This window comes from Anas platyrhynchos, chromosome 2, assembly GCF_047663525.1.
Source record: "Anas platyrhynchos isolate ZD024472 breed Pekin duck chromosome 2, IASCAAS_PekinDuck_T2T, whole genome shotgun sequence".
In the NCBI taxonomy this organism is placed as follows: Eukaryota; Metazoa; Chordata; class Aves; order Anseriformes; family Anatidae; genus Anas; species Anas platyrhynchos.
Window position 1 is genome coordinate 134,850,139 of NC_092588.1, and position 288,358 is coordinate 135,138,496.

Sequence of the window (288,358 nt, forward strand, 5' to 3'; positions counted from 1 at the left end):
AAGAAATAAACGCTCATGAAAAATCACAGGTGCTTAGCACTGTGCTAATCACTGCGCCAGGCAGTGGTGGTTCCTGCGTTTATCAAGGTTTCACATTTCAAGGGAACAGGGAACTGTCCTGGGGCAAGCCCTGTGTTTATCACTCTGACATGTGGTAGCCCTTCGGCCTGGTATCACCCATCCTCTGACCCACAAGTTTCATGCGTTTGGGGCAGGTATGGCCCTGTGCAGCTAGGACTTGAGCAAATGCAGCTATCCAGCAGCTCTGCTTTAGGGCAGGCTCCACCAGCAGTGCCTGGCCTGATGCTTATGGTATTTTCCGCAGGGTCAGAGCAAATCCTCAGCAGGCTCCCCCATCGTGCTTCATACACAGCACGCAACGGGAGCAGACAAGCGCAGCAGCAGTGGGGGCAGCACAGTAACCCCAGCTACACGTGGTGCTCCTAACTCAGCCCCTGTACACACACAGGGAGACACCTCTACAGAGGCTTCAGTGACAGATATTAATAGAAGTGATGGCAGAGAAACCAATGGTTAGTTAGTTCCTGATGAATTTGGCCATTTTTGCCCCCACATTCAGTGATGAATTACGTTGCACTCCAAGCTGCCTGTGTGTAGGTATTTACACTATAATACACGCTTGGGTTTCAAAGGGAAGGGCTCTGTGGTGCAGAGTCTACATGAAATCCCTGCAGCTGTCTGAAAGCAACTGCAGAACAATCCCGATGATTTAGTTCTTGTACAAGTATTCATTTTATTTTAAGGCTGAGGTGATGTTTTTATTCTTCACTGAAATACAAGGAGTGTATTTACTTTTTAGTTCTGAATAGTCACACTTACAAACAAAGTCTACGGGAGATAAAATGCAGGAGGTACATGTAACAGTGAACCTTTCATTTACTTATAAAAAGCTGCAGAAATAGCTGCAGTCATTCTGCGTATCTGCTCATCCATTAATTTTGTGCCTAGTTAAGAGGCATTTCACTGCACCTCTTCTAGAGCTTCAGCTTGCTCATACATTTTGCCTTCCAAAGATCAATGGCAGTTGTTTGCCAGCTTTAAGTCCAGCAATATTGAACTCCATGCAAATGAACCTAGCCATCTGTACATCCCTGCTCTGAAAGTTGTTTTTCCTTTCACATACGTACCCTGACTGAAAGTTTCAGACCAATCAAGCAGAGCTGAGGGCTAATGGAGGTACTTCATTTAACAGCACAACTGAGCAGATTCAAACTTAGTTCACATCCACTGTTTTTCATTTAGCTTAAGCATCTAATTTTTTTGGCAGGGCAGAATACTCCAGAAGAGCAATGGATGCACCACAGGGAAAAAGAGGTCACTTACCTCCTTCCTATGTTCTCAAATATGCACTTTATCACATAGCATATGATTTCTTCAATGCCTATTAAAAAACAAATGAAAAACCCCACACAGATCTGTCAGGCCTTTACTGCAGTTTAAAGGTGCTGCCTCACATCACGCCCTGGGATCTCATGGAAGAGCAGGAGGAGATCCTTAAGAACTGAGTCCCCACTGTGATGAAAAACAGCTCTGGCTCTGCAAAAACAAGGCGTCCAGAAATCTCCTTAAATAGCCAGCAAGCACGGAAACTTTGCAGTTTGCAAGCCATGTTATTTCCTTACTTGCACCATAACCGTGGTGTCTGGTGCAGTGTTTAGTTTTTACGCGATGCTGTTTCAAGCAGTGGTTATAAATAAAATAGATACTATCACCCACACACAATAAATCTGCATTTTTTCTCCATCTATGTTTGCACCATTTATAATATAGCAGGTGCCTGCTGACATTCAGTCTTTCAAGGATTTTGGTAGAAGACAGCACTATTTATCAACTTTTCTTTTTTTTTTTTTTTTTTTAACTGGCTTCATCTAAATTTCATGTTACCAAAGCACAGCTTGTGATACAGAAATTTCACAAACATTAACCATGAGCAAGTTCTCAAGCAGAAAGACCCCAAAATAGCACTTTAGTAGGAAAGTCTTCGTAATTGTGTGTACTCAGTGGCAGCAAGACGAGCCATGTCCAGAGCTTTGCATTAAATAAATTGCATCTTTGGTACCATGAGAGTTGCCTGGGCCATTCACATCCGTGAAAGCTGAAAGGGGAGGCCAACCTTCCACGGACAGCTTTGAGACAGCCACAGATGGCTCTTCCTTTTCTCCCCTAAAGGAGAATGGAAGAAAGAAGGAAGAGCATTCACAAGCTATAATCTACACCTCATGTTTAGACTTTGCTAAGCAAGGCAAGACTCTACACATGGGAAGACTCTCACATGGGGAAAAGGGAGCCCAGAATAGTCAACATCTGGAAATGTAGCTACTTGTCTGAAAGGTGGAGGGTTCAAGCCCCTGTTCACATCAGATATCGGACCTTACACGTGGAAGTGGGGTTCTCTTCACCCTATCCCCTCAGCTGAAGCACTGCTGGACCACGCTGGTCTTTCCCGTCAATGCCATTCTGCTTTGAGTAATTAAACCTAATCTGTAGCAAGGCATCCTGCACCAGGTCACACCAACCATCCAGTTTCCCCCTATTTCTGTCCCAATTGCTGTTTCTTCTGAAACTATCCTAAATGTTAGTTGCAACAGAGAAGCCAACTGTTGGCAAGCCAGCTGTAAGCGGATCAGGGCAGACAGCGGCTTTGCCTAACCAAAGACTTGAAAATTAGTCATCTGTGCTGCAGCTGAACTTGGAGGGTATCAGAGCACTCATTGAGGGACAGGATTTAAATTCTTCATTAGGCTAAAGGACTGACAGATGAATCATCCACCCCTGCAGTGCTGGTCATCCTCCTGGGGGATGACTGAAAGAAATCATCTTCTATTATTAAAGCATTCCAAAACCTTTCTCCAAAACACAAAGAATGTTTTAGACCATATTCTCCGTTATAAAAAGCAGTAAGAACAGAGGCTTTTCATTCCATAGGAGAATGAAGAATTAGAGAGATGCTCAAAAATGAATGGCTTGTGAGGAATTGTCATACCAGAGCACAGAAGTTACCAAACAGTAAACTGATAATTCTACATTCAGCCAAAACTCAGATTTATTAGTCAGTCAGGACTAGGCAACCTGTACACCATTTAAGCTACATGTAGCTTCTTCCTTAGCATCAATACTACACGGTAAGTGGAGGTTTCCGAGGCATATACAGAAGAAGATCAAAATTGCTTCACAGGTTTAATACTACACCTTGCACATTTTATTATTTGGGAGCTTCAAAATGAGCCAACCTACAGCTACCCTACACACACACACACAAAAGCTCCTTACCATGATTCATGCAATTGCCCACCTCCTTCCTTGACCCTATGCTCCTTTCAGTGCTTGCACTCCTACCTTTTGGTAAGCAATCAAATTACAGCAACCTAAAGAGTTCAGAACAAATTAACCATGTGCTCAGTTCAACACAGCTACGGTAAAGTTAGTTAAATTCCTTTTTTTCAGCCACGAGAAGGAAATTGAAACAGATCTTACACTAATTGTCTCTGACACATTTCTGTTTCTTCCAAGAGCTCTTGTTCAGGATCTGACTTCAGGGCAGATACAGTGACGCAAAAGTCCCTGCTTTTAAAATGAACTACACTTTTTTTTTTTTTTTTTGAATGACCTTTTTAATGCAGGTAGAAGTGATTCAGCTTGAACACATACATTGACACTCTGCTAAACAAGTTTTTGATAGACTGACAGTGTGGTGTGTACAGAATGGAGCAAACTTTTGTTTTAAATCTTATTTCCTTTAAAATACAGGTGAAAAGGGGAGATGAATGCTACACAATCAGAATTTATAATAGCAATTCTACTGTTCTGCTAAAGCTGTATACAGGCCTTCCAGGAACTTGCACAACAATGCTGAGACTTCTGACGATGAAATTAAACTATAGAAAAGGACAATTATCACAGTTCCACGAAACAGTTTTCTGCCATTAGGTACTGCTGTCTTTAAGTGCCAATTCCTGTAGCTGAATTAAAAAGTAAAAGGGCAAGTATGAAGCCCAAATTGAGGATTTACCATGTCGTATACATCAGTGGATTGTATCCTTCGTACATTATTTTACCCGTTAGCTCATTATGAGCATATTTCTTTTAAAAAGGCCTGAGAGGATTACAAACAAAATTATCATGTGATAAAATAAATCTAAAACACTGTATACTGAAAAACAAAAAGATGGAACAGAGCTTGAGTACGTTAGAGAAGTCTTAATTTTAGTTAGTTCAAACTACTTTAGGAGTCCTTCTGGTTCTGCCACAACAGTATCTGAGCAGTCTCCAGGTATTTTGTGTACAAGCAATATTGCAAGAAAGTAAAAGTGTACACAAAATGCAAGTCCTTCTGCTGAAAGCAAAACTGAAAACCTCAGTAGTCAGTGATACTTTAGCAAATTGATTTCTAGGACAAATACCCAGCCAAACAATTTTGATGTGCTCAGGATCACTACAGGTCAGGTATACAGCAGAGCAGAAAATAGTAAGATAAACCATCCAAAACTTCAGCCAAAAAAAACTATTATTATTCCTATTCTCTAGCATTATTGCTTTGGGAACAGGAAATACTGGCATTGGCACAAAAGGGAAGTGACATGAGAGGAACAACACTAATTTCTATTGTAAGCGACATTTTGTGTTGTTGAATTAGGCAAATAAAGTCTCACAAATAACTCATATTAGTGTACAGTATTTATTACCTTCCATTAATCTGAAACCAATCATTTTGATATGGCTAAATTAATTCTGAAATAAACATTTTTAAATACATAAGATGATGAGAGACTTCAACATGAGAACATTTAATTGATCTGTACTCTTATCCCACATGCAAGGTATGTCATTCAAAGATATCATACATTTCCTTTCATTTTACACTGGTCCATAATAAAGAACAAATTCTCATGAGGGAAGCAGTGAGGAAAAAAAGCATATTTTCAAGTAGCCCTTTTATTAAAAAAGGAGCATCAACTATATATTAAGCCAATGTGTTTCTCTCTGATTTTGATTTTACTTACAGTATACAGTTTTGCAAAATATACAGCTTACCAATGATACACAAAGAGAAGCCCTTTCCTAGGGGCAAGTAACAAAAAAAGAATACAACAGAAAAGGATTCTACAGGTTAAAAAAGTTGTATTTTAGAACATTATGCCAATTCAGAGTCTCCATTGCTGGTAAGAAAGGTCATGCACAATGCTTTTTTAAGAGAATGTTGTCATTAGTCCATGAGAGATTTGTCTGCATGCTTCACATGAACAGAAAAAGGTACAAGTCACAAGGGAAGTAACTCTCTCCAGTTATCTTTTAGGCCTGTCTATGTCATCAATAGCAGCCAGCAGCTTCTGTCTTGCCTTCTTGTTGATGTGGGATCCCAAACAAACATTCACCAGATTTGTCAAGTGCTTAGTGGAATATTCCTGGCAAATAAAAGCAGATTATGTTATGGCAAACAATAAAAACAGTGGATAAAGATAGAAAACTAAAAACCAGACGTACACGCTGTGGACTTTTCAGCTGATAGCAGCAGTTGGTACACAAGGGAGACTTAAAATGGTAGTTAAGTCAGGCTGGGAGAGTTTTCATAGCTGAGACAGAGAAGCACAAATCTGTATTTTGCTACATGGCAGATTATAATGGAAAATGCCTGCGATTTTAGTAGTGTTGGACTAAGTTCACAGAAAATAATACTTATGTATTAAAATCATCTTTTTAATATATTTTCCATTCTTTGGGAGGTGTGGTCGGAAATACAAATATGCAGATTAGAAGTTTTTAAACACCAAACCATTTTTCTAACAAGCTGTGACAAAACTTGATTTTTTGATTTCTCATCTCTGATAAGCTTCTAAATACTTCTGTACAAAGGGTATTCAAACACCATTAATTTCAGTACATGATAAAGGAGGAAAAAATTGCAAAAATGTTAAGAAAAGAATTCTTAACACCTGTCAAAACACCGCATTTGCCAGTACTACCTTTACCCTTAAACACCATCCAAACTGTAGCTTTCACCAGCGAGTTTAAACAAGAGTTTTTCCATATGGATCACCAAATGACAGCTCACAGTCTCTCTCATAGCTCCAGGTTTAACAAGAAAAATGATATTACCAAAGTATTTGTTTCATCCATTTGTAGTTGGATCTAAAGTAATTGCAAAATACTCTAAATTATCTCTAAATGCTCCATTTTAAAAGACTTTCCACTTTAACAGTGGACCAGCTCCAACAGCATGCAACCATTACCCTCTATTAGTCCTGATATGGTTAGGTTATGCTACCATGAAAGAATGCTAAATGCTTTCAGAACACAAGTGAAGACTTATCTCAGACAGCAATGTTGATCTGGATTCAGTTTTATTAATCAAAGAAAGAAAATGCAATGATTTTATCCACTGTGCCTTAAAACTTAGTTGAAACAATCCACTCCTAAAGGCCTAATTTTCCAATTGTACTCTTAATGATCCAATTGTGCACTTTGGCATATTCAAAACAGAATACAAAAATTTACAACTTCACTGAAGGCTAGAGGTTCATCACAGGAAATTTGGCTTAACTACTACTTCAGATCATTTTTGTAGCCCCATTTTTAGCAGCATTTAGTGTACTTATGCTCATCCCATTCATACATGTTTTAATGCTTCCTGGTATATGAACTACAGCAAGAAACCAGAATGGCCCAGCTGGCAAGCTTCTTTACTGTAATACTGTAGGGTGGAGTTATGGAAAAATTTTTGATTATCTTATGAAAATTTGCTATTTCAAATCACATTGTACTAGCTTTAGCTATGAGGCACTGATGGCTTCCAACTAAAATACAGTACACTTTTGCAGAGCTCAAACCAAAAATGGATTGTGCATATGCACTGATGATTTCGCTTTGTTGATTCACTTGAATAAAGGAACAACTTTTATAGGGATGGTGTCTGAAGAACACATTGATAAATGACTTCAGTTAACTCTTAAGATTGTAAATGGTCAACTACCTACAGCAGAATTATCTTCACAAGTGAAAATAATGTCTGAAAATAACAGATATGGGCATATTGAAGAAATCTTACAGTCTCACTTAAAAAAAATAATAAAGATATGTAATTTGGGGGGTTGGACTAGATGATCTTTCAAGGTCCCTTCCAATCCCTAACATTCTGTGATTCTGTAGGATTCATCAAGCTACCAAGTCTCTCCATCATCCAGTGCAGCCTTGGTCTTTAATGAACCACTGTTAATAGATTGCCCAGATGCTCCACAGAGCACTGTCTGGCCATGATTTGCCAGATCTAAAATCCATTTTCAGCCTGTAAATTCCCTGACAATGAAGACTACCAAATAGCTTTCCTTAACAGCTGCATACACCAATGCAGGTGTTTCCTCTCCCTTATTGCTGTTCTAACCTCACAGCTGATTTAGAAAAAAGTTTGGGTCATTGCTTAGGCTATGAAACAGAGTTCACAGTGTATATAGGCTTCAGGTGCCTGGGATCCAGATGCTTCTTTTGCTGTAGCAGAGTTGCTACCTAAGGAGTGGAAAAAACTTTTCTTTGGGTTTCAACTCATCTCAGAACAGTGGGTAGATTTCTGCTCATATATATAGTTCATAGCACATCTTCCCAGGATGAACTCTATCGGCTATAGAGATAAGACACAGACTTAATAATGGTAAATGGTAGTAAGAGCAAATAGATTTATATTTTCTTTTTGTTCAAAAGTATGACTATTATTATTAATGAACAGCCTTCAAAGTCTCTGTTTGTACTTCTTGCAAATACATATTAACTTCATATGATAATAAACGTATACATACACACACATGTCCATATTGCATCCCATACAATATTATTATAACAAATTAATGTACACATGCATATGAGCATATTCATTTTTTTAACACACAGAGGAATTGGTCATTTAGAGTTGTAAAAGATTACAAATTTAACTCTTACCCTGTGCTCCTTTATCCAGCGCTCCATGTCATTTTCTGTTAAGTAGTATGCTTTAATGTAGGTCTCCACAAATTCTTTATCTGGAATGGGCCTAATGTCTGTTAACTTTTCTAGTTTCATTAAAAACTGTTGAAAGTCCAGTTGCATCAAGGCACGTCCTTCATTGCTGCATTTCTTTACATTAGCATAACTGAAAAGAGGAACATGGTGGAAAGTAACAATTAGAAGGAAATAGAAATGAATCTTACTTCTCAAAGCTGTTTAACTTAGCCTTTCAAACCTTGAGGAGGAACATAATTAAGGTTTTAAGTTAAAAGCAGACAAGAATGCTTCTTCGGATTTTTGATGCAGTTTTTATTTGCATTAGTATAATATGTTTTAGTCCCCCACATAGAACAGAAGCCCGCAATATGCAGTAATACTAAAACAAACAAAATCCACAAGCTAAAGCCACTAAAAATCCTACATCGAGCAGCTTAAGAATAGAAGTGGGATAAAGGAAATGAAATCAGTATTGATCAGTGTACTAGACAGCGGCTCTAGTCAAGTGATCATGATCATTGAAATGTGAAAGGTACCATGGCAATTTTAGGAATGATCAACAGGAGCTTGCTGAACTAATTGTGGAAGCATTAGACAGGTACAAAGCTATCCAAAATCACAGACAACAACCAGAGGATAAAGGGTGGCAGCACTGGCTAATCTCTGTGAGAAGTTAATGGTTTGATGAGAACAAACTGACAGAAAACTAGTGATAGGTTTGAGCTCAAAGAAGAAGGAACAGTAGATGAGTTTAGGACAGGGAAATACTAGGAGGGATTCCAGTGGGGTGATAGGCAACAAACTAAGGAAACAGTCTTTTTGAACGGATGAGAAATAAACCCATTGGTTGGTAGGAAATAGTGGTGTTAGCCAGTTGAAAGGAAAGGAGTTGGGGAGAAGACAGTTGCTTTATCCCATTTACTCTGATTTGTGGCATGATGTTAAAGTGGAAACAATTATCAAAAAGGAAGGATATTTTTTTAGGACACATCTTATGACAAAACTGGGAAGCCACATGGAGATCACAGCTGGATTTAGTCTCCCTGAAGATAAAATTGGTCTCTCAGAGACTGCAGAGGGAGGGAAATACACATGAATGTGAATGTGATGGCTTGACATAAGCAGTGGAAGCTGGTGATTCATAATAGACAACTAACACTTGGAGAACAAGGATGCTGTTGGGATCCTAAATTAGAGGAAACAGCAGAAGAGTGGGATGCAAAGAAGTGAAACAGGCAGTAGGAAGTGTAAAGTAGGAAGGTAAAGATAACCAAGAAAGATATATGTAAACAAAAGCTGAAAGAGTGAGACAGCACATATTCAACAATGCAGATGACAGCACAGACAGGTAGCAAGTGGACAAAACCACAAAAATAAATGCAGCAGATGAAAAGACTACAATACTCAGGCTACAATAAAGACCCTGAAAAGACTGGGATACTCATGGAAAGGTAGGAATGAGCATAGCATAGCAGTTCCTGTCTAAGGTGTTTGAGTCCACATTCACCAAGCCAACTAGGACACCTCTCCATTTCTGATGAAACTGGAGGGCTCCTGCTCTACAGCTATCCTAAGGTAACTGCTAGGGTTGACAACCTTCTTCCTTGCAACTGTCTTTCTTCCCAGCAAAGACAAACAGCATCACCACAGAGATGCTTCAATCACACTTCAGCCCCTTAAACTCAACAGCTTACCAGTGCATTGCAAAAATTAGGACGTCTAAAACCATAATATAAGCGTTCTCACTACAGACATATTTACCCAAGACCAAGACTTCCACAAACTACTTACCCTTCCACAAGAGTTCTATTAGCTAAGCGAATGCAGTGCTCCCAAAGGATATTTGAGACTGGCAGTGGAATACGGACTCTCTTAGATACTTCATTCAACCTTCTGTTAAATTCTTCAAATTCCTGATGAAACATGAAAGGTGATTACTCCATCAGCACGAGAGACCGTGCTATATACATGCTTAGGAAAAAAAACAAACAGATATGCACATAAAAGAAACACTAAAAAGTAAGAGCAAAACAAAGAAGTTTAATAGGCACAGTCTATAGAGACAGCCTGTGCAGAGTAGAAAGCATACCACATTCTAGTATATCATTCATAACTTGACTTCAGTAATTTTATTTAAAAAATAAAAAATGCTACTCTGGTTCTACAGAGGTGTAGGTAATTCTCAGCAAAACTGAGACATCCAAAAATTAGCCAAGTATCTAATCCTTCAAATGCTGTTTCATTGCCTCACTCTCTAAACTCATCTTTAACTTTCTAAAAGCCAATATACAGCCCCTGAAGAAAATCCAGTGATAAGCCCTTTATCCCTCTAAATACCTGCCCCATCAGCATTCAGAGAGAAGCTCAGAAATACAGTAACCATTTTCATTCCTCAAACTTCTGCATTATAAAGCTTTCAGGTGCTTTAGGAAGAACCAAGAGCACCCACTGAAAACAAACTAAATCCAGCAGTTTAGCCGGATACTGTGTTGCTAGATAACAGTTCAGAAACAGGCACCTGTTTCCACCTGAAACATCAATGGACTTGAGCTGTTACTATAAGTAACAAACTAGTCATAACTGAAATTAATTACTGCTACAATGATTTTTGTGACTTACATAAAGCAAAATAGAACTTAGAGGCATTAGTTCCTGGCAGCCATCATTTAAAAAAAAAAATCAAATAACTTTAAAATAAAGCAGACCTTGACACTGAACTGTACGCATAACGAGCAAAACCAGTTTGTACTGCAGCCTATTAAGGCCATACTTGTTCAACAAAATGCTTCCATTCCACAGCTGGAATCTAGATTTTATCCTTTTCCTATCAAGAATTCAGCAAGAGAACAAGAAAATAGCCACTCAGTTGGGAATTTCAATAACCATTATAAGCTAGTATCTGACCAAATAACTGGTGTTTAACGCAAACTTTCTGAGAAATGTTGCAAGAGGAAGCACAGTACCACAATACCATGCCTTAACAGGCATAGAGATGACTCTTGTGAAGATGCACATGCCTGTCACTCAGGACCAATGAAATTCTTGAACAATCCTCTTTTCCCAATTTATCCACTTCCATACATACTACATGACTGAGTAAGGAATTCTGCATATGTGCGCACACGGCTAAAAGCAGTTGGCTATTACGTTAACCATTCTGTTTACATCCGACACTCCTGGAGTCACACAGCAAATCACTAATTGCTAAGTAGTAATCTAAAAGCCTCTGTAGAAATTATTATTAGTTATAAAACATAGAGGCCAGAAATTCAGAAAGGTTTTTAATTGCATTAGCTGATTGTCCTGAAGCAGATTCATCAGCAGTTGCACACTCACAGAACGGAAAAGCTCTACTGCAATGACCAAATGCTGTAAGTACAAACTGATTTCAAAAAGCCACAGCTGCATAAAGAAGGGTAGTCACAAAGATTCAGAGAAATTCACTGCAGTCTCCTTTTTTTTTTTTGAAGCAGAGAATAGCTGTAAAGTACTAAAGTGTAATCAAATCTATTATTTAACACAGATGCTTAACTTTCTCTGTGATATATACCTCATAGATCTTTAGATTAATTTTTCTAGTTTCCCTGCGAGATTTACTGTAATTCCACAACTTCCTTCTAAAGACCTTTATAAATATAGTTTAGGCATAAATAAAAATCCAACAAAGGACTGTCACAAGAATTCATTCCATATGCCATAAGATACGGCAATTGTATAACCACTTCTACTGAATGCAATTGAGAAGTTGGCTGAATAACTTCTCATTTAGCTTCCTTTTAAAATGCTAACTTCTAAAGAAACCAACTTCAATTAGATAGCATACTATTATTAGTAGCTCTGGTCTGTCTGATAGCACCTGTGATACTGCTCAAAGACAACTGATATAATTATGCAGAACCCCAAACAGCCTTTGTTACAACAAATAAACACACACCACTTCCTCAGGCCACTGTATTTTCCTATTTTCCTCAATGTTACTTCCATCTAATAGGCATTTACCTTCTATTCAGGACTTAGACATGAAACTCATTAACTTTTTGGGGTCATTTTCATCCACAACATAGTCAAAAAATCAGCACTGAAAACAAACATTAATGTATTCTGCTAGTAGCAAGAATAATGAAAATTCTGGACAGATCTCCTTATAACAACTTAGTATTTGTCAGAATGCTGTATGGCTCTAGTCATGCTGCTTTAATAGCTTTAGTGAAGTATTACAGCAGTTTAATGTTTAAATAAGCTCTAGCACACTGTTTCTCAGAGAGTATTCACCTTTAAAAGAGCATCTACGTATACATTGTGTTGTGACATGATTTCCTTCACATCCCATTTTACATTAGTCATGAGAAGCAGCATCTGTTCGTAATCAATGGCTTTAGCAGCAACAATCCAATAAACCGGTTTGCGTAGTTCACTGGCAGTTGACACTGTCTGAAATCGAATAAAAAGGAAATTCAATTCAGTAAATTTCTGGCTAATAAGAGCAACTCATAACTATGGTGCACAAGTATGGGTACCACACAGTACAAGTTCCAAACTTTCTGTTTAAAAAAAAAAAATATCACCTGTGAATTACACAATTCTGACCTGAGAATAGAACTGCTGAAGAAAAGGCTTCTTGGCAGCTGGCATCACGGCATCAAGATGAGGTTGAAGAAACTCAAACTGCTCAGCCAGAAATACCCTTTGAAAACAAATTAAATTCACCATGAACTAAATGCAACGTTTGGAATGCCTCTATACTTCTGTTCCACCACAGTTAAGATATTTGGAAATGATATGTAACCTTGGAAAATGTATTCCTGATAAGAACTGTACATTTTTACGCTAACATGTCAATGTGTATGCTCAGTTCTGACAATTTTAAAATGTGATTGTGATCAAGAAAATGCTTCAATAAAAACACTAAGGCTTGAATAGCAACAATTCAGATTTCTGTTTTACTCAGGATGTACTGCTACAGTCTGATCCAAAGCCTAGTAAAGTCAGTGGACAAGTGTCCCGTGATTTTCATATGGCAGGGCAGTTTACATTAAAAAATCCATTTCAGAATTTCAAAATAACATTCCAAGTTACATACTTACTAGTGAACTTTTAAAAGACAGAAAATGAGATCAAATTCTTCAGCATGGGTAGGATTATTATTTTTATATATATAGTAATGTAACAAAGAAGTACATTTTTAACTAAGCATAAATTAACATTTAAAAAAATACAGACAACCTCATTTGGCAAAATATTTTAAAAACAAATTACTAATCTTTAACAGTGTCCTCTTCTGTGAGAGAAAAAAAATAAAATCTGATTCTTACTACTATTCTGACCAAATAAAGAACATTTTGTAAGAGTTTTGCATTCCTCGCTCATTATAATCTTCTTTTCACAGGTAAACTTCCACCTGTTGCCAAGAGTATCAGAAACAAAGTCAAGCCAATATGAACTAAACAGTTCTGAGTCTCATATTAAGTACTCAAATACTGATAGCTATGGTTTAAATGGCACATACATATTAAATACTCCCATTAGCCTCTTAAAAATTATATTTTTTCCTGTAAGATTTGGCTTTGTAATATCACAAATTACTGGACCAGCTGCAGTAAAATTTTATTGCTTGTGCTTGCAGGTGGTAAACCAAATGATCGGGTCCTGGTACCTTTAATTAAAAAATTACCTCTATTGCTCGTTATTAAAATCACATTCAGAAGTAGGAATTTTTGACCTCTGAAGAAGGTTTTGGCATGTAATCACAATCTCTTAAACGATCCTTAGCTTCCAGTGACCACAAAACACGGTGTACAGTAAATAACCTACAAGGATTCCGTGGCTACCACTCTCTCTGCCAAACCATACAGCGAGTTGCCAGACGTCAGAACTACTAGATGACTGAGATGTGGGCTTGGCACCTTCTCCTTTCTCTCTTCAGCAGCTGTGAGAGTTCCTGCGGGATCAGCAGAGACCTCCTAAAATAAAGAATTAAACAACTGAAAAAAAAAAAACAACAATTGACTGGAAAACAGTAAGAATGGCGGTAACTGAGCAGTTTCAGATGGCTTCTTATCTGATAATGGAATGTTTCTAATTTTATGATTTAACTTAAATCAAGCCTGAATCCAAGGTGACAACCATGTTCTCTATTTCAACAGTATGGTGTTCAAACAAGTGAAAAATCACATCATGCAGATCAATATCTGTCTCAGGAAAAGTAAAAAAAAAAAAAAAAAAAATATTGAACAAACTAATGCCCATACAAGCTTTAGCCCAACTGCCTACAGAGGGATTAACTTCTCACCCCTGGATACAGTTTCTTCAATATGACAGCAAACAAAGAGACAAATCAAAGGAATATTATTCATGTGTGGGCTTAACCACTCCTGTGATCTGTGGCTAACTTAGGTAAAATACATGTGATGGTTTTTTAAACAACACTAAGTTACCATTCCAGCACAACTTTTATCCTGCAGACAACTCAGTTGCAAAGAGCATGGAAAATGTTCACAGCAACAGAAAAAACACCTCTAGATTTGACAAGTTTAAATATCAGTTACAGCTAGAAGAGGAATCACAGAAGGAACAAATTTCCAGAGCTACCACAGTGCTCTAACTAGGTGTGTAAGTGGATACCACCTTATGCTTACCTATTTGCCAATATCAGATCAGGACATGAAAACAAGAAAGTAGTTATGGCTTTACATTTATTAGTCATACTATGCTTACTGCTTACACAGAGTCTACAAAATATGGAAAGTGCTACAAAAGAAAAATGATACAAAACACAAATCAGGTGATGAAGATTGGCATGATACAGCACTGAGTTCTTAACTAAGAGCCTTTCATGTCCCCAGGATAAACACTCTGTGGCCAACAGGTGGTATGACAAATCAGCCTGGTTCTATGATTCTAAGACATTACCTAACTCATTCCAAGTATTCCAAGGAAAAATACACGCTATAGATCTTGAAAAGCCAAGAGAGAAGGCACTGCATGCAACAGATGAACAGGTGAAAAGGAGGAAAGCAATGTGTAGGTTATTCTGGCAGAAAAACCTCACAGGGCCATTGTGGTTATAATGCAGCAATTACAGGTGGAGCAGGAAAAAGAAATTATGTCAAGTTGAGTAAGGAGTTTGTGAGAAATTAAGCGATTCAGAATGAGCAGAAAAATCAGAACTTAAAATTCCTATAGAAAAAGCAGCACTAAAATGTATCTACAGACTGGATGAAAGCCAAGTCTTTAAGAACATAAGACAACTAGGACAATAATATTGTCCAACAAAACCAAAACGGTTTGAGATGCAGAGGACCAATGTCATTGCTAGTTTGCAATGAAATACTTATGAGTACTCTGTTCATCTGCCCCAAGTATCTCACTTTTGGAAGCTACAGCACCAGTTAAGGCAGCTATCTTGCATACAGAGGATATTCACAAACAGGTAATGGCAGTATCATGACTGAAGAAATATTTTGTGAAGATAAAGAAGTTGCTAAGAGACAGATAAAATATGGCATCAATTTCCCTTCCAAAACACAAATAATCATAGATCACAAACTGATTGATGCCACATACTGACTTGGGTTGTACTGGTCTCAGTGTACTAATTAACATGGTCAGTAAGCATCATTACTATTGCAAAAACACATTTCTGGTAGAAATGACAAACACGAAGACAGAATGGGTGCAGATCTTTCTACACATCCTGCTTGGGGAACCGACAGCGAGGAGACAAGCTACACAGAAACAGACACTTGTTTCAATGTATTTGGCCTAATGAAAGCAGCAACTTACCATTATATATTGTTCTTCTTTCCCTTTTAATACATCCCGCTGTTATGAATGAAACAACCTAGAGACTGCTATTTCTGGAAAATCCAGATCATCTGTGCTGTTGTGTAGCAGATATCTGTACTGAAGCTGTCTTATACTTGCTACAGAAGGGGCTGAATATGGAGTTGAGATGTACATACGAAGTTCAATGCAATGTACCCAAACAATTTTTTTTCCTCTTACCTCTCAGAAGATGAAACTATACCCTAATCCTCTTTAACACAAACACTTAAAGAACTTGCGTTTTTTTTTATTCTTTTGAGTTTGCCAGCTAGTATTTCCTTGAAGCTACTTGGTTTTGCTTTGACACACCGAATTTGTTACTCAGTCAATGAGATCCCAGTACTCTTAAGCATTATTTACTATAACAAAACAAAGACAGTTCTGCTCAAAAGGCCCCTTTTATTTGTTTTTCACTAAACCTATTTCATTTATTTGGCATAAGAAGTTTCAGACCATAATTAAAGCACTGTCAATATTAGCAGTGCAGAAATTAACGTAAGCCATAGCTGGACAAAAACTCCTCAGTGGTGTATTTACAATGCTTTGAATCAGCTAGTACATTTAAAGCAGCAACACCCAAAGAACATGCTTGCTCAATCCTGTAGAGAGCTAAGCAATCAACTCTAAGATTGTTAGACTGGAGCATCATACACTGGTCCTTCCATCACTGTCATTGTGACCACCTTACACAAAACATTCCAGATTAAAAACACATTCATGTATCATAAATACAGGGGGCAGGGACAGATTCACTTCCAAATGAAATGCAGTGTTTTGAGTGGAGGAGGGATTTTGTTTGTTTGTTATTGCTGTAAAACATAGGATTATTGTAATGTTAGTTGTATCGGTGCAGGAGCAGCATACATGTATGGACATTGAACATTCTGGATCCCAGCTGAGGTGTCAGATCATTGCCCCATGGTAAAGAGAGCATAGCTGAACACGTGTTTGTATTTCATCTTTTTCCTGTTCACAGTCTAAAATAAACTACAGGTTGACTTGCTGCAGTTTATAGAGTTAAAGTGGTTAAAGTGGTTTCGCTGTGAGGTATTGCACTGTGAAACAGAGGAAGAGTGATTCAGCTATAGCTGAGTACTTACGGGGGACAGGACCCTCCAGCCGAAGCAGGGGTATGTGATGCATAAGAAGGGACATGGGGAAGAGGGGAAATAACACTTTAAATAGCTGCAGTCTTTTTGCTCAGTGATGAGTCAGAAACCCATCTCACTGTTTCTCGGTGCTCCAAATGAAAACTGGGATAGTACTTCCTTCACAAGTATGGTGACTATACTGTAACTACAGGATATATTAAAAGAATACGCATTTCTTGTGCTGTAATAATAGGGAAGTAAAAACTTTGAACAGAGCAGCTCCATAAAAGGCTGTAGAGAATGCCTCCAATCAACCTCCATACTCCTCATATTGAAGTTCTGGTCCAAGACAATCCCAAGCACAAATACAGGCTGGGTTGAAAATGGATTGAGAGCAGCCCTGAGGAGAAGGAGCTGGGGGTGGTGTTTGGTGAGCAGCTCAGCATGAGTTTGCAACGTATGCTGACAGCCCAGAAAGCCAACTGTATCAGGGCTGGAGAGGGAGATTCCCCGCTTTTGCTCTGCTCTTGTGAGACCCCACCTGGAGCACGGTGTTCAGCTCTGGGGCTCCCAGCACAGGAAGGACATGGAGCTGTTAGAGGGAGTCCAGAGGAGGGCCATGAGGATTAGCAGAGCTGGAGCACCTCTCCTATGAAGACAGGCTGAGGGAGCTGGGGTTGTTCAGCCTGGAGAAAAGAAGGCTCCAGGGAGGCCTTACAGTGGCCTGCCAGTACCTAAAGGGCCCTACAGGAAAGCTGGGGAGGGACTCTATGTCAGGGAGAAGAGTGACAGGACAAGGAATAATGGCATTAAATTGAAAGAGGGTATGTTTTACATTAGATAGAAGGAGGAAATTCTTCACTCAGAGGGTGGTGATGCACTGGCACAGGCTGCCCAGAGAAGCTGTGGATGCCCCATCCCTGGAGGTGTTTAAGGCCAGGCTGGATGGGGCTTTGGGCAACCTGGTCTGGTGGAAGGTGGCCCTGCCCAGTGCAAGGGGGTTGGAAGTCAGTGATCTTTAAGGTCCCTTCCAACCCAAACCATTTTATGATTTTATGACGATTCTACAAAGACACAAAAGAGAAGGCAGCATGGCTTCACCTTGCCAAAAGCGGACCCTCCCTTCCATTTTGCTTTTTCTTTCACAAAGCAGGACTAAAATCCAGCCACACAATAATAAAAGTAGTATCCTATGAAGGTATCTGATATAAACTAGACAGCATTAATTCAATCCCAAAAAGGATACTGAAACCTATCACGACAATTTTATTTTATTTAAAAGAAATGGCCTCTAACCCCCCCAACTTTTCCTCTTTCTCTTATCAACAAACATAAATAGACCTTCATTCACTTGCTATCTCTTTTAATAAATGAAGTCCAAGCTAGGAATGATCCAGTCAAAATTAATAAAGAGTCTTGACATAGACAATAGAGCTCAACCTTCACAAACACTAAGAGATGTGAGGAACTATTCCGATCTACATGAAGTTCTGACAAAGCATTAGTAACAGAATCAGAATAAACACCTGTTTGGACCAAATAAAATATTGAAAGATGCTGCCACTGGGAACCAAAATGTAGCAGAAATGATAGTCCTTAATAAAGTTATTATGAATAGAAAACAATGCAAAAAAAAATCCTAACAGGCCATGAGACTGAATCCCATAACATAAACATGCAAAATATTTTCAGAAAGCAATTTACAACAAGCTAAGAAAAGAGACAGGAATTTTGAGAGGAGCACAGAACAATCCATACAGTCATGAGAAATAGCCATTTTATGACAGTAAAGTTTAGTCTTCACTTTCACAAATTCTTAATGATGATAACAATAAAAATACCCTGGAAACTTTTCCTTCCTCATGAATCAAAAAGTAAAAAATTCTTACTGACAGCATAAAACCAGCATGTGTTCATAAGATATTAATAATCTTCACTGAATGTCTTGAAGTTAGCAGTTGCTACTTAAGATTTCTTCCTCCTTTTAAATCTTACCTAGAACACAGCTATTTATTCTAAGTGGCACTAGCGTTATCTGTAACAGCACTGTTAAATGACTGAGGAAGAAAAAGAAATCCAGTTATTTTTCCCAATTTACTCCTAGAAATATTTTTTTTTTTTTAATTATATGACTGGGAAAAAGATCTAAACAATGCAAAGCACTGTCAGGAATACTGACTACAGATTAAATTTAAAAAAATAATTCCAGGACTTTATACTTTTCCAAAATCTTTAATGGATTAATCTGCAAGATCTTCCTAGATTGTTTCTTTTCTTTTCTGAATACATTGATTCTGAGATGAATATCAAGATGACTAGTTGTTTTTTTTTTCTGTATTATAGAGGCCTAGGGTTAATAGTTCTCATGCTCCCTCTACTGACTTTGTAAGAAATGGCCCCAAAACCCTTTAAAATGTTTCTTGAAAAGAATGGTTTAGGATTCAACTGTTCTGAATGCTTCAAAGAATTGAAAAGGCACCTTAATATGATTTTGTTGAATACCAAATCCCTATGAAAGTTGTAGTAGATCATTTGTCTCCCACTTCTGCCTTGAAAAATAAATTCTTCCTCCAGCATACATGGGATTAATTACTGTACAACATATCTATGATACTCTTTAGAAATGTCTTCATAATGTTTCATGTGTTTTATATTTAAGTCAAAAAAAAAAAAGTATACAATTCCAATTTTGTGTACTTCTTAACAATATTGCTTCATAAACACTGCTCCTCAGTTGAATCTACCAAATCTACCTGCTTACCCTTTGTAATGTGATGTGAAGGAACAGTAATCTACTACCAGTGTGACACAAGGATCATATTCACTCTGCAATTTCTGCAAATAACACAAAGTGACTGACAGAGTCTAGTTTGTAAAATATGACAGAGAAAATTCCCTGATATTCAGAGATGACTTAACAAAGGGCTTAACTTACATCATGATATACTAAGAAGCTGTCTTTCTCATTACAGACATTGAATATGAGAAGAGAGAAAAAAGAAAATCAGTCAGCCATGATGAAATACAATTCCTGAATTTCTGACACAACCCTCTATTTCACTAAACATTAACAAAATCCAGGTAGGTACTTACCAGATCAATGAGGCTCTCCTGGATTCTGTTCAGTGTCGTGCGTAATCTGCTGCTACTGAGGCCCAATCCTGTTGATTCAAACTGGAAGAAATATTTAAGTTTGGAAAGGAACAGTCCTTAGTTTAAGCTTTACAGGGTTACAACAAAAGTTCACTGGATACAATTTACACATAAAAGTTTTAGTACATAACTGCAGCTATAACTGTACAAAATGAAAAGATGATCAACAGAGGTCACTGCACTCAACACTGCATTGATGATAAAGGATGACCTGAGTACATTTCATGAAGATGACAACTTACCATTCAAATCAATCAGTACACATCCTTTACTGCTGTAACACTTTAAGTGAACACAGGACTCTAGATTGCATCCTCTGGGACACCAGACTGAAATGGCACACAACTGTGTCCCAGCTGAGACTTGCATGCACACCACACACAAGCCAAATGTCCTTGACTTCTCTCTCAAACTGTAAATTTCTTTTAATCCCTTACTGAATATCTAACTTGCAGGTGTAGAGCTATACCATTGATCTTTATAAAACAATCATTATTACCTAGTGTTTTTAAAGATCGACCTGACAAATGTGCCATCTTCATGTTCACGGCTCAGCAGCATTATGGGGCAGGTGTTGAGCTGGGATAAATCAACACACTGATTCCCTGGTAAATGCAACAAATTATACCAGCTGAGGGGCTGATCTGATGTGTGATTAGTGTAGCTACTTACCTTCTACTTGCCATTACAAGGAAACAAGAACAAACTAACAATCCAAAGGTGGTGGAAATGGGACAACTACACAACACACATCTAAGTCAAGAATCTGGAAGTATTTGAATACAGTTCTGGTATGTGATTCACACCCCAAAAAAAACAATCTACTGAACAATATTTAGAGCAATGAAGTTTACTGTATTAGACTTCCTTTCAGTGCTCTAAATCAGGGAAAGAAATGTTTGAGTCCTCTTCCCTCTTTTAAATACAAAAAGGAATAATTTAGGTCCCCATCTACTACATTTAACCTTTCTGACTTAAGTCCATCTGTCCTAATTTTCCCATATATTCAGTGAAAATTATATATATATATATAAATAAAATATTTATTATTTTTAATTGTACCTGCAATTTTCAGCCATTAAATTTCATTTTAAGGGAGTTGTTTCTGCACCATCGGAATACAGACTACACAGTCTGCCATTATTCCTTTCTCTCTACCTTTCCATTACTAACTTTCAACAGCTATCAGTAACTTTCAAGTACTTATTTTATAATAATATATTTATTGCTAAAAATGGCAATTTCATGTTACTGTGAAACATACAGGAATAATAATAAGGAACGCAAAAAAAATCTTAAGTTTCCAAAAACATTGCAGAGCTCCAGATTCAACAGGCAACCTGTTACAGCTTGAAGCTGTACATCTGTATGTTTAAGAAAAGAAGGAAAAAAAAATAAATAATAGGGAAAAAAGAGATTATTGTTCAGCATCTCCTCCTCCAGGCCAGAATTTCATGACTTTAAGCAGAATATGTCTCTCATCAGTATAACTCTTCTCTTGCTTCATTAGTATAACTCTTCTCTTTTGCTATTTCTATATGCAAAGTGGTAGATATTCAAATGTCACAAATGACCTAGTAAACTTAGCATTAGAGAATTTATAGAATAACTTCACTCATCACCAATTCAATGTGACACTTTATCTTTACAAAAAAAAGCTTAAGTGTTTTCTACAAGAATGGCCATTGGATTTACACATTATAATAATGTGTTGTCAAAAAAAAATTAGTACCTTAAATTTATTCTGCTAAGGAAAACTATGCTGTGGCATGTTCATCAGTATTGTACACTTTCATGAGTATATATTAAATATATGTAATTTATTTTAATTTCAAATTAGGTTGTTCCATAATTTGAGATAAGTAGGAAAGACAGCCTTAATGAGGACTCCAGGAATTAAAAAGGTTTTGAAATAGTAATTTTGGTTATAATGGTGTGCAACTTTTGGCAGTGAAGAAAGCCAAATACTGACTACACAGGCTAATCATTCTAAAGAGTCCTGGAAAGAGCAATGACCTAGCATCATGACCGGACATAGAAGTCAACATATGTATTTTAAATCCCTGATTTCCACTGAACTGGCAACAAACTATGTACAATTGATCATTCCTCCTGTACTAACTCACATACATAACATAAGCACAGTATTTCAACCACTTAATGAAGTTATAATATTAGCATACTTTCAAGAAACCCATTCGATGCATGTTTTATAAATAAAAATTAGAACAGGAACACTGACAGTGGTCCAAATCACATACCATCAACCATCTCTACTTTTTAAGGGTTTATAATATAATGGGAAGTGAGAACATTTAAGCAGCATTACAAGAGGGTTTATCTCATTCATAGACCCTTTGTAAGCATTATGTTTCCCACAGAAAATCATCTGTCAAAACAAAAACTAGGCACATTACGAAGACATCACAATTTTACCACCCATCTGCTATAATGTTTACCTGCCTAGCACTGTGCTGTTCTCTGAGAGAAGTAGAAAGTAAGGAACTTGGTATGGGCTTTAAAAACACAAAACAAACAGAAGGTGCAAATATATATAAGCACTGAATACCAGAGCAGCTGATTAAGCCAATGGAAATCAATTAGCTTAACAAAAACAAAACAAAAAAACACACACCCATCTTCTAAACACAAACAAATTGCAAATATATTTGTTCTGCCAAAGAGAACAGCTCAAAAACATTTAGAACCTCATGCTGAGAGTCTGAAAATCCAATGCAATTTGCCAAAAGATGATGATGAATTTGGAACCCTATTACATTATTGCTTGTGAAGTAATTTAGGGGCCAAGAGAGGAGAAAATTGTTTTTACATGCAGCTTTTCATAAATGCTTTAAGACCATCCTGTTGAAAGTTGATCCATGTTACGTAAAGACATTGCCAACAAGCATTTATTTTAACTACAAGATCACTCAAAAAAAAAAAAAAAAACACTAAAATGTTTTTGTTAATGCAATTAGCTTGACAGAGTAATAATATACCTGAAATACTGAATTTAAAACCTCTTAAACCTGAGCTGCTACTTAACCTTCATGGACACTTTCTCCTCTTTCTTGAGCTATTATCTAAGCTGGAGAAATACATATAGGAAAATCAAATCACTTTATCCTTTCTAGGCTCCAACCCACCACGTGCTATTGCAGCCTACTCCTTTGCTCTCCACTTTCTTCCACTACTTCCAGGTACTTCACATTGTCTTTACTGTCTATTCAAAATACTGCTGGAAAAAAAGACCACAGAACGTATTCAAAACACAATCGGCTTCACGTCCCAGCAATAATGATGCTCCCTATACTTACTCCCCTTGTTGCTGATTTAATCAGTCTTTTCTAACTCCTGCATTCAGATCCATTCTGGTAACACTGATTCTCTGGAAGACCATATATTTGGTACCATCTTAAGTAAAGAGATCTCCTCTGTATTCTCCTTCTATGTATATAATGATACTGTGAAACAAATTATGTTTCTACCCACCGTGTCATTTCGGCCAAAAAACGTATAGACTGCATACAGATAGTAGTCGAAGAGCTGAGACATGAAGTGGATCACATCAAACGCAATTGGTTTGAGAATATTCATCATCTGCATATATTTACCTTGAAAATTAAATACAGAAGATCAGTTTTCTCAGCACGAGTGCTACAAAGATAGTGGTGAGCTTGACAAACTCAAAGAAAATTTACAAAGTTTATTATTTAGCTTTGACTATTGATTAAGAGCAACTTAGCAATATTTTAGAGATTAGCAGGTTTAAAAATAAAGCTACATATTATGGCTAAGACACCATAAACAACTCAAGACTTCTCTAAGCATGGATGTTAAACCGTACCAAAATGTCACGAACAATTCTTGGCCTTCTGGTACCAAATTAAAAAAAAAAAAAAAAAAAAAGAAAAGATGACCTTCTGGTTCCTTCACAAGTTTTAGTTTCATTTAGCCAAAAAATAATAATCACTTTAAGTAATCTGTAGTGATATACAGAGCCACTGGAGACTTTACGCATTAGTGTGTGTTTGTGTTTATATATGCGCATATGGATAATTTTCGAACATTAACTTCTGAAAATAATAACTGAAAAAAAAATCTCAGGACCTTCATCTATACGTCAGGTGAATCAAACAGATCACAGGCTTTGGACTCAAGAAGGAATTTTTTGCTAAAGGTTTAATTCACAGGGCCTATAGGTATTTTGTTTTCTAGCACAGGCATGTCTCTTTTCAAAAGGTCGTAAGAAAAGTGTACTTAATGAAAACCCCTGATTTTGCAGAGACCCTGGACTTCCAGTTAGCTAGCTCAGAAATGACATACTACTTGCCTTATTAACATTTTAAAAGCATAGAGTATAGTCAGCTTTGGGTTATTATAGTAACAGACAACAACTTTTGAACCAAAAAGTAAATGCAGTTCACCCAATATGTAGGATATAGCACATCATTTAACAACATTTCATATTCCAGACATGTTTTGACATGACAGGTTGGAAAAAAAACTGCATGAAGGTGCCAGAATCATTTCTTTTTCCTGTAGTCTGCAACACTGTTTAATCAAAGCTAACACTGTGCCCAGCAAAGTAACTTACTAATCAATATAGAAAATATGGTTTTATATAGAGAAACAAAATCAGCTGTTAGTATCAGAGGGAGTAACTTGAATCTTTTAAACAATTACTTGTGCTCATTAAAGATGACATTCATTTGATAAATACATGACACAGCAGTATGGTAAGAATGGAGCAAAAACCCGATATTGCGAATTCCTACGTTTCTATCTAGCTTAAACTCCCTGCTTGAACATCTGCGTCCCAGTTTGCTAACACACAAGAATATATTTTGTTATTTTTGGAGATCTGACAAGGGTTGCAATATTTAATATTTGGCAGGTTACCCCACTTGTTAATTCTGCGCTTAATTATCAATGCTTTGGCCTACGGTATTATGAACAAGCTGAAAAGCAGACCTAAAAAGTTCCACTTAGCTACATTTGTTTTTCTGTGTTGGAAGACAATTCCAGCACAGTTCTGTGTGGAAATTTATGGATGTTTGGAAAGGATGACACCCTATCAAAGCAGCTGCCACCTTCATGTGTGTTATCGGAATATTCCATATTGCCACAGAGTGATTTTTTCCACTTTGTGCTAAACACATTTTTCAAACTTGCCTGCAACCTATACACAATATAAGGGTGATGTGTCACATTCTGGACAGTTAAGATTTCCAAATATCTGTGTAACTGGCATAAATGTTCAAGGTAGTCTCTCAGGCAGTGTCGTGCGCTTTTCCAAAGGGCTATACTCTGCACAAGCACTGTCCCTATAAAACTCTTCTGTGGCCAAGAACATTTCTCTATTACTATGTCACTCAGCATCTTGACACAACAAGTGTGCCAAGAACATTTCCTCCCAGTTTCTCTCTCTCAGAGGATGCCAAATTTTAACATCTATACGTTGTTACCTAGTTGCACTAAAGTTCACAGTTTGGGTGAAAAGGGTGTACGAGAACATTTAAAAACAACACTAATATCCCAAACACGTGCCATTAATTTCCAGAAATACCACTTAGGAGTTTCAACAAGTCAAAGTAACTACACTTTCTAAAAACAATTCATAAAGGCCAAAACTGATGAACATTTGCCAGTTCTTTTTGTTGTTGTTTTGTTTTTAAGTATTTCCAGCACTTCTTCTGTCCTTAAAGGAAGCAACTAGACAGTACTTTCTATCAGACTAATCTATTTAAATATGATCACTACAACCCAAAAGGTAAATAAAATGTATTCATAAAATATTCCTGTTGATGCACAGACCCTAGGTCAAAATATTCCATAAAAATTTAACACGGGTTCATTCTTCCTTTATGTTTTAAGTCAACATGCAAGTTTGATAGGAAAAAAATAACTCCATAAATTAATCTAATGGGGGTTCCTTTATGCTGGAAACAAACAGAGAAATAACTACCTGGTTATGGAAAACAAAATAAATTGAACCATCCACTTGAAATTCAAATTAAAGAGTTAGAAAAGTTCCCACTTCAGTTATACACAGTAACTCATTTATGCTCTTTAATTATACTAAGACACACTTTGTTTTATTCATCTAGCCTCCAGAAAGAGCACTCAAGAATAGTTCGAAAATGATTATGAGCATTGCCATACTCTTTCAGCAAGTACTACTACCTGCATATCAGCTATTCCTAAAAAGTGAGGCAACAAGTTCTTCTACTTGTTTGGGCAATTTAAAATCCCATCTTTATCTCACCCCAGATTTCCTGCCATAAACCTGATTTTCTTTATGATTTATCTTTAACTAACATGGGGAAGCTGATCTACATCTAGTAGAGGTGATACTGACGGAAGATGATACGGGAGGCAGGAGTGTCAGTGACAACACGTAGCATGGACAAAAGCTGCTTAAGTACTTGCATTATTGCCACCAAATAAAATCTCTCTGAAATTACAGCCTTGTTTTCAAGGACCAAAACAGTAAGAGAGTACAGGCTTTCTGATCATGGGTATTGCATATGCAATTCACTTTGTCAAACGATCTGAAAAATAAGACCCTTACGCCACATTGGTTGCTTACGTCTCCTGCACAGAAGTCACAGAATACCCCAAGTTGGACAGGACCCACATGGATCACTGAGTCCAACTCCTGGCTAAGTCAAGCAGTTCCAGAAGACACCTGCCTGCATGTCATGTCCTAGTACAGTAAAGATATCCAGGGCAAGTACCATCTTCTGGAGCTACCAACTGTACTCCATTGATAACGAAGGGATCCCAGACACTCATCTCAGTTACGCTCCTTGGAACTGAACAGTGACTATGTACCATGGCATTTTCCTAGCCAAAATCCTGAGACAGTGTGAGACAGACCAAAGCCTTCCACAGCATTAGCAGAAACCATTGTTAAAAGATGGGCATGTTTCATGGCATCCCTGCATTCTGGGGAGAATGGACCAAACCTGGATCTCTTACAACCTCACATCATGATGCCTGGCTAAATCAGGTGAGCAACAACACGTTTACCTTTTTGTTTTACAGGGATGATTCAAGAGACGAGAGGGGAAATGCTAATAAAACTGATAGTCTGGCTAAATGGTGGTATCTTGTTTCTTGTTCCTGTAACCATTAACCATTAGTTAAAGAAATGTGTATAATGCCTCTGGGGATACAATCCAGAAGGACTGAATTAAGTATTTATATACTAAGACCAAAAATCATCACAAAGGATGGACACGCTGTCAACATCTGTGGCAGAGGTGCAATATGCAGTTTATGTCTAACAGAAAAGCGGTGCAAAACAATCTGTTTCATTTATGATGTCAAAGGGCAGGTACTTCTCAAAAAAAAAAAAAAAAAGATATAAATGAAGATAAAAGTTACGAGGCATCATAGTGTATTAGAAACATGAGGAAATGTAAAGAAACCAGAAGAAAAAATGACTAGGACAAGGCCAAGTGGAAAAAAGCAAAACTAATTCACTCAGAAAGTCATATTAAGAGCTAGAAGTATCAAAAGTCTTGCTGAAACATAACATGGCAAAATCAGGAGTTTTCTAATTACAGAAGATCAACAGAAGCAAAGCAAAATGAGGCAGGAAACACACACACAGACAATACAAACAAACAGGATAGCACCCTAAGCAAGAATGAATAGTTTGCCCAGGGTTTCCCTTGGGACAATGATACTGACAGTGCAAAAAGGGAGAAGGGGGATAGGATGACTAATGGAACTGAACTGGCCACTTTCATATACACAAAGTGGGCTGGACAAAACCTTAACACAGACAAGTTAAAGAAACAAAGGAATCAGGATCATGAAAATGACCATGAAATCAGCGGTCTGGTAATCAGGGTAATAACCTGTATGTACGACAAGCAGTCAAGGCATATGTTGTACCAGTATGACTGAAAAACAGCAAATAAAAACATATCCAAGAAGAGGGAAACAGTCATTCAAACAATCTATTGCTTTAATTTGTAGGATCCAGGGCTTTAGATTAAGCTTTGAAGATAATACGGAAGTGACACAAGCAGGAGGCGGCAAATGGAGGCAAAATTAGGATAAAACCAGTCATGGGTCTACTACAAGTGAACTGTACCAGACTAAGACATACATCCTTGTTAGGGAAGTTATTTGATTTTCTATACACAGTGTATTTCACCTATCTAGGATTTAGTCAAAGGGTTTAGTAAAAGAGAAGGCAGAATGAAGAGTGTTAAAAAGGGAAGTATCTGGAAAAACTACTAGTGGAGTTTCCAACAACTGGCCTCTTCTTTAATATTCTCATGCATGACTCCGGCACAAAAATATGAGTGTGATAATGGAAAAAAAAAAAAGAAGAGCTGGTACCAGAACAAAAAAAGATTGGCATAATGTACAGGAGGAACTGGAGGGCCTTGATGACTGCTGCAATAAGAATCAGATGAAATTCAGTAATACAAAATGTAAAGCCATGCATTTAGGGATCAATTAATTAAAAACATGAATCTTTCTGCATTAAATGCTCATTCTTTGGAAAAAAAAATGGGAAAGTGAAGGACCTGCTGGCTGTACAAGCTCATTACAGAATTACTGAACTGCCGGTGTAAGGAAGCTATGAGAAATTCTAATTGAGAGCAGGAAGCTGCAATACAACAGCTAAACAATCCAGTAAGATCTCATCCAAAGCACTGCACATTCAAAAAGACTAGACAGGGTCCAACTTTTTTTTTTAATGTCTTAAAATTCATTTAGCATACATGCTAGAAACCAGAGGTTTGCATTAAAATAAAAACATATATTCTGACAATTGTTCTACGTACCAACAAGCCTTACTACATTCAGTGTAGTGTTTGTTAGGATAGGTGCATTCACTTTATTGAGGTTATAATCCGATCTCTTTCTGCTCCTCAGAGTTTCTCGAGAAACACTTAAAGGAAAAAAAAAGAAACACAAAGTATACCAAACATGACTATCTACTATATTCAAGGACATGCAAATAAAAATTAAGTAGAAAATAAAGCCCTTCTCCCCTACCTTCTCTCCCTCTTTTAACAGGAGGGTATGTCTTCCAGAGCAATATTTATGCCAAAGCAAGTTATGATTCAAACATTTAAAATAGCCTAGCCTAATTTACTGAAAACAGTACTAGAGAAAGGAGTTTCTAAGATACAGTCCAAGACTTGAGTTCTGCATGTCTATGTCTGATCTCAGCAATCATTTTAACAACTCTGCATTCGATTCACTGTTTATGAAGCAAAGAAAATTAAAATAATGTAGGCTGTGACAAAAAAGGAGCAGATTAGTGAGCTATAGCTAAAAAATGACTATCTAGAAATGGAAAAAATTCTGAGGCACATGAAGCTAAAAAGCCATTAATGTTATCATATGATGAAATTCTCTGCTATACCTCAAAACAATATTCTTCCAAAAATTCAGAACATTACAATTTCACAGTGACAGTGTAGTTATGACAGACTGCATTTTTTTTTTTTTTTACCATTATGTAGTTTTCATTAATACCTCCACAAAGTCACTGAAATGAAGTAGCTTGTGATGTCTGATGAAACCATGCTAACGGTATTTTATCCTAGAGTGATTCTGTAAAAAACATTGCCCACCTTTGAACCAAGTGGTGCCTTTCTAGTCCTCCTGCAACTCACTACATACAAATAAGGTTAGCTTGCTTCAAAAATGCTGAATGAATATCTGTTACAGTGGCCTAGACAGACAATTGCTTGTTTCTTTTTTTATTTGTTTGAAATCTGTAAAAGACGACTGTTCTGCAAAAGCAGAAGCCCAAGCCTCAAGTCATTTGTCTGCACACAATTCCCTTTAAGACAAAAGAAATTATACATATGCACTACAACAGCTGTAGAAGAACCTTCAGTTAATATCTAATGCTTGATAATCAGTTTTCCACTATGTGCTTTAGAGAGCCTTTATCCTCCTTCAAAATCTTGCTTTCCAAAGTTTCTTTCTGCAGTACCAATGAAGAATTTATAGATTTCATGTACGGGAAGAGCTATGTGCTGAGGCCTTTCCAACTGTGCAGGCAGCATAAGGATTATTTGATCATTATTCTATTGTTGTAAAGTAGAGATTAAACAGAAGATGAACTAGAGTACTGAGACGAAAAGCATGAAAATGAGACAGTCTACCGACCTTTTCATAGGGGCATCTCCTGTCTGCTCATCTACATAGTCTCTTTTCAACTCTTCAGGAACATCACTGTCACTATCATACTCTTGATAAGCACTTTTTTCTTGTTCATCCGATTCATACTGTAAAACAAGCAAAAAAAATTACTGCCATTATTTATATTGTTATACACATGTATTTATACAAATAACTAACTTTACAAGTTGACAGGTGGCTGACAATATTCATTAAAAATGTATCAGACAAATTATACAAAACCAAATGTATTTTAAACAAACTTCAGGTATTAGCTATGAGTAAATATTTATCATCCTACTTCTCCCAGCTACTGATTTTTTATATTTTTTTTTGCTTTCTTGTTGCTTTATCAAATACTCATCAGGTACCTGAGTTTTATTATTTGTTTCACAATCTGGGGAAAAAAAAAAAGAAAGAGTCAACATTGATCCAAGCAGTGGCAACAAAAGCTGGCACCACACCATCCTCAATTATTAATGCAAGGACCAAATTACTGCTTTACAAAAATACTTGCTTATACTACTCATATTTTTTCAAATGTTGTAGTTGGTTGCAAAATTGATTTTAGTATGTTCCAAAAGACATTTCTACTAGACAGTCTTTCAATCACTGAGCCTGTTAGAGACCAATGCTATTTTGACTAAGTACAAACACTTCAAAAAAATAATTAGTCAAATGCTACAAAAATACAATTATTACTTATGGCTCCTATACAGTAAACATGCATATTTTTTAATCACAGTTCTTTTTCAGTCATACTTTCTTCAGCTTTATGCAGTTCTATTTGTATTGACAGCAAGAAGAGTAATTTTGTATGTATCCTTCTGTTTTCTATATATAAACTTTGCAATGTACACGAAACAAAAAAAGCTACTGAGGAAGCAAGAAGCAAGCTTCTGCAACCTGACTCGATATACCTTACCTTACAGAATAAATTAAAAAAAAATAACACCCCACAATGGAGTGTAATATTCTAAGAAACACTCTAATGCTGTAAGTCAACTGTATCTGTGGAACAACTCAGTGGAGGTTACATCAAAAGCTTTTTCTTGCTCGTTTTCTTATAGAACTTGACCAGGGGGTATTTTGAGCATGCTTCTGTTTGTGCATGTGCTGGTTCTGTCTTGCTTTGAAACATACAACATTTTTTATCTAGTTAAAGGCACAAGATCCTGATACTTGAACTATAGATCTAGTCATCAATTAAACAATTGTTTCCTCTTTGATGAAAGAAAGCCTCGTGAATCATTTGCATCATTTGTCACAGATCCCACAACACAGTCCAGAATAATCCTCTGAAAAATGTGAATGTGTAGCTAAATTAACAATATGTACGTGCCTTGAGATGTACTTCCTTCGACTGAGGGCCAGCATCTAATGTTAATTGCAACATTTGAAAAATAAGAAGCTTAAATAGTTACAGACATAACAATTGCTGCCTCCAAACACTCAGACACGATCTTAATCATCTGAACCTGTGTTCCTCTATTCAGTTGTTTCATTGCATTTCAAAGCTTGCAAGAAACTTCTGTTCAATTTAAGAATGAAAGGTTAAACCTAATGAATGATGTGTGAAAAAAAAAATGAGCAACACAGGCTACAGTATATATAACACAGTGTACGGTTCCAACAGTAGACATGTGTAGTGCCTGAATATGAGTTATGTGTAAAAATACTATTCAGAAATTAATAGACAATAAGTGCTTTTTATAGTTTATGAAACCACAAATACATAGTAGATGTGTACAACTGAGATTATTTTTTGTAAGAAACCTGACATTTGCCACTCTGAGAGTAATATTTAACATCAATCTCTTTTTAAAGTGTTCTGGCACTTCAGACACATTTATAAATAAGGAGATAAAGTTTTTCGCAAGGATAATTTCTTAACCCAGAAAACGTTAAAGGAAAACAAATCCTTGATGCTCTCTGGATATAAGTCATTTTCCTGAAGTCCTACACAGCATTAAGACTGCCCACCAGGCTCCAGAAAGCATTTTCACCTGAAGACAGACTATAATGATTTTTCTTTCAACTTTCCAGAGGGAAAAAAACAGGAACATACACTAAGGTAATGCCAGTCTCTCAATCACCCAAAATACACTAGGAAATACATTTTTCAGTCGTCCATGGCAATTTCCCCCGAGTCCCAATGTATGCATGTTTTTAAAGCCACATACTGCACTATGAAAGCAGTATATTGAGAAGTATTCTTATGTATTAGAATGTATTAGAAACAGGCTAAAAAAAAATGTTGTGATCAGTAGTATTCACAGACAAAATTTATGCCTCATGAACAGTTCAGACAAATGAAAGTTATTATTAAAGCAGCTCTGTTGATTTCAAAATAGGACCTGGCTCCAGGCTTGACAAAGAGTCATAGTTTAACTAACTCGGCTGAAACATCTGCCTGGGAAATTATAACCATTTATTATGCATTAATAAGTAATGTGTTCCAATTCATTTAAAATCCAGTGATAGTGAAATGATATATTGACTACAAGCTGCTAACTACATACTGACATATGGATATGACAGTTGACATAGTAACTTTCTCAACATAATAGAATTACAACATTTTGAAAAACTGTTTTTTATATGTAAAAATATTTGATTAAGCCTCTTCAAGCTAATGCTATTAGTAAGCTGGTAAACTTATTTATGACATAAAAATGCTGTGTGATTTAAAATTCAGAAGTAATTCATAACTAGTAAACAGTGAACTTGTATTTCTAATATGCACAGTCTTCAATAAGAGACCAAAATGCTAACATGGTATCTTGTGGTTATTAGCAATAATCATTTCATAAGCGTTTTAGTAGTCAACCCAAAGAAGCACATAGGATAATGATACATGTATCATTCATTGAAGATAAAAGAGTGCTATGAAACTAAGTTAACTGTATCACAAGAAAAATACGTTAGGGAGCTACAGAAAACAGACATAAAATATCTCACTAAAGCTCAAGATAAAAAAAAAAAAAAAAAAAACAGACCAAAAAACCTGACATGCAGCACCCTAAGGCCTTTTCAGTTGTCCAGAGCTACAATAGCTAAGCAGATGATAAAAGATTTTAAAATTCTCAAAAGAGAGACTGATAATTCTTACCATCCTTCAAATCATTTGACAAGTAAATCATTTGATTTGTTTATATCTAGAGAATTGGCGTTGCAAGGGGATCTAGAAACATGTCTGCATTATCTGGAAACAATATTCTACAACCTCCTGAAATAATTTTAAGGACTAAAATGCATTCCCCTTCTGTAACTGATCACTTAAGAAACCAAAACATAAAGCCTTGTAGTTCTATGCTTTATTACCTAAGCAAGTTATTTTGTCTTCTGTTTAAAAGATAATTATTTTTTGTAAGACCTTGGTTATTTCTGTGTGCTGACATGTTAGAGCAGCTCTTAACAGAGAGAGGACATGAGAAACTGAGAAATGTGAAACAGGAACAAAGATGATCACCGGGAGAGTACTCGCCAGGGTCACAAGAAGCCTTGGTTCTAGTACCAGCTGGGATACACATCCTGTACAACTACTGACAAATCATTTAGCCCATTCTGTGCCTCAGTTCTCTAAGTAAATGTGCATAGCACTTCCCTGGCTCACAAAGATTTCCGAAAGGATTGTATCCTTCAGTGACTGTGAGGTAACAGGCAAATACACTGATCAAAACCATCCAAGTGCCTTCTTAGTATTGTTAAACACCCTCGGCTGCATTCTCAGCATAATTCTTCCATTTTATTTAACATCTTATAATATTAAAGGCAGTTAGTTAACCACTTGCCACTGCATTAAACTCAAGTTATCGTATGGAATAAGTCTGTTTATATGTGGAGTTGCTAAAAGCATGTCAAATGAAGGACATGTTCACCACAAAAGACCTCTATAAGACATGAGGAAAAATTAGAGGCCTCCTTCTCCATAATCAATTATAACTTACATTAAGCAAATTGCATCTTAACTTTACATGTTAATTCAAAATTAAATGTGAGTTCTATACACTGCTTCAAAGTTCTCCCAGTAACATTACCTTGGAGGCTAATAAAATTGTAATATGAATGACTATGAATCTAACCTACACTTCACAAGAACACTAATAAATCATATAATTGTTGCTTCACTTTTTCCACACAGAACATCCTGTCCCTCTGCTGTCAACAGAAGGCCAAAATTCATAACAGTCCTTCACCAGACACAAATTCAGATTTTATCGATTTAAAACATATTAAGGTTTCACTAATACAGAACACTCAATTGGCACACAGCATTGACAAAGAGGACACTGCAGCCAGCCTTGAAAGTCTGATAACATACAAGCCTACCAAATGGGACACTGTTCAAAATTAAATGCAGAGAAACTACATGGACTTTGCTGCACATGTAACACGCTAGCCCACTGCTAATTCTTGGGATGACGACTCCCTCTAGCCTGTTTCCCCAAAACCACAGCCTGCTACACTGCTGAATAGCTGAGGCAGCTGCTCACAGCTCTGCCAGAGAAGGAATGCAACTTTTTCTCTGCCACGGTGTTTGCAGCAATAGCAGCACCTGTGTGCAAATCAGGAGACAGCCCTTTGGTAACGAGCTAACAATTATTGTCTTAAGTATCTTAAGCTCTGGCTAGGACTGAGCTTAAAAAAATATCCTTAAAAAAATACAGCAGTGAACAAACCATGCAAAAATAGTAGCATTTAAATAATGAGATTTATTCAATGGGGAAAGTTCAGAATAAAAACCTGTTTTTACCCAGGATGATTAGACAGCAGAATTTATCTACTACCTGTGGTGATAAGGTAACAAAGATAATGGAAAACTTACTGGATAATGATATTACTCATTTACAATTGCTCAGGCAGTGGGGGTGGCTTGTTTGTTTGTTTTTCTCCAAGAAAATTCTGTAACAAATATAGGAAAACCATTCCACACATTTAGGTTTTAAACTCATGCAGGTTATAAAGTGTCCCAGTAAGACTTACAGGACAGATTACCTCCCATGAGCCTGCAGTGTCTGTGCTAACCACTACCAGAAGCGGGATGCTGAAAGAGAAGAACCACTGGTCTCACATAACATGACAATCCTTGTGCTGCTAACAATAACTGCATGCAGAGTTGCTATTTGAAACACTGTAATCACTCAGAAAGCTAAAGATTTTTTTTGCTTTTAAGCCCTATTACTTCTCAAAATAGGTCCATCACTGGATAAAAGTGGCGGGGGGAATATACAACTGAAAACAGAAGAAGGTATCACTGACTGGTCTGCTTGGCAGCAATACAACAATTGAGACTGGCAAAAGCCAACCAAAAAGAACATTCAACATCTTCATCGATCAGTGTTTGCTACCTAATGTTTTCATCAGGTGATTTCACAATTATAAAAGCAAAAGCCTTGAGCTAGAAGAAAGATTCTGAAACATAAAATGTTACAACTGGAAAGAAAAAAACAGTTCTGTTTCAACTTGAGTGTAAAGCTTTCAGATTTCTCATGCAAGTCTGCAGATAGAAAGAAAAGTTCCTTAACATATCCACAATGAATAAAGACAATTCTAGCCTTCTAGAACTGCAAGTACTCTGCTTACAAGGCAGTGCCCCAAAATACAAGGGCTGCCTGGATGTTGCATATACACTCATTTGCTAAAAGTGAATTGCATAGGTTGTTGACATCATTGTCCAAAAATTATTTTTTGTTGTTCTTGAGAAGTTCTTGACCCAGCCCCAGAAGCTAAAATCAATATCACTTCTTCCTGCATATTCTACATGCAAGTAGTAGCCAAAAAAAAAAACGGGTTCTGAAATATTTGAATATTTTCTCATTGACATTCATAGTACAGGTCATGATGTGTTTCATTTGTTCAACCTTCAAAAGTAAGCTGGCTTGAACATATCACCTTTTCCTTAAGATATATATATATTTTTTTTTTCCCTAGTCCTTTTTCTTCAGAAAAGTAAATAAATCTTGAAATGCATATCTACTCACAAACATATGCAGAAGTCTGAAATGAGGTCTTCAGCAGCAGGAGTTTTAATTTTGAAAACCTCAAAAGTACTGTGGGTTTTACCATTAACAACCATTTCACTGTGGATCTTTTAGCAAATACCTATCAAATGGCTGTCCAGATTCTACAAAGGATTGGTGTTGGTTTCTATATGGTACTGTCGAAATTAATATTTTTCAGAATGACCTGGAACACACCTTTGCTTAACACACTCATTTGGAATCTACATTTAAGTCTAACAGTGATAACTATGCAACTCCTCCCAGTTTACTGATAGAAAAAGGCAGAACATACATTCTTTTATATTCCTTGATATGAGAACAACTACTACCAGCTTCCTTTAAGCACAAAGCAACAATATTTCATGCCAATCAACTGTATAGTCTCTGCAAGTGACATAGTAGGAAAGTAGCTACAGTATTATACTCAGGCATGTGAGAGACAGATCAAGCTGCTTTGCAGGTGAAGTCCCACAGGGAAAACAAGAAAGGCAAAGCTGAAAACCACAAAGCATGACAAATAAACTGAATAAACTAAGCTCAACTCAACCTTATCACAAAAAAAAAAAAAAACAATAATTAAAAAAATGTTACTTATCAAAGGGATAAACAAGAAGCAAAAGCTTTAACAAAAATATGTTAATACAGCATTTAAAGAATGGTATAAAGTTTGAAATTAAAATATATTCGACTACTGCTAGATTTGGTCAGAAATCTGATATACTGGAAGTTATTGTCCAGATTCACAATCTGGAAGATTACTATGATAGATCCCATAGTAAGATTACTATGGTAGATCCCATAGTAAAGTTAATGTCCTAAGCATTTAAATTATAAATAAAAACCTGTTTAATAAACATCAAATAATCCTTGGGAAATCATGCATGTGTAAACAAATACAACAGAAGGAGCAACCCATAACGGCTCTTTCCTAAGAAGCCAGAAAGACATTCCTTCCAAAACAATAAAAATTACTTTCACAGCATCTAATCATGTTGTAAAAGAACCCACAGAAAAATACCAATTGCAATACCAAGTGCAACACATTTTGCTAGCCCTCAGGAACACCTGACTTCAGCAGAAAAAATATTGACACACTGCAAAACAGTCTGAACTTTAAACAGGATTGCCTGGCTTTCTAGCACTCTTAAAAATAGAGCAACCTGCCAAATTAAAGGAGTAAAGTGGCTTTAGAATTTACATAGTACAAGGATTGGTAAAATACTAAGGTACTGCAGTTTACCAACATTGACACGTGAAATAAATAGCAATTTAATGAGAGGTAGATTTGGTTTTTATTCCCCGAAACACTCCATACCCCATTGGAAGCTAACACATCTTCTGTCTCATCATCTTTGCTGTCAGCCTGGATTTCAAATGGGTTTCCTCCATTACAGTACTGCTCAAATAAAGTTACTGCTGTTGAAATTGCTGAAGCAGGCTGCTTACTAGGTGACACAGATGGGGAACGTGACTGCTCCATGAACTTAAATTCCTATTAATAGAAATAAAGTACAATTTTAATCACCAGGAAGACAGTTTCAGTACTATTATGACTACAGTTCTATAAAAACAGAGTGTAACAACAAACTTGTGGGCAATTTAACCTGATATGAAATATTTTAGCCAAACCTTGCTTCTTATTTAAATATATTATTTATACTGGCTCAAGGTAACCTTGAAATTGGTAATCCTATACTGCTCATATTTTTGACTTTAGCAGTTATTGGATATGATATGTAATACACCTCCTGCATTCTGAAAGTATTCACTTGCTAAAACTCATTGAAAACAGTTTTGTGGTTTTTTTTTAATTATTATTTCACTGAAATCAGGAAATAAAAAGACCTATGATTTTATCCAAGAATATAGGTTTGTTTATTTGTTTTTACACAAGTTACCTTGTAATTTACTAAAGTAGAAATATTTTATTTCGTCCTTAAGAAGTTATTTTCAAAAACTTTGTACTGTCCAAATCCATTGCATATGAAGTTTCTGATGATTATCTTTTGCTTGACATTGCTCAGCTCTATCCCTTTCACACTTCAGTGATAGCTCCAATTATATGCACCCATGTTGGTAAAATGGGTGAAATTCACCCAATATATGATAAACTACACACAACAAAAATCTCTTTCAGACAGCAAATGAGGACATCTATTACTTGCTTTCAGTGGAACTTCACCACAGAAAAAAATACTTTTTTTCCCCCCGTCTCCAAATGAGCCTATGTGACCTACTTTTTCAGGTGTCAAAATTGGCACCAATTAGTGAGCACTACTGAATGTAATTATTTTTAGGCACGCTTTTTTCAGCATCTTACTCTCAGAATAATAATTTAAAAATGGAAAACTGACATATTAATGACACATTGAAACATGACAAATAAAGGCAAATATTATGCTTACAAATCTAGCATCTTATGTAATCCACTAACAACCTAGAACAGGAATATTGCTGTTTTAAAAGCATATGAATCTAAAGTTTTCAATACCCTGAAATGAAATTTACATTTTTTCAAAACCTACTACAATCATTTTCACAGTAGTTCACATACCATGCCAGTTCTCAGAACACCTAGACTCCTAGCTATTAAAGTAGCAATACATTTGTATGTGTTATTCAAAGAACGTACATGAAGCTGCAAAATACTAAAGCTGGATTTAACAGGGCAAAGTTCCCAGGTCTCGTTCTCCAAAAACATTCTTAATTCTTCAAGACGTGTTCTGAAATACAACAAATGAATATTCTTAATTGGCAGCAAGAACAAATCAGAAAGCAGGCAAACTACGCAGTGAAAAATGCTTTCAAAAACATACAAGAAGTTACACTTGAAAACTGATACTTAAATTAACTTACTCCTTCTTTTAACTGACAAACCACCTAAAAGCTGTGACTAGTAACATGGCGTTTGTTGTATGGCACCTGTAAAGAAATTCTCAAAGAATGCCAGCCTCCAAAATTTGCAAACAATTGTGGTTTTCGTCACAACTATGAGAAAGGATTGTACAGTAATACTGTACTGTTTTTTTCTCTCTGTAGACTAAAGAAAGCAGCACAATACACACAAACACTCCATCAGCACAACAGCTTCTGTTAGCCAAACGTAACACAGATGTTTCTTTCAATAAGCATACAAAACCCAACGGATAAGGAAAGTGGAAAGAGCTAGATGTTTTACAGACATATAGCCATATAGACATATAAGACTTAAATGGCTACTAATCACTTCTACTATAGTTTGCTTCATATCTTAAGCTTAGTAGTAACATGAAAAAGTTATTAGGGAAATGTAATCAAGCCATTATGTCTCTGCATTGTTTTTATTATGCTTTTAATCATCAGAAAAGCCTCCATTCAGCCATAAGCAGAAATACCTTTAATAAAGAAAATCTTTCTGCCACATAACCAGGAATTCACATAGAAATAAACAGCGAGTGCTTACTGAGGTCACATTGCTGCATCTTTTCGTCCTAATATACAGCATACTGTTTTGCTTAATGAATAGCAGTTGGTAAAGTATGCACTGGGTTTCTAATTAGGCAGTAAAATATTCTGGAAATAACATTATTTGAATAAACTGTAATCACTGCTACAATTACAATTTTCTTGCCTCGATATGTGCTGAATGATGACTGCAGTTTTCTGTGTCTATTTAAATTCACCAGTTAAATGCAAATAGACTTCATACTCCAATTTTAGAGGCACTAGCTTGCAGTTCTCACAGTGAAGACAAAAGAAACAACAGATAGATATATTCTGAAAAATCAGTTTCAGATTAAAATTCTTTCAGAGGAAGACTAAGGAGAAAGATTCACAGAAAAGCAAACGTTTGAAAGCTACATAGCACAAGATTTCATACCATTGCAAAACTGAAATCAAGCCACTGAAAAAGTATTTTAACAGATGCTGCTGATTTTCACCAGCATGCAAGTCTAGAAAGTGACGCAAGTGAAAGGTCTCTCATGCTTTCTCTGAAAATCTTTGATGATTGGACACACCTTTTTTACAAATGTATCAGAAAGAAAAATGAACTGCATTCTAAAATCCCCTTCCTGATGTTCTCTGCCAAAAGCCCATTCAGTTTTTCCAAATAACCAATCTTTATCCAACCAAACGTTTCATGCATGCTCCAGCATTACATGCTCTTCTATACTTTTTGAATGATGCAACCAGTTCCTTTTAATGATTTCTTTATGCCGCTGGTTCTCTAAAACACCACAACACACAGGAGGCCGCAAATGACACCATCAATTGATTACTCCTGGACTCAGAGCATTTCAGTTCTATCTAACTTTTATGTATTAATGAATTCCTAAAAGCGCTAGCTTTTGTTCTCAATTAAGTACACAAGGGGAGTAAAAACCACATTAGCTTGATCTGAAAAGGCGAGACACAAAAGTTTTATATAAATCAACCTGGGGTATATAGCTGGAACTGTGGTGTGGTTTTTTCTGTTTTGTTTTCTGCTGTGTTTCTCCCCCAAGTTTGAGGATGAAAACATAAGCCAATTAATCTCCACAATACCCACAGAGCACACAACAGGTAAAAGTATCAAAAAGTTAATGTGCATCTCATTAATAACTATTTCTTTTATTTTCACATGAATGACCAAAAAAAACCCACTACCTTAATAAGAAACACTAGTGATTTCAAAAAAAAATATATTGTTTTTTACATATTCTATCAATGTCCTTAATCTTTATTGTGTTAGAAGATAATTCAGAAAATTAGTCTGATTCCCTAATTTATTAGATAGGTCCATTAAACAATCAAAAATGTGATGGTCAAAACATTATTTATTTAACTAGTCACACAGGAACCGATCTTTCAAAGTATCTAAAAAAATAAATAAATTGCCAGCAAGTATGGATGCGAGAGGAATTCACCCTCAGAACCCCAGGAAAAAGTTTAGGAGATGACCTGTAAAACTACTGAAATGTTACATGAAGTGTTTTTCATCCTTATTGAGATAGCAGAAACAAAAGCTTCTTCCCTTTTCCAGGGTTCAGAGCCCTATTCTCATGACAACATATATTCCACTATGAATGCAATCCGTCAACCTCCATGCAGGAACATTATTCAGTGGAATTCCTATTGAAAACTTTAACAACTGAATACAACAAAATAAATGTCATTATTCTCATCTATTGCACATATTGTACTCTCACCTGTGGTATGTTTTGAAATAGTTAACACTTTGTTTTCTGATAGATTCTTGCAAAACTTCAGACTTACTGCCACAAAATTCTTCTCCAACTTGCATCAGCCTGAAATAATAAAAGAAAGTTTAGAAATATTTTATTTATTCATACTGCTGTTCCAATCTGAATTATGAGACTCACTCATTACCGCAAGAGTACACTCAATTCTATAAAAACAGATCACTTAAGTTGCTTCACTAATTCCACAAAACTCCATGTCTCATTTCCCTCCAAATCCTATCACGATATCCCATATACACAGTGAGAAAGAGCCATAAGCAAAAGAAAATGTCTGCTTGTGATCCCATTACACAAGGTAAGCTGGACAGCTCACAGCCTGAACCCATCCTTTTATGACCAGAACAGAAGGATCCAGTAATCGTGCAGTACTGCTAGACTGTACATTTTGCTGCTCTTGATTGAGAAACCCTTTAAAAGCTTTAAAAAAAATCAAAATTGTCAGATCTACACTCCTGGAATCTTAAAGCTGGCCAACACTAAAGTCATATTGCACTTAAGCATTACTTGAGCAGCGAAGCAGTTCATGCTTCATCCCAAATATATCCTTGGTGCAGGCAGAAAAAGAGAGAGACTAGCACTCAGGCTCCCACATGAAGAAGAAGTGCTCTTCTCTCTATATGAACTAGGCTGGCGTATCAGCCTTAGTTTACCATGCTGTCTTATCAGAGTTCAAGTTGGTCTGGATGTAGTAACTGGCCCTAGAACCACATCAGTATACCTGCTGATTACATCAAGTACAAATATGAAGTCATCATATTTGAAGTTTGACAGATCCGTTCCCAGAAGATACGTTTTCACTTTCAGTTGAACATCCTACAAAAACAAACATTTCAGAATTATTTAATGAACCCTCAGAAAATTTATATGCAAAATATGAGGTTTTGTATGCTAAATACACTAAAGACATTAAGATAAATGCTCAGGTGCCAGGTTCATTAGCACTTCTCAGTTTGTTTCCACTTATAGCTTCTTTCTGAGGTCTAGTGTACAACTCCATTGTCTGTAACGTTAATGACTTGATGTTGACTTTCTTAAATAATAACATGATCAGTTTATTTAATAGTTTATAACACAAAGTCAATCTGAGACATTTTATAGTCCCTGCAAAAAGAGAGTGTTGGATTACAATTCTAGTATGTAAGAAGTTTACAGCTTTTTCATCATATGTTTTGGGGTCTTGCTACATAAACTGATTCAGCAATCAGTCTAGGAATATTATGAAACCAGGAAGATTTACAAGATTTCAGGATCTCTATAGCTCTACTTACACCAGAAAGGATACAGAAAAATCATTATTCAGCTCTGAATTTCAGTACTTCCAGTTTCGATTTTCTGTTTATCCCATTTTTTCTTCATTCTTCCATTTCCATACCTCCCACAAGCTATTCCAAACTGTAAGTAGTTCAGAGACACCACAGAACATGTTGGAGAAGGGGTCCATAAGCTCCTTGTAACCTATGCCCACGGAACTGAGGGTGTATTCCACTCTGCCCACGTTTATTAAATGGTTTGCAGCACTCCTTGTCATCATCAGCTAGGCCCAATTTAAACTCATTTCAAGAGGCAGGGAAACATAAAGCAGTATTATGACTGTTCCAATAGAATAAAAGCACAAGATTGTGCTTTGGAGCACAAGATTGTGCTATGGAGCAGCAGACAGGCTGGGATAAGTGGGATCAGGCTGAGAGTTGTGTTACTGTGCTTTGGTATCTTGGCTGAGTTTCTAAGCAAAGTGACCAAAGTAGTTACTGAGTCATGGAAATTTCATTTCCATGGTTTTGATACACGCAGCTCAAAGCAGGTCACTTACAGCAATCCTCAGAGAGAGGGAAAAAAAAAAAAAGATCAGTATAAATATAACTAATTTTTTAAATGTTTATACCACTGAAAAACGTACCTGCCATATTCGTGAAAGCCCATGTTCCAATTTCTTTTTTACATAGCTGCGGTCGAAACTGTTCTCCTCAGTTCCAATCACATTGCTGCCATCTGAAACTGAAGGTGCAAGGTGTTACAGATATTTCCAAAAGCCTCAAAATATATCCTAGTTTTTGACCCATGATGAAACTTCTGCCTTAGCCATTACTATATCACCCACCATGCAAACTCCAGGAGAGCTCCATTGCTCTCAACTTTCAAAAAGAAATAAATAGAGCACTTACAAATACTACGTGCTAGTTAGACTGAAGAGCTCCTGATTACCATTATGTAAGGAAGATACCCATTCAATAAAATCAAAATAAGATGAGAGAGTAACTGATACTTCAAATGCAAAAGATAAAGTTCTTAGATATTCTAGCTTTGTAGACAAGAACCATAAAATTATGCGTTTCAGGAGCATGACCTTTAACTTTTTCCCTCAGTAAATTCTGGCTGCAATTCTGAGGGAAACTAATTAAACTTTTTACATGAACTATGCAAACAGTATAGTGTGCTTTTTTAAAAAAAAAAAAAAAAAACTCTCATACTAACCTATGCTTATGTATGAAATAATCTGATAATCATCTAGTGAGATGTCTTTCATTCTTTAATTCTAAAAACTTCATTTCTACAGCACTGGATCACCTTCCAGAAAAGCATTGTAATGCAGATAAACTTCTCCCATGCACGGTCCTCTCTGTCTCCACAGAGGTTATATTTTAACTGATATTTTAAAAAGGAGAAAGTAACACTTGACATGCAATTTTTGATCATACGGTTGTGGTTACACTTGTATTCTGTGATGGCAATGTCACATAATTTGCTTCACAGTCCGTGACTAGCACAGGAATGCTCTTGTCTTTTTGAGACTATACATACATATTCTCCCCATGGTAAAAACAAAAACAAAAAAAACACCTGTGATGCTCTCCTGAAGGCAATAATTCTGACAAATGTATTTTCCAAGACTGATTTATCATGGAAGATCAAATATATAAGCAGAAAGAATAACACAACTAGAGAAACACTAAGCAGATTTATCCTTTCCAATTCTTATGAGGGAACAGAAAGAGCTATCTTAGAGCATGCTATCATGCTACAGGAGTTTCTTCAACTTCTGCAGAGTGAAGCCAAGCCTAAAACAACCCAAATCTTTGACCTGTTCTCAAGACAAAGACTGTAGTCCTTGTCTTCACTGAACTGCCATTTACAAGGGAATGGATGGAGAGAAAGTCATACAGATACTATTGTTCAGCAACAATTCGTGCAATATTATCTCCGGCAACCTCCTCTCCTGGTGCACCTGTGTTATGTCCAGTTATGGTAAGAGGTGCTGTTTCCAGTCTTTTAATGAACTGTGCTGCAGTTAATTTCATGCATGCTAATACTTGAATTTAGGATAACTTCCTTGGTCTGCAAGCATTTCCACTTTTTGCTTTGAGGAATTTGGAACAGGTGGCAGAATAATTTCATATTCATTATTTCAAGTAAAAAGAAGAATCTGAGGCTTGCAGGAGTTCTTCTTCTAGATGTCTGATTTGAATATAGTAATTTTTCAGGTTTCTCAGCATCTCTTTAAAATTAGTAAAGATAGCCTTCAGTTATAACAAAAGGTTCTTGTTTAATTTTTGCTAGGCAAAAGAAAAAAAAAAAAAAGACAATCAAATCACTGTCATCTAGATTTATTCTTTAAATACCAAGTGGGACTTGCGCTGAATTTATGCAGTATTATAAATGGAATGCTTTGAAATTTAAAACAGTTGAAATTAAATATACATCCTACACCAGTTTCTTCTTGCATTTCTGTTGATCTTTTATAGCTATTAAATTTGCTACCAATTTTCACCTCCAGGTTTATACCTGTGAAATCAGGAGTTTTAAATGCTATAGTGATCATTTTCTTGCTCTCTTACAACACTTCTGTCAAATTATTGCCTCAGGAATGCACATGAATTACACCTCCGTAACAATAAATTTCATGAAATGTGAAGACCCAGCCCAACACTGTGGAAAAAAGCAATGCAACTTTGAAGTTTACTCCACTTTGCATGAAGACAAAATGATCTGCTGATGTCCTTTCAATCTATTTTTCTCTCTGATACTGTACTACAAACACAGCATGTACTTTAACCATGACCAACAGTGCAATGAAAATTTTTCCAGCAAACAGGAGTGAAAACCAAGAAATTGTGTCAATGTGCTGTTTACTACATGAACAGGATAAAAAAAGAAATACAAACATAAGTAGCAATTTACTAAATACGACATAGAGGTAATTTCATGCTATAAAGTTTATACTTTCAGTTATTAACTATCTTCAGTTATGATTAAACAAATCCTACATATCAACAATTAATTCTGCCTTACCTAACTTCTTTAATATAGTGTTGGAAAGTGATGTTTTTCAGGATTCATAGAACTATATATTTATATTGTGTGCGTTAGCATTTCCTGTATTACGAGATGTACTAAAATACATCTCATGCTTTAAATAATTTTGTTTATGATTTAATTTATATGTAGAGATAATCATCCATTTATTCCATTAAACTTCAAAAAAAAATAATCCCCTACGGAACAGGTCACACTGTAAGTTAAGGAAATGCAAATTCTAAACTCACTTTCAGGGCATTTTGGATACAAGGAAGAAATTATTTACTGTGAGGGTAATGAGGCAGTGGAAGAGGTTGCCCAGAGAAGCTGCGGATGCTCCATTCCTGGAGCAAGTTAAAGACCAGGTTAGATGAGGCCCTGAGCAACCTGATCTAGTGGGTGGTCTGCCTGCCTATGGCAGGGGAGGTGGAACTGGGTGATCTTTAAGGTCCCTTCTGACCTGAGCCATTCTATGATTCTTCTGTGTCCATGGTTCCTTCTGACATACCATCACTTTCTATAGGAACTTTACTCTTTGACTTGAGAGTGTATCATAATTATTAAATTAATAAATATCGAATGAGACCATGTACAGGTTTAATAATCACTAAACGACGAGCAACAGCTTTTAGAAAGAAAGCAGACAGTGGTAGATATTTATATTTCCTCTGAAATTAAATTGTACTTGTCAAACTTCCTGTTGTGTGTTTAATCATTGCTGAGGTTTTTGAAAAAGTAATTCAGAAGCTTAAATAAATTCTAGTTGGATAGCACATTACAACTAAGCCACAAAGTCTCCAGCAACTTAAAAACTAAGCGACAGAAAATTTGGTGAATTTGTAGTAACCATACGAAAACACTCCACCACATGTTTTAGAAGCAAAACATTTAAAATGACTCATACGATCAAATATACCACTTTATTATGCTTAGTGTTTCCTTCAAATTGTTTGCCGGTGCAAACAATTTCCTTTCTTCAGGAGTATCAAAAGCAACTACACTATGGGGAACTATTTTTAAAATTACACATGGAGCTGAGCAAGTAGTCTACTGCAATAATTTTTCCATGTAATAAACTCTTTATGATACGTGCCTTATTTTACACTTCAAAGACTACAATAAAATCAAAATAAGAGATGTATGCATTTAAAATAGTTTCAGAAAGATGCATTATTAAGAATGAGAAACAGACTGAATATTTCTGCATCTCTTCTGCATTGCAATTCTGAATCTTAACTCCGAAATACTTAGAAAACTTTCATCAAAAATAACAGTTTCAATAAATTCATATCAGATTCCACATAAAACAAGGACTCTGAATAAAATACCTGCAATATTTTATCTCTAAATTTAAAGTAGGAAGACAATATCAATTAGTGTAAATTTAATTCTTTTTAAGACTTACAATCTGTGTTTCTTTAAAGAAATGCTAAATTTCAAATGAATTCTTGGAAGCACAGTCTTCCAACACCTCTTCTTAACTTCTATTTCCATTTTTTTCCCTTTTTTCCTGACAGTCTAATGTAAAAGATACAAGTTTTAAGCAAATCAGGCAAGAAAGAATAATTGCAGCAGCAATTCTACACTCCTTGCTCTTTGACAGAAGTATTTTTCTATGTGCAGATCAGTAAGAAATGAATAATCCTGATTCAAATAAATTGGAGTTTTGCATAAATCTCAATATTGTAAATTTCACACTATGCCCTCTGCCAAACAGAAGTATCTTGGATTGGTGGAGAAATACATTAAAGTCTGTCCCTAGACATTTTATATTAATATAAAGTATGTTCAGCAAAATGTACCCAGAGGACAGAGAGGACAGATAAAAGTTCTATGTTTTTGCCTTAAGAACATAAACTGGAGCAACAGTAACACAAAACAGAATAATACTACAAAACGTTTGCCTTTTCCTGTAAGTGTGTCAAGAAAATTGTTACCATATCTCAACATGTAGATGACATGCAACACTCAAAAAACTGGATTTCCTGAAAATCATGACAGTTACTTGTGACAGATTTATTTCCTACTGTTTACGTTGTGTTTCCTAATACACAGTCCAGTATCCCAATCCACTATGTTTAATAAGCAATAAAAATTTCAATATTGATGAAAAAATCAGAAATTTCACATCGCTCCCATGTTAAAGGGTACACTGCTCATCAGATTTTTTACTCATCTGCCACAGCTGACTTCTTATTAAGCAACAAATACTGTTTAAAGTAAAACTGTTTATGACTGTAGTAATGGCAAATACATGTATTCATTAACACACCAAAAAAAAAAAAAAAGACTACTGAAAGCTACAAAAAAATGGTATTAAAGTCCTTATTACACACCATAAGTAATAATGCTGAAGGCAGCAAGCCAAGATTACATAGGTACCTAAGTACGAATTAATGACTTGAGCACAAGAAAAGCTATTTCCAAATAACAAAGGTTTTGTTTTGAAAATAATTTACCAGAAGATACAGTTGCTGTCTCATCTTGATCATGATTCTCATGCCACTGCATTGTTCGGTAATAGCTGAGCATGACTTCCCAGAGGGCTTTACAGAGATCAGCAAGGCATGGAATGTAGCTGTCTGATGTAATATGCTATAGAAAAACAAAATAATATTGTGAAACTGCTACCAATCATGTTCATCTTTTGCAGAGGCAAAATAAAACATAGAAAACCCTCCACATTCAAATACCTCTGTTGCTGGATGCGTATCAAAGTACCTGAGAGCTGACAAATGCCTGATCTTAGTCAGCTGATCTAGCACTGTCTAAAAATGCAAAGTTTATTTCTTAGTGTCTTTTTTTGGAATTGACCAATCCAAAGGGATTTACCATACCTCTTTTATTTACAGAATGGCAAAGTAAATGCAAAAGTGAAGCAGTACAATCAGCACATCTGACTAGGAAAGATGGGTGCAACCACCCCTGAGACATTCAGGCACCACTGTTCAATAATATATTCGGACTTCAGTAATATATAGAAGCCATCCTGGCTGATGATCAAATGATGGTCAAAGTGATAAGTATGCAGCAGAAATTTCTAAGACGAGATGTCAGGTAAAGTGATTAATTTGAGAAGGGCTCTTGCTGGGTAAAGAGAAGAGTATAAAATTGCTCATCTGAGTGGGAATGATAAGTCACCTTTGCCTCACTTGATGCGAAGAAGACAAAGTTTTGAAGTGTTGGACTCCTATTTGTATCCTATGATTTATTTCTTTAAATTTTAGATGATATGTATGCTTACAATGAAGTACTAAGATATAATTCCATCAAAATCAGTATTAAGCTGAAAATAACGAATCTCTCAATTAGCCTAGGAGATGTATTAAGAAACTACTGTAGCTGCAGGGTTACTTTAATATCTGAGTACTTCCTTACTTAAAGGACACCTACAACAGAGGAAAAATTCAGATTAAAAAGTATACATTTATGCAAGAATCACATACCGTACAGAGGTCTTTGTACTGTAACTTCTGAAACTTGGTGTCTGTGTTTCCTGCACACAGCTCCACATATCCAAGAACTACTTGAAACACAGTGTTGTGAATGGCTTGAGTGAAATGCATATGTAATTGGTCCATTGCTGTCTGAAAGAAAAGGAAAAGCAAAAAATCAAACAGTAAAATTCAATTTGTCATATGGCAGAGATTTCAAACTTCAGCCTTTTCCAGTACTGAACACTGGATATTGTAAGCATGAGCTCCAATATCTGTTTTAAAAACATCTAATATAGGACTTACCTCAAAATATACTATATATTATATACTACATTGTAATGTACAAGAGTTCATGTATTACCAGGAAGAAGTTTCCCCTTCCATCCTCCCTGTATAACTCACTAGTTTTCTGATGTTATCACTACCAAATACTAGTTTTATTTAATACATTTAATTCTGTAATTTATTCATTCATTCACCTTCCCAGTCATTGACAGATACGCCTAAAAGCAATGGGTTGAGATCAGTACTATTTTTCCCTACTGGAAACACTTCCAACTAAAAAGAAAAATAATGCCTTTGCAATTAATAAAACTAAAATGACAGTTAGAGTCTTGAATACATCCTCTTGGTGCACTGAGTTCTTCCTTGCACAAAATAATGTAAGAAACAAGCAACAAGTGTTGCAGAAAGCCTGCACATCATACCAATAAATTTCTCCTTACTAAACCGTAATTTAATTTATTTTTTTTTTGCAATAAAAGCAAAATGTGAAGTTTATTTAAGAAGAAAAAACAACAACAAATATTTTTTCCATAAAAAAAGAATCATAGAATGGCTTTGGCTGGAAGGGACTTTAAAGTCTGTTCCATGAATTATCTCATTTATCATTTGTTAAGTAACTGAATAACATTGGTCCACCTCGGACACCGAATTTTATTACCTTGTCTTGAAACAGTAAGAATCAGTATATATGGTATAACTGATGAAAAATCATTTCATGTACCAGGAGGAAAATTATCAGATCCTGTGGATTTGAAAACATTGTTTTGCTACTTGCTTTCTGACATTCTTAGGTAATGACCAGAGCTGAGAACTTCATTAGCACTGTAGGAAATGAATAAGCAACACTCCCTCTATCCAGTCACAAATAACCAATCTTTTGCAGCTAGTCCTAACTTGAATTAGTCAAAAAAATAAAAGGCAATTGAAAACATGAAAAGTACTGAAGACACTGAAGCTTCGTGTCATTTTGTTTAATGAAGAGGGTCCAAAATGGGAGGGATTTCAATGATGCAACTAAATTGCTTTCAGGATAATTTCAAAACGCATACTTCAACAATAATAAAATAAAGTAGAAAACAAGTTACTCTACCATGAAAGCAAATAAAGCAAAATTGTGCAGCAAAATAATAATGTTCAGAAACTTCATTCCTTTCCAACAAAAATCTGCCTTTTTCAACCTATTGTGCACTAGATGTTGCAGCAGTGAACATACTATGCCTGCCTTTAAATTTTCTCATTCTATAAATAAAGAAATTAGAATCATAGAATCATAGAATATCCTGAGTTGGAAGGGACCCTTAAGGATCATCAAGTCCAACTCTTGAATTGAATATTAAATTAGTATTAAATAAATAAATATAAATAAAGTATTAAATTGAATACAAAGAAACAACAAAGGAAAAGTCTAACAACTAATATTCTTCCCTAATGTTAAGTTGCAATCATTAGGTACTCCATCAATTCTGTACAATGTCAGTGCATCAGAAAAGAAATCAATTTCTGTTCTATTGCAAAGCTATACTGTTTTAACAGTCAAACCAAGGAAAAATAACTCAACTTTGCTATAAAGGTTCTAATTAGAAAGAAAGAAAGAAAGAAAGAAAGAAAGAAAGAAAGAAAGAAAGAAAGAAAGAAAGAAAGAAAGAAAGAAAGAAAGAAAGAAAGAAAGAAAGAAAGAAAGAAAGAAAGAACAAAAATTTAAGAACAAAACCAAAAAAGGCATCCTAATGTCAGTCTTGCTCCTGAATACTGGGAATCAACATTTAAAAACAAAAAAAATATTATAGAATGGAGTTCTCATCCTGTATTCAGCAGGAGACAGGCACTCTGATATGACTCCTAGAAGCTAAAGCCTTCTGGAGGAATCTCTTTTCTAAACCAGAATATTATTGCTACACTGGCACTGTCATGTTCAGCATCCCTATGTTATGAAAACAGATCACTGATGAGAACTGCCTGCAGGACTATCTCCTCTCCTTTTTGTCATGCCTTGTGTCACTTTTTGCTGCCAAAAAAAATCTTCTCGCATCTTCATTCCTGTCACATTCAAGTACTATAAAATGGGAATGGATATATATACGGTGCTGGTTGTGCACAGCTCACTAACATGGACATAGCTACCAAAAAAAAACAGCACTCACATTTCAAGGTATAATTTATAATGCATAAAACATTACATAAGGAGGTGAAATACGGAATTGTTAGTTATACCATGTCCCAAAACCTACGCGTTATGGCATTACATGGCTTACATTTAGCAATTAGTGTTAAAATAACAGAGCCTTTGTAAGTGAGATTCATCAGCATTAGGATAATCAATTTCCTCCCCAGTACACAAAGCTTCACATTGTTACTCCACTGTTCTACACGATTTACTCAGCACACAAATACTAACCTGTGTTTTTCCAAGCAGCCTGTAAGCTTGCTGAACCTTTGTGTAATGACTTATATCAAAGTTCTTGCATATCTTGGAGAGCGCTACATCCAATTGCTCCTGTATAAATGAAGGCACAAAAATGCGTTAAACATTTAATATAAGCAATATACTTGGTTTGTTTTAACAATAACAGAAAAGGAAAATAAATGTATTTAAAGAATGCTGATAATTATGCTTGTATGCAGACAACACTGGACTATTTCAGGTGGTGTATCTTGCCACATGCAGCTCTTCAGTCCAAAATTTCTGTCAGACAGCTGGCTTCACCATCTCCAAAAACAAGTACAGCAAAAAGTACTTTACGCCGCTAAAGTTGAATTCAAAGTGATGTTTACTTTGTGAAGGCCTAGCACCCCAATATCAGAGAGCTTGGATTTCAAATTTGGTCTACTCCCACTCATAAGAGAAACACAGATCTGGTGAAAAAATGAAAGGGCTCCATAGGTGTTTCAGCTCAAGCAATTCAGACTTCTTAAGCCTATAACTGCCATCTATTAAATGAAATTCCCGTTTTCTGACCTAAAAGTTCATTGTGAAATAAGTCACTTATGAAGCACTGTACTGGCACAATGACCAGAATTAGAGAAGAAAGCACTAACACACATCAACATGCAGTTACTAGTTCTGTCATCAGAGCAATGTCTGGACAAACATACTGAACAGCTTGACAATAAATGAAGCCCACTTTTTATGTGCACCGAATGAAAAGATTTAACAGGATCATATACTTAATAACTAACTAATAAGCTTTCCAAGATTTTGACTGTGAAACTTAACACAATTTTCACTTAGACTCTTGTTCTGAGATACACAGCCTCTAATTATTTTCAATCAACAATGCAAGAAATCAGGGCACGAATCAATAATTTATGCAGCTAACAGATAGTTTCTCTCCTTACTAGCCACTTCAATTCTTATTAATTAAGAGCAATCCAACCTTACTCTTGCAAATCAAAATAAAAGGATTGTTTAGTCCCTGTATACTTTTACTGATTCCACTGGAAAGTTTACATGAAATATTTCATTAGCCACAAAATATTTATAGATTATTTATAGATAGATTTTTATAGATTTTGATCCCAAAGATTTGTGTTGCTTTTGTTTTAATGGTGTTTTTGGTTTGTTTTTTGAAAAAAAAAAGAAAAAAAACAGTATTTTCCTTAAGCACAAAAAAGGAGGATAGAGTAAAATCAAAAACTCTGCATTTTGCTCCTCAAGATGGTAAAAGTACAAGCAATCTAAACAGTCAGATATTCCTCAGTGGAATTCCTCAATATGAAATTTCAACCACGTACTAGAATTAGGAAAAAAAAAACTACTTTTCATATTTCATGCATAACAGCTTTACAGACAGAGAACCAGGAATATCAAATTGACCATGAACAGAACACAAACACACAGTACATTAATTTTTCAGTTAGATTTTCCAGTATAGCCACCTTGTATTTTTTGTAACATTGTCTTTACTTTCATACTATTAAGGAAGAAAAAAGAAAAAAAAAAAGAATGGAGATGAACAGAGGCATTTGACTATCGAGAAAAGTCATTATTGAAGTAGTAATTAGTGGAATATGATTTAAATAAAATAAATAAAAAAATAAATACATAGGAAATTTGAATACGATTCTTTATCTAGCTATGTATCACTTACACCAACCAACATGTCACATCTTTCCAAACTTTGCTGGATTTGCTCTGCAAAGCTGTTACTGGGAGGAAGTAAAGATACATGTCTCCTTTTAAAGCAATTTCAGTGTTTGCTCACAAGGAATAAATGGTATCCTCTGAACATAACAGGAATGAAAATTGAGTGATCTTAAATAAAGATTAGTTTAATGACTGGACTAAGTGAGAGTGAGATGAAAACAGTTATCTCGTTAGCTCTTCGGAACCAGACATACTCTACAGAGATGCATATAGCAGGGAAAGAGTAAAACATCAAAGAAAAGCTTTGCAAAAAAAGTAAATTTACAAAATGCACAAATGAAAAGGTAACAAAGTTCTAATTGTACAGGGAATTAAATAACAAGGTACAATAATACATGTTCTTATCTGACTTTCCAAAGTGCAAATGGTCAGAGAGAGGTGTAGAGAACTGCTGCATTTGATATGCATTGATATGCATGATATGCATCTCCTGATATGCATTACATACATAGAGACTACATGCACTACATATACATTATATATACCTACACTGTTAGACTTCTGACAAAAGCTTGCTCAAAATCACTTACTAATGGAATAAAAAGAATTCCTTTTGTTCCTATCGTTCACAACCCCCCTTTTTTTTGCCATCAATTTCCAGCAAGAAACCTACCATTTCATATTTATTTGCTTTTGTGATACTATCTACCAACTTAAAGTGATGTTAGTTGTATCTTTCCTGGCTATTCAAGTCTTACTTGCTATGCCTTAGCATTGGCCATACCCAGCAGTTTCCCGTTCGCTAAAACTCTCGTGTATATTATCCAAACCTACTGGCATGCTGCTCTTGGTTATTTTTCACAACTCTTTAGGACAAGTTAAAGAATTCACAGCAACTGATGGACTGAAAACCACTGTGTATATTCATCACACAGGGAGCATACCTTTGCTCCAGTACTTTTAATATGACTTATCTATTTTATTGATTGCTTTACCACTTGAGTTGGCACAATTAGCAAGCTGGGATGATAGACTTGATACCATATTATAAAGCATTTAAGTACATGTAGATTTCAGCACAAGAGGCTACATGAATGGCAATGGCTACAGTATTCCAAAGATTATACTTGAAAGAAACATACACATTCAGTAATTGCTAATAGCAGTGCATTTTAGAAAGCTCTAGTATCTAGAGGTTAACAACTAATATACACTGAACAAATATAATCATTCTTACCTCTATTTGCTCCAAAGTATCTTGCAGTTTTGAATTTAACTCACTATAAATGAAAGAAAAAAAGTTTAAAATCAAACTACTGATCTTATTGACCGTGCTGTCTTCTTAACACTTCAAATTAAAATATCTGTTACAGAAGCATATTATTCCAGCTTTATAATGCAACAGTGTTAAGAGAGCCCAGACAAGACCTCATCCTGCTGGGATTTACCCACATATTCAGAGGTATTCCCAACCCCACAGAAACTTGTGTTCTAACGTTTTGATTCAGCACTCTGGCCTACAGCAATACAGAAAGAAAAAGGTAAAGGGCAGTCAAGTCTTTGCAAACTGAGGTATAGAACCTTTTACCCATTGCTCAGGAAACCCTTAAAGAAACACTGTGGGAAAAACATTTAAATTTTAAAGAAAAGTCAGAACTTAAGCTTACATAACTCTCAGAAAATCTTTTTAAGACCATCAGTTCACTTGTCTGAGCTGTACTTGGTATAGAACGATTAACAAAAAAAGCTACCATATTTTGGACAAAGAAAGGCACAACTGCTGCTCTCTAACAATTAGCTTCCAGAATTTTGGAATATCAGCCAAAAAAATACACCAGAAGGGGCTAATATGTTTTTGGTTTTGTTTGGGAGGGTCAAGAAAACAAAGACATAGGGGGGATATTCTCTTCAGCATAGAAAGCACGGAGTTCTGATGGGATAATCACCCTACCGAATTTAAGACGAATAACTTCTGTACTCTGAATCTTTTCCTAAGGGGCCTACATTACCTATCAAAAGATAGATTCTAGCTTCCTTATCTAGTTCTCTCCACTTAAATGATATGCTTATCATCCCTCCTTTTTTAGTTCTGTTAGATAAGCTGGATAGAGCATCTTCCTAAGAAAGGTTTAAATAGAAAATAAAAATTAAGAGAAAAAGTTGGCATTGAACACTAAAATCAAGTAGGCAGTAATTCTTTGTTGTTTATCCATATGTAACGAGCCTCCAGACAGAAAAACTTTCTTAACAATTTCATGTTATTTCATCTCCTGCTGAAGTTTAGGAGCATTTCCTATTACTCCTTTTATCTAGCAATAACAGATTAGAAGAGTAAGAATCTTGCTCTACGCACAGAAACTCTCCTGTCCATCTTTAGAGCTACGTACAGAACAGACCCCCAGGATACAAAAATCTTTTTGGTTTGTATGTTGAAGTTAACTGGTCTAAAACGCAGAAGCTGTTGACATCAGCAAAACTGATTTAATGCACAGGCAGCCTTTGCACAGACTGAATAAATTAAGCCATTGTACTGATACAAGCCCTATTAAAAACTCACAAATGCCCTGATAGTAACAGGTACTGCATAAACACAAGAGGGATTCTTCTCAAATAAATGTCATGAACACGCTGCTGCTTGGTAGCATTTACCTTTTCTAATTTACTTTAAAATACACATGATTTTTTTACCTCAGCCAGGCAACTGACATGCTCACACACATGAAGAGCTTGCCTCAGTTTGTAACCACCTGCTACCATAGGAGGCAGATTAGGGACTTGAGCCCTCATGTCACAAATCCCAGCAAATCTCCCAAGATCTGAGCCATTCTAGAAGGTGTATGTTCTCTATCTCTTGGAAGAGGACTTCAAAAGACCTTGCTCTACATGCAACACAGCCAAGGCAAGACCACCAACGTTTCCTACCTGTACTGTTTAGAGCAAATTCTGTGACATCGCTGTCTTCCCAATGAAGCAAGGGCTCAAGCAAGACTTTTAAATACACAGATTCACAGTTTATTTGTTCAATGAGTAGGCATCAAAGATGTATGCAAGTGTTTGCAAGAATACATCCCACACTTACACCAACCAATCTTGGAGAAGGAGATGCAATCACAAGATTTCCTATGAAATGTAACTTTGATCAAATATTGAACTGAAAATGTAGAAATGCAGCATCCAGCTAAAATTGTCTGTTTTCTAGTACCCAATTACTAAGATAATGCTTAGACATAATGGCTACAAGATTATTACGAAAGCCCATCTACCATAATTGAGACTTCATGAATTAAATGAATGCCTTGAATTAAAAAACGTATTAAAAGTATTTTTCACATCCTTCTCCACAGAAATCTAAATTAGCATATTTTTAGAAGGTACATCTCCTGTGATATAATAGAAAGAACATTTAGACCCAGATGCAATAGACAGAGTGGTCCTATTATCTGACACTACAGTTTTCTAAGGGTTTTTGAAGGGAGTCTACTCCCATCATAACTAATCAACGAGCAGAAGGCAGATGACTTTGATTTCTATTTATAAACAAAAATGAATCACATAATGCAAGCATGGAATGCAACACAAGCACTGATCTGCTTCCCTTGGAGGAAGATAATGGAGAACAAAGATAAAAAAAAATAGTCCAGCCTACTATGTTAAAGGAGGATGAGCTCTCTTAAAACCCAAGAGGTCAGGAAAGCTGCAGTGCTTGTCTCTTCAGACTATGCACACAGCAAATTAAAATATATATATATATACACACATACACACACACTTCATATAAAGATTTAAATCCCCTGCTGATTAATAAGAGCTACACCTAACTCCTAGCAAGAAAAATCTGAAGGAATGCACTGATTCTTTTCATGTGCACAAATGAAAGTGATACTGTGAAAATGTCATGGTAAGGTACAGAGGTGATAACTCCCATAAAGATCTGTAGGTAAAGTATGTTTTAAATGTCAGCGCTTGTCTGACTTTTTGATTAACTGTTTCTATTGTGGTCCCAAACAAAAATGCAAAAAATCTAGCCTAATCCCTGCTAGCAAGATGTTATTCCATACGATACATATTCTTTGGGATTTCACGAAGTAAATCAGTGCACAACAATGAAAATATATGCTTTGAGGCTGAGATTTACTGTAAAAAATGTCCTACTCTCACAATCCAAACAAAAATACACTCACAAAAAAAACAATCTCAGAATAAAGAAGCAGTCCTGATTTTCTATCATCATTCTTTCTTTCAAGAAACTGTCTTCCTGGATGCAAGTATATCCTTTTGAGTGCAAGAACAAAATAAATCCTCACAACTATTTGTCACGTATCTTGTCAGTATGGTAACAAATTTAAAATAATATGAATATTGCAGTTAAATATTCCAAATGGCAAAAATATGAACTGTTAGTTTAAGTTCAAAATTTTGCTATAGTGAGCATAATGCAGTGGAAATTAAAAGCTGCAATGAAAGATTGAAGTGATTCAGCATTAAACTTTTTATATAATGTACATAAAACAAAATTTAACTTAAACTAGGTAAATAACCTGAATCTCAAAAGTACATGTTTTTGCAGATGAGTACTCTGAAGAGCCTAAGAAATCAAGCTGCCTTTTCAAGTTGAATAAATTTTCTTCTCCAAAAAAAGAAAAATGCAGGAGATACACATAATAGATTAGACAAGCCATAGAGCTTTGAAAAGAACAATATACTAAGGAGAGCTTCCTGAACAAAGACACTACAGATGACACCCAGGTGTGAAACACACTGCAGAATCCATCTCTCTATAGAATGTAGAGTCATGCAGAGCAGAAGTTGTTCAGGAGTCATCCTTTATCTTGACAACCTAATTACAACTGAGGGAAACCATGAAGCCATTTATCATTCAAATAAATAAAGAATATTTTTCATTCACCACTATATACAGAAGGGATTCAAAATGGTGTTTGTTTGTTTTTGTTTTTTGGGGGGGGGAGTTGGAGGGAGGTAAAAGAGGGAAGTTGTATCAAGTAATGTAGGCTAATTTTGGCTGTATTTATATCCATGTACAAGTTTTATGGAACTAAAAAGAAAACAAAAATGAACTTTTCAATATGATACTTCAAAATAGAGAGAGGCTTATTTCCAGGCAGAACTTCTAACCTCATACACTTTTTAGTTGCATCTTCAGATCCTTAAAAAAACATACCTCAAAAGGAGACCTAAACTGAAATCAAGCCTTATGGGTAATTACTCTAAAGTTGCAACAAACCATGCATTTATAGGACAGAGGGAGGCAAAGTCTATGTATTCAGAGATTTTGGTCCTGCTAAGTCAAGCAGCATTCTGGTAGGAGCTCAAATAATGTCAGAATTTTACCCATAAATTTAAAACTCTAAAAATAACACAGAAAGAAAACCCAGATAATCTAATAATCTTCTTCATGGATGAAATGTCAAAAATCACCTTATTTTTCTCCTTTATTGTCCTATTTGGTATGACTTTGAACTTGACATTCACCCAATTCTTTTATTGCATAAAAAGCAATTGAAAACATCAAGTCCTTTTAAGCTAGAAACTGCAGATATATGAATTAGTTCAGGTTGTGAAAGCAATTTCTCCATGACAGCACAAAGATCTGTGCTTGCTAATTTCATCACCCAGAATCAAGGTAAGTTACCCTTCCAAAACCATCTCATTGAAGGGAAATAATTCCAGAATACAAAATTCCTTATTTAAAATTAGCCCAAGTATCTCTAGGCTGCAGGTTGTAGCACAGTCCTACCTCAGTCTGATCTGAAACTCTGCCTGCTAACTTTCTACCATAGTTACAAAACAATGGCACAGACCAGGTAGAGATTATACAGAGTTTAAGATTGTGAAGACTTAGTAGTAGTGGGATGGGGTCACGACACTGCTGAGAGGATGTTTATGGTTTTATAAATGCCTCAACTTTACTTTTCTAAGCAGAAATTTAAATTTAAATCAAAACTGCTCTAGATAATCAGAATTAACCATCACTGTTTTGTACCATTTACAAATACTATCCGGAAGCTGAGATCAGCACAATGTCACCTCACCTTATACAACTGTAGTGTTTGAAAGTGCTGGCAGCTTTCTGGCATTCCAAGCACAGCTGAATAGCTCCTGGATAGTCCTCTTCCTTGGGATAAAATACAACAGAAAACTAATTTGACTTTTGAAGCAAACACCACAACACCCATTTTTGTTTACATGCTTATGTATAAAGACAAAGAACAAAATACTTCACCTCTTACATCTGTACAGTATCAAGTTGGAGGAAACTATTGGGGGTCTATTGCAAAAATTAATTTGCAAGCAATTTAGAGTTATAAACTGGCAACATGTTAGCAAGATCCAAAAACACTGCATATATTATATTATCTTATGCAAATGACTTGTTTGTTTACTCACAGATTCATACAAAACAGAGCAGAAGGCTCTCATTACAAAACAAATAACATTTTCCCACTTAATTTTCAAACCTTTGTTAATGCAATATGATCTATTTGTGAGCAGGGGAAGAGGTAAGTTCAGGCACTAGTCAGCTGCAGCCATAATTTACAAAACCAACAAAGAGACAACAGAGACACACTGATATTAAGCACGAATAAACACATTCTATTTATTTTGACACATTTGATAACTAATTAGTAATGAATTTAAGACAAATGGTTCAGAGAAGGCCCCAGGACAAAAAAAATATATATATTTTTTGGACGGAAAAAAAAAAAACACAAACATATATAATTTACAAGAATTTCCAATAGACAGAAAAAAAATCAGTCAGAAAGTATATGAAGACACCAGGACAAAAGCAAACCAAAACCACACACAAGAGCATACAAGAGCCAAGATCTCGTCAACAGTGTCTTGGCTATAATTATTATTTTTGTATCCTATTAGATATGAGGCCATTAGATGAGTTCCTTTTTCTTGAAGAAAGGAAAATCCCCTTCAGTAGCCAAGAGCTTTCCTTTTTTTCCTAATTACATTCATTATATTATGTGCTTCAGAGGGCTCAAATGCAAAGCTGCTAATGAATTTTCAAATTCATTGACTGAAGAGCAAAAACACATGGGCAATTTATATTTAGCCATTACCATAAAGAAGTTTCTCAAATAAAACTGTTTTTAACAGCGACATTCTAATGTAGATCAAGTTTAGCTATTAAAAAAAAAAAAAATGCTTTATGCACTAGATGATAATAAAACAATACACTGGCTTAAAATGATTGCTGCAATTACAGCTCTTTGCATCTTTCTCCATTGGAAACCTGATGCTTGCTCCATTAAGTCTACCAGGGCTGTAAAGCAGCAAGTTCCATGCTCTCCTCATCACAAATTGCAAAGCCTGCTTCAGTAACACGTATTACTGATGTATTCCAGATGTGGCTCACCCCTTTCTGTTTCTGTCACCTCTGTTTTAGTTGGGAACCCTACCTAAATGTTCATCTCTGTACGGCTATGACGTTTATTTTATATACTTGTTTATGTATGTGTGTATGCATATACATGTATGTAACTCGTATATTCCAACCTACTAATTTCCTCTCAGTAAAGACAATAAAATAGCTAATATCTGGGATACGGTATTTGGGAGAAGACACTCAACACAGTTCTAAAACTCCAGTTAGCCAGAAAGGGCAGTTTTAGCAGGTAAAAGTTTAAAGATCCCTGACAAATCTGACATTAGGGTCTGTGTGCAGATGCAACACCCACACCTCTGTCTCAAGACAACAACTACCAGCAGTGAAGATCTGATTTCCTGTGCAATACAACACAGCACAGAAATAAAAAGCTAATAAAAATCTAAGCTTAGTGAGCAGAAAATAACATTGGTGGAGCCTCAGGTGAATTAATAGGTTCTTGCTTGATAAAGAGTAACAAAGTGTGAGACAAGGTGTATTAAAGTGTATGGAATTAAAAAATCTTAAGGGTTAAAATTACTAAAATTCAATCTCCACATTTAGTAACTAGGGATTACCATAATGACATTCTATCCAACCTCAGCTAAAAATAATTGGCAAGCTACCAAGTCAAAATAGTCACACAATATCATCAAAATATAGCTGTTGATAAACAGCTTCAATCCAACTTTCACACAATTTAAACATCTGAAGACAAGATCTTATTTTTGCCCTGCACAGTATCTGCTACATTTTAGGCAGTATATATACACACCTTAACAGCAGAATTTTCAGATTCATAGTCTGTGTGCTACAACATTTTCTACAATTGACTATTAAAAAGCCAAGCCACTAAATAAAGAGAGAAGCTCCCCCACTTCAAAATAAAATTCTAAGTAGGAAGCCATATAAATTTGTAATATAATATACCAGTAGAAGTACTTTATTCAAGCTAGGTATATCAAGAATCAGCTAAACCTTGCTTTCTTTTTTAATTCCAAATATGAAGCTAAAGCCAGAAAAGGAGTATAAGCAGAGGTGTAGGGAGGAAAGTGAAGACAGAACTCTCACTCAGCTAACTCAAGCCTAAGTTCTGAAACTAAGTTCTGAAGGATTGAGTCTTTGATAGAAAATACTGCCCTGTTCCCCTCCACGGGGGCTATTTAATTTGGTATGAAGTATTTCTCAAACATTTAAAACAAGAACAAAAATACTATTTCACAACAAAGACTCATCATAGCCTGTTCATAAAATGAAGGAAGGAAAGGACAAAATTAGGATGACTGATAGAAATAGAATAGCTTCAAGATACAACAGTCTGGGAGGGACTTACCTCTAGCATCTCACTTAAGCGTACATCAGTTCTTTGCTAAAAAGAGAAAGAAAACAGTGATAACTACAAAGAAATGAAAAAATATTTTACTATTGACTGAAAAAAATCTTTACATACCAGCGTTTTTATTGTTCTCAGAGACTTCAGCAGTCCAATAAGCAACTGTCGTTTCCTTTGATTTGCAAGAAGTCCCAAACTAGTTTGTGTGAATCCCTCCTTTGCTATATTCAGGTGTCTGTAGAAGTTAACAATGAATAGGACATGCTTCCATAATATATAACATAAGGCTTACTTCAAATAAACACTAGTATGCACATCATCAGACATGCTAGAAAACAAAATTGCAAGCATTGTTAGGGAAACGCCGAAACTGAGATGACACCGTGTTTTAGTTTATGCCAGCAGGCAGCTAAGCACCACACAGTCATCCGCTCTCCCCATCACCTCCCCTAGCGGCATGGGGGAGAGAATTAGGGGGAGCGAAGTAAAAGCTTGTGGGCTGAAATAAAAGTTTAATAAGACAGAATAGAAAGAGAAATAATATGCACAAGGCAAGTGATGGACAGTACAATTGCTCACCACCTGCCCATCCAATTCCCAGGCAGTGATCTCCCCACCCTGGCCAGCCACCTCCTATTAAATGTTCAGCATGGCACCACGTGGTGTGGGGAATCCCTTTGGCCAGCCTGGGCCAGATGTCCTGGCTGTGTCCCCTTCCAGCTTCTGGTGCACCCCCAGCCTCTTTGCTGGCAGAACAGCACGAGAAGATGAAAAGTCTTTGATTTAGTTTAAGCACTGCTCTGCAATAACTAAAACATCGGCATGTTATCAGCATTATTCTCATCCTAAATCCAAAACACAGCACCATACCAACTTCTAGGAGGAAAATTTACTCTATCTTAGCCAAACTCAGGACACACACCAACAGACTATTTAGAAGGTATGTTATCCCTTCTGCAGAACTTGTCTGTGGATCAATGGTATACCCCAAAAGGTGTCTGTTTAAATAGAACTTCCAATTGACAGTGGAAGTTGGAAAAAAAAAAAAAGCAACTTGTACATTTTAGCCCATTTACTATTGCTAATTCCACTCAGCACATAAACAGGAAATATTATCAGCAAGTGACCTCCTGGGTTTACAAATGTCTTCTTAAATCCCTTTTTCCCCCTTTCAATTTCTGCCATTATTTAAGCAAGGTACCTTCTTCCATTTGCGCAAATAACAGCCGCTAATTGAAGACCAGTCTGTAATGATGTAACACGCTCAAGTTCCTACAGAGAGAAAAGAGGTTAAGTAAATATACAAGTTAAAGTTCTGCTACCTACCAGTGAAGACTAGCAATTAGACGGTTTATCTTGAGATGTTATAATGACTTTTTAGAGTTCCTTTATATATTACTTGCTTCATCTTTTTATATATGCTAAACACTGGTATGTAACATTAAAGCAAGCTATCTTTTCAAATAAAATTCTCCTTTGAAGGAAGATACTTGAAATACGTTTTCATTGCCTTGAGAGCCTCCTCATTTATATACTCCACATGCAGCCTAAGAGTCCATATATGATTAATAGAATACCCGCCCGCATAGTAATCAGGGACAGAAATACAGATTAATTTGCATTAATATGCCAAAGTGTAACAAAAACAAAACAAACAAAAAAACGTTTCACATATCATTCACACATTTCACATTTTCTTGTTTAGAAACATTTGCATTCTAAAAATTTAATAAATGTCATTTCATAATGAACGTTAATTGTATCCTGTTGAATTTTAGCTGAAAACTCTTCAGCACAAGCAACCTGAATTTAGCTTGATTTCGACTTTGTCAAGTGCCTAGCATAATCTCAACTCCGTCGAAAAAAAAAAAAAAAAAAAAACAAAAAAAAACCCTGTTTTTCATGTACATATTCGTTTTGTTAGTACTGCAGAGCAGTGAGCATTCTCTCCACTCTTAAATTTATGTTTTTAAAATACTCCTCATCATTTACAAACATATTGAGTGCTATCCATGGGAAGAAGGAAGACTTTCACTTTGAAAATTAAATTTATTTTGAAGATATGGCAAGTGAAAATAAGTTTAAAATTCAGTTCCGTTTAAGATCATCTCTTGGCTGGTCAGTCAAGAAAGATGTATCACAACCTCTCCAGCTGCTTAACCAAAATAGGATTACAGTAATGGCTTGTATGACAATGCTTTCTTCAGGACTCAAAGTATGACCCATCATAACCAGGAAGATGCAGAACAACCTCAAACAGATATTCTGAAAGACTGGAAGACTTCTTAATCTTTTGTATCATCACAAGTGCGTGGCTCTTGGCCCTGAATTATTTGACTAACACCAGAATACTACAACATATAAAGAAGACCTGGGGCAGTCACTCCGCTCAGCATGCGTGCAAACATGCCAGTCCCCCAGACATCAAGTTGAGACCAGAAGAAAATAGCTGAAGTGTCAGCAGCCAATGCACAAGACACTAAACTGCGAGCACTGGGAACGGTTAATTCTCCAAAGCTGCTAAGCCAATTTTTTTGTTCTCTTCAGCAAGGCCCTAGTTGGGACTTTCCAAGTTGAGGGCATCTCACATACCTTTGTGATGGCAGACTTCCTAGATTTTGCATGTATTTGAGACAGTAAATAGAATTGGCCCAGTGTTTTGCCTTTGAGCTCAAGAAACAAGTACTAATGGGCCATCAGGGGAGCACACTAAAAAGGTTCTGCTCTGTGAGATGCTGTACACACACAGAATTATCCATCACAGGGTAATTCTCAGACTACTTTCAAAACAATCCTGAGTTTTCCTTCTGCAGAGTTTTCTCAGTGTCATTTCCCAATAAATCAGATTGAATTAAAAAAAAAAAAAAAAGATAAATCAGATAAAAGCAGGCTGAGCTGACCACATGTATAGGGTCATTATTAAAAGCAAATCGGTAGGAAAAAAAAAAAAAAAAACATCTCTTCAGAGAATCATTATGATAGCTGTTCTTCCAATTATGTTCTGGGAGGGAAGAGAAGCAGAATATTGGCATGGTAGTAGCTAAAGTAATTCCACTTCATTTTGCTCTCAGAGGTCCTTGACATGTTGAGACTCCATTTCCAGCTCAGCATTCTGATACTTTCCTCTCGTGATTGAGTGAGATCAGCAGAAGATTTCTGGTTAAGTTCTCTTAAAAAAGGTCATTGCAGTTTGCTCTTGCATATAAAAATCTGAAACCATTCCTAAACACAGGTGCTCGAAAAGCTCCTCTTCGAGTCCATTACAGGCAGTGGTCAAGCATGTGAATTCATGTTTTCAGAAAACCATCTTAATATAGTCATATGTAGAAGCATTTAGCATCCTGAAGAGCCCCCAGGTTAAAACACCCTTCATTCACCCGTTAGAGATCCAGGTTTAGCTAGAACAACTACTTCCAGCCAAGCACTAGCATCTCTTCTAACCAATTACTATACTTAATTCCAACTGAAACAAGAGCAGTATTATAAGAGGAGAAATTTGAGTGGTTTACTGTTAAAAAATGACAGTAGTCTTACCTCAACATATGCAGGTTGCTTTTCAAGAATCAAGTCTGCAACTTTCTTAGATACCTTAAAAACAAGAATACCAGAGGTGATACACAGCAATCTCTATAAATAAGCCAGTCTCTATACTGAAGTTCTACAGTGTCTTTGTGATTGTGTCACTCCTGAGCTTTTCAAACTTATTAATAAATATGCCAGCCATAACAAGTTTAAAAACCCTAGAAATCACATGGATCATTAAAGTAAAATGCTTATTCACAATTCCATCTAGGAATTTATGACCGTTTTTAAATTAGTCTCTTACTTCTCTGCTTGTTAAAGAACATGCTAGAATAAAAATAAGAATAAAATATGTAACTCCAACTGCTTACATTGTGTTTATGCTACTGCTAGAGCAGAAACTTAAGGAAACCATCTACCATGGGGATCTAAGAAAGTCATGGTGATGCTTACCTTTCAGACAGATACCACATTAAATAAAATCCATGCCAAAATGAATATTCACCCTGTGCACATTACACCATTTCTTTAGTTCGCAGAACATGCATATTTCAAAATTTTCTCCATTGTTCTGAACTAACAGTAAGTGGAACACTCCTGAGGGCCCCTGCCCGCACTGAATTTAAGAATGAGCATTGTTGCTTTGATCAGTCTCTTGTGCGCAAACAAAAAAAAATACAAAAATAAAAAAAAGAAATCCAACATTAACAGTCATATGAATGTAAGCTTGAAAATAGTTTGTAGGTTTTGGTTGTTTGTTTATTGCAAACTGTTTGTTCAGTTTCAAACATGACAAAAACGTTATTGGCATTGCTCTATATTCTTCACAGGGACCAACACTTCCAGAAATGAAAATAAAGTAAAACTGGCTGTGACTGTCAGCCAGCCCCAGTACACTTGTGGGAAAGAGCAATGAGGAGGATTTTTTGGTTTTTGGGTTTTGTTGTATACACAGCAGGTTTGGAAACTGCTTATTCAAACACAGTACAACATAGGCATCTTTACAATACAGCACTCCTGTAACACTCACAATGGCTCCACCAGTTCAGTTCCCATCCCTTGGAAGAGCACCTGCATGCACATGGTCTTCAAAGGACTCTGATATTACAGCTTTGTTTTGCAGGACAGCAAAAGAACTGCTCCTTGTGATGCAGAAGCGCAGGAAAGGATGTTACGAAGCCAAAAGCTACAAGTCTGCACAACTTTGGGGCTCTCAGGAAGTTATGCTCTATACAGTCTATATCCTACGAAAATTTTCACTTCTTTTCAATCTCTTCTTCCATTTAGCCTTGTATATGTGTAAACTTCACAAGAGGCATATCCTTGTTAGCCATTTACGCCTCCAGCACAAATCTAACAGCTTGATTCTTCACTGTTAAGGGGATTCATTAAGCAGTACACATGAATAAGAGACGATGCATTTCATTTTCACTTTTCACTATTTTTGTTGTTGTTTCGCAAGTTCTTGATTACTTAATACCAATAAAAACCTAAACACTGTCAACCATCTGCCACAGCCATTTTTGTTGTTTGCCTGAACTTACTGATAGTACTTATCTGAACTTACAAGCAATTCTTTTCTTTCTTTTGAATGAACCATCATATACTAGATTATTATATACATTTCCACATTTTCTCCCTGCTTTTGGCAGCTTCTATACTGCTGTGCTGATTAACTTTTTAATTCTTAACCTTTGTAACTCAGAAATGCAACTACTACCAATGAATGTGGCTGCTGAAAGCAGCTTCAATTATCAATGCATGCAAACTGCAATGTTTTTTGAGGAGACCAGAAAACAATTTTCTTTTTCCTAGCCACATCAGGAAAAAGTACTGTCTCCTGAAGGAAAAAGAAAATACAGTTGTGTATATCAGACTATTAATTAAAATGAAACCAAACAGATGTACAGGAAAAAAGCCTCCTAATTCAAATTATTTGTACCCAGATGACTACTCAAATTAAAGCTGTCACGATGCACATATTAAATAAGTGTTGAGTGGCTCAATGGAATTGAAAATGGTAATGGAATGGAGAAACTACAGAAAACATGGAGTCTATATTGAAACAAAGACATAACCAAAATCAGTAGTGCAAAAGTAGATAGTAACAGCCAGTGAGAACTGGAAGATCAGAGCTCTACTACAAATAATTCGTTGTCATTTGAGTATTTTGTGTTATGGGAATTGAAAAGTTGGAATTCTCTCTAAATCACTATTGTAATTTCCTGGGTCAACTATACATTCAGCCACTGACACGAGAAATACAATATTTATCTTATTTCAAAAGCAGACTTCTTGAGTACTGTATCTAATTGTCTAGAACATGGGCCATATTTCCTGGAAAATATGCTCAGTTCTCTCCTCTATTATTTGTCAGCTTCATGTACTTTCCAATTCACGTCATGCCATGTACTGAAACTACTCCCGTGCTGTTTCCCACTGTGCATACAAAATGGCCAAAACATTGATAACATGTATTGGGATTATTCAGTATATGCCTATGAAGTTGTCTCTCAGCCTTGAGCGTATTTCCTTGCTAAAATAGGTCACCACCAATGTCCTCTTAGGCTCAACACCTCTTGGTGATGAAAGTGGAGTTTTCATTTGCCCAGCTTCTCACAACATTTCATAGGTTTATTCTGGGAAAAGACATCTTAGGCCAAAAGAACTTGTTCTTTGTGTATTGTTAGTGGTTTAATATTTTCTGATGTACATTTCATCTATTGAAAGATGTGAGTTAGAAATAATACTGTTATTTGCAGATACTCTCCAAATGCCAGCTAATACATTCATTTCCTGTTCATCTTCCAGAGAAAAAAAATCAATATTTAATGTATTTTTAAAAAGCCTGAGAAGTAAAAAATACCCTTCAGAATCTGCTACTCCGATTCCCCCATAAATTACAGTTATTACTCATTATTTCATTTCATAATAAGTATATACCAGTACTTACTAGAAATACTTGGGGCCAAGTTAAAAAAAAAAAAATCAGCAAATGAAAAATAAGGTAAAAATACAGACTCTAGGGAAAGAGGCTGTTTTTTTTTTTTTAAACATTTTGTGTTCTACATTGCCAAAAGTCTCTCAAAAAAGGGATTCTACAGCACTATTAAGTGCTGTGTTCAGCATTTTATTTCTTGCAATACATTGGAAAAATTGAACTAAAAATAAAGTTTCTTTATTAACAGCCCATTTGATCCTTCTTACAATACTTATCACTTCTTAAGATTATACGATTTACTGATATGATTTTCCATTACAAAAGCACACAACAATATTAAAGCAAAAAATGCTTTTTTTTGAAAAAGTAAAAAAATAAAAAATCACTTTAACCTACAAGTATAGATAATTTAAAAAAAACAAACTCTGAGTATAGTATAGAGTTTAGAATACTAAACACCTTTACTTACAGCAGCTTGCTGTTGTTTTAATTTGTCTCTGTACTCTTCCAGTTCTTGAAGACTAAGTACTGGAGGAAGCCTCTGAATGTGAACAACAAATAAAATTCAGTGAGAAATTAAAGTACATAAAATACATATGCAGTATTAACTAACCAATCAGTTTAATTAAAGAAACATTCTTATTGCTTCTGCAATCTAATTTGTATTCAAATAATGGATACTGAAATTAATCAGTGTTAAAAAGCATAATGTCATAATTTCCTCAAAGTTACGCCATTTTAAGACATACATATACATACACAAGTCCCTAGCCATTGAAACTATTAACTTCTCAGTCTATTAATTCCATCTGTTTAAAAAAATACCCAAAATACAGAATAGACATTTTTTCCTCCAACTATTCGGACTTTCTCCTAGTAGTTTAAATTTCTAAGTATGTTAGCACATCAGGCCTGATATTATCACATCACATTAAAAGAGACTCCATACTAATACCATAGGTTGGAAGCTCCATACAACTGCAAGAAGATTTGGGCATGGGGAGGGGCAACAAAAAACAAAACAAAATCCACACTGTTTTGCATTAATTCAGGATATAAGAAACAAATGGAAAATGGATCACTGAAAGAAGCTGACTTTTGGCTTTCAATGTTTGGATACATTACTGCCTTTTCTTTTATAACGACAACTTACCTCTAATTCATACTTCACAATATCAAAGGAATCACTGGAAAAATAAACTTCTTCAATACTATTAATTATTTCTTGCTGAGCTTGAGGATCAGTTTGTTCTTCCCGTGATTCTCTGAGCTCCTCCTTCACAAAACAGAAAAAGAAGGATTTTCGTGACATAGTATCACATCCTAGAAGGAACAATGCTTACCAAAACAACTATTTTCTGAAAGTCATTAAGAGCTTTAGTACAAGAAGCAATAATTTATTGAGAATAGAAAGATCTGTACATTGCAGCTTGCATTCCTCGTTACAAACAGCAAGACAGTCTAAACTTTCCAAAGAACAGTGCAAGTTTCATTGTCACAGATTACCTAAACATTTCTTCCTCAGTATTTATTTGTGGCATAAATGGATGCTGAGTCTGCAGTTTTTCTCCTGAAGCTTGGCATATTGTAGAATTTTTCATTAAAAGTAAAAGCTAAAATCTGATTTATTTATTTTTTAACCTGAAGAACTACCTTTGTAAACCTAGGGTAGACGGTGTCACTACACGCATAACTATTCCATTTAGCTCTCAGAATTCACTTTGGTAACTTTGATAAAAGACATGCCATTAAACACTTGACTTTTTTTTTTTATATAGGCAAAATCATGACAGATCTGCTTCCTTTGCACAATATTAACACATTACAGATTTTTCTCCAACTAGTGGGGTGGTCTAAACAGGCAGGCACCAACAGCTTTGTGACAGCTAATATTCAAGATGTGCATTCTCCTCCCTTCTGGCACAATCTCACGTGGAAGGTTTTCTCAAGAGCCCAGCTGTGCCCACTCATCACCACAAACTGAGTCTGAACCTCTCATCCTCCCATACTGGATTTTTCAACTAATATTTGAAGTTGAAGTGGGCTGTTCCCACTGAAAGAATGAAAACCTTTATTAGAGATTCAAAAGGGAAACATTCAGGGTAGAAGGAAGGGAGGGAAGGAAAGGCAAGTTAAAGGTCTGATCGTATTATTTGTTATTATAATTTAACCCTGACAAAGTGGTCCAGCAGACTGAAGTGTCCCATCAAGACCCCAAGCCTCTGACACAAGTTGCTACAGTGGGACAAGGTGCCCTTAGTTCCATCACCAAGAACTCAAGAGCTTATTTCACCAGCTAAAGGCAGCGGATTTGAGATTAATTTACAGAACAATCACAAACTTCCTCATTTTGCACGTCCCTCGGTAACATCAAAGCCCGTACGTTACAAGGCAAAGCAAGATTTCACCCACACAGCAAGGTGCTGTTTTTCCTACACAAATAAACGCAACCAAGGTGCGACACGCGAACAATTTCCTAAAGCATCAAAAAGAGCCGCTGCTCCTCTAAAACAGCCTATTAAAAAAAAAAAAAAAAGGAGGGGAGGGGGAACGGGCTGGCACGGCGGAGCCCAGGGCAGAGGCCGCCCCGCGGTGCTCGGGCGCCGCCCGCCGGGGGGCGGAGGCAGCGGCCTCCATCTTCTGGGGAGGCCGCGCAGGGCGGGAAGGCCTGAGGGGAACGGGGCACCCCGACAGCTCCTGTTCACCTCACCCCCTTCAGCCTCACTGCGGGCACGTGAAGCAGAGCCCAGGCTGTCAGGGATGAGAAGGAACAGGCTCTTGAAAGAGGCCCCGGGGGGTATTTTTCATTTGTTTAATCTGTGATTTTGAAGCTTCCATCGCATGAGGGCGCATGAATCAGCAGATGATGCCTGCGTTCAGATTCAGTGGCAGGCTGCTCTTGCAACAGTTTCACTAACAAAACAACTCTCTGTCATCTAACCATATGTGTTCCCGTCCTTTACAACAAACAAAGTGTGTTTCCTGCTCGGCTTCCTAACAAATGGCAGCTTTATGCTGAACACAGAGCCCCTCTATAAATTAGTTTAACATTTTACAGTACACGAAGCTGTATCTATAAGAAACTAAAAATAAAAAACATCCAAGACAGGGTCAGCTTAATTTGTTCACTGAACCACTGCAAATGGAATCGCCTAATTTATCACCTGGATGTTTGGCTATAAGTTCCTGGCATGGCCATTTGTTTAAAAAAATAAATAAATCCAAGAAAGATTTTGAACAATCTGAATTTCTTGATGGTTTCTCGTCATGCTGGTAAAATATGTCAATGCCTTAAGTCAGTGGTGACTGATGTCCCCTAAACATACATTAAGGATACCATGGACACATGTTCTTTATGTGATTCTTTATGTCATTATTATTTATGTGATTCTTTATGTCATATTATTTGATTTTTACGATTTAGAGGCACTTAATAAATTGGGAGGACTGTTTTTAATATGAACGTTTCAATGAAGCCTAATCAGTGACCTTTTTATCTTTGTAGAATAACACATTTTTCAGCACAAAAATAACACTGAGGTTGGCATGGCTAGAAAAATTACTCAGAAACCATCTTCTCCTGTCTCAGAAAAACCATTTATCTCAGTGTTTCTCACAAAAACACTACCTGGGGAAATATTTATTAAATGGGCAGGCTTTTTCTTTATCTTGTTCATTCTTTCTAGAAGAACAGTCAGTCCAGAGAGAGACTGGACTCTCCAGGATAAACTTAAGCTCCCATATAAATTACACCAGACTTTATGCCATGGTAAATTGCAGCTTCCAGTCCATTATGCTCCACTGGTTTCAAACAACTAACAGGCTCAAGACCAGTCTTTTCACTTACCACTGAAGGAAGCAAAAATCCTTGCCTAGTTTGCTGTTATTCAGTTTTCCTCATCCCTTCAATCAGGGATACAAAAAAAAAAGCTTACAATACGAAGCCCATTGTTTCAAGGGCCTCAGTAAAGGCCAGATTTAGCACTGTGGAGGTAGTATTTGCACACTGTGTACAGGCAGAGAGAGAAGCTTTATTAAATCCCTCAAGTCAGTTTTATACCTCAAAAATTTTATACCTCAAAACTATTGCCAATGAAAAAACTGCCTTTAAAAAATAGTTTAAAAAATTAACATTAAAAAACATTTAGCAGTAAGTTAATATGTAAATTCAGAAGTTCAAGAAGTATTCTGAATAGAAAAAGCTATAGAAATTTGGGATGGGAAAATCACGTGATGATGACCGTGCAGAGAACTTCACTAAACCAAATCAGATACAAAGGAGATCAGAAAGAGTGACACGTCAGCAAGGTGAACCCCAAAGTACTCCAGTCCAACTGCCCAGATTAATACATACATTCAGCAGTAGGAACTCTCCAACCAATAACCAGCCAACATAACATCTAAGATGCCACTTCGAATACTCATGTTTCCAAAGTTTTGCTCAGCAAGACACTTTACCTACTTAAAATTTGCATCATTTGTGGTGATGTGCAAATGTGACTTCTTTTTTCCCCTTTCCATGGTGTTTTGGACCATGCTTTCATTGAAAGACAATTTAACCTGGCAAACATGCTTCCTTGCAGGCCATGCTGAGTGCTACCCTAAGGATCAGGTCTCTCTTACATAATGCCACCTAAACAGATCAGTGAAAGACAGTTTCTGGGCAGGGTGCAAGGGCGAAAACAAAGAACTGTCTGTCTAACAGCTTACAAATTTGAAGAAACCGTTGCTAAATAAAAGTATTTGCATCCACAAACTTCTCACATTGTTTTGCCTTCCTGGTGTATGGAAATATAAGTTTATGGGTCCAGGAGCCTACAGCAATTACTTGAACCGTATTGCAGAAGAGTCGCTTCATTGCAGACTCATCTGAAAGGCAGTTCAGGAAGTTTTAGATGACTTACCCAGCTATTTCCCTGTGTGTCATACTCCCACTCTCTCTTTTGTTCTACGCTGCCTGCAACACGGAAAACAACATTGCTACTGAAGCATTACTAGTACAAAGTTGAAGCAAACACCTTCTGCATTCCACTAACAATCAACCAAAAGACTTGGGAAACAGACACCGAGAAGTGTTCATGATCAAGACAGTGTTAACAGAAACTGCTTAGAGACAGAAAAATCTAAAAAGCTTCTAACCTAATCAGAAGCTGAAGGTCAGCAATAGCTGATACACCTCTATATGTATATATATAAACCCACCTCAAGGTAAAACATTTATTAGCTAATCCACAGCTGTGGAATGAAGTCCCACAGGGAAGCCTGTGGTGGTCCCTTGTCTTTCACGTGAAACATCCAGAACATTCTTTTCATCCTTCATTCTTCAATATGCATACAGAGTACTCATTAAAAAACCTTCTCTCTACCAAAACAAACATGACACTGTGGAAACAATTCTCCTGATAGGCAGAGAATAACAAAGCCTGACCAGACATTAGTCACACCACTTAATGCACACAGCTATTGTTGGGGAAATGGAAACCCACAACAGACTAAGAAATCTATATCTTCTCTATAGGAAAAGAATTAAAAATAAACTTCCAGTATTGTTTACCACCGTAAGCGACAAAGCCAACTAATTTCTATGTATGGCATATGAGCTGATTATCATCAAGATAAAAATAACCTAATTCAAAATCATCTCATTATTAACCCTACACACTTGAAGTGTACAAAATACCTCTCTTAACCTTTTGTGGAGGGTGTGTTGGGGTTCCCCATGACTGTAGGGTGCAGAGTAATGTCTGACTGTTTCAAGGTATGTCAGGAACGTGGAAGGCAGGGAATCTACCAAGCAGAATTGTTATCAGCTTGGGGAAGAACAAAGCTGACAATCACAGAATGGTTCAAAAACCAGTACTGCAGTTCTATACCATCCTTAATACACACCATTTTCAACAACCAAAAGACACTGATATGCCAAGAATTGCAGTTCCCCAGGACAACCACAATCCAGATGGAGTAAGGTATCTCAACCCAAAGAAGACACAAAACCATTCTGCAGGCTACTCTTTCTTCTAGAAATTTTGCCGTTCAGTTCAGATTTACCTCACCTACAAACTCCATCTCTGACTTAATCCACTATACGTTTATTTCTCTGTTACCGAGTTGGTAGTATGGTTCTGTATTACAACAGAAAGCAAAGCAAGTTAGCTGGTGATTTATCTTCATATGATGCAAGCAGACTGGAATTTTTCAAGACAGTTACAGAACCTATTGGGAGTAATGGATAATGTGAGTGCATACACTCAAGGGATATTCAGTAAAATAAAGGTAGTAAATCATTTCATTGTTTGGAAAAAAAAAAAAAAAGGAACAAAAGAAAATACAAAATCGAGGAGCACAGTCTCCACTTTCACACGCTTACCAGCAAGCCACCGGTCAGCAAGTAACTTTCAAATATCAAAACCTATGAGAATTTTGCTGGCTTTCCTCTGAGGAGATGTCTTCCCCTGAGGAGATCCTTTCCCCATTCTCTGTGTTTTCCATTTGACTTTCAATTTAGTTCAACAGTCACCATTTCAAAGACACACTTTTGTCCCTAGAGTTATCATTATCTATCAACGGTTTGTGCTCTTTTGAATAATTCATGCTGACTCTGCAGTCCTTTATTCTGTACACCTTTCTACAACATTAACTTAGCATTTGAAACTTTGAGCAACACTTGTCCTAAATCAGTCTGGGGATTGCACTTTGGCTATGGAAGTGTGATGATGAAAGCGTAGCAACATAACCATTCTATAGTCAAAACAGTATTTGGCTTGTGAGCATGAGACTTTTGTTATTCAAGATATGAAAACATTATTAAAATGTGGCAGCAGAGAACAACATACACTTTCAAAAAGCAGCCTGCAATATTATGATTAATATTATGTTTTTTCACTCATTGTAATATTATGGTTTTTCACTCATTGCCTTTAAAAACCTTTTTATTGCCTTTACTTTTGCATTCAAAAATGAATTCTCTTCACCAAACCTGTCCATTATTATAAAATAATTATTGAGAGGGGTTAGCTTATATCCAGCAAAGCTACTTGAACCAACCTGTAATTACATTATTCTGATTTGTGACATCAGTACATTGCTATGGTATTGAATGTCATTTTAGTTCAAAACAAACACGTATATCCAAGGGCTCAATGACTTTCAATTTCTGCTCAGTATTGAAACTGAATCTCCTTGATGGTTACTCATACCACAAAACACAGACAAAATCTTCCCCTTCCCGCTACCCAAAATTCCTGTTTTCAGCAAAGGGTATCAGGATCGATGCCCACAGTCCAGAAAACATATTACGGTGTCTCATCTGATGCCTTACCATTTGGAAAGTAAAATCATACAATGAAGGTTTTTAGCAAAGTTAAGAAGGGATAGTAATATTAACCCTTCTTCTTAAAAGGAAAGGGATGGAAGTAAAATTACTGTGATATATGGCCTTGGACCATAGCCAGGAGCTAAACTGATCAAAACACAGTAATTTTACTCAATATTCACCTGATTTAATGTTTTATCAGATAAATAGGTACCTGTACAAGAGATTAACTGAATATAGCTTTTTGAGAAGGAAAAATCATCTCAGAATATTCAGATTCAGAATCTGAATATTCAGAATATATATTCTTAATACAGCAGTTATTTTTAAAACCACTCACCTAAAACATTTTGAAAGGGAATAAATGTTAGAAGAATTAAAAACTATAAAAGCTTCATACTATGGCACAGAAGAGAATAATACTCTAATTTTATCAGCTTTGTAAAAAAATCAGGTGATGAGTCCTAATGTTGATGCAGTCTTGTCTTTTCAGCACAGAATTCCTCATTTTCAGGAGATTCTGTTCTGTCTGCAGAACAGTTGCTGATAACTTTCTCACGTTACAAAGGGTTGTCAGCATACAACTACCAGAACTCTTCCAAAAAATAACAAAAAAAAAAATTGCAAATTGAGAGGTATTTGTTTTCCCGTTGTTATTGATACAAAGTGTAGGTTTACCAGACACATAACATCACACCGTTACAGAGCAGAGAGCCAACCAAGATACCCTGCATCTATTTTTACCTGGAGAGTCAACTTGGCAGAAAAGGCTATTTGAAATTGGATGCCCAGTGGGTGGCAGGAATTTGCAGTTTTGAAACCTGAGCCATGGAAATGTGACAGTTCTTTAAACGTCACTGCAACTGAATACTTTGAGTCTTTGAAATCAATATATTGGCCACTGTTTAACAGAATATTATGTACCAATTTAGAGATTGTTATATGATTTTTTTTAAACATGGAATAACACTGATTTTCTTGTCTGCCTTAGTACAAGCATCATATTACAATGTTATTACAATTACATCTCATACTACAATTACATCTCTTATGTAGAGAGAGAGAGAAATACAGGTTTTTTAAATGTAAAATAAGGCATCAAAATTCAGTTGAAGACAGTAACTTAGATAACTCATTGGTTAAAGGCAAGGTCCAAATTAGGAGAAGAGAATAAGTATCATCCACAGTAAGTCTTGCAAATCATCTAGCAGTCAAATATTGCAACAATTTCTCCCTCATACACAGATTACTCAGCATGATCTGTGAGACGAGAGAGAGATGACATCATCTGAATAGTGAGATAAATAAAAAGTAAAATGATTTTTATTATTCTAAAGCTATAACATTTAAAGTAGAATATGAAGTTAATTGCATATGCTGAAGATGAAAACCATGAAATTCTGAAATACACTTACGGCACCAAAAGCATGCAAAGACTGAATACCAAGACTAGAACTATGCAGGCTACCCTTATATCATGTACTTTCCTAAGTGACAAAAAGCACTTCCTTCCCTTCTTCCCCCTCCACCCTGATTTGAGCAGGAAACCTAAAAATATTGAGATCAACATCCAGTGACAACTTCAAAGGTCCAAGAAAGAAATTTTAATGCACCCTCATTTTGACTTGACGCACTGTTTTGCCTCAAAATTCTAATTTTTCCATTAAAAAAAAAAAATCTAAAGGTATTCAGGAGGAAACAAAACCATCAAGAAGAACGGCAACAAATCTGGAGTTGTGACCAAAGGAAAAAAAAAAAAGAAAAAAAGCAGCTAAGTGTCATTTAAATATAAAATGAAAAATTAAAACTGAAGGGGGTGGGAGGAGGTCATGTATCATACCTTACTAGGAATCCGTAAGTTTTCAATAGGACTGAGGTCATGGACACTCTCCTGAGGACTTCTTAGACCCTTTAAAAGAATTTTAAGTCAGTTAAGGTTGATTACATATCTTGCAACCAAACTGCCCAAGTCTTACCTGCTACTGAAGAAAAAAAAAAAAAAACACAAGTCCTTTAATAAATTACACTGACATAAGTCTGGAAGGCTAAGCCTTTATTCTATAAAACCTTGAGGCCACTGGTATGTAAATTATATTCCTTAAACATCTATGCACTTCCAGCTTTATGCAGTAAGTACCTTTTTAGGAGAGTTCACTAATATCCTCTTAACAAAGTCCACTTACATCTTCCTGCCAACTTCCAAATGTTTAAAAATGCAAGTGTGTCCAAAAAACACAACGCTTTTTGTTCCACAAACTTAATGGATTAATGCAATCAATCAAATTCAAGGCAAGTGCTACCTACCCTGCTGCATAACTATAAGATTTTTCTAAGTTGGAAGATTTCTCAATTTACCGTATAAAACTATTAGGAATCATTTTCTGTACACATAACCAAGCTGAAAAAAAAGATGCATAACCAACATTAGCTCTTTTATATCATTATTATTCTTTAAAACCCACAAAGCCACATAAATAGAATACACTCTATTAGACAAGCTTCGTACAGGAAGCATCAAGTAACCAGATGAGTACATGTTTGTTCAACATGATATGCATTTTATGAAGCAGTATCACAGAACATTTTTCTTAGCACATTCTCTGCTATCTTTCTAAGCAGAAGTGAACTTAAAAGTTCAAGTTTCAGATGTGGCTCTGACTCTACCCTTCCCTTGACCCCCTGGCAGTTCACATGAGCCCTGAGTCATAGTCAGATTTCTCTCAAATTCTCCCCAGTTGACACCAATGACAGTGTTTCTAAGCCCCTTTCACACCCCCTGGGTACCAATGCTTTCTCTGAACTGAAAGGAGCCATGCAATTGTGAGTGAGCTCACATTGAAAGAAGTGTGCTTTTATCCTCTGACAGTGTTTTACAAATTCATCATGTGAATGGTTGCTACGTCACTTCACAGTTGTTTCATTTTCCCCATATGCAAAACCTCTTCATTCTGGTTTTGGTTCTCAGATTCTCTTGGGCACGGTTTGAAAACACCCTCCCTTCCCAGTTACTGCCCCCAAAGGCTGTGAATCTGAAATTCAAGGTAACAAACAACCAAAAGCAACTGCTGTGGCTTCTCCTACTCCACACAAAATCTTCCACAACCACCTCAAAACTTTGCATTGAAGGCAGCTTATTTCCATCAGCAGCAAAAAGTTGCACTTATTGAATGCTGGGTGGGAATTTATCCCTCCCAAAGGCTGAGAATTGCCTAAATTGTATTAGTTTCAGACCACACCATTTGCACACCGGGCGGGCTTCCAACAGCTCCCATTAGGTGGGGCCGAGGTCTGCTCGCTCACTGCTGGGCTGACTCCTGACAACAGGGGATGTACAACGTAAAAGAAGGCTCTAAACAGTGCCCCAGCCAAAATCTCATTGCCCATCTATAGCAATGTAATGGTACAGGGCCCAAAATGCTATTTGGGGAATTCGGCGTCCATGCCGGTCTCCATTTTAAACCCTGCCTCCTGCCCGTGCTCTGGGGACAGCGCTGGGAACCAAAGTTCAGCTCCTGGCTCTCCCACCGCCTCCTACAACCACCTGGGGCAGGCGATGAGCTGGCGGGCGGTGCTTAAGGCACTTTTTAAGCTCTGAAACCCAGACACGGGGCAAACAGGCTTCGCTTAACGACGCTCCGTGCAACTGAGCGACTCGGACACCGCCCTGTGAACACTCCCGAGCCGCACACCCCGACACAACCCCTGGGGACGGCCGCTCGGCGGGCACAGCCGCCTGGCCATATTACAGCGCCACGGCCCGGCGCCCCTACAGCCACACCTCACGCAGGGCACCCCGCCCGGCCCCGCTGCCTCACCTGCCGGGCCATCAGCGACTTGATCTTCTGCATGGCGCCGCCCCGGCAGCCCCGCACGGCCGCAGCCCCCTCACGGCAGCAGGCTCACGGCGGAGCCATGTTGGGCGCCACCTGACCGCGCCCGCCCGCTGCTCCCTGGGACCTGCAGTCCTCGGGCGGCGGAGCCGGGCTCGGCGCTGGGCAGGGCGGGGGCCGGGGAACTACAAGTCCCGTCAGCGCCGCGGCACGGCCGGGCCGGCAGGGAGGGAGCGGGGCCAAGGGCGGAGCGCGGCGCTGAGGGAGAGGCCGCCGGGGGGGGGGGCGCCTCAGCCGTGCCCGAGGGGGCGGCTCTCGGTGGGCGGCCCCCCTGTGGAGGTGCCCCGGTGTGGAGCTGCCCCCCGGTGCCAGGCAGCGCTGTGCCCGCGGGAGCCGCTCTGCGGAGCCCGGCTCGAGGGGTTTGAGGCGGGGGCTCCGCGAAGGGTCGCCAAGAAGCGATTTGTGCCTGGAGCCCTTCGCCCCCGTGCCCTGCTAGCGCGGTCCCTCGGAAGCCGTGTTGGTTCCCTGCTGGCCAAAGTGCCCCGCTGTAAACTTAATGTCGGCCTGTTTAGGCCTTAAAATCCATTCTCTGAGAAGACAAAATGAGGCACTGTGTAAAAGGACAGGCTGGCAAATCCACTTAGAGAACTACAGCTTTCAGTTTGCCTCAGATCATCTCAGACGTTATGCAGAGACAAGTGCATCAGGCCTGCTCCAGTGATGGTGCAGTTCTGCATGGCCAGAACAGGCCTGTGTGTCTCTGTACTTAGTTGAGATACATAGAACAAATTAAAAAATAATTACATTATAAATCAATTTTGTGTCATTATTCAAAAAGGTAAAATTTATCATCCTTGCTTAACTGGAGATGACATACTCAATAATTATGCTACCAGTGCAAGCACTGTGACATGCTGCAGAAAGCACCTATATAGACATAGCAGCTATATACACATAGCTGCAGAAAAGACCGCTCATCCTTTTGGGGATGACTGGAGTCCGCACACAGACCAGCTCAGCATACATTTCTTACGCCCCGTGTTTACCCCCCCCATCTGTCCAACTGCAGAGTATGTCAGGTGCTGCTCTGCCAGAGCTGACAGAGCCACGGAGTGAACTTTGCCACCCTTTCCAGCCTTGTCTGGCAAGAATTCTTTAGTTCTGGCTACCTTTCAGAATATCATCCATAATTATTTCTGTAGAAGGTCCTTGAGAAGCTTAGCCCACAAGAAAATTATTTCTTAGTAATAACTAAAATTAGCGGAAACACTCAAAGTGTTCAGGATGTTGCTGCTACAAATAAAGTTGCTTTCATGCAGTTTTAATAGTCTTTTATTAAAAAGAAATGAGTGAGGTTTGATTTACTGTAAGTCTCAATGACATTTAACAACCAGCACAAACCAGAGTTTTATGGGAAAAAAAAGAATGTACGGTTTTGGCTTCCGTTTTATTAGTGTGAGTTATTTGGTGTAAAAAAGTTCAGCATATTAATGACACCGGGAGTATAACCAAATGCTGGAATAAGGGGGCACACTTACTTGAAAAATATAACTATGCTAATGGAGGGGGGGGAGAGGGGGGGGTGGAGGTTGTTTGTTTGTTTTTAATTTTCTTTGCCCACATAGGTCATTTAAAACACTAATACCGATTTTATCCCAGTGAGAAAGCTCCCATTCACTTTGGTTAGAAAAATTAGCTGGAACACACAACCAATATTTTATTACATATTGAAACCAAGAAGATAATCATTTCTAACTCAGGTTTTATAAAAGGTTGCAATTTGATATATCTAGACTACAGTTAAGTGTATTAAACAGGTTTCAAACAACAGCATTTGCGAGGAGCAGGGCAGTGGGCACCTGAAGCCTTTGGGAATATGCACAAAATCCTCTTAATCTGCAGGCGTGTGTCAGGTGATGACATTATTTCTGGTGGTACCACTCACTCTACCTATGTTTCTGGTAACCTGAAATAACCCTCTTGTTTCTTACATTTTATTATATGGAGCTGCTAAAAATTCTGGAAGGCTCTGGGTATTTTCACCTTCCTTTAACTGAAATACACATTGAGTGTTCAGTCTTGCTGCTGGAGGCTTAGCAGCTTGCAGACCCCCTGCTCCTAACACCAGCACAGGCACCCACTGAGAAGCAGAAGCAATCCACTGCATGAGGCAGGGTACAGCCAAGCCTAGTATTTATTAATCCATAACAGCCTAAGTACTGTATAGGGAAAACTTAAAGTGTGTTTTTCTATGGATAAACCACCTCTGTCGATGCAAATATTTGCTGTTGCAAACTATTACTGCTCATGCAACTGTGGGAGGGTTCCAGGTTTGCCGCTGATTAGATTTGTACAGTGAGTGACAGCCTTGGACAGAATCCAGGTCATACATTAGTATTAATATTAAACTGATGTAGGTTCATGCAGAATAAACAGTAATCAGCAGCTAACTCAACAACTCTAGTAAGTTGTCCACTCTAGCCGCAGGATTCTGTTAGCAGACTCCTGATGGGCACTTCACATTACATGTCGTTCAGAGAAAGGCAACAAAATCATCACTCTATTTCACTTATGTTAAAGAAAAAAGAAAAAAGAAAAAAACAAAAACTTTTGGCTAGAAAATGCTAGAAATGCTAAAAATGCTAGAAAATGCTAGGCATGGTGTTGCAATAGCTTTTTTGTATTTTTTGTAACAGAAAAGAGGAGGCTATCATTGGAAAAAAATCTTATCAGAGAGAGAGAGAGAGAGAGAGAGAGAGAGAGAGAGAAAGAAAGAAAGAAAGAAAGAAAGAAAGAAAGAAAGAAAGACCTGAATACTAATTCTAATTTGAAATAAGAAGAGCTACCTAGCAGCATAATATTTTTATGAAACAGTATAGCTGAAGGATGTTAATACTTGTACATTCAGTGCGTTCACTTACTTTTATTAATTTGGCGTACTTTGTATTCTGCACCTCATTTATTACATTCTCTGTCATATTTACTGTGACTCCTGGGGAAGGGTTATGATAAAGTCAGAGGCAACGAAGATGGGTGCTCATCTAACAGGTGTTCCACTCCCTTTGTTCTTTGTATACACATATTCAAATCACACAGGGCTGGGGACAGGATAGGGCCTGTTAACTCATTGCTGATTTTCCTTGCAAATAAACCTGCAGCTGCTGGTCCAAGCTCAGAGTTAGCACTGAGAAGAAGGTGGTGTTTGTATGGGGCAGGATGCTTTCATGGAGCCCTTTAGCCAACTTATTTTGTGACTTACAGTGCAAAATATATTTTCTGCTTGTAGGTAAGAAACCATATGAATTATATTTGATTTTCGTTGTGGAAGTGTGGCTTGCTTTTATACTCATAAATTTGAAGATATTTCTATTATATTGTCAGATGTATTATTTTAAGAACGTAGCCTAAAAGCTTTTAATCAGATCATGTTACTCTGTTTCATGAATTAAGCTAAAACTTTTAGAAACTGACAAAAAATAGTGCTATACATAATACGTAAATAAAACATGCACATTGATGAAAAATATATTGTCATGTTTTATTAAGTAAGATATACAAAGTGCATTCTTTTTATCAAGTAAGGCTTGACAGGTTCTGAACCAAAGTTTACAGAGATGTTACACATCTCTTTATAATTTTATAATATTCAGACAGAGCTGATATGGTATTTTCCTGTTTATTATGATGACTTGTAGTTAATACCTAAAATTTATATATAATATTTAAATGTACTTGGTACTAAAACTAAATTAAGCTTTCAGTCAGCTGAAGAATGTCTTGCATTTATTCAAGACATTCATTGCATTACATTTATTCAATATTTGGATACAGTTTTCATAATTGTACATTTGCTATCTGTGCACTTGATAAAAAACAGATGTTCTGTGCCCTTTTACAGGAAGATCCTGTGGTCAAATGTTAGATAAAGTCGTATTTCTGCAAAATCTTGTAATTTAAATCTCTGTATTTAATTGTTTTTGTAAATATCACCAGAGGTAATATATATTACAAATGTAATATGTCCTTTACTAATTTACTAATATGGGCGATTTTTTTCTTTTTTCTTTTTTCTTTTTTCTTTTTCTTTTTCTTTTTTCTTTTTTCTTTTTTCTTTTTTCTTTTTTTTCACTAAGTTCATATACGGTCACCTAGTTTCCTTGATTTTGAGCTAAACACTTTGTCGAGAGCTTTGGCTTCTTAACAATTGCACTTTCTTATGAAGAGTATCAGACTTCTTTAAAACTGAAAAACCCTTTCGATAAGAATATGGTGAATATTCACTTCTTTATCTACATTACTACTTTGTTGGACATTTCTGATTAAAATTCTGCAAGAGATATTGGCATGCAAACAGAATGCTTTGGAGTACATTGTTGTTCACTAGCAAGTTTCTTCTGATAGTCTTACTCAGGTATAAACCTCTCCTCCTATGGGAAATGGGTACCTTGTACTTTTAGTAACGACAAAAATCCAATGCAGTGGGGGCATGACACAAAGACCACTGAAGACATTGACCTCAGAGGGCAGAATCAAGTCAAGTAATGAAGCTCAGTAGAACTTGTTCTTGGACAAAAATGCCAACCTTGGGAAGAGCATTCCTGAGAAATAAGGGGTAGAGGAGTAGCAGATTTCCTGGTCCATTATATCTCTCTCACTCTTTTTTTTTTTTTTCCACAAATGAACTTATTTGCAAAAAGTGTCAAAACTATTGCCGCATACCTGATGACATCTTACACCAAGTTGAGGGTTTTTGGAGAGCTTGGGAGCTAAATGAACACTTAAGTAAAACTTAGTTGAGAATCCAAACTCACTGTGACAAGGAGATGGGCATGTTAAATTCAGAGAATAATAAAACCTCGCTAAGCAGGTTTCAGTTTACGCAGTAAACTCAAAAGTTATGTCATAGTTTTTTATTTAAACTAAAGCTGCAGTCCTTGTTTTGTGTCAATAATGATACTGTTGTGCTTGCTAATACTGATGACAGCAGGGTGAGATGGAAGCAAAACACTGGGCTCCAAATGGAGGTCATTTTTGTACAACCCACTTGGCTTATGAGTAAAACAGAACCTGTTTTGGGGAATTCCATCCTCTCTGAAAAATGTGTGTTGTAGCATATTTAGAAAACTATAGGAATAAGTTTGAGTTACATGGAATTTGTGCTTGGTGAGAAAGACGTAAAAGGACATCAACTTGTTTTTACTATTAACATTAATTCAAGGTTTAGTCATAAGTCTTCAGTTTAAATTTAACTAAAAATGAAAACATAGGAAATTAGTCCAATATTCCAGATTGCAAAAGATTTGATCTTCGTTAAAGTAGGAGCCCCCAGCAGTGCTCCCGTAAGGCCCTTTGACAGAAGGCCATTGCCCAGTGACACCTCTGAGCCTCAGGCTCAGCCTGCCAGCCGTGGGGAGCTCCCACCTGCCCATGGCTCCCTGTGAAGCCACCCCAGCAGAGCCAGAGGGGACAGCAAAGCCTGAAATCACCTAAAACCACTCCCTGATGAATGACAGGATAGCTGGCAAGGGGGAAACAGGGCTTCTTCCCTCACCTTCACCCATCTTTGCTAAAAGAATTTCCTAACTGAGCTCATAGTGTTAAATGGAGCTGCTTTTCCCCATGAATTACATGCATCCAGGCTGAACACTTTTTAAGGTTTCTATTCCCACATTTTTAACCAAGAAGAAATAAAAATTTCCAGATGCAGTTCTCTGTATTTTCTTCTGTGATGGTGATAGCTTTTGTACTGGTGTCCCCAGTTATCCTGCTCACTGGACCTGTTTGTTTCTTGCTCCTTTTTTGCACAGATCTGTGAGAAGTATCAATGGTAATACATATTTTATGATTACCACTGCAGCTGTTACTGGCTTCTTATCCTACAGCACGATCACTTACTGGCAGCTAGATAAACCCCAAAAGTGAGCAGTGTCATGCATTTAGTGAGGAAGGGTATGGCCAGATCTCTTAATTGACCATTTACAGATTTCCCAGTATCTGTGAGAGATCTTTCTTACTTCATTCAAAGAGATTAAAAAAAAAAAAAAAAATGAGGTGTATTAGTTGGTTATATGTAATGTATTTTCAACATTAAATATTTTGTGAAGGATGTTATTATTGAGGAATTATTCTCTTAAATGGATAGCAGCAGTTTGATTTGCATTGTAAGGTTTGCAGGAAGGGAAATCACTTCTGTTAAATGTTACAATAACCAGCAAAACTCATCTCCCAATAACTAGAATCTAGCTAGTCCTAAGAGCTGAGCAACATTTAAAAAAAAAAAAATCAGGCCACAAATATATTTAAAAGAAGTAGTACAAGAGGCTTCAATTCCTGTACTTCAGCTCTTTCAGGTTTATGATCTGGAAAAAGCTAAGCATGTGTTTAACATGCTCCTGTGCATCCTCCACTTAAGTCTTTCTGCATCTTTTCTACACTTTTCCTCCCTTTTTGTCCCATTCTCCTCCCGTCTCAGCTGACCCTCTAATGTACTTTCCACCTCAGTGTCTGTGCAACTCGAAATCCTCTGCCTGCTTTCTCTTTAGCCCCTGAGAAAGTGGGTTTGTGAGTCTTTCTGCTAAGGGATTTCGACATCTTCATGTAGCTATATGCTTTCTACCCCATAGCTTTCTACCCTGTAGCTGCACCAAGCTGTTTTCCTTTGGTTTCCCTGCCATACCTTCAGAAATGCTGTGAGCCATCTTCCAAAGCTGAGTGAAGTTGAGTTCAGCTTTCTGAAAAGGGGAGCCAGCTACACAATGAGTTGGTTTTTTTTGTAGACTTTGTAGCCCTCTTTTTCATTGACTATAAAAATCAGTAGCTGCTGAACAGAGGGTATACAACCAGAGGTTTCTTAGCAAACGTGTGTTTTTCCTGCAATACAGTCAGTATCTCAGAGGTGTTTTTTTTGCAGCACCTTCGGCCACATGGACAACATTGCCAGCTACCCCCAGCCAGTCCTCTCTCACACATCCCCACTCTGCTGCTTGTCATGCCCTTCCAGAGGGTCTCTAGCATTAATTAGTGGCATTACACACTCCCCAGCTACAGCTGTAGCCCCCAACCTCTTTTCATGTCCCTGCCCTGATACACAGCTCTAGTTTTCTCTATTAGCTTGTCATAAACAGCCATGAAGTGAAATCTGGAGATTCTCATCCCAAAAGATATACAAATGTCATGTTGTTCACCTGAATTGATATTTTTATATTTTCCTGTTATCTAACTGAGGAAATTATATCAATGATACCGTCCAGGTGGAGGGTGCTTGTACTGCAGCAGGAGAGTTACCTGGTTACAGATATTCAGAATAACTGGTGCACGGTGTGAGCACAACGTATGTCCTTGGGAAGCACATTCGTTCTCTTTCCAGCACATTCCTACACAGTGGTGGACAGATTACTTAAACCAGATTTATCAACATGTTATTACTGATCTCTCAAAGATGCAACTGAAGTCAATAGGAGTTACATCTCAAACATATTAAAAGCTGTTTGTGTGTGCTTTGAAAAACACAGTCATTAATATTTCAAATTGATGATCCAAAATTAGTGGACATTTTTGCTGCTATTTTTCTCGGTGCTTCAATTCCTCATCTGTGAAGTCTTATCAATTATAATGGTGTTGGGAAATCAATTCGTTAATGGCAATGCTTCACACCATTGTTGTGCTTGAAAGTACCGTGGAAAAGTTCGCATGGAAATTGATCACACAGTCCTAAGGGCAAAGTTTTAATAATGTTTTGTAAATCTTCATGAGAATGACACGATGAAAAATGGTTCTAAAATAAAGCCTGGGAAAGCTGGTGATTAACTGAAGGGTGGGTGGCTGTTTTGCACCCTGAAGGAGGCAGTGCTCTTGGAGGACATCAGGGGACTGGAAATTTTGCTTTTGCGCATATCAACGGAAAACCTTAATTCTTGCTTTTTCTTACAAGATTAGTAATCTTTCTTGAATTTAGTCTGAAGGGTACAGTACAGACAACAGTGATGACTAATTGCTGTCATTTTAATCACACTAATCTGTGAAAGCGGGCCTTCTTAGATTTTTCATTGATTTCTCAGTATAACTGGCAAAGTGACAGTAACAAAGTTCTCCCTGAATAAACACACACACAAAAAAATCCTCAGAATTGAGTTTGCAGTTGAAGACTATTAGACAATAGGAGCTCTGCAAATTGAAAGTATAAGGAAGTAAAAGGATTTTAAACATTAAGGTAAATTCATCTTTCTCCATTTTCGTCAAACTTGCAAAAACTGAAAAAAATAAATTAACCAGAAATCATAAATATCCTTCCAGCTTTGGCTTTTCCTGTATTTCAAAGCTGGAGCTCTACAACTAGATCCTACTCCACTGAAGTGAAGGAGAGTTTTTCCATTTCTTACTTGAAATCTGAATCATAACCATAAAGAAAAAGAAAAAAATTTAAAAAAAGTTTTCATCTCTGAGAATTTTTTCTCTGTGAGAATTTTTCATTTGTTTCTTCCAGTGTTCCCATTTGTGTTTTGGGTTTGTTTATTTGTTTGGTTTTCATTTTTATGCAGGTATTTGTTCTGCCTTGAAGCTGACAGTACCATCTCATACTATCCATGGTATTGAGGGGCAACCTCTCCAGCTTACTGTTGACTACAATTTCAACACTACAGCTTGTGAAATCCAAATAATTTGGCTGTTTGAGAGGCCTCAAAGTAATCCAAAATACTTGCTTGGCTCTGTAAACCAGACAGTAGTACCAGACCTGGAATATCAGCACAAGTTTACCCTCATACCACCTAATGCATCTTTGATGATCAATCCATTACGTATCAGTGATGAGGGCAACTATATTGTAAAAGTCAATGTCCGTGGAAATGGAACAATAGCTGCCAGTGAAAAGATTCAAGTAGCTGTTGATGGTAAGTTCATAAAACATAACAACTTCATTTTGAGAGTAAAATTTCTGTAGTGTTCAAGTACTGGTTCTTGGAATCCAGTTATGATAGTGCATTATTCAAACCAACTGTGCATGAATAAATGCCAATTATTGTTATGTTATTTTCCACTTCTGCTGGAGGGAATGCTGCAATAAGTCATCTTTAAACAAGCTAATGTACTGACTAATATTTCTTGATCATAAGTAAAACATTTAAGGAATCTAGAAACCAATAAATAATATGACAAATATATGAAATACTATTTCATAAGGCTCCATTATGCTATCAGTGATAAGGACATATCGATTTTCAATGAACTGCAGTTTATGGATTATACGGAGGGAGCACTATAGCTGTTTGGCTTGAAACAATTAAATGAATGAGACGTTAACGTGATAAAGTTGCAGCTGCCATTTCACTCCCACGCCCATGCCAGTTTGCAGTCATCCTCACAACTGGGCTGCCAGTGTGTTTCAGTGGGTCCTGGTGCCAGCCAAGCTGCAGGCAGCACTGTTGGGGAAGTCACTTACTGTGGGCAATGTCATCCTTTGCGCTCTTTTCTTTGCTGTGGCCACAGGGATTTGCTTATGGGACCAGAGCTGGAGACCCCAGTATACCCAACTGCAGCCTTTGTCACATAACCAGTAATATAAATAGCCCAGTTTTGTTTAAGTACTGGAATAATTCTTACAGTCACCAGCTGAGAGTATGACATTCTTTTTTTCAACCTTTAACCATATTTAACAAATACAATTTGAAATATCAATACTTTCTGGCGAGGATGATGACTGGTGTTTGCGTTGTCTTAGCAGTGAGGACTATAATGTACTGGCTAGTCACTTTTATAACTCTTCATATCTCTTTATTTTATAGTTCCTGTCACGCAGCCGATTGTGCAGACTGAGCCATCTTCTGGGGTAGTGGAGTACGTGGGGAATATCACATTAAAATGTACCGTGGGAAAAGGCACGAGGGTAGTTTACCAGTGGATGAAAAATGGGAAGCCTCTACATGCTGGCCCTAACTATATCTTTTCATCAAACAATGCTACACTTCTAATTGTTCCTGTTGTAAAAGAGGACATTGGGAATTACAGCTGTTTGGTATCCAACCCTGTCAGTGCAATGGAAAGTGAGCAAATTGCACCAACCATATATTGTGAGTATATGAAATATTCATAATTACCTTTGTATTCATAATTACCTTTGTTTGATCTGGCTGGAAAGAGTGCCTCTAACTATGGAAGAGAGGCAGAAAACTATTGAGTCAACATTATATGTGAGCTTGCATTCAAAATAAGCTTGTTTGTAGGACCTATTAGAAAGAGTCCAGAGGAGGGCCACAAGGGTAACCAGGGGGCTGGAGCACCTCTCCTATGAAGACAGGCTGAGGGAGTTGGGAATGTTTAGCCTGGAGAAGAGAAAGCTTCAGAGAGACCTTATGTGGCCTGCCAGTACCTAAAGGGGACAAACACGAAAGCTGGAGGGACTCTTTGTCAGGGGGTGTGGTGATAGAATAAGTTAGAATGGTTTTAAACTAAAAGAGGGGAGATTTAGTTTAGAAGTTAGGAGGAAATTCCATCTAGATGTTTTCTAGCTGTTGGAGTAAGGAGGTTCTGCAAGAGCTGTGCACGTTGCTATTGCCATGGACTGACAAATGTATGAATGGGATTTAGTACTGTGAGAGTTTACTGTAGTGGAAGGCTGACCTCAGTGGTACAAAACATCCTTTTCAGTCCTACAGTCCCAAGGTTTCTTTTGTGCCATTTAAGATCCCATACTGATCCTTACAAAGTTCAGAGACACTTTAGGTTTCAGTTCAAATTCATTTATTATTTTGTTGCTGTTACTGTTGATTTGCATAGGTTCTCCAAGAAGCAGCAGCTGTGGAAACTGTAATGGTTTACTGTAAGTGAAATGAGATTATTAGGAAGTCTTTACAATTAGTCTACAATTAAGGAAAAGCTGAAGCCCAGAAAGAGTGCCCATCTTCTGCATATTTTGAAACTGTCTGTTTTATACAATGAGATATTTCTGTACCGGAAACCCAGCTATATTTTTTTCAGACATATTAGCTTGATAAAAGAAAATAAGTCTTTTTGCAAATATACCTTATTCTTCAATGCACCTCATCTCTGTGAAAGATAATTTTTCAACAAGCTAATTGTAAACCATAGTTGTGATGATAAGAACACTGCCCACCTGGACATTCCTGTTCTGAACATCTGGTAACCCAATTTCATGATCCTGTCAATACTCAACTGCTTAGCTAGTCATGTGAGTAACCTCTTCAGTCAAAAGTTATCATTTAAGTGTCTGTGGCTACATACACAGACATCAGGATCTAAAATAGATGAGTAACATCACAAAATAAAAGTTGTAATAGGCCATGAAGAGCAGGCTATGATAGCCTCACGTTTGGCCATCATTGCTTGCAGGACACTGCTATGAAATATTTTTAAGGGTTTGTAATGGTGTTCTTTTAAGATGTTTATTTAAATGACCTCTAAGCAAGCTGCAAATGCACCATTGCCACCTTTCTGACTGCTGTATTAATCTGTGGCACTGTCTGTTCAGTCCATTCTTATCATATAAATAGTTATATTTTCAGAATACACTTTTTGTTTCATCAGAATCAAGGGCTTTCTTTGTGTGTAACTTAAAATATGAAATATACATATATATAAAGAGAAAATAATGCAATACTGAAAGGCTACAATGCTTGCAGTACAATCTACATCCAAATTTGTGATGGGAATTGGGGCCTTCCTTCCTGAGCTATACCAAGTTGCATAATCCCGTCCAACCTCTGCCTGCAGAGGTGGTTTGTCTTCCACCCAGCAGTTGTCAATAACACTCTGGGATAGGCCCCAGGATCCCCATGTGCCATATGTCATTGCTGCGGGGGAGTTACTGTAAGTGATAAAAAAAAAGGTCACTCACAGTAAATACCTGCCATCTGCTTAGAAACTACAACAGTCTCATGGATATAGGAGCAATTGGAAATATTCCCACAGAGCAGTAAATTGTTGCCCAGAACAGGTGATTTATTATTTTACAAGTCATTTAGTTAACTAGCTGCACTGAGATGAGAGGCTTGTTTCTGTTGAGAATGAAACAGGAAAGAAGTAGAACTGGGTGATCCATGAAGGCAGGCATTATGGTTTGGTTTGTTTTGCTTTGTTTTGTTTTTACTGAGAATCAAAAGTTGTTTTTGTTCTTCATTGCTCATTAATATTTTCCCACTTCTCCGTTATGATAATGCACCACAGAACAATTGCTATTGCAGTAGCTTGATCCAGAAAAAAAAAAGTTATTTCAAGACAAGAAGAAGAAACTGTTGTCATGGAGGCTGCAACAGGAACAGCTGTATTGCTGTGATAGAGTTGAAGTTAATAAATCGAGAGGGATTTCATTCCTTTGGACTTCCAGAAGCCAGAATATATTTGTCGCGTTAAAGGGGTGTAGCTGATTAACCGTTACGGGCCCGGTTGGATTCAGAGTACTGAACCAGTCGGACATTCACCAAAACTGGGGGTCCGCTCAGACATTCACCAAAAACGTATTAACCACCTGGGGGTCCATTCAGACATTCACCAACAATGCATTAACCGTCTGGGGGTCTGGTTAGATTCAGAACACTGAACTATCACGGATAACCACCCTCACCCTAGTTGCATTAATGAGAGCTATCACAATGCAATCAAGTATGGTTTATTACAGCAACAGATAATCAGGTTCTTTTGGATTGCCGGTGATAGTGACTATCTGCAAAAGCAAGCTAGTATGCATGAAATACACAGGTGTTACAGGTGTTCTAGGTGCGGGTTCTAGGTGTGGGTTCTAGGTGTGGGTTCTAGGTGTGGGTTCTAGGTGTGGGTTCTAGGTGCGGGTTCTAGGTGTGGGTTCTAGGTGTGGGTTCTAGGTGCGGGTTCTAGGTGTGGGTTCTAGGTGCGGGTTCTAGGTGTGGGTTCTAGGTGCGGGTTCTAGGTGCGGGTTCTAGGTGCGGGTTCTAGGTGCGGGTTCTAGGTGCGGGTTCTAGGTGTTCTAGGTGTTACAGGTGTTCTAGGTGTTACAGGTGTTATAGGTGCACAGCCTAGAAATAAAAGCGTTAAAAGGATCAAAGACTCTATAGAGATTTATAAGCAAATATTCAGATCTCACCCAAAGGCGTCCCAATGGGGGGGGAAGAGAGGCTCAGCCCGTCGACTGATCCCAGGAGTCAGGAGGTCCTAAGGATGTTGTATGTCCTTGGGATGGTATCTCCCCTGACGATGGTATCTTCCCTAACATCCCCTCTCTCTTGGGCCAATTTATATTATTTTCTATCTTTTAGGTGGAGCTTGAGTGGCTCTAGTCAAGCATATCTTAGTTATGATTGGTGTAAAGTTTTCCCGTTTCCGTTTAAAGTAATAGGCTCCGAGAAATTCAGAGCGCATGCTCAGTGAGGGGTGGTCACACCTTGGAGGCGGGTAGCTTTTGGGATGGAGGTGTGTTTTGGTATTATAATGATATTATAATGAGCAAAAACTACACTAGGGTACAGCATTTGTCAAAACATGACAGGTCTTTGGCTTAGGGTGGCAAAAAGTGCAGCTTTGTGCACAAGAACAATCGAGGCCCCACCTGATTACAGAGCCTAGCCGTGGTGTCTCCACTCCACTCTACGCTCCGTGGTGTTCCTTAGAGCTAGCACACCAAGTTTCCCCAGCACGATAGCATCTAAGGTTGGGAGCCTAGGGAATGCTCAGATAATGCAGTTATGCCCTACCCTGAAAGCCTCTTCAATGCTGTACCTTTTCCTTAAAAGTGTGAATGTTAGTTTTATTTTCCTAGTTACTTCAGGCATTTACACCACAATATTTAGTCTCAGAAAGGAGAATGCTGATTATTTGCTTATCAGAATCATATTTGAAGCTGCATATGCTCCTCAGCTACCTAGTCTTTAGGGATCACAGTGATGTATGCAAAGTCCAGGAGAGGCAACTGTCTGATCCAAACTCTGAAGGATTATCTGATGGTAACTTCTTCAAGGATGGACTTCACTGAGGTGAATCTGTTTTTCAGACTTTGACAATATTTGAATATTTCATTTGTTTGTTTGTTTGTTTGTTTTTGCAACAGCAGTTGTCAGAGTTTATAATCATTGTTTCTTTTGATTTGCAGCTTTCATACCAAAGTGTGGTCCTGCGTTAGTGCCAGCTGTGTGCGCTGCACTGCTATGGCACTGGTACAAAAGCAGAACTCAGTCCTGATTCTTTTGCAGACTGCAGTAGTCTCCCACTATAGGGAGGGAGCAGAGAGGCCTGTCAGCTATTCTTACCATTAATATCTGTTTACATATGCCAAAGGTTATATTATCGGTGAAAATAAAAGCTAATAGCGGAAAGGTCAGATAGGAGGAATCACTGAATCACTGTGAAAAGTAAAAAAAAGTATACTCCCTCCTATAAATAACGTGAGGGGTTTTAGTTTTGTTTATGAAAAAGTCAAAGTTCTGTATGTCCCACTCCTTTCCCATACAAAAAGCAAGGGGCGAGTCCCGGTGTGCGGTGCCCAGTGTGGTGACTGGGCACCACACACACAGAAATCTTCAGTCGGGGTGCACTCAGCCACACTAAAGTAATGGTGACAGGTTTGCACTTTCCAGAAGTATTTATCATAGTGTGAAGTGACGCTTGGGTACAGTAAAGCAAATGACTCGGGAGTTATGGAGCCTGTGAACAAGGAGCCCTTCATCTCAGATGCTAGATTTTTTGAAATGCCTTGGTTCTTCTCCGTGGCACCTGTGGTGTAGGTCAGAGCAGAGCTAATTCATTCTGATGTGGATCTGTATTATATGGCCCAACAAAATATCACACACGATGCTGGGTCTTCCTTAAAATGAGACTGCAAAAATCTTACCACTAAGACATAAGTAGAAAAAATAGACTTCTTGACAACTGTAAGTTGTAAAATATGAAGATATAGTTAAAAATTGAAAAAATTCAGGTTGTGGTGTCATAGTGTCCATTCTCTTTCCTAAACCTCCACAAATAGGGAAAGAAAACCACAAAAGCACACCTGAAACAGCCTGTGTGCAGCTTGCTATATGCTCTTGAAGCGGCCACTCTCATAAAACAAGGCAGAGAATAAATAGAAGCATACAGGACAAGGGGGAATGGGCTAAAGTTGCGCCAGGGGAGGTTTAGGTTGGATATTGGGAAGAACTTCTTTACCGAAAGGGATGTTAGACATTGAAGTGGGCTGCCCAGGGAAGTGGTTGAGTCACCATCCCTGGAGGTCTTTAAAAGACGTTTAGATGTAGAGCTTAGTGATATGGTTTAGTGAAGGACTTGTTCGTGTTAGGTCAGAGGTTGGACTCAGTGATCTTGGAGGTCTCTTCCAACCTAGACAATTCTGTGATTCTGTGATTCTGTGATACATGTTACCAGTAAATCTAACATTAGCCTGAATTTCCTGATAAGAAATATAGTCTGAAAGAAGCCAGCGTTCATCTTCATATCACAACAAATTTCACAAAAAAAAAAAAAAAAAAAAAAAAAAAAAAAACAGATACATTATTTTAATACTTCCAGACAACCATAGGAACGTGGAAATATTACTTGATCACATTAAAATGGACATAATATAGAGTTACCTGTCTTCTTGCTGTGCTGCCCTCGGTGAACTTTTCTATGATACTGTATAATGTGTTTTGGCTTCTTTTAGCATCTGTCAGTGGTAGGTCTGTATGTTTTGATTGCACATGGAAGCCCTTTGGGAATTATCAGCATTAAAATAATCAGTTCTTTTGACTGGAAAAAATAATTTAAAAATTAATTTAACTAAATTTATTTCTTATTCTCTACATTATTTTCTACACCCAGATCCTTGTAAAAATAGGTTTTAACATGTAAAGATGGGGGGGAAAAAAAAAAAAAAAGATCCTAAATGATATATTAATCTATTAAAAATAGCATGGGAATAACACTTACTATACTTAAATATATTGTTTTCTTTCCCATTTTCTTATGAAGATTACCCTAAAAATACGTAGCTACTCAATTATTTAAGTAATGAGCACATGTCAGCTAGACAATATGTCTCTTCTAACTATATTCAGAAATCTGTCTTGTAAGGTACAAGGGCTTCCTCTTCAAAGAAACCTAAATGTCAAAGCAGTAGAAACATACTAAAATAGGGGAAGGTTAAAATTTATTTTAGCAGGCATATATTGAAAACATTTTATGAAGTTATCTAAGGCACACCCCACTCCTCTAAGTATACCTCTAGGATAGTTGTGCAAATACTTATTATACTGCTGAGTATTACAGTGACTATTTATGTATTTCAAAGCTATTTTATTCACCTTTAGATATGTGGAGAGATTACAAATACCAATAACTTTGGCATTTGAGTAGAAAAGGTCTAGCATGCACATGAAAAATTGCTCCTTTACTTCACAACTTTTCCAACTGTGATCAGTTCTCATTATTTTTGTGGTACTGAACAAGGCATAGACCTGTGCTGTTTCCCTGAACAGTGATTAGATCAGCATTAAGCGGGTGTAGTCTGAGATAAACCTGGTAAAGATCAAATTATTGAACTGAAAGTCTTTTAATTGAAATAATTTAATCTAATGACAGCCATTCTAAAGATTAGTCCAGTTTAAAGATTCCTAGTTTAAAGATATGCTTTTACCTAACGTTTAAATGTGTACTTCTATTTTAATTTTTCCACAATGCTTTCTTTTTTCTTTTTCAATGCAGATGGACCTTACGGACTCAGAGTTAAGTCAGACAAAGGTCTGAATGTAGGGGCAGTGTTCACAGTTGACATAGGGGAAGCTATCCTGTTTGACTGCTCAGCAGATTCAAATCCACCAAATACTTACTCATGGATTCAAAGGGATGACAACACCACTCAAGTAATCAAATACGGACCTCACCTGGAAGTGGTATCTGATAAAGTGTCCCAGAAGACAATAGATTACATGTGCCTTGCTTTCAACAACGTGACTGGAAAACGAGATGAAACTCACTTCACGGTGATCATTACTTCTGCAGGTAAGAACATTGGTTCCTTGCTGCTGGCATCTGAAGAGAGCGTCAACATGAGGAAAAAGTTCTTACAGAGAGAATATACATGTGAAGTGAGGTCTTTCTAACAATGTAGTTAAAGGGATTTGAGCCATTCAATTGGATCAAGGTTTTACTCACAGTGTGTCAGAGCATGGGACAAGACCCCCTGTGATACTGAAGTTTTGTGTCAATTTGACACTCCAAATACATTTGGAGCTTTATCCCATGAGTAGAAAAACTTCCTTAGTAGGCAAACCTCATCATGACCAACTACCATGGCAGAATTATGTTTCTTACTATGTTTCTTACTTTGTGCTTTTAAAAATGATAACAATAAATGGAGGAAACATTGCAAAAATCTGCTGGGTGCCAGGGTTGGCCTTTCCTGCCAAGGGCAGATTTTGTCCAAAGCTCACTGTCTCATTCTCTGCCTTTCAGGAGTTTTGAGCCCTGGGGACCCATGGTGGTCAGTACATGGGAGAGTCTCAATCATACCTCACTGGCTAAAGTGATCAGTCACAGACTAACAGCAGTGAGGGTCTTTAATATCTTCCCAGTGTGAGGAGATAGGTATTATAAGAACCTCAGTTTAGCATATGGTGATAATGCAAGCTGTGATGATGAATGAATTACAATCTGCTTGTAAAAAACATTTTGCTTTTGTATTTAACAATCTATGAACTGTCCACTATGTTCTGCTGAGCACGTCCCCTTTGTTTCCTGTAATTTATAACCTCAGTTCCTGCATCAGATCGTGTTAAAGTGCAACAAAGCATATTTTAAGGAAAACTCCAGAAGCACACAGCTAAGAATAAGATACTGAGGAACTCTGATAACTCTTATTAATAAGGATCAATACAAGTCTTTTCAGATAAGGACCATGTGCTATTACTGTTCCAAAAAGATGTAATCAATTGCAGTTTAGAAAATTTAACAGAGCAATTTTGCTTGTGCAGAACAAAGAGCTCAGCCATTTGTTAGTAAAGTAAACAAGGTGAGCAGATGTCCATTATTCAAGCTGGTATGTAATCATCACAAATCCTTGGGGTTAAGTATGCTGAAAGGAAGACAGGTTGCAATTTTGCAATGAGAATGCTGCATTTTAAATGTTACAGTTAGTGGAGAAAGAAAACGTGAACAGACCTATGTGTCATTAGAAATAAGAAAGACATTTCCCCAGGAAGTTCATGAAAGCTGTATGGTATATTCATCAGTAAGAAATAAGAAATTCAGCTGAGATTTCCTTTTAAGGCCCCAAAAGGAAGGAAAAATCCAGAACTTAATGTTTAGTTGCACTTAAAAACATACATTTCCTAACTGACAAATATTTTACCTAAACAAAGTTTTCAAAACTATTTTATCCTGTGTATTTGGGGGAAAAAATCCCCCCTCTACAGATATTTCTTCTTGAAAAATATTTATTCAGATAGCACTAAATCCAGATGTTGAGCCCACCTGTTGCAGTGCAGCACTGATTGAACATAAAGGGTATGAATTCACCCACCTCAGTGACCCTGCTCAGGCTAAATTCTGCTTAACAGAATTTACAGAACTAACAGAAATTTTATAGGATTAAACAAATACTATGAATTCTCTTCCATGTGCCTTTTCCCTCTTCCTATAATCCTAGGTACAGAGCTTGGACTGTGCCTTTCAAAACACTGGAAATGCCATTTAAGCAGCAATAGGAACATCAATGGCTTGGAAGAGTTTGCAATCCAACCTTAGTTTCAGATTGAAACTCACCTCTACAGCACTAGTAACAGATGCCTAATTAATGCAAAAAATCATTAACAATTTTATTAATAAATTACAATTATATCAAAAAGTGCACTAACCACAGTCTGTTTTTGGCCAAGACTAGCTAGGTTTTAAAATAATAGAATCTATCTCATTATGTACACAAGTCATTTCTCACTCCTCAAACTGAGTCAGTTTGAGTGTTAAATGCATGCAAAGACCGCTTCTTTGTTTTCTGCACAAATGTGCTTGTGGATATGAGATTTATTGAGTCTAAATTTAAAATAATTATTTTTAAAAAGGATTTTTAAGGACTCATCTGTCTTTCCAAGTTCTTTTTTTTTGTTTGTTTGTTTGTTTCTTGATGAAAGAGGTACATTGAAATAAAAAAAAAATAAATGGTGAATTTGCAGAGATTTATTTTCCTGAATGTTTGGGATGCATCTTGTTTGAAATCCACACATTTCATCCATGCAATAGCCAAAATGTCTCAGTGCACCCAAAGCCAGCACAATGGCAGTGAGTTATGTAATGTGAGTTATGTAATGTGAGTAGATGCTGTAGATATGTACACATATGTAATGTATAGTAGATGCTGTACAGGCAGTACAGGAGTTCATAGGTGGAAATGCATCCAGCTAAATAATGCACATTTGAGTTGTGTTAATAAAGCTGGCACTGGCAAATACACAGCATTAATTCACATGTATGGACTGTGACATGGCTTCTAATTTAACAAATTCTACACCATTCAGAGCAAGAGGTGGGAATTATGACTGCACAAGCAACTATGCTTGGCATTTCCAAACTTTCAAATTCCTGTCTTTGCAAGTTCTATGTAGGTGTTTTCAACATATTTTTGTGTATTTAATTGTATATATTCTGCTTGTGCTGTATCAGTAAATATTGCTGGAAAAGTTCTGCTAATGTGTATCTCCAAAAAGGAAAGAAATCCCATGTATCTATATAGGCATGAATACAAGCAAACATAATTTATTAGATTCTGATTAGATTCTGGTTATTTTATAAATAACCAGACTGTCAGTGATGTAAAAACCTTTATAAAAAACTCCAGTAGTTCAGTTAGTCCCTCCTACTATGCAGCTCCTACAGGGGGGATGATTTCCCTCCCATCCAGCACAAACTACTTGAAAGAAGTATCAATATCAAGGGGTTGCAGATGAAGAATAAACAGAGGGAAAGAGAGGTGTATGCAGCCCTACGATAGGAGGGCAGTTGTGTTGAGTTACAGATATTGTTGTCTTAACCTTTGGTCCCACAGCAAGCCCCCTGGACGATTTTGTCTTCTGCCTTCAATGAGCTAGCAATGCCATATTAGCAAAAATTATCCCACAGTCTCCTGCATATTGAACAACCCCAAGTGTGGGATGGATGAAGCCATCAGTTGTCATAAAGCATTGAGTCTGTGCTACTCCAGCTATACATAATCTGCACTGGTTTATTTTTTCCCCAGCTACTCTCCGTTTTCACCCGATAGTTTTCAGTCTAGGAATTGCTTGCTTGATCACCGTAATTATAATTCTTTATTCTATTAGCAAAGTCAATCAAACTTTGGCACTATCAAACATGGTTTCTGCAGTGTTGTTGCCTGCACACCACTACCTTTGTGATATTTGCACTTTATGAAACATTTCATTTTATTTATTTAAGTAAGGGCAGACAACCTGAGAGACAAATAGCAGTTGTGCTGGTGACCAGCGTATTATCTTTTCATGCATGAAGTAGAAAATGTACACAACACAAGGACTGCTGGTTAGATACAAGGTGCTGGCTCCAGCCATTCACAAAGACCTAATAACCTACAGGGAGAGGAACAGCAGCACTTTGTAGGCACTTTGATATGAACAGGAACCTGTGCTGATCCACTGAAAGCCAAACACCAAAGCAGAGGGAAAGATACTCATTTATGCTCCCCATGAGAAGATGCAACACATCTGACACACCACATGCCATTGAGGTGGCTCTGACACAGATGTCTGAATGCCAACTCAAATGCTGTGCAGCCCACAGCTACTTTACAAATTTCTGAGGTGTGCACAATTTTATCGTAGAGCTCCCCTGCCCAAGAGCCATGCACAGTCAGATACCTCACCCCCTAGCTCTAGAAATGAGGCAGTTTGTTGCCTTCTGTCTGCTGCAGTGCCAGGAGGGAGGATCTCCCCTACCATCTAGCTAAATGCAGGCTGCTCTATCAGACAGTAAAATATACCAGGGAGGCATATAATTGTGTGTATGTGAAATTGTCGCATCTCTGCTGACTCTAAACACACCCTGCTGTCCCTTCAGGACTCCCGTGTGGGACAGGATGGCATTCATTGCATTTTGGAAAGTCAGTTTTGGAAGCTACCACGTTCCAGTCTTGGCTTGCAAATAGAGTGCTTTGAAAGCATGATAGTCTCCTGCTGTTTCCTAACACAGTCTGACACAAACACAACCAGCTGACTGCATTTTTATTAGAAGAAGGAAAAACTATCTCACCTCGTGATTTGTTTGACATGTCTGTTGGCCTGGCAGAGTGGAAATCCATACCCTATAACAACAACCTGCAGAGGAGAGGGTTTGCTGTTAATCCACGGTGATGGAATCACTGTGGAGACCTGGTCCTTGCTCCTGGTTCACCCATGATTTCCTGAGTACCTACAGGTTCTGCTGCCTGTTTTCTTTGTAGTTCAGAGTCTCTGTGACTAAGAGACATTCATTTACTTTTTGTGATGTTCTAATTCCTGGATTATGTTGACAGGCCTTCATTTAGCTCTAGGTACCATTCTTTTCTGGACTCTTTTCTGGTATGCATGTAATTCCTTTCCCAGTTTAGATGATTTGTGGGGAATCGTTACCAATTCACAGGAACCTAAAATTTATATCTATTATACCTATTTACTAGCTTTTTATGAATTTATAAAGATGCATTTTTCATTGTTGGAATATCACTTTGGACAGAACAGGAGACTAAATGTGGTACCCATCTTCTTTGATACAGGATTGGAAAAGCTGGCCCAGAAAGGAAAATCTTTGTCATCTCTTGCAGTAATAACTGGAATTTCATTATTTTTGATCCTAGTTATGGTCTTTCTGTTCGTATGGAAAAGGTATCAGCCACATAAAGGTATGTAAAAGTTAAGCATGTTCTGGCTATTCTTCTGAAATATTAGAACATAAAGAATGATTTTTTCTGTTTTCTCTTCTTTTCAGTGATACGACAGAAGCTGCAGAGCAGGTACAAAAAAAAAAAATTTTTTTGGTTTTGAAATCCACTCCATTACAAGAATTACACTTTTTCATATTAATTTTCTCTCCTTGGCTTGTGACATCAAATTAAAAAGCGTGTTTATGTTTTTTTAGGCCAGAGGCTGATTACAAAAAGGCACAGACGTTTTCAGGTAATGCTAATGAAAGAAGTGTGAGCATAAGGTCAAATCCATTCTTACTGAAAAATAGCATCTCTATGTACAAAAAGAAAGAAGGAAAGGAAGGGAACTACATTTAGCTTGGGCTGTACACCTCTATTTTAGCTTTCTTAGGATAAAAGCAAAAGGAGAACAGGTCAGCATGGGTTTAACTCGTGTAGAGTTCACACCAGTATGCATCCTGCTGGCTTGAACTCAAGCTGTTCAGGTAAATTAAAGCTAAACTTCTGAATGCTGATGGCACCAAGCAATACCACAATCTTGAGATCATAATGAAATATTATAATTGGGCTTGTATCATAGAACTCCACTGGACAAGAGCTGTGCTCAGGCAGATACCTGAGGTCAGCTGGAGGCTCTGCTCTTGGTCCGAGGCCCTGGGGATCACCAAGCAGTGTGCACACTGGTGGTGCAGCTGCCCTGCCTGGCTCCATGCCAGCTCAGTGGTTTAAAGTGGTTTAAAGTAGACCAAACATCCAATATTCAGCTGTTTGTTGTTTTGGTTTTGTTTTGAAATTAGGCCAAATGAGTTTTCCCATCCATATTTAAACTGTCTATTCTGGATTCATATTACATCTTGACATGTTTTTCATGTTTGTTCATTTTAACTTCAGGACATGAAAGTGCATTGGATGATTTTGGGATCTATGAATTTGTTGCTATTCCTGATCATGCCAGTGGTTCTAGGGTATGTGACTTTATGTTGCAAACTGATTTTTTTTTCTATTTCTTTAGGAGTACTAAATGTCAGCACTAGAATCCTTTTGCCAGTTCATTTCTGTTGGTTTTCATAGTTGCTTTTATGACACCCTTTTCGTAACTATTGTTTACTCAATGCTTTCTCTTTCTTTACTAAGTTTCCAGTTCAATACATGTATCATCATGGTGCAGGAGGGAACTAACCAAACTCTACATGGAACAATGTCAGTTCAGTTACCCTATGGTAAAAGAATATCACTAGTGTTGGGTAGATGAGTAATAGTGAACCATTCTCCCTTGTCTCTGTATTGTTGCTCACACAACATACAACTTTGACAGTGCAGAAAAGCCTCAAGAGATATTTAAAGTATTGTTGGTAAAAATAGTTTCATGTATTGCAAGGGAGGACTTAAGCACAAGCATTTTGCTGGCAGAAAAAATCTCTACTACGTATGCTATTTCTTTGCACTGTGACTGTGCAGATACTATTATTGACCATTATTCTGCTGTGGTGTAAGATGGATAAGCTAGAAAAATAGGCCCAAGTGAACCTGCTGAAGTTCAACAAGACCAAGTACAAGGTGCTGCACCTGGGTTGGGGCAATCCCAAGTGAATGAGGAGACTGGGAGAAGAACTCATTGAGAGCAGTCCTACAGAGAAGGACTTGGGGGTTCTGGTGGACGAGAAGCTCAATATGAGCCAGCAGTGTGTGCTTGCAGCCCAGAAGGCCAACTGTGCGCTGGGCTGCATGAAGAGAGGAGTGGCCAGCAGGAGACAGAGGTGATTGTCCCCCTCTGCTCTGCCCTTGTGAGACCTCACATGGACTGCTGCATCCAGGTCTGGGACCCCCAGAACAAGAAGGGTGTGGGGCTGTTAAAGGGGGACCAGAGAAGGGTCATGAAGATGATCAGAAGGCTGGAGCACCTCTCCGATGAAGACAGCCTGAAAGAGCTGGGGCTGTTCAGCCTGAAGAAGAGAAAGCTCCTGGGTGACCTTATTGCAGCTTTTCTTTACTTAAAGCAGGCTTATAAAAAACATGAACAAGCTTTTACTTGAGCAGATAATGATGGGACAAGAGGGAATGCTTTTAAACTAAAAGAGGGGAGATTTAGATTAGATACTAGGAGGACGTTCTTTACTCTGAGGGTGGTGAGGCACTGGCACAGGCAGCCCAGAGATGCTGTGGATGCCCCATCCCTGGAAGTGTTCAAGGCCAGGCTGGATGGGGCTTTGAGCAACCTGGTCTGGTGGGAGGTGTCCCTGCCCATGGCAGGGGGTTGGAACTGGGTGGTCTTTAAGGTTCCTTCCAACACAAGGCATTCTATGATCCTGTGGTTCAGTGATTCTAGCAAAATGACAAAGAAAACGAAGAAATCAGCCTACAGAATTTAGGGACAACAGTCTGAAACTTGAAGGAAGTACAAGAACTTTCCGTTTGTTAGGGAAAATTTCTGGCAGTAGTCTTGTTCATTTGGAAAGCATCAGGATGGTCAGGTAAGGGACAGCTCTTAAACATGATCATGTAGGGGCTCATCGATAGTCAAGGCTATTTTGTTTTTATAATTATTTCTCTCCATACATGATGTATTACAAAAACAACCACAGGTAATAAACTCTTTTCTCTGTTGGGATTAGACGGTTGACATAGGCACTGAAGAGCTAGACTGCTATAGTAAAAGTCAGTGTAAGAACAGAATTTTACAGCACCAGCAATAGAAAGCTTTTAGAAAATGGAGGGGCCAAACTGGGTCTGTGAATGCTTGTGACAATAAGAGGCTTAGCAAACACAGAATTCAGAACCTAAATCATACCAGCCCTGAGTAGCCTCTGATATCCCTAGGGCTGATCGTATCACAAAGTCAGATCACTGCTTAAGTATCTTGCAGAATCAGAGCCTTAGTAAGTCAGGGAGGAGAGGTGACCACAGCAGAGTGGATTTACAGGTACTTATATCCATTATAATCTGCAGCACAATTTCAGGAAACAGGAAAAGCTCCACTGGTTTAGCTACTCAGATTTGTGACATTGCAGATATAGTCAGCATTTGATCCGCTGATTCATTTTAGTCAGCAAAAAAATGGAAAAATAAGAAATTGGAAATAATGAAGAATGGGAAGTTGGATATGGAAAGAAATCCTTATGGATTATGAGTCTAGGTATGAGTCATGGTAAATGAAAATTTCTCACAGTTAGAGAGAATTTCTCTCACTTTAACATGATGGTGGGAGTTCTATACTGAGCCTTTTCCCTAAATATTTTCTAATTTTTTACTATCTATTCTCCTACTTCTGTCTTCTGTTATTAAATTTTCCTTCCTTGACTTGTGGAATAGTAATATAAAATAGTTGCTATATTAAATGCAAAAGCTGCATTCTAAATCTTCTTAGATCTTAACTGACTTTTGTTTACATTACTATAAACATGACGAAAATTTACCCAGAATTAAATGTGATCTAATAAATTGTTAAATCCATGCCCAAAATGTTGATGGAGAAGGGATGATCTGTTGTTAAAGTGTGAGAGAGAGAGAGAAGTTACATTACCAGTTTCATTTCTGTTGAACCTTTTCCCATTTGTAATTACAGCAGAAACACTCTTTGCTACTTTTAGGTTTCAAGTCAATCTGTTCCTGGCCCTGCCACTGTCCCAGGCCAGGATATGCTTAATACAGTTTATGAAGTTATTCAGCATATTCCCGAGCAGCAGCAGCAGCAGCAGGACCATCAACAGTAAGTTAAAGCCTGTGTGCACTCGTGGTAGCTCAAAGACAAGGACTTCTGCATATGTTTGAGACAGAACAATTCGCATGTTGGTGGTTGGTGTTTGATTCCAGTGAAAGGGGTAAGGAAGCAAAAAGATGTGAGCTACATCAGTTCTTCCACCATTTCCTATACAATCCTACACAATTCCTATACAACTTCCACTTTACCTCCAGACTCCAACCTTCCATTTCATCATGCCACATTTATCGAAGCATGAAGAACAAAAGCTAAGACCTTTAAACACAATTTCAAGGGGAAATTCCAAAATGCTTTAAGAGGGTAGCTACAGTTTGACAGCACTGAGATCTCAGCATTTCCCACTGAGCAGGTTACATCTTTAATTGAGGCAGTTTAATTGGCAGCCCGGCTTCCAGACATGCCAGTCATGTGCCAAGAAGAGTTAGGGTATTTTTGCACTGTTGAAACTGGCCAGGTGGTCAATGACCAAGGGTTGTTTGCAATGGTCACTGAAGTACTGACAGGCAATGCTCCATTATCTGAGTAGCTGATGTCTTAACTAATTAACTGATTTTAACTAATTTTTTAGAGCAAAATAAGTATTGTTCTGCAGTACCATGGCCTGGAAGTCCAGGAAAATGCCTTTGCTGAGTTAATTACCAGCTAGGGGATGCTAGTCCTGTTTTTATTCAAACCTACTGCATCGTACCTCTTGGCATAAGAGTAGTGAATACACTGTAAAGTTTTTGTCATGGCAGTGTAGCTACCACAAATCTGCTCTGAATATTGGCAGTCTTACAAATTAAGAACAGCTCACAAGACTTTATTTGGTAACAAGCCTGTTTTATCACATTTTCCATATTTTTTACTGTGTTACATTTCTTTTATTCTTGAAATGGAAAATACTCATTCTTGCAAATATACTAATCAGTTGGCTGAGTAATCACAATGCTTGTGTGGCTGCATTACCATTCAGTACTTGCACTACTAAAAATTTTGTGCAGGTTACAATTTCAACTGTGCATCTAAATTATGTATGCAAACATGCAACCGTGCTTGTGAAAGCAAGCTGATTAGCGAGAAACGAATAACGAATTACTACTGACGTTTATACTTTGTTTGGAGTTACTCGCTTTGAATCAAGATGATTTTTTAGACCAGATGTAAGAAATAGCAATCACAAAGTACTTTTTCTTCTTACTCTTGTATGTCTCCCTTCTCAGCTTTCTCGCTGATGTATGACTCTACTAAAAGAATGCGTTCAAAGTAAAGATAACTTAAACTTTGTGCCAGTTCATATTCCAACTCAAGCTTCACAAAATGAATTCTGTAGCTGTAAAGGACTTGTTTGTATAACCACATTTTGCTGTTCTCTTCATTTAACAATATTTTTAAAAAGAAACATAGGAGCAACATTTCCACTAAAAAGACCAGGATAGGTTCTGCTAAATATGATAAAGGGTAAATGACTCAGCTTTGAAAGACTGTCTTAGAAAGACGAATTTTCCAATTCCTGACCTGCAGTGAAGGAGCACTCTTAGTGAATAAATTGGAACAATTAATACTTGTATTTTCAGCAGGATGCTTCAGCACTGAGTATGATGAAAAGTAAAACATCACAAAATTGGAAATGGAGCTGGGGAAGTAATTTCAGACTCCTGTAGTGCAAAGTAGTGATTTGCCTATCGATGGGTTCCATGAACTCAGTATGCAGGCTTCTGTACAGTAACCAGCAATGCTCATGGGAAGCGTGATACAGGATTTGCCTGCACTTTGCCTGTGACAGGAATTTCTCTTTGTGAAAAGCAAAAGAATAGATGTTAAGGCAGCCAAATTGGTTTGCTGGGAAAGTGACCATTCTGCTCATATTCCCTGAGGTCCTGACTAGAAGTGCTGTAAAATTTATTAGAACTAAAAGGCAAGGAAAAATAAGTAGAAAACACATTATTTCATAGTTTAATGCCCAGATTTACTGTCTGAGAATCTTTCAAATCCTCTCTTTGAACCTAAAATCTGCAGTGTCAGTTGATTTTCTATCTCTTTTTGTATAAATCCCAGCTACAGTACTGGCAAATTCTCAGACTAACCAACACATAACACTCTGAGAATAGCTTTTCACTAACACTTTTTGTTATGCTTTTATCAGCCTTTTCATTCAGTCACACACACATGCACCTATGCCTCTGAGCTCTAATGAGCTCTAAATAACTGCAAAAAGTTCAGCCATGCCCCAGCTCTTCAAAGGTAAGAATACTGCTGAAAAGTAATAAAACTCTTAAACTCCCCTGGGGCTGAACTGAGGGACTGAAAATCTAATTGCGGTCAAAAGAATAGACCTGGGATGATAGCTGGGTTGTCATTTTTATGTTCTTATGGTGATACTAGCTGTTGAGTGCACCAGTCTTTTGCAGATTTGCCTCCTTCCTCAAGGAATCCCAGTGGAAACATCAGATATGGATTTGAGGAAAATCCCATGCCCCATCTCTGTGATAGACTGTCATAGGATGTTACAAGGCTGTAGCACATTCAATCATTTCATTAAAAACACTCCTCTAAACTGATTTTTTTTTATCATCCTTGCACGTTTTTTAAACTAAATATAAATCCTTTGTCAAAGAGGACAATTGACTTTTTCCACATATTAAAAAAATAAAAATAAATTAGAAAATGGCTACAAAAGCTAATGAGCAAGAAGTTTAGCCAGTTCTTGTTCATAAGCATTGACAGCTCAAAACTCTTCTGACAGAGGAAATTGTAACTTAGGTAGCATTTTCACTTCAAATGAAGATAAATCTACATCATCTCCCTCTCCTCTCATATGCACTGTTTCTCTCAGATCAAGCATTGCCATGGCACAGATTTCTGCTCTGCCATCTGCTGAAGAGCAATGAGGATGTAAACCTTCGCCAGACATTTTGGCATGGGGTTTGTGCTGTGTACACCGACAGCCTATCATTACTGTTACTCTTTAGCAGGTGCTCAGTGCAAAATTGTTGATAACATACAAACAGCTTGAAATATTTGTACTGAAAAGGCAGCATTCTGGTGTGCCATATTAGCCAGGAAGGCATCATTTATGTATGGCTCAGACCTGTCTTGCCGCTAATTATATCTTTCAAAACTGGAGATCTTATGCATACTAAAAATTCAGCCAAATATCAGTGTGTTACAGATATGCCCTTGGAGCTATCTTTCATGCTAAAGAAGTGTTTTTTATTTTGTGTCTAGCATTGCTGGTTTGCGTATATGTTTGCAACAGTGTTCTTTTTTAACAAAAAAAAAAAAAAAGGAAGCATTGTGTACAACTATTGTTATATCTGTTCTTTCCTAGATGTATATGAAGATGCAGGAACAGGAAACCAAAGCATCTGAAAATACAAAATGGACTTAATTTTCTTTGTTATATATTGAAAAGAAGTGCCCACAACTCTAAAAATACCAAAGGCTTGCACCAGCTTTTCTTGAAATAGCAGCTTATCTTCAGACTTTGGGTGCTCTGAATTGTCTTTTTTTTTTTCTTTTACTTCTGTTTAAGTCATAGTTTCTTGCATGTCTCTTTTTCATTCTTTTTTTTTTTTTCTTCCTTATTTATGGATACAAAAAGTCAAACAGCTTAAAAATCATAGTATAAAGCCTATACATTTTATTATAATAGTGGGTGGGAGAGACACAGAGGACCCACAGAGAGACATAGAGGCCCACAATGCCTCCCATGCTTGTTTTATTTTAAAAAATTGAAAGAAAAAAAAAAAAAGTGCAAGGAAGATTTTCACTGGGCTAGATTTTTACAAGAGAAGGTCTCCATGAAAAGTAATAGATAGTAATAGATGCAATATGTCAGATTGCAAAAGACATTCAAAGTTTAAAATAAAGTCATTCTTTTAACTCTTTCAATGTAACAGTATCTTTTAATTTACCAGCTTAGAAACTGATCTGTAAAGCAGTTACAGTATAAAAATGTACATATGTATATTATTCTAAATAATGTGTTCTTATTAAATTCTGTTTCATTTCCATTTGAAGTGGTTCTCTACTTGCTGCCAAAGAGCCTGGTTTTCATTGACTAGAGGAGCAAGAAGCATTCGGATCATTTCTGCAAGCTACAGAATGTTTAGACTATTTATACATTACAATTCTCCAGTGCAAATGAAACCAATTTTAAACAGACAATGTGCTACAAGCCCCTTTGCAAATACAATAAGCCTCCTTCAGAAGATCCTGTTAGCAGGTGTCTGAATCCTGCAGGAAAATTCAGTATTATTTCCATAGGGTCAGCTATTATGTGGCTTCAGTTAGCTTCAGCCAGAGAAAAAGGAAATTATGAAATGAATTAGAATAATCTACAGAAACGGGGGGGGAGGGGGGGGGAGAAGAAAAAAAAAGTGCACTTTAGTATCAGCTAATCCTGAGGCAAATCATCAGGCTGAGTAATGAGTAATAAGAAGTACACAATGTGCCCACCCTTGAAGAGAGACTGTATGGGGTTATTTAAATGATTTGGTATTATGAAAAATAATTTGCATTTTTATAATCACTTCCCTAATCCATGTTTACTAAACATTCTTCCTCTCTCCTTCTTTCAAAGAAGAGGGAAAAGAACAAGCTTTTCTGTAAATACTCTGATTTCATGATGCCAAAAAAAAAAAAAGGGGGGGGTGAGGGGGTTGGGAAATGAGGAAGAGAGCACTGAGCACTCCCCGGTGGCAGTGGTGCTTCCCAGATTTGAGGGAAGCACTGAGGTGATCTCAGAGTAAATGTGCCTTCCAGATTTGCTCCCTAAGAAATAACCCTCTGACACAAAGGTGTCAGGCAGGGGCTGTAAGCAAAAATATTTGTGCAGAACTATTCAAAGTACTGGAGTTGTCCTGAATGAATGGGGAGCTAAGGGCCATTCCTCCAGATTCCTTCTTCATTCATTCAAAGCTGACTGCATTTGCATCCTTCAAGTTAGGGCAGACATTTAGAGTGTGCAAACTCTGAATTTCACCCTCTTTCCTGCTCCTCTTCTCACTGGAGAGGATAGAATATTTTAATTGCTCTAAAATAAGCATGCAGATGTTTGAAGTGCTCATTACCATTCTGTTTTACCACATTCGATGTCATTGCAGGGCTATGGAGCAAAAAAATGCAGATATATTTACAGAAATAACTGTTTCTCCACCTCTGTAGCCTCTGTACCACCAACACTGTACATTGTTCGAAGTATTTTCTTGACAAAGACAAATGAGTTCAATGCCAGTTTCATTCTTCATTTTTTTTAAGATGACTTCAGGCACATTTGGGTCATGCCTAGGTACCCTACAGGGTTCCCTAAACATTTGCTTTCAGAACCTGTTCTAATGTCTTTTGATAATAGACCAGCAAGCCATTTCAAATTAACCCATCTGTCAATAATACGAGATGGCCTTAGTAATCTAACACAAAAGTCTACCCTAACAGTCTTTTAAACTTTTGCAAAATACCTCTACAACATTTTAATAAAATTATTTCATCTGTTAAGTTCTGTGGGTGCATGTATGGATACACATTTTCACTGGGAAGGATATATATCATTAGGTTTATAAATACGGAACAAAAATGCACCTGTTGCCATGGGGAGGGTCAAATAAAATCTCTCCCACCCATTTGCGCCATACCCTACAACCCCACTGCTGCTATGGGGTTTTTCTCTCTGGATCTAGCTGCAGACTCTGAGTAAAAATGTGGGTGTGCTGGCAGGTCATTGCAGCCAACTTCCCATTCCCTCTTACAAGCAAGGCCAAAAAAAAAAAAAGAAAAAAAAAAAAGGAAAAAAAAAAAAAAGGTAAGGAATCTTATTTTACTCCAGAAAGGAAAAAAAAAAAAAAAGGTAATAATTTGGTTAAATAATTCTAATAATTCTTCTATCTGTGACAGCAGAACTAGCTCTGCAAATAAAGTATGTTATTCCAATGGAGAGAGAGCAAACATAGGCAAGTTGTCTTCTGCTTATATTATATTGTTCTCATCTATTTTAGTTTTGCTGTGTTTTGTATATTAGTGGCCGTTAAACAAAAGCACACTAGTGGTTTAAATCCCTGTTCAAACAATGCTTATTCTTTGCTATTCTTCCAAAATTTACATAGCCAATTTAACTACTTTTGTGGGGAGATCCTTTCATTGGAGATATTTAAAAAAATGTTGGGAGAAAAAAAAAAAAAAAGAAATTAAAAAAAAAAAAAAAGAAATTAAAAAAAAAAAAAAAAAAGAGCTCTGAAATATCACAGGCTTTTCATGGATGGAAAATAAAGCCTTTTCATATCAGATTCCAGACCTCTTTTTACTGATGCTATCACACTGAGAAGAGTGCTAAACTTTTATTTATTGCTGTAAGATCTATTCCAAATCCAGTGAAGTGTTTGTCCATTGATGAAGTACACATCTGTGAGTTCAAATGTGAGCTGAGGATTATGAGAATGCAGAATCTGTTCAAAACTTGAAATGTGGGGGAAAAAAAATAGAAGTATTTTTCTCATTTATTTTGGTGGAGGCTTTTGCCATTTCATTTAACCACTGATAAGTGTGAATAATGGCTTTCTTTGATGAAGTAGGGTGATGGACTTGAGATCAAAAGTGAGGAAGATGAGCTATAACTGAAAGCAGAATATAGGAGCAGCAATGCCAGCCAGAACGGCTCTAGGCTTTTATACCCATATAATTGCAAGGTAGTGTGTAATACTTTGTCTTTTCTTATATAGCATTACATAGCTTCAAGATGATTCATAACAGTATTAAAGGATGTTTCTTTTTTTTTTTTTTCTCTTTTTGTTTTACTCAGATAAAATGTAAGCATTTTTCTATGGCTTTCCTTCAGTGTTAGCATAATTCCTTCGGAAATCCATCACTTACCACACTCCTATGTATCTGCATCATACAGCTTTCTGGGAGCTAGATGGCAATGGTTTCCCACAGAAGATGGAAGGAAGCTCTGGTTAACTACGCTTGAGACAGAGAGCAAGAGAAAAGGAAGGGAGATAATACTAGGAAACACTAAATTTTTTTCTTGACAGAAGTGGGAAATTAGAATGTCCAGGGTGACTTCAATACGACAGGTAATTGGGCATTGATTCCTCTCTCCTGCCTCCCACAAGAGTTTTCCTGATTTATAACAGCTGCTTTTGAGGTATATGGCTGTGTTGAGAATATTTTTGCAGCAAACCAAACCTTTTTTAATGCCACTGTCTTAGAATGCCCTTGAATGATATGTCATGCTGTGTTTTTTTGAGTATATTCTCTAGTCACACATGAAAAACTGCAGAATGATGTTCATACCCATCTCTTAAAAACATCAAAGTGCAGGGTACAATTTTTATCACTGACTGACAACTTAAAAGCCCGTGACAGTCTATACAGAAATGTTTGTTCAAAAAGTTGCTCTTCATAAGGCTCCTGAGTGTATGCAAGGAGCCCAACTCCTACGGAGTAGATGTCCTGCTCCCTCACTGCCTTTCTGCAGAGGCTGCAAGACTTTTCTAGAGAGCAACAGAACAAGGGCCTCCAAACACTTTGCAGATGGACTTAAAGCGATCACATCATAAACAACAAAACTGATGCACACTTGGGATGGAAAGGGGCAGTATTGCAGTGCTAGTTATAAGAGAATTTGAGAAGAGAAAAAAAAAAAAAAAAAAAAAAGGAAAACAAGGGATCATTTCTTCATTAGAATCTGTGGTATATAAACAATAGACAAGGAGTCCGAAAGACAAACAAAAGATTAAACATCTAAGGATCCCATTCAAGTCAAAGTTTACATCATGGTTCAGTTAAACTTGCAATGCAAACACCAGCGTGTTGATGGAAATCCTGCTCCACCTAAAAAGATAATATGCATACATCTCTTCAGGCTATGTGCTGTGTTCCAGGGTGAGGTACAAAGCTCTTGGTCACAGTGGGTCTGATAACTCAGATGCATTTTAATATAGAGATAGTGCATGCCTTCTGAACTAGTGCACTTCATGCAACAGCACGCCCTGACCAAAAATAAAGGCATGTTCTTTAAAAATACATTTTCTATTGTTAACTCAGATTTTCATCATGGTTCATTTTTTGCATTTCTCGCAGTTCTAAAAAGTACTTTCTATACTTTCTATATTGCTTTTTTTTTCCTTCTTAATAGGAAATGAATAAGGTTGTTTTACTAAGTCAAAACCTTATAAAATTTAAAAAGCTCACCTTATAATTTATTTTTTTAAAAGGAGGTGTTGGGAATCATTCATTTATTTTCCTTAGAACTACACTTTCCTGCTTAAGTTCACCTTGCTTAGTTCTGATATTTTTCAAACCCTATTCAATTCTAAATCTGTCTTTCAAATCCTTTCCAAGTCCTTTCAGACCAACATGCTTAGTCTCATCCACACGTTGTATATACAAGTATCAAATGTTACAATTATATTAAATTATTATGGGCCACTATTCCAAACAGCAAGCTAGGACAGTTAGAAGACTGGATTTTAAATTCCTTTCAAGTGTGAAGATAGAGTCAAACGAGGAAAGCCTTTGAGAAACAGCATAAATAAGAATTCTTAATCATTTGGTTTAGAAAATGTATCAAACAGGGAAATGTTTTATCCTGGTGGGGAAAAAAAAAAATCAATAGAAATAAAATAAGTATTCTAAAAAGCTATTCAAAAAGGTGTGTGTGTGGGGGGGGGGCATGATCACTTTTTCTCCATATTCAATAAGAGGAGGAAGAGGAAAGACCTATTCAGAAAATTCAAGCCAGATGGCAGCAAATAGGCTCCCTAGGAAAATCCACACTATTCCTTATCGGAGGTTTACAGAACAAGTGGAGAAAGAAGTCTAGTTCTGATAGATTGAATAGCTCGGATCGTAACTCTTGTTCTACAGGTTCATTCTTGAGACGCCAGAAGAAATGAGTGCTCAATTCTATCTTTTCCCTATCCGTGTGTCGATCTGCTCGAGGGTAGGAAGGCTCTGCAGGAGGATCTGGATAGGCTGCACCGATGGGCTGAGGTCAACTGCATGAAGTTCAACAAGGCCAAGTGCCGGGTCCTGCACCTGGGGCGCAATAACCCCAAGCAGAGCTACAGGCTGGGAGAGGAATGGTTGGAGAGCTGCCAGGCAGAGAAGGACCTGGGAGTGATGGTGGACAGTCGGCTGAATATGAGCCAGCAGTGTGCTCAGGTGGCCAAGAAGGCCAACGGCATCCTGGCTTGTATCAGAAACAGTGTGACCAGCAGGGCTAGGGAGGTGATCATCCCCCTGTACTCGGCTCTGGTGAGGCCGCACCTCGAGTACTGTGTTCAGTTTTGGGCCCCTCGCTACAAGAAGGACATCGAGGTGCTCAAGTGAGTCCAGAGAAGGGCGACGAAGCTGGTGAGGGGCCTGGAGAATAAGTCCTACGAGGAGCAGCTGAGGGAGCTGGGCTTGTTCAGCCTGGAGAAGAGGAGGCTCAGGGGCGACCTTATCGCTCTCTACAGATACCTTAAAGGAGGCTGTAGAGAGGTGGGGGTTGGCCTGTTCTCCCACGTGCCTGGTGACAGGACGAGGGGGAACGGGCTAAAGTTGCGCCAGGGGAGTTTTAGGTTGGATGTTAGGAAGAGCTTCTTTACTGAAAGGGTTGTGAGGCATTGGAACAGGCTGCCCAGGGAGGTGGTGGAGTCACCATCCCTGGAAGTCTTCAAAAGACGTTTAGATGTAGAGCTTAGGGATATGGTTTAGTGGGGACTGTTCGTGTTAGGTTAGAGGTTGGACTCGATGATCTTGAGGTCTCTTCCAACCTAGAAATTCTGTGATTCTGTGATTCTGTGATTCAGAAATTAGGATTATGATATACGTGGGATTTCCATCACAAGGAATGAGGGTCATGAGAGGACCCTCACCACAGTAGGAGGGAACTTGTGAGGGTGGGAAAGGAGCTGTGAGCTGTGTGTTTCCTAGAGAGGCAGTGTTTCAGAACACGATGCCCAAGGCTTTTAAGCAGGCAGCTACCTTGTGAAAAATAACACAAAGCAAGCTACCAAGTTACTGGTCATGGCCTTCCTGTACTAGGCCTCAGATGGCAGAACACAAAGAATATGCACAATGATTGCAGCTGTTGCTTGCATTGATTTTGATAACCTGAAAATGTAGAGGCCCGTACAAGTGTGTAGCTTTACAGCACCTTAAGATGCTCGCAGCAGTACGGTCTGCCCTATGCTATAAGGAGGGCAAACAACCTCACAGAAACCTGCCCAGACCTGAGCTGTACATAGACTAATGTGAGAGAGTGATTTGGCTCTGTGGGCCAGCTCACTGCACAAGTATACGGTGCAAGAGAATAGGCCAGGACCTGGGGAAGCGTGATAGTTCTTCAGAGGCAATGTGGATCAACAGAAGCTGCCATGGAAGGTCAGTGTAAGATCATCTGTTAAATGTTCATGCAGGAGAAGAACGGTTGCAACATCATCCTGTACAAACACAGCTTAGGGAAACTCAGTCCAAAGCAATACAATCAGGAAATAGCCAGCAAATTGAGAAAACGAAACTAACACCCACAGAGCTTCTCAACTGACCCGAAATAGCAGAAGAAGCATAGGTACTCTTTTCACGAGCATGAAGAGCATGCAGCCACAGGTTTATGCCTGCAGAGGTTCCCTCAGGCTGTGATCTGACCAGAGAGCACACTGGAGTGAGGGTGGGATGGGTGGCACTCTGAACATCAGTCCTACTGCCTGACAATCCACGAACTGCATGGAAACAGCCTATAGCAACATGCCTGCTGCTCCTAGAAGACTAGCAGGTCCTGCTGTCTCTGGTCTGGCTACTTAGCATTACAGTGCTCATGAGACTTGTTCCCAGGGAAAAGGATCACTTGCAGTTCCCTACACTTTCCCTATTCAGCAACTGAGAATTTAAGGAAAAGACAAGGACTGTATCTTACTGTGGAGCTGTGGCAGGGGGCAGTCTTCCCTTGCTGCCTTCTTTAAGGAACTGATAATGGTGACTGCTGAATGCAAATGTAAGCAAGAGAAGCAAGTTCAGCAAGATTGGGCTCCTCATTTTTTCATCCTTTTGTAATTTTTTGATAGAATTGCTCTTGGGTTGGGGCATAGGAGCAGCTGCTGGCAAGAGATGGAGTTTCCATGGGACTGTCAAAGAAAGCAGTAATGCCAGAGAAATGCACTGAAGAAAAGCCTTAAGACTTTTATGAAAATGGTCTCTTGGGTAAAACATATCACTTTGGAAAAAAAAAAAATCAAACAACACATTAGGCACAAGTAGTATGCTATATGCTTCCATAACAGTAGTTACAGAGCTCTCAAGGTCTAATAAACCTTTTGATGTCTATGTTATAATAAACAATAAACCTATTCAATAAACCTATTGATGTCTATGTTATAATAGGCATGGGAGAAAGAATAAAAATAAAATTATTTAGCAAATGTCTGTGGCTGAGGATATTGCAGGAAGGAAAATGCTGAAAACCACATCCCACTTATTAAATCTTTGATCATATCTAACACAATTTTGAAACAAAAGGGAAAAACAAACAAACACACAAACAATCAGGAAAAAAAAAAAAAAAGCTATTTCCTGTTAGTGCAAAACTACAAACGCATTTTGCAACCAGGCTGCTCTGTATCATTGAGATGTAATGCAGTGGTCTACAAGCTGTACTTTGGTCATTGTAGGATTTATAGAACTGATATAAATGGATAATTCACAGCATATTTTGGCAAGTTTTTATATCAATAAAGTACTTCATATCGAGTCCTCATTTGGAAAAAATCAATATAACAGCAAGTGTAAAGTCTGCACAAAGAGCTATTAATCTGAGGCTCAAAGGATGCACAGTGTTCAACATTTACAACAGTCACATAGTACTTTATCAGATCACTTTATCACACATTACAGGTACCAATTGTACTGGATTTATGTGGCAAGGTTTTGGTAGCAAGCGGACTGCAGGGGTTCCTTCTGTGAGGAATCCAGAAGCTGCCCCATGTCAGAAAGATGTTGGAAACAGCTCCAGCTGGCTGCAAAAAGGACCCGTCCATGGTGAGAGATGCTGGTTGCACCTCTGTGAGAGCAAATTTAAGAAAGGGGAAAAAAATGTAACAGCAGCTGGGAGAGGAGTGAGAAAATGTGAGAGAAGCAGCCCTGCAGTCCCCAGGTCAGTGCAGCAGGAGGGCAGGAGGTGCTCCAGGCAGGCAGCAGCAGTTCCCCTGCGGCCTGTGGAGAGGCCCCTGGTGGAGCAGGCTGTCCCCCTGCAGCCCATGGGTCCCACATGGAGCAGATCTCCACGCTGCAGCCCGTGGAGGAGCCCCTGGTGGAACAGGTGGATGTGGCCTGGAGGAGGCTGTGGCCCATGGAAAGCCCCTGCAGGAGCAGGCCTAGGGCCAGAGCTGCGGCCCGTGGAGAGGAGCCCATGAAGGAGCAGGGGGTCTGGGGGGGGCTGCCGCCTGTGGGGGACCCGTGCTGGAGCAGTTTGCTCCTGGGAAACGGACCCCATGGTACGAAGCCATGTGGGAGCAGTTCTTGAAGAGCTGCTGCCTGAGGGCAGCCCCTGCAGGATCCGTTCGGGAAGGATGGCATCCCATGGGAGGGACCCCACGTGGAGCAGGGGCAGAGAGTGACAGTGAAGGAGCGGTGGAGATGAAACCTCACGGACTGACAGCAGCCCCCATTCCCCATTCTCCTGAGATGCTCAGGGGGAGGACATAGAAGAGGGTGGATAGGGGGAAGGTGTCTTTACTTCACTGGTAGTTCTCACTGCACTAATCTGTTATTAGTGGGCAATATATCACATTAATCTCCCTTATGCTGAATCTGTCTCAGCTGTGATGGTAACTGGTGAATGATCTCCCTGTCCTTATCTCAAAGAAGCTCCATGAGCTTCTTTTCATTGCATTTCCCCCCCATAAGGGAACCACAGTGCTTTCCCAGCTAGGAAGAGGTAGAGCAGAAGGAACTCTGCCTTGCAAAAGAGAAAGCAAAAGGGGAGGAGGGAACTAGAATCTCCTGTTAACTACTTCCTCCAGCTTCTTTGCAACACCCACCTTCAAAGTTGCACAGTTTAGAGCATCTTAGTCACAGACATGGAAGTGTAAACCAGAAACATGCAAGAAAAAGGTAAGGAGAATTAAATATTCTGTAGCAGGCACTGCTATCTGTCTCCTCCAAAGATGTGTGTTTGCCACTAGGAAAAAGTGACTGTATGTCTATCAATGCACTTTTCCTCCTACTATTTCTGATCTCAGACTTCTTAAAAGTTTATAAACTAATTTTAGGGTGGTTTGTTTTGTTTTGTTTTTCGTTAATAGCTTAGAAGAGTAATTCAGCTGAATTTTAGCTGTTGTGTATCCTGCTTGAACAAAATACACTTACTGGACAACTATAGGAAGAAAACTGCGGAACAGAACAGTTACAGTAAGTGCACACATTTAATTCTACTCTGGAATATTTTATGAAGATGTGATGTCTTAGTCTGATACCATTTCTTGGTTCTGAGACATTAATTTTATACATACGATGATCTATAATCTATTAAGATAAACTTTTCTGAATCGTCTGTAAAAATTTTTGCACATGAAATGTGGCTGTTAGGAGATTGCAGTGAATTAATCCCAAGGAACATGTCCTGAAAGAAATTATTCTGCAGAAAAAATACAGTAGAGTGATTCTCTGCTGGAAAAGAACATCTATGAAATACTTCAGTGGGTCAGAATCATTAACTAGCCAATAACATGAAACCTAGAAACACTACATCAAAACGAGGAAAGGAAAGTATCCCATTCTAGAGCTTTGTCTCATTGGGGGGAGGGGAGGGGGCGGGGATTACAAATTTTAAAACACAGAGTCACTGTTTTAAAGGTCATAAACATGTTTGCTTCTATGTTAGGAGTAAATTGTGCCTCTATTGCGAACTGTAAATTTGGTGGGATTTAAAGTCATAGTTTTACACTGCTGGCTTGAATAGTCGCTGAGCCAGAGAAGAGCTTTAGTTTCAGTTTCTTTTCTCGGACTTCAGATACCCTGGGTGGAGTTACTGGTGAGGATGATAGCCAGATCAGTTTTGTCATAAAAACAGCGAGTCTGTTTCCCTCTGCACCCACAATTTTTAATAATATGTGCTTCCCATAGTGTTATTCTAAAGAACTAGAAATTAGTTTTCCTTCTTTTTTTGTGACGAGAGGGAACAGTCTGTTGAGCGCAAAGCTAACTGCAGGCTTCCCCAGCCTGCTCCCCACCTTTGCTCTGTGCCCTGGCAGTTCATTAGTTAAATCAGGAGGCAGCTTGACCGAAACTAGGAAGAAAACAGTACTCCAACACTAGCTATAAGAAATCCCTATTGTTGCTTCTTATTAAAGTTCATGTTTTAGGAAATCATGTAATAGATTGAGGAAAACATGTTGCTAGGATGGGTTAGATAACAAAGTATTCTTTCAAGAAACAAAAATTTCTTCTATGGAAAAAAAAAAAATCTATGAATTTATTTTGTCTCAGGAATTATCAGGTACCAACAAGAAAAGAATATTTCCACTAGTGTGATGACAGTAGCTGGGTGTCATTCCATAATAAAATATAAATTTCAGAGGAATAAATATAATTCTCCTAAAGGAATTGAGGAGATGAAGTAAAATTGGACACTACTAAGTGAAATTTTCCCTTCCCTTTCTTTCCCTAATTTTCCCTGTGCTTCTTTATTGAAAGTTTATGCCAAAAGTCCAAATTCAATAGGATCAAGTGGATTGTAAGATGCTCTCCTCCCTGTCACTCATCTCCACAAATGCTGCAAATGCTGCTGAACTGCTTGATTTTATTTGAGAAAGCTCAATGAATATAAAATGTACTGAAAAAGTAAAATGGTAAATAATTTCCTTTCATTTGCAGTAGTAGCAGTTGAGTAATTACAGCAGTATATTTCCACCCAAAGGTCTCTTTGCAATGTTATTTGAACAAATTGAGTACCTAAACGCATTTTAGGTTGAAAAAAGCTTGGAATTTTTCCTTCTCCACCAAATTATAGCCTTTATGAGAGCCATTTGTGACCATGATTTGTATTTGATGGCCCATACAACTGCAAGTTGGGTGTCCAAATGACAACAATCAGCCATCATTTTTATGTAGCGTCAGCTGTGGAAGTAGTTTAAAAACAGGATTCACATAAAGCTGTTCTGTAAGAAAAAGTAATCTTCCTATTAGAAGCAGATAATGTCTTATATATGATCTGACTTCACATTCTCCTGATGTCCCCTAATTGAACTGTTATATTCCATGTGTCAGATTACAGAAATTATGTAATAAATCGTAGACAGCATCAAGAAAATATGCATTATTCGCTTGTTTAGTAACGTTGTATTTTTTTTCCTTAAAGAATGGAAAATGCAAACACTGAAAACAAAGAGAAATTACATTTTTATCAACATGCTGAAACATGGACAAAAGAAGAAGTCAAACAATTCTTAACTGAAATTCTTAAGATTGACCAGAAATATGCAGAAATCTTGTATGACCAAGATGTAACTGGTTCTACTTTGAAACTGTTGACTAAAGCAGATCTGGTGGAGATGGGCATACCTCATGGGCCTGCTATTCAAATAATTCATTTCCTGAAAAAGCATGGCATTCTGACTGAAAGTTCAAACCAGGCTGAGGGACAAGAAGGCAGTGAACAGAGTATTGGTGGAGAAGACGATGAAGAAATTGTAAAGAACGAGTGCAAGAAGAAATACAGGTCATTTAATTCCAGTATACTGCAGGATTCTGAACTGGAGCCTGTAGAAAATAAAACAGCAATAAAGTCAGCTGACGAGGAGAATGTATCGGAGAAGTCACCATCAAGCAGCCAGCACCCAGCCAGAAACATATGTATGCCACATCCTTTTGATAATTTCAGTGATGGTACTCGATACATACAACATCATATTCTTAATGTCCCTGAAACAGGGCCACTTAACCTCATTGATCCAGCACATGAATTCAAATTACTTTGCAACACAGAGAATGCACTAGAAGAAGATATTAAAATGAAATTTAGCAATGAAGTCTTTAGGTTTGCTGCAGCCTGCATGAACTCTCGCACAAATGGCACTATTCATTTTGGAATACATGACAATCCACATGGGGAAATCAAAGGAATAAAAGTTACCAAGAAAGAAGCCTACATTGACCATTTTAATAGACACATTGAAAAGTACTTTGATAAGCAATACATTGGAGCTGCAAAAGCTTGCATTAGAGAACCTAGATTTGTGGAGGTATTGTTACCAAATGAAACTCCATCAGATACGTTTGTCATTGAAATAGATGTGGTTCCCAGACACTCCATCTGTAATACAAAATATTTCTGTACCAACATATATGATTTTAAGAGCAAGTGTTTCAGAAAAGCTGTCTTCATCCGCAATGGAGCTAGTTCTAAAAATATTATCAATACAGATGAATTTGAAAAGTTTAAATGTAACTTGACATTGTTAGCAGATTCTCGTAAAAGAGCAGAGGAAGAATATAACTTAAAGCAAAAGAAGACAATGAATGAAGGACTAAAGCTAATTAGTCTGCTCACTGGCAACAGAGACATGCTAGATGACTGTTATTATGACTACTACATTTTGGTAACAAACAAATGCCATCCAAGTCAAACTTCACACTTAGACTTTTTACAGGAAATTAAATGGTTTGCTGTGCTTGATTTTGACCCTGAATCAGAAAAAAATGGTGTATTTAAGACTTACCAAAAAACTCGAAATGCCAAACTTCGCTTCCCATATCATTATGAAAACAAAGTGGGTTCAGTTTCTGAACAAGCTGAGAAGCTGAATTTGCATCAGGAGACAAACTGGATTTTCTGCAATGGAATCATTGCAGAAAGTGGATCAGACTTCCAAAGCAATAAAGAACTACCATTAGATCACGCTTCGTGGCAACGAGATAGGGCTGCTGAAGTCAGAAAGATGATTTCATTTCTTTCACACAAAGATGTAAAGCAGAGTGGGAAGTTTTTAATAGTGTTTCTTTTGCTTTCCCGAGTGGAAGATCCATTGGATCCCCTTGCTGAGACATTTGTTACATTTTACCAAGAATTAAAGGGACTAGAAGACATGGCCTGCATTTGCATTGGTGCAGGTACAGACCAGCGATGGAAAGATCTTCTTCATGCTAGAGGCATAAGAGAGGAAGCACTTTCAAATAAATGTGTTTCTAATTTAACCCTGGAAATGGTAAATGGTACCATCATAAAAGCGAAATCAGTGACACAGTCATCTAAAAGACTTCTGCCCTCCATTGGCGGTTCTACCATTCTTCTAAAGAAAGAAGAAGATTTCATAGCAGCATTGGAAATCTTATGTGAAAATGAGTGCAAGGACACAGAGATAGAGAAGGATGAAGAACAATTTAAAAAATTCATGAAAGAACGGGAAAAAGATTTTTATCGAGGTGGTAGAGTGACATGGTGGAATTTTTATTTTTCTTCTGAAAATTACACATCGGTTTTTGTCAAAAGGGATCGTTATGAAAACCTTGAACAACTAATTGTGTCTTCAGCTAACAGCGCTAATCAGTCACCTGTAAAAATTATCAACCTTTACCACCACCCTGGCTGTGGTGGGACAACATTAGCTATGCATATCCTCTGGAATCTCCGGAAGCAATTCAGATGTGCTGTTCTCAAAAACAAAACAAGTGATTTTGGAACACAAGTGGCAACTTTAATCACCTATGGAGCAAACAAGGACAGTGGCTATTTACCAGTGTTACTTCTTGTGGATGATTTTGAAGAGCAAGAAAATGTCTATCTTCTGCAAAACGAAATTCAGGCAGCTATAACAGAAAAATGTATTCCGTATGTAAATCCTTTAGTGATCGTTTTAAATTGTATGAGATCTCAGAATCCTGATGAAAATGCAACAATCAATTCCTTGAACAGTATTTCTTTAAAACAGACCCTTTCTGAAAAAGAGCAAAGGGCCTTTGAACAGAAACTAAAAGATATTGAAAAGATGCACCCAAATCCAGATAATTTCTATTCTTTTATGATTATGAAGAAAAACTTTGATCCAAAGTACATAGAAAAATTGGTTAAAAATACCTTGCGTGACTTGAATATAAATTCTAAATCAGCACAACTTGTTTACTATCTCACACTCTTAAACGCTTATGTAAGAACATCTACACTTTCAATATCACTATGTGAAGAATTCTTGGGAATTAATTCTCGAGAGATAGGCAAAAAAGATAAACTGATAGAAAAAATGGGAATTTGTTCCAATATTCTAATGTATACTCGAGTACAAGAACACATGACATACCGAGGTCTACGCATCATTCACACATTGATAGCAGAGTGGTGCCTAACAGAATTTAAACTAACCTATAACTTGCCTAAAAGTGAAATTACATTGCGATTATTGAAGGAGGATTTGCTTTATGAGAATTCATTACAACAAGACAAACTTACTCGTGATATAATAACCCTACTGATTACTAGACAGCGCAGAGAACGTGGCTATGAGTCAGACACATGGTTCTCCCCATTAATTGAAGCCATTCATAAAGAAGAAAAATATTTTAATGTGGAACGTGTGTTAAAAGAAGCATCCACTAGGTTTAAGAAAAACAGTCACATTTGCCAAGCCTTAGCAAGATACTGCTACATTAAAGAAAATGAATATGACTCAGCATTATTCTGGGCCAAAGAAGCCCAAGATCGAGCACCACACAGTTCATACATATCAGATACATTAGGTCAAGTCTTCAAACACAGGCTAAGATACCAGGTAGAGCACAGAGGAAAGAGTGCAGTCCTAACAGCTCAGGAACTGGATTGTTTGCTAGATCTTGCTCAAAGTGCTTCATGGGCTTTCAGAACATCTCAGCATCAAGCTAAGAATGCAGCCATTGAACAAAATTTTCAGCATCAAAAACGTAAAAGAAAGCTTCAAAATTACAATACTTTGGGTTATCAGGGAGAGATAGAAACTGGTCTTTATATTATTGATGTCCTCCAGCACACTCCCTTTTTCAGCAAAGAAGACTCACAGTGTAGGAAAAGAATGATAATGTATCTATCAGGAAATAGTGCTTTGAATTTAGATAGCCCTAGCACAGAGAGTGAAGTTCTTAAACATTATTCCAGCTTTTTAAAAAATTTGCGATCACAATTAAAAAGGGCATTTGGCTTCCTTGAAGACTACTTCGTGTTTTTCAAAACACCGACAAATGAAAGAGAATTTGTAGAGGCAAAAATGGCTGAGACAGTTCGAGAATGTTTTAAAAAATACACAAAAATATTTTGTGATTCCAGTGTTGAGCAACTGAGAAGTCAACAGGCCTTAGGGTGGTCCTTGTCTCAGAAAATAGTAGCATACAGAAAGGCTGTGGAGGCTTCCAAAGCAGACTCATTTTCTGGAGTTTTGGCATACCTTTACAAAAACCAGAGAAATGCTGACAGAGAGATAGAAGACATAGTATACGCATACACATTTCTGTGTGAGGCGAATTCACAGGCAACTCTGAAGGAAAAACAGAATTTTATTTTGGCAAATGTTGTTCTGAATTGCATTAAACCTGAATCCACTGAGTTATGTCATTTTGAGGGACTGAGAAGTCAACTTGTAAGTATTCTAGAGAAAGTGGAACTGAATTCATACTGTGTAGAGCCTTTCTTCCTTGCCTCTTTGTTGTTTTGGCCTGAAAATATTAAACAACTAAATGAAGATTCTAGGAAAATGGACAAGTATGTTAGACGCCTATATGAGTCTTTCAAAGAGCTCTATGGAGCCATAGGTTGTTTCAAGCAACCTGTGGCTCATTTCTATCTTGCAAAAGGCAGCGGCCTAAACAGATTTGTTCACAAAAGAAAGATAGATCAGCTTTTTAGCTCACTTTCAGAACAGGAACTGAATGACCTCTGGCGGAATGAAAATATCTGGAAGGAAAAGGTTGTTCGTGATCTTTTGCTTCCTTTGAATGGAAGAGCTGAGGGTACGGTTATTTACATAAACTATGGCATCAACGAACCCTTTAGGATACCAGTGAAGCCTGTTCCTTCATTCCTACTGAAAAAAGGCCCAAACATACAAAGAGTGTCTTTTTACCTTGGTTTTTCCATTGCTGGTCTCCTGGCATACAATGTACACAGTTTATAATTAAAACAATAGGGATTGCAGGTTTGTGTTTTCAGGCAAAATTATCCTTAACATTTTTTTCCAATAACTGTAAATGAAAAAGAATTAGCTGTCCAGCATGCTTCCCTCCTCAGTATGCCAGTCTTTGTGCTTGGCTAATAACCAAGCTGTACATATTGTGAAAGGACAGAAGCATTTCTACTCTCTCATAGCATTTCTAAATGTGTGATTGTTAAAGATACCACTACTTTCTGCTCTACTGTAAAAACACCCTAGTTGTCATTTGAAGGCAGTGTCAAATAGATTTTCTTCTTTTGTGGTGGGCCTACTTCTGCTTTATATAGAATTGATCCCGTTTGGTCTTTCTTTTCATTATAAATTCCATGAGCTCCTTCCAGTGATGGATAGATACATTTCTTATTAAGTTTGATCCTTGCAAAACCATGCAATTTAAATAGTCTAAATGGTCATTGACTGCATTGACTCCCTCATGTGTATAAAACTGCCTGTAATGTTCAGGAACAATGTTCCAAAAAAGTAAAATATACTGGTGTGAAACACCAGAAACAACAAGTTACTGCTACCTGGGTGAGAGGAGGGTGTGCAAAGTGTTGTATATTAACCTATGTGTATGTGATTCATGACAACTAGAGGAGTTTGATAAAATTAACAGCTTGAGAAATGTCTGAAGGATTGAAAAAAGCCTTATAGGCTTTTATCAGCCTAGAAGTCCTCTTTGCTGTTAGTGTCAGGTAGGCAAAAATAAGTGACTTCTCAGCAGAAGATTAATAAAAATAAATCAATGACAACAACAAAAGAATAAAGCAGCATGTCATTCCAATGTAGTGTAGCTCTTCTTTCTGTTGCAAATATGCAGAATTTACTTCATTATATAATTCAGACTATAGCCCAAATATATTTCTGTTGGCAACTTCCTATTGCAGTGACCATCTCCCATTTATTGCATGCTTAGTTTTGTTTTGTTTTTAATAGTATACTTTTATGTCATGTAGGATACTATAGAATCGATTTTCATAGCAATTTGTTATTTACTCTAATTGTTTCTCAGGAGATTGCTGTACAATTTAACAATGACTATTTACTCTTCCAAATAAAGATTTACAGCAAATAATTTGCCGTATCTTCATGGCAACTGAAGACTTCATCTCAGTCAGTCATGTCTAAAAAAATGCAAGTTTAAGACATGTCTGAGAAAGAGCAATAGCTGTGACGGGCAGGAGAAATGGAGGTGATGTGGAGGAGACAATGTTGGATATGCATGGAAGAGGACATTGTTGGGGGTGCGGCTAGAGATGTGCTCCTGGAAAATGGCAACCCATGCTGAGCCTGAGACACCTTTGAGGGACTGAAACATTACCCACACTTGGGCAGAGGAAACAAGTTAGAAGGGAGGAGCCACACCACATGGAAGGAGGAGAAAAGTGTAAGAAGCAAGAAGCAGCACAAAGAAGCCACTACACATCGATGCCAACCTTTTCTGCTGCCCCTCACCTTGCCAGAGGGATTGGGAAGGGCTGAGAATAACACCTGGTGAAAACAAAGTAGGACATGGAGAGGAGAGGTGTTGCACTGTTTGCCTGTGGAAAGGAGAAGAGAAGCATTTCACTAATAATGGTTTTGGTCCCTTTCAACCCAAACCATTGTATGATTTGATGATTCTACGTGTTTACTTAGCTGTCTTTTTGGTTCCTCTATGGCCCAATTAATAATTAGGAGTTTTTGTTAACTGGCAATAAATTAAATTAAATTTCTCAGTTTGAGGTTCTTTTTCTCATAACGCGCATGTTTACTAACAACCCTCGTGATCTGGCATAGTGATTACATGCTAGGCACCACACTAGATGTCTGTGTGAGTTTACAGAAATACAAATTTTATTATTTTTATGTATTGGTCTGCTTGTTATAAAATTGTATTTTTATCACCAGTAACTCATTAATACAGATATTTTATAATATCCTTAACTGTGCACTGTTGAACTGTATTTTATGATACATAACTTATACAGAAATTGACAGAAAAAGTATTTCCTCCTTTAAAAGTATTTCCTATTTTCTATTACTTTGTAAGACCAACTTCTTTATGGCTCATAGTTCTTTTTAATCTTTGAAAACTAAGCTCTCCTATGCCAAATATCTGCCTCATACTTATCTTGTGTCAATTAAAGCCAACAGCTTGGTATCTTACAAGAGTGAGGTCAAGAAAAAAATAAAATAAAAATAAAAAAATGTTGTATTGCCCTTGCTAAATAACTCTTCCAACTTTTTCCAGTATGCTCAGAAATTATTTGGAGTCATTTTTAAAACAGTTTTTAGCATGTTAGAGAGGTAGAGGGGAAGGGAAATATGACTGAGTGAATACAATTTTACTAAGTTGCAAGGCCTGAAAAGGCCCATTTATATCTGGGCACATGCAAAGTTAGGTTTTAACAGGAGAGTCCTTATGCAATCGACAGTCCCAGAAGTTGCAGGTCCGGGCTGTCATGTGCCAAGCCTAAACTGTCAGTGCTGAGCCCAGAAACCTTGGGGAGGCAACCTGATTCAGCCGGGTTGCACAGAGGCCACACACAGCTAGTCCAGCAAGGAGAGGCAGCAGAAGCCTTCTGAGTGTCACAGGCCGTGGCAATGTCATCTCAGCAGCTCCCTCTGCTGTGTGGCCCAGCTGTTGGAGCAGCCAAGGTCCCCACTGCGCCCAAGCACCCTTGTGAAGTCCTGCGGAGGATCACAAGTTTAGGAATCCACTTCTGGAGGAGCACAGTTAAGGATGTGGAATTTAAGAGCACTGAGGATTCTTCTCTAAAATCACAGCCAGAACCACACAACACGGAAGGGGCTTCACAACTGGTGACAAAAAGGAAAATTTCCATTAAGGTGAGCATAAGGGAAACTGCCTAGAGCATGCTGTAAGGACTGAGGATGAAAACAGTGGCAGGGACTACAATAGGTAAGAGGGAACAGGGGAAGGGAAAGTAAAGCAAGGCAAAATGGAAAGCAATGCAAGGCCAAGGGAAAACAGAGGGCAAGGCTAGGGAACAAGTGCAGGTACTGGTATGCACACTAGCAATAATATGAGCTGACTGAGCCAAAGAAAAAGGTATGTGCACAGGGTATTCCTTGGCTGTAAGTCTGTAGAGGATTGCATTTCATGCAGGAATACTTCCTGGGCTGAAGACTTCCAACTTACACTGCCACAGCAGAGGCCGTAGGACTTAGGAGGTAAGACAAAACAAATGGAGGTTCTCTAGAAATGAGAAAGTGGAGGACGGAGCAATGTCTTCTAATAGTTAATAGGCAAGGAATGTAGCAAAAAGGAAGGTAGTAAAATGTTCTGAAGGCTCCAAGTGGGCATGAAGTAAAGGTAAAAATGTACAGTAAGAAAGATCCAAGCTATATCCCAGCAAAATAAATAAATAAATAATAGTATATCACTAAAAGTATTGAAGCACAGGGATAGACTGGTATGTCATGGAATCTCTCTGCAGATCTTGAAAAATTAAAAGACAAACATTTGAGATTAATTCAATTGTTCTAAGTGAACTTATATGCTATAGAGCACTCCAGAAGATCTCTTAAGCTTTGTTTCAGACCTACTTTTCCATAACTTAGATAAGAAAACCCTGATAGGATCAAATACCACTGCATAGGACTACCCTTCCTTAAATGTTTCATACCGAGTCTCATATAAATTTTCTGTAGCTCTGAAGACATCAGAGCAAAGGCCTGCATACCTCAAATCTTCCCCATTGCTAAAACACACGGATTACATCTGAATTTAGAGACATGTAGCAAAAGGTCTCGTTTCCTCCTGAGAAGCCCAACTGATGTGGACAGATGGGTTGTGGGGGCACAGAGCAATTAGCTACAGATGATAAGAATTAGCTAAATTCTGCACAGCTTGTATGTTTGATTACAGCTGAGATTATTGCTGTGATGTGGTTGTATCATTACAAACACCTTTTTGCTGAAAAAAATATCACAAATAAGATCTCCAAAAGCCTGAGATTTCCATCGGAAACCATGAGATTTATAAATATGTGAGGATTTTTACACTGCCTTTTGGCTTGAAACTACTCTGTGTTCTTTTGTCAACATGTGAAAATTTCAGATTAAAGTCAACTAAAACAAAAAAGACTGTGCTTCCCTCTGCCCATATGAATGGAGATTCCACTTAGTGTCTGCACAGGTGTAAGAAAGAAGTACAGCTGCATCTTCTAAGAGAGTGTAAGCTTTACATCTCCTATTACTGTGTTAACCCTTTTCCCTTGCACTTTCTCATCTGATTTTTTTTTATTTCCCTGCTGTGCTAAGGCTATAAAACACAATTTGTAAGTGAGCATCTGAGAATCACAATGCAACTTCTTTATGTATCAGATTTTCTTGTTATTTCTCAATAAAGATTAATGTGAGCTCCAGAGATCATAAAACACAATACATGTACATGTAATGATGTATAACATCAGAAAGTAAATGTAATGCAGATAGCCAAAAATTATTATTTTCTAAATTACATATCTTCCACTGTTGCACCAGAGTATAAATTCTTCCTAGAAATCAGTTCATATTCTTTCTACTTCCTTTCCTTGAAACATTTTTTTTTTTTTTTTGGTCTGCACTTTTCTTCCACCAAGTTCCAAACAGAAGTGAAGGCTCAGGCAGCAAAGGTAGCAAAGACACACCACAGTGCTCAGGTAACTGCTCAAATCCCCATTGTATGGCCAAATGAAAAGGGCAAGTCCATTTCTTACAGTCTGAGCGATCCTTTCTCCATATTGGAAACATGACCTTCACATAGCATTTCCTTTAAAATGAATGTAAGACTGCTCAAACAAATCAATTGGGTATAAAGTGCACAGCTGTTTTTTGTTTGTTTCTGAAATGTTTAAATTGAACTTTGCAGGTGAACCAATATAATTTGCAGTGCTTATACTGGTATATATGCATATACCTTACATATATATAGTACACATACTGTGTTACATATCCCACAGTTTCCCTTCCGGGTTTTAGATTTCATTTGGAGATTGATACTATCTTTGTAATTTTCCTCACCATGCTGGCAGCTCTGAATTAACTTTTCTCTTGCACAATCAAGAACCAGGAGTGTTGGGGAATATAGTGTGAAGATGCTGAGCCACCTGTGACTGGGCAGTAGTTTAGCTGTATTCATATAATGCTGTGTTCACATCTTTTCCAAAGGAGCTACCAACCAGGGACCAGCCCCCCACAAATGTACCTGCCCTCACCATGACTAAAGATGTAACACAATGGAGTGACCATACCCTGCATACTTGTAAAAAAGATGTGACATGGCTTCTGTACTGTTGGACAGGTACAGAAGAATCACATTCATTTGGGAGATTATGCCATGGAAGAGGTAGCTTGGGAAGCAAACTATCAAAGCTGGGGCACTGGTTCAGCAAGGACTACCTTCACCTCTTCTCCTTTATTTTCCTCTTCCTGGGCTTTCTTCTGTGGCATCTCTGACAGTGAAATAACATGTTTTGTTTCTTCTCATTCATGCCTCTAAAAACTTGGATCTGTGCAAACCTCCTGCCTGCTTTCCATCTCTAAGTGGCCCATTATGAAGGACAATAGTTGGAGAACTGAGTGTGTCTAACCACCCATGCCAGGTTGCAGACACAGAGATCCCATGACAGTAACAGACATGCTTGACTGGTCACAGAGCTTCCTTGATCCTCAGATCCCAGACCCAGAGCAAAGACAACTTTAGCATCATGCCATCCTAACTGTATTCTTTGGGAAAAAGCATCCACAGGGGACATCTCCTAGATGCTTGACATCAGAGGAGATTCCAGTCATCTCTGTTAGAGGAAGAGATGAAAATTATTTTTGTGATTCTGCCTCCTCTGCAGTTGTACCACCTCCTGCTGTTGTTATAGTTCCATCCCTAGACAGTCAAAGACAAAGACTAGCTAGCTTCATCACCACACTCACCTCCTTTACCTATGTAAAGAATGAGTCTGTTGAAACAAAAGCATTTCCTCTTTTCACCATACACAATATATAAGTAATTATATATAAGTAATTCAGCAACACCTGACAAATCTATTGGATCACTACTAAATGCCGTAATGAAATACATGGCAACAGCGTATCTAAACCTAGAATGTTCTTCCTTCACACTACCCTTCTTTTGCACATCTTGTAACTTATAGTGGTGCATTTATTCAACCAGCTGTCCATATTAAATCCACCTCTTTCAGTAGTTGCTGCAATACCGACACTGCAGCCCAGTAAGGCTCCAAGCACAGGACTGTTATGCCCTCTTCTCAGACCCAACGGAGGAGCTGTGCTGCTGCTTGGAAGGAGTCACCTTCAGCCCTACGCCCACCTCTGGCTGGTGAAAGGAGCAATATCACTGCTATTCACACTTCATTGACTTATTTCAAACCAAACCTGTATGGCCCAAGGACTTCTACAGAACAAATATGCTTTGGGCTACTTTTTTTTTTTTTTTTTTTTTTTTTGTGTGTGTGTGTGTTTTCGTTTTCTTTGTTTTCTCACACAGGCGTGTATGAGACTTAAAAGTTTAAGGCTGAAATAAACTAAAACATCTGCAGGACAGGAAAATAAAGGAGGACAAATTTTATCACAAATGGGAGCTGGGCTGATCTAGTGTTGACGAGGCAGGCACTGATGCAGTCCTTGTGGCAGAAGCGACCAAGATGGTTCAGATAAAAACACAGCAGTAGTGAAACTGTGGAGAGCCACATGCTGGGCAGGTGGGAGTGGGCTCCAGCCCGGGGAAGGCAGTGAGAGGAATTGGGTTGGAGGACGAGGACTGCTCATATGAAAACTACGGTTGCAGAAAAGAAAGAAAAAGAAAAAAAAAATACTAAAAATAAAAAGGCCAAACATTGGTTTCTTAGCACCTATCCGCCACAGAATATAAAAGGGAACTGAAACCTCCGCGGGCAGCCTGCGTGAGGCGCGGCCACAAAATGGCAGGCGGGGGGAGCCGCGGGCAGCGCGGCCTCGGGGCGGGCAGCAGGCGGCGCTCCGGCTCCGCGCACCCCGGGCCGCGGGCCTCGGCGGGGTCTCGCTTCTCCATCGAGACCACGCGTGTCCCGTGGGGCCCACGGAGACCGAGGGGAAGGGCTGCTGCCGCCAGGGGGGCGAGAGGAAAGGCGCTTTGGTCGCCGCGGTCGCTCCGCAGACACCTCTCCTCCCGCGTGAGGGGAATGAGGAAAATGCTGCCCAGACATGCCTGGGGAGCAGCTCAGGGGAACGTCCTTCAGCCATGGGGACGTCAAGCCAGAAACAAAGTGACTCCGACCAGCAAAACCCAGCCTGAATAGGACAGGGCATTCCCCTGCCGTCACCTCACATGGCCATATCCTCATGATATGTCACGAGTGGAGGCTGGAGAGGAACCTGTCCGAGAGTATGGCAGCACCAGTGCAGGCATCAAGTGCTCTCCTGTCACCACTGCCACCTCAGATGACCAGAAGAAGGACCAGAGCCCAGTGGGGTGCCCCCACACTGAGATACTTTACACAGGGCCTCAGGTCCGTGAGGCCATGATGGAAGAGTTAATGCATCCTGAGTAAAAAAGCTGTGTTTCCTCTGCCAGCAATGGCAGGAGTGGGGCTGGCCTTGCCGTGAGGCCTTACCCTTGCTGAGGAGAGCCAGCAACATGGGCAGTTTCTTGGTTTGGGTTGATTTTAACTAGAAGCCCAGCCACCATCCAGTGAGGGTCATGACCAACACACTCGTATTATTTAAACTTAAGGGCTCTGTGCTGCAGAAAGTTATTTCTGGTTTCCCTTTGCCTATTGGAACCACAGACCTTCAGTTTGTGTAACCTGTCACACGACAACTTCAGACTTCCTCTTCATTGGCATTTACTTGTTCCTTGCTCTTTCTTAAGAGCTCAAGATGAAGGACGTGCTCTTTCCTACTCAGCAGCTGTGTTCCCTAAGAGAAGTTTAGGGCTCTACCATTTCTTGCAGACCTTATGCTTCAGATGCTGTGCCTCAACAGAGACTGAGCCAAACAGAAGCACTAACTTCAGTGCAACTATGACTGCCTTTGAAAAGGTATGGCTTCATAGCAGGTATGGGACTGAAAGCTAGCAAGTTACTGTAGCAAGGAATACAGCAAGAGTTATGAATTAATAACGATAACTGGAGTGAGAAAGAAGAAGAAGAAAAAAAAAAAACTTTCATCTTGCTAGTTTCCTGCCTTCTTCAGTGGTGACTCCTGTATTATAAGTTAAATTTAGGGAAATGAGAACAAGAGCACATACTGACTTTGTAAATTCAATCAAGATGGATTCAGTTTATGCATTTCTGTGCATGCTGCAAAGAAACAAAACATACAGTCACAAAAAATACCATAGACATAGTCAACGCTATGAGTGCAACGTTTCATGAATTATCACCTCATGACAAACTGATCAGCGGAACATAAGAAACCAACAGTTGACATCCTTGGTAAAACTCCTATAGGGATCAGCCTATACGAATTTTCAAGATAATTATGGTCATTGTGGCCACACAGATCATTTGGGAGTTACCTGTTGGTATATGGACATGCTCTCCCAAAAGGCCAAGTAGAATACAAAGATAGGGAAGTAATGAGAATCTTGTTAAAAGAAGAAACAAAATGCAGTTTTAAAGTCCAGGCTAGTTAAACTACTTGTAACATGTCTTGCAAGTATGGTTTCTGCAGAAGAACAAGAAAATACAACTAATGATTATGGTTAAATTTCTTCAGTCTGCAGTCATCTTGAAAAGCAAGTATCACAAGAAACAAAAGGAACACAGTAGCAAAGAGATATCACCCTTCTCGAGAATGAGCTCAAATGTCAATAAATTAGGTCTATAGTGTGCTAATAAGACACACTGGTGTGTGAATTTTCTGTTCCAGAGCTTTACATCTCAATTATCTTTGCCTGGAGATGGTCCTGTGTCAACTTTGTATCTGCATCAGTAACTAATTCTGTTCAGCCATCTGCTCCACAGACATCAAACTGTTAAGTAGCCCCAGTACAAGACAATCTAGTCCAGTAACACGGAAATAAGAAAAGAAAAATAAAAGAGAAAATAAAAATGGAGAATAAAAGGAAAATAAAAAGAAAAAAGAAATAAGGGGAAAGGGAAGGGAAGGGAAGGGAAGGGAAGGGAAGGGAAGGGAAGGGAAGGGAAGGGAAGGGAAGGGAAGGGAAGGGAAGGGAAGGGAAGGGAAGGGAAGGGAAGGGAAGGGAAGGGAAGGGAAGGGAAGGGAAGGGAAGGGAAGGGAAGGGAAGGGAAGGGAAGGGAAGGGAAGGGAAGGGAAGGGAAGGGAAGGGAATCTTATTACCATTTGAATTCACAGGCCTTCCTGTAAAAAACACACAATATGTTTGATATTGATGTGAACATGATAATTTGGGGAGTAAATTCTTGTTTATAAGAAAGGAATTAAAATCAAACACTTAATATGCAACAACCGTGTTCAGAGGCAAAATAATTATTGAATTAAGCTAGGATTTAAGGTAGTTGCTTCTAACTTTGCAGTCTTTAATGGGGTTAAGAAAACATGTCTATTATCGAAAATGGCTATTATATCACAATTTCAGCTGCTGCAGAGATCACCACTAATTTATAGTCTTGAATGAGATAGACATTTAAAAACCAAGAACTCAGAAGACAATTATGAGCTGACTGTTGAGCCATGTTCTGGTGCAATATGAGGTTTCTTCTTTTGTTTTTATTTAATTTCATATATGATACAAACCAGATTTTTTTATTGCAAATGGTCATGTTTTCTTTCTTGATTATTTTGTCCCAAGAGCTTGTAAAGCTATATCTGCTTAATTCAGTGGCTTTGCTAGCTTTCCTATGTTTTTTAGCACTATAGAACTAAGATAATTAATGGCCAGAGAACTAGATTCCATTCTTGGCCTGTAAATCTTCAACAGAACTGGTGCTGAAGTTTCAATAACAAAATCATTATTGTGAATGATTACTGAGCCAGAGAAAACCCTTGATTGACATTCAGATTCTTTGCTGAATTTGCAGATGCTGTGAAGTGAGAAGATCTGGTGGGAGGTCTGTGAGAGGCATTGAGATAGGATCTTGCTATAACATTTTTAGAGAACTCTCCTTCAGAGAATTGCTGCAGTCCGTCATTGCTTGTGGGCTTTGGGAAACTGAGACTGCAGGGTTGTGCAGGAGCACAAACCCTGTTCAAAGCAAATGAACGTTGTGCTTAAAACAATAAATCCTTTGGCAAATTAACATGTAATACAATTGGTAAATTACCCTGTATTTTTTTCATACCACAGCTCAGTACTTCAAGGCTTTTTATTTTTTAAGGTGACTCTGCCAGGAGCGAGGCAAAGATTCTGTATATAGATTGACCCCATATACTCCTAACAGATTATTAAATGCAATTACCTATTGCGACATAATCTGCAATGAAGAGAGATGGATATACAGTCTGATACAGTCTGTGACTGTGTGGCATGTGTCCCTTTAGAGACTCTAAGCAGTATGCTCAATTTCATTGTGTTCTAAAGGTTTAATGCGACCTTTCTATTTTTACATGATGCTCTGACCTTCATATATATTAATAACGTACAAAGCACGCCCTTAGAGCTGAAACTCTCTCAGCCTTGTTGCATATCTTTCATTTTACCTCTATCTTTGTTTTATATAACACTCCCTACACTGTCTTTTGGAAAGAAACACACCAGACTTGTGTCCCCCAACAAAGCTGTGGTCTCTAAGGAAACTCGTGCATTAATTAAGGAATAGTATAATGGGTATGGTTTTGTTTTGTTAACCAGTGCCCTAAGGAACATCGTTTCACTTATGTAAGTATTTTATCCCTCCCCCCACAGCAAATATCAGCATATTTCTGTTAACTGTCATGTGGGTATGTTCAAAACAATACTTAGGAGATAAAATTTTGTCTTTTGAAATAGCAAGCACATTGGCACATGAATGTCATTTCTGTAGTAACTTGGCACTGTCTTCTCTGGTTACTGTTGTTGGCCTCCTCCTCAAAATGTTCTAGTATTGAAGCCAACACCCATGGCCACACACTGGGTGTGCTTGGCAGCTGCAGGGCCCAGATGCCAACCACTGGAATGTATTTTATGTACCAGTGTCTCTGCCTGTGGCTTGGCTTCCTGGCCAGCCTTTAGCAAAGTCTCTTCTCTGGACTCATCTGGCTCCAGTGCTTGCTGCTGTTGCAGCTGTGGGACTGAAGCAAAAGCAAATTACAGACAAGCTGTCTCACCATTCCAGGAACTGCTTGCCTGCACCAGCTCCCAGCAATATACATACACTGAGCCCTTTTAGCATGTGAGGAAGAGATGTCCAGCTTTCCTGTATGCATTTTGTGGAGAACCGAGTGCATGGACTGAGAGGGGACCGAAATGGCAGTACATCCTTAGTAACTTGAAAGATAACCACTGAAAGGTACTTGGTTATGTCAGACATGGAAGCCACAGTCCACTGAACCCCTGAGAGAGGCAACCCCGTGAGAGAATCCAGTTTCTCTATCAGTTGCCTGTTTCAAATTCCTTCTAGCTTAGGCCTTAAGAGCACAATATCAGCTCAGCACTAGATATTCCACTTACGAAGGCTTGCATCACTCAGCAGTTAGCGTGGTGAACTAGATGTATTTATTTCTACTGTTCAATAAGATTAAACAATAAAAATTAAAAAAGAAGAAGAAGAAGACGACAAAGAAGAAGAAAGCCACCTGCAAGCAAACTGTCTCATTTTTAATGGTTTTATATTTTGTAGGGTTCCCAATCTTAACTCTTGCATTGGAGCATTCCACTGTGGTTTCTCTGCTCCAGTACTCTCTCTCTGGACTTCTGTATTTGGCTGGAGAGCTCACTGAAGACATGCCACGCAGAACACTGGAGGTTTTGCTACACACCCATGATACAGTAGTTGACATAGCTGCAGTTACGTGCATCTAACTCTGCTAGGGAAACATATCTAGCATCTGCTAAGAAGCTGCAAGAAGAAAATATTGATATATCAGATACTGAAACATGCACTAAATTGAGACTGAATTGCAACAATTGATTAAATTCCTTAAGCGTCCAGTATACTACAGGGATTAGTTTTACACCCCTTGCTTGTACTTGCTTTGGTGCACGCAAGGGTAAATTCATTGAAGGGTAATTTCTCAGCTTCCCAGGTTATATTTAAGAATGTCCGTAATCTGAAAAAGTACACGCTTGGTTAACTACCTCATCTTCTGAATTGTATTTGAGAACAATTATGTTGACAGTAAAGAGAACATGTCTACTATGTGTACTTTTGGACAATGTGTACACACACAAAAAGTGTGCAAGATTATACTACCTGCTCAATTTGAAGATGTCCTTTAGGAAAAAAAAAATAATATATATATATATATATATATATATATATATATATATATATATATGAATTTATGCTATATTATTCCTTAAGTAATACTTCACAAACTTATAGCAGAATGTCATGGAATGGAATCCTTTCTGCCATAGAACTGATATAGTTAACTCTTGTGGTGATATTTACTTCAGTGCTATCTTGGTGCCACTGGGAGTAGAATTAAATCATATTATGGTCAGAAGCAGATGTAAGGGATTTATGCAAGAATGGGAGCCACACTGCCTCCATGTGCCATCTCTAAACTCTTCCAATTGCACCTCTGCAACTACATGTGAGTGAACAGAATTTATCAATTTATCTACATGTTGAAGAAATTTCAATGTTTTGTCTAGAATTAACTGCTTCATCCAACTTGCACTGCTCCTGGAGACACCAAGGTTTGGCTGAAACACTGTACAAGTCTGTGGATCCTTACCCCAGTCTCCCATCTGTTCATCTGTCCTCCAGCAGTCTGTTGTGTAGCAGAGCTCTGGCATGTCTTGCATGAGATGTAGATGGATGTGAGGTTGCCCATTCAGAGGCTTGTTTTGGTCAGAGCTTCATTCACTTTCATTTGGCACTTTTGGCTTTCATTCTGAATCAGAACAGGCTCAGAATAGAAAATACAAAAATATGACTGAGAAATACAATTAGCTCTCTCTGTCCATGTATTCCCATGTATGGTCAGTCAAACTCATTATCTCCTGGTGTTATAATGTTTGACCATTCCTAATCGTGCAGATTTCTCTGCACTTTATTTATTTATTTATTTATAGTTAGGCATTTTTGTAATAATATTAAAGTACGAAATATACAGTAGGGTATTATTTGGTTGGGACCCTCTGAAATCTTTTTCTCAGTTCCTATCCTAATATCTAAACTGTGGGGAAAAAAAAAAAAAAAAAAAAAAAAAAAGAGAGAGAGAGAGAGAGAAAGAGAGAGAGAAAGTCATTTAAATCCATAAAAGTACAGTGTAATTAACTCAAGGAAACTATTTATGTTGAGGTGTTATAAATTAACCATGAAAGCCTATCCTATGTGTTATTATAAACTCAAAAACTCTGCTCCATTTTTATCCATGAAAAGCAAGCAACAAATTAAATCACTTTAAGAAAAGCATTGGGAACAATACTGTAAACATTTTAATGCCCCATAGAAACAGTTATACCTCTCCAACCTGACAGTTAGGGTTACACAAAGTCAAAGACAATATGGCCAATATACTTTTACTATTCTCTGTCTAATTCTTAATAGGGCAGAGAGAATATTCAATGCAAAGGGGGACTAAACATTTCAAGGCAGTTTAGTTTTGGGAGAGGGGATTTTAGAAGCAAAGGTAAAATGTAGACAATGATGGTGTAGAAAAAGTCATTTATTATCTGCATTTTGTTTCTTATATCACAAAGAGTATATCCAGTGAAATTAATAATAAAGAATGAGTATCAGTAAGTGACATCTGCTGCACAATGAACGTCTGAAGCATGCTATTGGAATACTCACTGAGACAAAAAGCTTTGCAGTGTTTTTTTATAAAATGATTCAGGCATTTGCATCATATGGATGTTTTCTATGAGGTTAAGCAAGAAAAAGTCTATCAGTCAGCCATATTGACCTCCAGTTTGTAAGACCAAATAAGATAACCATGGGACATATTCATCTGAAAGGCTTGTTGTGACCCAGGTCTCAATGATGAGTGTTCCCCTTCTATAGAATTTTCACTATAAATATACAGCCATCATTCTAAACTTGTTTGTCAAGACATTTTTACATTTTCTTCTCATTCATTTAAATGTCTGAAAAGGAAAAATGTAGGTCTATATGAATAAAAGATCCTTTTCACAAGGTAAAAGTGAATTCAACATAAAGAGACGCTTGGAGATATTAAGTCTGCTTGCAGCCCATGCCGATCATTTTCCTTTGATAGTAAACAAGAATTAAAAAAATTAAATAAAATGAAAAAAGGCCAACAAAGTCTGTAATGATCTTAAGAAATTTTATTGAATGCCCTCCCAGCGTCTGAATTGTCAAGCTTAGTGTATAAGTGTATAAGCTTGATATGGTTTGACAACTGCAGGTTCCTTCTTGCTTTGATATTTCAGCCATTTTTTGAGCCTATTTTCAAAGTGGTGTGCATAAAGGCAACTGATAGATGAATTCAGTACTTGATGCAGCAGGTGGCCAATGAGTTAGAAAAGTGAAGATGTAGGTAGAGAAGTGAATGAGCAGGGTTAAATTGCAGGCATGTTCTCTTGGCTTCAGATACTAAGAGAGCTCATCTCATAAGCAGACCTAGTTAGTATTTAAAACATGTCTCTCTGAGGAATCAATTCTCATATTGCAGTTAGAGGTACCCTGGCATCTATGCCATCGTGTCTTGAGTGACTTAGAAGCCAGGTTCTTTGCTGCAGAGCAACTCTGGTGTTCACTGTGTGTTTTTCTGACTATCACATGAAGTGGAGGTCTAGACTTCTAAAGCAATTTTAACAATACAGTGGTTCAACCAGTTTAAAATGTCTATTCTCCATTTTCAGTAACCTTTTAACATTTTGTGGCTTGCAGTTTTGTTTCATTTCAGTAACATGAAGTAGTCCTTCTATTCACACGTTTGAAAGAATAAAAAATAAATCCCAACAGTAGAGAATGGTAGAATAAAGACTCCAGAGTCTCCTTGCACTAATTTTACCTCTATGTAGTTGCATTAATTCAGTGGAAGTAAACCTGAATTCATGCCAGTTATCTTAATTTGAAATAGTAAGACTAGAAAAAACAGGCAGCACACTTCAAATGTACACAGCTGTTTTTCAAGCGTGGAAAAAAATGGTTCTCTTTATGTACTATATACAGCTAAAATCAAAGTAGGTGCATATCTGTTTTTCACATAAATTACAGGGGCATACACTGCTGGTCAAATTTGAAGGTGAAATGTTCGTTCATGTTTAATCTGAATGAGCACGAAAGATCCCAGGTCGTCTTCTATTAAATAAAATTTGCAGGAGATCCCTGGCCAAATTCTCTTTCCCTGCTAAACAGCACTGCTATCCATTAGTGGTTGTATATACATACGGTGTAGATGCATATGTTCATAAATATTGTATATATGAGGAACCTACATACACAATTTTACAGTATTACCTTCTTGGGTGTATGTACAATTACTTAATGCTATTAGTGACCAGGGCAAAAACATATTCTATAAACTGTGTGATGAAGAGGTAATATTGCATAGGGAAGATGAAGTCTGTTCCAGCAAAGTCAGTTGCAGCGAGACAGCTTGCATCCGTCTCCTGTTTCTCAGAGGCAGCAACAAGAGTGGCAGTAAATCTTCTGACCGGTCTCAAAAGACTTTGTTCCAATTCTTCCTGCCTCAGCCCCACTCATTTTTCTCCATGCTACCTAGACAAATTATTTTCCTTTTGCACTCTCACTTCATCCAATCTAGCCCCAAACCTTCACTGTTTCAGCATCATCTCCCACCATCTCACCCTGGAACTTTCTGCTGAGCATGCACGTGTATGCATACAACATACAACACATACAACAGGCTGAAATATTCATTTATATTATGTATATTTATATTTATATATTTACATTCACATTTATGTTAAGAACCCTTAAAGTAAAATAACTTAAAAAGAAGGGGCCTCATCTAAGTGCAGTCTTTTAGAGCCAACATGCATGTTTCTGGCCATGTTTTTCCTCTCTCGTGGTAGAACATTGCGTAGCAATTGATATTTGTGTTTACTGGAGTTCACGTCTCGGGAAGCAGTTCAAAACAGAACGCAAAGGAAACTAATGTGTCTCCAGAGAGAAGAATATGGAGAAGTTAAATAGTTAATTTTTAGTAGGCACAAATCACATTTCCATCAAGTGCAAGCAGTCAGCTGTTATTGTAGGTCACTAAGATACAATGAATTATTTTCTGCAGTTCGTGGAAAACATTAGGCAGCTGTAATAAAGTCAATGGTATTTCCTTCCTTACTGAAACATTACTTCAGCAAATCCCCCTGTTTTGTTAAAACACCATTTCATGCTTGATAAAATTTCATAGACTTCTTTTTATACTTTTTCATTTCTTTTATTGACTTATGCAGATAGAGAAAACACTGAGTGAAAAATATCAGAAGTGGCTTTTCGTGTTTAGATGGATGACAACCGATGTAAACTTAAAGACACTATAAATGGAAGGGGGAAGGGAGCACTTCGGTGGCCTTTACATAACATAGATATTCAGTCCAGGAAACATACCACAACATAAATGTCTTTTTAAGACATTAAAACCCAGCTTAAACAAAAGGTAGCGTATTTCATGACATAGTTCACTGCATTGATTTTTGATTATGTGCATATCTGTAGCTATATGTAGTAACGTAAAAAGCTACTGGTTTTAAAGTTTGTCTGGCTTTCTAAACAGCTAAATCCTGCATAAAGTATCTAATAAATTCCTTTAGGTCAGATAGTAGTACATCCTTTGCTATTGTTTTCTTTTAAGATCCAATGAGAATGAAGAATCTGAGTTCCTGGGAGTTCTGGATTGAGAGGTGACAAGTTTTCCTTCAGGACAATAATCAGTGGTGAATCTTTCAGAGCAGTGCAAAATGAAGAACAATAGACATTGACTGTATATATGCAAAAACTGGTCAGCCAGCTGGTCATTCATTATCAGGGTAACACATTTACTTTCTATGGTGAAACAGCAGCCTCAGTGTTTCAAAAATATGCACAGTCCTATGGATTGGCTCGCAAGCAGTAGCAGCTGGACCTCAAGTTAGGTACCCACACTTTAGTAAGCAAACTAACATTGCAGCAGCGGAATGAGAAAAATGTAGGAATTAGTAAGGGTTAGAGGGGCATGTTTGAGTGGGAGGTTACAGCATTTTCACTAGTTGGATGAGGCTACAGCTTGGATAAAACCTGCAAAGAGATTTGTTAATTTTGCATTAACAATTGGCAGGCTCACTCATTTTAACATTCTTAGCACTGTATTAATAAGATGGAGTGTCATATTCCCCCCCCCACACACACACCTTTCAAGATGCTTTAGCTACTCCATATATATATATCCAGCTGAAGGTGGGAATGGAAATGACAGATATCACAGCAATTTTTCCTGAAAATTCAGGATCAGTACCCTGGCCCTGGTGAGCTAGTGATATTTTGTACAAGTTTTTAAAACTAATACTAGAGCTAATAGCTGCTGGCCCTATCACAAGAGAGAATGTTGATATCTCTCTAGAGAAACATGCCTAGGAAATAAACTAGCTAGCCTGGAACCTAGCTGTTTGCCACCTATTTACACTGTTACAACAGGCCATGATGCCTTTTAGGAGATGGTTTCCCTGGCAGAGGAGCTAGTGTTTTAAGGAGTCAATTCAGGTGGCATTACACTTATCTTTAGTTTATAATGTGTAGCACTGTTGTCCCCAAGCTAGTTGAACAAAGCAGATAGTAGAAACTGTGAGGAACCCATCTCCTCATACTGCCACTTCAGAGACTTTCTGGGTTGCTTCTAATCAGAAGCTGTGGATTGGCAATTGGCAGATAAGAAACCCAGCTTCTAGAGTATCAGAAGTTTTAAGTGCCTAGTCAGCTCCAGCATGTTTAAAACTCTTACAACAAATCTACTTGAGGCCCTGCAGTGTTTTTGAATATTAGCCCTCAGCTCCTTTCCTCACCCTTGTGAAGATCTTCCATATCACATCATAACTTTTGTCCATCTCAGCTGTATTATTTATCATCAGCTCTTTGAAGAAAAGCTTCTCTTGCTTAGGGCATTTGCAGCATCCACCCTATCCTAGTGAGCTCTATAGTATCCACAACTGGGTCTCTGTTTGGCAACCTCTTAGCATTGGGGATGCTGAGTACAGCCGTGGTCATCCGCATAAAGAAAACTCTAAATGGCATAGGTGCGAAGGAGACTAGCATGGTCTGAAGGGGAACAGAATAAACCAGAAGCTGGCTTACTCAAACTAGTAAAATGTTGCTGGCTGAACACTGATGGCTAAGAAAAAATGGTGAAAGAAGGAAGCCAATGTAACTTGCTTTGGAGACATTTTCTGACTATCTCTTTCATCAACTGCATATTTTAGAAAAAGATTGATTAATTTGGAAGAAGTAAGAAAATCTGCAGTTCTCTTTCTGAAATAATAGTTTGGAGTTCGGGTTGGTTGGTTTACTTTCCACCATTTGCAAATCTGTTTAAAAAGCAGGTGTGCCAGTGCTTATAGTATACTTTGCCATGTTAAATAGAATATGAAACAGTTATTGTTACCATTGCCATTCCACCTAATCAGTGTTTTTAAAATTTCCTAAAGTGACTATCTGACTGATCCATGAATTCTGTAATAGATACGCATTCAGAGCTGCAATCCATTAAGAGTAAATTGATATATATGTCACATTCAGATATGTTTTATTTTGGTCTTTGTGCTTACTGAAATGTTAGTTCCCTATTACCAGAGCTCTGGTCAAGCTTCTAGGAAGTGATAGCGGTACGTGGCTCACTCTGATGTTAATGATACTTTAGGCAGAATATAGGCAAGGGGTTAGTAGTCATTGCTATTTAGTTAAGACAAATGAATGTTGGAGTTATCTGCTATCTGCTTTTTGTTATTACTTGTCTTCCACCTGAATTCTCAAAAATGCTCAAGATCTTTTTTTTTTTTCTTTTCTTCTATAAGATACCTATCCCATAATAAACCCCTGTTTGTGTTTATAGCTTTATCAGAAATCAGACCTGCAAAATGCTGTGAAATTTATAGGGAAAAAACAAACACACAAACACAGCTGTTCATGTTAATTCACAGTTAATATGTAATAAATGCTAAATCACATGTTAAAAGTCACCTTTTTGCAGCTTATTTTTACTAGGTTTATTTGCTAATAAGCATGCCTCCATTCTTGTACTGAGTGCATTTCTATATGAACACCTTATCTTTCCTGCAGTTAAATTGAGCAACTCATTGTCTCGTCAAGGTTAAGATCACAAGGGATCAGTAGGTCATCCAGTCTAATCAGTATATCACAGGCCATTGCTTTTTTCTCATTCACTGCTGTACTTTATATTGTCTTCAGCTAAAGCACATGTTCTAAGAAGGTATCCTATTGTTCCTCAGACAAGAGATTTCCCCATTTTGCCTTGGTGTTTTGCTCCCTGTTTGGCTACCACCCATTTATACTTTAGTTATTTGGTTTCTTCATTGTTTTAAGCAAGTCATCTTTCAGTCTTCTGATAACATGAACAAATGTGAATTCTCCTTGTGTATATGGTTCTCAGACAGCCTGGAATAACTTTGTTTGCGTGCTCTCATATTGCTCAGTATTTTTTAAAGTATCTGACACCACAGGCAGAAATCATTTCCAAAGAGGAAGCACCTATGGTGTGCTGCAGACATCTTCAAGCTATTTTAGGATCCCTCTTATAATGGAAAATGTGTCACCTTAAATGTGCTGAACTATGAAAGCAAACCACAGGTTAACACATGTAGAAGTCTATACTGTGAGTGTTTGTGATCAAGTGAGACAAATTTTGTCACAGAACTGTGTACAGTATCATATATATATATATATATATATATGATGTTGACCACCCCTACACAACTGACCAAGGTAACGTCAACCCTCTTGTCCTGCTCAATACTCCAAATAAATGTGTACCTGATGATATATGTATCAGACTAGGTGTTCATGTGAAGCTTTATCTCCAGCATGACTTGTAACTTCTGAGTGTTTCTGTTTGAATAGATATTGTAGCTTTGCAGCCCTGATTTAGTTAAAGATGTGAGTAAGACAAAATGTACAGGGAGAATAATTTTATTTTGTTTTTATTAGGCCAGCTAAAGTAATTTTTTCCATATAAAATTATCTTTGCTCTTCCCCAGTCAGAAGTTGATGTCTTCATTCCTTATTCTTCCATATATGTCCTCTCCTTCACTGTATCGAAATGTCTTGTTGGGGTGGATTCAGCTTATTATTCAATCTGGTTTCTCTGCTCTATTCCTGCACCCGTTGCTTTGCCTGCTAGCTTTAGCACAAGTGGTTTCATATTTACTCTCTTTCCCTGAACTGAAGAAGCATAAAAATGTCAGAAAGAATCCCTGGGAAAAATGGTTCTGTTTTTTCAATTACTTTTGAAAACTCTTTTTAAACTTGTTCATAATCTGCTTTATTGTGTGCTACACTGATCAGTGGCAATGCTCAGCAGAATGCCAGTGAAGACATAAACGTCCTGTGAATTACACAGCTTCACCTACCCAGTTACCTTGATCAAGAAGACTTGGAATCTTGTTAAAGAAGGCAACAGTTTAGTTTAAAATCCTTACTTTTAGAGAACGTAGAGCTTTATTGAAAAGCATGAATTCGACTTCCATGTATTCACTCTTCTAACTGAATTCCTTGCCATGTTTCCAATTACTCCACCTGGGCCTGATGTCACAGTAGCCTGACTGCTCAGGCTTTCCTTTACATCCTTCTTTTTAATATCAAATCATTAGCTCATTTCTACTTTGCTAGAATTTTCTCACCATTCCAGGATTTATTAAAAAACAACGTTAGCATACCAAACATTTTTTCAACCAACTTTTTAAGGGACTTTTGGGTGCTAGTTATCTAGCTTGCTGATTTTAAACTGTTTATTTCTAATTATCTTCTATTGTTTCTATTAATTATTATTTCTATTATCATCTATAATTAATAGTTCTAAGAAATATTGGATCATTTAAGACAATTTTACATTTGATATTTGTGGAAAGCAAGGCCAGTCTTTTCACATGAAGACAAATTCAAATGCAATTAACTTTAAGGTGGTCTCATTACTCATTTCAAGTTGTGCATCACAGCCTTTGGCATGTTTCATCAATTAATATGTTAAGGGACAGGATGAGAGTTATGTGTACCACCAGAATGGGAAAATACCCATCTGAGGGCAAGGGAGTATTCACAATAATGAATTATCCTTGGTGGTAGATGAAGTGGCTAACTGAAACCAGACAGTGAGTGTTTTATCAGTTCTTTTGTGTTAGTGTATGAAATTCACCTCCCACCCTGCCACAACAATTACACATTCATTCATCGCTTACCAACTGTATGCATCTTACAAGTAGATTTTATCCAGCAGCTTTATTCCTCTGATCTCCTAGATGTTTTTCTCCATACAGAACGGGCTGTTTGTCGACATGTAGAGTGCTTATCAGGTCACGTTCTCAAGACTTTTGCCTTTCAGTTCATTTTTGGATAAGGAATAATAAATCCTGGAGAGATGATTTGTTTTGAGCATTCCCTTCCTTTCTGTAGCTGTGTGATTGCCCAGAAAAATAATATGCATGAAAAGAATGCATGTTCTTGCAGTAAGGTTTTCAAATAGTGGATTTTGGATGACATGAAGCATTCATCCAAACAGTGTTGGGATAAAATGTGCTGTAGCATAGCATTAAGGCAATGTCATTCTTCAGGAACTGGTGAAGAATCATTTTGTGAACCTAGGTTTATACTGGCCTTTTCCAGGTGTCATTCTAGTGTCTGGAAAGGATGCTGCCCTACATTATATGAGACATCTATAGTTATACAAAATAAATGACCAATGCCAACTGTGCACCATGAACTTTACACGTATTTTCGAATAGGTAGTAGGTGTTGGACAGCATGAAATCAGTCTCAAGGTTTTGTTTTCCTTACAGATTTTTTCATTCTTTGCTTTGACTTAATCAATTTTTAGTCAGCTTGAAGTAACTTACACTCGTTTTTCATGCCTAGGGAATTTCCTACAAACCCACAATTTTTCCAGGTCCTGGGGATTTTTAGGCTACCTTAACCTCCTACCCAAAGAAAATAAAGAACGTCTGAAACTTGAAACAGATATCTGCAGGACATATCTGCATAGACAAACAGAGATAACTGTGTGGCCACTTGGTGCCCTGAGCTGCCCAAGGGCAAGCCAGCTCTGTCTGAGCCAGAAGCCTTGTAATCACATTTCTCTTGCTATGAACCAGAGCTCATTTAAGGGGATCTCAGCATCATAGCGATTGTTTCAGAATCAGAGTTTTTCATGTCTGGTTGACCTAGAACAACAGTTACCTGCATTTACCTGAATAGGTAATGAATTTACTGCACCATGCAACTGTTAGTTAAAAATTAAGTTTACACATAACTCACAGAAACACCATCCTCAAATTTGAAGTTTCCTCAAGGAAATGAGGATCCATCATTCTGTGCTGGGTCTGTATAACAGCATATGGGTCCTTCTCCCCCATTGGGATCCCAGGTATTGCTTTGATGTATGGAAATAAATCCATTAGTCATATTCTAAAAGAACAGGTGCCATCACCACCTACTTCTCTAAGCATATTGCAGATATGTTCAGTGACACCTGCTCATGTATGGTCTTTTAAGATATACCTTTCTGAGATGTTGTGCATCTGCAGCTACTGCTGACTTCAGGAAAAGCTGACCTGAGCACCTTGCAATATCTGACCTTGGCCACAGGCAATTCCAAGAAGCAGCCCGACCACGTCTGCAGTTGGTATGGTGCACAGGAAATGTCTCCAAATGGGTTTGGCACTTGTTGTGCCCTCTGTACAGTATAGGGAACCATCATCATCAACTATATACATTGATTATTATTCAATATTGGGATCGATTCCAATTGCCTGCTTTTCTAAATTGAAAGGTTAAACTGTCTTTATAGTCAATAGTGTCTTATGGGGCAATTAAGAGCAGACTTCTTAGGAATTTATCTTCAGTCATCAGCCATAAAAGGCCCACACATCTTCTCTCTCATTCAAGGACTACATGTATGTTTGTCATAACCAAAGATGACACCAAAGTGAATTTTGTTTTATTCTGATTCTTATTTCTCCTTTGCAGCTGTATTTCCTGGTGCTTTTCAGATGTACAAGATGTGCTACAGATAGTTTTTGTCATGTGTGAGCAAGTGGAGCTCAAACCCAGAAGAAACTAATTTGAGATAATACTTAGAGAAAATATGGTTATTCAAAACACTTGAAACTCTCCACTCATACTAGTAATTTAGTTTTAGTTTAATTGAATACGTCCTTTTCACAGTATTAGTTGCTTCTGGACTGTTTCCTTCAAATTTCTTTACTTGCCCAATTACATTATTGTTTTTTTAATTGCAGTACAAAAAAAAAAAAAAAAAAAAAACACACAAAAGAAAATGAAACAGATCTTTTCTTATGAAGAACATTTTTTTGACAGCTGCAATCTGGGAAAAAAAAAAAAAAAGTTTTTGGAGCATCCATAACTTACCTCTGCTACTCTTATTTCAGTTCATAAATTCTGTTTTAGATTCTGTGATTTTGTGATTGTCCAGAAAAAAAATCATATTTCTTATTGTCATTGTGAAGATACGTTTCTCCATTATGCTTCTAAATTCGACAATTATTTAATTGATACATTTTGTTTATGATTTTTGCATAGATGTCAATTTCTGCAAGATTTTAGTTGCCTTGAGATTGTACAATGCTAGAATGTACAATGCTAGAATGGAACTGCTTAGAGAAGACTGATAAGCAGCTTATTTATATGTGGTATCAGTTCACTTTCAGACAGACTCTTTAAGTGATACATACTTAGCTCTTATTACAGATGCCGCATTTTTCTTCTAGTGAAGAAAATATTTTCGGTGGAATAAAATTCTGTGTTCTGCCTTTTCCTCACTAGTTAAACTTCCTTCATGTAGCCCTTTTTGCTCCTGTACATTTGGAATAGGTTAACACTAGTTTATATCACTAGATTTTCATTTGGGATCCAAGAACTGTGGGTTTGCATGTACAGAGCAACAGCACAGCAAAGATTTAAATAGATATGAATTTTAAAGTGGGACTTCAGAGATTTAATTAAATGCAGTTTTAAATTAAACAAATGCTGTATGACATTTCATTCTTTTTCCTTCTCCTTTATTCTCTCTTCTCAGTATCCCCCTCTCTATTTTCTAATTCAATTTTTTGAAGCTTTATTTTTGCTTTTATTTCCTTTTTTATTTGTCTTTATTTCTCTTACTTTTTTTTCTTATTTTTTTCTCTTTTTAATTTTTCTTTATTTCTCTTTTTTTTTTTCTCTTTTATTTCTCTTTTTTCCATTTATTGTTTTAATTCTCATTTCTTTCTTTCCTCCCATTCTTGACACTTTTTTTCTTTCCAATTTCCAATTTCTTTTCAATTTTTTTTCAAAAAATTTTGCTGGGAAAAAAAAAAAATAATAATACATTTGTCCAGGTCAGAGCAACAGCTGAAATAAAATAAAATGAAAATAAATAGGCCTGATTTTCAGCTAAGGTACAGGTTGTGTAGAAACCTTACCAATTCCAGCCTGCACTCACCCTGTATTTCTGACACAATGTTCTTCCTTTTTCAGAGGCTATGCAGTGACAGTTACAGTGGTTTTGTCTATCCATGTATCCAAGAAGTTCAAAGACGTGTAGCCAGGAGTGGTAAAGATACTACATCTGGAAAAGATTGGTGTAAATGTGCAGTGTTAGTCACCATAGTGCTCTACATTGATGCACAGTGCTGTTAAAGTACTTCCACTGGTGCACGCTAGAGGAACAGAAGTAGCAAGCTCGATCCACCACTGACAAACTAAGCTTCCTGATACTACTGTCAATAGATGCTTGAGTTCTTGGAATCCCTTCTCTGCAGCAGTTCAGAGTGAGGCTAGCTCAAAGTGAAGTGAAAACCATACACATATTTCAGCTTGCATGTGGCTATAGCAACACATTTCCTTTTTTTTTTTTTGTCTTTGCCTTATGACAAACCTCTTGATTACTCTTGCAGTGACTATTCATGAACCATATGTTGCATGGCATGTGTGTGGACACATAACACGTGGATCTCACATTTTTAAACAGTATCTGAAGTGATGGCTTTCCTTCTATTCAGTTGTAAAATTGTCACTTGCTGCTGTACCATGCATTCTCACTAAGGGAAGAGATGGGTGGACAGCATGAAATAGTAAGTTAATACTGCGCTGAAGTGAGATCAAAAGGGAAACATACATTATTCTGTGTATATCTCAGCTGAGATTTCTGAGATATTGCGTATCTAGGTGATGAAATAGAAAGATCTCTTTCTGTTCCACTGTTAATTTCAGAAGTTTTCAGCCTTTTTCTTACTGGAACTTTGACAGTTCCTCAGAACACTTCCCTCTTCTAATATTCTGGGAAGAGAGCAGCACACAGTACTTCTCCTAAGATTTGAGATTCATTATAAAATACTATGCAATTCTGCCTCTCTTAAACGTTGGGTAGCCTCTATGCACACTTTGCTTTCTGTGTATCTTCAAGAAGTTCCATCTGGACAAAGTCAAGGCAAAAGTTTTCATATAACATTGCTGTATCTCACTAGAAAAATTCTGGGTTTATGATGTCTTGCATCTGTGTATGTTTCACTAGTAATATAATGATTAGGCATCACACACAGGTATTTCAGTATTACTTTTCATTACAGGTGTAACACCTGCATTTCTGCAAGAGTAGCACAGAACTGTTTTATTTGTACTTGAACAGTGTACAAGAACTGAGATTAAAAAAGGAATTAATAGAAAGGAAACAGTAAAGGGAGACAGGTATGTGTGTGGCAAAGTAGAACTAAATATGCATACCCTTTTCCTCTCAATTTTTCCAAACCAATATTTTAATAAAATACTAGGAAGCTTAATCAGAGAGTCTTTACAACAAGTGTTCTCCTTGGGTAGGTACTGATAGGGATTCATCCTGACCTGTAAGTTCTCCACAATTCCCTTGAAAAACTCCATGCATCAAAAGCAGTACTTTGCATCAAGCACAGCCGCTTCTCCTCGTCCTCTGTGACCTGTCTTTCCTAAAAAGCCTGCACCCATCCATTGCAGCCATCTATGTATATTTGCTGTCCTACCTTGTCTCCATAATCCAAATGAGATCCTAACTCTGCAGCTACACACAGACTTTGAGTTCCTCCTGTTTGTTTCCCACACTGTGAGTGTTCCTGTGCAGGCACTTAGGGTGTACACCGTTCATGCTGCTTTTGGAAGAAAGTGTGAGAGCCTTTATCATGCTATCTCCTGGGTATTCCTCACCGCCACCCATGCCTTTGCTTCTCTTCAAGCTCTGGTCACCTTGCCCCATGAACTCAGCTGATGATGGCAGTGAGTTCACAGCAAAACTGAGCAGCTTTTGTGCAGGCAGTGCTCTTTCTCTAGTGTGCCACCAGTGTATGCAACAATGAGAAGACAGAAGTGTCCTGCTTGAGCCAATACTGTGATGATGGATAAAGATGTTTCCCAGATCGTGAAAGATCCCAATCTTAGGGAAAAACAACAACAACAACAACAACTGATTGACTACAGAAATTATTAATGGTCATTAAGACTAAGTATGATCTACATAGACATTTTTTTCTTTATTGCTCTGATTGATTGTACAAGTGGATGTGTGAATGTGTGTGTGTTTGCTGTTACTTCTTTGTCTTTCTTCAAAGTAAAAGACAAAGGGCAAGAAGTATATTGAGACTAGTCTCTGGCCTCACAGTAAACTAACCAGTAGATCTAAGTTTGCAGTTCACCTTGGCCAACTCTACATTAGACACATTTATCTGACCAAAAAAAAAAAAAAAGTTGTTTGGGAGAAATTACGTTTTTAATGAGATTTTTTTTTCCATTGCATAGACAAAACTGAAAGTGCTTTTGTCAGTGTTATTGATTTCACCAGGGAAACTGCTGTAACCAGGTCAGTCAAAACACCGCACCTCCATAAAAAGTCTTTGCTGTCATGCTCCTATCAGCAGATGTAGCAGTGACATTTTCTCTAATATAAATTTGTTGTAGACTACTTCTCCTGTAATAAAAGGTAAGCCAACAAAGCCATTATTATTTATTTCCAACATGTTTGAGGCACAGCAGTTAACCCATGTACTGAGCTACATTCTGGTTACAAAATCTAGTTTTTCTTGTTTAAATAGTCTCAACACAGTCACAGGAGAAAAACAGTAAATACGTTAAAAAAAAAAAAAAAAAGTAAAATATGCTGATTGGTAGTGAGCTCAAGTGTTTTTGCGTCCTCTCATTTAAAGCGTGGATAATACTCCAGACATGTCTTGCCTGTTGTCATTCACTGCATGGGCACCAGCCACAATAGGATGAATTCTTTTTGATGATCATGATGCTTTTCTAATAACATGTTGAAGTACTGAGCAGGCCTTTTGTAAAAGAGCAAGATTTTACAAAAAATCTTACATCTTACATCAGCTGCCAATGAAAGTGAACTAATGTAGCATGAACACCCTTGTTCAATGATATTGATATATTTACAGTTTCTAATACTGGACACTTGAGAACACTTGAGAAGGGTTAGGGTTTGCAAGGAGCTGAGGGCAAAGAGAAAGTGGCAAACTGAGAAGGTTGTTGAGTACGAAGTTCATCAGAATTGATACAATTTTAGGGATGCATGGCTTAAACAAACATGCTCCTTTTTTTTTTTTTTTTTTTTCCTTAAATAGCCTCACTGTTTTGTTCAATTGATATAAGTAGTTCATGCATTTATTTCTGAAGTACAATACACGAGTGTAACATTAAGCTAACAAATCTGTCTGGGGGGAAATCTGCATCATCATTACTCATCTGAGTTGGGCCAAAGAAATGTCTTTAACTGTTCTTTTCACTTCTGATATTAGGTTTTGTTTTTGAATACAATGTGTTTGTTGGCTGGGGGAAGTCCAACAAACTGAAGACAATTTTGAAAGTACCATGCAAGAGCCAACTAGAGCTGAAACAATTTTCTATCTAATAATTGAAAATGAGGCAAATGGAAACTCTGTGTAGCAATCTTCATAACATTCTGTGAAACAGAGGAGCTAAGCCTTGCTTTTACACTCCTGTGGGTCACAATTAAATCTACTCCTATCAACAAAATGACAAATGCAAAGCCTGTATATGTAAAGAAGAATCATGCCTAAGAGAAAGCATTTAGGCTTGAAAAACTTTATTGGGGTTTTATAGATTGCATTTAGTACAAAATATTGACCCTTGGGCACATATTTTGGCATAGTGTGGGAAGGTAAAATAAATTTGTTGAAATTCCATAACGTCTAGAAAAATCCATGGCCGGATACTGATTCAGCACAGCTGGGGATTATGCAAGTTCTCAATCCAGTAACATACAACAGAAACCACCATATCACAGCAGAACAACTAAGGAGAAATGATAGACACTTTTACACTTTAAAAAAAAAAAAAAAAGAGAGAGAGAGAGAGAAGAAAATATATTGAGAACTACTTAACTGCGGGGGGAATAAAAAAAAGAGAAGAGAAAAAGTAAGGATGAGGCAAAGAAGGAAGAGAAAAATATACTAAAGAAGTGATAATGGAAGACAAATAACCAGATTAGATGAGAAAATGGTGGGTCAGAAATAATACTTCTAAATCTATATAAAGCCAGTAAAATAAAAATATTAATAAATAAATAAATAAAGACGGATATGGGAGACTGATTTATGATGGTATAAATAAAATACTCCAACTCAACATTTATAGGAAACTGATCAATAACTGTTGAAAATAGGAAATGATAACACTAAAGATAGGGGAAAAGGGGAAAATAATGTATATCTAAATATTTTAAATGAAATTACTAAAGAAGGCTTGAACTTTTTACTATGGCAGGAAAACTGATGAAAGGGAACTGGCATGGAAATAAATGAAACCCTGAAAAGGAAGTTATACAAATTCATTGGAATTAGGAAATGTTCTTGGAAACCAGGGTATTTTTATCACAGTGTATATTTCCAAAACTTGAAAAATAAACCAGGAAGCAATCTATCAATAAACTTAACAACAAGCGTATGAGAGAACTTTGGAAACAATCATAAAAGATACGGTATTGCATCAGATTGGAAGAGTATTTTATTGCATTGGGCAGAAGCTTCACAATTCCACAGAATTCCAAAGACAGCTTTCTGCTTTGAGTGGGTGCTCTGAATAAACATGCAAAAAGCATTTGACAGAGTCCAAAATGATACCAATACTGAATGAAAAAGGCATAAGCTGAAATAAGTGACATGCTAAAATAAGAACCCATCAGGCAACAGGGTAAGAAGAAACAGGCCTGAAGAAGTGGTACCAAGAGCAATTAGAAGTAGGATTGAAGCCTGACACAATGGCTGGGACACAATGCCTTATCATCATGACATGAAAGGATTGCTGTTGAAAATCATTCTCTCCAACTCTTTATGCAACAGGAGGGTTAAGGAAATTATGAAGAGAACAAGAAATACTGGTCTGAAATATCTTCTGGTAAGATTAATTTAGATTATTTCAGTGATGCCCATTTGGTTTTAAAGCATCAGGTGAAGCTTCAGAAAAAACAGGTAATTCACATTTTTGTCAAGTCCAGAGATCAGTTTGGCTGCGTTCCTTGGAAAGTAAAATGACTAAACCAATACATATCCATGTGCTCATAGCAATGGCTGAGGTTTTGTAACCCAGCTGATAATACAAAATATATCCTCTACCTGACAGGCCTTGAATAACTTTCACATAGTAAGAGAATATCAAGTATTTATCTGCTGTTGATGAGAAAGACATATTTTATGGTCTTATTCTGGACATATTCTGAGAACCGGATATTTTCACAGGAGTTTCTGTCATGTATATTCTAAATGGACCGTGGGGCAAGATAACACACACTTTACTTAGATATTACCCCTAAATAAATAAAAGAAGTTTCCACTCTGATGGCCACTGAAGACACTTTTCCCTTGCTATTTTCTTGTCTTTTTGATTATATTTTTTTTTCTGTTAGGTGTCTCTGTATTGGTGTGGAGAACTTCCACACAGCTGTGGTCAGTGGCGATACCTGCTTATGAAATTGGGAAGCTAATCGTATTTTTAGCCTATTGATAGTCATTCTGACCACAGACTGCTGCTGTAGAAAGAATTTAGGATCAAAGCTTAGGTGCTCTTTCACCCATACTACAGACCTACCCCAAATATGTGCCAATATATCTGGGGAGCAGAGAAACAAGTCTGGCATTTAATGACTGAGTATCCCACAATTTCAGCATTGTCCTACTGCAAGGAAATGGTCTGTCTAGAGCAAAGGGTGTTTACTGAAAAACATCAATTACAAAGTACATACCCTTGTACAAACTATGCATTTCCCTTTCCTTCTTTCCTCTCTATCCTAAGGAGTGCTGCCTGGATTCTCAGACTTTTTTGTCTTACTGTACCTACAAAGAGAAAGTAACACTTACATTGTTCTCATGCAATTTGGCTAATTCACTCGCAAGTGTCTGAGATGGTGTGTTCAGGAATCACCCAGAGCCAGGGAATTTGCCCAAAGCTGTGCTTGCATTCCTCACAGTCAGCACCAAGCAACAAAATCTCCCACCCAACTGAGTTGTGACTTCCAGTTTATTCCTGCAGAAATCAATTAAGCATTCAGATCCTCTCACAAGACATTAGCAGAGCTGTAAGCATAAAATGCAACAGCTTAACATGAAGCTCTGCAGAGGTGGGTTACCACAACTTGTAACTTCTGTGGACTGGGGTTGAGAGATTTTGATTTTGGCATTGCACAAGAATTTAAGAAACAAGAAATAAAGGGCTTTTGCAAATATTGGCAATTGTGTACACTGCTGGATCTTAGTTATGTATGGGAAATACATAGCTTCTCAAATATGTAATGAAGAATGGAGGACTTGTGATTGTACAGAGACCACTGTTTCCAGTCATAGAGAAGTTTATGCCATCTGGTATAAAATATACACTAATCAGAGCATCTTATGTTCAGTGCTGACACCAAACAGTGATTCCTTTAACAGACTTGCCATGTTCTTTCACCATGGCAATTTAAAAGCTTCCTCATAAATATTTATCACCCTTCCAATCTGAATCTCTGAAATAACCGCTGCAAACAAATTTATTGGCCTTGCCTACCAAAGCCTCAGTGTTTGGACTGTTTTGCTTCTTCTTATGTCACCCCATCACTCCATATGGTGCATCAAAGATGCCAGCCTTTGTTTCCCGTTTGTATATGCCTGTTTTCCATGTTTTCTTTCCTAGTGATTCCTCTGTGTAATCTTCGTAATCTTTGTTCCTCAGCTAGATTACCGGACCTTTATCTGTCGGCACTTTAATTTGGCAATAACTGTTTACAGAATATTTTTAATATCTGCAATAAACTAACAGATTGAATACAGCAAGCACAAGGAACAGTTTAGAAGTCTCTTTGCTTTCAGTTTTAGGAAAGCATTCTCAGAATAGGTATTGTCAAGATGCATTCGGTTGCTATATGGAAAGTTGTACTCTTTTTTTTCTCCTTTATTCTACACAGGCACTCTAGGATAGGGCACTGTTTGTTGGTTCTGTTGTATCTAGGAAAATGAATGATTATTTGTTTTAATAAATAGCTCTGATATATAACGTAATACTCAACTGTAATGACCCTAGAAAAATGCAAGCTCAGTCAGTTACATGGAAGTCATAGAAAGAATAGTAATTTAAAGCTTTCAGTTCCAAATGTGGTTTCACATACTTCCTGTACTACAATTTGTTCTGGAAGAGCCCTGAGCACCACACAGGATCAGAACTTTACTTGAAATCAATGCGTCAAATCTATCTTTGGCCAAATTTTGTGAGTGGAATTGGGCCAGGAGAGAATTTGTCTCTGTATCTATAGTGCTAGCCTGCCTGGAACAAAAGTTAGACACCATAACAATTTCTGTTAAAGGTCTTGGATTTGTCTTAGACATGTTCAAAAACATCAAGTGGCAGCTTTTCCTCTAAAATAACAAATAATTGAAGAAACCGTTAACATTTCTTCCTTCTAAATATAGGCATGGTGTAAGGATTTTGTGGATTTCTTGGCAGTTAATTCTGTTGACTTCTATAAATAATGACTTTAAAAACCATTACACTAGCTATCACATTGAGTTTATAATAATCACTCTCTTAAACTAACATTTCTTTGGGATGTGTATATTACCAGTTTACTTACTCCCTGTGCTATTTGTTGCCAATTGTTCAAAATTTTTGTAGCATATTTGATTATTTCTGCATGTGATCATATTTGAAAACGTGCACACTCTCAATCTTTGTTCATGTCTACATTTCTTGTGTGGGACTTTGCACCTTTTCTGGGCCATTTTTAATCATGTTGGGGTTTTTTGTTTGTTTGTTCTGTGTTTTGTTGTTGTTGTTGTTGTTTTTTGTTTGTTTTGTTTGTTTGTTTGTTTTTTGTTTTTAATAGCAAATTGAACTTGAAGCACATAATCAGACTGTGAGCTGCACAATAGAAGCTATGATAGAACCTGTTGGTTTTTTTGGCTGCTAATGTCAGCACAGTTACAGAGGATGAGGAAGTGTATGATCAAAATGGGATCACATGTATCAGTACTTTAAACAGCCATTCACAGGTCTCAAACACTGAGATGTTAAGCATGTCCATTCTGCTTCTGTGGATGATCTTCAGGGTCATTTGTGCCCACAGTCACCACTGGTGATAGCTACTACCTTTTACTGTTACAGAAGTACCATGACTTTGTTTTCTTGATGCTATGCAGTAGGACGTAAACCCAAACTATTTACAAGTAAAAAAATAAATAAATAAAATCTCTCAGGTTTGCATAATTTTGTACTACTCCTTTCATGCAAGTACCTCAAGGAACATCGCATTGGTCCTCTACAAGTCACCACCACCTTTTACAAGCGAACCTTTTCAAACCAGAGAACAGATGTCTGGCACTGGAAACCATAGATCAATGAAAAGAGCAAGTTACCACCATGGTGTGGAGTAGATGGGATGTTACATGCCCTTCTCCACTGAACTATACTGATATTTATAAATGGGAGAGAGACATTCAGCTCAGCTCCCGGTGCTGCAGGGAAGCATGGACACACACCAACATCCCTGTTTGCCAAAACTTTCCTGTTTCTGCCTGGTGTTACCTGTTCCACTTCAAGCCTGTCTCTCCTCACTTTGGTACTCATCCCTTCTTTTTTCCTCATTATTCCTGGTACAAGGGCCAGCTGCAGCCCCATATTTGCTCAGCTGGTGCCAATTTTTCACTGCACTTCCAACACTCCTGTCTCACAGTCTCAGTCTTATCAAATCCTTCATAGGCTGCTCCCCCAACCCACTTGCCTCATTTCTTCTGTTCTTTTCACCTAGGGTGTTGTTCCCTGTACTGTGTGGGCAGTACATTAGGAGGCTGCTTGCCTTGGTGCCTAGCTACAGCGACAAAAGCTTGTCTTTGGATAATATCTTCAAATATGGTCTAATAGCACCCAGGCAGAAGATCCTTCTGACCATTATTGTAGGCATGACTGTAAGCATGATCAGATGAGACAAGTTATTTCAAGATTTAAAGAGTCAAATCCCATGTTATTCAAATTCTTACAATTTGGTGCAATTTTCTAAATTTCTCCTGGACTCATAAAAATGATGTCCCTCACACACATCCCTGGTGAAAAATATGGTACTGAGCATATTCACGAAAATACTTGTAATAACTTATACTGCAAAAATAATATATTCAGGGTGATCTGTTTCTTGGAAAAGTCTGAAATGTTTCTGCTGCAAAATAAAGACTAATCAGACCAAGGCAGAGGATACAGAATCATAGAACCATTTAGGTTGGATATGGTTAATTTAATTCCAGAAGCTGTATTTTAATAAAATTATAGACCACAAGTAACAGCCTTGTAAAGTGTCAGAAAACTTCGACTCTGTGTGATGTTATTAGTTTTATCTATATGGCTGAGAGATCTCACTGTAGTTCTGTTCCCGTTAAATATCAGCTACATATGTACTACGTACTGTCAGTAGAAATGAAAATATTACCTCAGAAATATGACTTTTCAATGGCAATTAGTTGGTTATAGAGATGACTACATTTCATTTGTGGCAATTTTTAACTCACCCTTATTAAGTTACAGCTGAATTGCAAATTATGTAAGCTCCTAATAAAGGATTTGAGGTTTATGGTATGGCTTATAGCAATATATATTTTTACTGCTTTTACTTTTACTGCTATACCTAAACCAGGTGTAGGACATACCATTCAGCTCTGTAACATATTTATAATTTAATCATTAATCATTTGCTAGTCTTTATAATTCCTTTATGAATATTCCCTTTTATGCAATATGTGAACAAACTGAATCTAGATCATAAGAAAGTTTACATTGCTTCTCTGTCATGGGTTATGTTTGAAGAATTGGATGTGACATGCAATTTTTAAGAACTTTTTAAGAGAATTTTGTGGTTGTTTTATCCACCTCTTTCTGCTGCTCACTACATTTATCTTCTTCTTTTCATTATTCATTTTACTTCCCATCCGTTTCATTCCTGTCTCCACATCTTCGTCCTAATCAATCCTAAATGATGCTAGACAGAAGGACCATAAAGAAGTGCAGAAAGATTTTTGCTGATAGACAAATGACTTTCTTTTTAGATTTGTAATTCTTGGGTGATCTTGCAGAACCTTATGAGTTCCCATCCCAGATAGAGGTTGTTATGTAACTTTTTTTCTATATAAACTGGAGGACAACTGTTTGTTTTACTTAAATAAAAAGTGGGATTTGGTTGTGTTCTCTGCCAATGACATTCACCCTGGGGACAAGCAGATGGATGGAACTGAACCAATGCCATCCCTGCCCCCTTTGCTGCACCCTCTCTGTTCCCTCCTAGACCTGTGTCTGCCCACATCACTTTCCCTAGTCTGTCTTCAATCAGATCAGGTACAACAAAATAGACCATAAATGGCAGGCTGACTGCCACCTGCTAGTTTCTCATCAGAAAGATCTCACACAATGAAAAACACCCGAACACTGTCAGAACAGGTCCCTGATTCCCTGTAGAAGAAAAAGCCAAGTTATATTCTCGTATCTGTGCATTCAGAGTAATGCAGGAAGGTCTCATTCAAGATTTCTACCAAGATGGCCCAGGTTCTAATTGTTTGTTGTAATTACTGTCTGAGAACCTCAGTCACTTTCTGGTGGAAATATAATTTCCTCTCCAAAAAAAACAAAGTTCCTTCTGCAATGATGTGCTCAGCTGCAGAGGGAGATCTGCCAGCTGAAGTTCAGATTTTATTCATATGTGACGCTGAGTAATTTTGAGCCCAGTTAAGCAATTGAACCAGTGGTTTAAAATTACTAATAAACAAGTAATAGGACATGAGTCACTTAGCATTGAGATAGGAACTGGAGAGAAAAAAAAAACACTGGGCAATAAAATGTAAATACATGTATAATTCCGAACCACAAAGTGGGGAGATGGCACCTTTCTACCCTCCCACAAAATCCAACATCTGTTTTTCAGACTCTGCCTTCTGAAACTGCTGGGTCTGATTCCCTGAGTTGTTTATACTAGCAGATAAATTGAAAGAATACAAGTTTGTAATTAAAATTTAATTTATATTCAAATGCATATCTACTATTTGTGTACAGATTTTAAAACAAATGAGCATTTACTGCCACCATATGCAGTCCTAGTCACTGGATTCTTCTTAGATCACGGAGCAAAAAAATTAAATGGTTATTGTTGGATTCTCTGCAGTACAATGTGTCCAAAACTGCACTGAGATGATGTCAGAAAATGCTACATTTTTTCCCAATTATGAAATGAATTATGGGGAGCTAGCTCACTACAGCCAGTATTGTTAAAACAGCTATTTTGGCTGAGGTGCTGTTGTCCAGCCAGAAAACACAGGTGCTTTGTTTTTAAGTATTTTTTTTTTAATGTTTAAAGGTTACATTGACCATCTCTTTCTCACTCTATTCAGAATTTAAACAGTAAAAGTCACATATGTTGAGAAATCTCTGAAGAATTCAAACTTCTACTATTTCTCTTTTAAAAAACAGATTAAAAGGAAATCTACAATGCTCAAACAACTGATAATATCCATGAGGACATGGGTGAATTTCCATCTGTTCAGAAAAATAGAACAGTGTTAATTAATTATTTCTTATTATTCCGCTCTTTTTAGTGAGAAATTGGGGTCTATTTCACTCCATTTTATTCACAAGCTCCTTAGGTGAGTGATAGTTTGTCGAAGCCTCTTCAGCTGTGTTCAGGCCATTGTCAAAAAGGAGAGCAAAGTTAGAGTTATGACAGAGATTAACTCAATACTTACTCAGATGGTTTCAGGTCTGCAAACTCAACCAGGTTCCTAAAGTATCCTGTGCAGCCTTATTAAATAAATTCAACACTGCAGAATTTCTTGTTATTTTCATTTTACATTATAAAAAAATCCTCAGTTCACTTTCTGATAGCTTTAAATCATCCTTAAATGGCATGGCTGACTTAGGTTGAGCCATTTGGGGAGTTCAGTTATCTCATCCAGTTATGTCATCCTGAATCACACATTACTAGAATATTCAGGGAATAGAATTATTTTGTCTTCAAAAAAGAGGCAAGAGCCTCCTGGTATCTTGCTAGGTAAGGAACACTGGGCCAAGTCCTCTGCTATCATTAAATCAGCACTGACCAGAATCTATTCTATGTCTCTGATCTCTCCCTGCTTATCATTATCCAACTATCAGAACTTACACCAACTATCGGAAGAAGAATGCAGGCAGGGATTTTCTTATCTCTATTAGCAGATGGTGACAGCAGTAAATGTAGGCTACAGTCTGAGATAACATTCTCCTGCCTCATAGGGAACAAGAGACTCTAACACCTGCAGGGACAATAAAGGAAAAACTTCCAATCTCAGTGCTCTTCTGCCTTTTCTTTAATCCCCATTTAAAACATAAAGATTTATTTCCCAAAAAGTGCTCTATGACCCACAAGTGCTCCTCCAAAGAAAATGATCCCCTTGTTGCTGAATAATGCACAGGATTGAATTCCACTGCACCTGGGCAAAAGACTGTTCTGATCAATTAGGAGATACTGAATAGAGGTGAGGCTGATTTTTGGTTGTCTTCTGCAACCTTGCTTTAAAAAAATAAATATAAATAAACAAATAAATTTAGTGATTTGTCTGGGTTTTCTTGCATAACATTGTTTTGTTTTGTTTTTCCATTGGTTCTAAGTTGTCCGTATATTTTCATAAAACTGTACCATTAATAAAAAAAAAACATTTAAAACTTCAGGTCATCCCCTCTCCATCCACCCAAACCTTCCTGATTCCCATTTTATTCCTTGCAAGCAGCAACCCCCCCCCCAATCTGTACTTACCACAGCTCATCCACCATCCCATTACAGTGACAAGTGAAGTCCAGAACCAGCCGAGTAACCAAAAAAAATTAGAAGGGGGAGGAACAACTTCTAATCTGAATTTTGCGCTAACAGTGAAATCCCAATCTTAGTAACATCTATGAGAGGTGGGGTGTAAAGCTGTGAATTTGCACAGTAAATGAACGTATCTGATCTCAGTTTGTAGATAAATACAGGACATTTTTCACATTTACTCCAAATGTAAACATGTTAAAAACAAACAAACAAACAAACAAACAAACAAACAAACAAAACTCCTTTTAAAATAAGGACTTGGGTATCTGAATTCTACCCTCCTGTATTTTCCCTGTTCTGAACATACCATATTTTGTTCTAACTGACTTATAATGCAGTCAGTTATGGAACAAATGAAAATTGGAGAGCTTTCAGATCCCACCCTGAAAATATGATAGCTGAAATAGATAGTCACTGGCAATGTTCCTCAAGGGGGCATTCTAATACATTATTTATACTCTTCACACAGGATAAGATAAATCCATCAGGGTATCAGTTCAAATATTCAAAGTTCTTGTTTAAACACAGAGTAATTTGTTTTTTACAAACAAAGTAAATTAGTAGGGAAATAAATAAATTAATAACTAAATAAATAAATAAATAAATAAACTGAAAATTTTAAATCCTTCAATAAAATACTTCTAAATATATACAATCCACACAATCAAAGCCCTAATACAGAAATTGTATTACTAGAAATTCATTCTCTTCACACTTTGACAAAAACTGTGTGGTTCACTGTAATATAGATGTATCTCTAATGAGACTGAGTTAATTACAGATAAGGAAACAAATTGATACTTAAGGCATTATCTCTGGAGTTATACAGAAGAATAATTCTATGGTACAGCAGATTACAGTGTGTTTAAATTTGTTAGAATTTTCATGTCTAAAAGGAGATTAAAAATAAATTCAGAATGAGAGCACACCATAGAAAATAAGGGATTAAATTAAATCCAAAACAATCAGGAAAACTTCAGATTATATAAGATCACAGAAAATTATTAGCTGTACAAACTGGTGCTAATGGCTGTTCTTAAACAAATAAACAAACCAATGTTTGACGATGCATGTTTACAAGCTAAAATAAGAGTACTTCTTGAAGTAATTCTAAATACTGGAGATATATATGAGATATTTGCTTAAGGGAATATCCAGTGCTATTAATAAATGCAGACTCTGAACTACTGGTAAATAATTTGACAGTTTTGAAATGCTCCTCATGAGCTTTTTTCATCTCAACCAAGTAGAATTAGATAACAGTTCTGTAAAATTGTGAAACAGATGTAAATACAATCGTTATAGGCAAAAATAAGGCATAACCCCTAACTGTTGGCTCTTTAGATCCTGAAGAGGCATTTTAATGAGTCAACTAAAAGTTTGTCTTCTACATTTTGGAGTGTATACAGCATCTCATGGTTACTAGTTTCTCACAAGAGCTTCTTTCATAGGATTGGACTTCCATATAAACAGCATATTCATGTGTATCTGTAAAGGGGATAACACTGAACCCTTTAGTCCATATAGAAGAACATGCCAAGAATATCACTTCCTCATTATCTTATTTTATATAGCCATCTTTTACATATGCATAAAAATTAACTACAGGAAGTTAGCAATACACTTACGGCTATAACCAAAAAGTGAACGTAGTATAAAAAGTGAATGGAGGCTTACAATCCTTGAGAAAGTAGAACAAATATTTCCCACAGCACTGGCTGGTTACAAACAAATTGGGCTGGATTGGATGTTTTAGTAGTCTCCAGTAGTTAAAGACATGAATTGCATCTGATCTTTGAGTAGTTTCTTAAAGATATCTGGTTTTAAATTATTTTCTCAAAAATTATGAACAATTACTAAACTAAGTTGTCTTTACAGGAATGTAGTAAAAATAGCAGGAACTGAGGAGGCAAAAGGTATTGAGAGGTATCACCCACTTCTTAGAGAGATGAACTCTCTCTTTCCATTTTATGGGACTGATTCAATTTTGCAAGAGATCTGTGCTTGTCTGATTTATATTACACCAATGAAGCTTGTACTTATTTCAGAAGCTCATCATTGATGATCCTAAATGGAGAAACGCATAAAGCAGTCAAGGATTTTTCTTGGGTGTTTGCATTAGACAATGTGAATTACAGTGATAAGTTGCTTGCAAGAACTGTGCAGTGGAAAAGGATCTGGAGGTGTTGGCCGATGAGTATGAGCCAGCAGTGTGCCCAGGTGGCCAAGAAGGCCGACAGCATCCTGGCTTGTACCAGGAATAGTGTAGCCAGCAGGAGCAGGAAGGTGATTGTCCCTCTGTACTCAGCTCTGGTGAGGCTGCACCTTGAGTACTGCGTTCAGTTTTGGGCCCCTCACTACAAGAAGGATATCAAGGCCCTGGAGCATATCTAGAGCAGGGCTACAAAGCTGGTGAAGGGCCTGGAACACAAGGCCTGTGAGGAGCAGCTGAGAGAGCTGGGGTTGTTAGTCTGGAGAAGAGGAGGCTCAGGGGAGACCATATTGCTCTCTACAACTACTTGAAAGGAAGGTGTGGGGAGCTGGGGGTCAGCCTCTTATCACAGGTAACTAGTGATAGGACCAGAGGGAATGGCCTCAAGTTGTGCCAGGAGAGGTTTAGGTTGGAAATGAGGAGACATTTCTTTTCAGAAAGAGCGGTCAGGCACTGGGACAGGTTGCCCAGGAAGGTGGTGGCGTCACCGTCCCTGGGGGTGTTCAAGGAAAGATTGGAAGTGGTGCCTGGGGACATGGTTTAGTGGGTGACATTGGTGGTAGGGGGATCGATGGAACAAATGATCTTTTACAACCCTAATGATTCTATGATTTGATGCTTTTGCCTTATGTTTCTTTAACAAATTACCTTAGAACAAAAATTTTCAGAAACAGTAATGTAGAATTTGTAACAGAAACCAAGTTCAGAAGCAGGCTTTTTAAGTTGAAACATGAGTCAGAACTGACCTACTAACAAGACCCCAAGCTGTCATAGCCCCATCTACAGAGTAACTCATTTACAGCTATCAAGGCACTCTGGCTGCTGAAATGAAAAAGTGACACTGCTCTACTTGCAAAAGGCAGAAATAACAAGGAGTTATTTCTCATCTATCTCTATCCTGTATAGCTCTGTCTAGCATACTCAGCATTTGCAGTTCTTATAGAATTAAACAAGTTAGTTTATCTACTTGCCTGCACTTAGGAAATTGTTATGAAGACTGAAATAATGAAAAGAGAGCTTAAAAGAAATAAAGTCTGGGGAAAACATATATTATGTGGTTAAGGAACATGAGCAGAGCAAACTGTCACTTCCCTCCTACCCATGTGTTGATGTCCTTTGCCTAGAAAGGGAAGGTTGGTGCTTTTCTGTGCCTTGCCCTAAAACAGCTTTAGTGCACAATTACATCATACACTCATACACCCAAAATGAAGAATGCAGAAGGACAATAAGATCCTCTGCTAGGCATAGCCATAGTGTACTACCTTTTTTTTTTTTTTTTTTTTTTTTGAATGTGCCAGGGCATACAATTTAGGCTAAAGTTCATTTTATTTAATATTAACCCAACTAAAAACTCATCCAAAGTAGTTATCAAGCATGATTGTTGTTCCCACATGCTTGAGACATCATACTGAAGTAGAGGAATTGAGGAATTTCCTTGTGAAGGTGGTCACTTTTCTCCAGAGAGTTAAATGGTGCTTTGAATGCTCTCTTAAAACAGGCACATCATTTTAGATACCTAAAATCAGATTAAATAAAACCTACCCACAATGATTGAGACACAGACCAGTGAATCCAATAGAAACATTGAGAAAAACAAAGTCAGCAGCACTGTTTAAATGTAAGCATCTGGCATAAGTTTTCATGGTTAATTTTAAAGGCAAGGCTGTTCAGCACTTTGCAGAACCATTCCTTGTTTTACACCTAAATCATACGTAAAAATGTAAGTACATGAATATTTATGTGCTGAAGAGAGATCAGGTCATAAAGACTTATGAGAATAAGTGCTGGAGCCCAGCTGTCAGAAACTCCTGCCGAGCAAACCATCTGTCTATAATCACATGTCTATCAGTTTTCTGTCTGTAATTACATGTATCTGTCAGTGTCCCCTTCATCCTGAACACAGACTTCAAAGCATTCAGGTTTTTTCCTGAAAAAAAAAATCCTTTTCACCTTCCTCCTCTTCTTTTGCCCTCCTTGTGTAACTGTCTACCTACCTTGATTACACTGATTATGCACATAAATGGAGAATCTGCATTTATTCTAAGGAAAGAGTCTTTTGAAGATGACAAGACAATGTTTAGTGGTAGTGTGATATTTTTATGAACCAAATTGGACTTTCCTTCTACTTAAAAGGAAACTACCAAATGTCATGTTCTAAGTGATTCTCTAGTATTGTTATCATTTTAATACTGCTTCATGAGTTCTCAGATTTATTTAAGTAAAGTTGGGAAGGTACTAAATTAGTGCAACATAAAGGTGATCTAGGACATCTAAAGTTGGTAGTTATTCATACACCATTCCACTGCTGACAGGGGGGTTACCTTATATAATTAGTATTAAGGGAAAGCATGAAATGTAATCAAATAAAATCTAACATTTCCTGATTTATTATTACTTAAAATATGCAATTTGGAGGCAGGATCTTCCAAAGCCTTTTTCTTTTCCATCTAGTGATCTCTACCTTGCTCAATGCAGCTCAGAGGCTGCATGCCTCTCCAGTACATCATTAACACAACGGCCAGGGCCACAGAAAAAGCTGAGTTTGTACTATCTAGCGTGTTTTCTCATTTTCTTGCCCAGTAGTAAGAAAATGAGCTCAGTACTCACTTTCAGATCTCCCGTGAGACTCATGTTTGCTTGCCCAACATCTCCTGGCTCTTAAAAGAAACTGAATTAAGCTCAGTTTCCTAATGATTTGTACTGGATTCAAGCAGAGAAATCCCAGTATCTGCCACTTTAATTGGTTGCACATTCCAAGAAACAAAAAAAAATGCCCTTCCTTCCTCTGATATAGATCCATGGCCTTCATAAGCTTTTTTAATGACCTCCATAAGCCCATGAATGAAATAGCTAAAAATATTATTCTGTCTTTTTCAAGTAATATGTTCAACTTGGACTTTCCTCCTTCTGAGGGTAATGTGTCAACACTTCTAAGAGACATATGCTGTGAACACCAAGAATTGTGAAATACGAAAAAAAAAAAAAAAGAAGAAAAATCTCAAGCATCAGACATCTAGTTCATGGGTAGAAGAGCATCCAGCAGTGAAGCATAAGAAGCCAAATGAAAGCTAGAGTTGAAGAATATTTTGTTTACAATGAAAAGCTAGAGGAAGTAGAGAAAAGAGTTCTGAAATGTGGTAATATGCTGAAAAATAGTTCTGTTAAAATGTTATATAGGATTCATTCACTATTGGAGATGCACAACTCTACAGTCTTCCATGGGAAATCATGGGCATGAGTTTTTGTTTTGTGCAATTGGAAAAGATTCCTGTCTTTCTACTCCTTTATTCTAGGGAGTGAAATAGAAGAGAAGATACTATTTCATTCTTTACTTGGAGCTACTCTTCAGCAATTTGAACGGGGAAGTGCATGTGCTAGTACGAAGTGATTTACATATTTACTCCACTTAAATATTAAAAATAATCTTTTTAGAGGTAGGCATTGAAACACCAGTCTGTAGGTTGAAAATCTTACAGCCTCATGTAGGAGGGACTTTGTAGACTTTACAGCTGTGTAAAAATTTAGTTGTTTTGCAATGAAACTACAAAACCTGTCCCCTATTTTCATAAAAAAAAAAAAAAAATGTTGATGAAAACACTTTATATGAGGAATAGTTCAGCTGCATCAGGAGCTTTTGGTTCTTGGAGCACATCTTTACCCTTATAATGATAAAAATGTTAGAGAGGAATGAGAAATGATAGGCAGTTATAAACTCTTCATTCTAAAAACTTTTTTTTTTTTTTCAAGAAGGTAATGGATGATATTCTGAAGATCCTATGTATTAAATCTCTCAGTGAATGGAATTTTGATGTAATTATCAATTTAGATAAAGAAGTCATTCTTTTGTGTGTAAATGCATTCACAAATTGCCAGAGGATACGCTTGCTGTCACTCCCCAGAGAATAAGGGATATTAATAAACCTATTCATGAATTTTCCATGTTGACTGTCTGAAAATGCATCTTTCAAAGTACAAATATGGTCACCTTGACCCCAGCGTACTGCTTTAGCTTTGGGTAGCATCAAATATTTTTAATCAGAAGTATAGTAAGTAGAAGTTGCTCATTTGAGTACATTTTTCTGAGTTGGTAGCACTCATCATATCTTCATTCAGCCAATTAAAAGCTAAGTATGTAGTCTTAGCTCATCCTCAACACTTTCTCTACAGCATGTGGAGGGAGACAAGCTTTTTGCATTGACTATAGGTGCATGGCTGAGGCTAGACATAGCTCTGCAATCACTGAAGTTTGGTATGATAAATTTAATCAGCTTATGCATGAGAGTTCAGTTTCGTTAGTGCTACTCAGTGAGAGAAGGATCGCTTCATGTTTTGCAGTTTTATCTTATGAAGATTAGACATTTTCACCCTATTTCTCCTACCCAGAAGAAAAACAGACAAAACCCTCAAAAGTGTCTGAGTAGCAGTACGAATAAAGAGGTATTCAGAATGTAAGGGGCTGTGCACAAATACTCCTTGCAGTATTCACTAGGCTTTGCTAATGTCTATGTGTACATAAACTGACTACGCTAGTCAGTAGACTTTTCCATATTATGTTGTTAAAGTCCCTCAAGCCTGAAAGGTTGGGCTATCTCTCAGAAGTGAAAACATAGCTAAATTTCCATGCCTGTTTTTTCAAGTTGTAACACAGACAAGATTGCCAGTGAATGTGTGGTAGTTGCGGTTTTTGTGATGTGGACACCTGCCCACTAGACCCTGAGCTGACACCCGTCTTTCACTTTGCTGTTGTGTACTCCTTAGATAGGAGTACATTTTCAGTCAATGTTGCACTGTCCTATATACAAGTCTGTGACCTGGACCAGGAAGTCTTCGCAGTCCTTTGCTGATTCTCAGAGTGATAACTTCTTCCAGTCCACAGACACTTATAATAGCAAAGTATTGTTCTGGGTGCTAAATGGATCTTAGGAAACTGAAAAATGGTATGTGCTTATTTGCAGAAGCATGTGTTTTAATTTAATTGTATTACTATTGCTTTGGCATTAAACCAAATTCTTAGTCTTTGTCTAGCCAGCAATCTGTATTTTTGTTACAAATAGATGGAAAAATGCAAACCACATGAAATGAGATTCTGACAACCTTTATCTCTGTTTTCAGATTAAACAGAGTAAATGTGCTTTGTCACTTACAAATTGTGTTGCAGTTCAGTTTAGGCTAGTGGAGAAACTACTATTTGCCAAAAGAGTGAAGGAAGATGACTAACACCCCCAAAGCATGATATTTTTATTAATTGGACACTTTCTTCAAACAACTTGTTTTTCTGAACCCTGGTGGTCCTAGATCTCCTTTGCATGTCCCCTTATTCCATGTTCTCTCCATCCATGGAAAAACCTCAAAGTTTTTAAATGAGACAGTTCAAATACTCCACGTTCAAACAGCTGGGTGGAAAAAAAATGAGCCACTCTGAAGTGCTCTGTGAGCTCCGCTGCTCTAGGAGCAGCTGATTTAATATCTGCAGCTGCCGCTAACAAACTGAAAACCGGCCTCCTTTGTAACTTAATTTTACTGTATGTTAAACCTCAACTGCAAATATATGCATTTTAAATAATGTAAGTGCAATCTGATATGGCTGAGCAGCAGCATTTTATTGCCACTTTATCAGCCACAGTTCCTTTGAAGAGATTCTGGTAACCAAGAATATTTGCCATATCAAAATGGCTATAATTGTTCACTTATTTAATCAAATACTAAAACAATGCATGTAATTGTATTGCCAGTGATATATTATTAACAAAACATTTTGTTGCTATGCAGTTCTTCCTGCCTTATTGATGGTTCTTTTCTATCTCAGATTAGCAGGAAGCCACACAAGCAAGTCTTACATGCAGGGATCAACACATTTAAAACCATAAATTACCTAATTGCTTTATTAGAAATAGTAAATCTACTAGACAGACACATCTTCCTTACTATTATGTATTTCTTATTGACAGTCTTTTTCAGGGTGGCCTCTCAGGCATCATATTATACTGCAGGCAGGTCATCATGGGCTTTTGCAAAAGGTTCCAGACAGGAATGCATATAGTGTTTTCATTTCCCCATATGATTTGACCGTCATACTGAAGGGTTTCTGTTGTAAACATTACATAAAGCAAAAGTGCATGTTTCTCTCAAATCTGGAACTATTGAAATAATTAAAAGAAAAATCCAGCCACTTAGAGTATGGTCAGAAAGGACAAGCTGTCAAAGGACAGTTTGAGCAGCCTCACCTCCAACACAGCTGTCCAGTCTTATTCTCATAGAATCATAGAATCATAGAACATCCTGAGTTGGAAGGGACCCACAAGGATCATCGAGTCCAACTCCTGGCTCCACACAGGTCTACCCAGAAATTCAGACCATATGACTAAGTGCACAGTCCAAACACTTCTTGAATTCTGACAGGCTTGGTGCCATGACTACATCACTAGGGAGCCTGTTCCAGTGTGCGACCACCCTCTCAGTGAAGAACCTCTTCCTGATGTCCAGCCTGAACCTCCCCTGTCGCAGCTTGACTCCATTCCCTTGGGTCATATCACTGGTCACTAAAGAGAATAGATCAGTGCCTGCCCCTCCGCTCCCCTTCATGAGGAAGCTGTAGACCACAATGAGGTCCCCCCTCAGCCTCCTCTCCTCCAGGCTGAACAGGCCCAGTGCCCTCAGCCACTCCTCATATGTCTTCCCCTCTAGGCCCTTCACCATCATCGTTGCCCTCCTCTGGACACTCTCCAACAGTTTAATGTCCTTTTTGTACTGTAGTGCCCAGAACTGCACACAGTACTTAAGGTGAGGCCACACCACTGCATAGCAGAATAGGACAATCACTTCCCTCAACTGACTAGCAAAGCCCAGGATACGGTTGGCCGTCCTGGCTGCCAGGGCACATATTCTCCACATTTTCAAATAACATTCCCTAGCACTTCAGGGAAGGGAGAAGTAGCCCATCACAATACTTACTTTTCATTACTCCTGTCACTGGAAAGTGACAACAATAATTGAGGGATTTACAGAGAAGGACCTTGCCCTGAGTAGGCAGCAGACTGGAGTAGGTGTTCATGTATGCTGGAGACTACACGCTAACAAGGTATATGAACGTGGATTCACCAGAAGAGGGAGAGTTGATTTTGTGGTCATTACCTTTCCTTTGTTACAATTAACAGATAATTTCATCTCATTTGTGGTAGTTTGTCATGAGAACATGTAGGCTGGCATGGGGAAGGCCACTGCTCAGGCTAAGTTTTAAGGAAGGTTTAAGAATGAAGAACTGCTAGTTCCCCATGGATTTTGAGAAGGAAAGCTGAACTGTATTCTAGATGAAACCAGGACAAAAGGACTGACAGATATCTGACAAACTTTCTGACAACAAACTAGGAAATCACCAGTATGGAGTGTCCTGGGAAGTGTGGAATCCCTCTTGGTGAAGGAAAAAGCAGATTAGACAATATATTGCAGTGACGACACAGGTCTATCTGATACTATTTTGAGGAAATTTTCTTTTTATAATTAATTAATAAATACTTTCCCAACAATAAAGAAAGCTGAATGTGAGTCTGTTTCTAGTCTGGATCCACCTCTGTCCTGTCTGTGTAAGAAAAGAAGTTAGTGAAAGGGTGTTTTTTTTTCTATTTAATTCAAAGATATATCTTATTCTAGAACAGTCAAGCGTTGATTGTAAGAAATCAAATATAAGGAAATAAGATTATTTTGGAGATTCACAAGTGCATGTGATCCAAGAGACTGCCCACTCTTAAACACAAATTTGAACTGTGTCCAAATGTTTGGTTATATCCACTTCTGAATCTGTTATGACCTGCTTTCATATTACTTTGGAGGAGGCATACATTAGAAAGTAGGCAGAAGATTTTTCTGACTTCTCTGTGGTATGGGTTTGGTTTTGGTCTGCCTAGAGAAGGACATGCACATCATGAGTATCTAGAGCTCTGTACAGTGTTGGGAAAATGGGGAGAACCAGTTCACTGTTCAGATTCATTCTGAAAGTTCATTCTGTGTGCTCAGTTGGGCATGTTTATTACTGCCCAATATCTGCCTGTGATTTGAAGCCATTGCTTCTGAGTGATGCTCATCACTGAATTTCGAAGCCTGTACAAAGACAACAAAGTAGACTGTCAATTCTTATTATGATTCATGTCACTCTGAGTAATTCAGTGAAACATAGCATAATCAAGAGGCAAGACATATGTCAGCAGAATGACGTTTGTGAAAAACACAGGACAGACCCGGCTTTACCCTGTTTTGGAGCAGAGGGCTGGGGAAGCTTCCCTAGTTTCCTTAGTTTCCTGGTTCTCTTTCCCCAAGATAGAAAGAAAATTTGATTCATCACTCTCACCAGAGCATTGAGTTTAACAAGAGCCTGCAAATTTGCTTTTAGTTGTCTTTACCTTTTTCTTGTCTTTACCTTTTTCTTGAGGCAGGCATAAGGCACACCTCTTCTTAAAGCTAACTTTGAACAGTGATAAAGAAGTCTCAGAAGCCTTCTTTCCTGTTTGTCTTTTCTTCCTGCCCACAGGTCACTCAGGGAAGATGTCAAAGGTGACAGCTTATACCAGTTGCTACTGGAATTTTGCAATTAAATATTTGTAACACAGGTGATCATCTCTTTCATTTCCAAAGTAGAAAATGACCATTTTGTTCCAAATTTCAGGACTCAAAAACTGGTGGGAGAATACTGCTGCCTGATTATTTTGAGTTGTGCAAGGGAACATATTTATATTTTAAAATATTTGTTTTATTATGAGCTGATGGCCTCTGTCTATGGTAGACATCCATCGCAACTAAACATGAGGGTTGAGTATTTGTTTCCTAAGAGAAAATATGACTAAAGTGCAGGGTTTGCTGATAAGAAAAATATTGAGTCATCTGGAGTTATTTTGAATTTTCATCTACCTCCCCCTTAGATGTTGTTTTGATTTTTAAAAGGAAAAAAAAAAATGTTGGTGTGTTAACACTAACAGGAAACACTTAGGAAAACAGAGACTACAAGGGAGAAATTTGTAACTGAGAAAAAATGGAGTAAGGGTATTTGAAGTAATATAAAAGGCACAGTACCAAAGTCAGTCAAATAATACCATGAAGCCTCATGCATTTTTTATCTTCAACAGAGTAAAAGAGAAAGGTGGGTAGATTTTTTCTTCCATATCTTCACTTATTGAAACACACTCAAAATACAGAGCTATTTTGGATATAGAAAAAAAAAAAAAAAAAAAAAAAAAAAAAAAAAAAAAAAAAAGTTAAATTATTAAATGTTTAAATTAAATGTTAAAAGTATCAAAATAACTTAAAATTATAATGAAAATTTTTTAAATGTAAAGACAAAGCTCAAGTGACATATAGGGTATAATTTCCACTAACGTTCAGTGGCTGACAGGTACCTACCTAATATCTGTGCCTTCAGAAACATTCCAGTAGTCCCATTTTTAATAGCACAAAGGGCAAAGGCAAAAGTCCACTGGGACACTGTGTTTGCACATTCATCTGCACAGTGTTCCCTGTTCATGGAAACAAGTATTTTCAATTTTATGGGACTCTAGGTGAACTTGTAGTTTAACTGCTCAGAATCTAGAAGGTTCCAACTAGACCTTTTGGTGACCTCTGCTTTCAAAATTTTATTCCCTAATTGAGGAAATTAATTAGGCTACATTCATGTTTGGAATTTAACAGCTTTTAAAAGCTACAGAAAGAAACTTGATTTCTTCACTTTAACCAGTCTTCAGAAACGTTTATGTTTTAACATGTACTTGCAGGGAGAGATAATAGCTCCATTTTTGGTCAGAATTTCATGTATGTAAGACTGTAAAGTTTAGCTTTGTGAAAGACAAATTCACAGATTTTAAGCTCTAGTCTATTATGCTATAGTACACTTTATAGCCTAACAGCTGAAAGTTACAGCTGAAAAGAAATCCATAGATTTCAAATATGTGTCTCAGCTAATTCCAAAACTTACAATATCAAGAAAGCAACTTGGGTGCTTCCGGCCGAGGTACTGGGATTTGTGGCAATAGATTAATCTCAGCATCAATATAACAAGGAAAAGCAGAAAGTGAAGTTTTGGTGCATGGCACCACATACAATAAATGAAAGAAGGGGTTGATTTATGAAGGAAAATTCCTGAATAAATAGAGCAGGAAGGATGAACTTACATGTAAACCAAATGTAATCAGACTGCTGACACTGAAAATAAAGAAGGTCAAGTGGATTTTTTTTTTTTTTAAGTTTAAATTGAAGGAAAGCTGGCAGGTGAGGAAGATCTTGGGATGCTGCATCCTTTAGATGTGAAGATATAAAACCCTGTATCCTTGAATAAAAGCTAGAACACAACTTGATACAACGGAAGAAGGAAACAGTGAAAAACAAGTCCTGATTAATCAAAGGATATAACAACAGACAAGCAGGCCAACAAGAAATGCATGTTGACATAAATGCTACAAGTCTAAATATAACATAGTGAACTGGAATAGCAAGTGATATGTGAGGATATTGAAATAGCACGTAGTAGCCAGAAATGGGTGAAAATGATAAGATAGTGAAATATTGAGAGTGTAAGATAATGTCTACCCCACCAGTCATCCAGCCCAGAGAGTGACAGTGACTGTGACATGCCTTGTTAAAATGAAATTAATATTTTAATCTAAAAGGGTACAATGTTTACATGTGTCATGTTGATTTTTTTACTGGCCTCAAATTGTAAACTCAAGGTGAATGAATAATATTAATCCAAAGAGACTTTTAAACAGTCATATAAAAAACTCCACCCACACCCCAAAATGGTCTTATTTAAACAGATTATTAGAGATCTAAAGAGAGCAGTTGGTCCTTCAAAAAGTAAAGTGTACAGGTAAGGAAAATCTTCAGGTATGTAAGTTTCAACAAGTTAACTACAAAGCTATAATAAGGCAGGCCAGATAATATTCTGAGGAATAACTTGAAGGTATAAGAACTACCAATACAAACTTTCTCAAACATATCAGAAAGAGGAAGCCTGACAGATTTTGCCAATAGGTGTTCACAATTTAAAAGAAATGCTTGAGAAAGATAGAGCCATTGCAAAGTTGCCGAATGAGTTATTGCAATAATATTCATCACAAAGATCTGCAAAGAGACTACACACAGCCTTTCTTTAGAAGTGAGTGAAGAGTCTGAGGCACTGTATCAAACTGATGTGTCAGCAGAGGAAGTTTCATAGAAGTCTATCCAATAAACAGGAAAAAAACACCAGAAGCAGATGTTCTAAAGGAACTCAGATTTGAAGCTGCCAAGCTATGAAGCTTGCTATCTAGCTGTGTCGTCATTCAACCAATACCAAAGGAACTAAAGTTGACCAATACTTTCATTTCTTAAGGGAAGGTTACTAAATATTTGAACAATTATTACTTCTATACCAGAATAATGGTACAAAGCTATAAAAATATTGAATTAAAATATACTAGAAGAGACTAGGAGAGGTGTTAACATACCTTTTGCAGGAAAAATAATGTTTCTCCAGGCTTTTGAAGATTTTTGTGTAACTCCATTTCAGGGAAGCATTGATGATTTGTACAGCCTCAATTTCCAAAAGGTTTTTGACAATATACCTCAATAGAAATTATTATAAATAACATTGGGAGGTCATTCCATGGATAAAAACATAGTTAACAACCAAGGGACAAAGGCATGAGTAAGTAATTGGTTCTTACTACCTACCAAGTTTCTAGGCAGCTTGTGCTATGAAGAGGAAAACAAGACAGCTCTCAAGATATCACTTAGTAAAGTAACTATGCACTAAAAATGTTACTAAAAAGAGAAATCAGTTAATTTTGGATAGTCCCCTGTAGATATTGTTTCCATGCTCAGAGAGAGAGGGAGAGGGGGGGAGAAAGGGAAAGAAAGAGAGAGAGAGAGAGAAGCAGAGAGATAGAGAGAGTACATGTTGGGAAAGAAAGCAAAAATAAAGCATAAAACGTTATGCTACTATATTATCATTTTGTGCCAAAACTGTGAGTATTGTTTGCAGTTCTGGAAAGCCTTTCCTAAAAGTGTATGAAAGAGCAGCTACAAGAGGTACAGGGATACATAACTGATGATCAGGGGTACAGAAGATTTCTGTACTTGGAAGAATTGAACAAGTAAGTATTTCTAGACCTAGAAAAGAACAATTTATGGAAGACAGAGTAGAAATTCAGAGGGTTGTAAAAGAAGAGGATGACTAGAAGTAATTGCTCATTATTTTATACCTCGCTCAAGAATAAGAAAACACCATATAAAATCATCATAAAACAAACATCACACAGTTGATTATCTATAGTGGGTTTACGTGGCAAGGTTTTGGTAGCAGGGAGCCATAAGGGTGGTTTCTGTGAGAAAGATCTAGAAGCCGCCCCATGTTTGGGAAGGGCCCCATTGTTTTCCAGATCTGAGCCAATAAGCGATGTTGTTTTGCGCCTCTGTGAGAGCATATTTAAGACAGGGAAAAAAACGTTGCGCCACACAGCAGCTGGGAGAGTCAAGGGAGAGAGAAACAGCCTTGCAGGTGCCAAGGTCAGTGTAGAAGGAGGGGGAGAGGTGCTCCAGGCGCCGGAGCAGAAGTCCCCTGCGGCCTGTGGTGAGGACCATGGTGAAGCAGGATGTCCCCCTGCAGCCCATGGAGTACCACGGTGGAGCAGGGTTCCACGCTGCAGCCCATGGAGGAGACCACGGTGGAGCAGGTGGCCCTGCACCGATGAAGGCTGCCACCTGTGTAAGACCCCTGCCAGAGCAGATTCCGGGCCGGACTTGTAGCCCGTGGAGAGGAGCCCACGCAGGAGCAGGTGATCTGGCAGGAGCTGCTGCCCGTAGGGGAGCCAGGTTGGAGCATTTTTCTCCTGCGGGATGGACCCCGTGGTACGAACCCATATCTGGAGCAGTTCTGGAAGAGCTGCTGCCTGTGGGAAGCCCACGCCGGATCAGTTCATCAAGGACTGCATCCTGTGGGTGGGAACCCACAGCACAGGGGACAAGAGTGACCGAGAAGGAGCGGCGGAGAAGAAGTGCTGTAGACTGACCATAACCCCCATTCCCCCATTCCCCTGCGCCGCTCGGGGGGAGGAGGTGGAAGAGGGTGGATGGGGGGGAGGTGCTTTTGGTTTCTTTTCTTTGTTTCTCACTTCTCTAGCTTGTTAGTAATGAGCAATGAATCTTACTATCTGTCTTCTTATGCTGAGTCTGTTTTGCCCGTTACACTAATTATTGTGTGATTTTCTCATCCTTATCTCAATCCTTGAGCCCTTTTCACATATTTTCTCCCCATTCCTCTTTGAGGAGGGGGAGTGAGAGAGCGGCTGTGGTGGAGCTCGGCTGCCCACTCGAGCAGAACCACGACATTATCCAAGGACATTTTAAGTACCAAAAGTCTACATGGTTTCAAAAAAGATTTACAGAGAAACTATGATGAAAAGACAGCATGTGGCTCAGGAATTCCCCAAAACAGATTTTCAAAAGCAGTACTCCCATGGATGTTTTCCCATATTCACCCATTTTTCCAATATTTCCCACATTTACCTTGGGCCATAGGATTAGTGAGAACCAAAGTCCATATGTTTTGCCTTCGGGTTCTCTGCACAGCAGACCTGAGGTACATATTCTTCATTGCCTCATATGTTTTGGGTTCTTACTAGTGTCATTCTACAAAATGTATAAATTAGCAATATATTAGCTTGTGAGTAAAATGAAAAAATATCTCCAAAGTTACTGGCTACATTTTCAAAAAGGATATTGTTACTTCCATCGTAGACTTCGGTTTTACATTCTTTGGAGCAGTAACCATTTTCTGCTGCTATATGTTTCTTTCAGGTAGGGCACCTAATCCTGTGAAACAAGAAAGCACCACTTAATTTCTCAGGGTTTAGAGGAGACATATCTCTGCTCCTCTTGCTCCCAGATAATAGTGCAGTTACAAGTACAGATCTCTAGCTGTCTGTCTTCCTGTATTGTGGCCATCCTGCACAGCAGATCCAGATGTTGCCACCAACGCAGAAATGTGTAGAGACAAACCTAAAATAAGACACTGTTCAGCATTAGCTTTTGTAAATCTAACATGAGCTTTTCCTCTTTTAACCAATCCAAACTTCCTCCAAGGGAGTATATTGTACTGTTTTACTTTTGGCCTTCTTTGGCTGGCTGACCTCCCCTAATTAAGCCAACCTATTGGAGGGCCAGCATCTTACGGCCTCCTAAGACATGCGCAGCCAGAAAGTCATGTGTCTTTTCTGCTTGATCTGACCTCAAAATGAGAAGAAAAGGATTAAAAACAAGCAAATGCCTCTCCTAAGAGAGAAGGGAGAAAATCCAGCTGCTGGCAGGCAGACAGCAGCAGCTGAGCAGGAGCACTCTCCCCCTTGCCTTCATCCTGGGCCCCTGCGCACTCACTCAGGGCGGTCTCTGGAGAGCTTGCAGGGACACTAGAGTCCACCAAGCACACTGCAATGGCTTTGTGATGCTGGGTGAATAACTTACAAGACTTAATGGTTGTTTTTTATCACTGTCTGTGTCAAGGAATAGCAGGGAGAAACAGTATAAATAATTAAATCAAGCCATGCAGCACTGAGAGAAGCTGAAATTACAGGACACCAGGTCTCATTAGAACTTTGCCAATGTGTGTTAGAAAGAGTGTATTTCTAGCTACCTCTATACCAGGAGAAATCCAAATATAGACACAGTTATGTTGACTTAAATATGTCTTCTTTGATTTACTTATTCAAGCTGAGGAAGTGATATTAAATTTATGAGCCAAAGTCCCATTTTTACTGGAAGATTTTGCCAGCATGATTGTATGTATGTAGCCATGTTGGTGAGTGGATCCAGCCTTTTTATTTATCTATTTATTTATTTTGAACTGTTAGATAGGCCTTTATTATTGTACTTTCAATCACATCTTTCAGAAAAGAGAGACGCAGAAAAACAACCAAGCAAAAAGCAAAAGCAAAACCAACCAAAAAAAAAGAACTCATTTCATGTAGATGCACCTGCTTCAGCGAGTGACGAATTTCTTCCATCTTTTTATCTCTACACATATTTTTATTGCAACAGTGAATAATTCTTACTGAACAAAGTAAATTCTGGGATTGACAATGTATTTAAGAATGTAAAGCCACTTAGAAGTTTACCTACTGATTATCCCAAATACATATGTCAGTATTCCTTGAAATGTGACAAGGAAAGATACAATATAGCTTTGCTTGAAATAAGACATCCAGTGTTTCAGACTGTTTCAAAACTATATTTCTTCTCCAGCAACAACGTGCTGTTGTGCCAACTCCTAAATAACCATAAATTTCTTTTTTATAAACCTTAATGAATACTTGGCCAAGATGCTGTAACTATTGGCTTCTACCTTTGAGCAGAAATGGAAAAAAAGTGCACACTGACTAAAATGGAAAAAAGATCACAGCAAAACCAATGTTGCATTTTGCATGTACTGTGAAGGAAGCCTTGTTTTCATGGTGTTGCAGTTTTCAGTGTTTTTAATCTTAAAGTGGCTGATCAATTTAAGGTAAGTGGCAGGCATTTGGCCTAGTTCCCAGGCTCTGCTTTCCGCCCAGAAAAGAAAGGATTCAGTCAGACACACAGACAAGGGGCATCATCGGTGGCTCTCACATTCCAAGCATTTTAACACAGATTAGGTTGGAATGGTTTTACTGTTTACTGAAATCTCCTAGGTGTTGCATTTTATCCCCCTCTGGCTGTGGTTATCCAGGTTGAGCTTCTCAGGTCAGGACCTCCATAAGAAAAATGGCTTGGAGAGCCTTGAAGGGAAATGCACAGCACAGGTCAAGACTCCTTATTAAAATGCAATTTCAGCAGCTTATTGGAAAATGTAAGTCCCCAGACAACAGGTAATTTAGCAGTGAACTTTTTTCCTAAAGCTTGCAGCAAGGCAAGAGCTGTTTTACATGCATTCCAGAGGAAAAAGCGAAGATAATCTTCTTAACAACGACAAAACCTCAGCACTTTTTGTGTCTGGATATAACCAGCAGATAATTAAGTGTTATTTTTAGCCTTTCTTTTTTTTTTTTCCTTTTAGGTGCAATAAAGTATAGATTACAATGTCCAACAGCTAATTCAAATTTGGCTTTACTATGTAATTGTAAAAATTTAATAGGTCTTTTAAGAGACTGTCTTCAAACAATAGCTTTTTATAAATATAAGCTGTACGTTTTAATATGCTCACCCATTTTGCAGACACTTGTGATGGATTTTTGGAGATACTAGGAAAATAAATTAGCTCAGGCTTCCTGGAATTGAACACTCACACAAGGGAGAGTTCACACTATTTGTTTTCAATGGAGTTATCAAAAGTGTGAGTGTGCACACTACTGCCACCAGAGTAGTGAGTGTGAGGCTATGACAGTGTTGGCTGTTTTCTTAATGACAGCTTTATAGTTTAAATAAGCCTTCCTCACCTCCCACCTCCCTCCCCACATTTTTTTCTGGTTAGTTATGCCTTTGAAATTAAATTGATCACCAGGTAGAAATGCCCAAAAGCAAACTGGTGGTTTGGAATATTTAAGCAGAATCAGAGCATTAAAAAAATAAAAAAATAAATAAAATAAAATAATGGGGAGTGCACTTTTTGTTAACAAATTAAGACATTTTTTCAGATATATGTACTCAAGGCAATTTATAAAGAAGTTTCCCTTGAAAATGTCAGTCTTTCCACAGCTTGGTTTTTAATGACCCCTAATAACACATTTGAAGGCATTCTGTTCCCTGAATGATACATAGAAGAATAATGTTCCAGATGTATACATGAGCATGCATATGCACGTCAGTGATTTGACTGAACTGAGCTGACCCTGCCTCTGGAGTCCTGGCCTCACAGAAAGACTCCAGGAGGTATCAACACATTGCATCCAGGTGCCAGTGCCTTTCTGGAAAGCATCATTACGTGGTCAAAGACTACGTCGTTAATGCCATTTCTCCCCAGTTCACTCTTTAAAAAGCAATCAGTAAATTCAACAGGGAAAGCTGCTCGTTTAATCAAGCAAGTTAAACGACAAGTGGATATGCTTGTAATCTTAACTAAGAGCTTGCGACGTGGTGCTACAGTGAGACGTTGTGAAGGCTCGGAAGGCATCATAAGGCAGGGTATTGCTGGGGGCTGAGGAGCTGTGCCTGGTCCATGCTCACCGAGGGGCAGGGAAGGAGTTAACTGCGGCCCCAAGGAGGGGCAGGAAGCCGACCAGCTGTATGCAATTGCAGCTGCTGCTATAAAAAGGCTTTGCCTTAGAGGATAGGGAGTCACACCAGAAGGGAAGGAAATTTTTCTTGTGAGCTTAGTTCCCTTTTGTAAGGGAAGGAAGTGGGTTCCTGATGGCTGGGTCTGGGGTCTCTGAAATTTGGAGGATCTTGCAAGTATCTGGCTGGTAAAGAGGATGTGACCTTGGTCAATGGCTCTTGCTTGCTGCTACAATTGTACAGCCAGTACACATCTTAAACCTTCTTCAGAAAACTGTTTCTGTAAAGCTGCATGTGTGCATTTAGCAGAAAATTGTTGAATGAATACTGTAAAAGATAACGTTGTATCTTACACTGATTTCTTTCTGTCTACCTCTCTGCAGAAGCCTGGCACTAGCTCTTCTGCAAGGGGAGCTCATTTTTTTATGGCGCTGCTCTCATGAGGTCTGTGAAAGAGAACGAGGTGTAGGTAGGTCAGGAACGGGTGGAAGATGCTTACTGGGTACATCTGTAGTGACAGCTCTCCCAGAACAAAGCTACCCTTGATGGAAGGGTTCAGCTGTAAAGGGAAGGAAGCATCTTCCTGACAGTTCTCGAGGAAATGACTTAACTCTTCAGGGGAAGAGAGCAGAAGGAAAAGTCTGCTTTATACAGCCCAATAAATATTCTTGCACATACAGATATGGTTAAAAAACAGGTTTTACACTTGACAATGATTTATTCCATGGGTTGCTGTTATCTTCCCCCTCGCAACCTTTGTATAAATTCTTCTATGATGGATAATCTCAGTTAAACATGTCCTACTAGTACAAATACATTTCCTTGGGGTTTAAAAAAAAAAAAAAAAAAAAAAAAAAAAAGGAATATATTAAGATGTTATCAGAAACTATAGGTGAAATCCTTTCATCTGTTTTTAAGGTGAAGGCATACATGCAGATTGAGCAAAAAGAATAGCAATAGATAAATAAAAATCATTTCTAACCACAGCTTCTACAGTTGCCAGAAGTCTCCATGGCACAAAACCCCCTTGGCCATTCTTGGACTCTGGCTTTCTTCTGCTGCCTCTACAGAGTGGCTGGCTGGCTCCTACTTACCTTTGGCTAGTCTGTGGAAAACAGAGAGAGTTTTATTAACCAAGATTGCACTCCTCGGGAATGGCTCATAGCTTGCCAAGCTAATCATAGCAAAGTGTTGCAAGATTAGATTTGTCCTGGCTGGCTTAACCAGACTCCTATGAGACAGAAGGCAAAAAGAAATAGAAAATGAGTAGGGTAAATAAGATTTCCTAGACAAGAATTAGGGAATATTGTGCTGCAGAACACAAAAGAAGTAGCAAGGCTGATTATCATGAGTATTTTAGATCCTCTGACATACGTAAATGAGAATATAATGGGGTTCAAAATGGATGAGCAATGGTATTTGCCTTTCACATTGCTTGGGTTGTAGGTGGTTGTCAGACAGCTTTCCCAGAGAGGTTTAAGGAAGTCTGAGCTTTCTCTTCCACCACATATGACTGATCAGCAGGTAATGGTACCTGTTGTGTCTCATGAAATGGCCGTGGCTGAACCTGCTCAGACCAAGCCACAAACATGTATGATGTTAAACCTGACTTGCTTTACAGAGTGCAGGGGAAGTCCCATTTTGACAGGCATCGTGAGTGCACATGGCATAGTGACCACTGTTTAAAGAGATGGAAGTCAGCAGCTGACGCATTTTCAGTTCCTTCTTTCTTCTAGCCCAGAACTTCAGATAAGGACCATTCAAAAGAGGTTGCAGAAGGACACTTGGTTTGCTTAGGGTTTGACTACTCAAAGCTCTTGCTATGCCTGAGTGAGTCTCTGTGATGACCCTTGTAGGGTACAAGCAGATAACTTAGATGCTATGGTTTAGCAAGACATTGTTAATTAGTGAGACTGCTATACATTCAACATCAGTAGTCCTCAACTATCCTATAAAGTAAAATATGACTTATATTTTCTTAATTGTATTGTGGGCAGTCATATAGTTTAATTCTGGGCATGCAAAGAATTGCTCTCATTAAACTTATTCCTGACCAAACTGTAAGAGTATGAGGAAAAATAATTTTGCCCTCAATGCATGTCCTACTTTCATCAAAATTAACATGAAAGTGTGGACACCCTTGAGAATCTTTGCCTATATCAAGATATATTACGGTATATTTGCTCTTAATAACTGAGGTAGGAGGAGGCCTAAACTCTTTTTAAATGGTTTATTTATGTTTGTTTGTTTACATGAGCAGGCTATCCTGAGGCATGCAGCTGTCTTTGTAGACTGCATCTGAAGTTATAGGCTTGGTGAATGATATCTACAAAACAAACATTAGGTCAGACAGATGCTTTAGTGGTTTGGTTGACAGAATTGCAAAAGAATAGTAGCCAAAAGACTTCAATTTACTCCCCAGTTAGGTCATTTATTATTATTTATTTCTTACAAGAACATCATGATTAAAGAGACTCATCATTCAGATTATACAGTTCAGTCACTCATTTGAAGAAAGCCAAAAAATGGAATTGTTGATTGCTAATAACTGAGCTAATCTCCCAAGCTGTTGGCATGACAGACAGTATTCTTTCGACTTCAGCCAAAATTTTCAACAGTGAAATCCTACAAAAGTTCTTTCTTCAGAGAGCTTGGTCAGAGCAAAGCTCTCTGGATATCTGGGTCTCAATCATTAAAGAAGAAGGTCACTTACATCTTTACCAAGTTCCTATATTATTTCAAATTAGTGTGCGGCATCCCCCTTTAAGGTAAACTGGAATATAATAAACTCTGTTTGAAATCAATACCCATGTACTTGCTTAATAACCTAAAAAAATATTTTAACAATTGCATTCACTCTCACAAGTCTCCGTGATTGGTCACAAATAATTATATCCATATTTAAACTTACATTTTTGGAACATAGGTGCCTCTTACAGGCAGTTTTCCATTAACTTTGTTTTAAGGCTATAAAGCCTGACATTTCTCATGCTCCAGGTCACAATGCACACTTTCATAGGAATCTATAAAATGTATGAGTAAGGTTGCTCTTAGAAACATATGTTGCTTTTCTGTGTATATAATGGTAAATTTTGAAAAAGGAGAAACTTTTTTTTTCTAGTAGGAAAAACTCCTTTCTACTAGAAAGAGATTGGGGACAAATAACAGTAAGTTCTTCAAATGCTCAGATGCTATAAAATAAAGAAAATAAGCCAGGATATTTGTTGGATGACTTCCCCACCAAAAACCTAAGAGAGTAACTGTTGACTTCAGATATTAGCTCTGCTCCACTATAACCATACCACATATTGCATCAACTTTTCCAGACAAAATTTAGAAACCAAATTTTAAGACTCATGTCATTAGCTTATCCATTTAATAAAAAATTCCCAAAAAGACAATTTTAATCTAGAAAAAAATAAAATAACAAGGAATTTCCTTAGAGAATTCACAAAATCTTCTGTAGATCCTGCCTTTGTTTGTAGATTCTATTCTCTTTTTTATTGTTGTTTTTTTTTTTAAGTCCCAATGTTTCAACAGTTTCATTTACTGGGTTCAGTTCATCCTCTATCTAGTTCAGTTAATATTAGCTAGGAAATTCATGAAGAAGTAACTATTGAGTGCCAAAAAAAAATGACCTTGCTGAAGTTATTTTACAGACCAGTTTAGTAATATTTCCCTGCTGTTTGTACAGCAAACAGAATGGTATCTGTATGTTCACAGTTATTGAAAGAGGGCAGCTAGCTTATCATTTGTCCCCACATTTCCCTCCAATAAATTATAGATGCAGCTGATGGCATCTGGGTATCTGATTCAATAATAGATGTCTGAATCTGGAAGTTAGTTACTGTTTTTTTGTTTGTTTGTTTTCCATTTTGGCCCTCCACTAATAACAGCATTAATCAGAAGCCATTGACAAATCTTTAAAATTTTTTATGAATCAGTTATTTTGTTAAGAAAAAAAGATGAGGTTCTTCATAGTTTTTCCTACCACAACATATTGCAGATTTACAAAATGTACTTAATAGTCTGCTGGTGAACAAACTAATTTGTCCATGAAAATTTCAGCATTGTCATGTGCTTTTTTTCTTGAAAGTTACAACCTATGGAATTTTTGAAAACGGATCATCTGTTGTGTGGTGTTGAGGTTTATCTAGCTGGCAACCCTTGGTCAGACGTTCTTGAAAATAATCGGAGAAAAACAAAAAAGTCATGGGTAGCATATATGAACAAAATCTTTGGTCCATGAATACAAGCATAAAGCTTTAGGACAGCCTGTTAGTTTAAGGATTCCATTATATTATTCTTAAGAGCATGGTTTAATCTTCTAGACTTGTATTATTATATTCTGCCTAAGTCTCCCTGTCACATCAATTAAATATGCCATTCTTTTCTACTTCCCACACTGAAACTTTTATGTATTGTTTTTGGTATAACTGTTATTGTTGCGTACAGGTGATTGGCTTTGCCTGGTGGATGTACTGATACTTGTCTGCAGCAAGCTTGTAAAGCCTTCAAGAGTCCTTAGGAATGAAATACTATGTGCATGCCAAATACAAAATCTAACAATAGATTTTCATATATATGTTTATATTTTCAGTCATTTTGGCACTCTGATGTTTTGAAAGGAGAAAGTAGGTTCTACAAGACATAAGGTATGTTTAAAACAAGGTACACACATGGAGCACATATCCAAAAGCAGTAATTGATTCTGCATCTCTTGATCTTTCTAGATACATGTAAATAGATGTTTTGCAGGTATAGCAAATTGCACAATAGTAAAACAAAAGGCATTACATTCAGCACAGCCTGAATGACATTTAATAGACAGTCATGTCAGTAGTGAGACTAAAAAAATGTGGCTTGTGCTGTCAGAGGTCAAGCTAAACTTCTGTGCCTCACTCAGTCCCTGAAATCTGTAAAATATATTAAAGACCTGTGGTGCAGTAAGGGAAACAGAAAATGGTCAGAAGATAGGACAGTGATCCAATCTGAGCTTGGCTAAAAAGTCAGTATGTTGCAACTTCGTTTTTACAATATGTCATGGTATTAATGGTCAAGTTATCTATTTACCTCTTCTTCTAAAGATGCAGCGTTTCTTCCTTAGTGTTCTCAGCAGTAACCACCAAAATACGTTTTTCCTTCAGCACCAGAGTTTGCAGTCTCCCTTTCCAGTATTCTCCTATCTTAGTTGCAGACCTAGAATTTGTCAGCAGATATAAATTAAACAAATTGAGAAGTCAGGCAAAATATTTTATACAAATATCAGAGCATAACATTCTAGAATAGTACTATTGGAAAAATATGCTGACCAATAGTCTGAGCACATTTCATCCTGGAAGAAATTCTAGAGCAACCTAAAACATTTAGGTGATGTTACTCACTGGGGTGGGTAAGAAAGCAAAACCTTAAGAAATCAAGTTGTGAAAAAGCTGAGATTTTAACAATATAAACAGTATACTCTTAAGAGTAGAAGCTGTGTCTGGAATTCTAAGTGTTGCTGCATCGCTGTTGTTTTATTATTACACATGTTAAAAAATTATCTAAGAAAGGTTTTGGAGTAATGTGACTATGCAGCCTCGTCACAGTTCTATAGAAACAACAAAGTGCAAGTAAATATAATATAACCTGACAGGATGTGGATAGGTTATACATTTGTAGATAAAGACAACCTGAAAGATGTGATTTACATGGATTTCAAAAAGTTTTGATAAGAAATTAATAAGGAAGTCAAAAAATCATGCATCACTAGGCAAACAACTTGCATGGATTAAAATTTTTTTTAATGATAAAATCAAAGTAATAACAGGTGTTCTTCAAAGTGATAAAAAAAATAATAGTAAGATATGCCAGGTGTGGCTATGGGCAAAGGTGTTATTTGAAGCACTTAGAACTCACACCATGGAAGAGGAAGTACATTTTAGGTTGTAGAAGGTGGTATATTCAAAGACAAACACCAACTGGAAGAATAAGAGATGTTGGCTATTTTAAAAGTGCATTGGCTTTCCAAAGGGTTTGATGAAATATAAAGAAGGAAATAAAATAGGCTTGGTTTTCCAAGCCTGTTTGTTTTTTTGTTTGTTTGTTTGTTTTTGTTAAAACAAGATAGGCACAGAGGCACAGAAAAACAGTATGCAGAGTGAGAAATTTCAGCTGCAATTTCTCATTCAATTCTTGCACCATGGCTGATTTTTTGGATCAACATATGATGTCAACAAACCATCCTGTGTCTGCTCATAAACTTTGATTCTTTGTGGAAAATGACATTGAATTACATTACAGTGTATTTCTATTTAATGTCAGCAACTAATGTTAGCAATTTTCCTTTAGGTGTGGAGGGATTTTAAAAGCAGTAGTGCCTTACCTACTTTTGGAAGTGAAATGTGTCCATTATACAAGACAGAAGGAAAAAAAAAATATATATATATATATGCTCAGGTCTAGTAAGTTGTCCTTTGTGTGTCAAGTTACCTCTGCAGTCCTGTAGTACAGAGTGAAAATATGGATAACATGGAGGTCAAATGGTCTCTGTTACACACAGAGCTTGTAAAGATTAATATGATTTTAATCCCAAAGAAAACAAAAAGTTGAAAGGCAGCTGACCACAATATTGACAATTCTCAGGGATTTCATGACTTGCCAGCCCATCTGCTGTCCCCAGCTGTGCAAAAGTAGATCAAAAAATAAAAATGACAAATGCAAAGGCAGTGAATTTCTGACAAAGAAAAGGAAATATTTCCTTCAGCAGTGTGAAGTCAGAGTGGAATTTAACACTGCAGGGGTTGTTGGAAAATGGCTGCAGTTGGATTTTAAGAAAGGATTGTTCATTAGTTGTTTGTTCATTAACATTTGTAGCTATACAAGCCAACCCTGTGATAAGAGTGTTTAAACTTCCTGCCTCAGGGAATAGGAAATCAGGACTAAATCTCCCTGCATATATAGTTTTTGACAATGACAAACAATGCCTAGTTGGGAAGATGCTTAATTTAGTGAGTGCTTGCTCTCAAATCTAATGCTTTTCTGCCTTTAGCCCTGCCCTTGAGGCCTGCCTGCCTGTGTGAATCATTGCTGCACCAGCCCTCAGGGTTCCCCAGACTGGACTGGCTGTTACCCTGACCTTGGCCATGGACACCATCAGCTTGAAGTTCAATTCTCAGAGTAATATCAAAGAGATGTGAATGTCTCTCTGAAAGGATGTGACAGAGTATGCAGGTAGGAGAGGAAGATCTAATAACCATCAAACGGTGCAATGTCTGCTGAATTTACCATCAGCTGTTTTAAGATACTTTGAATATTAAAACTACTATCATATAATTTTCTCCCTTCTCTCTCTTTCAGTTGTCCAGTCTGGATGGTTCTTCCACGTCATAACTGTCATCCTCTTTCCCAAAACACATCATCTCCAAAACACATCATCTCCTCTTTCCATCTTCTAAAACTTTTGACTGTGCCTACAATACACACATCCAATACCCTTTTTCATTGTCAACTGCTTTCTTTCAGTATTTTTTTTTCTCTTCAAATCTTCTTCATTCCCCATACAAACTCTCTTCAGGATATTTTTTCATAGTCTAAAAGACCGTCACCAAAGGACTTCTTCCCACTTTCTCTATTCAGCATGCCTCATCCCTGGACATGCATCTAGTTTCATTTCCTCTTATATTCAGTATCAGTAATAAATACATACCTGCCTGCTGTGGGAAATTACAACTGAGACCTAGTCGTTTAATGCTAATATCAGGTTTGACAGTTCTTACATTCCATCATCTCATAATGACTCAGAGGAAAGCATGTCACTTGGTTTGCCTAGGTAGGAAAATGTCCAAGTGTCTTTCCTCCTTTTCATCAGTTCTTTATCTGTAGATTCACATTTCCTATCATGGAATTAATTACTTTTGTCTTGAAACTGTGACTATTGATTGGTAGTAACTCAAGGAATGTTGCTGCCATGAATATTCACCCATTGTAGTCTTCTGCCTCCTCTTTATTTTCAGCTTTTAAATCATGTTAAAGCAGATAAAAGACTTTTTTTTTTTTTCTTCATAGAAATGGTACTGAGTGTTGAGCACAGAGCAAAACATTCATATGTTAACCCTTTGTTTTGGAGATGCCCATGCAAAGAACTCCAACACCCACCACAGAAAAAAAAATCAGTTTGTGCCTCTGAAAAACAGCTGAGAAGAAGTAAGTGAAAGTGGATCACTGAGTGACTGGGCAGCCCCTGCCACTTGCAAATCTCTAAGGGGTTCAAGGCTAGATGAGTCAGAGCACACTGATATCTGTTCAGAGCATTATTCTGTAATAACCAAACTGCTTCACAATTGTTCTGCAGAAAAAAAAAAAAAAAAAAAAACTTGTTTGTGTCTCGTACATTTTAAGCTTTTCATAGCAGGATCTCTGTTCTGCAGCACTGTGCTAGCTTATGGCACTACATAAATGATTATGTCCCCTGATAATATCCAGAGATGGAAAAAGAACAGAGATTTAATAGGGACCGAGCTGGCAGAGTGGAGTAGCTCATGCCCAGATAGAAGTTGTCTCTAGGGTCTGTATTCATTAAATGCCTTTGAGCTTGCATGAAACTACAAGTTGGAGGAAGTGAATTTGTGGCAGAGTTAGATGTAAACAATGTCAGTATTGTTGATAGTTTATGTGTTCCATATGATTCCACACGTCTGCAAGTCCATAATATCGCAGTTTCACCAGTTGTTCACTGTGAAAATACTACATTGCACGCAAGTTCCCCCTGCAACTAAGTAAAGATACAGCAAATAGTAGCAGAAAAAAAAAAAAAAAAAAAGACAAGAAAAAAATCTTACTCCTACTTAGTAGGTGTTCTTTATTTATTGAATGAATTTACTATAATGCAAAGTTCACAGAAATGTTGGACTGTGCACTTAGTCACATGGTCTGAACTTTTGGGTAGACCTGTGCGGTGTCAAGAGTTGGACTTGATGATCCTTAAGGGTCCCTTCCAACTCAGGATATTCTATGATTCTATGATTCTATGTATATGCATTGCTCAGGGACACATTGTGAAATTTGGGTGATTAGCTCAGATACAACCTTACAGATAAAATCCAGCTGTTGAACACAATTTTACTGGATCATCGTGGAGTTGTTTGTAGCAGCAGCAGTGTTCTGCAGGCTGCTCCGTGACTTCACAGGAGAGAAAAAGTGACCACTGTATTCTCAACTGAAGCAACAAAGTGTAGTGAGAAACAGCACTGACACGTATCTGCAAGGTGATTGTTAACTGACAGAAGCTCTGTCTCTAATACAGCCCACAGCAGGCTTTTCTGTAGGAGCAGCCCCTTGCACTATGTATGTCCGTACAGGTTTCTCAGATGTGTTCAAAGTCAGCAGCAAAGCCTCAAGGTGGTATTGGCCATCCCAAGGAATGGGGTTATTTTTGCAGGTTCTGCAGTCTTAGGTTAAGAAGCAGTCAGCATGAATACTTACTCACCATAGCCAGAATAGATCCAGAATTAATGGTCTCTCAGTTCCCCATGAAAATGGTGGCAGAAGTAGAAGGAGCTGGTTAGCAGGTCCCAACCTGAGCATTGCTCTGTGTACCAACAGCAAGGCTCAGGGTTTGGCCATGTGCACATTCAGCATCTGGTACAGGGCCAAAAACAAGCTTTGCCATGTAAAAGGTAGAATCGGTTAGGTTTCTGACATCTTAAAATTTGACCAATTTTGAACTAATCTACATAGTCCCCACAAAAAGCATTTTCTTGACTCCAAGACTATACTACCGCCCAAACCCATAGCCTATTTGAAAGCCATGTAGATATGGAAGATTTTCAAACAAAATGAATGGTATTTTCACATGGTAGAAAATATTAAGCATCCTAAAGATAAGGGAAACTCAAGCTGTCCCATGCTATTCATAAAAGAGTTGTTCAAAAAACAACAAAGCAGAGATCTTTAGGTCCTAAAGTTAGACTTCTCCTTCACAGGCATTGTGTATCTTTTATATATGTATAAATATTATTTCTTATTTTTCAGAGCTTCTGTAATCCAGGAATAGACAATCAATTATTACAGCCCTGCTATATGTTATGATAGACATATTCTTGCATGGCTGTGCTGCAGTGGCAAATACAGGTTGAAGATGGTGGGTAAAAAGGTAGGTACTCATACTGTTTGAAGCTCAGGGATGAAACTCGTTTAAGTCCAGAACACTTTGCTCTCATACAGTTAATAGCAAGCAAATCAGGCAATGCAGAGGGAATTTGCAGTGAAAAGGATCCCTTTCAGTTTATATTTCATGGTTCTCTTTAAGGAGGGGTCTCCTCTCTTCTTTTATTTTTAAATCAATGTCTTTTACAGCAGTTATTGTGCTCCCCGTCCCCCCCACTGAAATGACAGGATGGGCTGCAGTTTATCCCAGTGGGAGAGCAGCAGCCGGGAAGCTGAGTGGTGGGATATCTTTGTAAGGGCTTGGCAAGTCCAACTGCGACAAAATTTCTCCAGCAGGTTCGAAAGATGGATTCGACCACTATGGGGCCAAAACAAACTGATAAGCATTGGCCAAATTAATCTCTGGGTGTAAGCTATCTTTACTACAATAGAAGCCAAGCTGAATCTGGTACCTGATCACTGGAAGTTCTATCTCAAAATAACTGTGACCTGGTTATCTGAGGTAGCCATATCTCCTGCCCACTCCTCTGAGAGAGGGAATTGCTCAGGGCTCCTGAAAACCCAATCGGCGGTTTTCCCGCAGTATAAGATGCCTTTTAAAATGCTTTCTAAGGCACTTTTTTTGATCCCGGTAAGATCATTTAAATCTGCAAATAATTTCTGGTGGGAAAAAAATGCAAACTTGATCATTTAGCTGCTGTGTTAACCGGAAAAATGAACAGAAAAACAGAATGACACATTATTACTGAAATCTCTAACTCTTTCTGTACATATATCACGTACTTTTATGAGAAAAAGAAGATGTCACACCCAAAACTTCAATTTTCCTCCAAAAAAAAAAAGTATTTTTATGCCCTGAGCCAAATATGCACCTGTGTACTGCTGCAGTGCCTGTGCCATTCCCTCCTTGATATGACTAGGTCTTCAGCTGTGATTATGGTTGTCAAGTAGTGATTGTCAAATTTGTCAAGTTTGTCAAATAAATTTATTTCTGAATTCAGAGACCATGTTTCCATTTTTTAGTTTTCAAGATAGTTTTTTATGTTCTATTGAAGACACTGTGAAAAAAGACATCTTTAAGCTAAACAAATATTTCAGTCCCTGTACAGCTGTTACTGACAAATGAGTCACAGAAGCTGTAGAGGGATGTTAGGTTATTCATTCACTGAATAACTGTTAGGTTATTTCATTCTAAATGAAATGAAATGTTTTACAACTAAAACATTCATCATACCTTACATATACCATACTGTACACTTACTAATAACTAGCAGAACACTTTCTGCTTTTTTAAATTTATTTTCCCACCACACCTTAAAGATGTTAAACATTCCTTGTCCTACTAATCCAGTTCTTCCCTTGGACAAGAAAAGAGTTTCTTTTAGTTCTCCAATATCTCCTCTTTATCTCTTTGTGGACTAAAGTAATCACTAACCTAACAGGAATAAATATGATACTAAGAACAGTGCTCATCAGAAAACTACTAGTCCAGAGCCAGAAGAGGGAGCCTAGAGAGCAAAATACTGTTCCTATTTGTTTGCCACCAACTTCAAGGATGCTTTTTTTTTTTCTTCCTTTCTTTCTTTCCTCTTTTATTTTTCTTTTCCTTTTTTTTTTTTTTTAATAATTGTTCCACAATAGATCTGCATAAGGGCATAGAAATGAGAATAATAAGAATTGTCCTCCTCAAGTTTCACTGTTATGCAAAATATCATCAAAGAGCAGGATACATTGACCTTTGATCATCAGACTTTGGAGAAGACACACACATGCCATAGTGCAAACCCCAGCTTTTTTTTTTTTTTTTTTTTTTTTTTTGTGGATCTCAACCATTCCATTCATTATACTCCCACTTTCTTTTCTTTTGCATATGTTAGGAGGGAATAGATGGCATTTCTGGTCATAATCTTCATTTTCCCCAGTCTCACCTCCAAACCCTCATTATAATAATATTTTAAGTTTTTTGTTTGTTTTTTTTTTTTGTTTGTTTTCTCTCCTTCATTGTTCTTTTCTTTATTTTGACCACTTTAAAAAATGGGGAAGGGTCCTCCCTGGTGCCATCTATTTGCTCATTTGTCCTGGTCCTGTTTTATTTGAGTCATGGGAGCACTCTTATAAGATGCACAGTTGTTCTGCAGTCCCCAGCCATGAAGAGGAATTCTTTCAGCATCTCTGGATTCCATCAGAGCCACACAGGATGCCCTAAAGCTGTATTTGAGGCTTCAGAGCCACAGACTCAGTATTATTTTGTGTGCTGGGAGCCAATGTTCCCTCATAAGAAACAAGCATCTTTAGACAAACTAGATGTGAAGTTCACTAAAATCAGTTTTCCCTGTGGCTTGGGACCATTAAGTCATCAATATCAATCAAGCATGAAGAAGTAAAGGGAAAGAAGCAGCTGATGAAATCCACCCTGAATCCCCGATTCACAGCAATAAGAAGTACTGTTGTAAGTCCTGATAGGAACCAAAAATAAAGTGTTTCTTTTCATTCATTTATTTCCATGGACAACGGCTGCAGGTTGTCCGTAGAGGCTGTGGAGTCTCCATACTCAGAGATATTCAAAAGCCTCATGGACATGGCTCTGAGCAAGTGGCTCTACATGGCCCTACTTTAGTGGAGGCTGGCCATGAGCTATAAAGGTACCTTCAAACCTCAACCACTCAGTGATTCTATGGATATAATAAGAACCAACTTCAGTTTTTAGATGTAATTTAGATTTAATTGAAACCAAAAGGTAATGAATGTTTTTCTCTACTTATTTTGGTTTGTGTTTTTTTACTATCTTGAAAAAAATGCATTCAGCCTTGTCTTGATTTTTGTTTACTTTTAGCTTCTCTGTTTCTTAGTATTCTTAGATATCAGATCTCAGTATGGCACAAGAAAGATTCCCTGACAATATAGAATCATAGAGTCACAGAATATCCCAAGTTGGGAAGGACCAATAAGGACCATCTACTCCAACTCCTGGCACCACACAGGTCTACCCAAAATTTTAGACCATGTGACTAAGTGCACAGTCCAAACACTTCTTAAACTATGACAGGCTCGGTGCAGTGACTACTTCCCTGGGGAGCCTGTTCCAGTGTGCAACCACCCTCTCAGTGAAGAACCTCTTCCTGATGTCCAGCCTAATCCTCCCCTGCCTCAGCTTGACACCATTCCCGCGGGTCCTATCATTGGTGATTATGGAGAATAAGTCACCTGCCTCTCCACTCCCCCTCGTGAGGAAATTGTGGACTGTTATGAGGTCTTTCCTCAGCCTCCTCTTTTCCAGGCTGAACAGGCCAAAATATCTCTGACCCAACTGAAAATGCAGAACTCCGAGAAATCTCTTTTTTTTTTTTTCTGCATTGCAGGGGGATTTCTATATCAAAGGGGCTCTGAAAGAGTCCAGCTCAACCATACAGCAAGACTCAGCTGGAAAATAGCTGCTGTCCCAACTTACTATCTGTCACGGCTTATGATACCAACTGCAACAGGCATTCAGATGTTCAGAGAAACTCACCTTATGATTTAACCAAAGGAAGAAGAAAAAAAAAAAAAAGTATTTACGAAGCTTTGTGTTTCAAATTACTGCAAAATTTTGTGCTACCATTAGGTTTTGCAAGCCTGTGTCTCATCACCAACTGTTATTCTGTATGTTTTGCTGAAAAAAGTCAGGCTGAAGGAATTGCTTTTAGAAAAGTTTGGTTTCTACGCTACTGATAAAAGACATGACCTGGGGCCCTGTTGTTTAAAGGACTATTGTTTACCTGAGGTAGGTAAAGCCTCTTCCAATCAACAAATATTAAATGATGCTAAACCTAACTGACATACATTATTATAATTCACACTTCCCGTAGAAATAGGTACAAAAAAGAGGTTCCTTTCTTGTAATAGATGGAGCCAACATTTAAGTTGTACTCATTCCAGCTCTTCCTGCAGTCAGTGGCTCTGCCCAAAATGCAGTCAGTATAGAATTTTGCCTGTAGAGCACTGGTATTCAGCTACCTTTTTTTTGGCACACTTTGAGGTGAAGTATTTTTTCCTGTTTTCTGACATTAATCTCCCACCACTGGATAAAACGAACAAACTCAAAAAGAACGGAGAGTCCTGGGATCCATTTCAAAAGGTAGTTAGTGGAACTGGGAGCTAAAAGCAAGCCTTTGATAAGAAACAAACTATGCTGATTTAAAAGAACATTTAATATAATAGTGTATTTCCTGTAATTCATAATCCCTACTTCCTCGAGTCTGAAGTATTCCTTTACCTTTTATAATTCTCATTCTTCCTTCTGGGGTTTGTGAAAGAAGATACCTTGTATCATTATTTCTCTTTAATTAAAATCAGAAACAGCTCAGAATGAAGAGATGCCTGGCAGGGTGAGGGAACAACACATGACGGAAGACTTTAGGCACCAGATCCCGGAGGCTACTCTGAATAACCTAATTTCAGGCATTTAAATTAACATATTTCAGTATATGCTTGGTTTTTAGAGTTATGACCAGATAGATTTTTTTTTAAGTTGTGTATTGTCAGCTCTGAAAGATTTTCAAATCTTTTTCTCTGTTTCAGCTACTTCTGCGCACTTCCAAAGCCTACTTCAATTAATTAGTACTGCCATACTTTTCTGAGGCAACAAGAAAAGTCTAGCCTTTGGCTTTCAACAGCCCTATTTACCTCGTCTCAGTCTGGTTATCTGGTCCATTTTTTTCCTCATACCTTTGCCATGGATCCAGCTTTAACAGTGACAGGCTTTTAGCTACTGTGGCACAGAGCTCCAGTGATCCTGTTTCCAAGTGGAAGACAGTAAGTTGCTCAACTTTCATAAACTCATACAAACTCTGTCTGGTTTAAGAACAACCTATATTATTCTTTCTGCTAAAGGACTGAACAACTAAGAAAAAAAAAATCCAAACTCCAGTGCATGAGAAGATAAATGTACTTCATGTCAGTAATTTTTGTTGACCTTTTAGTACCACAGCGGGCATTCAAAATAACCACTTTGTCATTTCATTTTAAGTTCATACATTGGTTATTACCCTGCCCCAAAAGGCAGTTGTGTGCCTAATCTGATGTGTGTGGCACTGACAGCTTACTTTGCTGAGTCAAATTTCTTGTTGTGTAGCTGATAAGCGATAACTACAGTTACTGGTTTCATTCCCATGTTTTTTGTTCTGTGCTGAATCATTAGGTAAAAGAACTGATATGCCAGTGTGTGGTGAGTCTGTAACAGCAGTCCAAAATTTCCATTTTTCTAATTTGATGTTGGTGGCTGTTGTGTTTTTGTTCTTTTCAGTGTGGGTGATGTTTTTTGTTGTGTTTTTCTGCGTGTTTTTTTGTTTGTTTGTTTGTTTGTTTGTTTTGTTTTTCTGGATGATGAACACTAAATATTTCATTGATGGATAATAAGCGAAAAGAATAATCTTTATCCTCAGATCTCTTTCTTTTAGTGCATGAATAACTCCACAACCCATTATGGAGATATAAAACATGACTTTGGAAGCAAGAGCCTCAAGTTAGACATCTAAATAATAGACTTGTTTTTTTTTAAATCTTTAGAGTCCTGAAAAGCCTCTGAGTTCCCAGCAGCTCCCCTGGAAGGTCTTGCAATCTGCTGGATGGACTTTTGAAAACCAGGCCTCCCATTTGCATGCTTTTCTCCCTTGAACCTTAAATACTTTTTTTAGAGGAGCTGTCACATCCCATACAAAAAGCTGTCGCTTTTGATGCATCCTGATGTCTGCAGATTTCTGCTCTGTGCTTCTTGCTTCTTCCCTTATTATGTTAGTTCCTACTTAAAACCAAAACAAGCAAATAAACAAACGAACAAAACAATTAAAACACTTCAGATATCATAACTATAAATGCAAATAGCCCTACTAATTAACTGTTGTTTCATTCCTAAAGATTACTGAGCCTCTGTTGGTGGTTCAAGAGCTATCAACTTTTTTTACCTTCAGTGCATGGGAGTTTAGCTCCTCCTTGCAATGTGGGTCTCCCCAGAGCACAATTTTGTGGCAGGCTGAACCCAAACTCTTTAAGAATGAACTCTTTTACTCTAGCACATCAATGCTGGGCCCTGTGTAAAGTGAAAGAGTCTTTGACATGTTCAAGTAGCCTTTCCCTTTCTCTCTCCATGCCTCGGAAGGAGGCTTTACTTGTCATTATGCTGCATTTTCTGATAGCTGGGGATAATTTGTGTTTGGGGGATGAGAACACAACTCACATTCTGAAAAGCATGTGTATATGCTGGAGAAATGTTAAAATTGGAGCAAGAAGCAAGCACTAAGAAAATAAGGAAGAAGGGCAAGGCAATAAAATACTTTTATTCAACAAGCCTACCTCAGAGCAAAATGGCAAAATGAGGGGATGAAGGACGCAGCCAAATGCCTGCAGCCTCGCTGCCTCCTCTGCCCATGTCAGAACTTGGGAAAGCCATGAGCAGGCAGCTCTGCTCTCAGGGTCCTGCCCTCAGCCCTGCTGCTCTCGCTCCTGTGGCTGGAACAGCCGACACCTGACTCAATGTTGCAAAATTCATTTTTCCTTTCACCTTGCACCAATCTCAATTTTCCTACCCATAGGAAAATGGATATCCATCATGCAGTGGCTGTACTGAGTTTAGTGGCTTTGTGGGGCTTTGCAGTGTCTTTATAGAGTACATAGCTATGAAAGTTCATTGCTTGATCCTCAAAACTCACTACTTCTCTGCCTAGAACCCCAAATCTAATAGTTTTCAGGTATTCTCTGTTTTTTTCCCAGTCCAGGGGTCTATCTCAAAATTTTATTTACAACGTAGGGGGAACATTTACTGCTTCCTCTATACATAGCCAAGAGAAGCCAAAAGAAGAGGTCAAGGGATGCAATCTTTGGTGATGCTAAGCACAGTAAGAAAAATGCAATTAGAAAAGCATCCGTCATCTGATCCCAACTATTTACACCATTTTTAGAAGAGCAAAGAAAAGGATTCAGATTTTCCAAAGGAGACTGAACCTTGACAGAAACAATATTTTCTGTGGTGCCACATGATTTTTTTTTCCTTCAGACATGGCTGTAACAGAAAAGGCAGTCCTCTGCAGCATGCCTGTATTTTAGCCGCTCCACTTTCATGCAATAAAAAAATAATAATAAAAAAAAAAAAAAGTGAGAAAGTGAGAATTGCAAGAAGGTTCTTATCTTGCAATAAAATCCCTTAGATAATTAGTCTCTGATAAACAGTGTTTCAAGTATGGGGAATTGCCCTAACTATACGATAAATATAAGAACACCTTCAGCTTTTAACTGCAACAGTCTGGCTTTCTCTGAATGGCAGGTGTTATGGCAAAGCTGTTACTCGCAACCGTTAAGAGCTTTCAAGGGCCGTGGAAACAATATGTAAACTTATACTTGGAAAGAAACCAGTCTAACTTCTGCCTTCTGATAGACTTATGAGAAGCCTATTGTTCTTGGTAGATTTTTTAAATTACTATCTTAATGACTTCTGTGCTACATTACACAGAACATTTCTGGAAATATCTTGTACTCAGACTGCAGCCCCAAACAGAAACCTGAATTACTGAATTCAGTGCACTTCAGTTTCAGCAGTAGGAGTGGGAGTTTTCAGGACTGTGATTATAAATCCGGACGTTTAAATTCCTTGCAAGCTACATTTTGATGCATTAGTCTTTCCTGGAATCTGGCCATATATAAGAATAAACTGAAATATTCAGTCATAGAGTTAACATGGAGAACTTCACTTCTGAACTGTGCCAAAGGGTAGATCTATTAGATGTTTCCAGTTGTGACACAAAAACAGATCAGGGAAGTTTAATCAGTGAAGCAGACAGAAAGGTTTCAATAAGAGCTGCTCATATACCAGTAATAGAAAGGCTGGACAAAGCAGTCTGTGCAAATGTATTTCTGCTATTGCTTGCTGCTCTTGTTTGTGGTTTGTTTGTTTGTTTGTTTGTTTGTTTTCCTAAGTATTTATAAAATATGTGCAGTAAATTTTGACATGGGCAAGATTTAAAAAAAAAAAAAAGTTTGCCTGGAATATAAAATTTCGGAAGTATGTCTAAGCCAATCTGCAGTGAAACACTACAGCAAGTCTCCAGGTCCAAGTCCAAGTCTGTCTGTCCTGGTGGGAACAAGCCGCAGGTCCTGTCCAGCCCAGGAATCTGGGTTTACGTTCTGTGGGAAGCGTGGCAGAGAGAACAGGCGAAGGAGGGGGAAGAGGGAGTGGTACACACCCTGGTCTTGCCCCGACATGGAGCACTGCAGCACTCCCAGGTCTCTCAACTTAGAAGGAACCCCAGCATTCAGCACAATCTTGTTTGTAATTTTGTCATTTATTAAATTTGATTTCAATATATTTATGTTATCGCAAAATAAGCAGTTATGCAGTTCAACCCTCAGGTGGTTTTTTTGCTTCTTAATGTCATCTCTTTTTCATACTTGGTGAGGTTTTGTCAGTGATGTTAGATCTTGTTCTGAGCAAAATATTTGAGCTGTGTGTGTACACGCATGTGCGCCTCTGTACACCCACGCTTGAAAGGTGATGCAATTTCCCATTAAAGTTTGGGATACTCTTAGCTAGGAAACAATAAGAAAGGATTTTACTTCAATGTCATAAATAATGACAGTGCTCCCCGTGTAGGACACTTCACTATCTTCTTCCTGTGAGGCAGGAATAATGGACTCACAGTAGCAATGGTGAGGCTGGTGCGTGCACCATTTCTTATTAGCTCAAGCTAGTCTTGTGTATTGACAGGAGAGGCAAGGCTGGGAACTAAAACTTAAGATTTTTAATGCCCAGTTCTAGTCATTAGACAGCTTCCTTTATTTTGAAAAAGTTATAAAAGAGCAGGGAACCCACAATACATTGCTTAAACTCTTCTCCAATGCATACATTATTAAACACTATCACAGACAATGCTACAAAGATCTTTGCTCTGATCCAGTGCAGCTGTTCCTATGTTTTTTAAAAGTTGGGTTTTGCCATTATCCAGTACCTGAAATGCCATGTTTATCTCCTCTGCTTGGTATAGAAATTTAAAACGTGACATCCTGACATCAATGTTTGTTTTTAATAACTACTGCACATTGCTTGTACCAGGCATGAAAGCAAAATATTAATTTTCTAAACAAAATATTAATTTTCTAAAGGAGTGTATCTCTTGACGAAGGCCAGACTGCATTCTCAGAACTGACCATCCTATAATAGTGGTCGTACTAGTAGGGAATATTGGCAGTCATCCATTGTACATAATGTAGTGCATAATTATATTTGATAGAAACTTTCTGGTATGTGTGGATAATAAACAGTTCATGTATTTATGAATCTGGAATGTTCCTAAAATGAGTTAGTGCATGCTCAACGTTAGTTTCCCAAGTCTTTTTCATACTGTAGTATTACATTACACTTACTAAACAGATTAAAATGTATTGCAGCCTTAAGGGATACATTATTCCTGTGGACAAGCAAGGGCATTTATGCAAGTAACATCGATTGATTTTAATAGAAGTTAGTTATGCATGTAAATCCATGTGCAATGAGATCACATTGTACTCTACAGAATACTGGCAGAAGTGCTTTCATCCTGAAAACATGTCAACCTACTTCTTGCAGTCTTTCTCTTGAAAGAGTGGACAGCAAAATTTTATAGCTGCTGTTGTTTACATGACTTTAGCATGTGTTGCATTTTATGCCTACTATAGAAATTATGAGGTGAAATAATGAGGTCTGCAAAAACATGTGGTATAATAAAATCAACGAAGTAATGATTTGGATTCCCCAGCACTGCATTTCTAAGCCTATGTCATGGACAATAGCAAAGTGTTTGCCAGAAGCCACCAGCCCCTGCCCTATGACACTAGAGAGAGATGAAAAATCCACAGCAGCCTCCATTCCACTCAAAATGGCAGCTATTCCTTCAACACTAAATAGTTATCTCCTCGTGGAGATAAGACTCATATAGTTGACTTTGTAGGCAGTGTAATACATGCCACGACCTTATCTAATAAAGTTTCTAATTTAAAGTGCATGGGTATTTTAGAGGGTGTGGTGGTTGGGTATATGGACATCACTGACCAGCATTAGCAACACTGTGCTTGTTTATGGCAGTTTACACACGAATGCCATCAGTGGATCACACATAGAGGTAAATTACACAGGCTGGATTAATTTATTGTCATTCCAACTAACTCTGCTTGCTCTTAATTTTTCCCTTCTTTCTTATTCCAGCCTTCTAGTCCATGGAGTTGTGTAAGGCAGACAGATTTCCTCTTTCCAAATTGCTGCTGTGTTTACAAGCAAACTGTGAAGACATAGAGGTGGGTATACTCATTTGACACAGTGATCAGCATTAAACACTTGCCGTTAAATGCTAAAAAGCAATTAGCTACAGGCTTTCCATGTGCCCAGGCTCTTCCAGAATATATGAAGTTCCTGTATTCTCTGAAAAGTTCTGCCTTCTGTGACAGCTGTTGTTGATGCTTATAAAGTATTACAGTCTGTACTCAGGAATGGTGTGTAATCATAAACGTATACAGCCAGATGGGAGATGATCCCAGGAAGACCTAGTCCATCCCAGTTCTCTGAAGCAGCATTAGATTATTCCCAAAAGATGTTCACCTCTTGTAGTCACTTGACCCTTGTGCTAGAATTCTTGTTCTTAATTCCATGCTTACCTTTAGAAAATGTATTTTAATTTCTAACATAGATCTGTAAACCAAGCCATTCGGTTCTTGATACAGATCAAGAAACAGCACAGATCTGATGGAGCTGGATAGACACGGATAAATCAGTCACTGACACAGCACTAACTCTCAGTTATTTCTATGCCATAAAATGTGGCTTCCTAATGGGGGCTGCTGGATGGTAGCTGCTCCATGTGCCCCCATCAGCTGGTTGACATGACATGATGCTTCATTGGGGCTTCAGGGCAGCAGTTTCTTACCAGCTCCCAGTTTTACACTACTCATTTCTTCTGCAGTCAAGTGTTGAAAATTTCAGTTTAATTTTTACTACATTTATTTTTTACTGACTGACACCAGAGGTTGTATGTGGCCCTGTTCCTACTCAGTTTATTGCCTAAATGTTCATTAACTTACAGTGAGATCATTCTGGGTATGTTCCTCCCTTACACACTAGTTTTTCTAGAACACTATGAGAAATGTTGCATCTTTTATTAAGCAGGAATCAATATGCAATTTGTCTCTGCAATGTGACTGTACAGATGGCACACCAAGGTTCCAAGCGGACTGGTGATTTTCAGATCAAATTTATGGAATTCCCAAGTGAAACACATAAAAGGTTTACTGGCCACCCACTGAATAAATGCCGTGTGGGCTTGGGGATAAGCTAGGCTCTTTCTGCATCACTGGAGGAAACATGCAATTGGAACATGTTTAAGAACTTGGTCCCTGCATTATCTGCATTCAGAGTCTGCTCCCTTTATTTGTAACACTAACAGAAGAAAAATGTAGAAAATCTTTCATTAGTCACTGTTACCAACAGATAAGCTGTGTTTACTAGGGGCCAGATCAGCTGAGTAAAGTCCTTATTTTTATGCCAACTTTTCTGATCACAGCTACCCTCTAAAATAAGTCATATTGTGAGTCATCTTTTCAGAGCTGAATGGCACAAGAAGTTCATGATTTTGGTGTGCAAATCAAACGATTTTCTTTGGAAGTTTCTATGGACAACATCAGTTTTCACAGCTAAAGATCTGGCTCTGTTTCTCTCCCATACTGAATGGCAAGCAGAGATTAAGAGTCAGCATTCTACAAAACATATGAAGAAAAAAGATCTAACCACGCACCAAACATACACACATAGGTATACACCTGCTTATCCGAAGCAGATGTAAAAGCCAGTGAAACAAAGAGAACAGAAAGGAATAGGGAATTCTTACCCATGCAAAATATTGCTCTAAAGAAGTGTAGAAGTGCATTATGCCAGCAAGCAATGACTGCAACTTTGGGAAAATACAGGGAACACTGTGTCCCTCAGTCACTGGCTTTTGCCAGCTACTGGGTGGCCGATATTTCTGCCCCTTTGAGCACCCTTCCAAAATCTTATTCTTGAGGCCAAGACAGCTAGCCCTGGGATCAGCCCTCAGAGCTGGAAGGAGAGGACTGGCAGCATGGGACCACAGATGGGAGATGGCAGCAGCTCCTCAGGAGTCCCACCTTGAACCATGTGCCACACTGTCCCAGGATGAGCTGGCAGTGCCCACCTCAGCAGCCCCCGCTGGCTTGTTTCCCTGCTCTCACTCCTGCTAGGGACCTGATCACCCACCAGTTTCCACCGCAGCACAGCCCGGCTGCCAGTGCCTCAGCACCAAATCTGCCACTGTAGAGCTGGCATGCCATGGGTGATCCCTATCCTAGATCATAGGATCAGGACTCCAGAAAGCTCCTTCTTCTTGCTCCACTGTTTTTTTGTTTGTTTGGTTGGTTTTGATTTGGTTTGGGCTGGGTTGGGGTTTTTTGTTTGTTTGTTTGTTTTTCCCTGCTGATCTGCAGTGTAATTTTGCAGTTTTGGGTAAATCTTTCCACTTCTCCCTCCTTCCATTTCCCTGGTCCAGACTGCAAGCTATATGGTATCAAGACCGCTTTTCAGTGTGATGCTGCACAGAGGGGAAGTGCAAAAGAGGGTGAAAAGCTGAAGCTTTAAGGAAACAATGGAAACACAGATAGTGAGCTGTTTTCTGGGGAAAAAAATAGTATATAAAGTATACATTTTGCCCTTGATCTTCCATTGCATAATAATCCCAAAAGTCAGCTTTCTGAAGAACAATGATGAAGTTCTCTAGCTCCTAAAGAGCTGGCCAAGAAAATCTGCCTGGTGGATGCACTCAGGTACTTCCTTGGAAGATGCAGACACAGCGAGAGCAAGCCCGCTGTATTTGGAGGCATGCTTTTCACATGGCACGTTTCTTGGCCACTCCTGCGACTGGTAATTACTAAAGCATACACAAACAAATATGGGGAAATATGTGTATGGTTAAATGCCTAACATCATGTTATGGTTCTTTGTACTGAGAAACAATAGCCTCACAGAATAGTTTATTACTGTAATAACGGAAAGATACAATTTGTAAAACATAAAATTATCTGCTATAAACAAAGGTTCTGATTGAAAGAAAAATAAACTAAACAATCACACAGTAATTGGCTTAGATACCTTAATCACTGCCAATTATACAGTGGTTGCATACATTTTACATGGATTAGATAGTATTTTCTCTCCATTGAATTAGTTAAAACTTTATGATAATATTAATTCATTACTGTTGATTAATTATTTTCCTGTAAATATGATTTACATTTCCTCTGTGTTCTTTTTAAACTATCTAAGAAGGTACATATGGAAAATACTTTAATATTTAGTATTGGAATGAATTCTTGATGTTTGATTTTATCACATTTCTTCTTATGCCTATGCAGCATTATAAGTAGCCTAGAAGTATTTAGGATACATTTATAGTCCCTTTTCATACACAAATAGCACAGTTAATGGTAGGTGAAAACCATTATTCCCCAAGTTGAACATGAGATGTAATATCTGAAATATGTTTTCAGGAATAATTATCTATGCAGTGTAAATACTAGTTGTTTTGTTTATAAAACCTCTTTCAGCTTGTTAAAGGGAGCTTCTAAAAAGCCTTAATTTATGCTACTATTTTCAAACAAATTCTGGCTTTTTCTAAATATTTGTATTCTGAAGAGCTGACTTATGTCTCTCCTACAATGGTTGGGCTCTCATCTGTTTAGGTGTTTTCTTGAGGATAAATGCCTAAAAAAAAAATTGTTAAAAATCATGTTAACCCAGACTGACTATGCAAGCGAACAAACAAAACCTGTTGATAACACCATAACCAAAGCAAACTATTTTCCAAAAGCTTTCTGAAAATATGTACTTTGAACGGCAAGTTTCATGCTGGCTTGTAGAGAACACTTCTTGAAAGATCAAACCGTGAATCCCCAGCAGAACCTCAGCTGTTCCCGAAACACAGATAAAATACACAAAGCACAACAATGCAGTGTGTCTCATCCTTTTTGAAAGTCTTAGTGCATTCATCACACTTCTTGGTATTGCCTACTACCAGCTTCTTTTAATCAACTGCTTTATAGTCATTCTGGTAATTGCTCGTTACCCATTTCCACACCACTGGCTTATTCACTATTTCCAGCAAAACTTTACAGACCTTGTTTTTATGCTTATGATTTATATACAGCATATAACATAATTTCTCCTTTGTTTTTATGTGGTTTAATTGCAATTTATTTCCAATTCAAATAGTACATTAGAATTTTCCTGTTTTAAGTGTAGTTTAGTGTGAGTTGTTTCTCTTTTTCAGTGTTATTCAAAAATATTAGAATTAAAAAGACTGGAATTGAAAAACAGCGGATAACTTATTTTCACAAATAAAACATTGATGGATGTAGAGAGAGATTTTAGATATACATTTCACTATACTTTCTCTTTAGATATACATTCCGAATTTTTGTTATTTTTTTCTAGTACAAAAAATAAAAAGAAAATAAAAAGAAAACTTTAGAATTAAGTAAGTTTAGAATTAGCAGCAGAGATTATTCTGACTTCATTTCATAACAATATTTAATGAACTTCTTAAAACATTAGTTTCTCAAAATAGATGTAAATTGCTAAAAATGAAGATGTTTTCAATTATAAAGGAAATAAGGGATTTAATAATTTCTCTGTGGAAAATCCTCCGTTGTTGATAAAATACAAAATACATACTTACCTATTCTAAATCAAAAATGTTAGAAGTAGTGTTTCTTTTATGAAAGCAAGGCATGAAACATGTTTAAAAGGTTGTTATGAAAAGGAAGAAAGCCTTTATTTAAAGTACATTGTTTTGATGATTTCTAATGTTTATAAAACGGGTATTATTTGAAACATTGTCTTGACTCTGAGCTTTAAAACAAATGTAATAGATTTTATATTTTCTAAGAATCCTGACAATTCATGTAAGTAATTTCAACCTCTGCAACAAATTATTTGCAGCATCATCCATTTTATACAATGTTCATAGTTAATTGTATCTGGAATTTTCTTCCGAAAATCACTTAACTTTGTAATAAAGAAAATTGAGAAAATCGTTGTGGGTCAGTCTAGAGGGTTTTATGGCTTCTTTAAACTCTATATTTGGGACACAAAGTGGGTGGGAGTAAAGGAAAAAAATAGTGACATAATTTTTTGAAAAAGTCCCTGAATAATCTTAGCGTGGTATCAAGACACATTATCTGTCTAGCACTTTCGTGCTTGAAATTCATTCCGTCCGGCAGAATGAGCATCATCGTCTCTCATGGCGATCCTGTTGGCTTCACCACCCAGATCTGCAGATAAAGCATTTCTGAAGGAGAGGAGCATTGCGGATACTGCCCAGAAAATACAGGGAGAATATGGGCTGGAAGGCTGAGTTGGTGTTCAACACCCTTTATTAACAGGATGGCAAGCCAGCACTTTTGAACACAGAGGTGAATGTCAGGGGACTGCAGAAATCTCTCTCCCACATTTGCCCTGAATTGAAGCTGTACATTTACCTCCCCAAGGGACTCAGTGTGCCTTTGCTCCCTTCTCACCAAAGAAAGGAAGATGCATCGAAGGAAACCATAAATGTCACAATTCAAAGAAACAGAGCAAGGTAATGAAAGTGTTTATGAACCTTTTCACATCTTTTAAGAAACGATTTGACATGTGTGTTTGAATCTTTGACACCTTTGAAGCAAAATGTTACGGTGTTTGCCATTAGCTTCGGCATCTTTTTCTGATAAGTCATGGACTTTGGAAGTTGTTGCGGAATTTCTGTGATTTTAAATAAAATATATTCTGAGCATAAATCAAGCTCTTGTGAAGTATGCCTGGTCTTCTGCAAGCCCCCACGTGGCATTGGCCTTTTCCTTAGAGGTACCCATGTCTCCCACTCCTTTTATTCCCAGGGGCACTCGGAGGAGGGTCTCCTCCTGCTCCCAGCCACCTGCCCCTCGCCTCTCTCAGGTGCTACTTCTGAACCTCCAGGGGTAGAAGGGCACCAGCAGCTGCTGGCAGCAGGTTCAGAGCTAGAGCAGCGTGTTTCATGTATGTTCTGTGATTTCATGTGTTCTCCAGTGCTGCGAATCCGTCTGAGTAATGACATGCTTCTTTCTGCTATGAATTCTTTTCGTTTGTACAGTACTAAATCTATTATTTTTTACTTTCTCTGTCTCTAAACCATACAATGTACGATACTAAGCCCTCAACATATACTTTTGAGTTACAAACCCACTTAGTGAAATTACGTTTCCCACTGCAAGAGGCGATGTGGCTCGCTCTCTCCCAGTTAAACCCCCATAAGGGCTGGCTCCGCAGCTGGGGGACGGCCACCCCTGAGGTCCCGAGAAGGATGTGCAGGGAGGTACCAGCCGGGAATTAGGCTCCCCACATGTGCTTTCAGCCCGAGACCCCCCCATGCAGACGGAGTAGACTGGCATCTGTTTTGTGATTTGATTTTTTTTTTTTTATTTCCTGCGGTGAATTGCACTATTTGTAGGAAGCAGCTCCGCACAAAGCTCCCCGCAGCAGAGCCGGCGGCGTGCTCGGGGCCCCCCCGCCGCCCCCTGCCCCGGCGTCTCCGGGGCCAAGGACCTCGCCTCGGCGGGCGGCGAGGGCGGGGGGGAACTTGTCGTGGTGCTTCCCGAAAGCATTCGTGGCTGCTGCTTTCCTTTCCTAGCCCCGTGAATAAAATAAAAACATAAATATATATATATATATATATATATATATATAAAATCGGGTTTTTCCCCGGGAAAAAAAAAATAAAAAGGTTATTCTCGGGAAGGAGTGGGAGGCACACAAAAAAAAAAAAAAAAAGCCACCGGGAAGGGTGGCTTTCCCAGCGCCTCGGAGACCGAGGAGCGAGAGGGAGGCACCGAGCGGTGCCGCGCAGCGCCGAGCACGGCGGGGCCGGGCCGGGACCCCCCGGGGCGCCTCGCTCGGGGCCGGGCCCGGCCGCGGCGCTCGCGGCGACCCTTGCGGTATGCGGCCGCCTTTGGCAGAGGCACATGAAGGATTTCATTGAGTGTGAAGACAGAGAGCAGAGACAGAAAGCAGAAGGAGGCGGCTGCAGCCTTTGTAGTCGGGGAGGAATGCGGAAATGTTGAAGCACTATGTCAAACTTTTTTTGAAACGGGGTCAAGTCACATTCAGCCAGCGTGGGAAAGCAAGGGAAAAAAAAAAAAAAAAAAAAAAAAAAAAAAGTTGAGGAGAGGGGAAAGAAAAAAAAAAAAAAAAAAAAAAAAAGCAAGCTGCCGCTATGCTCGCAGGCTGAGCAGAGGCCGGCAGAGCGAGCGGGGCGAGCAGCGCAGCCGGGGCACGGCAGCCCGAGGCCGGTGCCCGAGCCCCGCGGCGGGGCGGCTGCGGGCGCGTCGCAGCAGCGGCGGCGGCTCCCCGGGGGCCGCCGGCCGCGTTTATTTTTTTAATTTTTTTTTCTTCCTTTTTTTTTTTTTTTTTTTTTTTTTTTTTTTTTTTTTTCTTTTCGTCGGCGTTTTCGTTTTCCCCGGGCAGCGTGGGGGCGGGAGGAGAGGGCTGGGGGACGAGTGGGAGCTGCCTTCTGCGCCAAGGTGCAGCCCGGCGGCGGCGGGAGGATGCGAGCCGAGGGCGGCCGGGCGGCGGAGCAGCAGCAGCAGCAGCAGCAACACCAGCAGCAGCAGCAGCAGGAGCAGCAGCAGCAGCAGCAGCTACCTGTGTGGCCCGGGCGGCCGCTGCCGGGACCTGCCGGAGACATCGCCATGTGAAGGGGCAGACCCCGGGCCGGCTCTCCACCCCGCCTCGCTCAATGGGAGGTTTGTTTTAGGGAGGACTCACCCCCTCCCTCCCCAGCCCCCCCTCCTCCAACCCCCCCCCAACAAGGGCTGAGGATTATTTGGGGAGCTGGTGGCGGTGGAGGCGGCCGTAGCGCACAGCAGGTAACGCGGGGCGCCCATGTGCTCCGCACAGCCGGCCCGGCGCCCCGGCCCCCACGCCGCGCCCCCCCTCGCCCCCCCACGGACGCCTCCTTTCGGGGGCCGGGGGTCGCCAAACCCCCTCTGTCCCCCCCCAGGGGGCCGGTGTGGGGGGCCGGCGGGGACGGGGGGCTGCCCACCCGGGGAGCCGGGGTTGGGGGGGGTCCCCTTGTCGCCCCCCCGAGAAGCGCAGAGCTATGCCCTGGGGGGGGGAGAAGCGTGGGGACGCGGCTCCCCCGCGTGTCCCCGCCGCGTGTGGGGGGCGGCCGCGGAGGGCGAGCTGCGTGTCGCGGCCGGGGGGTGCGGAGCAGGGGAAGGGGCTGAGGCGGGGGGCGCCCCCCGTGGTGCCCGGGGTGGTGGTGGGGACACACGAGCGGTAATTTTGCAGCGGGCTCCGTGGCCGCCCGGAGCCAGGCCCGCCGCCCCCGCGGCCACGCACACGCGCGACGCGGTGCCCGCCGCCGGGGGGCGCCTCGTGGCGGCGGCGGGGCGAGGCTGGGCCGGGGCCGGGGGCCGGGGGTCGCGGGCAGGTGTCCCCCCGCCGGGGGGCAGCGCCCGGGGAGCGGGGGTGCTGCGGAGGCTGCGGGGCAGGGCACGCCGCAGGGTGCAGTGGAGGGCACGGGGGGGGGGGGGGGGGGGGGCTGTCCTGGGTTAGTGCTCGGTGGCTTCTGAAAGGTGGGAGATGAGCGTGAAGGTGAAAAAAGTGGTGAAAATAGCTGTAGGTTCAAGGTAGGGGATGCCCGGCTGAGGTGTCTGGGGGGCTTTGAGCCTAGCACGGTACAATACGGTGTAGGGGAGGGTTACAGCCCCAAAAGTCCCAATATCAATATATTAAAAAGAGGCAAGGAGTAAAGGAGAGCGCTGACAGGGAGCTGCTGTGAGGGGAGAGGATTTGCCCCTAGTCATGGTGTAGCTGCGTGGATGAAACTGGATGCAGAGGGAGGCAGTTCTGCTGTCCCGTCTCGTGCACTAGGCAGCAGACCATGAGACCATGCTGTTCCTGAAGACCATCTTCCATCACGCAGCCAGCCCCACAGCAATCAGCAAGGAACTGCCACTCACATGTCCCATGGCAGCAGCATCCAAAGCTAAATCCCATGCGTGATCACAGGTTTCGTGAATATACCGCAGCATGCAATGCTCGGAAACATTAGTATCATGTTATATATGTACGTATTTCTCCTCCCACGAGGCAGGAACTTGTCTCTTGCAATGTCTTCATGCAGTGCTTAGCACAGCGGAGAGCAGATCAAGGCTGGATCCTCTCAGTGCTATCACTTACAATAAGTCACGGTACCATGGCATGGGGTGTATTTCAAGGACTCCTCTATGCGATGTCCAAGGAACCTTGGAGTCCTGCATTCCTGCCATACACCCCTGGACGTAGCTTGCTGTCACACGTGTGTAGGTAGCTCCCTCATCCACCTCCTCCGTGTCCCCCAGGGCCACATTCAGCCCATTGCTCAGGAAAATCCCAGAGCACGTGGTTGCTCTGTGGCTGTGCGTTGTAGCTTTCTGGGCAGAGCACGATAACCACCCAGCACAGTATCAGCCGTGCAGTAATGCTGATCCCGTGGCAGCCTGGTGGTTCCACATCTTCCTTTGCACCACGTTTTTGCTGCGCACGGAGCTGTCTATTTCATTAGCTTAATTTTCTCTGTAAAGTAAACTAAAGCACAATGGCAGCATGTTCTAACTCCTCTTTGTTGCTTGCTTGCTCCTCCAGATCTAACTGGCCTCACCCAGACAATGCTCCCAAAGACTGTATGATAATTTCTGGCGGCTGCAAGAGGAGGCACATTGGGGCCCGTGCAGCAAAGGAACGGGACCGGGGGGCCAAGAACTTCCTCCTGCCCACGTGGCAGGGCTTCCAGGTGCGTGGCAGACCCGCAGCACGAGCCAAGTGCTAGCCTTCAGAAAGCCAGCAGGGACGGAGGGTTGCCCTAGGCACCCCGGGCACGGGAGGAAGAGGAGCAGCAGCAGCATGGATAAGGACAGCACAAACCTGGCTGACCAGCAGTATGAGTGTGTGGCCGAGATCGGCGAAGGAGCCTACGGGAAGGTGTTCAAAGCCCGGGACTTGAAGAACGGAGGTCGCTTCGTGGCACTGAAGCGGGTGCGGGTGCAGACCAGCGAGGAGGGGATGCCGCTGTCCACCATCCGAGAGGTGGCAGTTCTGAGGCACCTGGAGACATTCGAGCACCCCAACGTGGTCAGGTGAGGGAGCGGAGCATGCGGCCTGCCCAGCGGGGTCCCCGTGTCGCTGTGTGCGTGAGGCGAGTTGGGGTACATGCATGGACTGGGCGCCGGTGTGGGTTTGTGGCTGGAGCGAGTGCTCAGACGTGTACACGACGTGTGGTTTGGGGTTTCAGCAGGCCGTGGTGCTGCCTGCCAGACCTCACCTCATCCCTGTGCATTGCCTCCCACACACACAAACACCCATCTCCAGAGGCATAGGTGTGTGACTTAAGTGCTTGGGTGGATGGGCAAGGAGCCACACATACACTATTTCCTCAGGCGTGAGGGAGAATGAAAAAACCAACGACTCTTTTTGTCCCAGGTATTAGCTCTGCCAGCTGCAGCTGATCTCTAGCAGCCCTATTCATTATCAAAACAGCAATGATTACGAGAGTGTTAGTGGAATGTGTGTTCCACCTTTTTAGATACTTTTAGGGAGGTTGTAGATTATCACGTTAAAGAGAAGCAAGAGCCTAAGACTTCAAGCTTTGCAGGAGGCCTCACGACTGAATGCTGTTTGTTAGTAATTTCACCGAGTGCTGCTGACGGTGCTACCAAGAGTACAGGAGGACAAAATGCAGGCCTTGCTCTCAAAATGGGGACAATGGCACCAGAATTTCCCTCCTGCTGGTAGCATAAGCCCTGAATAAATGCCCCGTGTTCTTGGGCAGGTTCTCCCAGTGCTAAGGCTGGCCCTGCCATGAGCTTTCGCTTTGCTGTAGCTGGAAACCACCAGCAGCCAATTTGGTCAATAACCATTATTCTGGCTGGCACCTAGCGATGCCAGGGGTGTAAATTTCAAAAGTAGGTGCATCCAAGTGTGGGCAACGTATCACATCTGGTCACTCAATCAGGTGACTTGGTTTACAGAGGAGCACACCCAACATCCTTTCTTGGCAACAGAGATAACTGAGAGTTCTTTAAATCTCTGAAATCCAGTTAAATAATTTTGGAGAGTAAGTATGGATTTAGGTGCCCAGGTGCCCAGATATTTACATACTTGAAAATTGATATTTACATACTTGAAAAGCCTTGTTTGGCTTTTGCCCCAGGCCGCATTTCGGACACAAGAGCTCGCGATGTGATATGTAGGGGTGTTTGGGACCTTGGCTACGCACCTTCTTCTACAAACAGGCAGGGAATGTAAGAAGCAGTTTCAAACACTCTCTCTTCTGAAACAGGAGGAATGCTATTTTAAAAGTCACCTCTGTTGTGCATATTTTTAATCTGTAGAGCAGATGAAGCTCTGAGTAGCACTTCAGAGTGGTTGAAATCGTGTCCTTGTAATGAGAGATTATTTGAAAATACTTGAATGTCTCAGTTCCATTACAGAAGGTGGTAGAAGAGGTTGTAATCTACTGAGATTAAAGGTCTATTTTTATGTTATGTAAATATATTCAGAGAAGGAAATACTATAAATGAAGATCTGCAGTTTTATGCAGCTGACCTAGCGGTACTTGATGTCGGAACATATTTTGCTCACAAAAATGTTCATTGTTTGTACATGCAGTCTGGAAACTGGTATCATGGCCAGGTTAGCAAGTAAAAATAATGGCAAATGCATTGTCTGCATACTGGATTAGAAGGTAGAGCATTTTCAGAGCACTGGGATAGCCACGCAAATATTTGAAGTCAGATTTTTTTGCGAAGGGGACATCTAGTTATCTTCTGAATTTTACAGGCAACTAGCCCGAGACAAATGAGTGAGCAATGCAAATCTCATGTCAAATCTGTTATCTCTGAGTAAGGCATGTGTGATCTATGAGTCGTTCAATGCAAACCAACAGTCATTCTGTGAGTCAAAATTTAGACACACTGCATGCAGTTGAGCCGCATATGACCTGTGCTGCTGAGCAAGCGTGGTTTTGGTGCTCTGGCATCAGCTGACAGCAGCAGCAGAAGCCACAGGCCACATCTTGTCATGCCCAATGCAGATGGTAGGGTTGGGCTAGCCAGGGAAGACCATAAGGAGCTCAGCCCAGGGTTGTTCTGTCTGCATAACTGGTGCTGAACATGAAGAACAGATCGGGAAGGAGAATACCCAGCTCTTGCTAGGTGGAGGTGTAGCTCCGAGGTTTTGTTGGTCATGGAGCCTCGACAAGGGACCAGCTGAGCTACTGCAGCCTGAGATTGGCATGGCAGCCTTAGAGTCCTGTCCTTTGAAATCCTGAGAAATGCATAGTGTCAAAACTGGTTTCTAGTGCTTGGCACTGGGGATGGAAGAGGATTTTCTCCATAAAGTAGAAATGTCTAAATAGCATAGAATAATTTTAAACAAAATATTTATCATATTTTTCCATGCTACTTCTTGCTAATTATGAGAGGTTTTGTTCCTCATGCCTTCTATCCAAGTCTCTTGTTTCCATATTCATACCATGCAGTGATGCATTTGTCACAGCACAGTTGCTTTTACAGGAATTAGATAATGAAGTTAGATAAGACTTGATGGCAGAATAAAGCAGAGAGAGGTGTGAGATGAGAAGTGAAAGGAAGTCTAATCTTCATCAGAAAAGTGATGGTAGTGTAAGTCTCTGGACTGTTAACTGTAAAGGGAGTAAGGCCTGGTGGACTGACCAAAAATTTTGAAAGACTGTCAAAAATAGCGTACAGAAAGGCATGGGAAAAATATAGTAAAAAGGATGATCACTTCGCGCTTAAAATATTCTCCTGTTCGCATTTGCCCTTGTGGAAAGGTCAGGACACCTTACGCTATTCTATTTACCTTCACAAAACAAAGCAAAAAATAGCCAGTCTTCAAGAGTAAACGGTTGTGTGAATTGATCTAAAATGAGGAATGTTGCGTGAAGTGTCCCTAGTAACTGGGAGAATGATTAAGGTGCTCCTCCAGCTCACCTTTCAGATGGGAAGATGTAATGCTTTATTAAAACCTTACTGTATACAGTAGTTAAGTCTAGCAAAAATTGGTCCAGCGCATATGTAGCTTAGTTCTGTTCTGTTTGGGAAGAAATGAAATATACGTAGACAAAGGACAGGCTTTGCCAGGAATAAATGACATATTAGATTCAGGAAATTCCTGTGTGTAAAACTGGGAGTATTCCCTGCTGTAATATATCTGTAAATTTTTTTCTTGTGATTATATTCCTAAATCCAGTAATATATTGTGTTCATTTTATATCTCTCCTGTTGGTAATCAGATGAATAATTTTTCCCTAATGTTAATCATCCATCAAACTGTGAATTTGCACCCTAGGAAGGTGATATACAAGACAGAATACTGTAATTCTTGCAGTGCTCATTTTCTGACACACTCACACACGTATATATAGTCAGAAATCTTGCCATTCAGGATTGCAACTACCATATAATAAGGAATTCAAAATCTTATTTCTCTCCTTTCAATTAACTTGCAGAATAGGTGGCCTAGGAAACTGATTTCTGTTCAACAGAATGATCCACCTAGCTGGGACTGTAACTCCATTCTTCAGACTTTTTGCTAAATGGGAAACCTGATAATGAAGAGTAATTGGACAATTATCCCGTGTTCAAATTTTTATGTTGTTTTACAACCATTGAAGTATAAATGACAGTGTAGGCAGCGCTCTGTGGTGCAGCAATACCATCATGTTGCTTTTTCCTGAAGTTTGCAGTCCATGAACCGTGCCTCTTACCTTTTGGTTTGCACTTGAATGCTTTATGGAGCCCATCAGCTGCTTTCCTTGGCAAGGACACCTGAGCATGGAGGAACAAGGATGGTGCATGCCTGACACCCCCAACCCCGTTTGCCCAGATGCAAAGACCATCACTTGACTCTGCTCAAAGTTCCCAGAAGTGTGCAATGGTTTGGTGCTTAAAATTGCATTATACTAATATAGGAGGTGTCTTTTTCATAACAGTGTCTTAAAATTCCCCATCTAACCTGAGGCAGAGAGCATTCAGAACGTACCTGAAAGAAGTCATCGATGCATAGCCAAGATTTTGCAAGGCAATTTGAACTTGTAGTTGTTTTGCTTGTTTTGTTTGTCAAACTGAAATCATACGGGAACATACAGTGGGAGAGGAATTTCAAAATTCAGTAGCAAAGTTTGTTTCTCTTTCCAGTTTGTGGTGATGCTGATATTGGCTGCTGGCTTTATTACTGTGCTGTTAAGAAGCTGAAAGGATGATGTTCTCAAAATCATTGAGATGTTTCGTCCTATGAAGTGTAATATTTCTATTTTAAGGGATGTTTGTCTTCAGCGAATTCTGCTTCCTTCCTTACTTCCTTTTTCTGCCAAGCTAAAGTTAAACTTTTAGTGTATGACATCATTCCTACAGATCAACAGCATGCAATACAATATATTTTTGTGTAGCACCACTCCTATGGCATCTGACAGGCCCAAGGATAGAAAGAAGTGGATAACTTCACATTGCTAGGTACATGGTTTATCTTGCATGCAGAAAGAGTAAAATAAGATGCAGAAACGGGGTGAAGCAAAAGAAACAGAACTGGAAACTTAGAAATTGCCAAGGTTAAAGGAATTAATGCGGCAGATTAGTCTCAACTGAGGTGGATGAGTAATGGGAAGGAAAAACTGAATGAGCCTCGGTTCAGTTTTAGACTAACACAAACAGGATGGTCTTCAAGGCAAGATGAGAGGACGGGAAATGCCTTGGCGAGAGAGAGACATTTCCAGGCTAGAGAGCAGCCAGAGATGTCCCTGCACTGTCCTGCCCCAGCGAGGAGGACACTGCGACGGAGCTGGAGACAGAGGGACGGCTCACCTGGGCAAAGGACTTCTCCGATGGCAAGAGGGCAAGGGGAACAAAGTGGCTGATACTGAACAGGGTTTGACAGGAGGTAGGATTTGGAGAAGTTTCTTAAATTGGCAGAGGACATTGTGAAATGGCTGTGCATGAATGCTGGCCTGTCATCATCTGTTTGCAGCCCTACAGTACACAGAATAAGGGAAAATCAGTGATATTCTTCCTGTCTATATGAATTGTTTATTAGTAATGGATGTGATGATTTAGTTTGAACACATGGCCTGCCAGAAACAGGACAAGATAAGAGTATGTCAGGAAGGAAGGGTTGAATATGGAAGAGCCTTTTAAGCCTTAGGAAATTCTCTGGAGAGAATACAAGCTTTCTTCAAAAAGTATTTTATCTTACTCTGAATCTAAGCTTTTTATAAAAAACATGTTTCCAGTCTTTGTGTGAGTAAATGTTAGTCATTTTAGATCATGTACAGCGCTCCCTTCCTTCTCTAAATCAGTGGAGGGTTGTGTCTGTAATGTTCCTGGAGAGACAGACCTAGTCTTGCTGGGTCCTGCCCAGGATGAAAAACCATCTCATCCCACCACAGCTGCTGCTGGTGCCAGCCTGCTACCACCAGAAAGAGGCATCCATCCCCTGGGAAGCTGGAGTGGGGTCCTGGAGCCAGTGCTGGCCACAACAGGGGCCAGGTAGATTGCCTGGGACTTTCAGGTTTGTGTCATGATACCCTGGTGCCTGCTGAAATGTGGAAGAGAGCAGAGGGTGCAAGCAGTGCGTTCTTTCCCAGAGTTTGGAGGAAAGTAGGCTGTTGGCTGTGACTTAGCAAAGTACCGAGTGAGTTGCTCAGGAACCCTCAGTGGGATTTAAGTAATTGTTCAAAGTTTAGCAGATATGTAAGTACACTATCAAACAGAAAAAGATATGATATTAAGTGTACACTGATTATTAAAATGCTTTTCTGAATAGAGTTCAGGCTCAAAGCAGTGACTGGCACAATATACATAAGAATACAAATCATAGCTATTGATTCTTATTCATATATTGCATTATTTCTAGAGATTTTTTTCTTTTGGAAGTTAAAAAAGTCATGCAGAATAAATAACATAATTATCCAGAAAGAGCAGAGATGTTTTGTACAGCAACATGAATTTGGCATCAAGTGCTTAAGTTATTTGTCTTTGAGTTGCTTAGTAATTCTTAGTTGACTTAATTCTGCTCTGAAGTTTTAAAATTGTTTTACAAAACTTCATAACCAAAGTAACATAGAAGTTGCTGTACCTTCCAAAACATTGCAGCTGTATATAGAGCATTTGGGTTTTACGCTGTGTGTGAAATCGAGTTGTTTTCCAGTTTTGCTGAACAAGTGGATTCGTAATGATCTAACAAATGATCATAAGATAACTGTGCCCCTATACACAAGTCACCAAGCTACATGTTTTCATTCAAAAGAGAGGAAATTTCTCCTACTATATCAGTTCTACATGTATTTTTCATATATTCTGAAAAAAAATATTTTAAATTGCAAGTGCATTTAACAGCTCTATCTTTAAACTCTAGAGCATGTTACTAATAAGCAAGCTGCTTTGGAATTTTCCAAGGGGTGTGACATAACAGACTTTGATGTTTTCCATTTGGGAAACCTCTCTTGGGAGGGTTTAGATGAGAAGGTCATCAAAGAGTGGAAATGTGACAGTAGACTTCCATAACTGTTTCAAAATACTGATTGCATGCAAACTTTTGTATTAATTTTCCTGTTTATTTATTTACCCATATCCTTGGAAAATTTGTTCCATCCTTAGAAAATGTTCACAAGGAAATGTTCCTTTAAATAATCTTTTTAAAATCAAGCCTTAAAATTTTAACAAGTCAGCGACAGGCAGAATGAAGAAGGTACTATATGAGTAATAAGAGACTCCTATGTGATGCTTCAGATGTATTTTTAGGGTTGTAGAATAAGATGGATCTCTACACGAAGAAGGATCTCACATAATTCTAGGACCAGGTGATGTTTTCAGATACGTAAATACAGAGCGTACTGGAATATGCCAATTTGCTGGTATTGTTTGCTGGTAGGGTTGCTTTGGGGTAGATTTCTCATGACACACCTAGAAAACAATTTAGAAACTCAGCAAAGTGTCACATACTGTTTTAAAAGCATTCGTATGAACACTGATATCACTCTGGATGATCATTAACAGGTAACTGATCTTCTCTAAGCAAAACAAAATAAAAAATAATTCAGATATGAATTGATCTTTGCAGGAATTTCCCATATTTAGTGACTGAAAAGTCAGTTCTAACAAAGATGAATCATACTGAGTTTAAATGAAACTTATCAAGTTTGGGCTTTTGCAACATTAGTCAGTACAAAATGTTACATGTTGTGATAGAGACAGAGAAAGGAAGTGAGAAATAGGATGGAAAAGTCTATGTGGTGTTTTTTCTCTCTCATGTGAAGCTTTGGCTAGGCATCTAATATCTGTTTGAAGTATGGTCACTATGATAAATCACCCAAGGTGGCTGTTGCTGTTTAACAATTTCAGAGAATTCCCTTCTCTCTGAAATCAATTAATTATAAACTGGAAATTTCAGTACTTTGTTCATTGTTTCTCAAGTGAGCATATTTCTGGGAGCTTTCTGTGAATGTAATTCCTAGCTGCACTGATGCTTTTGTTTCTCTTCATCTGTGGAGCCAGCACTCTACTGTAAGGATAGAATTCTATCACTATTTTTTTTTTCACATTTGATGTGGTATTTTGCATACAGCTGCAGAGTAGACAGTTACCTTTGAAAAGAACATTTGGCTGGTTTAATTTGATTAGAGCAAACCACCTCAATCATTTCTGAACTAAGACCGTTTTCATTTTAACTTGGCAGTAGGAGTTGGGAATGTACTGGCGGTACTTAGATGTTTGGGGGAGTACCAGTTTGGATACACAGCTAACACTGAAATGAAACAAACCTACAGGGCTTTGCCCACTCTGCCCCTTCCCCATGAAAAAGGAGGGTTGTGCAGCCAGTGAATATTGCATTTAACATTTACTTATTATGACAAGGGATTTTGAATGTTTCTACAGAAATTGAAAATCTTTAGCTGGCTAGAATGCATAGTCATACATTTAAAAATAAAATAAAGTAAAATAAACAACACGTGATATCAAAAACAGATATAGGATATGAAAGTCTTCTATTTACAGCAAACTTAAAAATCCCTAGCAACAGTATTCTGAGTAAAGCTATAATAAAATCCAACATGTAAAATATGATGGATTTCTCATAGCTAAATTGTATCCCTTCTATTAGCAAAATTCCTCCTGTCTGTCATTCTTCGGGCTTTGGTTTTTACTCATCTCATCATATAAATACATTGTGATTTTTTGCGTATGTGTTCATGTTGCAAGTTAAAGATTAAATCAGATTATTCAGACTTACAGTATTCTGTATTATATGTGATTTTTTGCTTTTCAGTTGCCCTCAGTGGTGATCAAATCATTTTCCTAGAAAAACCCTTGTGGCTGTCTAGGATATCAATGTGTCTCATAAGAAATGACAGCCCTTTAATAAATTATAGCTGGATGGCATTCTCCAGAAAAGAGGATTATGATCTTTAAGTGCTCTGACTAAGCAGGAGTAGATCATCATATACAGAATATGTTAATCAGAAGCTTACAGTTAAAGGAACATTCTCAGGTTATTCTTGTGTTTATGTTCTGAAAAAAAAAAAAAAAGGCAGATAGTTAAATGTTTATCCATGTGAGCAGCCTAATGTTCAGCAGCAATGGGAGAATTGCACCCACATCTTATAGCCAACTCAAAAAGGCAGTTATAAATTTAAGGATTGAGTTTCTGCAGGTGAAGTTAATTTATACTAGCTCTGGTTGTTGAAATGATAAATTCCTAATGTTAAGATGAACAAATATATATTAGGACAGGAAGTCTGTGCAGAGGTGTCCCACCAAGTATGCACAGTTGCGACTTTACTGATCAGATTTTAGAAGTCAGAGCAATGGATTTTATCAAACTGTCCTGGGGTATAAAAAGAATTGTTTCTTTGGGATTTTTTTCACTTATACAGGCTCAGAGAGTTTCTTTTGATCTGTTTCACTCCTCCCAGTGACACTCCCTTTGAGGACCACAGACAATTCCCTCTGTCTTAGTGTGTATATTCTGAAATACCTGATTCCTATCTCTGCATGGTCACCTGACCAAATTATACAGTGTTGCACTTAGTCCAGAACTCCAGGTTACATTGCAGATACAGTCATCTAAATGCTATGTACATTTCCTTACTTCAAGAGGAAATGCTTCTCTATCTACAATTCTGTCTGCTTTGTGATTGCTGTACATTGCATTGAAAGTTTATGTCTAGCTTGTTACTAGCTAGCAAAGCACTAGAACCTTCAATATCGATTTCCGTGTTTCTTCCAGACAGTGAAAGTTAAAGCCCTGCATTATTTTTCTCAACTAGGAAGTAGGTCATAAAGTGAATCTCATTTTGCTAATTTTATCTAGCATCACACTTTGTTTACATTTGTCATCTTTATGACATAGAGATTGAGCAGCATCTGCAATTTTAATTAGTGTGTTGTTTATCCTTAGATAACCTTCTAGATCAATAATGGAGATAGGCCTACCCACCAATCTTTGTGGTTTCCTCTTAGACATCTCTAATCAATTTGTTGCCTTACTGTTTGTCTCTGTCTTATGTAAACTGCTGAGCAACAAGTTTTGTTCAAAGCAATAATACCCATAACTTGACAGGTTTGAATCAATGACTCTAGTCTGTAAATTAGTATTAAATGTCTCATTAGGCTCGGCATTCTTGGAAAGGCCTGGACAAGTCAGTGCTTCTTGAGAAATGAATACCTGTATTTCTTCATTGCACTGAGTCCCATTCATCACATTGCCTTTATGTTCGTAACTTCATTTAAAAAAAAAAAAAAGAAAGAAAAAAAAAAGGTAGAGAGTTGACTGGCACTATTTACGTCTATGCTGCTTATTATTCATTTTGTCTCTCTTCTTGCTTTTTAATGCTTTTTAATTTTCTTAGGTCCAGTTAAAACATCGATTAGGGATGTTAAACAAAAGCAAAGCTTTACGCACTAGTGAAAAAAATATGAATTCCAAGAACTTGGAACTGAACTGTAGGAGAGCCAACAGACCGCAGCAGTACAATAGCAGGAGAGTTGCACAGGACAGTCAGGTAACCTATTTGATTGAAAATTAAAGTATTTGTGGCTAGCGATAAAACCCAGATAGGTGAATAACACTAATGAGGGAGTCTCTTTAAAAGACATTTTAAGTGTAATAGAATGTCCCAAACCAATAGGGTACTGTGATGTTTGTAAGAAAATACATATCAAAGACTATTTGGTTTCCAGTAGCCCAAAGTTGAGAGTGGACAAGTTAGTTCTATAGAAACAAAAGTCATAAAGAGCAAACATAAATGTTCTCTAGATCAGAATGAAAGAATGAAAGAATGAAAGAGTGAAAGAATGAAAGAGTGAAAGAATGTTGAGCCCATAATTCTTGAAGAAGTTTAAGTTTATTAAAGCAGTAATAAAGTCAATTTCAATGACTGTTCATAACAAAATGAACAAACAGGACAAGGTTTAAAGACAAAACTTACAAACTCCTTCAATGAAGCAGCTGTTTCTGGAGTACAAGGAAGAGAGCACTGACTGTATAGTCTGAAGCAACTTACAATAATTGATTTAGGAGATTCTTATAGTTAAGGCAGAAAATCACAGGAGCAACAATAATTAAATCTGATATTCTGGGGACAGGCATGGTTCCCAAACTTGTCATAGTACCAATAGGCTTCAGAAAGGAGAGATTAAGAAACAGAAGGTAAGCAGAAATCCAACAGTTGAAAGGGTATGAAAACGCATGGATTTTGCATGGCAGGTACTTAAATAAAGATCTGTAGCTGCCCATTTTGTCAGTAGGACATTTACCTCTCCCTGCTATGGTGCTCTGTGCAGCTACTGGAAATCCTAGCTACTGCTTTGGATCTGTAGCCTCTTCTGGGTGCTACCGAGACACTTTACATAGATGTAACTCTTTGGTTCCTGCGGTTCTGCAAAGGGGTGAGTGGTATTGAAGGGAAGAACCAAATTTTCTTCTTCCTTTTCATGTCTCTGCTCCCGTATATCAAGTTGGAGGCACAGAAGGTACACATAGCCACAAATTAAAAAACAAACAAACAAACAAACAAAAACAGAACAGGAATGTAACATAAGAATTGTGAGCAGACATCTAACTTTAACCATCCAAATATTAAATGCGTACTCCAACCTAGCCATGCAGATTCTCTCCATGGTGAGTGCAGAGAGTAAATGTGCTTTCTGAGAGTAATTCGTCCCCCTCAGCCTCTGTACCTACCCTGGAGCTGAATGGATTGCTGTCTGGAAACTGCTTGCTGTCTCTTGTTGACCACAGAGTCCAGGTGACTCACGCAGAGTGGACATCAACTGGAGCCTGCTGAAGCTACATGAGATACGTGCCAGTCAAAAGTTTGAAGGTGGAAAGTGGAAACACGGGTAGGGATTTTGCACAGCAAATAAGAGAATTTACAAAAACAAATAGGAAATCGTTTTGTGGGTGGGGGAACAAAAATCTAGCATTGAAATCAGAGTGCACTTGAACTGTCAAATTAGAGGAGAAATAAGAAGTATTACAGGGGACCTTATTTTTTTACTGAAGTCTGGTATATGTATTGTTGATAAGGGTTTGTACAGGATGCTTTTTTATCAGTTAACAAAAATGATGTATTTCTAATAATAGAGGTTAGGTTTCTGTGAAATGTACTGACTTCAGACAATCTGCTTCTGGTTTGATCTTGGCATCAAAGTACTGAAGGGAACAGGATGTAGCTGGAATGGGTCATCATTGCCTGGTTACCTTGTACACAACTTTATGCTCCAGCAGAAGCCATTTTGGTCAAAAGCTGTTAATCTCTTACGAGAGGAAGAGTAGTTGAAGATGTGTGTTGGAGTAATCCAGCCCACAAGTGGCTTGTGGCATGTTTCAGAGTCTTCTCAGATACAATTTTTCTTACTTGTTTTTCTCATTTTCCCCTTTCTCACTTTGCCATATTGGTCTGGTATGGGATTTGCCACTAAGTGGGCTAATTACCTCATTATTAATAACATTCTGATGCTACACATAATTTTCCTTCATACATGTAATTACTTCAAATTCCTTTTGAGCAAATTACGTGATTGTACAATTGCAAGTAGTTGAAAGATTCTGGTGTCTAACCTGTATTATACTCTAAATTATCCAAGACCTTTCTTGGGTTCTTGGAAAGCAGTGATACAATACGTATATCTCTTGGAATAGCTTTTTGGAATTTCAAGTTTTATTTTTCCGTAAACCTAAAACACACCAACTCACATTGCTAGGTAATAGCTTGCAAATCTAAGATTAACCTACTACGCTAACAGATTCTGCTTCGATGTTTTTGACCAGGTAAAAATGTTTTCTATCAAGTGCCTCTTAGAGCTAGTTCTTTTATAGATTGAATCACAAAGTTGAAAACAGATTTATTTATTTTTTATTATGGAACCGCTAAGACAAAGTAATTGTCCTTATTTATAAGCTGCTCTGTTAAGCTGTTTGGTTATGTGTAATTGTGTATGTGTGTATATGTGGCAAAGAAATACCATTAAAAATTTTACTGCATTTTTACCAGGAAGTTCAGAATTGTTATTTGTAACATGGATGAGATTGTTAGACATGTAGAACTGCAGTTAGTTTTAAATCTGTGCCTTAAAAATGTCTGAGTTCTCTTTTTTGAAGTTAGAAGAAAAAATTGAAAGGGAATGAGGGCAAGCCAGACAACAAATCATCCCAAAAGCTAATTGTTTTTAAAAAGTTACATGACATTGAAAATTGAAACTTGGAACTAAAGTGCTGTCTCACTCCTAAGCATAATAAAATAGTAGATTTTATTAAATGTATTCTGGAAAGTGTAAATAAAAATTATAGAGCCTGATGTGAGTGGCAAAGAGCCCAGGCAATATCCAAAAGAGTAAACATGTAATGGCTTAACCTAACTGGGGCACAGTCCACTCCAGCAAGCAACTGAGCAGGGGATGTCAATATTTAAAAGCAGCAGAACTAATTTTTGAAACAGATGGCTTTTTTTTCCTCCTGTGTGCAGTACAAATACATTTCTTAGTTTTTAAGTAATATTCTGATGGTGGGATTATGTGTCTCATTTTAATATTGACCCTTTTATTATTTTTTAAAATCTTACAAATATACATCCACTTTCATCGCTCGTCTTTCAACTATGAAAATGCCAGCTTTAAATGGTATTATTTACTCAGTTGCAGAACTCATTAATCCCATAATACATCATTTATACAAAAATATTGCAGTATTATCCTTTCAGCTTTTAAATGGCGGTTCTCCTTAAAAAGACTGTTGAGCTTTTGAAATAGGTTAATTGTAATTTGCTGGGGGTGATTATGGCTCTTCTAACATATTGATCACCATCATTTTCGCAAGCCTAAAAAAGTGTTCTTTTTTTGCAAGGCTTTGGAAAACCTAAATTTATGTCACCTCTCTGTCTTCTGGAGTGAAACAGGGAGAATGCACAGGATATAGGTCAGTAGCCATATATCGTATGGGCATTCTTAGAAATAGAGACTACCGTGCCTTCCTGGGTTTAGCAACAAAAATGGTCTACTGTGTATATTTCTTCCAAATGGCCTTCAGTGGCAGATATTTCTCAGTGAAATATTTTTGTAATGCAGACAGAGATTTTTATTTCAGGATATATAGATACCAGTTGTGATGTTTTAAACCTAAGAAATGCCTACATGAAAAGTAGGTAAAACACAGATTTTGACTTCTCTTCCCAGAAAGCCACATCAATTCTGTGATAACTCAGAAAGCAGCTGAATGGGCCTTTATAAAAAATATGAACTAAGTCACTTCTAAGTGGAGACAGCTGGGGTCTATTTAATATCCTGTGTAAAATGGTTGGGTCAACTTCCTGGAATAACTTAGGAGTTTTATTTCATGAATATCCCAGTGCTGCAGGAACCTGGGGTGGCAGTGAGACTCTTGAACTAAAACGTACCTCAAAGAAAATCTCCGTGGCCATAGCTGTGGATTTGGTATGGGACGGTAAAAAGCGTTTGGGAAGCTGTTGTGTCTGTGCATAAGTGTCTGTTGGGGGTGCTCATTAATGCAGGCAACTGGTCTCAGGTTTTTCTTTCAATCCTACATTCTGATGATTTAGGCATTAGAATTCTAGTTGAAAAGCATCATGAAGTGACACTGGACAGGAAGTCCAGGGATTCACAAATATCCTGATGGCCCTAAGTACCTAGGTTATTCTCTAATTTGGGATGCTGGCTCCTAAATAATTTAAATTATCTCGACAGTTTCACAATGTCTTTTTTCCCCTTACAATTAATCCAGCTGTATCCTTGCTAAGACTGTGCATTTCCTTAGTGTTCCCTGTATCTGTTCAATTTAACCACTCTGGACTCCTTAAGTTTCTAATCTAATATTATTTCGTAGCTCCTGCTTTCCCATTGTATAAGGATGAAAAGATATTAGTCTTTGTAGGCCAGTGCTGCTGCTAAGTGTTCACTCCCACCCTCCAAAAGTGGCACAATATAGCAATTGATGAATTGCCACTTAGTCCAGTGGCAACTTAATTATAAACCTCCGGTGCACTAAGTATGAAAATTCATGATAAAAACTGTACAAAAAGATAATATGTCCCGTATGGTTAGATACATCTCACAGCATGAAAATTTGGCCTTTCTTTGACTGCGTATTTAAATAGAAGATAAATGGAAGCTTTAAATAAGAGCTAAGAGAGACATGGGAGCACACTATTAAAAGGGAGAGGATGAAGTCCTAACATCATGATTAGCTGATTTACTTCAGTTGGATAGAGATGGGAATTATAACATATATACATACGTGTATATATAGTCAGTGAAATATGCCAGCTGACCAAGACCAGAAAAGGCTTTTGTAGACTGTGCTGGGGGTGCCTGTGTTATGTGTAATGGTGCCAGTTTGGTCACCTGCAACAAGGCTCAGGACCATTGAATGTGGTACATGCTTCTGCGCTGGTTCGGAGAACAGAGGTAAATTCGATTGTCTAAGGCTTGGGGGTAGAGTAGAGAAAATAATGAGGAGCAGGAGGTTCTTCCTTTATCCCTCCTTGTCTCTCAATATCTGCTCACAGTCTCTTGACTTATTTTTGAAGTAAAAATAATTATATGAATAAAACAATCTGTATAGGGGCTGGAAAGGGTCAGAACAGTTTCCATCTATTGCAGTATTTTTCTGAAATGGAAAAGGACAGATAGTGTGGGGAACGGTGTAGAGCAGGACAGAGCCGAAGGGATAATTTTCAGCAAATTAAGGCTCGGCAGTTTTGACGGACTCGCTTTATGATCATAAGTAATCCATGTCCACTCGTTTTCAAGTCCACACAGCATTTGCAGGCAGATGTGAGGCAGCCCTGCCTCCTTCCCCAGCAGATGCCTACTTGCTCTGCCTGCATGTTGAGCCAGCTGGAAGCTGCGTAGCCATGTTAGCACTGCCGAGCCTCAGCCATTACACTCTGCTGTCCTCACGTCTTCCTCAGCTCAGCCCGAGCTGACACGGGCTGTGTGGACGATGCAGAGCACACTCTTGTTTGCTTGCAGAAGTTCCTTAGATGTGCCTTGCTTTCATTTGCCGAGATGTAAAAATGTTTTAGCGCTCCGGGAACCAGACCTCGTTTTGCAAGATTTATTATAGCTTGCTCGTTCCTTTCTGAAATGTGAAAGACATGTTGTTGCAAAACAACCAAAATATAGTTTTGTCATGTATTTACATCTGACATACACCATCATTTACAAAATGCTGAATTTATTTCAAAACTCTCCATGCATTAAAGTGTAAACCCTAATCTCATGCTGCTAAAAGACGCCCCAAAAGAAATAGTTGCCTTTGCCCCGAAGTAATAAAACAGTCAAATAAAATTTATTGCCAGCTCAAAATGCTACTAACACCTCATTTTCATTGCCAAACTCTGCAAATAATCTTTAATTTGTTTTCTTTTACATATGTGTGCAAGAGCTTAAAGGAAATACTTAAAAAGCTGTATGGTCTGTAGAATACTTCACTCAGCGTGCATTAATCTTTAAATGACTGGCTCACAGGATCGTGTAAACTGGATGCTAAAGGAGGAAGCATGTTTACTAGACAACTACCTGGGGAACTAGAGGATAAAAGCACCTGAGAATCTTACAGTAATGGATATTTGCAGTTTTCTTTGCATGTGTTATAAATTAATTTTAGAATAAGACAGCTTATTAGAGGAAATGGCATGACAGCCAAGGAGCCTGTATAGCCATGTATAAATGACTATGCGTAAGTGGGATGTAACTTCTCTAAGGAACAAAGCAGCCATGAAGCCCACACTTTTAAAAACCTAGTAAGATGCAGCATCTCAAATTCTGATGAAATGTGTAAGGAATTTGCATGCTAATGGAAATGAGGATCCCTTTTTATGTATCAAGTGTTTAAGAGCAATTGCCTCCTGGCTAAATTTATTAAGCCAGAAAAATCTTGTAAAATTTCTATTGAAGATTTATTAGTCCCATTTGTTACTTTTCTGTACAACATGAATATTAAACTCAATCCTGCAAGTTTGTCGCAGGTGAAACTCCCTTTCAAATTAAAGGAAATTCTGGTCCTGAGCCAAAGCCAGTTAAATACATGTACAAACTTCATGAGGTTTAGGTAGGGGCTCTTGTGTGCAGAGCTTTTTAGGATGGATCCCAGTCTGTGGAGCTTGAGTAGATAAGATCGGAGGTGTTTTCAGTGCTGTTTTTTGACATCTCTCATTTTCTTATAAGTTCCTTGTTACAAGAAATGTTTATAAACATCTACATAATCAATTGAACATAATCTGGAATCCCACCAACTAAAATTGCTCAATTACGGTTTTCCTGGGAAAAAGTCTTGTCTCCTAAATTCAGTTGAATTCAAGTGTCTGGTCTGAATTAGTCATCTCAATGTCTTCCCTGGCAAACAAGGAGAGACAGTACCCACTCCTCTCCCAATTTATTCAAGGGCCAATGTGGCCCTTTCAGGACTAACCACTAGTCCTGAACATCTCCATAATATGCCTTGTATCTCTTCCAGGGGAGCTGAGGAGAGAGGTCAATACTCCACAAGCTCTGCTGGGCTGCTCATGGAGACAAATACCATTTCATCTGTCTGATGATGGGTAGCCAAAGACAGCTATGTTGGATGGAATTAGTTAGCATGCCTTAAAGCTAACTGCCTCCCAAAAGATGAGACCAAATCCTGTTTGTTTTTCTTACCTATGTCAATTAGGTAATTTTCTTACCTATGGCAATTGCCACTTGTGCTCCCCTTCAGGTTTTGCTGAAGTGAATGGAGGAATTTGCTTTCTCCTTAGCTAAGTTTGCTTGGCATCACAGTGCACAGGCTTCTTGGGAGCAGACCTGGCATCAAAGCCTGATCAAAGTCACCCCCCAGATCAAGCGTAGGCAAAAAGCACCAAGAACTGGGTCTCTGTTTTTGTGTCTTTTAACCTCGTTCATGACAAACATGTGAAAATTAACACAAAGCATCAAAAAACACCTCTTGCATTTTCAGTTGGTGCACTGCTGTACATAGCAAATGGGTTTGCCACCCAACCACCATGCTTGCCTTGGAAGCGGGTGGATATATCTGGTCTGTTTTCAGGAAATTTTGAGCAGTGCAACACTATTAGTTCTACTGAATCCATAAACAAATTCTTTCAGCAGATTTAGACATTTTTAATGTTTTCATGCTGTTTAAGTAAATGGTGGTAATTTGCTGTTTCCATTTGCAAGATAACAAGATCTGCTCATATCCATTCATGTTTTCTAGTCCCCTAGGTAAAGACTGAGAAGGCAATGTGGTTCATAGCCCTGTTCATTTCAAAAGTTAAGGAAAAACAAATATTGTGATGAACTGTTTGCCATAAATCATGAACATCGTTTTCAGAGAAGTATAGCCATATGAAAAAGTTGCCTTGAGTCATAAAACTAATGAAGTTAGGAAGGAGAGACATTGGTACAGATAAGGGCATTGAGGTATGAGAGGGGGGCTCGCTTGCAGTACCCTAGACTGCAGAATTATCTCAGCATGGGTAAGAAAAGCAAGACCGGGAACCACAGATTGCAACCATCATAGTAGATACAGGTGTAAATGGCATACAGGGGTTTACATTGCTCTCTGTCCAGGTAATGACTGAGTATAGGGTTCTGTAAGAGGTCTGCACCTGATTTCCCAGACTGGTGATTGTTTCATCCTCTTAGAAAGGATTTTCTTTGCTATGATGTTATCTTGAGAACCAATGACATTGTACTTAGGAAAAGTTGCTTAATGATAAACCCAGAATATAAATACCAGATATTACAGTGACCATTAAATGTTTTACTGCGTTTTACTCCTATATATACTAATTGCTTTCTTTTTAATACATGGATCATGGACATGCAACATGTTACATTAAAAACATTATAGATTTCCATAATAATTCCTTGAATACATTAAAATAATATGATTCAAAGATCTAAAAAGAATTAATTCAGTTTTCAAAATAAGAGCTGCCATTACTAGTATTTACATTATTTATTTATTTGTGTATATCAGTTTGTCAACTTTTGCCAGTTTAGCCTTTTACTTTTCTTTAGGCTTTTTTCCCTTCTGTTTTACTACTCTTTGGCTTTTGCAATGGAGTTCACAGTATTGCTGAAGCATGAAAGTTTTCACTTTCTAAAAGTCAGTTCATGATCCTGCTTTGAGAAATACAAACCATTCGGTCCCATGTCTTCCTATGAAGCTCTGTACAGATATACTTTCTTGAGAAGTTTTAGCATGTCAGTGTCTCACAAATCACTAGAACAATACTTTCTGAGGGTCTTAATCAAAACTGTGGCTCCTGCCAGCAGAAGAACCACAACAAGGCATTTTGCACTTAGTGCTCGGTCTATCCCCTACATCCTCCCACCAGTGCTGGGCTCCTTTCAGCTGCTGCCCATACCGGTCCTTCTTTCCTGGGAAGTGGCAGCAGCAGGGCTCAGGCATATTTGGAGCAGTTAGCATGTCCCCTCACTTTCTTTGTACAGCAGCTCCAACAAGTAGCTTTGTCCTTCTCAAGTACTAGCAGTCAAGCTGTGGTTACTTGTATTCCAGAGGGCTTGGCATGCACCTGAAGGATAATTCACTTTCAGACAGAATATGAGTTTTGAGTCTAGCAACTTTCCCTGAGCAGAGTTACATCTGTAGAGTAAACTGGAGGCTGTTCAGGAATAGCAGTCCCTGAATCCATGGTAAGCATTAAAAAAACACTCATCTTCTGTCATCTTCTACAGCACCTGCTTCTTATCATTTAGGTTTCCCAACACATCTCTGAAAAGCAAGAACTTGGAATCAAATTTCAATTAGACACACTTAAAGCTTAAAAAGCATTGGATAAAACACCTGTGATATTGTAAGGATATTGCTGCGATATTGCAAGGATTTAAAAAACTCCGTGAGACAGTACACAGTATCAAACAGGACATTGGGTTTTATGCTGTGACTACTTTTTGTATCAAGTGGAAGGTTATTATTTCCTGTGTTATTTTTGATATGTTGGCATCACCATTTAGTTAACTGTCTCAAGTGTAGATAGATTAGATTATTAAACTACCAAAGAATAAATGATAATTTATGCAGACATAAAATCTTCTGCAGATGAGTCGTTGGTTTTATTAAAGCCTACAAAAGAAATGATCAACTTAGATTTAGATTCTGCATGTTTGGCATGAGCACAAATTCAAAACATAAACTGAAATGTGGAATTTGTAACAAGCAATTTGATTGCGAGCTACACATGAACTAGATTTTGTTGTTTCCCGTATTGCACTTGGTACGGCTGGCAGCCCAGGATAATTTCTGTGCTCCTTGCATTTGAATTAAACAAATTCAATACTCAGACATCAGTTTTATTTACATGTTAAGCAATTTAGAGAATGCAAAAAGGAATGCAACTACCCCTGGGGAAGGTACTCTACAGAAAATCTGAAACATTTATTAGGAGATGCACATGCGTTGCCTTTGAATTAGAGCATCTTTAATTTGTGCTCACAACTGGAAGTTGGTGGGGAGCCCTCAGCAATGTGTAGCAGCGCTGTGTATGACTGAAGGGCAGCGTACATTCGCGTGCTCCGGGATCACATGAGAGCACCACGAATAGGTCAGACAGCAACTGCCAATCTTAAAGAATCTGCCAGTGGTTGTCTTTGCAACAGACCATGCTGTTTTGTGTTGTGTTTTTTTTTTTTTATTTTTTTGATGTGGGGGAAACGTGGCTGTACCCACAGAGAGATCCAGCCGTCTGTTTGGTACAGCAGTGCACATGGCAAGTACAGGCATCAACAGGCTGGTATTTTCCCCAGATAATGGTAATTGCTCAGAGTGCGGCCAGTTTGGATTTAAAATCAATTGCAATGAGATGAAGCTGCTAATTGACTGGTGAGGAGTAAGTATTTTGAAAAACTGGTGAATTGCAGGGTGAGTCCTGAAACTGAAGTTTGCTGCTAAAGACACTGAATTGCTGACTTTCACCGGATTCATTTCTGTTCCTTGACTATTAAAAATAATCTCCCTTCCCGAAGAAGGTGAACAAGAAATGGCAGTGTTAGGGCTAAAAAAGACAGCATTATGCTATAAACAAAGAGAGGTGTAGAGAACATCTTGTCAAACACATTTTTCCTTGAAATAAAACTCTCAACAACTGAATATTTTAGTCACTTGGGTGGCATGGTGAGTAAACGTACTTGGCCTTTTCATCTTTTGGGCACAAATCTTGGCTTCTGTTGAAAACGAAAATGAGTTTTGGTGGTTTCATGGGAGCAGACGTTTGTCTGCATCACAAAACCGTTCACGCTGGCACCACAGCTCGCCGTAGCTCAAGTGGGGCCCAGCAAGGAGAGCAGGGGTGCTGCAGGTCAGGGCTGCAGGCAGCACGGAGCGTTGAAAGCTTGCCCAGGCAGCCCACACTATCGGACTTTAGCCAGTGCTATTTACTTCGCCTTCAAGAGCATCTATTTCTCTCTGTCACTTTCCCTGTCTCTCCTCCTCACACGCACTTAAAGAACAAAAACATCTTTTATAGAGCTAAGCATTTTAAATAATTTTTCCAAGTCAGAAAGGCAGAGAGACTGGAAAAAATTACAGCACAAAGCTCAGCTTGCAGATGAACGATTGCCTTGTCATCCTAATATCCCCCTTCCTTCCCTTAAACCTCACTGCTGAGTGGGCTCTAAGCAGGGATGTTGGCTGGGCTCTGCTGGGGTAGGTCTCCAGGCGAGGATGTTCTGCTGCCCTGCTCTCATCATGGCATTCCTCCTTCATGGCAGCTCTCTGCTCTGCGTGCAGCAGATAATGAATGAGTTGAAAACATTTATCTGCATGACATCTGTCTGTCCGAGATAAACTCATTTATTTTATCTGATGTTATGTTCTGTCCTCCTCGGTTACGTGCCTGAAAGAGGTTTCTTCTGAGGAAAAGAAGAGATCCTGTTACTCTTTCCTGGGAGGGCAGCAGAGCAAGAAAAATGTTTGCTGCCTCCAAGAACTCACTAGAAATGCAGACAATAAGGATTTGAGACTCAGAGTTGCCATCAGCAGTGCCCAGATACCGAGGTTGTTTTAATTAATCAAGATTGATGCGGAACATCTGCCTGCTGCTGGATGGAGCTCATGGTGGGCTAGCGTACCGTGCTGCAGGCAGTGCTGTGCTGCCCCACTGCATGTCTCCAGCCCTGAGGTGGGTCAGCTGAGGGTGGTCTAAGTGTCCCTGCATTGTTCCGCAGTCTGACATCGAGGCAGATCCTGTATGCCATGTATCAGTGCACATCAGTGCAGTGCAGCTGGCATGGCAAGCACACTGAGAGGCCTCCTAAGGACCCCATACACTTATGAAACGGGAACTTAAGTCTTGCATTACTAAGTCTTTTTACAAATGCTACCACAGGAAGAAGAAAGAAAAAATAAAAATAAAAACCCACATCTAAAATATTAGATACTTTGAGTTTAGAGGCCCGTTCATCTGCATGTGCTCTTTTTGTCATCTAAAATTACTTCACTAAAACTCAAAGCGAGAACGTACATCTGAAATACTGGCTTGCAAAGGCATGGAGGAGCAGGTGACTGCTGATGAGGCTGAGACAAAGCAGTGTGTCCTGAACAAAGAGAAAGAGCTCTGTCATACGTTTTAGAGTGTGAAGCTCTATTTCCTGTTTTGCTACGTGGGACATGGTTCTTGTAACGCACATGTTCCAGTTCACTTGCCCAGCTATTGTGTTCTTCATCTGAAATACGGCCCCTTTGTTACAATACATTTGGTATATGTGATTTCAAGTGGGGACTGTTTTCTGTTAGCAGACTGTTTTCTTCTTCAAAAACAAGGCAGAAGGTAGCTAAAATTAAAAGTATGGGGAGAACCGGTCTTTTCAAGGAATACTTAGTTTAAGAAGTTGGGCTGAATGAAGGGCTTTCAGCTGGTCAGGAGCCAGGTCTTACAGACTGAGTGGCTTCCAAAGAACAGAAGCGTCTTAAGGCTGTTGCTGAAATTTGGACTCAAAGGATGCCTGACTGTCGTTCTTCAATACATTTAGGTATGAGAGGCTAAATATTTTTGTGCCCTTGAAAATTATGGATTTACAGGATTAAACTGAGCCAAAGCCAGTGAAAGCAGAAGCTATTCACGTTCCCCCCAGATATTTGCCAATAAACCTCAATCATGACCTGTAATAGTCTTGGTATCCCAATTTTGTGGTGTTTGCATTTACGCTGTCAATCGTACATAAATTTTGTGATGGTTTTCTGTCATGTGGTAAATACCTTGTGGAGTTAGGTGAGACCACCAAACCTTTCTGTCTGAGTCTTTGTCCAGACTTCTGAAACCTGGAAATGTCTTAAACTTTTCTCCTTCTCATAAATCAACAGCTTCGGTTCTCTTTCGTTGTCACACATAAACTAGGAAGTTACTCTTCCTGGGAAGAGACTGCTCCTAAGAAAATTATGGTAAATCCATGTTACTGAAACACTTTTGAGGGCTGGGACTGTTTTTTTATTCAGTGCTGTGAGTGACCAGCAAAGTAACAGGATCTTTGTTCATGTTGGATTAGTCCTACTGCAATAAAAATAACAATAAGCTCTTGGATGCTTTGGCAGCAAGTATTCCCTCTGGCTAATTTTCCAGTTGTACTTACTCATCTGTTTGAAAGTAGCCAAGGGAACTTGTGTCCTACAGTTTTTCAGGTCTTACAGTCAGATCTCTTTTTTGGTATGTCTTGCAGGCGGCAAGTTTGATGTACCAATGGTTTTGAACTCTATAATTGTTGCCTTGCTGCCTCAGTTTGCTCAGGAAAAAATGTGTGAAAATAGCAACTCTCAGAGCATCTCAAAAGCTGCGTCTTGAAGTCTCTGTTGTTTCTTACAACATGTAATCTGAAGGACTTTCTAGAAACTGCAGATTAGTATGGGTCAGAATATATGCAGTGTTTTCAAAGAAACTGGAACACCACCTGTTTTCTGCTGAAAAAACTTGACATTCGGACCGCATACTATAAAATAAAGATGAACTAAGATTGCATTTGTCAGATTACATGTCGTAAGAAACAACAGACTTCAAGACGCATCATCAAGTTTTCTAGAAGAGCCTTTTGTAGGCAGGAAGGTACTCTGGTTATAGTAAGATCCTCTAGGTGCAAGGCATATGAAATAAAATAGACACAGATTTGTAGCTGGTATGCTTTTTTACTTGAGTACAATTAACTTGAAAAAATGCATTAAAACACAGGTAGTCAGTCAGTGTCTGTTGAACAATGTGCTAGTTCAGATCGATGCATCAGGCAGTGTATGACTTCCAGCCAAACATCTTGTTAAATACTTGCAGGATTTCCCATAGCGGATCTTACTTTAATCAAATAATTCAATCGTTTCTTTTCTAAGTACAATAGAAGGGCTGGGCTTGTGTTTACAAAGTGTTCAGTATGGAAATCCTGTATTAATTGAGGTACATTTACTTCACTTAGGACAGTGTCCACATCGTAACTCTTTAAATAAAAGGTCTTTGGCTGTTGCCTGAGAGGCAATGACATCCAAAACTGTCCCGTCACGTACAGAGAGTCAAGAGGAAATGACCTAAAAGATGGATAGTGTAGACAGCAGGGGTATGCCTAACTAAAGGAGGCAACTCTGTGAATGATTTTCTACAGTGGATGTAAAAGAATATAATTCATGAAAGGTAGTTTTATCCCTATGGACGCTATCAGGTGAAGAGGCTGTGTCTTTCTCAATCTATTTCCCAAATTGCACAGGCAATGCCAGATGTTGCCTTTTTGTAATACTGCAGATTCATATAAGCTGTGCTTTAAATTATTATCTTTCTAAGGCAGCAGCTGTGTTTTCTATGAGTAAACATGATGTGCTTCCACCCAGCCTGGTGCAGGATCTGGAGTTTCTATTATTAACAGTAGAGCATTTAGAGTTTCACATAAAAGGTATAAAAAAGGGAAATATATTATTACTCGGTGATAGTATTATTACTCAGTAATAGCTGACTAAGATTGTACTCCTTAGAGTTCCTAATTTTGCTATGCCAGTAAATGCCAGAACCAAAATGAGCCCGACACAGAAGAATTAAACACAGAATCAGCATTTCCTTCTGCAGTGAGTTGGAAGATACATTTTGCTTCTATATTCTGTACAGTGAAATCTTTTTTTTTTTCCCCTTTTTACTGAATTATAATTCTGTTATAGTTCAAAGGTAATTTTGCCAGTGTATTAAATACCTGGCAAAAGAGGTGTTTTAGAACATTTTTAGGTAAATGTAGGTCAACACAAAGGAATCATACAGTTGGAAATATTTTCCAGTGTTTATGTTCAGATGTTCAGACCTGTCTGGCTCCTCTCTATTTGCATGTGTTGGGGTTATAGGCAGTCCGGCTACATTCCACATTGATTTATATAAATATATTACAGATTATTAACCTCCAGCCAAATACCAACAAATGTAACTTTTCAGGAAGACTTGCGACTTTTCACAAAACTGATTTACTGTGTACAGGGCATCTACCTTCCATACGTGCCTCATTAAGAGAATCACAAAGAGAATACTATTTCTGTTTATGAGAAATGTGCTGTTGCAGTCACTAGTTTCCCATAATCATTTAGTAAATATTTGTTCATACGATGATTACAGATTAAGCACAGATAACATTTTTTAAAAAGACGTAGGGTGACGGTCTCTTCATATCCTTTAACTCTAGTTCCCAAATTATTACTCACTGAAAAGATTCTTCAAGCTAAAAGGAATGTACATGCATCCCTTTTCAAAACATGGTGGCTAATAAACAATTTTTAAGTGTCTGTCCAAAGGTTATTTAGGAAATGCTTTTAAAATGGGTCCAGAATTGTAACATGTTAAATCTGTACCATTTCAAGTGAGCGTAATGCTGTCTTAAATTTTGGTTACAGTCTTCACAGATAGCTACGCCAATTCTTATCTTCCATTGCCTTGTGAAATATTTTGATATTTAAGGTAAGAAGTAAAAACTCAGTACAAAACATTTACCTCGTCTGTTTTTCAGATGACCTATTTTAAAAGCAGTGACTCCCAAGGCTTTGTGTGTGATCTGTTTTGTCTCCAGATCCTGCATAGAAAGTCCTTAGTCCTAGGACAAAGAACAAAAATATTACTTGATAAAATTATCAGAAATCCTGCACTTTCCACAAAGTAAGCAAGCATTTATTCTAAGAGAATAAAAGATGCATATAATAAAACAATGTAGCTGCTATCATGTTGACCAAAATAAGTGGTAGCGTTAACAGAGCAGTAACAAATCATTACTTTTGACTTGTTGTCAATGATAGGTTCTTCAGTTTAACTGTATCTACTTTTTTTTTTTTCTCAATAACTGTATATATTTGTATATTTGTTTAAATCTACTGTCACTTAGTAAAAGTAACAATTGATTTTCTGCCTCACTTCAGAGGGAGAGGCAGTCTGATCTGTACAGTTTTAAAACTAACTGAATGCACACATTAGTAAAGCATGTGAGCAGGGGACAGGATTTCTTATTGTGATTTTGTAGAAGCAGGACTTGAAGAAGGGTAATAAAAATGATGGTCGCTGGTATGACTATAGGTGAGAAGCACTGAAGGATGGGCAGGCATTTGTGCAAAAGATAAAAAAAACAGTATGGTAGAGGAAGCATAGAAGATGAGAGAAATCCTAATTAAAAAGAGAAAACAATAGAAAATAAGCTAATCAGATAGGAATGTGACATTATGAGGAGCTTTGGAAATGAGCTTGAATTTGATGTTGTGCAACAAGTTAAAATGATAAAGAAATTCCAGTAAAAGGATGATGGAAAGTGATGAAGGATTTCTTAGCTGTGGCATTTTGTAGATAAAGCTTTTTTTCCAAACTGTATCCTGACTCTGAAGGTATTCCTTGCTTCTGAAAACTTACAGTAGTCAACACAAAAATTCTGTTTCCACCAAAGAAGATTTACTTCTGAACAGAGGTAAAGGTGAACATGATAGTGATGTGGAAAGAAAATCAAGGTGCATGTAAGCACCCTGTATCTTTTTTTCTTCTCCTCAGAAATGTTACTCATACTGGTTTTTGAAAAGCCATGTGGTTGATGCAGGATAGACTGTGGATAAATATCAAGTCATTTTCTGTGTTAACTTCAGTTGCTCTGTCAACAAAATATTTTCTTTTCATGTAATTATTTTACTTTGATGAACTGATGATTCTTACTACTTAATCCTATTTTAGAATACACACATGAAAGAGAGAGATGATATTATCAATGTATCAATAGTTATCTGATGAATCAAGAGCTCTTTGCTCTACCTTTGGAAAGTATTTTTTTTTCATTCTCTATGCTATAAGAAATTTAAATAGACCTTTGTGACCTGCAAGGTATGTCTATACTGGTTCCTTATACTTACCTCCTCTTTTCTTTGTCTTCTCTCAGGTTGTTTGATGTGTGCACCGTGTCACGAACAGACAGAGAGACCAAGTTAACATTGGTGTTTGAACATGTGGACCAAGACTTGACTACTTACTTGGATAAAGTTCCAGAGCCTGGAGTGCCTACTGAAACTATAAAGGTATTTCAGAAGAAAGATGCTGGATACTCTTTCAGAAAATATAAGATAGGAAGGACACAGAAATAAATCATAAAGACCTTACTCAGGCAAACTGCATTTTAGTGGTGTAGGATTTTATCATACCAAAAGTGAGTAAAACCCAGCCTGGGACATGAGTTGCAATGCAGCAATCTGTATTCACTAACTGAAGTATTCTCTTTGTAGTAATGTTGTACTTGTTTTTTTCTCTTTTAGATTTTTAAATCCCCTGACTCTCTCCCATTTTACTGCAGTCCTACCAAATGTAGCATCTCAAATCATTAAGAATGATCTTTGCTCACAGCTATGGGCAGATCATTGCATTACTGTTTAGTCCAATACTGCTTTAACTTTCCCTAGAAGGTGGCTGATAGAGTGCTGGATATTGCTAGAATTAATAAGATAAATTCTGTGCTCCTACTCCATTCTCTTTGCTTTCTGTTTCCCCAAGACAGTCCTTCCCTTGCATGTCCCTCTGACTAGAAAGGTATCTATACATCTAAGAGCAGGAGATGTTCACCATCGACTTGCTGGGAGGGTGCTTGAGCTCATTCTCTGCAGAGGACAGAGGAAGTGCTCAAGGAAGGGGGTAGCATGACCAGTTGTAGAAAACAGAAAGTCTCTCAGGAACTGGAAACATGGTCACAAAGTTTTCCATCATGTCATCTCATACTCTGCATCTGTAAGGGAGAACCTCTTCCCAAGATAGGAAGTGCTTGTATTACTGGTACTAACGCATGTATTCCAGCTCCTCTCCTGGGAATTTCACAGTGAAGTGCTACACCAAGGATCATAGCTTGAAATGTTTGACAAAATGTTTAGGCCTGGAAAAAGAAGCAGAGGGATTGACGTTCCTACATTTTGATTACCTACCTAACAATTCTTTTGATTTTTCTTTTTCATGATGAGAGCTAATTTATGCTTTCAGAGAAGGATTGCCTTGCATTTGTATAAGTACTTTCTGGAGGTATGTTGTGTCTTCTTAGTCTGGCAAAAGTCCTGGGGGAGGAAAAGACAAGAAAAGAAAACATAAAAACCTATCTGAAATTTAGTTGTTTTAATATTTTTTGTTAACAGCTTCAAACTTAGGAGTTGTTTGATCTTTCTGTAAAAAATGAGACATAACACTGATAAAGATCTTTTAACTTGTATCAAAGTCACAAATGTATAACATCAGCCAGTTCCAGCAACTTTATTTTTTAAGCCACCCTGAGTGGATACAAAAAAAAATTTTTTTTGAAAAAATGGATACAACCTATATTCAGTCCTAGCAGAAGACTGGAATGTACCTCTTGCATTTGAAGGGCTCTTTTATGTTAACACTTCTAGGGTTCTACAGCCTCCTAGGGCTTTGATGGAAGGAATCTGTATATCAAAGTACCTAACATGGTAACAATAACATAAAAGGTAACTGACATCCTGTCTTACTAAATATATTAAAATAGATGGGAAATAAATGACCAAGCCTCTGAAATTTCTTTGAAATATCTTCCAAGCTATGTTTCACGTGAAGCGATCAGAAGAGGTGAGCACTGGATTGAAATGCTTCCAATTTTCTAAAATCCCATTTTAAATTCACACTAGTAGATTGTAATATGTATGCACAAATGTGCATTTCATGGCAGTTCTATGCTTGTGAAGGAAAGTGTTGGTTTTACTTTGGAAAATCAAATGTTATTCTGTTGTTGTGTCATTTCTTGAATTATGTTTAGGACAGGAATTTAAAAAGAGATCCAGTTGAATTAAATTGGACCTTGTTACTTTACTATTTATGTACCTTATCCTGAAAACACACAGTTTATGGAGGTACTTTTGCTGATAGTCTCTGAGGATTGATGACATGAGGGAAGTTCTCAGGACTTATTCCTAATGCGTTTCGATACCTTTCTAATGATAATGTCTTTATGGATGTTTCTGGTGGACACTGAGGCAAAGCATAGTTCTCTTGGCTGCAGGGAAATATTACCATTTTGCAGTAACAGAGCATTTAACCCAGAGAACATACATCGTTAAATGACTAATCTGACTTTTTATAGTTTGGCTTTTGAGGTTAATATGGATTTGTACTTCATTTATTTTCCAGAATCGCAGACAATTTGTGTAGAGTATTTCCCCTTACCACTAGCACAGTACAAAACAACTGCCAGTATTGTAAGACCATCTGTTAAAGTTCTGTATGTGTCAGCAGCACAGAGGTACCAAATGAGCTGAGTAAGCTCTGGATAGCTGGAGTTGAAGGATCTAATATACCTCTTTGGCACCATGGTGTAAACTTAACAGTTATTAGCGGAACTTGAAAGACATAAAATTACTATGAGAGAAGTATCAGTCACAGAAGATCCTTTCTCTGTGAGTTAACTATTACCATTACATACCATTTGAGGGTGGGAGACTCTGCTTTTGTTGGTTTGGGGCATTCTGTTTTTTTTTGTTACTAACTGTCAAGGAATATAAGTGACAACAGTGCCACTTTAACAATTTCTTTTATGTTTAGAAGATAGTAGTCAGACTGTAGCAATTCAGAGAAGGTAACCACATAGATCATTTAAACATACCCGACTCTTTTGTCCTAATGCTGCTCAGCAATGTCTTTCCAATGTCTGTATCCCTTCAGCAGGAGTCACCCAGAGGATATTTTAGGAATATATCTATTGATCTATATCTAGATATATAGATATCTATCTATCTATCTATCTGAGTTATACATTATTCTAGAAGAAGGTATTCTAAATCTTTTCTAATGAGGTACTTCAATTTTTCTATAATGGAGTGTTCTAGAGAGAGGGACAATGTGATCCCAAACGCTTGTGGACGTGGCACTCAGCTTTGAAAGAGAACTATGTTCGAGCCTTTAAACTAATTAATATGTCTCTGTAAATCCTGGATTATAGTCCTGCTTCCCATATTAGACCTAATTAATATTTGTTCTATATGGGATGAATCAGAATCAGCAATGACAACACCTTCCTCCTCTCCTCTCCTCTCCTCTCCTCTCCTCTCCTCTCCTCTCCTCTCCTCTCCTCTCCTCTCCTCTCCTCTCCTCTCCTCTCCTCTCCTCTCCTCTCCTCTCCTCTCCTCTCCTCTCCTCTCCTCTCCTCTCCTCTCCTCTCCTCTCCTCTCCTCTCCTCTCCTCTCCTCTCCTCTCCTCTCCTCTCCTCTCCTCTCCTCTCCTCTCCTCTCCTCTCCTCTCCTCTCCTCTCCTCTCCTCTCCTCTCCTCTCCTCTCCTCTCCTCTCCTCTCCTCTCCTCTCCTCTCCTCTCCCTTAGCTTCTCCTCTCCTAGCCTCTCCTCTCTTCTCATTCTCTCCTCTTTCCTTCCTGGGATACTCTTTAATTTCAGGTCAGTTTCTTTGGAAATGGAAGGTATGAGTTCAGTTTCCTTAGGACACATCTGTTAGTCATGCATAGGTCTTTGGTAATGTTAATGCCATTAGCAGTTGAGAGAGATTTGGCTCATTAGGAAGTTTTGTTAGTTGACATAAGGCTTGTGGAAATGGGAATGACACATCTCTGCCACAGAACGGAGATCTTTTTATTTATTTTTTCAAAGGTTAACAGGCCACTAGAGCATTATGATGTGTTAGTCTTTGAGACTGAAGCGTGTTTAAGCTGGATGATCACATTTTGATACAATGCTTGCAAGGCTGCTATGTGTTTTGGATCCCAAAGAATTTGGATATAGGTGTGGTTTTTATATCCCTAGTTACATTTTTAGTATGGAAATCACGGGCATGCAAATTAATTGAAGTATGTGCAGTTAAGCCTGGCGTACCTAACCTACTGCAATGTATATAACAATACAGAACTTTAAATTGCTATGTAGATGTGATGATTTGGTATATAGAGTTAGGTGTTTTAGGAATAGCTTACTGGAGTTTTCTCCAGCCATCTTGCCAAGGAATCTGTTCGAATGAGAGAGGATAACAAAGTGTTAACAAGTTTCTTTTTGATTTTAGTAGTGAACAAAGCTAACTTTACTAGCTAATGTCATTGTAAGTAAAAAGGTGGCTTGTAATAGTTTTCTTATAATTCATCAGAATTACACATGCTAACTGGGCTGTGTATGCTTTCAATCTGACAGTCAGCAGATAAGGGAACAGAACAAAGGTCTCTGGTATAGCAAGCGCATACATCATCTATTGTGGGGTGCTAGAAGACCAGGGGATGATCTACCTTCCTCTGTGGTCTAAGAATCGCCATGTCATTCACCACAGCCTGGAACAGGGCAGCCTGGAACAGGGACAGAACAGGATTTAATGTGTATCCTTTCCTCTGGTGTTTACTGATTCCTCACTCAACTGAATGGCATTTGTGGATATTGTTTTTCTGTTTCTCCTTCGCACAGGAAGCCTAGGTCTCTGTCTGATTCAGATATCCAGATTTTGCTATTTAGATGCTACTCCGACCATACAGCAGTGAACCCCATTTCCTTTTGTGGATTTATCTGATAGTAGCCTATAAATCAAAATTTAAAATATTAACTCAGTCAGTTTTATGTCTTGGAACAGAAGTTGCTGTTACATCCCTGTGCACTTCCTTTAACTTACGTTACCTGCTAGCAAACCAGGTGGGCTGGTCACGTCTTTGCAGGGCTCTTAGAATATTAATATGAAGATGTTACTTCTCAGAAAGCAAACCAGCGTTCGGTGTTGTGAGGTGAGTCATCAGCCATCTGCCACAGTTGTACCTCCTCAGTTGATCACGTATGAGATGTGCAGCAGATGTCACACAATCGTGCAATTCTGAAAACAGCACAAGGTATTCCAGGAAAACAGATTCGCCAGTGCTGACACTCTTCAGAGCGAGGCTGTGTTTTACAACATCTAAATTAAAAGTCACTCCTTTATGCGTAGCTGCACTGAAAAAGAGCTTACAAAAATTAATAATGAATATACTAAGGGAAGAGCTGTTCATAATTTTTTCCCACAAGTATTTTTGTAGAAAAGAAAAAAGCAAAGCTTAGTGAGGACTTGAGAGCCCAGAAATAATGGATCAGATCCCCAGCTGATGCAGAGAGGTGTAAATCCATTAGCTCCAGTGAAACAATGGCAGTTTATGGCTGCTAAGGATCTTGTTCTTTGTGCGGTATTTTCCAGCAAATTTTGTTCTGAAGCCATATTATGAGTTAAAGAATCATCACTATAAATAAATGGAAAACAAAGTGACTGAGCTGTGTTGTTACCATTGGTTAAATCTTTTATTTTTTTCTCTGTTATCCTACTGTCAGGGGTTGGGCTGCTGCATGGAAGGGTAGCAAGAGAGAGAGCAGGTGCCCTGCACATGTGGCAGCTCTGAAGGAACTACACCTTAAAAAGAGGATGTTCTCCAAATGGTGGTGGTGGTTGCTCTTACAGGCACTGTCATTTCTTTCCCATACTGCTGCTGTATGTCGGGACACAGCCACATCTTTAGTGCAGTGGTAGAGGGGGCAATGTACAGGCTGACCAAGGTGCTCGGTGGAGTCATGACTTGAATATGAAGAAACTGCTCAGCACAGGATGTTTTGAAAGTTAATGTTGTGTCTGTACAGTTACTTCCTTCACCTGGACCAATTTACTGCCACAGATTTTAATGATCGTGGGATTAAATATCTCCAAATCCCTACCACTTCCAAATTCAAATCCATACATTTTCAAAATGATGGTAGGGTGTAGTTGTTTTTTTGTAAAGCTGTAGCCCAAGACTGCCCAGACCTCCATTGCTTGCAAACTGAGAGCTCACAAAAATGCGAGGCACTCCAATAATTCTAAATCACCCTGTCCTGAGCAGAGTGATTTAAAATCATTGGAGCGCTTCACATTTTTTCAGTTGTTCCAGTTTGGAAAGCAGTCAAGCAACATTGTAGCATAATGCATGAAAGCAACCTGCCTGAAGTAATAATTTTAGTCTCTCAAAACAATGGCACAATTACAAATTCTGTCACTGAAAAGACGTCTGTCAAGGACTCTCTAAATAGACATCTCAACCTACTTTTCTTTTATGGTCCCAACTCTCAAGGCAGCAGCGTGGTCCATTGTGGCTCTAAGGGATGCATCCTCCTTTGAAGTCAGAAGGAAGCCGGGGGGGCTCCATTGTTTTCCACACATGGGGAGGGCAAGAAATCATCTTTATTCAGGAAGTCAAAGGGAATTAAGACATTGTAGAGATTCTAAATTGTGGTAAGGGATGGAGAGTCAGTCTTTGGTAGAAGAGCATTTCTAATGCAGTCATTGCAGAATTACAGCATTACGGGCCCTGGAAGTAAAATGTTGCTATCAGCTCATTTAATTCCTATTAATATTGCAGAGCTGCACTTTGATGTGATGAAAAAAGAAAAGGAAGGAAGGAAGGAAGGAAGGAAGGAAGGAAGGAAGGAAGGAAGGAAGGAAGGAAGGAAGGAAGGAAGGAAGGAAGGAAGGAAGGAAGGAAGGAAGGAAGGAAGGAAGGAAGGAAGGAAGGAAGGAAGGAAGGAAGGAAGGAAGGAAGGAAGGAAGGAAGGAAAAGCTTATGCGTCTTCTGTTCTGGATTTCCTTGAGATGCTCTTGGATTATTAGTGACATTGGGTTTTTGCTATTGGAACATCAATGTGGTAGTGACTGCTGTGTGAAATGCTTTGATGACACTGAAAGAAAGAAAGGGAGCACGTGGTAGGAATAATGCTCAAGCAGATGTAAAAGTGGGGCTAGGCTGCCAGGCAGCGTGTCACAGACAGTGCCGTTCTGTTCCGCAGCGAGCCAATGGCAGTTCCTAGGAGCGGGGAGGATTTTCGAGATGCTTTCCTTTGTCTCGTTGCGGTGTTGTGTGGTCGCAACTTGCTCTGCAAGTAATTTCTGCCTCGGTGATCAGCAGAAGCGTCACTCGTGTTTTCAGAGTCTTCCTCTTCATCAAAGATGAGATGCTACAGTTAAAGTAATTAAGGGAAAGCTGTTGCAGCCCACAGTGTGCTTAAAGCAGCAGCAGAACAATAGACTGAAATGTTCAGATTTATCCATGTTCTAGATATTGCTTGCAAGCCATATGTTACTTTTGACAAGTAATTTGAAGGTCATACTGCAGCAGATGTGAGATAGAGAGGAGACGTTCAAAGAACTATTATTGATTTGTGCAGTGTAGATAAGAATCATTTTCTTAATAGTAGTTTCTCACTAGCAGGAGATCAGGGCCTTATGTTCTGCATACGCACAAAATTATACCTCGCCCCAAAACAAGCAGGCAGCACTGGGGAAGAGGAGACAGAATGGCACAAATTGTGATGAGGTAGGTATTTGGGAAACCCGACTGACATTTTATTTACTTGTTGAACCCCAGAATCTAATCGTTGAACTCAGCTGATCTGGGACTAGCAGCATTGCTATAGAATACCTCTCCCATCTCAGAGAACCCAAGTTATTGCAGCTCAGATTCTCAGTACTAGGATATCCGCAAAGTATCTATATTTATTCATGGCAAATATACAGCTGTGGTGCAAAATAAAGATTCAGAAGGTGGCCACAGACAATTCTTAGCTAGCAGAAAATAATATAGTAATAAAACGATTTTATATTTATATTTATAAAACAATAATACAGTAATAAAACAAAACTCTCTTTTCCACCCAAGAGAAATTTAATACTCCTGCACTAACTGCATGCACTGCTTTTATGCCAGTGAGTAGGCAGGTTATTGTATCAAACAGTAAAAATTAAGCATGTTACTTTAATGGCACACTGATTCACTCAAGATATGTCATGTTCATTTCTCTTCCTCCATGACAGATGTATTTAGCTTATGCCAGAAAATAAAGTCCCATACTGTCAGGGATTTTTTTTTTTTTGGGGGGGGGGGGCTATTTTCCCATGTAGAACTTAAAATTAGCCTTAAGATTTTTTTAATTATTCATACACATAGGCATATATATATAGTTGCATAAACACATATGTGCATATGTAATTATTGTACGAGCCCCTTAATATACATGCAGCAAAAAATGTTGCTATTTCAGCAACTGGGAGAAGAGGAAAGGGAAACTCACTGATTGTCACTCTACCATGTAGGAAGTTCATGATCCAAAAATAGCCGTGGGCCAGACGAGTCCAGAATGAGCAACCCAGGTGTTTAGAGAAGAGTTAAAAGTACAATACAAGAACACAGAAGGGGTGGCCCCACTCCTGTGCTTGGGAAGTACTTCAGAGTGTACTGTACTTGTATGTATACACATAAAGGCAAGCTGCACACACACATATGCATACACACACATGTATACATACACAGACACAGATATCCACATACACCTGCTGATTCCCAGAGCCTACCCCACAGGCCTCTGTTCCAGCTCACCATCATGTACAGCTGAGATGCATGAGGGCTGTTGCATTAGGGAGGGAATAAAATTGGTCCCAGCTGAGACTGCACCTCTCCCTCCTACTCGTGTGGGACCAGAGACCTATTGAGACCTCCTGTTCAACTTGCCTCTTCAGGTCCTGGAACAGACACAGTTCCTCCCTCTGCTTTCCATCCTGTGGCCCTCGGGGACAAAACTGCAGAGAAGCACCAGCCGCTGCTGTCAGCCAGCTACATCCAGCTGCTGAAGTGACTAAATCCAAAGCTCCTGACACTCAAAGAACTTCTGTTGGTTTCAACTTGATGTTCTCTGCCCATGCTAATCACATTTTCTAGTCCTTTCCTCCTTCCATCCTTCATTTTTTCACCTCATGTTCACCCTGTATTTACGCTGTATAACACTTCTTTGTTCTTTCCCTCCCTCCACATCTTTTATCTCCATCACTTTCCATTGCATTTCCCTTCTCCCCTCGTAACTGACTCTACTGCCATTAAGAAATAATATCATGGAACTGTCACACTGTTTCTCCACCTGGGGTCTGTCTTGTCCATTTTATTTGTGAGCTTTTAATGGAAGAGACTGTATGAAAACCCTAGACTGTACAGTGCCCACCATAATAGGTTGTCCTTTTTGGCTGACCTTTACACAATACCATGTCAAACATGAGTCATGATAATCATACCCTACACCAGCATTATTTGACTAAAATTGTGCTAGTCCTCTGTTCTGCTCACCCCCCTACCAAAGCCACACTTCACACATTTACACAACTGCTTCCTTTATGTATCAGTGCTCTGTAATCAGCGTGTGGTTCATGTTACAGTTTTCTCAGGTTTCAAAGTGAAATCAAATGAGCTTTCTTCCATTTTGAGAATATCCTTCTTTTTAAGAAGCCCAAACAAAGACACACATTATTAGTAAGTTCGCAAACAGCTGCCAGAAGACAGAAAATTAAGAATGGAAACACAAGTGAAATAACAGAAATACTGTTTGGTGTTTGCTCTTTGTGAGACAGCAAGGGAAAATATTTGGGGATTAAAATGATTAATTTATTTGTAGTTTTAATAAAGCAGATGTGGTTTTGTAATATTTGCCAATGTCGGTGCTCCAGAGCCGGACTATGGGTCAAATCCTTCTGTGGTGTAGCTGTTGGCTTCTTAAGGTTATTCCAGGAGTGAGTGTGGTGCAATACTATTAGCATCAGTTAGCAAACAGCCTTTCATTTGTTTTCAAGTAAAGCATGAACAGTTTGCAATTAAGAAAGAGCAAATTACAAAAGCTTAAGCTCCTAGATCAAAATCTGTCCTTAATTTTTGAGCTGGAAGCCTTATCCAAAAACTCATAAACACTAGTATTTTAGGTTCTTTTTACTTCACTGTTATTGTTAGAGCCATATAGTACTACCACTTATGTCAGTATACACAAAACATCTAAAATCATGTTGGAATATATACCTGAGCCTTCTGGTTCAACTTCAGACCTTAAAAGAGAAACCCCAAAGGGAGCAGAGGCTCTGCTCCAGCAAAGCACTTAAGCTTCTGCTTAATTTTATGTAAACAGATTGCTCCAGCTTCGAAGAAGTGAGGTTGAAAGGCTGCAAACTGGAGGAGCTAACAGAGCAGGATCAGTTGTTATCCTTTTTTACTGACCTGATGAATTCCAAAGTTAGAGCAAAGAAGAAATGAAACTGTTGTTTCTGTAGTCTCAGATTAGTCATAAACATGTATTTTACTTGTATTTAAATGCTTTGTCAGATCAAGGAAGTTCCCTCAAAATGTATGTGTAAGCCAATAATCTTTGGAACCAGACTCCTGACTATTTACAAAAGTGTGTCATAGTTGGTCATCACAATAAAATCACTCAGTAATGGAAAAGGGCTCTGCAGGATCATAGGTTTAACACGATGGCTTGCTTGTTTCTTGTTTTATTAATATCATAACTGTTCTGACCACAGAATTTACCCCATTTGCCTTTGCAAATCTTGACCCTTGAGAATACCCATTTAAAAGAAGCTGGTTTTTACCATTCTGACCAATGCCTAAACACCAGTGCACCATATCTTTATTAATGTTGAACAGTGTCTTATACCAAAAAGGGCCCATTGAAATGAGCAGATTGATTGCAAAGAAAGTTACTGCTCAACATTTTTCACTGTTGCTAAATATGTGACTTTAAAAACAGCACCATTCGGTTTTTTAAATATTTGTTAAATGTCTAATTTCTTTGATCTATGCAATAGGAAGCATTGCATTGTAACTTTAAAATGCCAAAAATAATCAAGACATGTTATCCATCTTTTAAGAGCATTTCTTTTCCAAGCCAATAAATTCAGCTGCTGAATTTTTGTCCTTTGTTTTAGGATGTGACAGTTCTGTTGCATAACTACAATTAAGGAATCTCAGAAGGCTCCAAATGTTACAATATTCTATGAATGCAAATGCAGAGTCAGTTTTCGTTCAGTTTTACAGCAGGGAAGGGGCACTGGAATGGCAGCGTGTTGCCTTTTTTTAACATCTAATTTATGATTCATTCTAAAATATTCTTTCATTTGGAATTAACTTCAGATATTCCTGTTCTGACAAGTAGAGTAAATATTTTAGCAAGGACTTTTTAGAGAGAAATTTTGACAGTAACATACTCCTCCCTTAATGTTACAAAGGAAATGCTTGCTATCCAAACCCCAACTCGGCATTTTAATGGAAATGGTTCCAAAAGAATACGTAGGATGTTACAAATGTAAAATGCATTTAATGAAAGAGTATACAGATGTCTTTCATGTATTTTAAATAAAAATGTCTAATTTGAGACTTGAGAAACTCAACAGTGATCTTTGAGCCATATGCTTGTTATTACAATAGTATGTTGTGTATAACTGTCATTCAGTGAGAAACAACACAGACCAAAAAGGAAAAGACATATAAAAACGTGAAGTTAAGGGACGTGAGACCATCTTACAAAGCGTTTTTGATTACGCTTTTGCCTGGATCAGAATATATCCCTTTCTTGCTTTTTGTTTGCTCACATAATTCCTACAGATGTCTCTATAGGGTTTATTGGAGACATAGGAAAAGGAGAATAAAGGCCAAGCTGCGTGGGCTATAGTGAACCAAAACTGCAAAGAGATGCATACTTGACAGTGAGTTTAAAATAAAAATAAACCACAGTTTCTTTGCTTGGTTTCTGGAGCAGAAAGTCGCAAAACAAGCAGAAAACTTTTGGTTCTTGATGAAATGGTTAGTTTAGCTTCCTTACCTCAACTGCTCTGAGTATTTCAGACTTTAACCTTCATTTCAATGAAAAGAATTTAAACCTACTTCAAATTAGTCTTATGTCTCTAAAGCTGGGGCCTTGCAAAATGTTTCAGAAGTATCTCTAGCCTTATGTTTGCATTTCGTTCCCTAACAAATGTGTTGGAGGTAACCTTGATTTGCTAGTTAGTGGAGTCACGCTTTATTGTGACAGAAAACTAAGAACAGTCCTTCAGTGAAAATAACAAAGACCTACCCCATGGTGATTGATGAGAATGTTGTACAAGTGAAATGAGCTGGAAAGTCATCATCTTGTCTTTTCCTTTGCCACAGGAAAAGCATAACAGAGAGATTTCTTTTCTTCTGGTCCTGATAAGGAGACTAACGAAGCATAAGGAGAGGTTACACAGCATGGAAATGTGTTACACCCAGCTGCTCACTAGCTTGCAAAGCTGCAGTAAATAATACAGTTGCTATTTAATAAACAAAAGAAAACAGAAGTCCTTTGATAGTGATCCCTAGCCTCTCTCATTTGTTCTTCTAAAGACACAGTTTGCTTCTTCTTAATTGACTGTCTTTTTGGAATAACATGGAGTTTGATATTGTATTGTATGATTTGTAATGTTTTCTTTGTTGATAGGGAAAACAAAAGACATCTTTCTAGGGCCTGATTCAGCAAAGTACATGTGTATGTGCTCCAGGTTGTCTGGGTTGTAGCTAGCTTTATTCTCATAGCTTTTCCATGAATGGTTACAGTGAAGATACACAAGAAGGCATGCATTTTTCTTTTCCAAAATAGCTTATGTAATCAATAGCATACTTTTTTTTTTTTTTTTTTGCTTGTCACAAGTTACTGTTTGGAGATGCATTTGTCACAAGCTGCATTGGTCACATGTATCCTTTCTGACATTTTGCTTTTAAAAGATACTGCTTTGTGGATGCAGTTTGTTCCATTGATAAGCTCTTTTTACAAGTTAACTTCTACCATAACTTTAGCTCTTTATGAAAAATCTCTTTGCTTAGAGTTTATTCTGTTTAGCATTTGGAGAGGATATCCTGCCTGTGAAACATTGGACGCAATCTTCTCCCCTCCCAGGAAGACTGCTGACTCATGTTACACCTTTCTTCCCCTTCCCCAGTCATAGAGCAGCCTGGGTTGGAAGGAACCTCAAAGAACATCTAGTTCCAACCCCACTGCCATGGGCAGGAATGCCACCCACTAGATTAGGTTGCTCAGGGCCTGAAGCTTCACCCTTACCCCCCAAAGCAGAGCCAGTTGCTGTCTGTTGTGCTAACATTACAAAGTAGGCTCATTGCTCTTTGTGTCACCAGAGATGAAGATGTCTCTTTTTTTTAAGAACCAGTCAAGTGTTCAAAAGAAAACAAGGCCAGGTTTACACTAATTTACGCTAATGTAAATCAGTGTCAGTCTTCTCAGAACTGGAGGGGCTATGGCCTGTGGCACTTTGGAGAGACTCAGCAGATGTGTGGGACCATATCCCACCACGGCAGCCACTCCTGGGAGCACCAGCCTACCTTTTAGAAACAAAGACATGCTTTGGGCAAACACCTCAGGCACATCACTGCCGTTTACCATTTGCTGTTCTGCAATCCAGCAATGAGCTGCTGAGGCATGCTAATAACTGGCATCTGCTGAAATACCTTGCTTGCTAATCACCTGCCCGTGGGAGGCAGCAACCCAAACAGATGAAGTAGGACCACAGAGCCTGAAAATGAGTGCAGGAGAGGAAAAGGCTGAGTGAAATGGAGTGCAGTGAAGGCATGAAGAGAAGGGTCAGAACAGGGGATGGGGCAGGAAAGAGCAACAAGTTGTATTAAGGGGGGAAAGAATGAAGTAAAGAAAAAGGTAGGAAGTCATAAAAGAAAGGAGACAGTAATAGACCCTGTAAGTGGAAGGGAATGAGCAGCCATTCCCCTCTTCTGGTGCTATGAGAAGCTACACATGCTTTTGGTGAAAACAAAAGGCTTTGTGCACTTGCTTGACTCCTCTTGCAAAATCTCTTCTCTGTACTTTGTCTGTAGGATAAAGTGCCTGCCTGTTCCCCTTGTGAAGCTGCTGGTTCAAGAGCTATTGATTTTTTAATTTAGTGTTAATACAATTGCAAATTAATTGCTTTTGTAAATAGGGAGAATAACTGAAGTGTCTGAGTGCTCCCAAGAACAATTATGTTTTTCACTATGTTTGACTTAGGTGTGGTAAGGCATCAAAGATCCTCATCCTGGAGAATATTTTGACAGTTCATAAAATGCTGTAAAACTATTGCAACTCTGTATGTACAATTCTTCAGTTGAGGCTCCTCATTAAGCTGGTTCCACTGTCTCCTTTCGGCTCTTCCTTGAAGAGCATTTCCACCCATAGCTTAAATCCAAGAAATCTTCTTTTCTGTACATCTTTGGTTTTCTTGAAGGTTACTACACCTTTATAACTAAAAGCAAATTCTAAATCTTTGGATTCTTTTTGGAGTACTTAACAAACATTAACCAGTTAATCTTTGCAACACTCATGAAGTAGTTAACCATTATCCCTGAATTTATAATATGGAGCAACAGAGGAAGCAAAGTTAAATGAACTGTTGGGACTAGCAGTCAGTAATTGACCCCAGTGTTGAGCCACTGTACAGCACTGACGAGCATCATGATACTTCAGCCATGTGAGTGCATTAGAAGCAGAACAAAATTATTGAAAAGTGGGTTTTAAAAAATGCACAACTCACCTTTATTTATCATGTATGCCCTGGAGAGGTTAGGAAGGGATTGTCTTCTAGCTTTCTTCTCTGTTAATATCTTAACTAAAAATCATTAAGTGTTTATTATAAGAGCATCTAACTGTAGGCGATTTGCTGTATTTCAATGTCTGGTGTCATGTTGAGACTTCTGTTTTAAACATCATCTACAATTTTCTGAAGGTCCTGTTGATTCTAATAGGTGTGGGAGAATGGAAATACAGAAATACTAAAAAGCAATGGGGCCAGTACAGATGTTTGAAAACTGATGGATGTGTGTGCCTTCACTGGGCTTTGGCCAAGCCTGATATGAGGCCATCTTCTTTGTCAGCTTTAAAGTACCATGAATTACTACACTGGATTTCTAGACTTCTTGATTTTAGCAATCAAAATGAATTAGACTCAAAGTCCAAACTCTGAAGCAACCCCAATTTCTAGTTCACAAAATTGACTCAGCTATCCCACCAGCCTGTTTTACAGTGCCTTGAGATCTTAAATATCTTTATATACCACAAAACACCTTTCTTTACATATGAAGAAATGGAGCAGACCTGTGTTATACTTAGTTTAAACAAGTTTTCTGTTAAACAGAAAACGCAGGACTGGGTTTATATCATTGAAGGAGCCATAGGAATTAGGTGCTCAAGGTCTATAGGTCTATGTATTTTAAATGTTTGGAGTTTTAATCCTGTAGGATCTTATTAAACTTTTGTTTTCCTTAGGTTAAATATATATATATATATATAACTTATTTTCTTGTTGTCATGCAGGTGTTTTGTAGAGAACATTTGCATTTTTAGTGGATTTTTTTTTTCTTTTTTTTTTTAAAGAGAGAGAAATTAAATAAGCGGTCTTGAGCCTTTTGTGTCTAGCCAAGGATTTGTTGGTTTTCAAAAAAGTCTTGGCTGAGATGTTCAAAGTTGCCTTGGGTGTAGGAGATCTGATCATCCAAATCCCCTGGGATACTTCTAAAGTCCCGGCCTTTGTTGTTATGTATCAGCGTATAAACAAATCTCAGCCTTCTTGATGGCACCCGGCAGACAAATCCAATGAGAATTTCCGCAGAAATGTCAGCAATGTTGCCAAGGTGTTGATAGACCAGTAGGGAGAGTAGTCTGTCATAAATCTGTCATAATTTGAATGCTCCTCTGGACCTGGATCCATGTGGTCTAAGCTGTTTGCACTTGATTTTAAGGATGCTAAGATGCTAGTCTTTGTTCTGAGGCTAGCCCTTGTTGTGCTCAGGTGATAATGTAGGACAGTCATCTCCCAGGGCCTTCCATGTTATCTCCGGTGTTAGCTTAAGTTAGCAGCCCTCAGAAGATTTACAGATTTACTCTTCTAGCAGACTTCACCTCCTGAGTCCGAAGCTGTTTGTAAAGCATTTTTCTTGATGTATGTGCACAGCATTGTTTCAGCTTTCTAATCACTGACCAGCTGGCTTGTTAGTGAATAGAGCTGTGGGCCCCCTGCCATATTTCATGTGAGGTCTTGGCTGGGTGGCCAAGCAGGCAGCCTGCAGCCAGTGTCAAAGCAATTCAAGAGGTATTGGCACAGCAGTGTCCCCATTAATTTCTGCTTGTCACATGCTGTCATGCAAGTTACACCAGAGAGGAAATGACCGTTAAAAAAAAAAAAAAAAAGTACGCTTGTGGCACTTGGTCCCCTCCAGACGTTATCCCCGAGGTTAAACAAGTGGATACAATTAGCTGCTATCCACAGACAGCTGCAGGGAAGGAGAAGCCGAGATCTGGGCCCCACAGCAACGTGTCTTTCCTGTTAGCGAGGAGTGTCAACTGTCAACATATGTCATATTTTTAACCCTTCCCGGAGTCTGAGTAGATTAAAAAGAGCTATTATGGCCAACAGCGTCACGAAGGTGCTGGTAAATAGCTGTAGCGCTGAATGAGCAGCACGCTTCTCCAAGGAGAGGGTCTTGCTTGTTGGTATATTCCTTGTGAGGACAGGTGTGGAGGAAAATCGGCTCATCCATGGTTGATAATTTACTGTCTGTAGACTCTGGCAGGGAGTGAGACAGTGATTTCTGTGTGGCTCCTCCCAGAAGCATAATGAAGTTGTTGAAGGGAGCCACATCCAGCTTTCCGAATTTTCTGGTTAGACTAAATTCTCTAATTACATCAGGAGAGCTTTCAGAAAGATTGCCACAAGTGACAATCCACTTAGGATGTCCCAAAATACAGCTTGGGAACGCAGAAGCAAAGTCTGCAAAGAGGAAATGGGGATGTCCCAAGATGAGAGAAGTGTACACTAAGCATATTATAAGGAATCAAAAATCTTGTTTAAAAACTGAAAGCATTAATTCTACTGAGAGGTGATAAAGAGAGGAGAGTACGTACAGTGCTCCAGATAGATTGACTTCAGCCAACTGAAAGTTTGCTATTTAGCCCAGAAGGAATAGGCTCATAGCATCTGCTGCAAGAAAGCTGGCTTTTCTTGTTGAAAGCAGCTGAAATTATATGAAAGGTGTTCTCCAAAATTCAAACTGCAGTTCTGCCTGAGCTATCCAGCTCGTTCTGGTGTAGCACTTAGATACTAAATTTTGACTGAGGTCAGTCCCCAAACATGTGCCAGAAGAGTCAGAACTAATGCACACAAACTGCAGATGCTATTTCAAGTCATTTGTATTTGGCTTACCAATCAGGTGAGCCAGTAAAGAGTTTGGGGAATTTCTTGGTTTATTTTAGTTCTCATCTCTTTTTCAGATGTTCTGAGGAATAAAAGAACAGAGTGGGTAAGAACTGTCAGACCATGATGCACTGTGAGATATTACTGTATCCAATATAGCGTTATGAAAAGCTTGTAATAAAGTAAAACTGTTAAAAGAAATTTCCCAGAAAACATCTGGGGATGTACAAAACTGTGATGACATCACCCAAAGACATGGGGAAAACTTCTATTTGTTTACTTATCTAGACTCAGATCTATGAATTCTGTTGAGCTGTGCCTTTTATTCATCTTTCTACTGGATGCAAAGAGTGGAAAGGTTTGAACAGTAAAAAAGGTTGGTAATCACAAAATTACATTCACCAGCTGTAAATAATTCATGTCCAAGACAGATCTTGGTAATAATGTCACATTTGCCAATTTCCATCAAATTAGTAAAACAAAGTTCCTCTCTGTTCTCATATGCTTTGGATGTATTTTCTCTTTAAAACACCCGTATCCAAATAGGAAATGTTGTATGTCTCATTTGCATGCTTGGTAGTTCCACCTTGATGGGAATTTTTGGTACACTGAATCACTGACAGTAAGTAGGCCAACAATTATGTAGTTTTCCTTTCAGTCCTGCAAGTCCTTCTCATCAAATATGAATAATAGCAGATGATACATTAAAACTTGAAAGCTCTGTATTGCAAACTGACTTCTCAGTTGTTGAGCTATAAAATGAAAAAATGAAGTAGAAAGGCTTATAGCCACTAAAATTAATTTTGTTCTGTCTGAAATGAAATGCATCCATATGTGTATATATATACATGGGTGTATATATATATGTATCCCACAGATGTTAAGTACAAATTCCATATATTGAATTTGGTTTTTAGTTCACAACTACTGAGATCAGTATGAAAATCTGGCAGTATTAAAATACTGATAAAACAGACATATTAAAACTGACATTTTTAAAGTCCTGTAAAATAAAAATCCAGGCCTCCATTTTAAGGGAAGCCTCCAATGGCAAAATACAAAACGCTAAAATGTATGCGTGCATGCATGTAGACAGACATATACTTTTTATGAGTGGGCATGTCTGCAGGGTTCTTCATCATAAAAATTTTGTAATCCAGAAGTACTCATTTGAACTGTGATTTTTTCTTACAGAAATAGTCTAAAATAGACTAGAAAGAGGTATTATCAGAATATATTTTTAATGTCTGTTAATCAACTCTGTTTTAAAGTATCATTGATATGATTAAGATAATGTTACAATTGAAAAATAATTATGCAAATATTTACTTCATATTTTAAAATAAATTTAACTGTGATTTAATTTTCAACAAATTATTTACTTTTAGGGTAGCAGTGTACTAAATGCATTATTAGATCAATTCATTTCATGAGCTTAGCAGGTATTTTTGCTGTTTCTTTCGCTATTCATACACTAAATGAATTTGCTGTATTTTTCTTTCTGCACAGCATTTTATTCTAAGAACAGAAAATGAACATTTTATCTTGTAAAGTAGATAAATAAGACTAAGTGAACAGGTCATTTGGATTTATTTGTCTCTATCTGACAATGACCATACTAAAATTGAATATGCTTTGAAGTTCACAGTCTCTTAGTGCTATCTAGTTAATTGGCAGGAATATCACAGTAGTCTTGTCTTCTGAGGGGCGACCTTTCCTATGTGATTACTTCCATGGAAAGCAACGGGACTTCTCTGAGATAAAGTGTAACCAAGTCTAAGGAAAAGTAGGAGATCTGTACCCTTGGTTATAAATATTAAGATGGTTCATGGATGACTCTTGAGAGTCTGTAATGTGGTTGGGTTAAGGCAAAGAGCTTAGCCTCCTCCTCCCCTTTCTGAATGCCGGGCAGGGAGACTGATCAGACTAGTTTTCTCCTGAGAGGAGAGAGAAGGGAAAGGGCACAAAGGCAGGGATCTGTGTCCCAGCCACTGCATCAGCTGCATGGAGAAGAGCATCCTGCAGCCCCACAGGCCATGACAAATTGCTTCACTGCCCCCACCATTGCAGTCACAGTGTTCTAGGTAGGCTGGTGTGATGGGTTGCCACACCAGAGTAAGGACAAGATTTAAAAAAGAAAATCACTGCATTTAACAGGGAGTCACTAAATTATTACTAATGCCTTTGGGATTCAGTGTAACAACATTAATCATGTCTTTTGCTATTCATGTATCTGTACTGTGTAATTCCTCAGGAATGCCATTGTTTTTTTGGCATTAATTAATGTTGACTGTTTGTTACAAAGTATAACCATAGAAGTGCTGTAATTATTCAGCTTCAAAAATAGGCCCCAGAGAATGTGAGAACTCTTTAAACTTTAATTCCAGCATGTTTAAAAAACATCCTTTAAAATGAAAGCAATTTGATGGTTGGGGGTTCTGTATAATCCTGTACTATACAAAGGAGGCCTCATCCTGCTACTCTTCTGCTCAGAGAAGGTTTTGCTGTTCAGTGAGAGGCATTGAGCCTTTTCATCAAACTAGCCTGGCTGATTCATTACACTTTGCTGTCTAAAGCTCATCCCCTTTGTTTACGCTTGCAGTTGTCTCTTACGCAAACACTCCTACAGGAAATGTTCAGGATGAGTATCCCAACACCTGCCATCCAAAATGGGGACATTCCATTCTGCTCTGCAAAAATACAAAAATGAGATACAAATAAATAGAATCTCTGGGTGAAAGATGCAGGTTGTTGTGCAGGTGCGTGAGACACTCCGCAGAGGAGCAGGAGAACTATTAGGAGATCCCAAAAGATTGTGGTGTTTTACCAAATGTTAGCACAGAAACTGCACAGGAACATGAAAAAAAATAAACCTGTGCTTTAGGGTCTGTCTGTAGTTGACAAGATCTGTACCATGTTGCTCTTATTTGGTAGTATGAGCAAATATAGTAATGGACTTCCACAGGCTTACTTTCTCTGGTCATGGGAGCTCATGTTGCTATGAATAAGGTTAGTCCAGATAAATGCTTTTTCTTTCTTTACATACTAGTCAACAAGGAGGAAATGTGATCTTCACATAATGAGTAGCCATTCACATCTGTATGTTACCTATGCATGTGTTCTCTGAAGACATGTTATTCGTGATGTTTTCCTGCAGTTGCATAGCCCTGTGCTCCCCTGTAAAGGGGACAAAATTGAGCATCTCTATCTTCACCACTGTGGTGAGTTAGCCTTGGCCAGCAACCCAACTCCCACCCAGGCACTCCCTACTCACCCCCAGCCTCAGTGGGATGGGAGCATAAAAGAAAAAAGAAGAGCAGGAATGAGAAACCTTGTGGGCTGAAATAAGACAGGGAGATTGCCTACCAGTTGCCATCATGGCCAAAACAGACTTGCTTTGGTCTTAGTTTAGTGCTGATTAAAATAAGTATTTAACCACTAATTTAAGTAGTAGGAAACAGAAAGGCAAACATTAAAACAACACTGTAAAACAACACCTTCCCCCACCTGTTTCCAGGTCCCACACCACTCCTGACCCCTCTCCTGCCCTGAGTGCTGCAGCAGGATGAGGTGTAGGGGCTTGCAGTCAGTCCCTAACAGCTCCTTCTTCTGCTCCTTTTCACCTTCCTCCTTTTCACCTCCTTTCACCTTACTCATCACGTTTTTCACCTGCTGTAGCATGGGCCCTCTCCATGGGCCACATTTCCCTGAGGAATAACCATCTGCTCCAGCACGGGTCCTCCAAGGGCTGCTGCTGTGCCGTGGAGCATCTTCTCCTCTTCTCTCACCTTGGTGTTCCCTCTGTTGTTCTTCACGCTTTTGTTCCCTCCTCCTCTCTCCCCCCAGACCTTTCTGCCCTGTTTTAAATACATTTTCCCAGAGACACCCCCAGCGTGGCTGAGAGTCTCAGCAAAGCCCTGGGGGGAGGCCACTGGACCTGGCTGTGTGCAGCATGAGGCAGCCCCTGGCCTCTCCTCACAGAGGCCACCCCCTGCTACTTTGTCACTTGCACCCAAAACAATTACACACTTTTAGTTTCCTTTGAGTAGGTACTTGAATTATTTGGTCAACAGCCATGCCATCATCTTCTTTTGGTTTAGACAGACAGAGCAAGGGCATCTCATGCAATTTAAAACAAAAGGTACTTAAGCTGAGAGCTGTCAGCTGTAAATTCTTACGTGTTAGAGCCTTTTTTCAGCAAGGAACCACAAAGAGAGTTAATATGTAGCAAGTTAAACCTTCCCAGCTTAAAAAAGCTGCAAACCCAAAAAGTGATGAAGATCCAACCCAGCAAAAAGGCTAACAGCTTCTAAAAGCCAGTTTTCCAAAGGACACAGTCTGCTCCAGACTTAGGGGTTTATTTTCCTTTTTACCCCACACCAGTGCTCCAGATCCATAGTTGCCTCTGTACCTTTCACTATGTGCTGTAGGCCAAACAGCATTTTGGGTGCTGCAGGTTGTGTGTTATAGTTTGTCTGTGAGAGTTTCCTTACTACTCTCTGTTGTATATTTGGCCTAATAATGAACAGAGATAAAAATTATTTTGTTGTGTGAGTTACCTGGAGACTCAGTCTGGCCTTGGACAACAAGTTAACACGGGCAAGTGGCACATGTCGTTACCTGGACGTCAAGGTGGTGTGATTCTTTTCAGAGTGGTGTTTTGGAAACCAGTGGGTTGGAAGGGACTTATGGATCAGAAGACGCAGACAGCATAAGATCAAGAGAAAACAAGGAGGGGACAAAATCTGTAGGAAATCAAGCCTTCCTGCTCCTCCAGCCCATGAGTCAGGAGAGGAAAGCTGTGAAGCCCACCTCTGGCAGAAGAAGCAGCAGCAACTAACTGCTCAGCCTAACCCATGCCTGTCCCCACCCTCACTAGCACCAGGAGCTGACTGTGACCATAAATACAGATATTTCTCTGTGTTATTGAGACATGATATAATATGGCACTACTTGCAAAATTCATCGTAATTTAGTCGTAATATTCAATACATATCAGACCAAGGAATGCCATCACCAATGTCATGTGTGGTGGAACATGCAAAAGACACTGTATTTCCATTACAAATTTTGCTTCTGTTTCCACTATGAAGTTTTTACAAAACTGAAGTACATTTTTCCTTTAAGTAAAGTGTATTTGTTCATTGCATCCCAAAATAGCTCAGTTTTCAACTGAGTTACAGATAAATGTTTTAGGTTTGTTCATAGACTGTGTTGAAAATGCAGCCTGAAATGGGAAAAAACATTTTAAGGCCGTGATTATCTGAAAGCAATCACAGTGGAATAATGTATGTATCTTCAACTCGGGCAACAGCCATTGGAGGGTTTGTGATATTCTAATTATGGTAGAAGTCTCTAATCTGAAATAACAGAAACTGTTCTTTGTCTATTTGCAAATGTACATTATCCAAAGAATATCTGACAGAAGTTAGAGCATGACTCATTAGAGCTTGGTCCTCAGATCTGCTAAAGAATGAATCTTCTTGTTTGTCAAGTAGAATTATAATTTTTCAATTAATATTTGACATATGATTTGAACTGCAATTCCAAAGTATGGTATCCCTAGGTACCAGAGAAAGTTTTTCAGACATTCAACAGAAGACATTCAACACACTAGTCCTTGATTCATGTGAAGACTTTCTCGTTGTTTCTAGATTTTGGTAATTGGGATAATGCTGGATATCACCAATAAAAAATGGATGTGTTTCCAAAGTGGAATTACTCTGATTTATTTAGGTAGTGATATGTCCTGTGCATGTTTACAGCCATTATCCAATAGGCTAGCAAAGGTCAGCATATTGTGAATGTGTGTGTAGTTACAGTATCAAAAAAAAAACACATAGCCAAGACTGAGTTAGATATTTCTTGCAGGTAGTTTACTAAGAGTATGAAGTAATTTCCAAACCTGAGGCCTAAACAGATTCTAGACAAAGCTTTAGGACAGCACAAAGATAATGATTCATTATGGATAAAAAAGTTTTTCCCTTTTGTTCATACTTTGTTAATACTCTTTTTAATAAATAATTTATGCAAACAAATATCAAATTCTGAGCTGCACAATTTGATATTATGCTTTTAAAGCACATAATAATTAGACCTTCTTGTGTGATTTGTTTTTCCGCTCTTAGACAGCTGAGAATTTAATAACAGGAGAATAATGAATCGCAAATAGCAAATGGTCTTTTTACACCAAAATGCCCTTCTTTGCACATGTGAATCTTTGGGCTGTTCCTCTATGATAGTTGTGAAATGAAATTTGTTCCTATGTATAATATTGAGTAACAATATTGAGTAACAAAAGAGCATAATCAACTATCCAGAATGAATAATAGCTTATATGAACTAAATCTGAATTTCGCAGAAGAGGAAATATAGCATTTTTTTCCCCAGTTTTCATTCTTCATTTTTATGCCTTCTTAATTTCAACTTTCCTGATCCACTTTTCTGCTGCACATCCCCTTTGGTGTGTGTAAACAGAGCTTCAATAAATTATATTCATCTTTTGAGTCCTGTGGGAGAAGAGAAAGAGATATGAGTTTCCTTTTTCAAATATTTTCTTTTTTTTTTCCACATGCCTGGATGAAGACTCTGAATTTAGAAACTGAAGACATTGCTTGCAACTTGCAACTAGCAGAGCAGAACTGCATCCACTGAGTTTGAGGAGGAAATATGAAACAAAAACAGCATGAGTCGCAGGAAAAAAAAAATCTTGATATGTTTGTTAACTGCAGGAATGAGTTTACATTCTTGACAAATGAATAATATGAAGAAATGTCACAAAAAAAGGGACTTGCCAGGGTCTAATGACTAATCCTTAAGTTCTTTTTTTTTTTTTTTTCTGTTAATATGTCTACCTAGAATAAAAAAATTAGACCCAAATTCATTATGTACATACTTAAGATAACCACATGCTTAAATATCCTTAGCATGTTCGGTACCTCTTCAAGACTGATCCAAAGACTGTGGGATTTAATTAAAATTAAAATTAAAATTAAAATAGAACAGTATGACCCAATATAACATGTATTAACTCTACTGATGCCTAAAACTTGTGTCCTAGCTCTAACTAGTCCTAGCTCTTCCACATATTTCTGAATTGCAAAGGGAAATCATGAACATGAGAGGATTCAATATCTTTTGTGTATTTGTTTTAGAGAAGCAAACGCTATTATGCTAGTTATCAAAATGATCAGATCTGTTTTATCTGGGGAAGCCAAGGGAGCTAAAGGCATCAGACAGCAGGAAATGTAGAGCTCAGTTTACCACCATCCTTCAGAGGTGATTATAATTAATTAAATGTTTTTACAGCTTCCATAGTTTCATAGTGGTATCTCCATCATCTGGATCTTCAAATCAAAACTCATCTCTTTATCAACAGTCCACTGTTATAATGTTTGTCTGAAAGAGTTATGTTTTATCAGAGGTCAGATAAGAGCTTTTAGCTTTAATATTTATCCATTTTATAACACTTTCTGTAGAGATGATCAGGAGACATTACATGAAAGTAATAATTTTGTATTAAATTATATAGCAATGTCATAGTGTATCTTAAAAATAAATCCAGCTAAAGAAATATTAGGAAGTTGAGCCTTCTGAGTTCTGTTTAAATCCATTTGCAGATAGCATTCCTTTTAATAGTGTGCTTTGAGTATTTTTTTGAAAAAATGTCAAGGTTTTTTCTGTTCCTGTGATATGGTCATTAGAGGAGTCCATAGAAAGAACAAAAGTGCTGACTTCAGTTCACCTTTCTTCCCTTTTCTCATGTTTCATGCCATCCACCTCTTCAAGATCATTTTGACTGCTAATAACAGGATTGGCGGACAGCCTACTGCATGGCTTATGGAAAGCACATATGTCACCAGTAAACACAGGACTGAGTTTTACAAACTCAAGTCAAGTGCACAAGGAAAATAACCATTTTCTATATCCCTTTTGATTTGTTAGTTCTTGCAACATCCCCTTGTAACTGTCTGGTTTGCAAATACAATTTTCAAGTTGACAGTATCCTTCTAATTTGGAATTCTGGGGATTTCTAGCTTTGAGTCTGTTGGTTCATTCCTTTCCCATTACTAAGATTAATTTGAAATCATGAGTACAGATTAAATAGTTCCTTCAGCTGTGGAAATGTAATAAAAAATTGCATCACTGTAACACAATAGAAAGCCAAATGAGAATGGTTACTTATGATTATTACACTGATTTAGTGCTAAACTTTGATCCAAAGGTAATTTCTGTCCTTTTCAGTATATTCTATAGAACAGGTTTTATCAAGTGAACTTTTTCCCCTTTGTAACATTAAATTCTGACAAAACTGTCATTTAATTAGCTTTTCGGTTTGAAACAGATCCTGTGCCTATTGAAGTGAATGATAAGATTTCACTTCACTGGGGCAGGACAAAGCAGACATTTGTCAGATGCAAAAACCGTAAGCTGCAATGTATTTTTCTTACTAGGACGGCATTCTTTCAAAGTTGTCCTGGGTTTTACAGACATGCTTTTGCTATTTAAGTGTGTTGACCAGCCTTTATACTTTTATCAATGAACCTCAACTAATTCAACTAGAAACAATACATTAACTCGATAAGTACACCTGTTCAAGTCAACTGGTTCTAGCAACATCCTGTGTGTTTTATATTAATAGGTGGTTTTATCTTCTGTGTACATATTCAGGTCAATACTTACTTAAATTAGTTTTGCAGATTATGGCAGGGAGTTTACTTGTTTGCCTTGTCTTGATAATTGCATATTGATTTCTTACTTATATTTAGGATATGATGCTTCAGCTGTTTCGGGGACTGGATTTTCTGCATTCACATCGTGTGGTGCATCGGGACCTGAAACCCCAAAATATCCTTGTAACCAGCAGCGGGCAGATAAAGTTAGCTGACTTTGGCCTTGCACGAATCTACAGTTTTCAGATGGCTCTTACCTCAGTGGTAAGTTTCTGGAGGCTTTTGTTTTTCTTTTAATGCAGCAGTATGCCTTAGTCCCTGTGGTCCTGTATTATAACTCTGCTTCTAAAACCATCTCTTCTAAGTTGCTTGAGTCTGTAAAAACTATTGCTTTCCAACCTGGACTGACGTTGTTGTGGTTACTTTGTAAAAGTAATCGATTACTGATTACTGGTTCTAAATTAAATCATGACTGATTACTGAAGGATAGGTATGCACTAGTTTTCTGAAACCCCCACTTCTCTGGGTCTTGCTTCTGTTGTGATGTTGGCTGGTTTTGCACATTAAAAACAGAGGGTGAAAAGTTAGCTATTTTATTTGCTGATGCTCAGGTAGTCTTGCCTGAAAAAAATATACAGATACTTTTGAAAATGCCACACTGTCATGCCTCTGATTTTCCATCTCTGTGATTATGGATTCAGTGCTTGGTCCCATATGTCAGCAATTGGTTCCAAATAGAACTGTGACTGGAGACAGCTCAACTGGACCTGGCAGCCAAAATCACAGCTATTCCCCAAGCCAGCTGTTAAAGAGCACCTCCAGTATCTCTAGGCCACCTGACACCGTTGCCTCTCTCCCAGGAGCTCTCCAGGTTGTCCTTGGCTCAGACCAGAGCTCAGTCCCAGAAGGTCTGGCCCTCTACTGCATTAGCTGGTAGGAAAGCTCTGCCAGCTCCTTACTTTTTGACACCATTTCCACACTTACTGGCCCTGCCTCCGGAACCAGCTGCTGTTAGCTTGGCACAGTACATCTGAGGTGTATTGAAGAGTAACGATGCCACACGCGTGTTGGATGTCATTTGGTTTTGTTACTTGGTCATTATTATTTTTCTTTCAGTTTTCTGTTCTGAGTATCAAAACTGCCATGGCAGTATCACTTATGCTAAAGACAGGAAAAGAAGTACTGCTGAGAAAGGAAACTGAAAGGAGTGCACTTTGCATTTTACATTGTACCATAGAAATTAGCCTGGCTCACATTGGTAAAAAGCAATCCGTTGTTATTATTAGTTACTGTAAGAGTCTCATCACTGGTCTGTGAACTAACAATGGCATCCTGGGTTCTGGCTTCAGCACGACCAAAGGAAGGAAGCAACAGAAAACAGTATCAACATCTTGCTAAACATAGGAAAGTATTCTCTTCACACAAAGCATATGTAAACGTGTGTTTTAGGGTTGGGTTTTTTCATTGCCTGTAGGATGTAGCCTAATCCAAAGCTGAAAGAATCTCTCAGCTGAGGTCAGTGAAGATTGATTATGTTGTAACTCAAAACAGACCTTTGAGGAAAAGGAGAGAAGAGTTGTTCCTGAATTGCTGTAATTTTTCATTTCCTGGTAGTCAGTCAGAAGCAGTAACAGCTTCAATGATTATTTCTATTGATCCATAAAATTTTTTAATCTAAAACTTTGGAGTTCTCTAAGGCTGCCAGCAAGGTGTTTTGGAATAGGTCTGCATAAGATGAGGAAACGGCAACTACAAAACTGTGGAGACATTTGTCTATGATCATGTAGCCTGCGTAGGGTCAAAGGTGTGTCAAAAGACCCAGAAATACAGTGCTGATACATACTGATATATTTACTAAGGCAAAACCAGACTAAGGCCAGATTGGATGAGAACATTGCTAGAACTTCTCTGTGAAAGATGCACATATATTCAAGTACCTAACACTTGGGAGCTAGAAATGGTGTTTCAAAACCCATTCACTAGCACCCTTAGCGCTGCTGCGACCAAGAGTTCTTCAGGCTGAGGTCGTCCACATGCAAGTTAGCACTGTGTTACCACAATCATGCAGTTGTAATTGCAGCTATGCTAGAGAGTATTAAAATTGTTCAGCCACCAAGGCCAAATAAAGTGTATGGATGTAGGCCTGGATAATGGCTTTCACACTTAGAACTTACTCTACTATTATTTTCTTATTTAAAAATAAAAACTATGAGCAAAATCAGAGTGCCAATACAATTTTCATGTTGACAGCAGGCCTAAGAAAAATAATGTCTTTTTAAGTTAAAAATGTATTATTTTTGAATGCCTAGTGTTTAACACCTTCAAAACCAACTGTTGTATATGTGCGTAGTAACCAAAGGGGACCCCTACTTGCAACGTGATAATGTAGTGTGGTTTGAAATGTCAGTCTTCATTGCTCTTACAGAACAAGTAGTGGTTAGAAACTTACTAAATGTGTAGTAGCTGACCCAGTTAGGCCATGAGTTTTCCTTTTCTGAATGCAACTTTTATCTTTGGCTAGCTGCTTTGGTGTGCTGATGCTTTTTTTTTTTTTCTTGCTTGCTTTCTTTCCTTTTTCCTCCATTAAAATGCAATACAGATTTTTATTTTTTTTAATAATAATAATAAAAAGTCTTCTGTTTTTGAAACATAAAGAAAAAGATATTCTTGACTTTATTGTTTCCCAAATGAAATCCAAATTGGAGCTCCTTGCCAGACAGTGGGTATACTTCAGCAGGATCAGATTTGTTTTGAAGTGTTTGCAGGAAAAATGTTGCCTTGTAAAAGAGAGCACATATCTAAACATATGTCAATTAATAAAAACTCCTAGCTTGCACGGATTTTCTTTGGAGTTTTATTGAAGTACGATGGTGCAGACAGCCCAATGAGAAGAGGCACATTGCATGTGCTATCACTGTGATCAATAGAAGGGTTCTGCAGCATTTCCTTCACAAGAGAAGCTTACTGCAAGATAAACTACAAGAAACATCTTTTGAAGTATCAGATCATTCCCAAGATGCATCCTCATTCTTTGCTCACAAAGAAACTCTTCAGATGAGACAAAAAGAGCTTGCCATGAAAGTAATCCAGTAAAAACTGATCCAACCCTGGTACTCTGGGTGCTGCAAGTGGTAACTTCAAAGCAGTCTCCCTCTGACAGCCAGTTATTTCTACAATACTGCAGAATCCTTCTGGCAGACCAGTCATCTGGTCGTGCTGCTCTCATTTAAAGAGACCTCTTGATACTTCCTTCAGTGAATGAATAAAAGATTCAAACTAATGTTACACATGCTTGGGGGGGCAGGGTGGAGATCACTGCTCCCAGCTGTGGTCAGACTGAGAACTGATACAGGTCTGAAATAACAGCTTCTAGAGAAAGAATGAGGTCGGGGTGGGGGGAGGCTCAGAGGGTGGATAATAGAGCACGCTTTCGGTTTCATCCAAAGTTAGGCTCCTTTTCAAGTACTGGTCTTGGCCCTTGGGGAAATTTTGAATAGGCTTTGTGATAACAGAGAAGCTTCACAGGAAAGAAGAAGTGGATTGATGTGACTGAAATGTTAGAGTTTGATAGCAAAAGTTAATGAACTATCACTTTTTTTACTGGTCCCAAAAAATGGACGCTTGATTTTAACTTTCTCTCAACAAAGTAACAAGTGGCTGTCTTGAAAATTTGAAGTTACATCATGAAAGAGAAATAAACCATTTCTCTATTCTGTGTTGACTTCTAACTGCCTTAAAGAAAGGAAATGAAGCTGACTTGAGGCGCAGCAGAATGCGGAGATAAGTGCACGCAGTCATGATCACAGCATCTAGGTGGAGCTGAAGATGTCCAGCCTTGAAATCGTGATGTGCCTTAAAGAACCTGAGTGAAACTGGCAAAATGTTAGTAACACGTTCATAATACTTTCTTTGAAAACATGTGTGCTTTACCTTAGATGGCAGCAATACTGATGTTTTTTTTCCCATGAAATGCAAACAAAATTGCTTTATGTCTTCCTTTTAAAGAAACAACAACTTGTTTTCAGATTTACTGAACATCAGAAGGGAATCACATCACTTTCTCTGCTGATGCCCGAAACTGTTGAATACTAAGCTCAGCTAAATTGACAATTAAAAAGAGAAAACACAAAAAATCCCGCAGTTACTGTCAGTGAATAATTTTAGATTACGCTAGCATTTTATTTGAGTGTTTCTTCAGGATAAAAACTTTCCATCCATTTCCTGGCAGTCACTTCAGCACAAATGGTTTACATGTCACATCATGCAGGAACTTGGATTTCATTTTGTTGGTATAGTAGCAAGGGAGCATAAAATAATTTTCACTAACTGGGCTTACTTTGTAAAAATAAATGTATAAATTAGTTACAGCAACAAAAACAACAACAAAAAGATAGAAAAAAAGCTCTTCCAAAGAGGAATGAGTGCTTTCCTGGTTTCTGCCCACTGTGGCGTTGTAAGATACTAATAAATGCCACCTGTTAGTAAATAATGTGAATGTAAACTCTCATCTGAGCTAATACGATAGTTAAGAGCTTGAAAACAGCACAGAGAAGTTTCTTTTGCTTTGGATCTTTTTTTCTTTTTTTTTTTTCACCTACCTTTTTATGGTACTATGCTTTCCAAAACCCAAATATTTATGTGTATGTAATACAGCCTGCATAGTCCATTCATCTGCTGGCTACGTTCCAGCAAACCTGAAGTCTGTTTCAATACAACTTTAATCTAAGTTGCATTAGGTTAATGCCTTCATTGGGCCTGTTTCAGCAATCTCTTTAAAGCTCACAGGTAGCATCAAACATAGGAGTAGACCTATGAGAATTAATTAAGCACCTGCTTCTGGTAAACCAGAGGCAAAATCTGGGACGTATTAAAGAGTGCCCTAATGGAATCAGTACAGTGACACTAGGCTTCATCTCCTGCAGAATTTGATAAGAATATAAGTCTGCCTCCCTCAGACAGGTGGAATTGACTCTGTTTTGGTATGCACTGGGCCTTCACTGGTATGAGGAAGCACATCACCTTAGATCTGAGCCCCAGTCTTAAGTTCTTTCCTCATGGCGCATTTCTCCAGTCCACCCAAATGTCCCTGAAAAGGAAAATGAGTCACAGCCAGCCAGCCAGAGAATCAAAATATGTGTTGTTGAGCTTGTGAGTGCTGCTGAAAGGTTGTGGTTATTTAGGAATGCAATACGATTAAATTGGTTGGTTTATTTAAGGAAAATCTGTCTTCCCTACTAATACAGAGCACTGCATAAAATGCCCATGTATCTGGCTTTGTGAAGAAATGAGTGGATTTCCCTGATATTTTAACATCTGGATAACTGAAGGAAGCTTTATTGCATCCTCCCAAACACCCTATAGGAAAGTTATTTCCATCACATAAAATGAGTCATTTATCTCTGGAGCCATCTTAAGAACAAAAATCATTATCGGCACATTGACAATGAAGTCTGCAGCTGACTGAAAAAATTTCAGTATATACTTACATTGACTTCAGATCAGATGTTCACTAAGAGAGTTCAGATTTATATGAAAATAACAATGAACAAACAGATTGCTTAATGTAACAATATTATCAAAGGCAAATATAGAAAAATAGGTGGACAAAGGTAGGAAATGAGAATAGAACTTGCTTTTGTTCAATGGAATAATGGTAATATAGGATCATTTTGAAAACTTACTAGTCTCACTTGTCTAGAAGAGCGCTCATAGTGAGACAGGATTTATGGTAAGGCTGTTATTTTTAGAAACACATCCTAGAGATACTATTCTAAGGATGCCATTTCACAGTCAGCATAAATAGATGTAACATTTCTACAGCTGCAGAAAGGATGGTCCTGCTTCTGGCCATACGCTTCCATCCCTTCCCTTGCATCTGCCTTTGTGGTCATGCACTTGCAGTGTGACTGAAAATGAGCCCCATAAACAGGGGTTACTCATTTTCAGTTGGATTAGTGGATGCAAATCACTGCACGGCCACGTGAGTGAAAGCACTGACACAGGGCAGTGTGAGCAGAAGGATGGGGTCATCCACTCCATAGATACCACAGTCTTAGATTTGTTGGAGTCAATTATGAAACCACATCTGAAGTCTTCAGCTGAGGACTCGAATAACTAAACTAACTCAAAGGCGGAAATGTTTTTCAAAACCTCACAATTCACGCTGACTTACTCTGTTTTGAAGATGTTAGATGAACCAGTTACTGGTTCATTTAAGGCTCTTATGGTAACTGACTCTAAGAAAACTTCTAAGGGTATCTCTGTCGATGTTTGAAGCATTTTTTACCCTCAGGTGCCAAGGCCTGAGTTCAGGGCTCTGTGCTCTTCCTCCACAGCTGATGCCACAGCTCACCCTTGAGACCTGCTAGGAATGCAGAGAATGCAACCCTCTGCTCTGATTCAGGCCCAGGTTTATCATGAACCATAAAAAGCCTATCTTTTAATCTTTCAAAGAAAGTAAATTATTTTACAGTAAACAAGTAAATTGGCTCCACATGAGAATGTCTCCTGTGCCAAAAAGCTTTTCAGAGCTGCAACATTAGAATACATCTCATGTGATTACAGAGTTTGTCCACACTGAGCTGAGCACGTTTTGCAGCCCAGCAGCTGCACCACTGCCACCTTGCAGAATAAATCTCTTTTGTGATGGTGGGAAAAAATAAAAGAAATAAAAGAAGAAATGGTAGAATTCCTAGCACAATTCATATCAGAACAAAGGAGGTTTCTGCTGGGCTGCTGGAGTAAAGGTTTACGGTGCTCATTATCAAAGGATAGTGTCCAACAGAGGATGCTTAGGAAGGAGAGTAAGAGTAAGTAACCAGTTTCCAGCAATCAGGAATGGAGCAATTTCCAGTTTTGGAGATTCACTCTCAATTATGGTCTTTAATAATTGCTAAAGTACCCATCTTCTGTGATTTCATCTAGTTCATTTTTGAACGACTTATATTATTGGCTGTAGTTAACATATACAGAAAGAAAAGTTCTTTATTTTTCATCTGATGCCTGATAATTTTGGGGTTCCTCTTAATTCTGCTTTTGTGAGGCGTTCCCTTGCTACCTTTGAGTAAAATTTGGCATTGTTTTATATCAGTGCAGTTCCCTTAGTGCAAGAAAAAAAATAAAAAAGCACTCTGTGAATAGGCCTTCAGATGTTGATGCGAAGATAAAATGAAATGCTTTTTTCTTTTCTTGTCTCTTTATTTTCTTTTCTCTTTTTCTTTTTTTTTTTTTTCACTTAACAAGATTCCATAGATATTGTTAGTAACACAGTGCCAACTTAAAGTATGTATTTTCTGTGGAGAAGGACCTGGGAATCCTGGAAGACAGCAGGCTGACCACAAGTCAGCAATGTGCCCTTGTGGCCAAGAAGGCCACCGGGATCCTGGGCTGCATTCAGAAGAGTGTTGCCAGCAGGTCAAGGGAGGTGATCTTCCCCTCTGCTCAGCCCTGGTGAGGTCGCACCTGGAGTCTTGTGTCCAGTTCTGGGCTCCCCAGTACAAGAGGGATATGGAGCTACTGGAGCAAATACAGAGGGGGGCTACAAAGATGATTAGAGGACTGGAGCACCTGTCGTACAAGGACAGGCTGAGAGCTGGGCCTGTTTAGCTTGGAAAAGAGATCTTATCAATGTGTATAAATATCTTCAGGAAGGGTGTCAAGAGGACGGGGTCAGACTCTTTTCAGTGGAGTCTAGCAACAGGACAGGAGGCAACGGGCACAAACTGAAACACAGGGATTTCTGGCTGAATATGAGGGGGCACTTCTTTACTGTGAGGGTGACAGAGCACAGGAGCAGGTTTCCAAGAGAGGCTGTGGAGTCTCCTTCTCTGGAGATACTCAAAACCAGCCTGGATGCCATCCCATGGAACATGCACTCCTGGTTGGCAGGGGTTGGACCAGATGACCTCCAGAGGTCCCTTCCAACCTCAGCCATTCTGTGATTCTCTATATTATAAAAGAGCATCCTGCTATTGTCGGACTTCACTTCTATCTTCTGTTTTCAGATACAAAAATATTTCCCCCACCCAGTGATTTACATCTTCTTTGTACTATTTTTCTGTTGGTTTAAGCGGGTCTGTTTTTACATCTACTCCCAGAGATAATTGAGTGGGTTGGATTGTAAAAACAATTTGATTGTTTGACAAGGTCTCTCCCTGTGTATTTACAAAACTGTTCCCACATAATTTCAAACCATCCTGAAACACTAAAACACAGCCTCAGGTTATGCTCTTATCAGAGAACACAGGGTTAGCAGGCATGGGCCTGTCGGATACTTGAATGTGAGATGGCTGAAGGAAGAGGAGCAGAGAAAATAGCATACTCCCCTTCGAGCGTGTGCTATTCCAGAGTGAAGGCAGGCATCTGTGCACTGCTGATGGAAATGCTCCTAGGGCTTTACATACAATAAAAATGAGTTGCTGACATGTTTTTCAGGGAGATATTCATAAATTTTCTCTGCACACTGCCCAAAGTCCTGCTGTAGAAGTTGTTTCTAATTGAAAATTCCCTTGCACAGGTACACCAGAGGAAATTTCCCTTAGCCTATCAGTATTTAGTACTTGTCCAGTGTCATTGGTGTGGAATTCTAGAGCTCAAAATCAGAAGAAACATGAAATCATCCAGTCTTTTTCTGAGTCAGGCAAGATTGTTCTCTGTTATGTCATTTCTAATGTTTTGCCCATGTTAACTTTAAATGTGCCAAGAAATAGGGATTCCATCACTTCCCATGGGAGCCTGTTCCAAAACCTCTATATAATCACTCTCAGAAAGTTTCCTTGATGTCCAGCCTTCCATTTCCCATTCTTAATTTAACTCCATTATATTCTTTGTTATTGTATGCTGAATGGTAGCAGATGTCCAAGGCCTTGTATTTGGCTTCCTGCATTAGAGAAATCAATTACATATTGCTGCATACATTATTCCCCACAAAAAGTGAAAAGATAACTCGCTAAACTGTATAATAGTCCTAGCTTATCCAGATTTCAGTAGAGTATAGGGCATCAGTTAATTAATCTGAATTTCTCTAGACTTACTGTCTTTTAGAATCAAGTGGATAAATGTAGAGGAAAATATGTTACACTAAAAGAATTGTGAGCTAGAAAGTGAGCTAACCTGCTAACTGAAGGTGGTCAGCTTTGGGGATTTAACAATAGCTTAGTAAGGAGCAACAAGGATCACAGGCAGCCTGTGAGTCACTGGTCTGGTGCATGAAAAGAGCAAATGGAAATTTAGACTGTTAGATGTAGGGTGCTTTATTACAGATGAAAAAAAAATACTGATGCTACAACACAAATTACTTGAACAAACCTCATCAAGAATACTGTGTGCTGTTTGTTTTCTCTGTGCCTCAGAGAAATGATCTGGGACAAGCACGGGCACAGGGAAGGATGGATTGCTGTCTACTGACCAAGAAAGGGGAAACTGTTTTCTGTGAGACAAGAAGAAAACACTGACTTAATTTAATAAATTATTTATGACAGTAAATACAATTGGTATCTAAAATATCAGGAAGGAGACAGAGAGGGAGAACATGAGTAAAAGAACAAAGTTGGTATATGAACTAGTTAGTGTGAAGTAGCATTAAATTAATATAGTCAGGAAGTTAGGAAACAAGTAGTGAGATTCTGAAGTACCCCACAGTAGGACCAGCACAGACAAGAAATTTAACTTATTCTGAGACAGAGCTTATTGAATTTCTGTGATGCAGTTGGTTGTCCTTGATGACTGATTCTCTGTATTTGCCCCTTCAAGACATTATGTGCATTATATAGTCAAATTTAACAGAGATACCCTTTGTGAGCTCCACCCTGAATGGAAACAGCTTTAAGCAGGTCAGATGGATTGGCTTAAATGTTAGGGTGAAATCATTTTGCAAAGATAAAAATGGTGAGCAACTTAGCTGTATTGTCATGAGCTAGAATAAATTATGTTCTATTTCATAGAACATAACAAAAGGGGGCTACCATCAAAATAAAGCCTAGCATGAGAGTGCAAAGAATTAAAATGAGATATAAATCAGAGAGACACTTCACCAAAGAAGTGAAAAAGCGACCTGGAAGTTTCCCAAGTTGGGGTGAAAGATGATCTGAAGGCAAAAATGGAATCTTTGTCAGGACAGCAAGTTGAGAAAGTCCAGATGGATTGGGAAGTCTGGTTGCAACGTTCCCCATCTGGAAAAGGAATGGATCTGGCAAGACGTATCTATGAATGACAACCAACCTGACTGCTAAAAACCTGATCAGAAAAGCCTGGATAAAAGCAGGATGCCAGAAAAGCTTGGATGAACTTGGAACTGGCTAACAGAAATAACCTGCAACAAGGACTTGAACTGAAAAATCATCATGTGAAAGTAAGCAGAAACAGGCTACTGTGGAAGTAAAGTGAACACCTGGATGTGAAAATGAACCAGACAGGAGACGCTGTATGTCGTTTTTTTACTTAGTGTGCATTCTGCAAACTTACATTTTCCCAGCTCAAGTAATACAAATGCCTACTGAATGAAAAGCAGTGGGAGCTGACTTTAGCATTGTGCCCTGTATGGTGCTATGGTGAGAAAAAGGCACAGAAAGGAACATTTCTGGTAGCCTTTCTAGGTAGCCCAGCTCTGATGGTGCTTCAGAATTCATATTTGGCCTCAGCTATCTGCTATCAAGCCATGATATAGAAGTAAAGGACAGGTGTTGATCTGAGTGGGTTTGAATTCTACCAAGAGCTAGAGAGAGGAAGAAGAGAGGGAGACCTGAAGACATTTGCATTCTTCTGACACAGAGACATGGAGACTGACAGGATACATTAGCCGTGATGGAAAATTGCAATCAAAGAAGCCAAAATACATGGTGGGGATCTGTGAGATTTACCATGAACCTTGAATATTTCCCTTCTGAAAGGAATCAGATGATGCAGCTGCCACAGAAACTGCGTGTCTGAAACTCTAGAAGAAGAGTTCTATGTTTAATAGGCAGAATGAAATAGGAAATAGTGATCCAATAAATTGCATTTGGATGCAATATATATGTAATTTCAGTTCCTCTGGACTGAAAGTGAGACCTTGCAGGTGCACACAGCAGCTTCAGTTTTTGTCTAAGTCAGACAGATGAACAGCAGTAGTAGAAACTGGGCTATTAATATGTATAACTTGCTCTACAAAAAGTGTAGAAAGGCCATTAATTAGTTACTAGATGAGACATGCTAAAAAGTAGGAGATTTGAAAATAAAAAATCTAATTGTTCTCAAGTGCACACAGAAGTTATCCATTGCAAAACGGGGAAAATTAATTTTGAAAACAGAGCGGGTAGAATTCCAGTGCAAGACAGAACAGCTAAAGCAGTGGGTGAGCTCATTATTGCTTTGGATTTTGCCGTCTCTATTTCCTGTAGTGAATTCAAGGCAAAGTTGTTCTACATAGACAGTCTATGGAAATAGCCTTCAAACTCATGATTAACATGGAAGAAGTGATTTGTGGACAATTGGTTTGCAGTCAGCAAGTTGTTCAGCTCTCCAGGGCAACTATGGAATGACACAGATGTCTTAAAGTAGCTTTCCAGTTAGGAAAATCAAAAAGAATGACTGCATACTGTTTGAAGACACAGTGCATATGTGATGTTAAAATTCAGATTGATCTGAAATAGGGTCATTTGCTGAGCCTGAGTGACAAATAGCGGAATATAAAAAGACAAACAAGCAAACAAACAAAATCTAACTAGCCTTACAAAACATGAGCAGTGAATCTAGGGATCACAGGTATAGGAGAAAAAAATCACATGCAATAAAAGCAAACATGCAAATTTGTGTTGATTTTGTTCTGAGGTCATGATGTAGATTTAAAAGAGGAATAACAAGAGTAGGAACTTTTTGCTTAGGAAGCAGAAGAGTTTTGTTTTGTTTTGGTTTGGTTGTTTGTTTTGATTTAGCACAGATATAAGTTGTACCATGAGAGCTCCATGTGAGAATGTAACCATGGAAAACTGCCATCTGAATAGCTACCTTATTGTTGATCAAGAAGAAAGAAGAAATAATTTTTGGAGAAATGTATAGACGGAGATGTGCCTTCAGCTAGCTCTTGGTCTTTACCCTTAGCTCTGGTTTAGAAAAAAAAAAAGTGATAGTACATATTTAATATGGCTATTAACATCTAAAATTAATATCCTTACTTAAAAGTATTATTGTTACACCTTATTACACCTCTAATGTTGTTTTCCACCTTGGTTGTTAGCAGTAGATCATGTTGAGCAGATCCAAAGGGGAGGCATTTGAGCCAGTTAAGAGCAAGAGGTCTTTGGCTGAGACAAATTGAGTGGCTAGTGGAAAAATCAGTCCATGGTATTTCTTTCTTTTATGCTGCACTAGTTCATCTGCTGTGCTTAAGGTAAATGACCTCTTTTTGGAAGCAACTCAACATTTTTAACAGCCTTATTTTTAGCACAAATGATCTGAAAATACTTATATTCTATTCTCCAGAACAGGAGGAAAAATGCCTAGTGGATAGTGAGTTGCTTCCAAAGGAGCTCTTTTACCTTGCACACACAATCTGTGAATGTGGAGTTTTCCAATAATTACAAGAAACTTGATGCTGTACAGATGTGTCAGCTCCACAGCCACTGTCACAGTGCTCTGTTCCTGTATGTATGCAGCACTCTGTTCCTGTTAGGGAAAGTTTATTCATTGATCAACATTGGAAAATGGTTTTAGGTGAAAAGCGCTGTCAGTGGACAAAAGACCATGACTTCTTCATTTTCTTTGAAGGAAATGGTTCTTCCAAGTTCTTCTTCTTTTGTCTGTCCATGTTTCAAACCCTGTTTGGCTCATATTGAGCACAAATTCCAAAGCTTAAAGTGCTGTGGCAATATTGACACAGAAACACCATAGATTTAGAAGACAATGGTCTAGTAGTATTGAAAGAACTTAGCATACCACTCAAAAAAAAAATAACACCCACCATTTAGAAGTGCTTAAAGGTCTGCAGTATTTTCACTGTCATTTGTATGAGAGAAATTTAGAGGATAGGACAGGCTGTGTGTTTTCGGTGAAGTTGTGAGCACAGTATTGGCTTGACCCATGAGGAACTCATTTTCAAAGAATCATGCATCCTCAGAAGATTTTCATTTTCTTCTTTTGTACAGTTTACAGAAAGACAAATGTGTATGGGTTATCTACTGAGGCAGCTGCAATGATCCTCTGTTCTCTTACAAGATTCCCAGATGAGAGGATAGTGATATGCAAATTGAAAAGGCATTTGGCAGGTGGGATTTTCTGTCACCTTTGAGTAACAAACACAATGATGGTAGCAGATGGTAGTACTCTGGAAGTTAAAGCTTAGATAAAGAATAAAAAATCTGTGGGGAGAAGCACTGGGTAGTATCTATAAGTATCAGTGAAAGGAAGGGGCAACTGTGCTTCCAAAACCATTGTGCATATTGAGATGGGTAAATCCCTGCTCAAACTACACAAAAAAAATCTGCTCTGTGGAAGGCATAGAGAAAATGGAAAGCAAGTGCAAGATGTGCCATGGTTGTATGGGAAAGAAGTTTCTTCCCTTAAAAAAGATAGATCCAACTTGCTACAATATTACTGGGAATAACAGTGAAGCACATGGCTTCATCAGCATGGACTCAGGCCATCATACTGCATAGACCTGCAGGGATCATGATACTCCTAACAGGAATCAGAGAGACTTGGAGTACTTGATTGATGCAGAAACTGTCCTAATTGGGAAGAGATCACATCTTTCTGAGGAAAAATTGATGATCATCTGTCATAAGTTACAAATTCTCAATGGCTTAAAGCGTTTGCAAAAGTTTTCAAAAAAGGGGGCTTGATACTGCCCCAGAGGGCTAGAAGAAATTAGAGGGAAAAAATCAATACTGAATAAATTCAGAGTTTAATACTGTCAAGTGCTGACCAGAAAAAAATGGAGTGGTGATTAGGAAATGTCCACCAATGTCCAGGCAGTCCCCGCTAAGCACCTAGCAGGTATGTATACATGCTGCCAAAAGAAAGCTGAAAGAAGCAGTAGTGATGCATTCCTTAGGATAAAACTATCAAAGTGTGTCCCTGCGTCCCTCAGACAATCTTTTGCTTTTAAATCAAGAACCATTTCTTGGGTGTCTCAGAGGAATAGCTGAAAGAAAATTGGACAAAGAAAGAAATACTATAAGGGGATTTGGATGGCTGCGTGAATATCTCCTGATGTAGAAATTCTGTAAGTGGGATTTATCTGATCAAATGTAGTTGTCTACCTCTAAGCTAGTCAATGGAACCTCATGGTAAACAAAGGAGATCTAATCAGTAAAATCAGTAAAATGAAGTGTGAGTTATCTCAGCTTAAAGAAGACATTAAACATAGGTCAGATGAATCAGTCTCTAAAAGTACCTACTTCTTTCCATTGACTGTCAAGAGTGACCAGCTGAGATGTGAACATCTACATTGTAGTCAGATCTTAAGTCAGATGAGATGAATCCAGCCCAAGTCGGGCCTGATAGTGTTGCTGTCTGGGCTTTTAGCTTTCTGTTTGGGATGAGTCATAAAGAACATCACTTATCAAGAATTCCATCAAGATATGGGCAGAGCTGAGACAGTTCCCAGTGAAATGAAGTCTAACTGAAGCATAAAAGCAGAGGTATGTTTTGGATAAATCTGTAAAAGCAATTAAACACTTTTCTGGAATATATAGCTGAAATAATAAGAACCACCACCCAAAATACAAAACATATGCAAGGCCAGTTAGGAATCTAAGTTATGTGGGTGAGCAGGTTTGACAGAACTCTAAGTGTAAGTGCAGAAGAGCCAGTGGTGAGACGTCTGTGAGAGAGAGAAGCAATGGGAAGAACCGCAGAAGTACATACACATGTCACACACAGATATCAGTACAAATATACACAGCAAAATGGTGAGAAAGCTGAGACCTTCTGGCTGGAGTATTTGGAATAAGACCTAGAGGAAAACTATATCCTGCTGTTCTATTTGTTCAGGGACACAGGATTTTTACACCCTTTATAAAGCAAAACAAAGAAATACATGACTTCCATCATCACTTCTTGTCAGTTTGCTCCTCCTTCCCTAGCCTCTAAGAAAAGTGATATGGGAGTCCCCTATACTAATTCAATTTTCAGGCAGAAGAGGCTATAAACTAGTGCAGTCTAAGGATGTTCCATCTTCAAAAAACATAGAATGTTTTTTCTTCCGTGTTGTATATTGTTATACATTGTTATATACATAGAAGAAAGATTTTGAGTGTGAGAAAATACAAGACCTAAGTTTGTGGGAGTCTTACTAACCTTAAAAGTAAGCTTGAAAATGAAAGCTATCAGGAGCTGCCAACATATATCTTCGGGGCTACCATAAAGCAGTTAGGACTTTACAGAGTGGTATGAACTTCTTGTAATACCACTTAGGGTGATAGTTTTCAGAAAGTAGTAAAATAATGTTTTTGAACCTGCTTGGAATACCAGTAACATTGAGATACAAACTAAGTGCCAGTTTGTATTAACACTAATTCTACTGACTGGCTGTATGGAAAAGGCAAAGTAGCTATTTAGTTCACTCTGGCATAAAGCCTGGCACTTTTTAGGGGACGGTGATAAAAATTTTTAGCATTCCTACAGGGTTCACTGCAAAGTATAGAAAACAAGTAGTTTGTTCACAAAATGTTAAGACCATTCTTCATTAAAAAGAAAAATGGTTGTTCCACCATTTATTTTCAAATGCTTTCTATTGGACGGTGTGACCGAGTTCTTCAAGGGCAAAAAAGGAGCAGGGCATAGATTTCATGCTAGAATTTAAAGAGTCATGTTAAAGGTTTTGAAATTTCAGTGAAAAAGTAGATAGGAGAACCTGTGAATATTTTTTAATTTGGGGAGCTACTTTTTAATGTGTTGAATCAAAGTATAATCAAATGCACTTTTCCTTATTATTCTGTATTTTTAACCTGCTTCAGTGTGAGTACTTGAATAAATTTGTTCTAATATTCACTAAGGGCAATATATATTTTGTCTCATGTTCATTAGAGGCAGTTCAGTTTTGGCTACCTTGCTGATATTACTGATCACTGCAAAGAAGATGCTTCCATCACTGGTACTGTAATTGCAATGACAGTATGACTCAGAAAAAGATTTAGCTGATGTTCTTCAACCCTGCTTTATTTGGAAATAGATTTGTCACATTTTTCTTACATGTTCTATCTCATGTTGCATTTGAAAGGACAGAACCAATCAAGTCATTCTTAGAATGAGGAAAATTGCTAGAAAAATCATTGTGTGCAGTTTAATATGCTGGGTTGATCTGGACACCATATTACATTAAGAAAAAATATATCTCAAAACATGCTCTGTATAACATCTAAACTGAGAGGATCAGAAATAGATATGTATCTTCTTAATGTAATAGTATTTTCCTTAATTTTGTTTACATATTTATATTCTGGCTCCATAAAATGAGAAACAGCCTGGAAACATAGCTTAAAAATTAGGAACGCGCTCCTAGGCTGTGTTTTCTTACGGCTATTGCAGTGCATCATATTGGCCATGTACTACAGCTTTTATGAATCAGCATGGCTTCAGTGGCCTAAGCCAAATTATAAGGTGAATAAAAGGGAATGTCTTTAAATCAATGATGATTATTTTGCATTTGCTCTATTTTTATTTTCTATTTGAATGTTTTACTTGCCCTTTTGTTTCTCTTTCACTGTCTGATGCTGGTCACTTTTTAAAGAGACACTAATGCTTTGAAATGAATGGAACTATTTAAGTTCATAAAGACACAGCTGGCACTGTGTAGATTCAGTGCTACTAAGCTATGGATAGATTTAAGTGATCTGTGACACTAAAGACATCCTGCACCTTATGTAATTTAAACACCAGAAGAATTAAATAAGGAGGGGCCTGTGCATGGTATCAGTTCGTGTGGGAAAATATGCTTCAGTGACCTACTGGCACTGGTTTTGGAATGTGGCATTTAAAAGTACCTTTTACAGTGGGAAAGAATTTGGTCAAGAATAAACAGTCTGACCTTGTTAAATGGACCAAAGTCTGTGCATAACCTAGTTCCAGAAAACTAGTTTTAACCAGTTTGTGGGGAAAAAAATAAATCTGTCTATAAAAAAATGTAACTAAATTTTCTAGAGACTAAATGATGTAGATGAAACAGAGACTTGTTGTTAAACTATGGACTTTTCTGGTTTGTGTGAAGTTGGCTATGAACTTAAAATATGGTTTGAAATGTAATTTCAGAGGGCATTAAAAGCAGACAGTGTCATACACTGCACCCAGATGAATTCAAGTTGTGTATAGAACTAGTCAATGATATTTGACATATATCAAATCCACTTACAGATTATGATCAATATCTGAAAATGTAAAAACCATGAATTTGCAGTAAAACTGAATTTATAGTACAAGCTAAGCTTTATACATGAAGTCTGTTATCTGCAGGCAGTCACTTGACTAGCAAAAATCCCTTTGATAAAGACAAAAAAAATGCAGAGCAAGAAAATTACTTCATTTCGATTTTAGCTTCAAATTTTGCTGAAGGTGAACTGACACACTGCTGTTGAATCTCCAGGGTATGAAATCCTAGCTTCAATGCAGTCAATGGAAAACATCCCTTTAATTTCACTGTAGCCAGGTTCTCATTCCAGGTTTTCATATTCTATTTGAAAAATATAGGTACTTTCTCTGAACAAGTACTCAAGCTGCTTTGGACAAGTAGAGTATACAGAGAGCAGTAATGACCTACGGAAATTGTATTTGATGTAAGAGACTGTCCAGCTCAGGGGATTTTATGACAGAGTTCCCACAGGTACTTTGCAGAATGCAGACCCCTTTTCTTTTTCTAGTGTTAGTGCAACGGTGTCAAAATAACAAATTAAACTTTTCAAGGCCTTGCAGGTGATTCATTTTCAATGCATGAGTGAATGAAAAATCCTACAATAGTGTAAGAATATGCAGAAGCATTGAAAGGCATTGTGAAATAATACTTCAAGTACATCATTTAAAAATTATGGTAGCCAGGTGAGGTCCACTAACCCAACAGTCAATGCTACATAAAAATAAAAAACGTATCCATAACTGCGGTTATCAGCAAAACTACTGAAATGGTAATATTAAATTAATTTATTATTAAATTAAATTTAAGCTAGACGGTGAAAAGTGCAACAGATTAAAAAGTAACATTAAATAAAACACTTGAAATATAGAAAAAAGAATGTTTGTGTCAGGTAAATACAGGTTAAAAATTAGAAAGTGCGCACATTATGTTTTGACAAGTTTGGATAAAGACTATGTATTAAGCCAGAAAAGAAGAAAGCCTCTCTCAATGTAAACACTTTTCAGATTTTTATAGTCAATGTAAACATCTTCTGAACTTAGCCTGAGTTTCCTGAATTCTGTCTCGCTCTACTTTGTGTTTGCAACATCAGCTATATATTTACCCTGCGGAGAGCTCTGGAGGCCCTAAAAGGGGTGGAGTTCCCACCCCGCTGTGAGGAGGCTCTGTGCGGATTCTGTGTACAGTCGCCTTCGACACATCGACTGTTGCACTGCTCCCCTGTCAAACCGTCTGGTCCCCTAGCTAAAAATGCGATTCAGACCCTGCTAACTCTGAAGCTCACATTTATCCCCTTTTGCAGCCTTTGGACATTACCACGAACTCACAGAAAATCAACAACAAAACCTTCAGCTGTTCTCAGAACGTGCAAGCGATGATACTTTTTTTTCCAAAACTTTGTTGTTTTTTTTTTTCCTTACTCCATCTGTATATGTTCTCATTTCCCTTATTTTCAGAGTAGAATGTGCCATCCAGATCTGTCCAATAGCTTCAGCCCTCACCTTTTTTAAGGGATTTTTTTTATCAAGAGTGGGTTCACCAGGAAGGGAAAGTGTGCATATACCAGGTTGTCTGATTTACATTAGGTTCTTTATGTGAATAACGCAATAGACAATAGCTGTAATTAAGCCCAGAAGTCTGAAAAGACAACATGATATGGGACAGACAATCATTTATCTGTTGGATCTAATATTTTATTCTGAAGATTCCCTACACGTCCTTTCACGTGTGTGACCCATTTGGAGCTGTGAGCACAAACCTCTCGATAGTTCCTGGTGAGACACATGCTAAAATGGAGAAGGGAAGCCCTTTCATCCTGATGGAGCATTCATTTCAGGACTAAAATATCCTGCTCCGAACATTGCTTTGAGGATTTCACAGAACTAATCTGTCTGTGTAAGCACATTGTCCAACTGAGGAGCTCAATAGAACTGTTATATCCTGCACGCTTTCACTGCAGTCTTCAGGAAATTCTCCTTTGCATGGCTTATATATGTGTATATATATGGAGCTGGGACAGTATTGACACTGCAAAGGATTCCCACATTTGGCCAGGCGAACTGAAGATAGTGGGCTGTAAAGATGATGGATGTTATAGGACTATCCTATCAGGTGAAGCTCATTTAGAGAAAAGATGTATTTATGTTTTGACATCAGGAACGAACTTGCCTACAGCTAAGCTTTTGCTGTCATAATACCCTCAGCAGAGATGATTCACTTTTAAGACCCCCTTGTTATGGACTAGAACATCACTGTGTTAAGGGCAAATTTCAATCAAGATCTAGTTTTCTTTCATAGCCTTTTTTGAAGACATTTATATTATTATATATTTATGGCCAAGCATTAAATATATCTACTGCCATGACAAATTCCTAGTTAATACATTAATTCTTCTTATTAGTTCACAAAATGCTTCTAATCAAGGGTTTTGATTCTATCTCCTATTCCTCAGAGGAAAAGAGATTTCTGGAACATCTTATGTGCGTGTTACTCTCCTGAGACATTTGTAAGAATCCATGTGCAGTTATGCATAATACATGTAAATTAAATTACAGAGTTTTTACATTAGCATCCAAGCTTATTTAGTCAGGGAGACAAAAAGGGAAAAGAGTTTAGAAGTGTAGGAGGAGCTTGACCTCTGTTGCATTGTAAGTGACTTGTCATAAGCATGCTGTAATAATTTTTAAAATTACACTATTGTGTCTACCATGAAGCCCATCCTACCTCTTAGCATTTTGTTTAGCGCACTTTCTAACATCCTTATTTCCTGCAAATACTGTATGTTGGCACATTCATAGCATTATGTGTAGTGTAAATAGAGGGATCTAGGAGGAAAGGAAGCAAAAAGAAAGTGAGGAGGCATAAGACAGGGCCAGTCAGTGCTTCAACAGGGAAAATGAGGCCAAACAAATACAATGACAAGGACTTTTTTGTTGTTGTTTTGTTTTGTTTTGTGGTTGTTGTTTTGTGTTGGTGTTTTTTTTTTTTCCTATTATTATTATTTTGTGTTGCTTTGGGCCAAGGAGTGTTTGAGTTCACTTTTATTTCCAATTGCTGCTTTGCCTTCTGGACAGAAGATGCTACTTTTTTATAAGCAAACAGTTTAATTTGTCACATAGCTGAAATTCTTTCCTAGTGAATATGTGAAATATTATACCCCGAATTTGCAATTAATGTGACAAATGACATCGGTTTTGTTCTATTCTTTGCTAAAGGTGCTTCACAGACAGAATCATTCCAACTCAATTATGTACTATTTTAAAACTAATTAAAAGACATTCCAGAAACTTTTTAAGCCCTGCCTTCATCTCAACTTGCTTCATTATCTTTGTGCCCATGTGGCCACAAAAAGAAAATCTTGTTGGTATTTTTCATTCCTATGATGGGTTGATGCACGAACTAAGCAAAACCACTAATATCTATGTTGATCACTTGCAGACTCGACATGGCAGTTATACCTATTTAATAATAGAAAAATGAGTGAACTTCAGTAACATTTGTTCAGTTGCCATGGAAACCATAGGATACTAGACTGCCTTTGGACCCCCATCCTTTGATATGCCAAGTGGTTTCTGTGAGTTTTTAATGTCCTCATCAGCTCTTGAACCTGCAATCAAAATCAGGCAACAAGAACTTAAATCCTGTGACTTGAAGACACACAACTTCTCTCTTAGTTTCATCTGCTTGAATTACCACCTATTCCAATGGGATTCCTTTGAATGGGCTGCGGCAACGAAGATATAAACATGGAAATTTAGGCCCCAGCTCAGTGTGCTGAAATTAACTCTTATGGTGGGACCTTACCGTTGGCATCAACAGATGCTTTCCTTAGCAATCAAATGTACTTTTTGGGTTGTGGGAGGCAAACTTTTCTATCATGTTAACAAATTCAGAATTAGTCTAATCTCAGCTGAAAAAACGGCACTGTTTTTTAAGAAAAAAGCAGATTTGGCAAACCTAAGCCCGCACAGCCAAAATCCCATATGACACAGTATTTTGAGTCATAAGGTGACCTTAGTATGAAAGGCAGCTTCAATTAGATGTCTATTGTGTTTTCAAATATAGAAGAATGGCTTTGTGTTCAATGGATTACCCCACTGATTAAGACAAGGAAGCAGATGCTGCAAGGGCATATAGCTGGAAAGAATTTCATTACTCCGTTTTTTTATAATTAAGAATATATTCAATGTATCAGAGCAATTGATACGTAAAACCCACACAAGTATTATGATCATGAGAATTTCCCAAAATTCATAGGTACCGGTACCTATGCATAATGAAACTCCCAGCACCTTCCATGTCCCAAAAAACAAGCAGAAAGGATGGGGGAGGGAGGAGAATCATGAAGGAAAGTCTTTTTATTTTCTTCTTTTCACGTGAAGGTTTATAATTAAAGGGGAAAGTAAATTAATTACATGAATATTAAAAGGTTACTCTTCTATTCTAACATTTGGTCACAAGTTGTCTAATGAAAAGGAATGCAGGCTGGAGGGCTGCCATGCCTTTGCTTCTTTCTGCAGAGGGCCACAGGCTGAAGCAGTGATTGTGCGTGACAGATTCTGGGAACAATGAGCCTGCGCACAGATCATCCAGATGGAGCATGCTTTTCTAAATTACACCAACAACAGGGTGGCCCACAGGCAAACAAAATAGTTAAACAATACATAATAAAGTTTTTATTTGGTATTTCCTGTGAGCCTCTGCCAGTTGCCAGGGAGTGTACTGTATTTTTCTTTTGCTGTATTAATTGTTGACCACAACTGGCAAAGACCCAGACTAGCAGGGACAGATAAGGGGGGGAAAATGGCATCTGGACACTAAAGCCTCAAGTGTACTGGGAAAAAAAGCACAAAAAATTACAGCATATATCTGGAATTTTCCAACTAACGATGTGCGGATGTGGTAGCGCTAGGGAAAAAGAGCCAAACTGAGCCTGCTTTGTTCACTAAGAGAGGCCCCCCTGTAACATTCCTTTTAGCTGTGCATATTTTGGCTTCAGTTGTGCAGTTTTAACTATATACTGTGTATGGAGCAGTTCAGTTGTTGCTGCATGAATCTAATGATTTTGTTACAAGAAATAAAATGCTCTCAATGCGTATGCATTTTTGTTGTTGTGAGATGTTTAAATAGAGGCTGTGTTTTAAATGTTAAATTATAGGTGTTGAGTTTTCAGAGGGAAGAGGGAGAAAAATTCATTAAGTATAAGCCATCACTGCAACAGCTGCAAGGAGGAGACCCTCAGTAGCAGTGAATGCTGCCTTTTAAAACTCATCAATGAAATCAGTACTTACAGTTATCTGGTTTAGGGAAAAGCCCACAATATAGCATTAACACTTGGATAAAAACAGGAGGTTGCATAAACATGCTAGTTTGATACTGTTTTTCTATTTTCTTTGTCATTATAAACAGTTAAGGTATTGGCATCCTTCTAAGGAAGTTTTATACTTCTGATTCACTATACACAGTATAGTAAGTGATTTTGCCGCTACTAGTACACAACAAAGAAAATAAACAAGAACAGGTTGCTGTTATTCTCTTCTACAGTTAAAATGGCCTTGCAGATATTATTAGG

General features: G+C 38.4%; 4 protein-coding genes and 2 long non-coding RNA genes across 9 annotated transcripts in view; 3 read left to right on the top strand and 3 right to left on the bottom strand.

Moving 5' to 3' along the window:
• Positions 1-4,677: 4,677 nt before the first annotated feature.
• On the bottom strand, positions 4,678-80,028 carry VPS50 (VPS50 subunit of EARP/GARPII complex). Its single transcript, XM_038174757.2, has 28 exons — positions 79,870-80,028; positions 77,895-77,963; positions 69,896-70,018; positions 69,212-69,283; positions 65,814-65,867; positions 63,481-63,551; positions 62,397-62,514; positions 62,280-62,315; positions 59,598-59,680; positions 54,785-54,827; positions 51,859-51,957; positions 49,188-49,328; positions 48,201-48,336; positions 43,346-43,443; positions 42,167-42,261; positions 41,395-41,493; positions 38,859-38,949; positions 37,542-37,718; positions 30,210-30,328; positions 28,868-28,974; positions 23,547-23,668; positions 19,995-20,075; positions 13,798-13,946; positions 12,574-12,670; positions 12,259-12,417; positions 9,778-9,899; positions 7,945-8,134; positions 4,678-5,423 (listed from the first exon to the last, which is right to left on the bottom strand). The coding sequence occupies exons 1-28, from the start codon at positions 79,900-79,902 to the stop codon at positions 5,304-5,306; spliced, it is 2,904 nt and encodes a 967-aa protein (XP_038030685.1). The 5' UTR covers positions 79,903-80,028; the 3' UTR covers positions 4,678-5,303.
• A 2,959-nt stretch (positions 80,029-82,987) lies between these two features.
• HEPACAM2 (HEPACAM family member 2) lies at positions 82,988-109,456 on the top strand. Of its 2 annotated transcripts, XM_072033634.1 has the most exons (10): positions 82,992-83,170; positions 88,422-88,772; positions 89,664-89,948; positions 96,541-96,837; positions 101,594-101,719; positions 101,806-101,830; positions 101,956-101,993; positions 102,635-102,708; positions 105,331-105,449; positions 108,772-109,456. In XM_072033634.1, exons 1-10 carry the CDS (start codon positions 83,101-83,103, stop codon positions 108,779-108,781), a joined length of 1,395 nt encoding a protein of 464 aa, XP_071889735.1. In that variant the 5' UTR covers positions 82,992-83,100; the 3' UTR covers positions 108,782-109,456. The 2 variants fall into 2 exon arrangements, with proteins under 2 accessions (XP_038031319.2, XP_071889735.1); XM_038175391.2 differs by lacking the exon at positions 108,772-109,456 and having other exon boundaries at positions 82,988-83,170; positions 105,331-105,453.
• Positions 109,457-118,374: 8,918 nt separating this feature from the next.
• On the top strand, positions 118,375-127,305 carry LOC101793511 (sterile alpha motif domain-containing protein 9). The gene is made up of 3 exons (XM_005010927.6): positions 118,375-118,532; positions 118,724-118,829; positions 120,778-127,305. Exon 3 carries the CDS (start codon positions 120,779-120,781, stop codon positions 125,549-125,551), a length of 4,773 nt encoding a protein of 1,590 aa, XP_005010984.3. The 5' UTR covers positions 118,375-118,532; positions 118,724-118,829; position 120,778; the 3' UTR covers positions 125,552-127,305.
• Positions 127,306-127,775: 470 nt separating this feature from the next.
• Positions 127,776-129,901, bottom strand: LOC106020540 (uncharacterized). The gene is made up of 2 exons (XR_001196099.5): positions 129,277-129,901; positions 127,776-128,389 (listed from the first exon to the last, which is right to left on the bottom strand). It is a non-coding gene; the product is annotated as an uncharacterized lncRNA (long non-coding RNA).
• Positions 129,902-210,191: 80,290 nt separating this feature from the next.
• CDK6 (cyclin dependent kinase 6) overlaps positions 210,192-288,358 on the top strand; it is a 140,861-nt gene continuing 62,694 nt past the window's right edge. Inside the window, exons 1-4 of one of the 3 annotated variants that reach the window (XM_038174908.2) lie at positions 210,192-210,527; positions 212,413-212,903; positions 239,709-239,844; positions 265,566-265,733. In XM_038174908.2, the coding sequence (XP_038030836.1) occupies positions 212,671-212,903; positions 239,709-239,844; positions 265,566-265,733 (537 nt within the window). In that variant the 5' untranslated portion in view covers positions 210,192-210,527; positions 212,413-212,670. Of the gene's footprint in view, positions 210,651-212,412; positions 212,904-239,708; positions 239,845-265,565; positions 265,734-288,358 lie in introns of all 3 variants that reach the window. The other 2 variants (XM_027450782.3, XM_027450783.3) reach the window with 2 other exon arrangements.
• Positions 246,591-248,101, bottom strand: LOC140001607 (uncharacterized). The gene is made up of 2 exons (XR_011807010.1): positions 247,851-248,101; positions 246,591-246,737 (listed from the first exon to the last, which is right to left on the bottom strand). It is a non-coding gene; the product is annotated as an uncharacterized lncRNA (long non-coding RNA).

Excerpts from the sequence above, each read along its gene's own strand:
- VPS50 (XM_038174757.2), bottom strand. The coding sequence starts at position 79,902 with ATGCAGAAGATCAAGTCGCTGATGGCCCGGCAG. Across the intron at positions 37,719-38,858 it reads TTAGTATTTTGCAGCTTCAT|GAATTTAAGTTCATGGAGCA; the intron begins GTACGTTCTTTG and ends TTCTATTAATAG. Across the intron at positions 23,669-28,867 it reads GAATGTAGTAAGGCTTGTTG|GTAAATATATGCAGATGATG; the intron begins GTACGTAGAACA and ends TTAATTTTCAAG.
- HEPACAM2 (XM_072033634.1), top strand. The coding sequence starts at position 83,101 with ATGCTTTCATGGAGCCCTTTAGCCAACTTATTTTGTGACTTACAGTGC. Across the intron at positions 88,773-89,663 it reads GATTCAAGTAGCTGTTGATG|TTCCTGTCACGCAGCCGATT; the intron begins GTAAGTTCATAA and ends TTTATTTTATAG. Across the intron at positions 96,838-101,593 it reads GGTGATCATTACTTCTGCAG|GATTGGAAAAGCTGGCCCAG; the intron begins GTAAGAACATTG and ends TCTTTGATACAG.
- LOC101793511 (XM_005010927.6), top strand. The coding sequence starts at position 120,779 with ATGGAAAATGCAAACACTGAAAACAAAGAGAAATTACATTTTTATCAA.